Here is a 226,257-nt window from a genome sequence, read left to right as displayed (position 1 = left end):
CAGTCTTCATATGCATAAGACTGCAGTGTGGAAGAAAGACTCAAGGAATTTTTATCACCACATCGACATATGCAAATTTGGCCAATCCAGACCCAAAACTGTCAATTTTTCAGTGTTTTCATTCATTGATTCAATGATGTTTCTGCAAAAAAGTCTGCAACAGTATCACTCTTTAATGTCAACTTGATTATTTGTAGCATCTTAATCTGTTTGTATTTGTGTGTAAATGCATTCATGTACTTGAATTGCATTAAACAGTCTGTGTAAAAAATAAACTAAATGCCACTTTATAATCTTCTGAACCACTGAAGTTGCAAAGATTGTTTTGATAGCCTTTGATAAATAACAGCTCTATATCTTATTATTCTTAATTGGTTATATTTAATAATCAAATTAAAGACGAGAACATATTTGAGAAGATATCTTTTTAAACATTTTTGTATTGAAAATGGGCCAGTGGGGTTTGAGGAATTTTGTCCATGAAGAAGAGACTTTGTGGGCAAGCACACACCCAACGCCCTGGCTCCTACCCGAGACAGCATCAGAGTTGAGGTTACTCTGAGAAGTTAAGGTTCAGTTGAAGAACAGGAGACCAACTGAATACAATTTTCAGAGCAAACTAAATCTGGATACCAAAAACGGATCAAGAGATCAATACAACTGCTGTAAAGATTTTCTTTAAGACAGGTTAGTCCTGTGTGGGGATGTGCTAATACGACATGCACTGCAAAGTTTGCTGGCTGCTTTTTCTTTTACTCAGAAGACTTTCTGCAAATGTGTGCTCAAGCGTTTTAAAAAACTTTTAAGATAAAGAATCGGCAAAGAAAACTCATCTATTCAATTTGCTTAGTAAAAAATTATTTTTCCTTTCTTTTTCTCTATATTTTCTTATTTTTCTGTGTTTGCATACCACCTTGATATATAATTGATGTTTATCATTTGATTGCTTGACCTCCCATGTTAATTATTTGCAGTTAGCCTACTTTTTGTCAACCTGTTTCCTTCTGTTATATTTTGTTTGTCAATTGATTGTATTAATTTTGTGAAGCGACAAATGCATCAAAAGCTGGTTTGCCAACCGCCAATAAACAATGAAGAAGAAGAAGAACGTTACGGTGGCCCTGTCCCAAATGGCGCACTTCATGTCGACTTTCGAGCCATTTCTCAATATGCGTTCTTGTCTGTACTTGCGTTCTTGTGAACTTGTGAAACGTCATCAGTCGCGGCCCAAGTACTGTTCCAATTCAAAGTTCGCATCAAGCCCAAGTTCACATAAAATCCCCGGATGTGTTCTTGATCCGCCCATTTTATCAAGGATGCATCTATGGCCCTGTCCCAAATGGCGCACTTCATGTGGACTTTCGGTCTTGTGGCCTTAAATTGCGCGTGCTCGCTTAGTCCACAAGTCCGTAGGGTGTCCCATCTGTAATTTTTACGCTTTGAAGTGTGCTCATCAGCTTCGCGCACTTTACCTACCCAGAAGTCCTTGCGAAAGAGCAATCAGACCAATCAGACGACGGAAGGGAGGAGCTCACACTGACGGGCAACTTCTCTACCTATTTCCGGTGTGACGCTCGAGTCTGTCCCAAAATACGACTCCGTTGCACCCAGGTGGACTCGCATTAAGGGTCCCTAAAGTCTGGACTACGTGATGTCATCAAAGTGTGGACTCTGAGGAGGACCACAAGTCCGGAGTGTGCCATTTGGGACAGGACCAGAGAAGACTTGTGTGGACTTATGACAGCGAAGTTTCCCAGAATGCATTTCGCGTCAGGAGTTCGTTCTTCCTAGTCTGAACTTGCAAGTTCGAACTACGAAGGACACAAGTCCGAGTTTGGCGTACTTGGTATTGAGAAACGGCATCGGTCTTGTGGCCTTAAATTGCGTGTTCTCGCTTAGTCTACGAGTCCGTAGGGTGTCCCATCTGTCATTTTTACGCTTTGAAGTGTGCTCATCAGCGCCTCCTTTGCCCCCTTGATGCGGTCTTCAGCGAAGCCCGCACTGCAGCAGGCTTCGCGCACTTTGCCAACCCAGAAGTCCTTGCGAAAGGGCAATCAGACCAATCAGGCGATGGAAGGGAGGAGTTCACACTGACAGGCAACTTCTCTACCTATTTCCGGTGTGATGCTTGAGTCTGTCCCAAAATACAACTCCGGTGCACCCACGTGGACTCACATCAAGGGTCCCTAAAGTCTGGACTACGTGATGTCATCAAAGTGTGGACTCTGAGGAGGACCACAAGTCCGGAGTGTGCCATTTGGGACAGGGTCGGTGTCATGAGCAATTCGGTCCCCCCGGGCAATTCGGTCTCCCGTAGGACCCCGCGTGATTCCATTGGCTGAAAAAACTCCTCATGGGTAGTTTTCTTAGCGCCTTATTACAATTCCTACAAAATCGCGTTATGATTTATGTGGTTAGAACGTTGTTAAAATTACAATTGATGTCTTTTAAATTAAAATTTTCATATAGTAGTATATAAATAAGGCTATAGTTGGAAGATCTACACATTGCTTGTGTCATTTTATTATTTAGATTATTATACTGTACCCTTTCCACTTTTGTACTGTGTAAAGTTAATAAATTACTTATACAAAACATGATTACTACATAGTTGAATCACACATTAAAATCATAATTTATAAGCCATGATTACTACACTTTTACTATTAAAAAAAAGCATTTTGTAAGGTATGTTAATAATTTACAAAAAAATATTGTTTTTGTAAAGCAGATGATGACACAAAAGTACTGACGTGTCTGCAACATTAGTTTATTATATCATTTTTTTGTTAACTTTTATTTTTAAAAAATTGTATGCTTCTATCTTGTACAATGTAATTAGCTTGCTAGACCGCTAACGCAGACGAGATATCGCAATGACAAATTTTTGAACAGGCATTAGTGCTAGGTACCAATCGGGGTCCTAGGGGAGACCGAATTGCCATTGACAACTGTCGAAGAATTATTATAGTGTTTATTAAGTTCACAAAAACCGTTGACATAGTCAACGCCGATAGTCATCTGGAGTGAGTACAAACGAAGAGAGTAAAGGCTGCGCGATTCTTCCAGAGGGACAGATGCTGCGTCGTGGCCTATGTTGCATCTCTGGTTTGTTTACATCATCGGATGGATTCGCACACCGTTGTTCGTGGATGAATGCTACTGAAAATCGGATCGGCTGATCTGATAATTGTTTCTTCATTACTTTGTTCTTCAGTTTCACTGTTTCATTGGATTTCGTAAGTACTATAAACTTACACACATTCACATGAGCTCCAACATAGCGCGCCAACAAAAGACTTAAATCCCAGCTGGGTAATATTTCTTTTGTGGGGATTTTTGTTTTGTTTTGTTTACATTTGTTTGAGTGTTTCATATTGAGTGATTGCCTGTGATGTGCATGTGCACATTGAAGTGTGAGTTAACTTAAAGTTGATTCAAGTGATCTGAATCTATTTGAAACGAATCAAATGAAACGAAAACAAGAGTAAATCAGTTAATAAATGTTTTTGTTTATGGTACATCTCCTGTGATTCTTATGTAAAGAGAGAGAGACAAAGTTAAAGGGGGCCTGTCATACAACTTGAGATTTATTTTGAGGTGTTGTACTACTGCCTTTACTATTTTGTGCTTAAAGTAAGTATTTTCTGAGTAATAGAAGTGAACATTTACATGGAAAAACTATAATCTGAAGCCCGGGGTGAATTATACTAGTTTTTTGGGTTACTTTGGTATTAAACATTTATACCTTAAGTAAATTTAGATGTGCCTCTCACGTGTAAAGTTAAATTGTACGTTTCCCTAGACATTTGAATTTGAGCCAGTTACTCAGAGGCTGTTTACACTTGGCATTAACATGTGTTTTCGTCGATCGGATCACAAGTGGACGACGTTAATGCCAGGTGTAAACGGTGTTCAAAACGTTTTGAGCTCGTCCACTTTCAACCCCTTTCAACCACATCCAGAGGTGGTCGAAACCACTTTCGATCAGATCGCTTTGGAGTTGCGGAACGCACATGTGGTTGAATGCGTTCGAACAGCCACACGCGACCGCCTTCTCTCCGCCCATTTATCTAATCTGAGGTATTAAACAAAATTTTACGTCTTTTTTGACTTCTGGCGTGAACATTCGGTGAACAGCGCTATTTTTAGCCTTTCATTGATAAAACTAAGCGGCTGATCTCCGTAGTTTCGTTTTGAAAGCGTGTGAAAGTTGCGCGATCCTATTTCATCAATTGCGCTGAAAATTCAAAGAAAGCTCTTACATACTCGTGTACAAAACACTGTGCAGCATGTTTACTTGCTAAACAAGCAGTGCACTCTGACATAATATTAGTTTGCGTCCATATAAACTCATAATTACTCCCGCTCGGGTTTGAATGACAGCAGAGAGACTCGCCCACCGTCTCACAGACCACCCCCTCATAGTATTCAGCACAGAAGCGGTCGAAAGTGGACAAAAGAGACGGATTTAAATACCAGGTGTAAACTTAATGTTTCTCTCTCGTCCACTTGTGATCTGATCGATGAAAACACATGTTAATACGAAGTGTAAACAGCCCCTCAGTGAGAGGGCTACACTGGTAATGTGCTCTTTTGATATTTTCATTTAGATCTTTAGGATCAAAGCAGACTCTTAGAGCACATGTGTTCTTTTTCTTGACACATGTAATGGAGTTTACCCAGTCTGCGGGCTTTTCCACATGCTCGATGACACCCATTTGAGTCATTCTTTCAAGCTCTTTTTTTAAAGCAGTCCTGAGTGGTGTAGGCACTCTTCTTGGGGCATGCACTACAGGCACGGCATCATCCTTGAGCTGTATTTTGTAGGTGTAAGGTAATGTCCCATGTCCTCTGAAAATCTAAGGGAATTTATTGACAATGTCAGAACTTCCCTCACACTGATGATGTTCCTTTTGTTTGCCTTGTGTGACCATTTTCATGTTGTCAGTGTTTATCTTCAAGCCCTTTTCACACAGACATTCCGGAAAATACATGTAAAATGCATCCTGGATTTTTCTGGAATCGTTTGATTTTTTTGTTCATTCACACTGCCATGATTACCCGGCATCTGATGGTCCCGGAAAGACACGTGACCTGTTGAAAGTCCTGCCCTCTCTTCTACGCAGCGTCTTTTTTTGCATAGTTTGCATATTATTTATTATTTCTCTCTCCAAAAAACCACTCGCGTGCATTTTTGTTTATGATAAGACTATAAAGGAGCGCGTGAACGCACAGTTCTATGCTGGTGAATGATCTCAGGTTCAGAATGGATATTTGACGAGCTCCCTGATCTCTGCTTTGATACAGTTTTCAGACATTTCTCATCGTGATTGTTTATATGCATTTAAAACCCGCATTTTGAGAAGCGCGGGTATTTTCGTTTATTATAGCTCAAATGAGCACGTGACGCGATTAGGGGTGTAACGATACACCAATTGCACGGTTCGGATCGGTTTACGGTTTTGGAGCCGCGGTTCGGTCCGATTCGGTTCGGTTTGCTGTGGGTGTAGGGTTCCTGTCATTTTACTAGCAATGCTAAGGGAACAATAGATTAACTTAACTTAATAACAACAACAAAAATAACTTGACGTTTTCTTTTTTAACTTTGGCAAACAAACTTAAAAATCAAACTTTAACTTTAGTAATGCAGGACTGTAATTAGCTGTTTATCAGGTGATGAATATCATTCCTTAGCTAAAATGCTGAAAATGTTACTGTTGAAGTCAACTAATGCATGAAATAAATCTACTATGAATCTGTAAATCTGAGTATAATGTGATGATGAACTAATCAAGGTAATCATCACACGCGCACACACACACCAGAGGTCGCGTTAGACTTTCACTTTTAAAAATTCTGCCATCACTTATTATTCGTCATTTCATGCTTTAATGATAATAATTGTTTCTGTTTACATGTTCATTTTTAATCATGGACTTACAAAACGAGCATTCAAGTTAAAATGTGTTTCATTATTTGTGAAGAAGAGAACAGATGAACAGAGACCATGCATCACTTTACATGTTTAACATCATGAAACAGATGGATTAATGATTTTTTTCTCACAGTGACAGCGGAGGCGATTAAACACGCGAACTTGTGCTGAACCGGCAAAAATAAACAAATCAAACCAGGGGTTTTCAAAGCTGTCCTGGAGGACCACTGGTGCTGCACAGTTTGCATGTCTCCCTCATTAGACACACCTGGTTTAAATTTTCAGCTCATTAGTAGAGACTGCAAGACTTGAACTGGAGCCGTTTCTCAATACCAAGTACGCCAAGTTCGGACTTGTGTCCTTCCTAGTTCGGACTTGCAAGTTCAGACTCGGAAGAACGAACTTCTGACGCGAAATGCATTCCGGGAAACTTCGCTGTCATAAGTCCACACAAGTCTCCTCTGATGCATCCTCGATAAAATGGGCGGATCAAGAACACATCCGGGGATTTTATGTGAACTTGGGCTTGATGCGAACTATGAATTGGAACAGTACTTGGGCCGCGACTGATGACGTTTCACAAGTCCACAAGAACGCAAGTACAGACAAGAACGCATATTGAGAAACGGCTTGGGTGTGTAAGGTAACTGAATGAGGTGTGTCACAGAAGGGAAACATGCAAAATGTGCAGTACCAGTGGTCCTCCAGGACAGCTTTGAAAATCCCTGCTATGAGCAGTCCAGAGTTTTCTGTAATCTGGCGGTTGGTTGGGCTTCTCTCTGTGATGATGGGTGGAAGATTCGCGCCACATTCACACGCCTCTTCGCTTCTTCTTCTTTCAGTTTTATGGCGGTTGGCAACTACCTTTAATGGTGCATTACCGCCACCTGGTGGGGTGGGGTAATTATAGCATGAATCCTCATTGCACCTCAATTGCAGTTTCATATTTTTTATAACTTTGACGTAATATGTAAAACTCTTTACATTTACTTAAGATAATTGTAGAAATGAGTGAAGAGTCCATGATCAATCCAAACCAGCTGTATTTATTACATAAACATCTGTAGTGTATATTCAATTTACAGCTTACACAGCCACAGGCAACAAACCGAAACTAAACACTTCAACCCGGCAGGGGAATATAAAACAGCGCCAACAGGACTCATGCGCACTTCCACTAGTACAGTGTCTCTCAGTGTCCATAGAGTACGCAAGCGCAATCATTAACAAGAATGATCTACAATAATAATAAACATGGTTTGGTAGTTTGTTTTCTCCGTTGTTGTAGCATGTATAACAGATTATCTAGCTGTCTTAGATTATGAGTTGAAAACATGGTCAGTTGAAAACACGTAGTCAAACAGTCCAGCCAAAACTACTTAGTTGAAATCATGTCGTAAACCAGTCCAAGGCGGGCCGACTTATTTTCAACCATATATCAACGTTGAAAGACCGTAATTGTTTACTGGTAGATTATGAGTTGAAAACATGGTCAGTTGAAAACACGTAGTCAAACAGTCCAGCCAAACTACTTAGTTGAAATCATGCCGTAAACCAGTCCAAGGCGGACCGACTTATTTTCAACCATATTTCAACGTTGAAAGACCGTAATTGTTTACTGGGAAACACACACACACACAAACACCGTTACGACAGATTGTGTGTGATTTGTCTACGACACGAATTCCATTCCTGTACTCCACTGAAAACCCAAAATGTTCCCACACAAGAGACTTAAATGTGTCCGGGGGATCTGCAATCTCAGGCGGAGCAGCCATCCTGTGACCTGCGCTCACTCCCAAGTCACATGACATGCACTTGGAAAACAGTAACTTTGGAATATACTATTTAGAACAGCATTTAAAAAGCTCTTATTAGTCGTTACTAATACAAGTTAATCAAATATATGCAAATATTTTTTTTAATAAATAGATTAGTTAGTCAGAGATAAGTGACATTAACCTCAACAATGGGCAGCAGGAGGCGTGAGAGTACCGCGACACGGGAGGTTCGCGATTCGTATCGTGGGTGGTGTATCGCGATCGTACGGTTCGGTTCGCAATATCGTTACAACCCTAGGCACGATATTCTTTTATGCTGCTGAATGATCTCCATTTCAACGCAGTAAGTAACGAGCTAACTTACCTGATATCTGCTTCAGTCCAGTTTGCTGACATTTCTCGTCGTGAATGTTGTAAATCCCTCATTTTAAAGAGTTGAACCAACTTCATGTTGCCATGACACGCGCATCCTCACTACGGTACGTGCATCATTGTTTATGCGTCTCATTTATCATTTCCTGATAACTGCTTCAATCTAGTTTGCAACATTTCACGTGGTGAATGTTTATATGCATGTTATCTCTCGTTTTAAGGAGCTGAACCATAACTTTTGTTGGGATGACGCACGCGTCCTCACTACGACACGCCCATTACGGCATTGTTTCGGCTTCTTGTTCACACAGAGGGTTTTCCGTGTATCTGACTAGGTCCTCTTTCCGGCAACGATCCCAGAAGATTAACGGGACGAGTTTGTGTTTACACAGATGCTTGTCTGGCAATTTTACAGGTATTTTCTGGGACCAAAGGTTTGTGTGAATGGGGTTTGATAGATCCATTTTACTAGTCCTAGGTCCTCAGATGCTTTGTCTCCTAAGAGTCAGGGACAATGACGAACAACATGTTATGCCGTTTGCCTTTTGACATCACTTTAAGTCTGCATGCACCTTTTGTTTGTATTGGCTGATTATTATAAGCCTTCAGAGGTGTGACTTTTTCTGTGTATCTTTTAGGCTCTTCCGTCAATTTTTTTCAAATCTTTCTCACTAATCAAGTTAGCTTTGGCCCCTGTGTCAATTTTAAATGTTATAATTGTCCCATTGACTAACAATGAAGCAATCCATTTATCTTCTTTGACTGTACTTACAGTTTGACCTGTATTGATTTTTTCTGCAGACTTACAAGTGATGTCTTTATCCTGTGATACCATTTTAATGAAAAATGTGTCACTCATGTTATCACTGTCATCTGTGTCTTCCTGCACTGTGTGTGTACACCCTGTCTTTTCTTCTTAGAGAGACACATTCTTGCAAAATGGTTTTGTCCTTTGCATTTTGCACATGTTTTTCCATATGCAGGACATTGTCTTGGTCTGTGTTTTTCACCACATCTTTTGCAAGTGAACATTTCTTTTTCACTGTTTTTAACTCTGTTATCCTTGTCTTTAAATTTGCTCTGTGGTTTTCCTTTCGTTGTCACCACGTTTACTGCTACGTCATCTTCACGCGCTGCTCCATGTGCAGACTCTCTGAAATTTAGTACATGTTGTCGTGCTAGCTCACTGGCTTGACATATTTTTATAGCACCGTCCAACATGAGCTCTGTTTCTCTAAATAATTTTGATAAAATTATAAAAATGTATAAAAATAAAGCCCTGCATCGCATATTATCAGTACAGGTCGAAATATGATATTATGTTCAATCTCTTTCAATCCACTAAAATGTCTATACCATAACAAAAACAGTTGGGCAGTAGGCGAATTGCGATGCAGGCATGCAGCGAATTCCAAACTGCGTTTTTGCGCCCTGAACTGCGGCACCGAAAGGAGACGTTGGGTAAACGGCCTACTTTTACACAACATGTAAATAAACACGCGGTACCAAAGAGACAGCTCACACAATGGGTTGTAATGTATTCTTTTATTCTGGACAGCAAGTGCAGTGACTGTAACATTGTGCAACATTTTGACGGAGCTGAAAGCAGCCCTTCACCTGACGTTAGAAGCATAGTTCTTGTTATTATATGTAGACTTACGTTGATCATGCTTTTGAACAAAATAAGCACAAAACATATAGTACATCTATATCCATCATTCTTTTCATCTTTAAGTTTGTAAACAGAATTAAAGCGCTGCATTTGAAAACTGCGCATGTGCACAGTCATACGAGCTTTAAGACCCTGGGGAATCCCTGGCAGGAGTGACGTAATAGGGAACATGCTCATGAATTAAATGTATAAAGAAAAAAACTCGGATAACTAAATCACGATAACAAAATCATTCGTCTGGTGCAATATACGTTATTTACAGCAGTAATCTGAAAGTAGGAAGAAGCATCAGGAATAGAGTAGGCGTCACACCCTAACAAAGATTTTTTTAAGTAGCGTTTCTTTTTCATGACAGTCGAGGTGTGAAATGTTGTCTTTCGTAGCCATTTCCTGTATCCGCAAGGATCATAGACAGTAAAAGATAAGAAATCCGTAAATCGTAGCAAGCTAGCCAATGCTTGTCAGTAGCCTACTGGTACTCGGTTGGTACTCAAGATGGCGGCAGGCAACTGGAATGACGTAAAAGGTCACATGACTGATATTCATCAATAGTAAATGCCGCTCCATCTGAAAGGAACCGTCTTTACGGATGAGATGGCATAACAATCGCATGCAATTTATTGTGCAGCTACTCTTAATGCATGTACTTCTATTTGTTTGGAAATGCATATAAAGTCTTATACGCATTTTGTTTGATTGTTAATCATTAACGCTTAATTGTAGACATAAGTTGACAATTATTTGAGCCTGCTTTAGTGGTTTTAATCTCTTAAAAAGAGACTTCTTTTTAAACAAGGGTTTACGTATCCTAAATATATTAAAAAACTATTGTTGATTAATTTACTTGAAGGTGTAAAAATGTATTCATTTTTTTTGTTTTGACATATCTGTTTTTTCTAAACTACACAGAGATCAAGATTTACACAATCAGTGAAGACATAAACAAATAAATGCAGGAATAATTTATTAAAGAGGCCACTTTATCCAAATGTTGCAATAATACAATGTCTACAAGCAGGTATTGTGTGAACAATCATTAAAGAGGAAATCAATACTGAGAAACAAAGAGATCCACTCTCGATTCTTCATTAATTATCGGTAAGGAACATTGAAGTAAAACACTACCATTTTATTATGATTTGGTTAACATAACAATAACAAAACCAATGTAAAAGAAAGTCAGATATCACAAAATATACTTTTGTCTCATTTTAGATCTAAAGGAACTGGAAGAAACATCATCAGTGTCAGGAACATCATTCCATAATGGCAGAAATATCTTCTGGTTGTTTGCAGATGAAAAACACTTTCTGTCCAAAAAGAAAGCAAAGAACAAATGCCAGCAAATCTTTTGCTTGCCCTCACTGTGAAAAGGAATGTAAAAGTAAAGGACACCTTGTGGAGCACATAAAAATCCACTCTGGAGAGTCCCCAAACACATGTCTTCAGTGTGGAAGGAGTTTTGTTCAAAAAAGTAGTCTTAAGATCCACATGAAGATTCACACTGGACAGGACCAATTCACATGTACTCAGTGTAAAAAATGTTTTAATTATAAATCAAGTCTCAAGGTGCACATGAGAATTCACACTGGAGAGTCCCCAAACACATGTCTTACGTGTGGAAAGAGTTTTACTCAAAAAAACGCTCTTAATATACATACGAGGATTCACACTGGAGAGCGCCCATTCCCATGTCTTCAGTGTGGAAAGAGTTTCACCAGGAAAGATAGACTTGCAAATCACATGAAGATTCACACTGGAGAGCGCCCACACATGTGTCTCCAGTGTGGAAAGTGTTTCTCTAGGAAAGATAGACTTGCGTTTCACATGAAGATTCACACTGAAGAGCGCCCACACATGTGTCTTCAGTGTGGAAAGAGTTTCACTCAAAAAACTAATCTTGATGCCCACGTGAAAATTCACAGTGGAGAGCGGGCATATCCATGTCCTGAGTGTGAAAAGAGTTTCATTACAAAAGCATATCTAAAGAAGCACATAAGAGTTCACACTGGAGTTCGCCCGTACATGTGTCTCCAGTGTGGAAACACTTTCACTCAAAAACGTAGTCTTGATGTCCACATGAAAATTCACACTGGAGAGCGTCCGTTCCCATGTCTTCAGTGTGAAAAGAGTTTCATAAGGAAACGATGTCTTAATGTCCACATGAGAGTTCACACTGGAGTGTGCCCGTACATGTGTCTCCAGTGTGGAAAGAGTTTCACTCAAAAACCTAGTCTTGATGCCCACATGAAAACTCACACTAAGGAGCGTCCATTCACATGTCTTCAGTGTGAAAAGAGTTTCAGAGCGAAAGGAAGTCTTAATATCCACATGAGAGTTCATACTGGAGAGCGCCCATACATCTGTCTTCAGTGTAAAAAGAGTTTCAGAGCGAAAGGAACTCTTAATGTCCACATGAGAGTTCATACTGGAGATGGGCAATAATCATGTCCTAGGTCGGAAAAGAGTTTAATGACAAAAGTAAGTAATTTTTGCCCATCCACATGTCTTATTGTGGAAAAAGTATATTAATGTTAATTTTTTTTTAGCAGTAAGGGGCATGTCTACTTACCCATATCGTTGCCTGGGTTGCATATGTGTGGTGCGGGTCTATCAAAAGAAGGTCCAGATTCCTTAATACTCCTTAAAATAGCGGAGATGCGGTTTTGATGAAACAAACTAGAAAATGACAACAATATCAGAAGCATCTCTCTCTCATTCGGTCGCTCGTGCATGAAGGCAAGAATGTGCATCCAAATTTCAGAAGTTAGACGACTCGGCTGCATCGGGGAGGCATAAGATTTATAAAAACACACTTGAGAAGAAATGCGCAGCAACTCAAAAAGACTTGTTTCTAAAACCATATTGCCAATTTCGCGCTTTGTTTTCCCGAAGCTCGTGGAGGCGTGGAGCAGCATACGCTGTTATCAACTTATGTGCGATCTACCGGTATTGCCTTTGCGATCAACTGGTCTATCGCGATCGACGTATTGGACACCCCTGATTTAGACCCTTTTACAGCCCACATAATCAAATAGCCTGCAAGCCCATTTTGGCAACAGAAGTGGTGTTATTCCCCAGTGGTTCTAACGTGTTAGCAACTCAGAAAGTTTATCAAAACTGTTTCACAGCATCAAAATGTCTGGTTGGTTGCACTAATATAATATACGTATATATGTATCTGGCCACTTTATATTTGGCCATTTGCTAACGTCTTCTTTCCACTCCACTATAGTACATGGATGTGGTAGCTGTGTTGAAGGGTTAATAAAGTTTAAAATACCTGTCTGTGTTGCTTCACTGCTGATTCTTGCCATGCTTCCGTTGCATGATGTTTTATTAATGTAGTTCAGGAGGAACACGTCAAATAAACTATTAAAGTGCCTCCAGCTGTCTACTATCAGTAATCAAGAAATACTCTAGTGTCACCAGCTGTCTACCATTAGCAATCAACATATCTACACAATCAGCATGAAGGCAAGCCCATATTTAATCACAGTCAAACTCACCTAAGGACTCTCTACAGTCTTCAGAAGCTCTAGACCAGGGGTCTCCAACCTTTTTGTGAGCAAGGGCTACAATGGATGAAACAATCTGGAGGGCTACTTTTATAGTCTACTCAAAACTTTTAGTTTTTTACTTGTTAATATGTTTGAATATTGTTTAAAGTATTAACATAACCAATCCAAGCTATAAAAATACATACCAAATAAATATTGCAATTGAGACTATTAATAGAATGTGCTTTGCTTAGACCCTTGCTCTAGACATTACAGTCTCCAGCACGGCTGGAACATGCTATGGATTCCGCTGCTCCTCTTTGCTCTGCCGAACTTCTTGTCGCAGCTTTCCCCAGCATTGCTCTTCAAGGCAGCGTGAGCATGGCTCCACTAGCGGCTCAGACTCAGGATCCTTCTCATGCTAATCGTGTCCTCCGTCCGTGGCCTGAGTGAAAACTGTAGTGCCATGCTGCCTCCACTACCAGCACAAGTCATCTCCCTTCTTCCATTATTTGCCATTCCCAAGCTTGAGCATGCCTTCGCTAGTGGCACAGGCTTCTCCTTCTAATCCTGTCCTCCGGCTGTGGCCTGACTGAAAACTGTAGCGTGAAGCTGCCTCCGCTACTGACACAAGCCCAGACGCCCTATATTCTTCCTCAGCTCCCTACTTCTATTCTCTTGTCCCCCAAGCGAGAGCCTTTGTGTAAAGTGTGTACTACGTTTTCACCAGCAGGTGGCTCCATATCTAGGCTTTTCTAGTGCTTTGAAATAGTGAATCATTGTTGAAGCAATTGGATTCAAAGCATCGCTTTACAATCAGTATTCATTGCCCAGCCTCAAGCACGGTTTTAACCCGGCTTTGTTGAAAGCCTCCCGTCCCAAAATACTATTTGTGACGACTAATGATGTCTGTTTAGTTTGTGAACAAATCTTATCTCGAACTGGTTCTTTAAGGCAAAAAAGTTAAAACCATACCCCAAATCAGACTTAATTGTTTTAAACATTTGTGTCTCCAAACAGCAACGATCCAGAAGTTACTCACTTTCAGACCTGCTCAACAGCCACCCCGAATCAAAATAAGACGGTATTCCCGTGCATAATCTGTATTCATCATACAGCTTGAGCATGCATGTACCGAATAGTAAATGTTCGACATCAGTAAGCTTCCATGCTGATACCATTTTGCACAAACTTGAGGAGATGACTGACGGGCCAAATGTACGTTTATTTAACGTTAAAATAAAATGTGTCACAAATCGCATGATAACAGCCAGTAGCCTGTTATATTAAACAGGGTTTTCATTTAAACATGTAACAAGTGTTAAACTTCATATGTACACGCATTAAACGTGTCGCATAAAGATTATTATAGTTGCTTGAACACGGCTTTTGTTAAACGCTATTATAACACTGATCAAGTTGTAACCCTGATCAAAGAAACCAGTCGCGGTGCTTGGCTGGCAAAGTAGACATCACCTGTGCATTTAGGGCGTTTTCATGTTAGCACTTTTGGTGCGCACCCGGGTTCGATTGACATCAGAGTTTGGTACATTTGGATGATTTGAACGCTGTCTTCCGAACTCAGGTGTGCACCCGCGAAACGTACTCGAGTCCGCTTAAAAAGGGTGGTCTGGGGTCCGTTTCATGTGAACTCCAGATCGGTTCGCTGCTAATGTGAGCGCAATCGTACCAAATCGCGGAAGTGAACCACTGTTAATTACGTATTATATGGAATGTCCCACCAAAACAGACGTGTTTGTGTGCGTGCACTTACCTTGACAACAAAATGCATAGAATGCTTGCTTGACTCTTGTTCTTATTTTTTTAAATCTTTGGTTTTGTTTCAAAGAAATAATACAGAAACGCACTTTCGTCTGTCTGCCGCAAACATACTACAGTCGTTTCGATGACATCGGTTTGTCCGCCGACGTCAATTTTTTTCGAGGCATTAAGAAATCATCTCTCTGCTTGCAGTTAGTCAATCACGCTTGTCGTCTTCTCGTTTACAGCAACATGAGAACGCACTGACTGCAGCTTGATGATGCAAGTGTAACGCGGTTCGAAGGCAAAAATAATATGTGAAGACAGTCTATGGGGGGCATGGGGAGGGGGGAGCAATCGAACTCGGGTTCGGACCAGGCAATCGCACCAAATGTGAAACCGCCCTAAAAGTGATACCCAGTCACCTAGATTCAAGGCAATTTTTAATTGCCTGCAAAGATGCCCGAGATTTTTGACATGCTACTAGAAGCATTTGATGGGTTCTCTCTTTAACAGCTTCACAATTCCTACGTCGTTCACCTTTTAGATGATTTCTTAAACATCTTGCTTCCAGTCTGCATGCCAGCCACACGTCTTTGAAAGTTTTCTATGTAAGTTTAGCTCAGTCAGTTTCTTAGCATTTTTATTCTCTGTAACAGCAGTTTGAAGCTAAACCTGCAGCCACAACTTCATCCATCCGTGATTTACAGCAGAACTGGACAGGATAGCTTTTTAAAACAATATACAATTATCAACATTGCATATGTGTGTATATATTGAGGTCACACACTTGCGCGTCCATGCATGCTTTGGATCTGTCATTCAGCGCAAGGAAGATCGTTTTCAAGTCTCATCGATCTTAGTGACTTTTTAACACCAATCAAGTCGCAAACTTTATCTCTTGATAACATTGATAACATTGAGCAAGTCCTGCATTTTATTTTCAAAACACAAAATACACAGCAGAGTCGCCGGTGCTGGGTGTATGCTGCTGGTGTTTATATGAGTCGGCGGAGTAGATTTGACACTGGTGATTTTGCTGTGTACAGATCCAAATAATTTTGAGATTGACACAAATACCGACTCCGCTGCACACCCTCCTAGTCCTTCTACACTGACCATAAAACATAATACAATATACCATACAATACAAACCATACGAATGCATAAAGGTTCAGTTTTCCCACTGCTGCGGTGGTGATGCATGCTCTACTCCCGCGGGAGCTCTGGTTCCCAAAAAACATTTTCTCCACTTCTACACCTGTGATGTTTCTCTGTTCTCGCAGGTTTTCAGGAATTATTCAAATCAACCAGTCACACGTTTTTTTTTATTTTAAAAACATCTCAAATTAGTCCGGACACATTCTGGCACCCCAGCTGAACACTTTTCAGGCCACTCCTTGCACATGGGTACCACAACCACAGCCGCCCAAAAAAGGACTCCTAGGAACAGATTCAAGCTCTGGTTCGTTGGTCATCCGAAGCTTTCAAAAGCTATATTACGCACCAAACCCTTATCAGCGAAACAAACTCTAACCTGTTCGATTGCCAGCAGGGCTTCCCCATATGATCGCAAGGAGTATTGAACTTCTGTCAGATGGTGCAATCGGTAATAACTTAATATCTTCAAGTCTACATCAGCAGTGGCTTACCCGTCCGATAACTGCCAGTATTGAACTCCCATCGGACGCCGCAAAAGCCCTCCAAATCTAAGATAACCCAACATCCACCTCGTCGTCAGCGAGAGCTTACCCGTCCGATCGCAGAGAGTATTGAACTCCCCACAGACGCTGCAAAAGCTCTCCCAATCTAAAATAACCAAATGTACACCTAATTGCCAGCTTTCTACTTGCAAAGACAGCAAACATCAACCTCATAATTTATATTTTTTGGGGGGGTAAAGCTCTCGGCTGCTGTCCGAATAAGCTAATTTTGCATTTTTGGGTGGATATTCTGTTTTCGGGCCCATTTCTGAGCTTAGAGCCCTCTCCCCGGACGGCACGCCAAATACGTTTACAAATTTAATCTATCCAACTTATTTGTAAGTGTGAACTCATAAACAATATGCGCGCGCATACGTTGCCACGTAATCATTGTGTACAAACAGTAAAAGGGTCTATTAGTGCAACCAAATGCAACAACCAGACGTTTTGATGATGGGAAAACATTTTGATGAACTTTGAGTTGCTGGCACGTTGGAGCCACTGGGGAGCGGCACCGCTTCCGTTGCCGGAGTGCGTGTGCAGGCTATTTGATCGCGTGGGCTGTAAAAGGGTCTATATCTAGATTCACCCCTAGAGGGTGCACAGAATGTTCATATGCTCTGACTTTGATGCAAAAATACTTTCCTCTAATAATGTTATAAAAAAAATGTTTTATAGGGTTGTTGTTTTTTTAATTTACATGCTTTCAATGCAATTCAATTTAAATGTGAAATTACACTAAAAATGACAGCATTACATTAAGATCTTCTTATGTTGCATCAAAGGATTCATTTTATTCCCTGTTTTTGTGGTGTTGATCATTAGCTCCTCACAGATGTGACAGATGAGTGCATTAATGTAACCTTAAAATAAGTTGTTGGTGTAAACTTTTATTATTTTTTACACTCAGTTTTTCAAATGTGTAAAAAAGCAAACGCTTCTTGTCAATGCTGTATAAATAATACATTATAATTTTTCATTATTTAGACATGTTCAACTTCTGATGTCATACACAAGAGGGCGCATGGTCCAATATTTTTGATTTAACACGACTGCTGATAACATACGTCGCTGAGTGCGGTGGGCATGCCTGCAATCCAAGCTACTGGGAGTCTGAGTCTGGTGGATCGCTTGAGTTCAGGGGTTCTGGTCTGTAGTGGACTATGCCGATCGGGTGTTCACACTAAGTTCGGTACCGATATGGTGATCCTGGGGGAGCCAGAGACCGACAGGTTGTCTAAAGAGGGTTGAACCGGCCCAGGTCGGAAACGGAGCAGGTCAAAGCCCCCGTGCTGATCAGTAGTGGGTTTGTGCCTGTGAATAGACGCTGCAATTCAGCCTGAACAATACAACGAGACCCAGACTTTTGTGTTTATACCCAGGAGTTGAAATGAGGGCACAATTAAAAACATGTCATCTTTCGTAAGTGCCCGTAGTCACTGCAAGCCAATGAAAATGCTTCTTTAACAGTGCGCGCCATCAGGCAACAGAAATGTTAATGAGATGAGATCACTTTTCAAGAACAGTCGTGACCTTTCACAATACTGCTATTAACAAAATATTATCCACGTGACTACAGTATGCAGGTATTTATGGTGGTGTAAATTACACACTCTAAAATGTCTGGGTTGTTTTTGACCCATAATGGGTAAATACTGGACAACACATGCTGGGTAAAAATTTTCCTGTGCTGGGTTAAAAATGACCCAATGTTGAGTTGTTGTTATCCAACCATCAATGGGGTGTAATAACCCAGCAGTTGGGTTAAAATAACTCAGCAATGGGTCAATTTTTAACTCGATATTTGTTCAATATTTGCCCATTATGGGTCAGGGGTGTCCCAGCCATTTTTAGAGTGTAGGGACAAAAGTTTGTTTTCCACAGATTGGTGTCTGAATGCTTTTTGTATTGCCCATCACTTTCGTGACGCTGCAGCCATTTAAAGAAATGCTCAACTGATAAAATATTTATGTGATTTCATTGTGAATACTTTTCTATTGAAAATATTTGGTTTGTACTTTGTAAATAGTTGTTTAGGTTTCTCGTTCATTAAATGTTTTCTTTGAATCAGACTATGATGTTGTAACTCTGTTTGCATATCTTTAGTGTGTAAAAGTTTCATTCTAAAAAAGTAAAACTTACTGATCACATAAATATTCACACTGGATGGAGCCAATGGAGTGTGGAATGAGTTTCATACAAAAAAATAAGTTAAACTGCCTTAACTGTCATGGAAGCTTTGTGAAAACTTTGTTTTTTGAACTTTTTCACATTTCCTTAAATACAATTTACTTATTTCAATGAACTTACAATCAACTGCTTAACAGCATGAGTAAAATGAATTGTTAGTATAATGTAATTCATCATGTGATGTAATGTGATTAATTTATCCGTATTTCAATTCTCACCTCTACAATTTAGCAGTTAACTGCTGTTGGAGCATAAATACAGCGTGTAATGATGATTAATCACGATTAATCTATAGCAGAATAAAAGTTTTTGTTTACATCATATATGTGTGTGAACTGTGTATAATAATTATGTATTTATAAATATGCACACATGCATGATTAATTTTAGGATATATATATATATATTTATATATTAAGTATTTATATTTGCTGATATATAATATAAATTATACATAAATATACAAATGTATATAAACATGTAAACATTTCTTAAATTTTCATGGTTTGCTAGTTGCTTTACAAATATATTCTTTTTCATTTACAAATGACTTTATGAAAATGTAATCAGTAACAAAATCCAATCATCACAAAGTCATGTGGTTTAAATGTTTGGACTACTTCTACTAAGGGTCATGTAGCCTATATAATGTCAAAACCAACAAATAATGAAACAACATGATCTAAAATAATTGTTTAATAAAGGATTAGAAGTGTTTGATCCTGAGGTGGATCAGAGCAGCATTTCAGATGTCATAAATATAGGCAGCAAGATTGCTTTTTGATTATTGCCCTTCTGTAATCATGATTATTAAAGTCAATTACAAGAAAACATGTAACATGTTTTTGCACACGCATTTTCACAAGCCTTCCTGTAAAGAGCCAAAAGACGACCAATTCTCTAGGAGGAGCACTGTACTGTTGTGAAATAGGGGAGAGCTTTTCTGCGAGGCTTAAAGCTACTAAATCACGTGTTTGAGTTGTCTCAACTGAAAATAACTTGCACAGACAGATCTTTAAATATGCCAATGCCATTTATTTGTCTCACGATAATGTTTTTTTTCCTAAGACATTTTTACAAAAGATGCTTAAACATCTTAATTTAACTAAGATCTAACCCTGAGTTTAACCCTCATAAGACCTGATTTTCCTGTATGCGTTAGAGTTTCTTGGATAAAATGACCCCAGAAATTAAAAGAGTGATTAAAAAATATATACATTTTTAATGATACAAATATATGAAATACTTTTGTACCAGTTTACCACTTAATTCCTCAACTACACATCAATTTTTGTATGAAAATTTCACACTAAATTTATCATCGAAATTTGATTTAAACTGTTTTTAGATATTGATCTATGTTATGTGTTAAATTTGGTCATCTGGTGTTTAGAAAAAAAAAAACAATAAAAGAATTACAGTTTAGAAGATAAATCATTTCGACCAGCAGAGGCCCATAAAGATCTATTCATTTCACTGGATGTGGCCAACTACTCAAATCACTACTTTAGTGATACGTTTTGTGAAATTATTTGTATATAAACATTAGAAAGGACGTTAAAAATAAATATAATTTCAAATAGTAAATTTTTTTTACAATGTATGTTTTTACAAAATGCCACAGAAATTTGACTGTGTGCGCGTGTGCATGTGTGTTTGTATCTTTATGTGTGTGTGAATTTTACTGTGACTTTGTGTGTAATTTCGATTAATTTATTCGTGTTAGCTGACACGAATTTCCACTGTTTTTTGCGTCTCTGGAGACAAATGTCTTTTTCGTCCTTCCCAGCACAAATCTCTATTAATGGCTTTTCGTGTCTGTGCCACGACTTTCTTTATTGTGTCATTTTATTTCATTACTTTAATGCATGGGGTTTAGGTTAGATTCGGGGTTTGCATTAGGATGTAATTTTATGCATTGGTTTCTAAATGTTTTTCGTCCGCTTTTAAAACTATTCTCGCCTGGAGTTGGGGTAAGAGTTGATGTTTGGGTTAGGAAGTCGCCGAAAGTGATTCTAACCCAAACCCCAAGCAACAATGGTACATATGGATGGATATTTTTGAAAGGTCCACACAGTTAGGACGAAAAATCTGAATGGTCAGTTATTTCCTCTGATATTGTATTTACAGTTACATTTTAATCAATGATATTTAAATGTTTGTTTTCATTTCATTATCATTGTATACTTGAGGCTCAGTACTGACCCCACTGTGTAAAATATTTTCAATCCCAGCTACCAGTTACTGGAGTTGCTGATGCTATGTTTTAGATAACAAAATGATTAAGAAAATATAACGTATATTTCTATATTTAATACTGTGTATATAAATTATATATAGGGATGTCTTCATATTTATTTTATGTATAGCATCTTTTTTTCTTTTGGTGGGATGTGTATGTACCTCAACTCATGTGTCTTTGAAGCCTGTGGAGACAGTTGTCTAATGTAAATGTTATATAAAAGAGCAACAAAGAATGAAACAAAGGGCTGTGCTTCAACTAAGCATAGTTTGTTTTCTGAGGTTATTGTTACCAAATGTTACATTTTAATGCTTTGTAATTAAAATTGAGTAAATCATACTAAAAACCCAGCCACTCTTCAGCCTACAATGCCCACACTTTTTGTTTATTTATGTGAGTCTAAAGTATCTACAAGAAGATATACATGACTGTGTAAATAGGATGTATACAGCCTGCATATGCAACCTCCGGAGGATGCAGCCTTTGAAACGGCCCTATGGTAAGATTGAACAACATCAGAGGTGTCAAGTGCCCCAGCGGATTTTTGAGCCAAGTGGATTTTGCATGCAACCTTCCAAAATCATTGAACCATCTGTTACTTTGTTTCATAGGAGAAATGTTCTTCACTTTACTGACATTTTCACTGTTTTAATCAGGTGCTTCGTTTTGGACGCAATCAATTATTAATGAATTATACAAATCTAGACGCAACCGAACAGCACTGCTGCCATCATTGTGCACGGTCTCGGATAAGACTGGTGCTGCATTTTGTTATCTTATATAATTCAAACGCCATCACAAACGCTCGCAACAATTTAAAAACGCAGCAGTTATGTTCAGAACCCTAATAATTTTGTAGAAAGATGATGGTTCAAAGTCCATTTAATCTTTATATCTAAATTCACCCCTAGAGGGTGCACAAAATGTTCATATGATCTGACTTATATAAAAATGTATAGACCCTTTTACTGTTAGTACACAATGATGATGTGGCAACGTGCGCGTGCATTTCGGCAACAGAAGTATGGCAAGAATCAGCAATGAAGCAACACAGACAGAGAAAGTTATTTTAAAAAGTTTTAGACTTTATCAACATTTTCAACACAGCTACCAGATCCATTTACTAGTGGATCCATTTACCTTTCATGTTACTGCTATTAACAAATACTACAGTATGCAGGTATTTATGGCTGTGTAAATTACAGAGACAAAAGTTTATTGTTTACCACAGATTGGTGTCTGAATGCTTTTTGTATTGCCCATCGCATGCGTGAACGCTGCAGCCATTTAAAGTAATGCTCAACTGATGAACTATGAATAATTATGTCATTTCATTGTGAATCCTTTTCTATTGAAAAGAATTGGTTTGTAGTTTCTAAATTGTTTTGGTTTCTCGTTCTTTAAATGTTTTCTTTGAATCAGTCTATGTGAAGTAACTTAATTTGCATATCTTTAGTGTTATTCTAGAAAAGCAAAACTTACAGATCACATATTCACACTGGAGGACATGGAGTGTGAAAAGAGCTTCATATAAAAAATAGTTCAATTGTCTTAACTGCATGAAAGCTTTGGGAAAACATTGTTTTTGCTTTTTCACATTTCCTTACATACAGTTTACTGATTTTAATAAACTTACAATCAACTGTTTAACAGCATGAGTTAAATTAATTGTTATTCTGTTATTTAATTCATCATCTTAATTTATCCATATTTCAATTCTCACATTTACAAATATGCAGCTTGCTGTCCACCATACCAGAAGCAAAATATGTTTATGATCTTAAAACTATTGTGTTAAAATAACAGATTTCTGTGTTATTTTTAGGAACAACACCATTCAACACATCTTGTGTTGTCCCTTTTATTTATTTGAACACAAAATCAACACGAAAATACACATAACGTGTTAAAATAAATAGGATAACACAAAACAATGTGTTAAAAATGAACACATAATTTCTACCATCTCCCATCCAGGTGTAAGCATTGATCTGCTTTATGTCTACCAATAAGAAAAGAGGTAATTAAGGTGACTTTGGCTAATAAATACATTAAATAGTAAAATTATAGCATACTGGCTATTACAATTGTGTCATTACATTAAAGAGTTTAATTTTCTTGGTTTGGTCCAAATGTCAATCCAGTCCCAAAACTGTCAATTTGTCAGTGTTTTCATTCATTGATTCAATGATGTTTCTGCAAAATTACAAAAAAGTCTGCAACAGTATCCCTTTTTAATGTCAGCTTGATTATTTGTAGCATCTAAATCTGTTTGTAATTGTGTGTAAATGCATTCATGTACTATTAAACAGTCTGTGTAAATATAAACTAAATACCACTTTACAATCTTCAGAACAACTGAGTTGCAAAGATAGTTTTGATAGCCTTTGATCTATATCTTATTATTCTTAATTGGTTATATTTAATAATTAAATTAAAGACGAGAACATGTTCGAGATCCTCTAAGATATCTATTCACTTATTTTTGTCTTGAAATGGGCCAGTGGGGTTTGAGGATTTTTTTCCATGAAAAAGAGACTTTGTGGGCACGCACACACTCAACCCTCTGGCTCCTCCTACCCGAGACAGCATAACCAATCAGAGTTGAGGTTACTCTGAGAAGTTGAAGTTAAAAGGTTCAGTTGAAGAACGGGAGACCAACTGAATACAATTTTCAGAGCAAACTAAATCTGGATACCAAAAACGGATCAAGAGATCAATACAACTGCTATAAGGATTTTCTTTAAGACAGGTTAGTGCTGTGTGGGGATGTGCTAATACGGTATGACATGCACTGCAAAGTTTGCTGGCTGATTTATAACACAGACCTATAACAGGGTCGCATTTGAGTTTTCGGTATTTTTCTTTTACTCAGAAGACAAATGTGTGCTTAGACGCATTTAAAAAAATATATATATATGGCAAAGAAAAACTCATATTCACTTTGTTCAGTATATAATTATCTTTCCTTTCTTCTCTATTTTCTTATTTTTCTGTGTTTGTATGCTACACAAACCACCTTGATATGTACTGATGTTTATCATTTGATGGCTTGACTTCCCATGTTAATTATTTGCAGTTAGCCTACTTGTTGTCAACCTCTGTTTCCTTCTGACTCTCTGTTATATTTTGTTTGTCAATTAGGGGCGGTTCACATTTCGTGGACGCACCTGGAAAAAACGAACGCATCACACCGCATCGCTTTCATTATGCATAGGCTTATGGTAATTGTCAAAATAGTTTTTTCCACTTGTCATCCTGGCATAATGTTGCCTATCCTTTTTTTAACAGTTAAAATCAAATGAAATGAAAAATACACTGCTGTGGACGTTGTTTACTTCATTAATGTGTTTTACTGTGTTAATGGAATAAGGATGCGAGTAGTATTTGGTATTATGTTTTCAAAAACAGTTGGGCAGTAGGCGAATTGCGTTGCAGGCATGCAGCGAATTTCAAATTGCGTTTTTTGGCCCTGAACTGCAGCACCGAAAGATTGTTCAGTTACACAAAATAGAAAGTGGCTTTAAGAAAATACTTAAAACTTTTAAAAAACGTATGTGATAATGTGTCAGGTTTAAAATACTTATGAACCTTAACAAAAATATGACGCACTCAGACCAGGAATGGGGTAGTAATACTGCAGGGAGAACCCAGATTGAGATGTCTCATCAGGAAACATTCAACTGTCTCTCAACTTGAGTCTTCCTGCGGGACTGTTTTTATTTAGGTTTTAATCACTGGTCACTCCGTTCATTCCGAAGGTCGAACCTCACAGACTTCCACAATTGTAACAACATCACACATTTAATAGGATTAAATAGGATGGATTACATTTTACCAAAACAAGATAGTAACTTGATGATGCAGCTTGATGATGCAGTTACCAAAGGTCATATGATAACAAAAGAACATTGTATGCACTATTTTACCGTGGCAGTTTTTCTAAGTAGCTAGTCGGACTTAATATGATTCTGAGCCTTACACCTTTTTAAACGAGTGTTTATGTATCCTAACTATATTAAAACACTATTGTTATTTTTTTTGACAGGTCTGTTTTTCTAAACTACAGAGATCAAGATTTACACCATCAGTGAAAACATTAACGAATAAATGCAGGAATAATTTATTAAAGAGGCCATTTCATCCAAATGTTGCCATAATACAATGTCTACAAGCAGGTATTGTGTGAACAATCATTAAAGAGGAAATCAATACTGAGAAACAAAGAGATCCACTCTCGATTCTTCATTAATTATCGGTAAGAAACATTGAAGTAAAACACTTCCATTTTATTATGATTTGGTTAACATGACAATAACAAAAACAATGTAAAAGAAAGTCAGATATCACAAAATATACTTTTGTCTCATTTTAGATCTAAAGGAACTGGAAGAAACATCATCAGTGTCAGGAACATCATTCCATAATGGCAGAAATATCTTCTGGGTGTTTACAGATGAAAAACACTTTCTGTCCAAAAAGAAAGCAAAAAACAGAAGACAGCAAATCTTTTACTTGCCCTCACTGTGAAAAGGAATTTAAAAGAAAAGGAGACCTTGTGGAGCACATGAGAATTCACACTGGAGAGTCCCCAAACACATGTCTTCAGTGTGGAAAGTGTTTCACTCAAAAAAATGGTCTTAATGTCCACATGAGGATTCACACTGGAGAGCACCTATACCCATGTCTTCAGTGTGGAAAGAATTTCACTAGGAAAGATAATCATGATGCCCACATGAGAATTCACACTGGAGAGCGCCCATACAAATGCACTCAGTGTGAAAAGAGTTTTAGAACGAAAGCACATTTTATAATTCACAGGAGAGTTCACACTGGAGAGCGCCCATTCACATGTACTCAATGTAAAAAAAGTTTTAATGATAAATCAACTCTCAGGGTGCACATGAGAATTCACACTGGAGAGCACCCACACGTGTGTCTTCAGTGTGGAAAGGTTTTCACTAGGAAAGATAGACTTGCAGATCACATGAAGATTCACACTGGAGAGCGCCCACACATGTGTTTCCAGTGTGGAAAGTGTTTCATTAGGAAAGATAAACTTACAGATCACATGAACATTCACAGTGGAGAACGCCCAAACATGTGTCTTCTGTGTGGAAAATGTTTCACTCAAAAAGCTAATCTTTATACCCACATGAAAATTCACAGTGGAGAGCAAGCACACCCATGTACTGAGTGTGAAAAGAGTTTCATTACGAAAGCATATCTAAAGAAGCACATGAAAGTTCACACTGTAGAGTGTTCGTACACGTGTCTCCAGTGTGGAAAGAGTTTCACTCGAAAACCTAATCTTGATGCCCACATGAAAATTCACACTGGATTGTGCCCATACATGTGTCTCCAGTGTGGAAAGAGTTTCATTCAAAAACCTAGTCTTGATGCCCACATGAAAATTCACACTGGAGAGCGTCCATTCCCATGTCTTCAGTGTGAAAAGAGTTTCATAGCGAAAGGATGTCTTAAGAAGCACATGAGAGTTCACACTGGAGAGCGCCCGTACACCTGCCTTCAGTGTGGAAAGAGTTTCAGTCGAAAATATAGTCTTAATGTCCACATGAGAGTTCACACTGGAGACGGGCAATTATGGTGTCCTATGTCTGAAAAGGGTTTAAGACAAAAGTAAGTCTTTTGAGGCACATGAGAATTCACATTTGTGCCCATCAACATTTTTTTTTCATAATTTTAGTCCATAACTCTACAGGTGAAGGGGCCACTTTATCTTCAAATATATAAGGTCCCGCGGGCCAAAACTGGTCAGCAATAGAATCTTTTTTAATATTGTTTTTATAGTGGCTGGTTCTGAAACATGCGTGAGATAAAGACACGAGTGCACGTCTGCTCAGCACGCACAATATGCGAGTAAAGGCTGGGATGAGTACGTGCTTGACTCTCTCTAATGCTCTCGCAGCTGGACAACACATGCTCACTCGATCAAGATGACTTATGGTGTCTTCGCACCTGTGATAAGTTCTTTGAGACGCATTATAATGCTCAGTTAACTGAAATAAACCAGGCTTGTTGACGTATGCGGCATAATACGGTTAGATTAGCCGTGTTTGCACTACCGGGCAACAAGCGGGCGTGCCAGTGCCTGCCAGATGAATAGAATTAGAGGTGTCATGCCGAGTCATCCCCCTCAAAGTGTATTTTGCATGCATCTGACTTTGATGCAAAAATACTTTCCTCTAATAATGTTTTATAAAATAGGGTTGTTGTTGTTGTTTTTAAGTTGCATGCTTTCAACGCAATTCAATTGAAATGTGAAAATACACTAAAAATGACAGCATTACATTAAGATCTTCTTACGTTGCATCAAGTTGATTCATTTTATTCCTTGTTTTTGCACAGTACAGCTCATCACAGGTGTGACAGATGAGTGCATGAATGTAATGTTAACATGACTTCTTGGTGTAAAATTGAATTTTTTCACTCAGTTTTTCATATGTGTAAAATACCAAATAAATGAACTTCGAAATGCTTCTTACGTTTTTTTGTCTGTGTAGTCCTTGAGAATATGGCCTGTAAAGTTTTTTTTTTATGTATTTCATTAATGGACGTTAATAATTATGATTCCAGTATGAACTTTGATGCTCGACACCCCTGAATAACATAATTTTAACTTGCTATTTTTTGACTTTTAGTAAATTGATGCCACTGACGGACAGAACAGTCTGTAATTTTATTCTTCCAATTAAAGCAGGTGGAAAAACACGGCATGATGCAAATTTTTAGAGCTCTTTAAGATGCCCACCCATTATACTTTCTGCCTACGCCACTGTTTTAACAAACTGTTTTGGGTGTAAATTAGATTAACATCAAACAAGGCATTAATTAGCCCATTTATAAGAGCCTTTCATTTTAAAAGAACTGCTTCAAATCAAATGTCCTAATTTGTCACATTTTCGCTATATTTTGCCCTCACAATATAACAAAATCTGTACAAACTTTATGTCTATGCAAGATACATTGTCAATGTTGTAGGCCTATAAAGAATACACTGGGGGGTTTCCCGGACAGGGTTTATTCTAGTCCCAGACTTAAATGCACGTTTGAGCTGCTTTAATTTAAAAACACCTTCTACTATTTTATTTTAACATATATCAGTGACATTGTTTTGTCTTAAGATGCACACCTGTAGTGTTCTTTGTAAGGTATGTTTGTAAAAACGTCTTAAATGACCTAATATAAGGCCTAGTCCTGGATTTACCTAAACCAAGCCCCATTATGATTTTCCTAATTCTGATGTCATACACTAGAGGGCGCATGGTCCGATGTATGTAATTCAACACGACCGCTGATTGCGTGAGACCTCGCCGGGTGCAGTGGCGCGCGCCTGTAATCCAAGCTACTGGGAGTCTGAGTCTGGTGGATCTCTTGAGTTCAGGGGTTCTGGTCTGTAGTGGACTATGCCGATCGGGTGTCCGCACTAAGTTCGGTATCGATATGGTGTTCCTGGGGGAGCCCGAGACCGCCAGGTCGTCTAAGGAGGGGTGAACCGGCCCAGGTCGGAAACGGAGCAGGTCAAAGCCCCCGTGCTGATCAGTAGTGGGATCGCGCCTGTGAATAGACGCTTCAATTCAGCCTGAACAATACAGTGAGACCCTGACTTTTGTTTTCATCTAAAACTTTGTTCAGGTCTTGCTGAGGAGCGGCATCCACTTCCTGATCTATTCCTCTGTACACAAGCACTTTATTGATATTTTGTTTTTGTTATGTGACTGGCAATAAATAAAGGACAAACATAATAAGCGAATGTTATGATAATAATTTTGAGGTTCAGAATGCACAAACTCAACCTCCTGTCATAATGGCCCATATAGACTAATATAAAGTGCAGCATCAATACACTGTAACGATTTGATTATCGATAAATAAATTATAGTTTTGGTTTACCCTTTACTCATCCACATATAATATTAAGCTAAGATAGGCCTACACTAGAGGGCGCATGGTGATTCAACATGACTGCTGCTGATCGCGTTGTGAGCTCGCGGGGCGCAGTGGCGCGCGTCTGTAATCCAAGCTACTGGGAGTCTGAGTCTGGTGGATTGCTTGAGTTCAGGGGTTCTGGTCTGTAGTGGACTATGCCGATCGGGTGTCCGCACTAAGTTCGGTATCGATATGGTGTTCCTGGGGGAGCCCGAGACCACCAGGTCGTCTAAGGAGGGGTGAACCGGCCCAGGTCGGAAACGGAGCAGGTGAAAGCCCCCGTGCCGATCAGTAGTGGGTTTGTGCCTGTGAATAGACGCTGCAGTCCAGCCTGAACAATACAACGAGACCCAGACTTTTGTGTTTATACCCAGGACTTGAAATGAGGGCACAATTAAAAACATGTCATCTTTCGCAAGTGCCCGTAGTCACTGCAAGCCAATGAAAATGCTTCTTTATCAGTGCGCGCCATCAGGCAACAAAAATGTTAATGAGATGAGATCCCTTTTCAAGAACAGTCGTGACCTTTCACAATACAGCTATTAACAAAATATTATCGACGTGACTAACGTTACAGTATGCAGGTATTTATGGCTGTGTAAATTACAGGGACAAAAGTTTATTGTTTACCACAGATTGGTGTCTGAATGCTTTTTCTATTGCCCATCACTGCGTGACGCTGCAGCCATTTAAAGTAATGCTCAACTGATGAACTATGAATAATTTATGTGATTTCATTGTGAATACTTGTCTATTGATTTTTCTATTGATTTCATTGTGAAAAGATTTCTATTTGAAGCTTTGGGAAAACATCGTTTTTACTTTTTCACATTTCCTTACATACAGTTTACTGATTTTAATAAACTTACAGTCAACTGCAACAGTATGAGTTTAAATGTTATACTGTTATTTAATTCATCATCTTAATTTATCTATATTTCAATTCTCACCTCTAAATACACAGCTTGCTTTCCACCCTACTAGAAGAAAAATAGTCGATCTTAAAACTAAGTGTTAAAATAACTCTCCGTGTTATTTTTTTGGAACAACACACATAATGTGTTAAAAATCCTTTCTACCATCTCCCATCCATGTGTAAGCATTGATCTGCTTCAGGTCTACCAATAAGAAAAGTGGTAACTAAGGTGACTAAGGCTAATAAATACATTAAATAGTAAGAACAAATTATAGCAGTATAATGCATAAGACTGCAGTGTGGAAGAAAGACTCAAGGAATTGTTATTACCACATCGACATATGCAATTTTGGCCATGTTTAAAATAAAAACTCAATTCAGACCCAAAACTGTCAATTTTCAGTGTTTTCATTCATTGATTCAATTATGTTTCTGCAAAATTACAAAAAAGTCAGCAGCAGTATCACTCTTTAATGTCAGCTTGATTATTTGTAGCATCTTAATCTGTTTGTAATTGTGTGTAAATGCATTCATGTACTTGAACTGCATTAAACAGTCTGTGTAAATATAAACTAAATACCACTTTATCTTCAGAACAACTGAGTTGCAAAGATAGTTTTGATAGCCTTTGATCTATATCTTATTATTCTTAATTGGTTATATTTAAGAATTAAATTAAAGAACATGTTCGAGATCCTCTAAGATATCTTTTTAAATATTTTTGTATTGAAAATGGGCCAGTGGAGTGTGAGGAACCATGAAGAAGGGACTTTGTGGGCACGCACATACCCAACCCCCTGGCTCCTCCTACCCGAGACAGCATAACCAATCAGAGTTGAGGTTCAGTTGAAGAACAGGAGACCAACTGAATACAATTTTCGGAGTAAACTAATCTGGATACGAAAAATGGATCAAGAGATCAACACAACTGCTGTATGATAAATTAAAAGAGCGAAGCTGCAAGGAAATAAACTAACACTGAAACGTAGCTACACCAATGGAGCAGAAAAGATGATTCACACAAAAATGTAGCCAAAGTCTCCACTTTTCTCCACACAAACACCACACGGTCTGTGCTGCTCTCAGCAACCCCCTTTCCGTCAGACACAGCTCTCTCGCGGCCACGGACACATGTGCCGGTGAGTATGCTCCGCAAACAATACTGGTTCAACAGTTTGTATAATATAAGCGTGTAATCTCAGGTACAGTAGCCTTTAGGTAAGATTTAGTCCGCCAAAATGTCTGCCCTGCACCACTAAAGATTGTAATTCATTTCGCAATCTGCACACGAATTTGTGATCGCTTTAGTCTCATTTAAATCTCAAATGAAAACCGTAGCATGCTTCGGCTTTGCCCTGTATTTCACTAGCGAACGTCAAAGTACCAGATGTGTACATTAACTGATAAATGACAAGTGTATAGTTAATTAATATAGAAACTGTTTACATAATGTAATGCAGAAGCAATGACGCTTTACCATCCACTGTATAAAGTCAAATTTCACCCCTTGTTTATCTTATCTCAAGTTCTTAACACCTATGATTGCATTATTTTAAAACCATATTATGTTTCTTCTCATCGTATTATGTTCATTTGAATACAAAGTACTTTAATTTAAAATATATTGTTGATGTAATGTGGCATTAAATTAAAATAGAAATTCAGTACACAAAGTAAAATAAAAAAGTATACCATGTAGTACTGCGGTTAGTATAAAATCCAATCATATTATTCAACTATATATATATATATATATATCTCAACCTCATTGGGGGCTGAAACTTATGTAACCTCGAGAAAAAAGAGATTGAGATAGCGATGAGAAAGAGATAGAAAAATACAGTAAAGGTTGCATAAAGGGTGCATAGTTAGGGCCCCGATACATGGTTTTGCCTTGAGCACCTAAATCACTAAATCCGCCCCTGCACCCTTGGTAAATATTAGCAAAGAAAGCTGTCAAAAAAATCTGCAATGTTTCTCCTTTTGGGCTTTAATTAAAAAAAACATTGACGTGAATTAATTGAAGAGGGATTTACATTATGATTTTTTTCTCTCTTATACACACTGGACGCAATTATTGGCACCCCTAAACAATTTTTGAGTAAAATATCTCGTAAGTATATTCCCATTGATATGAACATTTTCTTAGCACACCTAAAGGCCCATTGAAATTTAAATAAAAAAATTTTTTTTCAAATGACACAACTGTGAGCGTTATTTTTTATTCATTTGCCCTCATAATCTTTCATCAAAAACGCTAATCTTCATGCCTTCCTAAAAAAATCTCTTCCGTATGGTGGGCGGGGCCCAGGAAAAGATCGCAGCTATTAGCAAGTAGCAACATGACCCAACTTCAAACAATCCAATTAGTTCTCAATGGACGAATTCAGGTCCAGCCCTACCTTTTGTCATTTGAGGGGCCATTTCACTCGTATACTTCACAATGGAAAAATTAAAACAATCACTACTTTTTCTGGCAACTTTAATCATTCAATGGGGAAAACCATTCTGAAGTGCAGCAAAAGATTGTTGAGCTACACAAAATAAAAAGTGGCTTTAAGAAAATAGTTAAAACCTAAAAAAAATGAAGGCGATGATAATGTATGCGTGATTGGTGCATTTCTCAAAACCATTGTTAGCCAACTACTGTCGTAAGTTTCGTCGATTACTGACAAAGTTCAACGATTTGGTGTTTCCTGAAATCATAGTTCAAACGAACATTTGCGAGCCTAACTTGTGTGGTTTGAACGACAGCAGCACGTGAAAGTTTAAAATGGTGTGCAACGTTTTGCTACGATTTGCGGGTTGAACGACATGTTTCCTGGAAACGTTGCGCAACGGGGTTTGAGATACGTTTTCTTTTGTTTGGTGGATGTGTCCGAACTGCAGTTTAATCAGCATCAACATAAACCATGCGGTACTAAAGAGACAGCTCGCACAATGGGTTTAAAGGGAAATTCCGCCTTGAAATGATCCTAGGGTTAATAACAAACGTGTACCGAGTTCGACCGTTCACTGGAGTTTGTTTTCATGCTAGTCTAACGTGACCAGTGTTATTGCTAAACGCAAATTAGCATGTTATGGTAGCCTTCGGGGCATCAGTGCACCAAAAACGAAATCGCCATGTCCACACCACCAACAATGCTCAAAACAACCCCACACTTACACTGTAGCACAATGAGGGTCTCTATATGTAAACCGAAGCATTGAGAACTTTGCAAGTGTACAGGCAGTTTATTAAAAAGAAACATTTACCGTTCACGTCTGGATCACATATCCATGCGGGCGCCATCTTGGGAAAACTAAACTCTCGCGTGAAACGTTGTTGCCCGGAACAGGTGTTGTGCTTTCACGCAAGAGTTCAGACTCCAAAAATAGATGGCTGCATATATGAAAAAACCACCTAACCCTAAAAAAATTCTAACAAAAGGGTTCTCAGCTGTTTTGTGTAGTATTAGGTGTCCCTAATAATATACTAAAAGCTTACCAAATTTTGACTTCTAGGAAGGTGTAATTGTCAAGATGCCGTTTAAGACAGGCAGGAAGCCCTTAAAATATCATAACTCCTCCATCATTTCACCTAGCCAAGTAATCTTGGTGTCTGACCCCATGATTTATTGTCATGGTCCTGTCAGACATCCGTGCTAGATTAGGTCTGAGTACATCTGACAGGACCGTGGCAGTATCATGTTCTGTGTGGGGACATGTGGGATCACATTCTGTGTGTGGCTGCCACATGTTCCCGGTGTCTTGTTGCTGTCGTGATCTTGCCAGACCTTAGTGTAGATCAGGTCTATGTTCTGTGGGCAAGGTCAGGGCAGCAGTGTGTGTACGTGGGAACACGTGTGTTCACATCATATCTGTGTGACACGTGTTCCCAGTGTTTTGTGGCTGTCATGGTCTTGCCTGACCTTGGTTATTATCCAGAAGGCAGGACCAGGGCAGCATTGTTTTATGTGGGAATACGTGTGTATTCACATCATATCTGTGTAACACGTATTCCCAGTGTCTTGTCACTTTTACCCTACTCCCTTATGTAATCATGTCTTAAGTGATTAATTATGTTCACCTGTTCCCCATTGATGTGGTGTCTTTATAATGCCCTTGTGTTCTCTGTGTGGTGTGCGTGCGTTGTTTGATGTTTGTGAAATCCAAGTTTTATGGTTCCCGGTTAGCTGTTCCAGTTATTTGTGTTTCATCACATTGTTTCTGTTTCTTTCTGTTTTTACCCCCTCGTGGGTGTTTTTAGTTTCAGTTTAATAAATAGTTATATTTTTCATACATCTTGCGTTTGGGTTCGTCATCTCTTATTATTTTCCACAATCCGGTTTACACGTACCGTGACATTTATGGGTCTATGAATCCATTGGAGAGGTGACGCCTCTGAACCTCAACGTCTCAACACCGGGGTACCTCAAGGCTCAGTGCTTAGACCACTGCTCTTTTCTATGACATTGGCATGACATTCCTGGGTTCTATCATTCGGAAACATGGCTTTTCCTACCTCTGCTATGCCACTCTGGATGAAGGATTATCATCTCCAGCTGAACTTCGCAAAGACAAAACTGCTTGTCATATCATCTGGCCCTAAGATTTATTACAATCACAGGGCATGTTGCCAGCACCGCCCACTCTTGTAGATTCATCCTCTACAACATTAGTAAAATTAGACCTTTTCTATCTGAGCATGCTACACAAGTTCTAGTCCCAGGCTCTTGTCATGTCCAGACTGGACTACTGCAATGTGCTACTGGCCGGACTCCCAGCCAGCACAACCAAACCCACTCTGAAGTGGTACTAAACTTAATAGAAAAGCTAACCAAGCCAAAGTAAAGTGAGCTGGCATGACCCGACCTGTGGGGTCTATACAATGGAACGGCTGCTGCCCCAAAAAGCCTCCTGCAGATGATCCACTGTAATTGCACAACTGTCTGCCAAACACAACATGCAGTTGGAGGGCATATAGACTACTTGTGGACCATGTGAAGATCAGAATCACTATAATCAACCTCTATGGGAGAAAGAGTGTGACGACTAATGGTAAATCTAGTAAAGGTCACAGTGCAGAAAATTATATAAAATAAACCAGAATAAGAGGAAACAACTGAAGAAATTAGAAAAGATATGTATAAATAAGAGAAGTATTAAAAAAGGCAAAAAAAAAGATTATAAAACTTTTTAAAAAAGTGGTTAACGGTACTGAGCCTTCACGTGGCAGCCGTCTTTTGACTATTTTACAGTACCACACAGTTCTAATGAATTTATTTTATATTGGAATCAAAAGAATGGTTATGAACTACAGAAAACACAGACACTAGGCAAAACAATATGGGAAAGGAGAAATATGCAATTACTTGTACTTGTTTTTCGCATAAATATGCCTGTAACCAATTTCTTTTGTATATAATTGTATTTTAGATCTAAAGGAACTGGAAGAAACATCATCAGTGTCAGGAACATCATTCCACAATGGCAGAAATATCTTCTGGTTGTTTGCAGATGAAAAACACTTTATGTCCAAAAAGAACAGAAGACAGCAAATCTTTTACTTGCCCTCACTGTGAAAAGGGATTTAAAAGAAAAGGACACCTTGTGGAGCACATAAAAATTCACTCTGGAGAGCACCCTTACACATGTCTTGAGTGTGGAAAGAGTTTCACTAGGAAAGGAAAACTTACAGACCACATGAGCATTCACACTGGAGTATACCCACACATTTGTCTTCAGTGTGGAAATAGTTTCACTAGGAAAGATAAACTTGCAAATCACATGAAGATTCACACTGGAGAGCGGCCACACATTTGTCTCCAGTGTGGAAAGTGTTTCATTAAGAAAGATAAACTCGCAGAACACATGAACATTCACACTGGAGAGCGCCCATACATGTGTCTTCTGTGTGGAAAGTGTTTCCCTCAAAAACCGAATCTTGATGCCCACATGAAAATTCACAGTGGAGAGCGGGCATACCCATGTCCTGAGTGTGAAAAGAGTTTCATTACAAAAGCATATCTAAAGAAGCACATGAGAGTTCACACTGGAGAGCGCCCGTACATGTGTCTCCAGTGTGGAAACAGTTTCACTCAAAAACGTAGTGTTGATGCCCACATGAAAATTCACACTGGAGAGCATCCATTCCTATGTCTTCAGTGTGAAAAGAGTTTCATAACGAAAGGAGGTCTTAAGAAACACATGAGAGTTCACACTGGAGAGCGCCCGTACATGTGTCTCCAGTGTGGAAAGTGTTTCACTCAAAGACCTTGTCTTGATGCCCACATGAAAATTCACACTGGAGAGCGCCCATTCCCATGTCTTCAGTGTGAAAAGAGTTTCATAGCGAAAGGATATCTTAATGTCCACATGAGAGTTCACACTCGAGATGCGCATTAATCATGTCCGAGGTCTGAAAAGTGTTTAATGACAAAAGTAAGTCTTATTGGGGTAGGGGTGTGTTTGTTTAGGTGATTTCAAATGTCAACATTGGCTTTCAGAGATCATGCACCCTGCTTTTAATAAGTGAGACGAATTCCACAATCCTTGTCCAGTCAATCTAGGTAGAGAAGAAATGTTTTAATATGACCATTGGGCCTATGTCGAAGCAGGTAAATTATGTTTAAAAAATAATCTTGTTTAATTCATGCAATAAGTTGCGAACCAAACAATAACTTTAATTTTTGTGAAATTAAATTTTGGATTTACCACACATAGCCGTAGTTCACAGACAAGCTGGGCAATGTTGATATTGCCTTACTTGTAAGTGAACTATGGCTAGTAAATACCACTCCCTCTGGCGATTTACTACCAATCAAGGAGTTGGCCTCACTGACGAGATGCGCACGATAATCCCATGCGATATATCGTCCAGCCCTAAAATAACAATTGTACAATTTTATTCTACTTAGTTAATAGTAAATTGTTGTAATATGCTTATGACTTGCATTTCTAAAGGGCTGCTTATAGTTGTGCGTAGGTCCTATGGCGTAGCCGCGACGGCGTAGGTTCTGCGTCGGTTTTCATTTATACTTTTCCGTCGTCGTCCGCGTCGACGTGCAAACACACGGGCAGGCTGCTGGTAGGCAGTACCACGCGTGTAACCACAGTAGCAGCACGACTGTCAAAGAAGAAGAAGCTTGGCAAGTTAACCTACAAACGAAGAAGAAACAGCAACTTGTTGTATATGATTTGAGAAGACCAGCAACATGATGGATGTAAATAAACAGCGACTTTTGTTCCAGTTTGAGTTAAATCACTCCTCAACTTGGCCATTCTTTGTTTTCACCGTCGCAAACGGAAATACCTATGACGCAGTTTTTTTACCTGACGGGAGGGGTTCTGGTGGACCAATCACAGCGCTTGCGGTCTGCGTAGAACTGACGCGCTGTTAAAAATTTTGTAGAACCTACGCACGACTATAAATCGGGCTTAATGCTCAGTCAACTGAAATAAACCAGGTTTGATGATGTATGCAGCCTGCATATGCGACCACTAGAGTATTTAGCCTTTGAAACTGCCATTGTAATATGGTTAGTAATATTGGTCAGCATAACCAATCAGAGTTGAGGTTACTCTGAGAAGTGGAAATTAAAAGGTTCAGTTGAAGAACCAGTTCAGTTGAGTGGTCAAGTCAAACTAAATCTGGATACCAAAAACGGATCAAGAGGTAAATACAACTATTGATATTTTTTAAGAGAGGTTAGGGTTGTGGGAATGTGCTAATACAGTATGCCGTGCACTGAAAATTTAGCTGTCCAATTTACATTGTGAGACATTAAAAAAAACTCACCACATGGGGTTACACAGGATCGAGCATGTGTGTTTTTGTTAGGCTATTTTCTTTTACTCCGATAAATCAAATAAAGATCTTCCACAAATGTCTGATGTTGTCCATCCATAAGTGTGGAAAGAGTTTAATAATGTTCATTTTTGTTCCCCAACTCTTTATCTGGATGTAGTATGCAGGGCATATTTAGAATTCTTTAGATTATGAAGAAAGATTATTTTAAACGGATTTTCCTTAATGGATACATTATGCAATCAATGTTTCATTTACTTTAAAAATGGTATAGGGACATAATCGACTTTGTCAAAAAGGGTAAGGTTACAGCCATAACGAGATGTTTTATGTAGCCTAACTGTACAATAAAATATTTTAACACTTTTTTTTACTTGTGTTTTACATGTGTTACTATGAAAACAAAGCTCTTGTTTAGGAACCTTTAGTGAAGATTCACACCTTAGGCATGATATTCACCTTTGACTTACACCGTGTGCAGAATTATTAGGCAAGTTGTATTCTTTGTAAGGGGTCCAAATATGGCCCCATCCATCCGTTTGGCCCAACGACGGAATCCAAACGAAGGGTAATAGCGCGTTCGGTCTTTTCCGGCGCTTTGCAGATGACGTTTTGGCGTTACATGATTTAGTTAAATTTATCTCTTATCTGACTCCATAGACAAAGATTTAGTTTATATTATATTACAAATTGGATTGATTATTACTTTTAAAACTTACAGAATTTAGATGGATGTTTGTTTATTTATTCTGATAAAGCTCTGGTATTACACTCGTTCATTCGGTTCTCATAGTCGCACATGATCCTAGTACGGGCCTCATAATTAATATACTGGTCAACGGTCATAAGCGAATCAGTGTTGGTCGCTGCCAGAGGTTGGACTATACGCTTAAGCGGCTGCTCTCTGCGTGCTCACCTTTAAACATACTTTATTTAGTCCCCTTAGAGGTGACACTTAATTATTACAATAATTATTTCTAATCAAAATGAATGAATAGAATAATATTGAAATAAACAGAGGTTGAGACTTACCCTATTTAGAGTAATCAGAGATGTTACTCCACGCTTCTAAGTACACTTAAACTAACGCCAATTTGCTAGTCGTATCTCACAAATCCTCAGCTGATGTATTATTCACTATCTAACTGGGATTTGGGCCGATCCTAGCCTGATTTCAGTCCTTACGGTAACTACGGATACAACGGTATTACTTGCAGTGTCAACATTTACCGAGCAACACAGAATAAAATCAAACATAACAATTTATTAACCAGGTAAGGAAAAACATAATTCAGAAGCCAATTTACATTCCAATTCAAATACAAAACAAACGAAAAACCATTGCATACCTGGTAAAGACGACACACAGTAATTGTGCGGGATATCTGGTTACAGATTCCTCAAAATAAAATAAAAAGAAACATGATGCTGTATCAAAGATACAGCATCATGGGGGTGCATTTCTAGATATCGAAAGTCCCGCCTAAATCTTCTACACATCTCCTTAAATAACCAGAGAACAAAGCATATAGGAATTTGGTACTGATTGGTTGTTGACAAATTAAGGGCTGTCCTTAATTTGCACACAGTGGGTGATTGGCTTATGCTTAGAATGGGAGTTGTCTATCAACATTGAATGAATTTTCACATATACTTTAACATTGAATTCTGTTGTTATATGAGTGAGACCATTGTAACCACTTGCAATGAGACATTTAAATAGAAAAGAGCTACCCTTGATTGTCAAACATCACATCTTTATACAAATGGTAGATGAGAGAATAAGAATACAAATGTATGACACCCTAAAGGTGTGTCTTGAAACCCAAAGGTGTCGGAAATCCACTGTGAATCGTAGAGAGTTGCCTTCCTGGGCACTTAGTTTGCCCCCGTGCAGTGTCCTTTGGGGAGGTGCTATATTTATTCAGGAAATTATCTTACATATTTCTGAGGATTAATTTTGTTATTGTACAACTACAGTGCTCTTGGTCAATTCAAAATATTAACAAACAATCAAACCTTAACATTTAAGTAGTAAAAGTGAAGTTTTGGCTTTCTTAAGAGAATATTTCTATGTACACCATTATTAGGCAACTATTAGTGTGCAGAATTATTAGGCAACTAAATGAAAAAAAAAGATTTTACCATCTCACTTGTTTTTTTTTCACCGGTTAAAGTGAGAATTATAAACAAACTCTACATTTACCAAATTACCATTCATTTCGATAACAGTCACAAGCCTTCCATTCATGGATTCAGTCAGTTTCTTGATCTGGTCAGAATAAACATTTTGTGCAGATGCAACCATAGCCTCCCAGACACTGTTCAGAGAGGTGTACTGTTTACCTTAACTGTAAATGTCCTGCTTAAGAAGGGATCAAAAGTTCTCAATAGGGTTTAAGTCAGGTGAGGAAGTGGGCCATGTCATTAGTTTTTCATCTTTAAGGCCTTTACTGGCCAGCCAGTATAACAAATAAACTAAACAATTAAATAGAAGAAAAAAAATGTAATTAGTAGGCAACTGCAGTTTGCCTTAGGTTAGATATCTTTAGGGTAGAGCCCATCAGAAATTTGCATCACACATTGCGTAAATGCTTTGAAAATAAAAAACCCTGCAAGTAATTTTTTTTCTTGCCGTGAACAGGCCCATTTTATTAATGAAAATTAAGGACTTTTGAATGCTTATGCTGATAAATGACAACAGTCCGTTAACAATCAATCTAAATGCTGGTATTTAGCAAACAACTTGTTTTGTAGACAGTAAATTTGCAATAACTGGGCCAGTCAGATGCATCCAAAGGTACACTTTGATACTAAAGTCACTCAAAGTAAAATGACAAGATGCATTCAAAATTAGGATATGTCAGGACGCTGGAAGTCACCTCTTTGCCCACCTGTCTTGCCAAGCAACTTTATGTCAGTAATAATGATGTCACGACTGACAGCCTTGCACATGTCGTACATTGCCAGCGTGGCAACCGTCACAGCTGTCAGAGCCTCCATCTCCACTCCTGTGCGGCCTAGGGTTTGGCACGTTGCCTTGACAACAGCAGTATGTCCTTCCTCCAGCAACTCTATAGTAACAGAGGTGTGGTCAAGAGGAAGCGTATGGCAAAGAGGAATAAGAGATGCAGTCTGCTTGGCACCCATGATGCCAGCTAGCTGGGCTACCGCCAGTGCATCACCCTTGGCAAGTTGGTTGGCACGCACCAAATTAAAAGCTTTTGGGCCTAGGATGACCTTGCCACAAGCCGTGGCTGTGCGACAAGTTACCGGCTTACTGCCCACGTTGACCATGGAGGCTTTACCTTGTGCATCAGTGTGGGTCAGGCAATCAGAGGTTCCATCAGAGCTGGAAGATTTTGGTTCTTTTGATTTAGGACCACATTTAAAGGTTTCACTGTGAAATTGCCGTACACTCTGAGGAACTGAGATCCTGCCTTTAGATTGATTAGGTACAGACAAAAGGTTGACATTTTTGGATTGTAGCTGTGTAGGGCAAGACCTCCACCAGAATGTATGAAAATTTATAACTGGGTGTTTATGAAAAGCACGAAGATTCACCTGACAATAAGAGTCGGTCATTAAGCTAAGGGTCTTCAAAGCTGCTCTCATCCTGCAATGAATATGAACAAACTTAAAAAAACTTGGTTGATTAACGTGATGAATCAAATCTAATGCTTCAGAGAAAGTCCTTGTATAGTACTCATGGACATTGCCACACAAATGCTGATTGTTATTTGTTGAAGACTGGGATGTTGCTGAGGCTGCTGAATCCACTCTAAATGCTTGCAGAGGCCAGGTGCAATCTTTACCTGTAGAAAAGAATGAAAACATTTTAATACTTTTATTTCCAAATCCAAATTTGAGTAAATAGAGCTAAATAAACAACATAGTAAAAACACATCTCTGGAAATGATTTTACACTTTCGATTTGAATTGATCAGTTCTATCAGCCTCCTTTGTGGCATCCTGTCTTTGTCATTTACACAGAACATTTCTAGCAAGACAAATAGGCTTGGGCACACATAGCTGGGATAAGCTAGGTTTAAGTAAACCAGGGGTCCTGGAGGGCCAGTGTCTCTGCAGTTTAGCTCCAACCATAATCAAACACACCTGACGCAACTTAATTAGCTGCTTCAGGTTTGTATGATTAGAGTTGGAGCTAAACTTTGGCTGTTTCTCAATTCCTAAAACAGACTTGCATTCTTGTGGAGATCTGTGTTTCCGGAAAAACGAACTCGGAAGAACGAACTCAGAAGGTCGCAAGAACACAGAAAAGCACTTGAGATGTGTGCCATCTTCGTGTTGGTCACCTGACCTACGCCATTGTTTTGCCGCAATGACTCCTGGGGCGTAAAGCGATTTCAGCGCGCAAGTCTGCAATCGATGCATCCTCGATATCAAGAACACATCCAGGTATTTTCATGCGTCCTCTGTACTTGCGATTTTGAGAATTGGAATTGAACTTTGACGGTTAATAATGACGTAGAGCGAGAACACAAGGCCGCAAGATCGCTGAAGAACGCATATTGAAAAACAGCCTTTGCAGAGACACCGGCTCTCCAGGACCAGGATTGGTGACCCCTGAAGTAAACCATAAAGGTCTCTTGAACTTTATCTTGTCTTTTCAATTATAAGAGGTGACTGTTCTATAAAAACATACTGTAATTTTCAGATCTCAAAACACCTTTTATGAAACCGATTCAATGGATTATGCTACGCTATGCTAAAAGTGGTACTGCCAGACCCAGAAATCAGCTGAACAGATTCCATAAAGGTAAATCTCAAATGTTTAACTCTAGGGGAGGTGGAAATTAGCATTTTCACACAAAAAAGTGAAGGGTCCCTTTAAGCACATTGAGCGGAATCAACATAATTCATTCTGGGTTTTACCTTAAACACTACTTGCACAATGAACTATCACGTAAATAGCTTTTAATCAAGTCAATCACACGTTATTAATTCACTGTTCAGGTCTTAAAAAAACGGAAAAAAGGTATGGGGGACATATACCCTTATGTTCTAAACTGGAGAGTGACCTTTCCACTGCTTTCAGATGGAGCAGCATATATTACACAGAGCTGTATTTCACCAAGAAGCTAGGCAAAATTTGTTTTAAATTGTTTTTAGATATTGATCTATGTTATGTGTTGAAGTTTTCATCTTGTGTTTAGTAAAAAACATAAAAGAATTAGAGTTTAGAAAATAAATCATAAGGCCCATAGAGACCCATTAATTTGACTGGATGTGGCCAACTACTCAAATCACTACTTTAGTGATACGTTTTGTGAAATTATTTGTATATAAACATTAGAAAGGACGTTAAAAATAAATATAATTTCAAATATTAAATTTTTTTTTTAAATGTATGTTTTTACAAAATGCCACAGAAATTTGTGTGTGTGTGTGTGCGCATGTGTGCATGTGTGTGCATGCATGTGTGTTTGTATCTTTATGTGTGTGTGAATTTCACTGTGACTTTGTGTGTAATTTTGATTAATTTATTCGAGTTAGCTGACAAGAATTTCCACTGTTTTTTGTGTCTCTGGAGACAAATGTCTTTTTCGTCCTTCCCAGCACAAATCTCTATTAATGGCTTTTCGTGTCTGTGCCACGACTTTCTTTATTGTGTCATTTTATTTCATTCCATTGTGGCATGGGGTTAAGGTTAGATTCTGGGTTTGCATTAGGATGTAATTTTATGCATTGGTTTCTAAATGTTTTTCGTCCGCTTTTAAAACTATTCTCGCCTGGAGTTGGGGTAAGAGTTGATGTTTGGGTAAGGAAGTCGCCGAAAGTGATTCTAACCCAAACCCCAAGCAACAATGGTACATATGGATGGATATTTTTGAAAGGTCCACACAGTTAGGACGAAAAATCTGAATGGTCAGTTATTTCCTCTGATATTGTATTTACAGTTACATTTTAATCAATGATATTTAAATGTTTGTTTTCATTTCATTATCATTGTATACTTGAGGCTCAGTATTGACCCCACTGTGTAAAATATTTTCAATCCCAGCTACCAGTTACTGGAGTTGCTGATGCTATGTTTTAGATAACAAAGTGATTAAGAAAATATAACGTATATTTCTATATTTAATACTGTGTATATAAATTATATATAGGGATGTCTTCATATTTATTTTATGTATAGCATCTTTTTTTCTTTTGGTGGGATGTGTATGTACCTCAACTCATGTGTCTTTGAAGCCTGTGGAGACAGTTGTCTAATGTAAATGTTCAACCCTAAAAGAGCAACAAAGAATGAAACAAATGGCTGTGCTTCAACTTAGCATAGTTTGTTTTCTGAGGTTATTGTTACCAAATGTTACATTTTAATGCTTTGTAATTAAAATTGAGTAAATCATACTAAAAACCCGGCCACTCTTCAGTCTACAATGCCCACACTTTTTGTTTATTGATGTGAGTCTAAAACAGTGGTTCTCAAACTTTTTCAGCGTGCGGCCCCCCTTGTGTACGGCACATTCCTTCGCGGCCCCTCCAAAGAAAATTTATGGCAAAAAACTGTTCTAAAACTCAATTTTAATTAAACAAAACATATTGAATTATACAAAGTAGTGCTGTTGGTTAGTATACTTATTTTTTTAGGTTTAATTGCATAGAATTCATGATAAATTAATGTATTTTATAAAATGTCATAAAACTGGGGCCCCCCTGGCACCATCTCGCGGCCCCCCTGGGGGCCCCGGCCCCCAGTTTGAGAACCACTGGTCTAAAGTATCTACAAGAAGATATACATGACTGTGTAAATAGGATGTAAACAGCCTGCATATGCAACCTCCGGAGGATGCAGCCTTTGAAACGGCCCTTGTTATATGGTAAGATTGAACAACATCAGAGGTGTCAAGTGCCCCAGCGGATTTTTGAGCCAAGTGGATTTTGCATGCAACCTTCCAAAATTATTGAACCATCTGTTACTTTGTTTCATAGGAGAAATGTTCTTCACTTTACTGACATTTTCACTGTTTTAATCAGGTGTTTCGTTTTGGACGCAATTAATTATTAATGAATTATACAAATCTAGACGCAACCGAACAGCACTGTTGCCATCATTGTGCACGGTCTCGGATAAGACTGGTGCTGCATTTTGTTATCTTATATAATTCAAACGCTCGCAGCAATTTAAAAACGCAGCAGTTATGTTCAGAACCCTAATAATTTTGTAGAAAGATGATTGTTCAAAGTCCATTTAATCTTTATATCTAAATTCACCCATAGAGGGTGCACAAAATGTTCATATGATCTGACTTATATAAAAATGTATAGACCCTTTTACTGTTAGTACACAATGATGATGTGGCAACGTGCGCGTGCATTTCGGCAACAGAAGTATGGCAAGAATCAGCAATGAAGCAACACAGACAGAGAAAGTTATTTTAAAAAGTTTTAGACTTAATCAACATTTTCAACACAGCTACCAGATCCATTTACCTTTCATGTTACTGCTATTAACAAATACTACAGTATGCAGGTATTTATGGCTGTGTAAATTACAGAGACAAAAGTTTATTGTTTACCACAGATTGGTGTCTGAATGCTTTTTGTATTGCCCATCGCATGCGTGAACGCTGCAGCCATTTAAAGTAATGCTCAACTGATGAACTATGAATAATTTATGTCATTTCATTGTGAATCCTTTTCTATTGAAAAGAATTGGTTTGTAGTTTCTAAATTGTTTTGGTTTCTCGTTCTTTAAATGTTTTCTTTGAATCAGTCTATGTGAAGTAACTTAATTTGCATATCTTTAGTGTTATTCTAGAAAAGCAAAACTTACAGATCACATATTCACACTGGAGGACATGGAGTGTGAAAAGAGCTTCATATAAAAAATAGTTCAATTGTCTTAACTGCATGAAAGCTTTGGGAAAACATTGTTTTTGCTTTTTCACATTTCCTTACATACAGTTTACTGATTTTAATAAACTTACAATCAACTGTTTAACAGCATGAGTTAAATTAATTGTTATTCTGTTATTTAATTCATCATCTTAATTTATCCATATTTCAATTCTCACCTTTACAAATATGCAGCTTGCTGTCCACCATACCAGAAGCAAAATATGTTTATGATCTTAAAACTATTGTGTTAAAATAACAGATTTCTGTGTTATTTTTAGGAACAACACCGTTCAACACATCTTGTGTTGTCCCTTTTATTTATTTGAACACAAAATCAACACGAAAATACACATAACGTGTTAAAATAAATAGGATAACACAAAACAATGTGTTAAAAATGAACACATAATTTCTACCATCTCCCATCCAGGTGTAAGCGTTGATCTGCTTTATGTCTACCAATAAGAAAAGTGGTAATTAAGGTGACTTTGGCTAATAAATACATTAAATAGTAAAATTATAGCATACTGGCTATTACAATTGTGTCATTACATTAAAGAGTTTAATTTTCTTGGTTTGGTCCAAATGTCAATCCAGTCCCAAAACTGTCAATTTGTCAGTGTTTTCATTCATTGATTCAATGATGTTTCTGCAAAATTACAAAAAAGTCTGCAACAGTATCCCTTTTTAATGTCAGCTTGATTATTTGTAGCATCTAAATCTGTTTGTAATTGTGTGTAAATGCATTCATGTACTATTAAACAGTCTGTGTAAATATAAACTAAATACCACTTTACAATCTTCAGAACAACTGAGTTGCAAAGATAGTTTTGATAGCCTTTGATCTATATCTTATTATTCTTAATTGGTTATATTTAATAATTAAATTAAAGACGAGAACATGTTCGAGATCCTCTAAGATATCTATTCACTTATTTTTGTCTTGAAATGGGCCAGTGGGGTTTGAGGATTTTTTTCCATGAAAAAGAGACTTTGTGGGCACGCACACACTCAACCCTCTGGCTCCTCCTACCCGAGACAGCATAACCAATCAGAGTTGAGGTTACTCTGAGAAGTTGAAGTTAAAAGGTTCAGTTGAAGAACGGGAGACCAACTGAATACAATTTTCAGAGCAAACTAAATCTGGATACCAAAAACGGATCAAGAGATCAATACAACTGCTATAAGGATTTTCTTTAAGACAGGTTAGTGCTGTGTGGGGATGTGCTAATACGGTATGACATGCACTGCAAAGTTTGCTGGCTGATTTATAACACAGACCTATAACAGGGTCGCATTTGAGTTTTCGGTATTTTTCTTTTACTCAGAAGACAAATGTGTGCTTAGACGCATTTAAAAAAATATATATGGGCCATTCTACCGAATTGGTGCAAATTGACACTTCAAAACTTCTTGAAAAAAGTGTGTTTTTTCCTGCAAGCTTTGTAGACATAAACATAGTAGAACATCTAAGGAACATTAATCTACTGATTGGACACTTTAGTTTCCTAGCATGTTTTTATACAGTTTCGAAATGTTTTCTCTCTCCCAAAATGTGTCACTACCGAAACACAACAACATTTGATATAAAAATTAGGTTTTTAATAGCCTATTCTGATTTTCTTTACATTAACCTTCTAAATATATTTTTTACATTTTTATAAAGACAGTGTCATGGGTAAATTGGTTAGAAATATTTTTTTAACAAAACTGTAAGAGTGGTTCATCAAATTAAATGCATTTTGAAAGCAATATTTCTCTGTAATTGCCATACATGCACTGATACAGTTTTCAAATTCAAGGATTCATTAGTTTAAATTTTTATCTAACTAAATAAAATTATGTCATCTTTTCTGAAAACAAAACCTATTTTATTTTTCCAGAACATTATTTGTTTCGGTCGTGACATCAAATGTTCGGTAGTGACGACCATATTGGATTGTCCATATTTTGTGTAAAAAAAAGTAATTAGTTAGTCAAAAATGGTTGGCATTATGCAGTCAAAACATACAGCACAAAGAATATCTAACGCAACACCACATAAAAGCACTTTGCACTGAAATTACGCTGAAGAGATGGCGGATAGTTCAGACCTTGAAGGGATGCAAGATGCTGTGTTGATTTTCACATCTCTTGAGAAAAAGATGACAATGTATGTCCATATAAAACTTCAAGCCCACAGTATAAACTACAGATGGACATGGGTGCACACACACCAAATTCAGTAATGTTGGTGTACACATGTGTGCCTGTTTTTCCATTACACATTCTAACTTCTCTAAACCTCCTTAACTGATTCTCTTGTTGCTGAGTTTGACTTTTTGGAGTTTGAAGTAAACTTAATTATTTATTTGATTTGAGGTAGGTTGAATACATTTTCATATAAAAGAACTAGTGATAGACCGATATATCGGCCGGTTTTTGCGAGTTTTATGTGTATTGGCATTGGCCGATTTGTGGCTGCTGTGTTCACAGAGTTTTTTCGGCATTATTTACACACAGAAATATAGTTTTTTAAGTTCAATAAATGTTACTTTTTTAAATTGAGACTTATAAAGATGACACGATGATGCCAAATGTTACAAGTAAACTAAGTGAGCAAAATAAGTATCGGCTCAAGTAAATAGGCTCTCTCAGTCTGTCCGCTTTACTTTCATCTTTCCGTCTATGCATGTTGGTGATTCCTCTCTCTCTCTGTAGCTATCTCTACAAATTAACCAAAGATATTTACATTTACATTATTAGTGTGAGCCTGCCCTGTCTACACTTAACAAAGACATGTCAATTTACAATGATACTGATAAGTGCTATCTGTTATGTCATTTATATAAAGCAATCAGTCAAAGTCCCGCTAAATTAGTGCAGAAAGTTTTCCTAGAGACCAGAGGTAGAATCATATAGCCTTCATTTATATCAATAATGAGTCAAGCTACTACTGTATGAATTAATTAAATTAATCTGGCCTAGTTCATTTTATCTTAGTTTGTAGTCCTAGTCAAATCACGTACAACATTACAGAAATATGACTAACAAATTATTTGTACTGAAAAATAATATATGTGCACTTAAAAGTTTCTATTTATTTATTAAAATAAAGAAATAAGTGTCATTTTGTCACTACCGAAACAATCACGTCACAACCGAAATATCAACAAATGTTTCGGTTGTGACTGTTTCGGTTGTGACTGTTTCGGTAGTGACGATTTAAGCTAAATTTGATCCTACTGCTAAGATGCTAATCAGTACGTAGTTAACTAGCACAGTTCTCAACATTGAAACATGAGTAAAACCTAAATGACCAGTAGAAAAAATAAAAAAACTTAATTAATCATTGAAAACGTGTGATCGGTAGTGACATTCTTAAATGTCACACACTGATTTCCAAACTTTTGATCACATTTACTTCAAAACCATGGGACTGATCTAATCACCATGTCACCACAAGGGAGAGAGACACAGACAAAGTTTCTGGTTCAAAATGGAGGGGAGTGGCTTAAAGCAGTATTATATTATTGACCAAACTATGCAATGTTTCGGTAGTGACGTGAAAATGCGGGACAGTGTTTTTTTACATGATTTTACATGATTTTTTACTGAAAATATTCAATAAATATATTTTTGGTTTTAATTAACAAAAGTATTCAAAATGATACTTCTTAAAACAATGATAAAAAAAATTACAAAAATTATTTCATATTTTTTTTCTTATGGTGAAATTCAGACCTTGGGGTTTGGGACAACCACCTCTCAATTGAAAGCACCATATAAATGATGATATTTTATATATAAAGCCTGCCGCTACCTCAAATATTACTTTGGGTTTTGATTGGTATTTGCTTATATTTTTTTATTATCAAACATTTTCCTACATTAATGCTTTTTAAATTAGTTTTTTGGTTCCGGGACAGCAATTTGCACGAATTCGGTAGAATGGCCCATATATATGGCAAAGAAAAACTCATATTCACTTTGTTCAGTATATAATTATCTTTCCTTTCTTCTCTATTTTCTTATTTTTCTGTGTTTGTATGCTACACAAACCACCTTGATATGTACTGATGTTTATCATTTGATGGCTTGACTTCCCATGTTAATTATTTGCAGTTAGCCTACTTGTTGTCAACCTCTGTTTCCTTCTGACTCTCTGTTATATTTTGTTTGTCAATTAGGGGCGGTTCACATTTCGTGGACGCACCTGGAAAAAACTAACGCATCACACCGCATCGCTTTCATTATGCATAGGCTTATGGTAATTGTCAAAATAGTTTTTTCCACTTGTCATCCTGGCATAATGTTGCCTATCCTTTTTTTAACAGTTAAAATCAAATGAAATGAAAAATACACTGCTGTGGACGTTGTTTACTTCATTAATGTGTTTTACTGTGTTAATGGAATAAGGATGCGAGTAGTATTTGGTATTATGTTTTCAAAAACAGTTGGGCAGTAGGCGAATTGCGTTGCAGGCATGCAGCGAATTTCAAATTGCGTTTTTTGGCCCTGAACTGCAGCACCGAAAGATTGTTCAGTTACACAAAATAGAAAGTGGCTTTAAGAAAATACTTAAAACTTTTAAAAAATTTATGTGATAATGTGTCAGGTTTAAAATACTTATGAACCTTAACAAAAATACGACGCCTCAGACCACGAATGGGGTAGTAATACTGCAGGGAGAACCCAGATTGAGATGTCTCATCAGGAAACATTCAACTGTCTCTCGAATTGATGCTCCTGCAGGACTGTATTTATTTAGGATTTAATCACTGGTTCACTCGGTTCATCCCGAAGGTCGAACCTTACAGACTTTCATAATTGTAACAACATCACACATTTAATAGGATTAAATAGGATTGATTACATTTTACCAAAACAAGATAGTAACTTGATGATGCAGCTTGATGATGCAGTTACCAAAGGTCATATGATAACAAAAGAACATTGTATGCACTATTTTACCGTGGCAGTTTTTCTAAGTAGCTAGTCGGACTTAATATGATTCTGAGCCTTACACCTTTTTAAACGAGTGTTTATGTATCCTAACTATATTAAAACACTATTGTTATTTTTTTTGACAGGTCTGTTTTTCTAAACTACAGAGATCAAGATTTATACCATCAGTGAAAACATTAACGAATAAATGCAGGAATAATTTATTAAAGAGGCCATTTCATCCAAATGTTGCAATAATACAATGTCTACAAGCAGGTATTGTGTGAACAATCATTAAAGAGGAGATCAATACTGAGAAACAAAGAGATTCATTATCGATTCTTCATTAATTATCGGTAAGAAACATAGAAGTAAAAACACTACAATTTTATTATGATTTGGTTAACATGACAATAACAAAAACAATGTAAAAGAAAGTCAGATATCACAAAATATACTTTTGTCTCATTTAAGATCTAAAGGAACTGGAAGAAACATCATCAGTGTCAGGAACATCATTCCATAATGGCAGAAATATCTTCTATTTGTGTGCAGATGAAAAACACTTTCTGTCCAAAAAGAAAGCAAAAAACAGAAGACAGCAAATCTTTTACTTGCCCTCACTGTGAAAAGGAATTTAAAAGAAAAGGAGACCTTGTGGAGCACATGAGAATTCACACTGGAGAGTCCCCAAACACATGTCTTCAGTGTGGAAAGTGTTTCACTCAAAAAAATGGTCTTAATGTCCACATGAGGATTCACACTGGAGAGCACCTATACCCATGTACTCAGTGTGGAAAGAATTTCACTAGGAAAGATAATCATGATGCCCACATGAGAATTCACACTGGAGAGCGCCCATACAAATGCACTCAGTGTGAAAAGAGTTTTAGAACGAAAGCACATTTTATAATTCACATGAGAGTTCACACTGGAGAGCGCCCATTCACATGTACTCAATGTAAAAAAAGTTTTAATGATAAATCAACTCTCAGGGTGCACATGAGAATTCACACTGGAGAGCACCCACACGTGTGTCTTCAGTGTGGAAAGAGTTTCACTAGGAAAGATAGACTTGCAGATCACATGAAGATTCACACTGGAGAGCGCCCACACATGTGTTTCCAGTGTGGAAAGTGTTTCATTAGGAAAGATAAACTTACAGATCACATGAACATGCACAGTGGAGAACGCCCAAACATGTGTCTTCTGTGTGGAAAATGTTTCACTCAAAAAGCTAATCTTTATACCCACATGAAAATTCACAGTGGAGAGCAAGCACACCCATGTACTGAGTGTGAAAAGAGTTTCATTACGAAAGCATATCTAAAGAAGCACATGAAAGTTCACACTGTAGAGTGTTCGTACACGTGTCTCCAGTGTGGAAAGAGTTTCACTCGAAAACCTAATCTTGATGCCCACATGAAAATTCACACTGGATTGTGCCCATACATGTGTCTCCAGTGTGGAAAGAGTTTCATTCAAAAACCTAGTCTTGATGCCCACATGAAAATTCACACTGGAGAGCGTCCATTCCCATGTCTTCAGTGTGAAAAGAGTTTCATAGCGAAAGGATGTCTTAAGAAGCACATGAGAGTTCACACTGGAGAGCGCCCGTACATCTGTCTTCAGTGTGGAAAGAGTTTCAGTCGAAAATATAGTCTTAATGTCCACATGAGAGTTCACACTGGAGACGGGCAATAATCGTGTCCTATGTCTGAAAAGGGTTTTAATGACAAAAGTATGTCTTATGAGGCACATGAGAATTCACATTTGTGCCCATCAACATTTTTTTTTCATAATTTTAGTCCATAACTCTACAGGTGAAGGGGCCACTTTATCTTCAAATATATAAGGTCCCGCGGGCCAAAACTGGTCAGCAATAGAATCTTTTTTAATATTGTTTTTATAGTGGCTGGTTCTGAAACATGCGTGAGACACGAGTGCACGTCTGCTCAGCACGCACAATATGCGAGTAAAGGCTGGGATGAGTACGTGCTTGACTCTCTCTAATGCTCTCGCAGCTGGACAACACATGCTCACTCGATCAAGATGGCTTATGGTGTCTTCGCACCTGTGATAAGTTCTTTGAGACGCATTATAATGCTCAGTTAACTGAAATAAACCAGGCTTGTTGACGTATGCGGCATAATACGGTTAGATTAGCCGTGTTTGCACTACCGGGCAACAAGCGGGCGTGCCAGTGCCTGCCAGATGAATAGCATTAGAGGTGTCATGCCGAGTCATCCCCCTCAAAGTGTATTTTGCATGCATCTGACTTTGATGCAAAAATACTTTCCTCTAATAATGTTTTATAAAATAGAGTTGTTGTTGTTGTTTTTTTAAGTTGCATGCTTTCAACGCAATTCAATTAAATGTGAAAATACGATCTTCTTACGTTGCATCAAGTTGATTCATTTTATTCCTTGTTTTTGCACAGTACAGCTCATCACAGGTGTGACAGATGAGTGCATGAATGTAATGTTAACATGACTTCTTGGTGTAAAATTGAATTTTTTCACTCAGTTTTTCATATGTGTAAAATACCAAATAAATGAACTTCGAAATGCTTCTTACGTTTTTTGTCTGTGTAGTCCTTGAGAATATGGCCTGTAAAGTTTTTTTTTATGTATTTCATTAATGGACGTTAATAATTATGATTCCAGTATGAACTTTGATGCTTGACACCCCTGAATAACATAATTTTAACTTGCTATTTTTTGACTTTTAGTAAATTGATGCCACTGACGGACAGAACAGTCTGTAATTTTATTCTTCCAATTAAAGCAGGTGGAAAAACACGGCATGATGCAAATTTTTAGAGCTCTTTTAGATGCCCACCCATTATACTTTCTGCCTACGCCACTGTTTTAACAAACTGTTTTGGGTGTAAATTAGATTAACATCAAACAAGGCATTAATTAGCCCATTTATAAGAGCCTTTCATTTTAAAAGAACTGCTTCAAATCAAATGTCCTAATTTGTCACATTTTCGCTATATTTTGCCCTCACAATATAACAAAATCTGTACAAACTTTATTTCTATGCAAAATACATTGTCAATGTTGTAGGCCTATAAAGAATACACTGGGGGGTTTCCCGGACAGGGTTTATCCTAGTCCCAGACTTAAATGCACGTTTGAGCTGCTTTAATTTAAAAACACCTTCTACTGTTTTATTTTAACATATATCAGTGACATTGTTTTGTCTTAAGATGCACACCTGTAGTGTTCTTTGTAAGGTATGTTTGTAAAAACGTCTTAAATGACCTAATATAAGGCCTAGTCCTGGATTAACCTAAACCAAGCCCCATTATGATTTTTCCTAATTCTGATGTCATACACTAGAGGGCGCATGGTCCGATGTATGTAATTCAACACGACCGCTGATTACGTGAGACCTCGCCGGGTGCAGTGGCGCGCGCCTGTAATCCAAGCTACTGGGAGTCTGAGTCTGGTGGATCTCTTGAGTTCAGGGGTTCTGGTCTGTAGTGGACTATGCCGATCGGGTGTCCGCACTAAGTTCGGTATCGATATGGTGTTCCTGGGGGAGCCCGAGACCGCCAGGTCGTCTAAGGAGGGGTGAACCGGCCCAGGTCGGAAACGGAGCAGGTCAAAGCCCCCGTGCTGATCAGTAGTGGGATCGCGCCTGTGAATAGACGCTGCAGTTCAGCCTGAACAATACAGTGAGACCCTGACTTTTGTTTTCATCTAAAACTTTGTTCAGGTCTTGCTGAGGAGCGGCATCCACTTCCTGATCTATTCCTCTGTACACAAGCACTTTATTGATGTTTTGTTTTTGTTATGTGACTGGCAATAAATAAAGGACAAACATAAAAAGCGAATGTTATGTGATAATAATTGAGGTTCAGAATGCACAAACTCAACCTCCTGTCATAATGGCCCATATAGACTAATATAAAGTGCAGCATCAATACACTGTAACGATTTGATTATAGATAAATAAATTATAGTTTTTGGTTTTACCCTTTACTCATCCACATATAATATTAAGCTAAGATATTATAGGCCTACACTAGAGGGCGCATGGTGATTCAACATGACTGCTGCTGATCGCGTTGAGAGCTCGCCGGGCGCAGTGGCGCGCGTCTGTAATCCAAGCTACTGGGAGTCTGAGTCTGGTGGATCGCTTGAGTTCAGGGGTTCTGGTCTGTAGTGGACTATGCCGATCGGGTGTCCGCACTAAGTTCGGTATCGATATGGTGTTCCTGGGGGAGCCCGAGACCGCCAGGTCGTCTAAGGAGGGGTGAACCGGCCCAGGTCGGAAACGGAGCAGGTCAAAGCCCCCGTGCTGATCAGTAGTGGGATCGCGCCTGTGAATAGACGCTGCAGTTCAGCCTGAACAATACAACGAGACCCAGACTTTTGTGTTTATACCCAGGACTTGAAATGAGGGCAAACGTTACAGTATGCAGGTATTTATGGCTGTGTAAATTACAGGGACAAAAGTTTATTGTTTGCCACAGATTGGTGTCTGAATGCTTTTTCTATTGCCCATCACTGCGTGACGCTGCAGCCATTTAAAGTAATGCTCAACTGATGAACTATGAATAATTTATGTGATTTCATTGTGAATACTTGTCTATTGATTTTTCTATTGATTTCATTGTGAAAAGATTTCTATTTGAAGCTTTGGGAAAACATCGTTTTTACTTTTTCACATTTCCTTACATTCAGTTTACTGATTTTAATAAACTTACAATCAACTGCAACAGTATGGGTTTAAATTTTATACTGTTATTTAATTCATCATCTTAATTTATCTATATTTCAATTCTCACCTCTAAATACACAGCTTGCTTTCCACCCTACTAGAAGAAAAATAGTCGATCTTAAAACTATGTGTTAAAATAACAGATTAAAAATCCTTACTACGTATCTCCCATCCAAGTGTAAGCATTGATCTGCTTCAGGTCTACCAATAAGAAAAGTGGTAATTAAGGTGACTTTGGCTAATAAATACATTAAATAGTAAGAACAAATTATAGCAGTATAATGCATAAGACTGCAGTGTGGAAGAAAGACTCAAGGAATTTTTATTACCACATCGACATATGCAGTTTTGGCCATGTTTAAAATAAAAACTCAATTCAGACCCAAAACTGTCCATTTTCAGTGCTTTCATTGATTCAATGATGTTTCTGCAAAATTACAACAAAGTCCGCAGCAGTATCACTCTTTAATGTCAGCTTGATTATTTGTAGCATCTTATTCTGTTTGTAATTGTGTGTAAATGCATTCATGTACTTGAACTGCATTAAACAGTCTGTGTAAATATAAACTAAATACCTACTACATAAATCTTGCAAAGTTGCAAATATAGTTTTGATAGCCTTTGATCTATATCTTATTATTCTTAATTGGTTATATTTAAGAATTAAATTAAAGAACATGTTCGAGATCCTCTAAGATATCTATTTAAATATTTTTGTATTGAAAATGGGCCAGTGGAGTGTGAGGAACTTTGTCCATGAAGAAGGGACTTTGTGGGCACGCACATACCCAACCCCCTGGCTCCTCCTACCCGAGACAGCATAACCAATCAGAGTTGAGGTTACTCTGAGAAGTTAAGGTTCAGTTGAAGAACAGGAGACCAACTGAATACAATTTTCAGAGCAAACTAAATCTGAATACCAAAAACGGATCAAGAGATCAATACAACTGCTGTATGATAAATTAAAAGAGCGAAGCTGCAAGGAAATAAACTAACACTGAAACGTAGCTACACCAATGGAGCAGAAAAGATGATTCACACAAAAATGTAGCCAAAGTCTCCGCTTTTCTCCACACAAACACCACACGGTCTGTGCTGCTCTCAGCAACCTCTTTTCCGTCAGACACAGCTCTCTCGCGGCCACGGACACATGTGCCGGTGAGTATGCTCCGCAAATAATACAGGTTCAATAGTTTGTATAATATTAGCGTGCAATCTCAGGTACAGTAGCCTTTAGGTAAGATTTAGTCCGCCAAAATGTCTGCCCTGCACCACTAAAGATTGTAATTCATTCCCCAATCTGCACACGAATTCGTGATCGCTTTAGTCTCATTTAAATCTCATATGAAAACAGTAGCATGCTTTGGCTTTACCCTGTATTTCACTAGCGAACGTCAAAGTACAAGATGTGTACATTAACTGATAGATGACAAGTGTATAGTTAATTAATATAGAAACTGTTTACATAATGTAATGCAGAAGCAATGACGCTTTACCATCCAGTGTATAAAGTCAAATTTCACCCCTTGTTTATCTTATCTCGAGTTCTTAACACCTATGATTGCATTATTTTAAAACCATTATGTTTCTTCTCATCGTATTATGTTCATTTGAATACAAAGTATTTTAATTTAAAATATATTGTTGATGTAATGTGGCATTAAATTAAAATAGAAATTCAGTACACAAAGTAAAATAAAAAAGTATACCATGTAGTACTGCGGTTAGTATAAAATCCAATCATATTATTCAACTATATATATATATATATATATATCTCAACCTCATTGGGGGCTGAAACTTATGTAACCTCGAGAAAAAAGAGATTGAGATAGCGATGAGAAAGAGATAGAAAAATACAGTAAAGGTTGCATAAAGGGTGCATAGTTAGGGCCCCGATACATGGTTTTGCCTTGAGCACCTAAATCACTAAATCCGCCCCTGCACCCTTGGTAAATATTAGCAAAGAAAGTTGTCAAAAAAATCTGCAATGTTTCTCCTTTTGGGCTTTAATTAAAAAAAACATTGACGTGAATTAATTGAAGAGGGATTTACATTATGATTTTTTTCTCTCTTATACACACTGGACACAATTATTGGCACCCCTAAACAATTTTTGAGTAAAATATCTCGTAAGTATATTCCCATTGATATGAACATTTTCTTAGCACACCTAAAGGCCCATTGAAATTTAAATAAAAAATTTTTTTTTCAAATGACACAACTGTGAGCGTTATTTTTTATTCATTTGCCCTCATAATCTTTCATCAAAAACGCTAATCTTCATGCCTTCCTAAAAAAATATCTTCCGTATGGTGGGCGGGGCCCAGGAAAAGATCGCAGCTATTAGCAAGTAGCAACATGACCCAACTTCAAACAATCCAATTAGTTCTCAATGGACGAATTCAGGTCCAGCCCTACCTTTTGTCATTTGAGAGGCCATTTCACTCGTATACTTCACAATGGAAAAATTAAAACAATCACTACTTTTTCTGGCAACTTTAATCATTCAATGGGGAAAACCATTCTGAAGTGCAGCAAAAGATTGTTGAGCTACACAAAATAAAAAGTGGCTTTAAGAAAATAGTTAAAACCTAAAAAAAATGAAGGCGATGATAATGTATGCGTGATTGGTGCATTTCTCAAAACCATTGTTAGCCAACTACTGTCGTAAGTTTCGTCGATTACTGACAAAGTTCAACGATTTGGTGTTTCCTGAAATCATAGTTCAAACGAACATTTGCGAGCCTAACTTGTGTGGTTTGAACGACAGCAGCACGTGAAAGTTTAAAATGGTGTGCAACGTTTTGCTACGATTTGCGGGTTGAACGACATGTTTCCTGGAAACGTTGCGCAACGGGGTTTGAGATACGTTTTCTTTTGTTTGGTGGATGTGTCCGAACTGCAGTTTAATCAGCATCAACATAAACCATGCGGTACTAAAGAGACAGCTCGCACAATGGGTTTAAAGGGAAATTCCGCCTTGAAATGATCCTAGGGTTAATAACAAACGTGTACCGAGTTCGACCGTTCACTGGAGTTTGTTTTCATGCTAGTCTAACGTGACCAGTGTTATTGCTAAACGCAAATTAGCATGTTATGGTAGCCTTCGGGGCATCAGTGCATTAAAAACGAAATCGCTATGTCTATACTACTAATAATGCTCAAAATAACCCCACACTTACACTGTAGCACAATGAGGGTCTCTATATGTAAACCGAAGCATTGAGAACTTTGCAAGTTTACAGGCAGTTTATTAAAAAGAAACATTTACCGTTCACGTCTGGATCACATATCCATGCGGGCGCCATCTTGGGAAAACTGAACTCTCGCGTGAAAGCACAACACCTGTTCAGGGCAACAACGTTTCGCGCGAGAGTTCAGTTTTCCCGGGATGGCGCCCGCATGGATGTGTGATCCGGACGTGAACGGTGAATGTTTCTTTTTGGTAGACTGCCTGTACACTTGCGGGGTTCTCAATGCTTCGGTTTACATATAGAGACCCTCATTGTACACTTACAGTGTAAGTGTGGGGTTGTTTTGAGCATTATTGGTGGTGTAGACGTGGCGATTTCGTTTTTGGTGCACTGGTGCCCCGAAGGCTACCGTGGCGTGCTGATTTGCGTTTGGCGGTGGCACTGGTCACGTTAGACTAGCATGAAAACAAACTCCAGTGAACGGTCGAGCTCGGTGCACGTTTGTTGTTGACCCTGGGATCATTTCAAGGCGGAATTTCCCTTTAAGTTGTAATGTATTCTTTCATTCTTGACAGCAAGTGCAGTGCTGAGTACCTACAGTACTCGGTAAGTACTCAAGATGGTGGCAGGCAACTGGAATTACGTAAAAGGTCACATTGCTGATATTCGTGAATATTTAATGCCGCTCCATCTGAAAGGAACCGTCTTTACGGATGAGATAGCATAACAATCGCATGCAATTTATTGTGCTTCTATTTGTTTGGAAATGCATATAAAGTCTGATACGCATTTTGTTCGATTGTTAATCATTAACGCTTAATTGTAGAAATAAGTTGACAATTATTTGAGCCTGCTTTAGTGGTTTTAATCTCTTAAAAATTAAGACTCCAAAAATAGATGGCTGCATATATGAAAAAACCACCTAACCCTAAAAAAATTCTAACAAAAGGGTTCTCAGCTGTTTTGTGTAGTATTAGGTGTCCCTAATAATATACTAAAAGCTTACCAAATTTTGACTTCTAGGAAGGTGTAATTGTCAAGATGCCGTTTAAGACAGGCAGGAAGCCCTTAAAATATCATAACTCCTCCATCATTTCACCTAGCCAAGTAATCTTGGTGTCTGACCCCATGATTTATGGGTCTATGAATCCATTGGAGAGGTGACGCCTCTGAACCTCAACGTCTCAACACCGGGGTACCTCAAGGCTCAGTGCTTAGACCACTGCTCTTTTCTATGACATTGGCATGACATTCCTGGGTTCTATCATTCGGAAACATGGCTTTTCCTACCTCTGCTATGCCACTCTGGATGAAGGATTATCATCTCCAGCTGAACTTCGCAAAGACAAAACTGCTTGTCATATCATCTGGCCTTAAGATTTATCACAATCACAGAGCATGTTGCCAGCACCGCCCACTCTTGTAGATTCATCCTCTACAACATTAGTAAAATTAGACCTTTTCTACCTGAGCATGCTACACAAGTTCTAGTCCCAGGCTCTTGTCCTGTCCAGACTGGACTACTGCAATGTGCTACTGGCCGGACTCCCAGCCAGCACAACCAAACCCACTCTGAAGTGGTACTAAACTTAATAGAAAAGCTAACCAAGCCAAAGTAAAGTGAGCTGGCATGACCCGACCTGTGGGGTCTATACAATGGAACGGCTGCTGCCCCAAAAAGCCTCCTGCAGACGATCCACTGTAATTGCACAACTGTCTGCCAAACACAACAGTGCGGTTGGAGGGCATATGGACTACTTGTGGACCATGTGAAGATCAGAATCACTATAATCAACCTCTATGGGAGAAAGAGTGTGACGACTAATGGTAAATCTAGTAAAGGTCACAGTGCAGAAAATTATACAAAATAAACCAGAATAAGAGGAAACAACTGAAGAAATTAGAAAAGATATGTATAAATAAGAGAAGTATTAAAAAAGGCAAAAAAAGTGGTTAACAGTACTTAGCCTTCACATGGCAGCCCTTTTTTTTTACTAATTTTACAGTACCACACCGTTCTAATGAATTAATTTTTTATTGGAATCAAAAGAATGGTTATGAAATCCAGAAACCACTAACACTAGGCAAAACAATATGGGAAAGGAGCAATATGCATTTACTTGTACTTGTTTTTTTTTTTGCATAAATATGCCTATAACCAATTTCTTTTATATATAATTGTACTTGTAATCACTCATCTATTATTCAAATATGCTTATTAGAATATTACATGGTCAAAACATATATCCGGCACCAATATTCATGGTTTAGGGGGAATACAAGGGAGAAATGGTTCTTTTAAGGACCTGATGGACGCCGTTTTGAAAATGGGGCCTTTCTTGGAGTCAAACTTTTAGTATGTTTTTAAGTACATCTGATACTACTGTAAACCACCAAGAAACCTTTTGTTAGAATTTTTTTAGGGTCAAACCATATTTGCAGCTGACTGAAAGTCTTACTCCTTTTTAAACAAGTGTTTATGTATCCTAACTACTGTATATTAAAACACTATTGTTGATTAATTTACTTGAAGGTGTTGCTGTAAAAATGTATTTATTGATACTACACAGAGATCAAGATTTACACCATCAGTGAAGACATTAACAAATAAATGCAGGAATAATTTACTTAAAAGGCCATTTCATCCAAATGTTGCAATAGTACAACGTCTACAAGTAGGTAATGTGTGAACAATTATTAAAGAGGAAATCAATACTGAGAAACAAAGAGATCCATTATCGATAATTATCGGTAAGAAACATTTAAGTAAAACACTTCCATTTTATTATGATTTGGTTCACATGACAATAACAAAACCAATGTAAAAGAAAGTCAGATATCACAAAATATACTTTTGTCTCATTTTAGATCTAAAGGAACTGGAAGAAACATCATCAGTGTCAGGAACATCATTCCATAATGGCAGAAATATCTTCTGGTGGTTTGCAGATGAAAAATACTTCATGTCCAAAAAGAAAGCAAAGAACAAACGCCAACAAATCTTTTACTTGCCCTCACTGTGAAAAGGGATTTAAAAGAAAAGGACACCTTGTGGAGCACATAAAAATTCACTCTGGAGAGCACCCTTACCCATGTCTTGAGTGTTGAAAGAGTTTCACTAGGAAAGGAAAACTTACAGACCACATGAGCATTCACACTGGAGTGTACCCACACATGTGTCTTCAGTGTGGAAAGAGTTTCACTCAAAAACCTAATCTTGATGCCCACATGAAAATTCACAGTGGAGAGCGGGCATACCCATGTCCTGAGTGTGAAAAGAGTTTCATTACAAAAGCATATCTAAAGAGGCACATGAGAGTTCACACTGGAGAGCGCCCGTACATGTGTCTCCAGTGTGGAAACAGTTTCACTCAAAAACGTAGTGTTGATGCCCACATGAAAATTCACACTGGAGAGCATCCATTCCTATGTCTTCAGTGTGAAAAGAGTTTCATAACGAAAGGAGGTCTTAAGAAACACATGAGAGTTCACACTGGAGAGCGCCCGTACATGTGTCTCCAGTGTGGAAAGTGTTTCACTCAAAGAGCTTGTCTTGATGCCCACATGAAAATTCACACTGGAGAGCGTCCATTCCCATGTCTTCAGTGTGAAAAGAGTTTCATAGCGAAAGGATATCTTAATGTCCACATGAGAGTTCACACTCGAGATGTGCATTAATCATGTCCGAGGTCTGAAAAGAGTTTAATGACAAAAGTAAGTCTTATTGGGGTAGGGGTGTGTTTGTTTAGGTGATTTCAAATGTCAACATTGGCTTTCGGAGATCATGCACCCTGCTTTTGATGAGTGAGACGAATTCCACAATCCTTGTCCAGTCAATCTAGGTAGAGAAGAAATGTTTTAATATGACCATTGGGCCTATGTCGAAGCAGGTAAATTATGTTGAAAAAATAATCTTGTTTAATCCATGCAATAAGTTAGGTAATTTTTGTGAAATTAAATTTTGGATTTACCACACATAGCCGTAGTTCACAGACAAGCTGGGCAATGTTGATATTGCCTTACTTGTTAGTGAACTATGGCTAGTAAATACCGCTCCCTCTGGCGATTTACTACCAATCAAGGAATTGGCCTCACTGACGAGATGCGCACGATAATCCCATGCGATATATCGCCCAGCTCTAAAATAACAATTGTAAAATTTTATTCTACTTAGTTAATAGTAAATTGTTGTAATATGCTTATGACTTGCATTTTTAAAGGGCTCCTATAGTTGTGCGTAGGTCCTACGGCGTAGCCGCGACGGCGTAGGTTCTGCATCGGTTTTCATTTATACTTTAACGTCGTCGTCCGCGTCGACGTGTAAACGCGCGCGCAGGTTGCTAGTAGGCAGTATCCACGCCTGTAACCACAGTAGCAGCGCGACTGTCAAAGAAGAAGAAGCTTGGCAAGTTAACCTACAAACGAAAAAGAAACAGCAACTTGTTGTATATGATTTGAGAAGACCAGCAACATGATGGATGTAAATAAACAGCGACTTTTGTTGCAGTTTGAGTTAAATCACTCTTCAACTTGGCCATTCTTTGTTTGCACCGTCGCAAATGGAAATACCTATGACGCAGTTTTTTTACCTGACGGGAGGGGTTCTGGTGGACCAATCACAGCGCTTGTGGTCCGCGTAGAACTGACGCGCTGTTAAAAATTTTGCGAGGTGCGCGTCAGGCTACGCACAGGCTACGGGTAGAACCTACGCACAACTATAAATCGGGCTTTATACTTTTGCGTCGTCGTCCGTGTCGACGTGCAAACACGCGCGCAGGCGGCTGGTAGGCAGTATCCACGCGTGTAACCACAGTAGCAGCGCAACTGTGAAAGAAGAAGAAGCTTGGGAAGTTAACCTACAAACGAAGAAGAAACAGCAACTTGTTGTATATGATTTGAGAAGACCAGCAATGATGGATGTAAATAAACAGCGACTTTTGTTGCAGTTTGAGTTAAATCACTTCTCAACTTGGCCATTCTTTGTTTTCACCGTCGCAAACAGAAATACCTATGACGCAGTTTTTTTTACCTGACGGGAGGGGTTCTGGTGGACCAATCACAGCGCTTGTGGTCCGCGTAGAACTGACGCGCTGGTAGGCAGTATCCACGCGTGTAACCACAGTAGCAGCGCGACTGTCAAAGAAGAAGCAGCTTGGGAAGTTAACCCACAAACCCACAAAACCTCCAATAAATCAAATAAAGATCTTCCACAAATGTCTGATGTTGTCCATCCATAAGTGTGGAAGAGTTTAATAATGTTCATTTTTGTTCCCCAACTCTTTATCTGGATGTAGTATGCAGGGCATATTTGGAATTCTTTAGATTATGAAGAAAGATTATTTTAAACTGATTTTCCTTAATGGATACATTATGCAATCAATGTTTTATGTACTTTAAAAATGGTATAGGGATAATCGACTTTGTCAAAAAGGGTAAGGTTAAAGCCATAACGAGATGTTTTATGTATCCTAACTGTACAATAAAATATTTTAATACTTTTTTTTACTTGTGTTTTACATGTGTTACTATGAAAACAAGGCTCTTGTTTAGGAACCTTTAGTGAAGATTCACACCTTAGGCATGATATTCACCTTTGACTTACACCGTGTGCAGAATTATTAGGCAAGTTGTATTTTTGAGGATTAATTTTGTTAATTCAAATTTGGGAGTACTTCGACTCGGCGCAGTAACACCCTCCCTCTCCCATTATGAGAGTGAGAAGGGGAGCGGACTTTTCAAGAGAGTCTAAGTACTCCCAAAAGGGCTATTACGCCATAAAATATAGTTCCTCTTTTAAATCCGCTTAGAAAAGTGCTACGCTTTATTTTGTTCCACCAAACTTGCTCGTATAACTACTCGTCTTAAATAGGAAAAACGTTGATGTGTTTGGTCACTTCTAACTTTATCTCTAAATGGTACCATTGAATGAATGGGGCCAAGCCAAATGCCATCGAAGCGTCACAGCACGCTCCAGCGCCTACGTGCACGCACACAGACGATAGAGGGATGTATCAACAACTCCCAGTTAAGGTAACAACATATTTCAATATTGAAAATTAGTAGACTATTCCTTTAAGGCCTTTACTGGCCAGCCAGTATAACAAATAAACTAAACAATTAAATAGAAAAAAATGTAATTAGTAGGCAACTGCAGTTTGCCTTAGGTTAGATATCTTTAGGGTAGAGCCCATCAGAAATTTGCATCACACATTGCGTAAATGCTTTGAAAATAAAAAACCCTGCAAGTAATTTTTTTTCTTGCCGTGAACAGGCCCATTTTATTGATGAAAATTAAGGACATTTTGAATGCTTATGCTGATAAATGACAACAGTCCATTAACAATCAATCAAAATGCTGGTATTTAGCAAACAACTTGTTTTGTGGACATTAAATTTGCAATAACTGGGCCAGTCAGATGCATCCAAAGGTACACTTTGATACTAAAGTCACTCAAAGTAAAATGACAAGATGCATTCAAAATTAGGATATGTCAGGACGCTGGAAGTCACCTCTTTGCCCACCTGTCTTGCTAAGCAACTTTATGTCAGTAATAATGATGTCACGACTGACAGCCTTGCACATGTCGTACAGTGCCAGCGTGGCAACCGTCACAGCTGTCAGAGCCTCCATCTCCACTCCTGTGCGGCCTAGGGTTTGGCACGTTGCCTTGACAACAGCAGTATGTCCTTCCTCCAGCAACTCTATAGTAACAGAGGTGTGGTCAAGAGGAAGCGTATGGTAAAGAGGAATAAGAGATGCAGTCTGCTTGGCACCCATGTTGCCAGCTAGCTGGGCTACCGCCAGTGCATCACCCTTGGCAATTTGGTTGGCACGCACCAAATTAAAGGCTTTTGGCCCTGGATGACCTTGCCACAAGCCGTGGCTGTGCGACAAGTTACCGGCTTACAGCCCACGTTGACCATGGAGGCTTTACCTTGTGCATCAGTGTGGGTCAGGCAATCAGAGGTTCCATCAGAGCTGGAAGATTTTGGTTCTTTTGATTTAGGACCACATTTAAAGGTTTCACTGTGAAATTGCCGTACACTCTGAGGAACTGAGATCCTGCCTTTAGATTGATTAGGTACAGACAAAAGGTTGACATTTTTGGATTGTAGCTGTGTAGGGCAAGACCTCCACCAGAAAACATGTGTATGAAAATTTACAACTGGGTGTTTTTGAAAAGCACGAAGATTCACCTGACAATAAGAGTCGGTCATTAAGCTAAGGGTCTTCAAAGCAGCTCTCATCTTGTAACTAATATGAACAAACTTATAAAAACTTGGTTGATTAACGTGATGAATCAAATCTAGTGCTTCAGAGAAAGTCCTTGTGTAGTACTCATGGACATTGCCACACAAATGCAGATTGTTATTTGTTGAAGACTGGGATGTTGCTGAGGCCGCTGAATCCACTGTAAATGCTTGCAGAAGCCAGGTGCAATCTTTACCTGTAGAAAAGAATGAACACATTTTAATACTTTTATTTCCAAATCCAAATTTGAGTAAATAGAGCTTAATAAACAACATATTAAAAACACATCTCTGGAAATGATTTTACACTTTCAATTTGAATTGATCAGTTCTATCAGCCTCCTATGTGGCATCCTGTCTTTGTCATTTACACAGAACATTTCTAGCAAGACAAATAGGCTTGGGCACACATAGCTGGGATAAGCTAGGTTTAAGTAAACCAGGGGTCCTGGAGGGCCAGTGTCTCTGCAGTTTAGCTCCAACCATAATCAAACACACCTGACGCAACTTAATTAGCTGCTTCAGGTTTGTATGATTAGAGTTGGAGCTAAACTTTGGCTGTTTCTCAATTCCTAAAACAGACTTGCATTCTTGTGGAGATCTGTGTTTCCGGAAAAACGAACTCGGAAGAACGAACTCAGAAGGTCGCAAGAACACAGAAAAGCACTTGAGATGTGTGCCATCTTCGTGTTGGTCACCTGACCTACGCCATTGTTTTGCCGCAATGACTCCTGGGGCGTAAAGCGAGTTCAGCGCGCAAGTCTGCACTCGATGCTTCTTCGATATCAAGAACACATCCGGGTATTTTCATGCGTCCTCTGTACTTGCGTTCTTGAGAATTGGAATTGAACTTCGACGGTTAATGATGACGTAGAGCGAGAACACGAGGCAGCAAGATTGCTGAAGAACGCATATTGAAAAACAGCCTTTGCAGAGACACCGGCTCTCCAGGACCAGGATTGATGACCCCTGAAGTAAACCATAAAAGTATCTTGAACTTTATCTTGTCTTTTCAATTATAGGTGACTGTTCTATAAAAACATACTGTAATTTTCAGATCTCAAAACACCTTTTATGAAACTGATTCAATGGATTATGCTACGCTATGCTAAAAGTGGTACTGCCAGACCCAGAAATCAGCTGAACAGATTCCAAAAAGGTAAAAATCAAATGTTTAACTCTAGGGGAGGTGGAAATTAGCATTTTCACACAAAAAAGTGAAGGGTCCCTTTAAGCACATTGACCGGAATCAACATAATTCATTCTGGGTTTTACCTTAAACACTACTTGCACAATGAACTATCACGTAAATAGCTTTTAATCAAGTCAATCACACGTTATTAATTCACTGTTCAGGTCTTAAAAAAACAGAAAAAAGTTATGGGGGACATATACCCTTATGTTCTAAACTGGAGAGTGACCTTTCCACTGCTTTCAGATAGAGCAGCATATATTACACAGAGCTGTATTTCACCAAGAAGCTAGGCAAAATTTGATTTAAACTGTTTTTAGATATTGATCTATGTTATGTGTTAAATTTGGTCATCTGGGGCCTCATGTATAAAACTGTGTGTGGGATTCTTACTAAAAGTCTACGTACGCACAAAAGCCAAAAATGGCATACACCAAAAATTATGAAGACTTATAAAACAAAGCAATGTTCCCCTTAAAAATCACAGATCACCTGCAAGTGTGTGTACATGAATCATCCTAATATCCCACCCTGCAAGCCCATTCTCCCATCAAGTTAATTTTTTTATAAATCACAACCTTTGCGTGGAAACTGGCGTACGCACGTTTCCAGCCCTGTTTTGTGCGTACGCATGCTTTATACATGAGGCCCCTGGTGTTTAGAAAAAAAAACATAAAAGAATTACAGTTTAGAAGATAAATCATTTCGACCAGCAGAGGCCCATAGAGATCTATTAATTTCACTGGATGTGGCCAACTACTCAAATCACTACTTTAGTGATACGTTTTGTGAAATTATTTGTATATAAACATTAGAAAGGACGTTAAAAATAAATATAATTTCAAATAGTAAATTTTTTTTTTAAATGTATGTTTTTACAAAATGCCACAGAAATTTGTGTGTGTGTGTGTGCGCATGTGTGCATGTGTGTGCATGCATGTGTGTTTGTATCTTTATGTGTGTGTGAATTTTACTGTGACTTTGTGTGTAATTTTGATTAATTTATTTGTGTTAGCTGACACGAATTTCCACTGTTTTTTGCGTCTCTGGAGACAAATGTCTTTTTCGTCCTTCCCAGCACAAATCTCTATTAATGGCTTTTCGTGTCTGTGCCACGACTTTCTTTATTGTGTCATTTTATTTCATTACATTGTGGCATGGGGTTAAGGTTAGATTCGGGGTTTGCATTAGGATGTAATTTTATGCATTGGTTTCTAAATGTTTTTCGTCCGCTTTTAAAACTATTCTCGCCTGGAGTTGGGGTAAGAGTTGATGTTTGGGTTAGGAAGTCGCCGAAAGTGATTCTAACCCAAACCCCAAGCAACAATGGTACATATGGATGGATATTTTTGAAAGGTCCACACAGTTAGGACGAAAAATCTGAATGGTCAGTTATTTCCTCTGATATTGTATTTACAGTTACATTTTAATCAATGATATTTAAATGTTTGTTTTCATTTCATTATCATTGTATACTTGAGGCTCAGTATTGACCCCACTGTGTAAAATATTTTCAATCCCAGCTACCAGTTACTGGAGTTGCTGATGCTATGTTTTAGATAACAAAGTGATTAAGAAAATATAACGTATATTTCTATATTTAATACTGTGTATATAAATTATATATAGGGATGTCTTCTTATTTATTTTATGTATAGCATCTTTTTTTTCTTTTGGTGGGATGTGTATGTACCTCAACTCATGTGTCTTTGAAGCCTGTGGAGACAGTTGTCTAATGTAAATGTTATATAAAAGAGCAACAAAGAATGAAACAAAGGGCTGTGCTTCAACTTAGCATAGTTTGTTTTCTGAGGTTATTGTTACCAAATGTTACATTTAAGTGCTTTGTAATTAAAATTGAGTAAATCATACTAAAAACCTGGCCACTCTTCAGCCTACAATGCCCACACTTTTTGTTTATTGATGTGAGTCTAAAGTATCTACAAGAAGATATACATGACTGTGTAAATAGGATGTATACAGCCTGCATATGCAACCTCCGGAGGATGCAGCCTTTGAAACGGCCCTTGATCAGAGGTGGAAAGTAACGAATTACATTTACTCACGTTACTGTAATTGAGTAGTTTTTTTGTGTATTTTTACTTTTTTGAGTAGTTTTTAAAATCTGTACTTTTACTTTTACTTAAGTATGTTTTATTTAAAGTATTGTACTTCGCTACATTTTAAATCATATCCGTTACTGAGTAAAAAAATATTTTAAAAAGCAAAGTGATAAAGACGCGAAACGGATGTAAATGGGCGGGGCCCGGGGAACGCGCAAAAAGAACCATGGAGACGGACGAGACAGGCGCGCGCTAATGCAGACCCGCCTCAGTTCAAATCTTATGAAAGAAACCCCTGTCATATTTAAGCGACCACTTTCCACTGACGCGAAGCAAGTGTTTCATTTCTATGAAAGGTAGGATTCATGCTCTTAAGTACGAAATTGCACGACGCGTTTTTAATATCATGCGCATTATCTTCCGAGGTCTAGCAGTTTCGCGTCAAGTCAAACACAACTTCAAAACCTCCTCAAGAATGCGCAGGACATTACATTGCAGAGAGAAAGAGAGAGAGAGAGCGCGCGCGCGCGAGAGAGAGAGAGAGAGAAGAATAAAGGTCATCAGGTACCCAGGTCAGGGATAAGAAGATAATAAACGTGTCAAATGTATATAGACATGGCACTCATCTCATTATATGCTCATTTAAACTATATATAGTTTAGTAAAATAATGTATGTTACCAGCAATACATCAATTACAACCTTACTATAGTGGTTGTATTTACAAGCTGCTGACCCCCTTCAAAAGTGCATAACTCACATGTAAAAATCATTAAACAATTCCATAAATGTTTCTTACTTTAAAAAAGCTTTTTATTTTATTAACTTTTTGTTATTGCACTTTAATTGTAAAGATGTTCCTACAATTAAAAACAACTAGTTTTGAGATGTATATTCCCTTGTCGTTTTTGAACTATACTAGAATCCTCCACCTCTCCCCGCTGTAAAAAAAGTAACTTTTACTCTGAGTAAAGTTAAAATGACTTACTTTTTACTTTTACTTGAGTAGATTTTTAGACAAGTAACTTTACTTTTACTTAAGTAAAATATTATTAAAGTAACTTTACTTTTACTTGAGTACAATATTTTAGTACTTTTTCCACCTCTGCCCTTGATATGGTAAGATTGAACAACTTCAGAGGTGTCAAGTACCCCAGCGGATTTTTGAGCCAAGTGGATTTTGCATGCAACCTTCCAAAATCATTGAACCATCTGTTACTTTGTTTCATAGGAGAAATGTTCTTCACTTTACTGACATTTTCACTGTTTTAATCAGGTGCTTCGTTTTGGACGCAATTAATTATTAATGAATTATACAAATCTAGACCCAACCGAACAGCACTGCTGCCATCATTGTACACGGTCTCAGATAAGACTGGTGCTGCATTTTGTTATCTTATATAATTCAAACGCCATCACAAACGCTCGCAACAATTTAAAAACGCAGCAGTTATGTTCAGTACCCTAATACTTGTGTAGAAAGATGATTGTTCAAAGTCCATTTAATCTTTATATCTAAAGCACAAAATGTTCATATGATCTGACTTATATAAAAATGTATAGACCCTTTTACTGTTAGTACACAATGATGACGTGGCAACGTGCGCGCGCATTTCGGCAACAGAAGTATGGCAAGAATCAGCAATGAAGCAACACAGACAGAGAAAGTTATTTTAAAAAGTTTTAGACTTTATCAACATTTTCAACACAGCTACCAGATCCATTTACTAGTGGATCCATTTACCTTTCATGTTACTGCTATTAACAAATACTACAGTATGCAGGTATTTATGGCTGTGTAAATTACAGAGACAAAAGTTTATTGTTTACCACAGATTGGTGTCTGAATGCTTTTTGTATTGCCCCTCGCATGCGTGAACGCTGCAGCCATTTAAAGAAATGCTCAACTGATGAACTATGAATAATTTATGGCATTTCATTGTGAATCCTTTTCTATTGAAAAGAATTGGTTTGTAGTTTCTAAATTGTTTTGGTTTCTCGTTCTTTAAATGTTTTCTTTTAATCAGTCTATGTGAAGTAACTTAATTTGCATATCTTTAGTGTTATTCTAGAAAAGCAAAACTTACAGATCACATATTCACACTGGAGCACATGGAGTGTGAAAAGAGCTTCATATAAAAAATAGTTCAATTGTCTTAACTGCACGAAAGCTTTGGGAAAACATTGTTTTTGCTTTTTCACATTTCCTTACATACAGTTTACTGATTTTAATAAACTTACAATCAACTGTTTAACAGCATGAGTTAAATTAATTGTTGTTCTGTTATTTAATTCATCATCTTAATTTATCCATATTTCAATTCTCACCTTTACAAATATACAGCTTGCTGTCCACCATACCAGAAGCAAAATATGTTTATGATCTTAAAACAATTGTGTTAAAATAACAGATCTCTGTGTTATTTTTAGGAACAACACCATTCAACACATCTTGTGTTGTCCCTTTTATTTATTTGAACACAAAATCAACACGAAAATACACATAACGTGTTAAAATAAATAGGATAACACAAAACAATGTGTTTAAAACGAACACATAATTTCTACCATCTCCCATCCAAGTGTAAGCATTGATCTGCTTTATGTCTACCAATAAGAAAAGTGGTAATTAAGGTGACTTTGGCTAATAAATACATTAAATAGTAAAATTATAGCATACTGGCTATTACAATTGTGTCATTACATAGAGTTTAATTTTCTTGGTTTGGTCCAAATGTCAATCCAGACCCAAAACTGTCAATTTTTCAGTGTTTTCATTCATTGATTCAATGATGTTTCTGCAAAATTACAAAAAAGTCTGCAACAGTATCACTTTTAATGTCAGCTTGATTATTTGTAGCATCTAGCATCTAAATCTGTTTGTAATTGTGTGTAAATGCATTCATGTACTTGAACTGCATTAAACAGTCTGTGTAAATATAAACTAAATACCACTTTACAATCTTCAGAACAACTGAGTTGCAAAGATAGTTTTGATAGCCTTTGATAAATAACAGCTCTATATCTTATTATTCTTAATTGGTTATATTTAAGAATTAAATTAAAGACGAGAACATGTTCGAGATCCTCTAAGATATCTATTCACTTATTTTTGTCTTGAAATGGGCCAGTGGGGTTTGAGGATTTTTTTCCATGAAAAAGAGACTTTGTGGGCACGCACACACTCAACCCTCTGGCTCCTCCTACCCGAGACAGCATAACCAATCAGAGTTGAGGTTACTCTGAGAAGGTGAAGTTAAAAGGTTCAGTTGAAGAACGGGAGACCAACTGAATACAATTTTCAGAGCAAACTAAATCTGGATACCAAAAACGGATCAAGAGATCAATACAACTGCTGAAAGGATTTTCTTTAAGACAGGTTAGTGCTGTGTGGGGATGTGCTAATACAGTATGACATGCACTGCAAAGTTTGCTGGCTGATTTATAACACAGACCTATAACAGGGTCGCATTTGAGTTTTCTGTATTTTTCTTTTACTCAGAAGACAAATGTGTGCTTAGACGCATTTAAAAATATATATATAAATATATAATATATGCAAAGAATCGGCAAAGAAAAACTCATATTCACTTTGTTCAGTAAATAATTATCTTTCCTTTCTTCTGTATTTTCTTATTTTTCTGTGTTTGTATGCTACACAAACCACCTTGATATGTACTGATGTTTATCATTTGATTGCTTGACTTCCCATGTTAATTATTTGCAGTTAGCCTACTTGTTGTCAACCTCTGTTTCCTTTTGACTCTCTGTTATATTTTGTTTGTCAATGAGGGGCGGTTCACATTTCATGGACGCACCTGGAAAAAACTAACGCATCACACCGCATCGCTTTCATTATGCATAGGCTTATGGTAATTGTCAAAATAGTTTTTTCCACTTGTCATCCTGGCATAATGTTGCCTATCCTTTTTTTAACAGTTAAAATCAAATGAAATGAAAAATACACTGCTGTGGACGTTGTTTACTTCATTAATGTGTTTTACTGTGTTAAAGGAATAAGGATGCGAGTAGTATTTGGTATTATGTTTTCAAAAACAGTTGGGCAGTAGGCGAATTGCGTTGCAGGCATGCAGCGAATTTCAAATTGCGTTTTTTGGCCCTGAACTGCAGCACCGAAAGATTGTTCAGTTACACAAAATAGAAAGTGGCTTTAAGAAAATACTTAAAACTTTTAAAAAACGTATGTGATAATGTGTCAGGTTTAAAATACTTATGAACCTTAACAAAAATATGACGCACTCAGACCACGAATGGGGTAGTAATACTGCAGGGAGAACCCAGATTGAGATGTCTCATCAGGAAACATTCAACTGTCTCTCGACTTGAGCCTTCCTGCGGGACTGTTTTTATTTACAACCCCAAAACAGAAAAAGTTGGGACATAGTAGAAATTGTGAGTAAAAAGGGAATGGAATAATTTACAAATCTCATAAACTTATATTTTATTCACAGTAGAATATAGATAACATATCAAATGTTGAAAGTAAGATATTTTGAAATGTCATGCCAAATATTGGCTCATTTTGGATGTCATGAGAGCTACACATTCCAAAAAAAGTTGGGACAGGTAGCAATAAGAGGCCGGAAAATTTAGATGTACATATAAAGGAACGGCTGGAGGAGGACCAGTGTTTAGGAATAGGAATGTTGTCCCATTCTTGTATAAAACAGGCTTCTAGCTGCTCAACTGTTTTAGGTCTTCTTTGTTGCATCTTCCTCTTTATGATGCACCAAATCTTTTCTTTGGGTGAAAGATCTGGACTGCAGGCTGGCCATTTCAGCACTCAGATCCTTCTTCTACGCAGTCTTGATGTTGTAATTGATGCAGTATGTGGTCTGGCATTGTCATGTTGGAAAATGCAAGGTCTTCCCTGAAAGAGACGACGTCTGAATGGGATCATATGTATCTAGAACTTGGATAAACTTTTCAGCATTGATGGTGCCTTTCCAGATGTGTAAGCTGCTCATGCCACATGCACTCATGCAACCCCAAACCATCAGAGATGCAGGCTTCTGAAAAGAGCGCTAATAACAACTTGGTTTGTCATTGTCCTCTTTAGTCTGGATGAAATGGCATCCCAGTTTTTCAAAAAGAACTTTAAATTTTGATTCGTTGGACCACAGAACAGTTTTCCACTTTGCCAAAGTCCATTTTAAATGAGCCTTGCCCAGAGAAAACGCCTGTGCTTCTGGATCATATTTAGATATGGCTTCTTTTTTGACCTACAGAGTTTTAGCTGGCAACAGCGAATGACACGGTGGATTGTGTTCACTGACAATGTTTTCTGGAAGTATTCCAGAGCCCATGTTATGATTTCCATTACAGTAGCATTCCTGTATGTGATGCAGTGCCGTCTAAGGGCCCGAAGATCACGGGCATCCGGTATGGTTTTCCGGTCTTGACCCTTATGCACAGAGATTGTTCCAGATGCTCTGAATCTTTGAATGGTATTATGCACTGTAGATGATGATAACTTCAAACTCTTTGCAATTTTTCTCTGAGAAACTTAGAAAACTTTTTTTCTCTGCAGCATTGGGGGAATTGGTGATTCTCTGCCCATCTTGACCTCTGAGAGACACTGCCACTCTGAGAGGCTCTTTTTATATCCAATCATGTTGCCAATTGACCTAATAAGTTGCAAATTGGTCTTTCAACTGTTCCTTATATGTACATTTACATTTTCTGGCCTCTTATTGCTACCTGTCCCAACTTTTTTTGGAATGTGTAGCTCTCATGAAATCCAAAATGAGCCAATATTTGGCATGACATTTCAAAATATCTTACTTTCAACATTTGATATGTTATCTATATTCTACTGTGAATAAAATATAAGTTTATGAGATTAGTAAATTATTCCATTCCTTTTTTACTCACAATTTCTACAGTGTCCCAACTTTTTCTGTTTTGGGGTTGTAGGTTTTAATCACTGGTTCACTCCGTTCATTCCGAAGGTCGAACCTCACAGACTTCCACAATTGTAACAACATCACACATTTAATAGGATTAAATAGGATTGATTACATTTTACCAAAACAAGATAGTAACTTGATGATGCAGCTTGATGATGCAGTTACCAAAGGTCATATGATAACAAAAGAACGTTGTATGCACTATTTTACCGTGGCAGTTTTTCTAAGTAGCTAGTCGGACTTAATATGATTCTGAGCCTTACACCTTTTTAAACGAGTGTTTATGTATCCTAACTATATTAAAACACTATTGTTATTTTTTTTGCCAGGTCTGTTTTTCTAAACTACAGAGATCAAGATTTACACCATCAGTGAAAACATTAACGAATAAATGCAGGAATAATTTATTAAAGAGGCCATTTCATCCAAATGTTGCCATAATACAATGTCTACAAGCAGGTATTGTGTGAACAATCATTAAAGAGGAAATCAATACTGTAGAAACAAAGAGATCCATTATCGATTCTTCATTAACTATCGGTAAGAAACATAGAAGTAAAAACACTACAATTTTATTATGATTTGGTTAACATGACAATAACAAAAACAATGTAAAAGAAAGTCAGATATCACAAAATATACTTTTGTCTCATTTTAGATCTAAAGGAACTGGAAGAAACATCATCAGTGTCAGGAACATCATTCCATAATGGCAGAAATATCTTCTATTTATGTGCAGATGAAAAATACTTCATGTCCAAAAAGAAAGCAAAGAACAGAAGACAGCAAATCTTTTACTTGCCCTCACTGTGAAAAGAAATTTAAAAGAAAAGGAGACCTTGTGGAGCACATGAGAATTCACTCTGGAGAGTCCCCAAACACATGTCTTCAGTGTGGAAAGTGTTTCACTCAAAAAAATGGTCTTAATGTCCACATGAGGATTCACACTGGAGAGCACCTATACCCATGTACTCAGTGTGGAAAGAATTTCACTAGGAAAGATAATCATGATGCCCACATGAGAATTCACACTGGAGAGCGCCCATACAAATGCCCTCAGTGTGAAAAGAGTTTTAGAACGAAAGCACATTTTATAATTCACAGGAGAGTTCACACTGGAGAGCGCCCATTCACATGTACTCAATGTAAAAAAAGTTTTAATGATAAATCAACTCTCAGGGTGCACATGAGAATTCACACTGGAGAGCACCCATACCCATGCCTTCAGTGTGGAAAGAGTTTCAGTACAAAAGCTAAACTTACAGACCACATGAGCATTCACACTGGAGTGTACCCACACGTGTGTCTTCAGTGTGGAAAGATTTTCACTAGGAAAGATAGACTTGCAGATCACATGAAGATTCACACTGGAGAGCGCCCACACATGTGTTTCCAGTGTGGAAAGTGTTTCACTAGGAAAGATAAACTTACAGATCACATGAACATTCACAGTGGAGAACGCCCAAACATGTGTCTTCTGTGTGGAAAATGTTTCACTCAAAAAGCTAATCTTTATACCCACATGAAAATTCACAGTGGAGAGCAAGCACACCCATGTACTGAGTGTGAAAAGAGTTTCATTACGAAAGCATATCTAAAGAGGCACATGAGAGTTCACACTGTAGAGTGTTCGTACACGTGTCTCCAGTGTGGAAAGAGTTTCACTCGAAAACCTAATCTTGATGCCCACATGAAAATTCACACTGGATTGTGCCCATACATGTGTCTCCAGTGTGGAAAGAGTTTCATTCAAAAACCTAGTCTTGATGCCCACATGAAAATTCACACTGGAGAGCGTCCATTCCCATGTCTTCAGTGTGAAAAGAGTTTCATAGCGAAAGGATGTCTTAAGAAGCACATGAGAGTTCACACTGGAGAGCGCCCGTACATCTGTCTTCAGTGTGGAAAGAGTTTCAGTCGAAAATATAGTCTTAATGTCCACATGAGAGTTCACACTGGAGACGGGCAATAATCGTGTCCTATGTCTGAAAAGGGTTTACTGACAAAAGTATGTCTTATGAGGCACATGAGAATTCACATTTGTGCCCATCAACATTTTTTTTTTCATAATTTTAGTCCATAACTCTACAGGTGAAGGGGCCACTTTATCTTCAAATATATAAGGTCCCGCGGGCCAAAACTGGTCAGCAATAGAATCTTTTTTAATATTGTTTTTATAGTGGCTGGTTCTGAAACATGCGTGAGATAAAGACACGAGTGCACGTCTGCTCAGCACGCACAATATGCGAGTAAAGGCTGGGATGAGTACGTGCTTGACTCTCTCTAATGCTCTCGCAGCTGGACAACACATGCTCACTCGATCAAGATGACTTATGGTGTCTTATGGCACCTGTGATAAGTTCTTTGAGACGCATTATAATGCTCAGTTAACTGAAATAAACCAGGCTTGTTGACGTATGTGGCATAATACGGTTAGATTAGCCGTGTTTGCACTACCGGGCAACAAGCGGGCGTGCCAGTGCCTGCCAGATGAATAGAATTAGAGGTGTCATGCCGAGTCATCCCCCAAAGTGTATTTTGCATGCATCTGACTTTGATGCAAAAATACTTTCCTCTAATAATGTTTTATAAAATAGGGTTGTTGTTGTTTTTTTAAGTTGCATGCTTTCAACGCAATTCAATTGAAATTTGAAAATACACTAAAAACGACAGCATTACATTAAGATCTTCTTACGTTGCATCAAGTTGATTCATTTTATTCCTTGTTTTTGCACAGTACAGCTCATCACAGGTGTGACAGATGAGTGCATGAATGTAATGTTAACATGACTTCTTGGTGTAAAATTGAATTTTTTCACTCAGTTTTTCATATGTGTAAAATACCAAATAAATGAACTTCGAAATGCTTCTTACGTTTTTTGTCTGTGTAGTCCTTGAGAATATGGCCTGTAAAGTTTTTTTTTATGTATTTCATTAATGGACGTTAATAATTATGATTCCAGTATGAACTTTGATGCTCGACACCCCTGAATAACATAATTTTAACTTGCTATTTTTTGACTTTTAGTAAATTGATGCCACTGACGGACAGAACAGTCTGTAATTTTATTCTTCCAATTAAAGCAGGTGGAAAAACACGGCATGATGCAAATTTTTAGAGCTCTTTAAGATGCCCACCCATTATACTTTCTGCCTACGCCACTGTTTTAACAAACTGTTTTGGGTGTAAATTAGATTAACATCAAACAAGGCATTAATTAGCCCATTTATAAGAGCCTTTCATTTTAAAAGAACTGCTTCAAATCAAATGTCCTAATTTGTCACATTTTCGCTATATTTTGCCCTCACAATATAACAAAATCTGTACAAACTTTATGTCTATGCAAGATACATTGTCAATGTTGTAGGCCTATAAAGAATACACTGGGGGGTTTCCCGGACAGGGTTTATTCTAGTCCCAGACTTAAATGCACGTTTGAGCTGCTTTAATTTAAAAACACCTTCTACTATTTTATTTTAACATATATCAGTGACATTGTTTTGTCTTAAGATGCACACCTGTAGTGTTCTTTGTAAGGTATGTTTGTAAAAACGTCTTAAATGACCTAATATAAGGCCTAGTCCTGGATTTACCTAAACCAAGCCCCATTATGATTTTCCTAATTCTGATGTCATACACTAGAGGGCGCATGGTCCGATGTATGTAATTCAACACGACCGCTGATTGCGTGAGACCTCGCCGGGTGCAGTGGCGCGCGCCTGTAATCCAAGCTACTGGGAGTCTGAGTCTGGTGGATCTCTTGAGTTCAGGGGTTCTGGTCTGTAGTGTACTATGCCGATCGGGTGTCCGCACTAAGTTCGGTATCGATATGGTGTTCCTGGGGGAGCCCGAGACCGCCAGGTCGTCTAAGGAGGGGTGGACCGGCCCAGGTCGGAAACGGAGCAGGTCAAAGCCCCCGTGCTGATCAGTAGTGGGATCGCGCCTGTGAATAGACGCTGCAGTTCAGCCTGAACAATACAGCGAGACCCAGACTTTTGTTTTCATCTAAAACTTTGTTCAGGTCTTGCTGAGGAGCGGCATCCACTTCCTGATCTATTCCTCTGTACACAAGCACTTTATTGATATGTTTTGTTTTTGTTATGTGACTGGCAGTGTTGGGGGTAACGAGTTACAAAGTAACGGATTACAGTAACTATATTACTTTTTTGGGTAACGAAGTAAAGTAACGCATTACATTAATAATATTGGTAACTACACTACTTTACTAGACTATAGGAACGCGCTTTCCTGCGTTACCCAAGCAGTGTTTGCCTGGGTGTAAATTTCTGTCTGTTTAAGTGGTGCGTGCATGCGTGTCCCTGTACGTGTGCCGTTGCCATAGAGATTGATTTGACGTAGCTGCTGGTGCAAAGGGGAGCGGGAAATGAAGACGGAGGGTTTCAGCCACTGGGGCGATATTCACATTACTTTCAGCGTATTGCTCGAAAGGACAAAAATATTCGTGTGAAATGCACACTATGCCCACACGACAAGTGTCTTTCAACTGCTGACAACGCGATGAGCAACCTGTCTGAGCATTTGTAAGCCCAGCATGGCAATACAACACTTGTGGCGAAAGATCCTGCTTACCGGTCAGGGATCGAGAGGTCCGAACCCGAAGACGGAATTAGATAAGTTAATGAACCTCAATCGAGTCAGAGCCAGAGCATAATTCTTTTAAAGAAAATTATTTGAACGTAACCCGATTCCGAACAGCAATGTCGCGTGCGCCCAATTTATAGAAAAAAGCCAGGAGTCAGGGCCGCTGTTTTCTTCATAATCTTACTTCCAAATCTAATCCTATAAACTTTTCGGTGTTTGATGTATCGCTGTTACCGCCCTGCCAGACTGTCTTAAATAGAGAAATAAGTTAATTCCTTGATTTGCGTTGTTGATTCATTTATAAATAATTCCCCCAAGGGTTTAGTTTATGCGCAAAAAGCATTAAAATGAATGAATGTTGTTTTACTTTTATTTGTATGACCATAATTTAAGGTAATTTAAGGTAATTCAAAATGCAAGCTCCTCACGCGTTTCATGCCATCATCACCCGCGTGGGTTTACACAGGGCAGCGAGAAAGAGACATTAAACTTTAAACATTTAACATTCTACTTGAGTTTTTTTGGACATCCCTTTGGAATCACTGCAATCATATCATCAATTTATAAGGTAATAATAAATATAAGCGCAGCGCTTATGAGTGTTCAAACACTGCTGACCGCTCAGCTGTCAATCTGCCGACCCTCACAACGTTTCACATTAAATGATAATATATTTGAACAGTCATGGCCCTACGCTTATTTCTGTCAATGGTCTGCATGAAGATCTTTAAAGGTTTCTACTTACATCACGATTTGCGGTGCGGCCGGTCGCAGTCTTTATGTAAAACGGGTATAAAATAAATTGATGCTGATGTCGGATAACGGGTCAACTGTTATTTTAATCGCGCGGATGCGGGTTATCAAACAGGACTGTGCATGACTCGTATAAGGAAAATGGAATGACAACATGAAAATTATAAAATAGCCTACATGTTTATATTCTGAATTAAACCACCATGGGCGCTAAACTTGCGGTGTTAAAGGGACAGTTCACCCAAAAATAAAAAAATCTTTCATCATTAACCCTCATTTTGTTACAAACCTGTACAAATTTCCTTGTTCTGATCAACACGAAGCAACATATTTTGAGAAATGTTAATAACCAAACCAAGCATGAGCCCCATTCACTTCTATAGTAGGAAAAAATAATACTATGGAAGTGAATGGTGCTCATGAATGGTTTGGTTACAAACATTCCTCAAAATATTTTCATTCATGTTCACCAGAACAAAGACATTTATACAGGTTTGTAACAACATGAGAGTTACAAACCTGATTTACAAATAAATTATACAGAATTTTAATTTTTGGGCGAACTATAAATCCGATGGGGTCAAAAATTAGGGTCCACCTAACTTTTGTGCTGGTGCACCTAAGAAAAAAATGTTAGGCGCACCAGTGCAACCAGTGCAAAAAGTTAGTCTAGAGCCCTGGCCGGTCATTTAAAGTAGTCACTCATCATCAGCCGACCCCACCTAAACCATGTCCATGTATCTATGTGGTAAATTAAGAAAAAGGAAAGTAAAGTAATAAGTAGTGAAGTTACTTTTCAAATGCAGTAACTAGTAAAGTAATCTCATTACAATTTAAAGAAGTAACTAGTAACTAGTAACTAATTACATTTTTTGAGTAACTACCCCAACACTGGTGACTGGCAATAAATAAAGGACAAACATAAAAAGCGAATGTTATGTGATAATAATTATGAGGTTCAGAATGCACAAACTCAACCTCCTGTCATAATGGCCCATAGCCTAATATAAAGTGCAGCATCAATACACTGTAACGATTTGATTATCGATAAATAAATTATAGTTTTGGTTTTCCCCTTTACTCATCCACATATAATATTAAGCTAAGATATTATAGGCCTACACTAGAGGGCGCATGGTGATTCAACATGACTGCTGCTGATCGCGTTGAGAGCTCGCCGGGCGCAGTGGCGCGCGTCTGTAATCCAAGCTACTGGGAGTCTGAGTCTGGTGGATTGCTTGAGTTCAGGGGTTCTGGTCTGTAGTGGACTATGCCGATCGGGTGTCCGCACTAAGTTCGGTATCGATATGGTGTTCCTGGGGGAGCCAGAGCCCGACAGGTTGTCTAAAGAGGGGTGAACCGGCCCAGGTCGGAAACGGAGCAGGTCAAAGCCCCCGTGCCGATCAGTAGTGGGTTTGTGCCTGTGAATAGACGCTGCAGTCCAGCCTGAACAATACAACGAGACCCAGACTTTTGTGTTTATACCCAGGACTTGAAATGAGGGCACAATTAAAACCATCATGTCGTCTTTCGCGAGTGCCCGTATCACTGCAAGCCAATGAAAATGCTTCTTTATCAGTGCCCGCCATCAGGCAACAAAAATGTTAATGAGATGAGATCCCTTTTCAAGAACAGTCGTGACCTTTCACAACACAGCTATTAACAAAATATTATCGACGTGACTAACGTTACAGTATGCAGGTATTTATGGCTGTGTAAATTACAGGGACAAAAGTTTATTGTTTACCACAGATTGGTGTCTGAATGCTTTTTCTATTGCCCATCACTGCGTGACGCTGCAGCCATTTAAAGTAATGCTCAACTGATGAACTATGAATAATTTATGTGATTTCATTGTGAATACTTGTCTATTGATTTTTCTATTGATTTCATTGTGAAAACATTTCTATTTGAAGCTTTGGGAAAACATCGTTTTTACTTTTTCACATTTCCTTACATACAGTTTACTGATTTTAATAAACTTACAATCAACTGCAACAGTATGGGTTTAAATTTATACTGTTATTTAATTCATCATCTTAATTTATCTATATTTCAATTCTCACCTCTAAATACACAGCTTGCTTTCCACCCTACTAGAAGAAAAATAGTCGATCTTAAAAATATGTGTTAAAATAACAGATTAAAAATCCTTACTACAATCTCCCATCCAAGTGTAAGCATTGATCTGCTTCAGGTCTACCAATAAGAAAAGTGGTAATTAAGGTGACTTTGGCTAATAAATACATTAAATAGTAAGAACAAATTATAGAAGTATAATGCATAAGACTGCAGTGTGGAAGAAAGACTCAAGGAATTTTTATTACCACATCGACATATGCAGTTTTGGCCATGTTTAAAATAAAAACTCAATTCAGACCCAAAACTGTCCATTTTCAGTGCTTTCATTCATTGATTCAATGATGTTTCTGCAAAATTACAACAAAGTCCGCAGCAGTATCACTCTTTAATGTCAGCTTGATTATTTGTAGCATCTTATTCTGTTTGTAATTGTGTGTAAATGCATTCATGTACTTGAACTGCATTAAACAGTCTGTGTAAATATAAACTAAATACCACTTTACATAAATCTTGCAAAGTTGCAAATATAGTTTTGATAGCCTTTGATCTATATCTTATTATTCTTAATTGGTTATATTTAAGAATTAAATTAAAGAACATGTTCGAGATCCTCTAAGATATCTATTTAAATATTTTTGTATTGAAAATGGGCCAGTGGAGTGTGAGGAACTTTGTCCATGAAGAAGGGACTTTGTGGGCACGCACATACCCAACCCCCTGGCTCCTCCTACCCGAGACAGCATAACCAATCAGAGTTGAGGTTACTCTGAGAAGTTAAGGTTCAGTTGAAGAACAGGAGACCAACTGAATACAATTTTCGGAGCAAACTAATCTGGATACGAAAAACGGATCAAGAGATCAACACAACTGCTGTATGATAAATTAAAAGAGCGAAGCTGCAAGAAAATAAACTAACACTGAAACGTAGCAACACCAATGGAGCAGAAAAGATGATTCACACAAAAATGTAGCCAAAGTCTCCGCTTTTCTCCACACAAACACCAACATGGTCTGTGCTGCTCTCAGCAACCTCTTTTCCGTCAGACACAGCTCTCTCGCGGCCACGGACACATGTGCCGGTGAGTATGCTCCGCAAATAATACAGGTTCAACAGTTTGTATAATATTAGCGTGTAATCTCAGGTACAGTAGCCTTTAGGTAAGATTTAGTCCGCCAAAATGTCTGCCCTGCACCACTAAAGATTGTAATTCATTCCCCAATCTGCACACGAATCCGTGATCGCTTTAGTCTCATTTAAATCTCATATGAAAACGGTAGAATGCTTTGGCTTTACCCTGTATTTCACTAGCGAACGTCAAAGTACAAGATGTGTACATTAACTGATAGATGACAAGTGTATAGTTAATTAATATAGAAACTGTTTACATAATGTAATGCAGAAGCAATGACGCTTTACCACCCAGTGTATAAAGTCAAATTTCACCCCTTGTTTATCTTATCTCGAGTTCTTAACACCTATGATTGCAGTATTTTAAAACCATTATGTTTCTTCTCATTGTATTATGTTCATTTGAATACAAAGTATTTTAATTTAAAATATATTGTGGATGTAATGTGGCATTAAATTAAAATAGAAATTCAGTACACAAAGTAAAATAAAAAAGTATACCATGTAGTACTGCGGTTAGTATAAAATCCAATCATATTATTCAACTATATATATATATATATCAACCTCATTGGGGGCTGAAACTTATGTAACCTCGAGAAAAAAGAGATTGAGACAGCGATAAGAAAGAGATAGAAAAATACAGTAAAGGGTGCATAGTTAGGGCCCCGACACATGGTTTTGCCTTGAGCACCTAAATCACTAAATCCGCCCCTGCACCCTTGGTAAATATTAGCAAAGAAAGTTGTGAAAAAAATCTGCAATGTTTCTCCTTTTGAGCTTTAATTAAAAAAAAACATTGACGTGAATTAATTGAAGATTTACATTATGATTTTTTTCTCTCTTATACACACTGGACACAATTATTGGCACCCCTAAACAATTTTTGAGTAAAATATCTCGTAAGTATATTCCCATTGATATGAACATTTTCTTAGTACACCTAAAGGCCCATTGAAATTTAAATGAAAAACTTTTTTTTCAAATGACATAACTGTGAGCGTTATTTTTTATTCATTTGCCCTCATAATCTTTAATCAAAATCGCTATTCATTGCTTGCTAAAAAATCTCTTTACTTTCGTATGGTGGGCGGGGCACAGGAAAAGATCCAGCTATTAGCAAGTAGCAACATGACCCAACTTCAAACAATCCAATTAGTTCTCAATGGATGAATTCAGGTCCAGCCCTACCTTTTGTCATTTGAGAGGCCATTCACTTGTATACTTCACAATGGAAAAATTAAAACAATCACTACTTTTTCTGGCAACTTTAATCATTCATTACAATGGGGAAAACCATTCTGATGTGCAGCAAAAGATTGTTGAGCAACACAAAATATAAAGTGGCTTTAAGAAAATAGTTAAAACCTAAAATAAAATGAATGCGATGAAAATTTCTCAAAAGCATTGTTAGCCAACTACTGTCGTAAGTTTCGTCGATTACTGACAAAGTTCAACGATTTGGTGTTTCCTGAAATCATAGTTCAAACGAACATTTGCGGGCTGCATCACAAACTTGTGTGGTTTGAACGACAGCGGCACGTGCAAGTTTAAAATGGTGTGCAACGTTTTGCTACGATTTGCGGGTTGAACGACATGTTTCCTGGAAATGTTGCGCAACAGGGTTTGAGATACGTTTTCTTTTGTTTGGTGGATGTGTCAGAACTGCAGTTTAATCAGCATCAACATAAACCATGCTGTACTAAAGAGACAGCTCGCACAATGGGTTTAAGTTGTAATGTATTGTTTTATTCTGGACAGCAAGTGCAGTGCTGGGTACCTACAGTACTCGGTAAGTACTCAAGATGGTGGCAGGCAACTGGAATTACGTAAAAGGTCACATTGCTGATATTCGTGAATATTTAATGCCGCTCCATCTGAAAGGAACCGTCTTTACGGATGAGATAACATAACAATCGCATGCAATTTATTGTGCTTCTATTTGTTTGGAAATGCATATAAAGTCTGATACGCATTTTGTTCGATTGTTAATCATTAGCGCTTAATTGTAGAAATAAGTTGACAATTATTTGAGCCTGCTTTAGTGGTTTTAATCTCTTAAAAATTAAGACTCCAAAAATAGATGGCTGCATATATGAAAAAAACACCTAACCCTAAAAAAATTGTAACAAAAGGGTTCTCAGCTGTTTTGTGTAGGTGTCCCTAATAATATACTAAAAGCTTACCAAAGTTTGACTTCTAGGAAGGTGTAATTTTCAAGATGCCGTTTAAGACAGGCAGGAAGCCCTTAAAATATCATAACTCCTCCATCATTTCACCTAGCCAAGTAATCTTGGTGTCTGACCCCATGATTTATGGGTCTATGAATCCATTGGAGAGGTGACGCCTCTGAACCTCAACGTCTCAACACCGGGGTACCTCAAGGCTCAGTGCTTAGACCACTGCTCTTTTCTATGACATTGGCATGACATTCCTGGGTTCTATCATTCGGAAACATGGCTTTTCCTACCTCTGCTATGCCACTCTGGATGAAGGATTATCATCTCCAGCTAAACTTCGCAAAGACAAAACTGCTTGTCATAACATCTGGCCCTAAGATTTCAATCAAAGAGCATGTTGCCAGCACCGCCCGCTCTTGTAGATTCATCCTCTACAACATTAGTAAAATTAGACCTTTTCTATCTGGGTATGCTACACAAGTTCTAGTCCCAGGCTTTTGTCCTGTCCAGACTAGACTACTGCAATGTGCAACTGGCCGGACTCCCAGCCAGCACAACCAAACCCACTCTGAAGTGGTACTAAACTTAATAGAAAAGCCAACCAAGCCAAAGTAAAGTGAGCTGGCATGACCCAACCTGTGGGGTCTATGCAATGGAAAGACTGCTGCCCCAGAAAGCCTCCTGCAGACGATCCACTGTAATTGCACAACTGTCTGCCAAACACAACATGCAGTTGGAGGGCATATGGACTACTTGTGGACCATGTGAAGATGAGAATCACTATAATCAACCTCTATGGGAGAAAGAGTGTGACGAATAATGGTAAATCTAGTAAAGGTCACAGTGCAGAAAATTATATAAAATAAACCAGAATAAGAGGAAACAACTGAAGAAATTAGAAAAGATATGTATAAATAAGAGAAGTATTAAAAAAGGCAAAAAAAGTGGTTAACGGTACTTAGCCTTCACATGGCAGCCCTTTTTTGACTATTTTTACAGTACCACACCGTTCTAATGAATTTATTTTTTATTGGAATCAAAAGAATGGACTACAGAAAACCACCAACACTAGGCAAAACAATATGGGAAAGGAGAAATATGCAATTACTTGTACTTGTTTTTCGCATAAATATGCCTGTAACCAATTTCTTTTGTATATATTTGTACTTGTAATATCTCATCTATTGTTCAAATATGCTTATTAGAATATTACATGGTCAAAACATGTATCCGGCACCAGTATTCCTGGTTACGGGGGAATACAAGGGAGAAATGGTTCTTTTAAGGACCTGATGGACGCCATTTTGAAAATGCGGCCTTTCTTGGAGTCAAACTTTGGTAAACTTTTAGTATGTTTTTAAGTACATCTGATACTACTGTAAACCCCCAAGAAACCTTTTGTTAGAATTTTTTAGGGTCACACCATATTTGCAGCTGGCTAAAAGTCTTACTCCTTTTTAAACAAGTGTTTATGTATCCTAACTACTGTATATAAAAACAATATTGTTGATTAAAGTAATTTACTTGAAGTAAAGTAATTTAATTGAAGTAAAGTAATTTACTTGAAGGTGTTGCTGTAAAAATGTATTCATTTATACTACACAGAGATCAAGATTTACACCATCAGTGAAGACATTAACAAATAAATGCTGGAATAATTTACTTAAAAGGCCATTTCATCCAAATGTTGCAATAGTACAACGTCTACAAGCAGGTAACGTGTTAACAATCATTAAAGAGGAAATCAATACTGAGAAACAAAGAGATCCATTATCGATAATTATCGGTAAGAAACATTGAAGTAAAACACTTCCATTTTATTATGATTTGGTTAACATGATAATAACAAAACCAATGTAATTTGAGTTGGACCATAAACACTGTCGCTACAGTGAAGAAGGCCCAACGGCGGCTCTACTTTATCAGACTGCTAAGGAAGGCAGGACTTAGCCACAAGCCACTCATCCAGGCCTATAGAGGACTTGTGGAGAGCATCCTAACAAATGGAATCACTGTCTGGTTTGGAAGCACTACACAGGCAGAAAGGAGAGCGCTCCAAAGAGTTGTAAAGACCGCAGAGAAGGTCATTGGAGCGGACCTTCCATCCATGGATATTTTATATACACAACGCTGCAGGAAGAGAGCTACGAACATTCTCAGAGACATACACCACCCTGCACATTCAATGGTTAAGCCTAAGCATTCAATTTACAATTTGAGATATGGCAGGCCGGACAGTATTATTTCGCACAGGGTGCGGTTTTATAATAGTTTTTTTCCTGCAACAGTAAGACTGATGGCGAAGGACATTGCAGAAGGAACAAACATGTCTGCTTTTATATAGAGATGTTGAGGTAGCTGTATAGTAAGTTTAAATAATTATATATCGTACCATTTTGGGACAGTATATACAGTTTTTTTTTTTTTAATAAACTAAACTAAATGTGGATGTATTTCTGGTGCAATATTTTAGTAAGTGATAATTTTTATTGTGTGAGTGGATAGATACAGGTTTGTGCTGTTTTTCGTGAATGTATTTTTTAAAGAGTCTATTTATTGTGTAGTCCATTTATTGTGTGCAGTTTATTTATTGTATGCATTTTATCTATTGTGTGGAGTGTGTATGTTGTTCTCTTATGTCGATTTTTGTATTGTTTTTCTTCAATGTTGACTCAGCAAGCTCTGCTACAATAATTCCTATGTACTTGTATGGCTGTACTAGTACAAATGGCAAATAAACTTTGTAAGATGTAAGAAAGTCAGATATCACAAAATACACTTTTGTCTCATTTTAGATCTAAAGGAACTGGAAGAAACATCGTCAGTGTCAGGAACATCATTCCATAATGGCAGAAATATCTTCTGGTGGTTTGCAGATGAAAAATACTTTATTTCCAAAAAGAAAGCAAAGAACAGAAGACAGCAAATCTTTTACTTGCCCTCACTGTGAAAAGGGATTTAAAAGAAAAGGACACCTTGTGGAGCACATAAAAATTCACTCTGGAGAGCACCCTTACCCATGTCTTCAGTGTGGAAAGAGTTTCACTAGGAAAGGAAAACTTACAGACCACATGAGCATTCACACTGGAGTGTACCAACACATTTGTCTTCAGTGTGGAAATAGTTTCACTAGGAAAGATAAACTTGCAAATCACATGAAGATTCACACTGGAGAGCGGCCACACATTTGTCTCCAGTGTGGAAAGAGTTTCATTAGAAAAGATAAACTCGCAGAACACATGAACATTCACAGTGGAGAGCGCCCATACATGTGTCTTCTGTGTGGAAAGTGTTTCACTCAAAAACCGAATCTTGATGCCCACATGAAAATTCACAGTGGAAAGCAGGCATACCCATGTCCTGAGTGTGAAAAGAGTTTCATTACAAAAGCATATCTAAAGAGGCACATGAGAGTTCACACTGGAGTGTGCCCATACATGTGTCTCCAGTGTGGAAAGTGTTTCACTCAAAAACGTAGTCTTGATGCCCACATGAAAATTCACACTGGAGAGCATCCATTCCTATGTCTTCAGTGTGAAAAGAGTTTCATAACGAAAGGAGGTCTTAAGAAACACATGAGAGTTCACACTGGAGAGCGCCCGTACATGTGTCTCCAGTGTGGAAAGTGTTTCACTCAAAGACCTTGTCTTGATGCCCACATGAAAATTCACACTGGAGAGCGTCCATTCCCATGTCTTCAGTGTGAAAAGAGTTTCATAGCGAAAGGATATCTTAATGTCCACATGAGAGTTCACACTCGAGATGCGCATTAATCATGTCCGAGGTCTGAAAAGTGTTTAATGACAAAAGTAAGTCTTATTGGGGTAGGGGTGTGTTTGTTTAGGTGATTTCAAATGTCAACATTGGCTTTCAGAGATCATGCACCCTGCTTTTAATAAGTGAGACGAATTCCACAATCCTTGTCCAGTCAATCTAAAAAAGGTAGAGAAGAAATGTTTTAATATGACCATTGGGCCTATGTCGAAGCAGGTAAATTATGTTTAAAAAATAATCTTGTTTAATTCATGCAATAAGTTGCGAACCAAACAATAACTTTAATTTTTGTGAAATTAAATTTTGGATTTACCACACATAGCCGTAGTTCACAGACAAGCTGGGCAATGTTGATATTGCCTTACTTGTAAGTGAACTATGGCTAGTAAATACCACTCCCTCTGGCGATTTACTACCAATCAAGGAATTGGCCTCACTGACGAGATGCGCACGATAATCCCATGCGATATATCGTCCAGCCCTAAAATAACAATTGTACAATTTTATTCTACTTAGTTAATAGTAAATTGTTGTAATATGCTTATGACTTGCATTTCTAAAGGGCTCCTTATAGTTGTGCGTAGGTCCTATGGCGTAGCCGCGACGGCGTAGGTTCTGCGTCGGTTTTCATTTATACTTTTCCGTCGTCGTCCGCGTCGACGTGCAAACACACGGGCAGGCTGCTGGTAGGCAGTACCACGCGTGTAACCACAGTAGCAGCACGACTGTCAAAGAAGAAGAAGCTTGGCAAGTTAACCTACAAACGAAGAAGAAACAGCAACTTGTTGTATATGATTTGAGAAGACCAGCAACATGATGGATGTAAATAAACAGCGACTTTTGTTCCAGTTTGAGTTAAATCACTCCTCAACTTGGCCATTCTTTGTTTTCACCGTCGCAACGGAAATACCTATGATGCAGTTTTTTTAACCAACGGGAGGGGTTCTGGTGGACCAATCACAGCGCTTGCGGTCTGCGTAGAACTGACACGCTGTTAAAAATTTTGTAGAACCTACGCACGACTATAAATCGGGCTTAATGCTCAGTCAACTGAAATAAACCAGGTTTGATGATGTATGCAGCCTGCATATGCGACCACTAGAGTATTTAGCCTTTGAAACTGCCATTGTAATATGGTTAGTAATATTGGTCAGCATAACCAATCAGAGTTGAGGTTACTCTGAGAAGTGGAAATTAAAAGGTTCAGTTGAAGAACCAGTTCAGTTGAGTGGTCAAGTCAAACTAAATCTGGATACCAAAAACATACAACTATTGATATTTTTTAAGAGAGGTTAGTGTTGTGGGAATGTGCTAATACAGTATGCCGTGCACTGAAAATTTAGCTGTCCAATTTACATTGTGAGACATTAAAAAAAACTCACCACACGGGGTTACACAGGATCGAGCATGTGTTTTTGTTAGGCTATTTTCTTTTACTCCGATAAATCAAATAAAGATCTTCCACAAATGTCTGATGTTGTCCATCCATAAGTGTGGAAGAGTTTAATAATGTTAATTTTTGTTCCCCAAATCTTTATCTGGACGTAGTATGCAGGGCATATTTAGAATTCTTTAGATTATGAAGAAAGATTATTTTAAACGGATTTTCCTTAATGGATACATTATGCAATCAATGTTTCATTTACTTTAAAAATGGTATAGGGACATAATCGACTTTGTCAAAAAGGGTAAGGTTACAGTCATAACGAGATGTTTTATGTATCCTAACTGTACAATAAAATATTTTAACACTTTTTTTACTTGTGTTTTACATGTGTTACTATGAAAACAAAGCTCTTGTTTAGGAACCTTTAGTGAAGATTCACACCTTAGGCATGATATTCACCTTTGACTTACACCGTGTGCAGAATTATTAGGCAAGTTGTATTCTTTGTAAGGGGTCCAAATATGGCCCCATCCATCCGTTTGGCCCAACGACGGAATCCAAACGAAGGGTAATAGCGCGTTCGGTCTTTTCCGGCGCTTTGCAGATGACGTTTTGGCGTTACATGATTTAGTTAAATTTATCTCTTATCTGACTCCAAAGACAAAGATTTAGTTTATATTATATTACAAATTGGATTGATTATTACTTTTAAAACTTACAGAATTTAGATGGATGTTTGTTTATTTATTCTGATAAAGCTCTGGTATTACACTCGTTCATTCGGTTCTCATAGTCGCACATGATCCTAGTACGGGCCTCATAATTAATATACTGGTCAACGGTCATAAGCGAATCAGTGTTGGTCGCTGCCAGAGGTTGGACTATACGCTTAAGCGGCCGCTCTTTGCGTGCTCAACTTTAAACATACTTTATTTAGTCCCCTTAGAGGTGACACTTAATTATTACAATAATTATTTCTAATCAAAATGAATGAATAGAATAATATTGAAATAAACAGAGGTTGAGACTTACCCTATTTAGAGTAATCAGAGATGTTACTCTAAATGGAAAGACAGCCTCCACGCTTCTAAGTACACTTAAACTAACGCCAATTTGCTAGTCGTATCTCACAAATCCTCAGCTGATGTATTATTCACTATCTAACTGGGATTTGGGCCGATCCTAGCCTGATTTCAGTCCTTACGGTAACTACGGATACAACGGTATTACTTGCAGTGTCAACATTTACCGAGCAACACAGAATAAAATCAAACATAACAATTTATTAACCAGGTAAGGAAAAACATAATTCAGAAGCCAATTTACATTCCAATTCAAATACAAAACAAACGAAAAACCATTGCATACCTGGTAAAGACAACACACAGTAATTGTGCGGGATATCTGGTCCCGCCTAAATCTTCTACACATCTCCTTAAATAACCAGAGAACAAAGCATATAGGAATTTGGTACTGATTGGTTGTTGTAAAACTAAGGGCTGTCCTTAATTTGCACACAGTGGGTGATTGGCTTATGCTTAGAATGGGAGTTGTCTGTCAACATTGAATGAAGTTTCACATATACTTTAACATTGAATTCTGTTGTTATATGAGTAAGACCATTGTAACCACTTGCAATGAGACATTTAAATAGAAAAGAACTACCCTTGATTGTCAAACATCACATCTTCATACAAATGGTAGATGAGAGAATAAGAATACAAATGTATGACACCCTAAAGGTGTGTCTTGAAACCCAAATGTCTCGGAAGTCCACTGTGAATCGTAGAGAGTTGCTTTCCTGGGCACTCACTTTGCCCCCATGCAGTGTCCTTTGGGGAGGTGCTATATTTATTCAGGAAATTATCTTACATATTTCTGAGGATTAATTTTGTTATTGTACAACTACAGTGCTCTTGGTCAATTCAAAATATTAACAAACAATCAAACCTTAACATTTAAGTAGTAAAAGTGAAGTTTTGGCTTTCTTAAGAGAATATTTCTATGTACACCATTATTAGGCAACTATTAGTGTGCAGAATTATTAGGCAACTAAATGAAAAAAAAAGATTTTACCATCTCACTTGTTTTTTTTTCACCGGTTAAAGTGAGAATAATAAACAAACTCTACATTTACCAAATTACCATTCATTTCGATAACAGTCACAAGCCTTCCATTCATGGATTCAGTCAGTTTCTTGATCTGGTCAGAATAAACATTTTGTGCAGATGCAACCATAGCCTCCCAGACACTGTTCAGAGAGGTGTACTGTTTACCTTAACTGTAAATGTCCTGCTTAAGAAGGGATCAAAAGTTCTCAATAGGGTTTAAGTCAGGTGAGGAAGTGGGCCATGTCATTAGTTTTTCATCTTTAAGGCCTTTACTGGCCAGCCAGTATAACAAATAAACTAAACAATTAAATAGAAGAAAAAAAATGTAATTAGTAGGCAACTGCAGTTTGCCTTAGGTTAGATATCTTTAGGGTAGAGCCCATCAGAAATTTGCATCACACATTGCGTAAATGCTTTGAAAATAAAAAACCCTGCAAGTAATTTTTTTTCTTGCCGTGAACAGGCCCATTTTATTAATGAAAATTAAGGACTTTTGAATGCTTATGCTGATAAATGACAACAGTCCGTTAACAATCAATCTAAATGCTGGTATTTAGCAAACAACTTGTTTTGTAGACAGTAAATTTGCAATAACTGGGCCAGTCAGATGCATCCAAAGGTACACTTTGATCCTAAAGTCACTTAAAGTAAAATGACAAGATGTATTCAAAATTAGGATATGTCAGGACGCTGGAAGTCACCTCTTTGCCCACCTGTCTTGCTAAGCAACTTTATGTCAGTAATAATGATGTCACGACTGACAGCCTTGCACATGTCGTACAGTGCCAGCGTGGCAACCGTCACAGCTGTCAGAGCCTCCATCTCCACTCCTGTGCGGCCTAGGGTTTGGCACGTTGCCTTGACAACAGCAGTATGTCCTCCCTCCAGCAACTCTATAGTAACAGAGGTGTGGTCAAGAGGAAGCGTATGGCAAAGAGGAATAAGAGATGCAGTCTGCTTGGCACCCGTGATGCCAGCTAGCTGGGCTACCGCCAGTGCATCACCCTTGGCAATTTGGTTGGCACGCACCAAATTAAAGGCTTTTGGACCTAGGATGACCTTGCCACAAGCCGTGGCTGTGCGACAAGTTACCGGCTTACTGCCCACGTTGACCATGGAGGCTTTACCTTGTGCATCAGTGTGGGTCAGGCAATCAGAGGTTCCATCAGAGCTGGAAGATTTTGGTACTTTTGAAACAGGACCACATTTAAAGGTTTCACTGTGAATTTGCCGTACACTCTGAGGAACTGAGATCCTGCCTTTAGATTGATTAGGTACAGACAAAAGGTTGACATTTTTGGATTGTAGCTGTGTAGGGCAAGACCTCCACCAGAAAACATGTGTATGAAAATTGACAACTGTGTGTTTTTGAAAAGCACGAAGATTCACCTGCCAATAAGAGTCGGTCATTAAGCTAAGGGTCTTCAAAGCAGCTCTCATCTTGTAACTAATATTAACAAACTTATAAAAAACTTGGTTGATTATCGTGATGAATGAAATCTAGCGCTCCAGAGAAAGTGTGAAGTACTCATGGACATTGCCAAACAAATGCTGATTGTTATTTGTTGAAGACTGGGATGTTGCTGAGGCTGCTGAATCCACTCTAAATGCTTGCAGAGGCCAGGTGCAATCTTTACCTGTAGAAAAGAATGAAAACATTTTAATACTTTTATTTCCAAATTTGAGTAAATAGAGCTAAATAAACAACATAGTAAAAACACATCTCTGGAAATGATTTTACACTTTCGATTTGAATTGATCAGTTCTATCAGCCTCCTATGTGGCATCCTGTCTTTGTCATTTACACAGAACATTTCTAGCAAGACAAATAGGCTTGGGCACACATAGCTGGGATAAGCTAGGTTTAAGTAAACCAGGGGTCACCAATCCTGGTCCTGGAGGGCCAGTGTCTCTGCAGTTTAGCTCCAACCCTAATCAAACACACCTGACGCAACTTAATTAGCTGCTTCAGGTGTGTATGATTAGAGTTGGAGCTAAACTTTGGCTGTTTCTCAATTCCTAAAACAGACTTGCGTTCTTGTGGAGATCGGTGTTGCCGGAAAAACGAACTCGGAAGAACGAACTCAGAAGGTCGTGAGAACACAGAAAAGCACTTGTGAGAATTGAGATGTGTGCGATCTTCCTGTTGGTCACCTGACCTCTGCCATTGTTTTGCCGCAATGACTCCTGGGGCGTAAAGCGAGTTCAGCGCGCAAGTCTGCACTCGATGCATCCTCGATATCAAAAACACATCCGGGTATTTTCATTCGTCCTCTGTACTTGCGTTCTTGAGAATTGGAATTGAACTTCGACGGTTAATGAGAACACGAGGCCGCAAGATTGCTGAAGAACGCATATTGAAAAACAGCCTTTGCAGAGACACCGGCTCTCCAGGACCAGGATTGGTGACCCCTGAAGTAAACCATAAAAGTATCTTGAACTTTATCTTGTCTTTTCAATTATAGGAGGTGACTGTTCTATAAAAACATACTGTAATTTTCAGATCTCAAAACACCTTTTATGAAACCGATTCAATGGATTATGCTACGCTATGCTAAAAGTGGTACTGCCAGACCCAGAAATCAGCTGAACAGATTCCATAAAGGTAAATCTAAAATTTTTTACTCTAGGGGAGGTGGAAATGAGCATATTTTCACACAAAAAAGTGAAGGGTCCCTTTAAGCACATTGACCGGAATCAACAATTCATTCTGGGTTTTACCTTAAACACTACTTGCACAATGAACTTTCACGTAAATAGCTTTTAATCAAGTCAATCACACGTTATTAATTCACTGTTCAGGTCTTAAAAAAACATAACGGAAAAAAGGCATGTGACACATACCCTTATGATCTAAACTGGAGAGTGACCTTTCCACTGAAAAGCACTTTGGATGAAGCTAAAGCTCATATTGACGACCCGCTCCCCGCTAGAGCTGGCAAAAAAAAAATCGGCTGCGATTCTCATGCGTGTCTCATCAGCAAAGCCGCTTCGTTGACCAGCAGCAAATCGCCACAACCTGCTCCCAGACGGAGCAGCACACACTACACAGAGCCGTATTTCACCAAGAAGCTAGCAAAATTGCGTTCATAATCGAAGACGATCCTCCACGATTATGAACGCGATTTTGCCTTGCTTTCGGTGAAATACGGCTCCGTGCAGCAAACGCAGCCCCATCTGAAAGCAGGTGATGGCGATTTACTACTAATCACCGAACCGGCTTTACTGATGAGACACGCATGAGAATCGCAGACAATTTTTTTGCCAACTCTACTCCCCGCCCACTTTTCCCAGCAATGTTGACTAGCCCAGCTCAAGGTCTAGTGCAGGGCTAGTCAACTGGTGGCCCGCGGGCCAAGTGCAGCCCTCCAATTATCTTTATCCGGCCCGCCGGTCATCTCTGGCCATTTCTCAATCGGAAGGCTGCAGCCTCCAGAGGTCGCATATGCAGACCTTCATCAAGTTTAAGTTAACTAAGCATAACATTAACAAATCATAAGCATATTACAACAATTTACGATTAACTACGAATAATAGTCAACTTTAAAGTTATTATTATTGTATAGTTAAAATTCTGAAATAAGACTTAATGACGTATGCAGCCTTGAAATGCAACCTTTGGAGGCTGCAGCCTTCGGATTGAGAAACCGCCATAGTCTGATTTAAATTCAGCGTGGGTACTTTTACCTTTCCACTGTACATGACAAATCTGACGGCCGGAATCAGAAACACAGAAAGGGAATCAGAAAGGGCTGTGTGTGCGTAATTATCTGATCCAATTCAAGCTTTAGATGCATTAAAGAAAATAAACGTATGCGACTACACCACATCCACATGTGACGCGATGACCGGAAGTATTTCAGTGTGTTGCAATCAAAACTGTGTGCAAGGTAAAAATTATTAATTATTTTTTGTTTCACTTTATTTAGTGAATTATTTGAAAAAGATGCATCTTTTTTGAAAATGCATGTTTTATATATATATATATATAAAAATATACTATACTATACTATAACAAAAGTAACAAAAACAGCACACACACACACGTGTGAAAAAGTAGTTGAAAAGACCCCTGGTCTAGTGTGACCGCACCTTTAGTCGTATTTAGAGACTCTGGGCTAGCATGAAACACCTCAGTGAATCCTGTGATCAAAGACATCTGTTGCAGGCGTTCAGTGTTGTACAGTCACTCAGAGTTTATAGTTTACAGTTTCTTTCCAGTATTGAAGGCTACATTTTAATCTGTTTGTTAAAAAACTGCTCTTCCCTGTGTACATAACTGCAGCTTTTTATGCTAAGCTTGTAGGCTAAGCATAACTTACCACAAATTTGCGGAGGACCGTCTTCTGTGTAAAATAATCTCTCGACCCTGCATAATTATGTAATATGTCCGTGTATCAGTTAACCCCATGGTCATCCCGATGTAACTTAAATCGGATAGCAAAATACATAATCATACCGTATCACATCCCTAATAACTTGTCTTAAAGAATATCCATATAAATTGGCAGTTGTCTTGATCATCCGTTTTCGATATCCAGTTTTATTTTGCCCTGAGAATTTCACTAGCCGGTCTGCTGCCGTTCTTTCACTGAAACTTTTACGTTTTCGAATTCGAAACACTGCTCGTTGAAGCCGTGAAACATTTACGAATCTTTTGTTTCGAATCAGTGGTTCGGAGCGTCTTTCAAACTGTCACGTGATTTTAGCAACGAGGCTTTATTACGTCATAACTGTTCCGAAACATTTCAAAAATCGGATGATTTATTATGCAAGTTTATTAAACATTCTTCCTTCAGACTGATAATGCTACAATTTTGCCTACTTTTGGTTTATAGACAGATTTAATGAAAAATATATGCATAATTAAAAGGGGAATTAATAATCCTCTATCCTAAATAATAAAACAGAATACACTTTTATTTAATAGCTTAATTAAGTTAAATAATTAATTTATCTTTAAAACATGTTTTTAGAACAACCTTTGCAAGGATTTTGTAAAAACATGTTTGGGCTGATATCTTGTTGCTTTTACAATGTTTTCACCAGCAGGTGGCGCCATATGTATACGTGTTTCGAGCGCTTCGAAAAAGTGAATCATTTTTCTAAGCACTGGTTCAGTTGATTCGAAGCTTCGGAAAGGATCATTTTCTTCTGGTGTTTTATGGCGGTTTGGCAAACCAACGAAATTGTGAATTACCGCCACCTATTGATGTGGAGTGTGGAGTTAACAAATTTGGAAGAAATAAAAAAATTCTAGACTAGATTCAATCTATTGTTCCTGTCCAGGTATTTAAATAACAATTCATGTACCCTTGATTCGTTTCCTAGCAATACTTTAAAAGAAATGTCAACTCGTCCAAACCATCTTAATTCTTGTATTAATTGGAATCTCTCCCTTTCATATGCAAAACACTCATTAATAATATGCATCACTGTTGCTAATTCTTCTCCACAATTATCTCACACTCCCGGTTTATGCTTACCTATTTAAAAAAGACTAGTTTAATGCTTTATGTCCAATTCTTAGTCTTGAAATAGTGTTTTCTTCCTATGTCCATATATTTCTCTCTCATGTCCAACATACTTCAAAGAGATGTCTTCCTTTAGACCAGGAGTGGGGAACCCTGGGTCCTGGAGGGCTACTCTCCTGCAGTGTAGTTCCAACCGTAATTACCAGGGTTCCCCACCCCTGCTTTAGACCCACTATTTCAAAATATTTGCCATTTCTTACTTAAAATGATATCACTTTCTTTCAGCTTTACTTAAAGCTAATTTAACTTCTATTTGTGGATGATTTAATGTTTCTAGCAAGTCTACTTCTTCGTTTTCCATCCAAACCTAAATGTGCAGGTACCCAAAGGAAATAACCTCTATCGGGTGGGTGCGTGAAGTCCTTTATCTTCATGGACAAAATTCCTCACAGCCCACTGGCCACCCCGCTTGTAAATGCATTTTTTATCACAAAAATAATTTCATATATAAGGGTCTAGCATGCTGTATAAGTACTTGTCTTTAATTTACTTTCAAATTTTACCAATCCATTAGAATAATGAGATACTATATAAAGCTGTTACTAATCAAATAGTATCAACACAGTCTTTATAACTTAGTGGTACAGAAGATGCATTTGAAGTAACTTTAAAAGTAAATTTTAAGATGTGAGCTTTTGGATTATTACAAAAATAAACTCTTTGTTTGATAAAAGTTAAAGACAATATTGCCAACAAGTTAATCTTCACAGATGAATACAAATTTGATGAATTTTGAAGTGCAAATGTTTACTAGAAATATAAAAAGCAGAATATTGACTTCAAAATTGTGTTAATCTGTGGGAAAAAACAGTTGTGACTTTTCACAGTGCTGCTATTAACAAAACATCATGTGACAACAGTGTGCAGATATTAATGGCTGTGTAAATTACATGGACAAAAGCTTACTTTTTAGTGCAGATTGGTGTCTGAATGCTTTTTGTATTGCCCATTACTGCATGAATGCTCCGGCCATTTACAGTACAATGCTTGACTTATCTGCTATCGGCCGTCAGTAGCCATGAATAATTTCTGTGATTTTCATTGGGAATACTTTTTATTGAAAAGTTTTGGTTTTACTTTGTTAATTTTTTTTTGGGGGGGGGGGTTCTCTTCTTTAAATGTGTTATTTTATTGGACTATTGATGTTGTAAGTCTATTTGCATATCTTTTTTCATTTGGAATGAATCTTTTATCTACGGGTGAGTCAAAGGAACCAGAGTCAGGCCATACTGGGGTTGCCTTTTACATTCCTCACTAATCGTAGTTAAAAAGAGGGCAACAGATAACATATCAGTGTATACTGTAGAATTATTGTACTGTAAAAAATCCTTGTAGCACTTACATTTTAAGTTTAAAGGGGCATATCATGAAAATCTGTCTTGTATAGCAACTTCTAACAAGTCAAAAACGTTTCAATGAATTAATAATCCTAGATGTTTAAACTAAATCATTAAAGTGCAACAAGGTATTTTTACAACTTGGGTATCTTATGGGCATTATAATGGTTGGAAGGAAAACAGAATCAAACTGTTGTCATAGCTTCTGATTTATCTGTTTATCAGCATCTAGTTTACAGTCCAGAAAAGGAAAGAAAAGATGTACATTTCTTGTCAAAAAGCTCAATAAAGCATGGAACAATTGACATACAGATATAAATACAAAGGTACTACTGTGTAAAGCAGAAATTAAAACTATTATAAAAAGTCACTCAAAATAGCCTACAAAAACAGCCTGTGAGACAGGAATCCAAAGGAACAGATGGTAATTACACGACTAAGAATTGGACATACTGGCTTAAATCAATCATTGCACAGACTAGGGAAGCACCCTGCTGAATCCTGTGATTACTATAATGCACAAGAGACTGGAAAACACATTTTGATACACTGCAAGAAATATGAGAAGGCTAGAAAGGAGGTGGAAAATCAAATCGGACAATAAAATACGACAATAGAACATTTAATGTGAAAAACATATTATAAAAGTATTTATTATGTTATTAATTATCTAAATGACTGGGAAATGGTCGACTTTATGACAGTTAGCGCTTGGGATCGTAGTTTATCATCCGCTGCTCACATTTCAGTCCAATAGGTGGCGGTAATGCACCTTTCTAGCTGGTTTGCCAACCACCAATAAATCCATAGAAGAAAACGACGAGAGCCTGATTGATTGAAGTTGTCAAGGCAAAGTAAATTTGGGAACCAAAAACGAATAAAGATGTCAAGACAACTGCTTTTTGGATATTCTTAAATGAAGGTTAGTGCTGTATGGGGTGTAATGCGGTATGAATATTTTGCTGTCATAGTTTTATTGGAAATAAGACCAAAACTCACTCACATGGCATGGGGATAGTCAAAAACAACGTATCGTTACACAGGGTCGGTATTTTTCTTTTAAGTTACCTAGAAGACGGTCTTCCTCAAATTTTTGGTAAGTTTTGAGACGTTTTAAAAGAGTTACTGGACAACGTGTTGTAGATTTGGCAAAGTAAATATCTTAATACTGTTGTTTATACTTTTTCTCCCCGCTTATAGCGTATTTATATCCTGCAGACTTATAAATATGTTTACGTGTATTTCGTGAAAATAATCCTTGCCTTATACTACCACCAGGATTATATTAATATTATATAATAATATTGTTTTGTATTATAATATATTAAATCATATTAATGAAAAGCAACAAAGTCTGAGCACGTAATTGTTCTTAGTACAACAAATTATGTAATAAAAGTGCAAAATATTGACTGCATTTTCATACATTCATATATTCACTGCATTTTCATATATTCACATAAATTTTGCATTTTCATATGACAACTCTTTAGCTAACTTAGCCGTTAGTTTAATCACCGTAGTCACTAATCACTGTACTTAGTTGACTTTGTATGTAACAACAATCCAGGTAAGATGATAACTCCTTGAAGAACAATAGGGTCCTCCTACCAAGGTGTGATTTATAGGGATAGTTCACCCAAAAATTAAAATAATGTCATTAATGACGCACCCTCGTGTCGTTCCAAACTTATAAGACCTCTGTTCATTTTCGGAACAAAGTTTAAGATGTTTTATATTTAGTCCGAGAGCTTGTTGACCCTTCATTGAAAATCTACGTACGGTATACTGTCCATGTCCAGAAAGGTAATTAAAAACATCATCAAAGTTGTCCATGTGACATCATCAGTGGGTCAGTTAGAATGTGCTGAAGCATCGAAAATACATTTTGGTCCAAAAATAACAAAAATTACGACTTTGTTCAACATTGTCTTCTCTTCTGCATCTGTTGTGAAGCGTATGCCGAGACTAAAGTCACGTGACTGCAATGACGCGGATGACGTGTTATCCTCAGACATGTTTGCAAAGTTTTTTTTTCAAACTTACAGTGTGTGTCTCCCTCAGACTGTAAACGAAGCCTGGGTACACAAAAAACAGCTGGGGCGCACCAGATAACACTGCAGTCACGTGACTTTAGTCTCGTGTATGCGCTTCACAACAGACAATGCTGAATAATGTTGTAAATGTTTACTCATTTATTTGTTCATTTTTTTTATAAGTCACTTTATAGGTGGACAAAAAAGAAACTAATTTAGGTTTGTAACAACATGAGAGTGAGAAAAGACGACAGAATTTTCATTTTGGGGGGAACTATCCCTTTAAATATGCATAACATACAGCCTGTAGCCCGCATGCCCATTATCACGCTTTAAACAGCATAGGTTTTTTTTTATGAAAAATGAAGATTTTAAAAGGCTTTAATTGATACATGCATTCTGCAAGCTATTGTTTAATTCCCCTAAAATGGTTTTGCACACAGTTGACTAAAAAGTGGTAGGGAAATGTCACACCCATGCCACACACACATTATGCCTGCTCTTCATATATGAGGTATTATCAATGAATGAAACAGGCCATTGTTGAGAAAGACAGCGGTGGACTGTCATAGAAATTAAGTTATTGTGTGTGATTTTTGACAACCTAGACAGCGAATAAAATAAAAGGAGGCTAGGAAATGTTTAACAATTACGTTCTTTGCATCAAAGTCGTTGCAAGTAGTAATTTGAGAGTGGACTTACTAGCACATCTATCCATTTAAACAATTATTGCAGATCAAATAGAGGGCAAACAGACAAAGACTCTTTTTTTAACTAGTGTTTTATGTATCATAATGTATAATTTATGTGTAATATTTTAGCACTTTTTGATTAATTAACTTGGTGTTATTGTGAAAATTTATTCATTTATGTATTCTTATATTTTGAAGGTCTGTTTTTCTGAACTACAAAGAGATCAAGGTTTACACCTTCAGTGAAGACATTCACAAATAAATTCAGGAAAAATTCTTCCAAATTCATCCAAATGTAGAATTAACACCAATATCTACAATCATTAATCATTAAAGAGGAGAGCAATACTGAGAAACAAAGAGATTTACTCTTGATTCTTTATTAATAACCGGTAAGGAACATTGTAATAAAATAACTGAAGGAACTGGAAGAAACATCAGAATAAGGAACATCATTTCACTGGCAGAAAAACTTGATTTTTTCTGGTTGTTTGCAGAGTTTTTTCAGATTTCTTTTCAAAAGAAAGCAAAGAGCAGAAGCCAGAAAATCATTGTGAAAAAGGATTTGAAAGACGACGACACATTGTGGTGCACATGGAAACTCACACTGTAGAGCGCCCATATCCATGTCCTCAGTGTGAAAAGAGTTTTACTCAAAAAATTAACCTTAAAATCCACATGGGAATTCACACTGGAGAGTGTCCATACCCATGTCCCGAGTGTGAAAAGAGTTTCATGTCAAAAGCATGTCTTATGAGGCACATGAGAATTCACACAGGAGAGTGCCCATACACGTGTCCTCAGTGTAAAAAGAGTTTCAACCAGAACGCAAATCTTATGAGGCACATGAGAATTCACACTGGGGAGCGCCCACACATGTGTCCTCAGTGTGAAAAGAGTTTCATGACGAAATCAGGTCTTCTGAGGCATTTGAGTGTTCACACTGGAGAGCGCCCATCCAAATGTCTTAGTGTGGAAAGAGCTTAATAAGTATGTTAATTTGAATTCCTTTCCTGAACTCTGAAATGGCTTCAGTATGGACTGCATGCCCCCTATGGGCGGTTTACATTTTGAGTCTAAAACCAAATAGAAAATGAAACATTGTCGCTTTCCCCCTCCTTTCCGACGTGGCATTCTGAAAAGTTGGAAGGATTTTCAACTGCATGTGGCCCTACCGCGCCTGGAAAAAAGAGCATGTCCCCCTTTTTTATTTGGCTCATTTGCATTTTTAAGGACACATCCAAAATGGCACATTTTTGCTCACTCCTACAAAGTGGCAATTTTAACATGTTATAATAAATAATCTATACGATATTTTGAGCTAGAACTTCACATACGTACTGGGGACACCAAAGATTTATTTTACATCTGAAAAGTCTTGTGAAATGTCCCCTTTAAACAGCCCGTATAAATGCACAAATTACTTGCCAGCATATTCCGTGTCTGTACGCTGCCAACTATGTCATTAGGTCACATCAGCAACATGCTGTAAACTTCACACTTTTGGGGGATGCATGAACCGACTAGAAACAGGCCTGGCTCTGGCCCTTTGATGTTGACATCAAGAGACCAGACCCCTGCTGTCCAAACTTAATAGCTATTTTGCTATCCAAGTATCTGATATGATCCAGTTATGGCACTGCCATACAACAGTGGCACGTTTTTGCAGACCAGGCTTAATCTTAGTTCCAGACAGTAATGCATGGTTGATCTGTCTTATGTATCTTAAAATATATCAGTGCCACTTTGCCTTAAGAAGCAAACCAGTAATGTTTTTGTCTAAAGGGGGTCGCATGCCGGACGAGAAGCACAGCATTGCGTCTAGGACGACTCTGATGTATCATACACCAGAAGTGCACATTAAATAGTGTGAGCTTAGTCAGATAGCGTCTACTTCAAAATGCAAAATATACATTGGCTGCTAATGTTAATCGCTTACGATTTGGGAAAAATATGATGTTATTTAAAGGAATAGTCTATCCATTTTTCATATTAAACTATGTTATTACCTTAACTAAGAAGAGTTGATACATACCTCTATCATCTTAGTGCGTGCACGTAAGCGCTGGGGCGCATTTAGCTTAGCCCCATTCATTCAATGGTATCAAACAGAGATAAAGTTAGAAGTGACCAAACACACCAATGTTTTTCCTATTTAAGACGAGTAGTTATACGAGCAAGTATTGTGGCACAAAATAAAACGTAGCGCTTTTCTAAGCGGATTTTAAAGGGTAACTATATTGTATGGCGGAATAGCACTTTTGGAGCACTTCAACTTTTTTTGACAAAAATGTTAAAAAATGGATTTATCTAGTTTTGCAACGAAACTCTTCAATTCTAGCTTTTTCAACAGATCTCTTTATTATCAGATGTTTTTTTATCACATCTCTCTGATCTATGTTTGTTCCTGAAGTCTCTCTGCCACTTCCAAATAATAATGAATAAAATAACTCCTAGGTGTCATACCCAGCGGGGTAAGTTGTTTTATAATTCATGTTTTTTTTTAGGGAATTGAGCTTTGTTCTAATTCTCCCATGTGAAGTCTGGTTTGAGAAGATATAACAAAAACATACTTTTGTCTCATTGTAAAGCAATCTGCAAACAATAAAATAATACAGATGAATTCACATGATTCATCACGGCTGTTGATTGTTGGGGTGCTCGCTGAAGGTGCAGTGGTGTGCGCTTGTAATCCAAGCTACTGGTATCGATATAGTGAGCCACAAACAAGTCTTTGCCCAAGTTAAAATTTACAAATATATATTTGGTGTGTACTCGGCATTACTGCAGTATAAATATTTCTGGCTGTGTACAAAAGCTTATTGTTTAGTACACATTGATGTCTGAATGCTTTTTGTATTGCCCATCACTTTGTGAACACTGCGGTCATTTACAGTAATGCTCGACTGATCTATGATCAGCCAGTAGTCTATGAATAATTTATGTGATTTCATTGTGAATGCTTTTTTATTGAAAATATTTGGTTTGTACTTTGTAAATAGTTGTTTGGGTTTCTTGTTCATAAAATGTTTTCTTTTTATTAAAATATGCAATGTTGTAACTCTATTTGCATATCTTTAGTGTGGAAAAGGCTTCACTATTGAAAAGTAAAACTTACAGATAACATAAATACACCTTGTGCAGAATTATTAGGCAAGTTGTATTTTTGAGGATTACTCTACAGTGCTCTTGGTCAATTCAAAATGTTAACAAACCCTCAAACCTGAACATTTAAGTAGTAAAAGTGAAATTTTGGCTTTCTTAAGACAAAATTTCTATGTACATCATTATTAGGCAACTATTAGTGTGCAGAATTATTAGGCAACTAAATGAAAAACAAAGATTTTACCATCTCATTTGGTTTTTTCACCTGTTAAAGTGAGAATAATAAACTCTGCATTTACAAATAAATAAACATTTACTAAAAAATAAAAAAATATTTGCAGACGCAACCACAGCCTCCCAGACACTGTTCAGAGAGGTGTACGGTTTACCTTCACTGTAAATGTCCTGCTTAAGAAGGGATCAAAAGGTCTCAATAGGGTTTAAGTCAGGTGAAGAAGGGGGCTATGTCATTAGTTTTTCATCTCTAAGGCCTTTACTTGCCAGCCATGCAGTGGAGTACTATGATGCATGTGATGGAGCGTTGTCCTGCAAAATAATCAGTCTTCCTGAAAGATGCAAACTTTATCCTGTACCACTGCTTAAAGAAAGTGTCTTCTATACTACAGGCAGGCAGGCACAGACAGGTATTATTAAAAATGAGCTAGTTGGACCTTTTTGGTTTTAAAATGGAAATAAAAAACAACTCTCAGACTTACTGACAATTTTTAGAAGACACTTTCTTCAAGCAGGACAGGAAAAAAATCTGCATCTTTCAACAAGACTTTTTTTATGCAAGACAATGCTTCATTGCATCAAAGTACTCAACTGCATGACTGGCCAATAAAGGCCTTAAAGATGAAAAACTAATGACATGGCCCCTTCTTCACCTGACTTGAACCCCATTGAGACCTTTTGATCCCTTCTTAAGCAGGACATTTACAGTGAAGGTAAACAGTACACCTCTCTGAACAGTGTCTGGGAGGCTGTGGTTGCGTCTGCACAAAATGTTGGTTCAGATCAGATCAAGAAACTGACTGAATCCGTGAATGTAAGGCTTGTGACTGTTATTGAAAAGAAGGGTGGCTATATTGGTCACTGAGTTTATATATATTTTTATTTTTTTTATTAAATGTTTTTTGTAAATGTAGAGTTTGTTTGTTGTTCTCACTTTGACAGGTGAAAAAAACAAGTGAGATGGTAAATTCTTTGTTACATGGTGCATTATCCTGCTGGAAGTAACCATCAGAGGATGGGTACATGGTGGTCATAAAGGAATGAACATGGTCAGAAACAATGCTCAGGTAGGCCGTGGCATTTAAAAGATGTCCAATTGGGACTTAAGTGTGCCACACCACCACCACCAGCCTGTACAGTGGTAACAAGGCATGATGGATCACTTATTTCTTTCTGTTTACGCCAAATTCTGACTCTACCATCTGAATGTTTCAACAGAAATCGAGACTTACAGGCCATGCAACATTTTTCCAGTCATCAACTGTCCAATTTTGGTGAGCTCGTGCAAATTGTAGCCTCTTTTTCCTATTTGTAGTGGAGATGAGTGTTACCCGGGGGGTCTTCTGCTGTTGTAGCCCATCTGCCTCAAGGTTGTGCATGTTGTGGCTTCACAAATGCTTTGCTCCATACCTCGGTCATAACGAGTGGTTAGTTCAGTCAAAGTTGCCCTTCTACCAGTTTGAATCAGTCGGCCCATTCTCCTCTGACCTCTAGCATCAACAAGACATTTTTGCCCACAGGACTGCCGCATACTGGATGTTTTTTAGTTTTCACACCATTCTTTGTAAAAACCCTAGAAATGGTTGTGCGTAAAAATCCCAGTAACTGAGCAGATTGTAAAATACTCAGACCGGCCCATCTGGCACCAACAGCCATGCTCAAAATTGCTTAAATCACATTTCTTTCCCATTCTGACATTCAGTTTGGAGTTCAGGAGATTGTGTTGACCAGGACCACACCCCTAAATGCATTGAAGCAACTGCTATCATATTGGTTGATTAGATAATTGAATTAATGAGAAATTGAACAGGTGTTCCTAATATTCCTTTAGGTGAGTGTATATGTGGCAGTACTACACTGGCATGTACAAAAAACATGATGGGCTAAATACGAGCTTCGTATCGTGTGTCCTCGAAAAAGAAGTCACCGGTCGCCACTGATTCACACAAATACCAATTACTAATAAATTTAACAGGTGTTCCTAATATTCCTTTTGGTGAGTGTATATGTGGCAGTACTACACTGGCATGTACAATTGTGTCATCACATTAAAGAGTTTTATAACTTGCTATATGGTTCTGTACTCACACAGTCTTTATATGCATAATTATTTGGCTAAAGTGTGAAATAAAGTCTCAATGACTTAATATCACCACATCGACAAATGCAATTTTGGTCATGTTTACAATAAAAAATCTTAATCCAGAACCCAAATTTGATGTCCATGTTCAGTGTTTTCATTCATTGATTCAATTATGTTTCTGCAAAATTGCAAAAATGTTCTGCAGCAGCATCACTTTTTAATGTCATCTTGATCTTCTAAATCAATCTGTTATTATATTTTCAGAAAATGCACATTTTTTAATGAATCCCAATCTATATAACATGAGTAATGATAAACATTAACATAAATAGAACCTAACACCAGAAGAACATGTTTAATTAACATTCGTTTGACATTAACATGTTATTTTAAACGGACACATTTGTAATTGTGTGTAAATGCATTCATGTCCCCCTGAACTGCATTAAACAGTCTGTGTAAATAAAAAATATGCCACTTCAGATTCATCTCGTTTAGAGAGATCCATACGTATGAAAATATTTTTGTCTATTATACAATATTTTATATAAAAATATGCATTTATGAGCGGGATGTGTGGTGTATTTTGTCCATGAATAAAAGAAAATCATTACTGATCATCAGTGGACTCCACCCAACCACGCTATTTTCATCCCAGGTAGCGAGCGTAACCAATTAGAGTTGATGTTACTCTGAAGTTAAACGTTTCAGTCTTCGTCGCTCTTCAGTCGAAAAACGAGACGGGAAACCGAGTAAGTGAACTTGAACAAGGCAAACTAAAATTGGAAACCAAAAACGGATCAAGGGGTCAAAACAACAGCTAAATGAATATTCTTTAAGACAGGTAAGTGTTGTAGGGATGTGATACAGTAACGTTACGAATGTCATGCTGTCCGATTTAACTTGCATTGAGAGAAGAACATCAAAACTCACTCACACGCGAGGTCAAATTTGTGTTAAGTTTTGTCTTTTACTCAGAAGATGGTCTTCATCAAATTTGTGGTAAGTTTTGACGCATTTTGAAAGCGTTAGGCCTAACTTACTGGACAGTGTGTTGTAGAGAGGCAAAGATTATAATATAGCGTGTTGATATCCGGTTTAATATTTCAGACGGGATATGGGCTGCGTCCACTGATTTATATAAATTACTGGATTGTATGGAGTACATTTTGTGCCATAATTAAACAAACAAATCCAGCGTTTTGCAAACAAACGACTAGCAAACAAACAGAAAGCGACTTGCAAATACAAAAGGCAATTTGAGAGAAAATGCATGTTAATCTTGGATTAAATTTGTTCTATCTGAACTAGATGAACATTTATCTCCCGACCCCATGATTAATGTTATTTATTTGATGTTTCTGTGAACAAAAGTGCACTAACATTAAAAATCATTTAATCAAAATTTGAAATGGTTAGCTAATGACTTGAGTTACTGGGATCTGTTGGGAGTGTATGGGAAACCAATAGAAAATCTGTGGTTGTGTCATAGTGATGTAAAATGTTCATATCATTTCATCTATAGTTTGTACTTTGTTTACATTTTACGCATGCTATGTGATTATAACAATGCATTTACACTTCGTATTAGGTAGTCTGTCATCAATGACAGCTCATTGGACGGAAAATGCCCTTCATTGAAACATAATGGGCTAAATACAAGCTTCGTATCGTGTGTCCTCGAAAAAGAAGTCATCGGTCGCCACTGATTCACACAAATACCAATAACTAATAAACAAAATGCTTTTATCTTTAACCCGCAGAAAAAAAATTAACTTGCGGAGACGTTTAAACAGTAGCCCAAATCTTAATTTGAAAAGGACTTGGCAACGCTGCACACAGCATCTCTCGTTGAGTTCACGCTCTATCTCTGGATAAATGTACATAGTCAAAGTTAAGTTGGAGAAAGTTGTTCTTAAGAAGTGTTTAGATATAGGCAAGAAGGCATGACGCAATTTTATTGCTTTATGTAGCCTAATGTTTTGAAGATGCACATGAATGTGCAGCGCGTGACCCTATTACCTTAATGCGTGTTGCCATTGCCTTGCTATTGCATGTTGCTGTGACGAGAACCATGTGATATGTAAACATGAGGTAAATATAAGACGTAAACTTAAGCACATGTGCACAATGTATTTTTGCATCTGACTGAGAAAATACAATGATTCACATGTTTACATGCATAATTTTCTCTTGATGATATGATCACAGATTGGACTAAACCACACCTTTCAATACCATCGAAAATTTCATCCAATCGACCACAATTAAGGTGTTTACATGAGGGATTTTCAATCCGATTGAACCATCAATCCGGATTATTTGGTTGCGTGTAAACATAGCTATTGAAATTAAAGGGACTGTAAGTACGATTTTAAGTGTTTTATTAATCAAAATCAATATCTTTATTTATTAATATGTCCTCGTTGGTGTCAAATATACTCTGTCAGTGATCTGACTTATCTTTGTTAGCTTAGAATTTCTCCTCTTTACTTACATTGAACGGGTAAGTCCAAGAAGGCATGCATATCGTTCCGCCGTATTGATAAACTATAATAGCAGAGAGGGACAAAAAGCACTTGCCTACCAACGCATTTCCACAACGCGTTTTCATTCATAACACGTGAACCAGCTGCAACAGACAAGGAGATTGGCGATTACATAACGTCTACCGTAGTTCCAACATGCATTTGGAAAGGGGAGGCGCTAGAGAGCACTGTTCGTTTGAATGCAAAATACAATTCCACCACTAGATGGGGGTAAATCCTACTTATTGCCCCTTTAAGTAATTGTGTGTGTTAATTGACAACCTAGTCAGCGAATAAAAAGGAGGTTAAGGGGTGTGGCCAATAGGGATGCACCGATCCGATATCCGATAATTCTAATCTCTTTGTGTTTTAATAGTTATGAACGTAACTTTCCATTGCGGAGCTACAATTCCCATGTGAGGATGCTTCTACGCTGCACCCAGGAAGTACAGTATTGCGCATCAATTCTGCACCCGAAATGTGCATAAAAGGTCCGGTTAAGTGCATAATTCCCAAAATAACCATCTGCACACTAAAGCTGTTTTACTGTGACTTTTTGCGCAATTAAGGAAAATATATTTAGCATACTTATTTGATCAAACGTGCCTATTTTATTTTCTTCTAAACACTGCCATGGTTAATAATTACTAATGTTCTTGTAACTTGTAAATCATTTTAAATTATTGGTTTTTACTTTAAAATTATAAGTATATATAATTATATTATGCTAGATTTAGCAGAAAGAACTATACACATTTATATAGTGTGCGTGCGTGTGTGTGTGTAATTTAAATTGCTCAAGAAAAATACAGTAGTATCGGATCGGCAGGTATCGGAATCGGCCGATACTCAGAATTCGGGTATCGGATCGGAGATGGAAAAAGTGGTATCGGTGCATCCCTAGTGGCCAAATGTGGATATGCTACTGTTAGGCAATGTTTAAAAAGTATGTTCTTGGCAAGTAATAGTTATTTGTGAGTGAAATAGCACATCTATCCATGAAAACAGTTAGTGCAATTAAAATAGACTGCAAACAGACAAAGACTCCTTTTAAAGTAGTGTTTTATGTATCCTAACTCTATAATTAAATATTTTAACACCTTTTTGATTAATTGATTTGATGGTACTGTGAAAATGTATTAATTTACATATTTTTTAATTTGACAGATCTGTTTTTCTGAACTACACGAGATCAAGATTTACACCTTCGGTGAAGACATTCACAAATAAATTTAGGAAAAATTCCTGCTATCCTACAGGTGAAGGGGCACCTCATCCAAATGTAGGAATAAAACAATGTCTGCAAGCGGTAATATGTAAGCAATCATTAAAGAGAAGAGACTTATTGTGGAAGAAAGAGATTCAATTTGATTCTTTATTAATAAGCGGTAAGGAACATTGAAGTAAAATCACTTTAACATTTTATTATAATTTGGTTACAAGTTTACCGTTTTAATATGAGAATAACAAAAACAATGTAAAATAAAGTCTGATATCACAAAAATATACTTTTACTTCATTGTAGAGCTGAAGGAACTGGAAGAAACATCATCAATGTCAGAAACATCTTCGCGTAATGGAAATTGACACTGGAGAGCTTCCATACCCATGTACTCAGTGTGGAAAGAGTTTTACTAAAAAATCTAGTCTAAGTATCCACGTGAGAATTCATTCTGGAGTGCGCCCATTCACATGTACTCAGTGTGGAAAGAGTTTTACCAAAAAAAATACTCTTACTATCCACATGAGAATTCACACAGGAGAGCGCCCATTCACATGTACTGAGTGTGAAAAATGTTTTAGTAATAAATCAGCTCTTAATATGCACACAAGAGTTCACACAGGAGAGCGCCCATATCCATGTTCTCAGTGTGACAAGAGTTTTAGAAAGAAAGAAAAACTTACAAATCACATGAGAATTCACACTGGAGAGCGCCCATACCCATGTCTTCAGTGTGGAAGGAGTTTCAGAATGAAAGAAAAACTTACAGAACACATGAGGATTCACAATGGAGACTCCCAGTACACGTGTCTTCCGTGTGGAAAGAGGTTCACTCGAAAATATAATCTTGATTCCCACATGAAAATTCACACTGGAGAGCTGCAATTCTCATGTCCTAAATGTGAAAAGAGTTTCATGACGAAAGCAAATCTTATGATGCACATGATGATTCACACTGGAGAGCGCCCACACAATTGTCTTCAGTGTGAAAAGAGCTTCATGACGAAAGGATGTCTTGCGAATCACATGATAATTCACACTGGAGAGCGGCCATACATTTGTCTTCAGTGTGAAAAGAGTTTCAAGAGGAAAGGATGTCTTACGAAGCACATGATAATTCACGCTGGAGAGCGGCCATACATTTGTCTTCAGTGTGAAAAGAGTTTCAAGAGGAAAGGATGTCTTACGAAGCATATGAAAGTTCACTGTGTAAAGTGCCCATCCATGTCTTAGTGTGGAAAGAGTTTAATTTATTTTAGTATGAAGAGAAAATGCAGCATACAACCTATGGACTGCATGCCCCTTATCCTGCTGTAAAGAGCTTTCCTTTGTTTTGAAAATTTAGATTTTTTTTGTATTTCTTTTCCTTAGTAGATGCATACCTTGTGCAAGGTTTTGCACTATTTCTTTACCTTTTGCAAGCTATTTAAAAAACATTGTATCAGTCGACTTGGGCAGAAAAGCGGTTGGAACATGTCCCAACCATCCAACCTGCATATTACGCCTGCTGTGCAAGTACGAGGTATTATCAATAAATAAGACACACCATTGTTGACCTTGGTGGGATAGCACTTTACCGAAACAATTTAGGGCAATTCAAATACACATAAACTCTCCCATAAACTGTAATAAATTCTACATGGATGAATCTAAATACTCATGTTTCGTATCATTTGAAATATCTTGATTGATTGATACAATGGTCTCATCTCTATGACAGTAGAGCGGATCATAACAAAGGTTTGAGAGTTTAAGAATATTCTGGTCACTGTGTGCTTCATGGGGTCTTTCATCTTTGTAATACTTATCAAGAACCTTATCAGTGTAAATACCTCAACGTTTGGGGGAAGTGTACTTTGGTCTAAGTATTTATGGAGAACTGGCAGAAGGTTCAGAGGGATTTTGTAGCTAGATGAATTGGTGTTGTTGGTGAATGTTGGTGTTCCTTCTCTGGGAAATAAATTGTTAATTCTTAATCGCTTTCTGAGTTGCTGTAAGATTATTTCTTAAACAAGATTCGATATTTCTGCAAATCTTTGACCAAAGTCAGTACACACTACAGGGCTCCAGACTAACTTTTTCACTAGGAACATAGTGGCCCCCAACTTAAAATTTTAGGGGTGCAACCAGAAAATTTAGGGGCACACACCGTAAATCAACATGCTATGTGCTGTTTCAAATTCAGTGTCACATTACAAAAAACTGTCAAATTTACTGGTCGCACATGTGTGACTGGATGTAAAATTCAGTGGCACACTCTCAAATTTTGACATTTGGTGTCAGTCTGGAGCCCTGCACTAGAGGTCATGAAGAATAGATCATTGGGATACATTAGCATTGGAGTTCTAGACGTCTCTGACTGACCACACACTAAAAGAGAACCAGGATGAAAAAGCTCTAAAACAACCACAGTCATCCTAACATGTTCTGCAAAACAACAACATGCTTGGTAGATCGTTTGTGTTAAGGGGTTCTGGTCTGATGGTTGGCCATATTGTGGAGGAACTTCCGACACACCGACTACCTTCATTCTCTTTCCTGTAAAAGTCAAATATCTAATATACTTTTCAAAAATACTTTTATTACTTAAAATATATGATGGAATAGAAATCCAGCATAAAACACATTTTGGGTGAATGAGGCATTCTCGACAAACTGCATGAGATCAAGTGCATGCTCAGTTTTCCTTAGTCACCAAGCAATTTAAATTAAAGCAGTCATATTATGAGATTTTTTTAAAGATGTAAAATAAGTCTTTGGTGTCCCCAGAGTGCGTATTTGAGGTTTTAGCTTAAAACACCCCACAGATAATTTATAGCATGTTAAAATTGCCACAAAATGCAAATGAGCTGACGAAATACAAACACTGATCGACAATTGAAACTCAATTGTGCTGCCAATAATTTTTCTCCTCCTTTCTCTCTAAACTAAATAGCAGTGCCATACTGGGTTGTTCTTTTTTACATTTTCTAGGTTTATAGAAGCACTTGGGGCCCAATCATAGCACTTAAAGGTGCGCTAAGCGGATTCACGCGTTTTAGCCCATAAAACATTTTTTGTTTCATACAGTAAACATCTCCTCACTATTTGCTAGCTGCCGGTCCTCTGAACACACTGTAAAAAATGTGGTCTCTGTAGACAGCCCAGGCTTCTCAAACTGCATCAAAAACAAAGTGGTCAACCTACCACCACGAAACAACACAAAGTGTTCCAGTCAATAAACGACAAGAAGGATTTGGGAGTGGAGGTTGGGCGGGTTCATGACTCGTTCAGAAAGCATGGAAGGGAGGGGGAGGGGAGGAGTTAGCTACGCTCCGTTTTGTTTAAAAACGCTTTGAACTTCAACAAGAAGTGACATCACACAGATTTGCTTAGAGCACCTTTAAACATTTAAAGTTAGATTTTTTACGCTATGACCCTTAAAAACATTTTAATGGAATATTGTAGTGTTTTTCATAAATGACATATTTGTGCACTTTATTATTTTTTGAGTCATGTGCCAATCAAAAACGCATAACTCCTCGAAACAACCACTCTTCGCTTCCTGACGTGTGTGTGCAGAATGTGAAAGATAAATGTATTTTCTGCTTTAATTTAAACCCACAAGTCATTTAAAGATTCTTCAAATACAACCATTCAGGCACATACTTGCACAAAAATTCAATGTATGATTTTTCACTGTAAAATACTATTGTTGTCATGGAGACGCAACAAAAAAAACTTAAGGATTTTTTTCTGCAACACCCTTAAGTTTAAGGGAAACATAAGGGAAAATTACACTTAAGGTGCTTTATGCCAGTGGTTCTTAAACTGGGGGCGAGATGGTGCCAGGGGGGCCCCAGTTTTATGACATTTTACAAAATACATAAATTTATGTGTAATTAAACCTTAAAAAAATAAGGCTACTAACCAACAGCACTACTTTGTATCATTTAATATGTTTTGTTTAATTAAGATGTTACCTTTTAGAACAAATTTGTCACTAATTTTCTTTGGGGGGGACGCGAAGGAACATATTGTACACAAGGGGGGGCCGCACACTGAAAAAGTTTGAGAACCACTGCTTTATGCAACCAGGCCCAGTTACGCAATTATGCATTACACATAATACAGAGAGTAAGTCATCTTGATAGATAAGCCCGTGATGCAAAGGAAATGTGATGTAGTGGCAAATAGGCCAACATTTTTAACTAAAATAGCAAAATGTGCATAAAAAAATTCTTTTTGAGAATTGATGGACAAAATATAATACATATTTGAATTAGCTACAAATTTTAAAGTATTTTTTAAAGTCTTTCTCTCGCCTTATAAATAAACACATGTTTTTTTTTTTTACTTTGTGCTTTTACTTCCAAATACAGTGTTTATATCTAAATGCTCTCAAAAATTCATCTTGGGCCATGGCGCGACCCCTACAGATTAAACTTCACATTTTGCTCAAGTCTTTTCTGTCAAGGGTCTCTTGATTATTTCTGTTCTTACGTCACAGAGAGGGGCGGGGTGCCGCGAGGACTATCTCCAACGGTTTGTATGTTGTTTTTCAAGAGTTGTCGGGTGTCTCTGTCACTCATACGGCTAGCCCCAACCCGCAATCCGACTCCACTACCGAAACCAACATCTCCGACCATCCGGACAAGCACGCTTCTAGTCCGCACTTTCCATTCTCTTCCCAACGTATCGACGTTATTCAGCATGCCCGAGCGGAGGCCCTTCGTGCGGTTGCCCACTGACGTCTACCCCGTCAACTACGGGCTGCGCCTCAAGCCCGACCTCGTCGACTTCACCTTCGAGGGCAAACTGGAGGCAGCAGTTGAGGTAATATTTCACCGTACGCCATATAGACCCCCTGCCCCCACGTAACTTACATGCTCACGTCAAGTTTTTCAGTTTGGATTTTGTAACCGCGAATACTGCTGTTGATGCTAATCTTGACCAGTTACATGTTTGTGAACCAAACAGCGGGTTTGCACGGGACGTCCTCAACCCTTACGGTTTCCAACAGATTTTAATTTGAGTATTTGGGGTTTACATAAATAAAACGGGTTCACTGTTTTTTGTAAAGACAAACAAGCGTTAAGCGTGTTGTCCCGCAAGCTAAAGCGCTAACTAGCGCAACATTGCTAATCTCGATTAGCATGCAGAGCTGCTGTCATAAACCAGGTTTATGGTTCATGTCTTGTCCAAACACACACACATGTCGCAATTTTTGCTTCGTTCAAGGTCGTAGTGTTTAATATAAATGCATAACTGAGACATGAATCAGTCATGTCTGCAAGCTCCTGAGTCACTGTGAGTCTGTCTGACACTTACGCGATACTTTATAGATTACTATTATCAGTGTTAGTGCACGAGGACGGCTCGTGTATTTTACTGTGGTTTGCAATAAATCAATGCACTACCGGGTAAAATATAAAAAATATAGGTCTGCGCTTTTTCATCATAATCACCACGCATATTTCTATTGAGCATTGTTTATACCTAACCCTATATGACTTGACTATGAAAGAGTCAAAATCATCTCAAATGTCGCTATCCTACACGTAATACTATATAGATGTTTTTGTTTAAGGCTATACGATCACCTCCCAGATATGTACATATAAATATATTTTACACACTACTGCTCTTATCTGCACACTCACTACAGATACTTCTAAGTAAATTTTTGTTTTCTGGTAAGTAAACAGACAAGAAAAGCAGTAGTGGTTAACAAAGGCAGAGGTCCAGCTTCTAGCAAGGGCATTTACGCAATATTGTTTGTATAGCCTTTTTATAGACCAGCAACTTTGCATGTTCAGTCTTTTGGTACCCCACTCTAATGTGAAAGTTGCCTTGCCGCTGTTTTGTATTAAAAAATAAGATTAACTACATCCCCCACAATGCCATACACTTTATGAACATCATTACGGGTCAGGTATGGGTCATGTTTGTAAATGGCATTAAAACTGTGGCTGCTTATCATCACATAGTACTTTCAAAGCATAGCCATGGTACAGACACAAGACACATGTTGTCCAGTATAAAGCTGACTATTAATAAAGTTTGATAATAGATTAATTGAAGATGAATTAAACCTGAGCATTTTTCAAGTGTGGGTTTCTAAGATCTACATTGAATTTAGCTTTGAAAAGCAGGTTATGGAGAATAAGAGACTCTGAAAGCTATTGATCGTCTTAGGAAAGTTTCACTGCTGCCTTATGCACTTACAGCACTCTTAAACAGTATATGCAAGAGGCCGTGCAAAGTTGCAAACTGTTCGTTTTATTCATAATCTGATTATATATGCACGTGTCAGATTTTCATAACGGTAGCTGTGGGAGATTGTCCTTCATCCTCTGCAAACCCTTAATAATTTTACATGTATAATATGGGCACATGGAAATCAGAGCCCTTACACACAAAAATCGCAGAAAATACACGGATAATGGACAAATCTTGAGATCCTTCGATTTTAGTTCATATTCATTGCCAGTGATTTTCTGGATTCTGTGTGTGCGTACATATCCTATAATGATCTCGTAAAGACATGACATCCGGATGTGATCGATGTGTAATGTAATTTGTGCACTTGGTGGAATATTTTCCGTAGCATTCCAAGTTTGCTGACTATCTGTGATTTCTCTCTCCAGAAACCACGCTTGTGCATTTTTGATTTAATAAAGGTACATTCTAATTTGTTAATACACTAGCCAATCACACAAACCCCATTCACACAGCTTGTTGATTCCAGAAAAGTAGAGTCCAAGAATGCAAAAAGGTCTGCACATCCAAAACACCCAGAATTGGGTTCAGGTGCTGGGCAAAGAATAATAAATCACAGACAAAATGACAAAGAAGCCCGCACACTGATTAAAGTGCTCAAATATAATTTACTAGTGCAACGTTTCGACCTTCAGGTCTTCATCAGGTACAATGCCTGCATGCATGATGAAGACCTGAAGGACGAAATGTTGCACTATTAAATTATATTTGGAGCATTTAAATCAGTGTGTGGGCTTCTTTGTTGTGTTAACTCTGATTCCAGATACGTCCCATACAATTGCTATCATGCCTTCTGTGAGAACGCAAACACTGTTTCTTGGATCATTCCGTAAAGGAGACCTAGTAACATTGCCGTAACATGTAAGGAATGCATCCTGTGTGAACAAAAGGCAAAACGTTGCCGTAAGGGACTTGTCGTAGTGATGATGCGCAACAAGAAGGGCTTTTAAATGCAGATCAGTGTTCGTGGCAAGATATATCTCCAAACTGGATTGAAGCAAACATCAGATCAGGGATCTCATAACTATCTGTGCTGAAACGAGGTCAATGAGATCGATCGGCAGCTTAATAAAACCGTACCTCATGCGCTTGTTTATGATCGAATCAGAAACAAAAATGCACATGTGGTTTTTCGAGAGAGAAATCACACATTTTAAGGAAACTAATGGTACATTCACATGGGGCATAAGCGTTAACGCTTGACGGAAGGCTTGTCTGGAGCGTGGCTAATCGCAGTGGCCACAACACATGCTCCGGTCTTGCATAAATGTAATTGGTTGCTCACACTAGGTTATTTGCTTAAGGCGGTCAGATTGGTTGACACATGCGTTGAGAAATGTTCAACTTTTGCCGCGAGCAATGGCAGTGACACGACGTTGACGGATCCACAATTCAGTTCGGCAATGCATGACGTCACCCATTAAAAGTAAACAAGAAGCGTTAGCGCTTACTCCCTGTGTGAATGCGTCGTAAGGAGCTCCTTCTTTTCAGTTGCCATACTTTTTTGTTTTGAACGTTGATCTGCATGTAAAACTGCTGGTCAAGGAGTTGCTCGGTAACCGTCATTGTGACGATGGCTGCATCATCACTACCACACACCCCTTTTAAACATTGTCCCTGCCTTTTGTTCGGATGGCACTCTGGCAGAAGGCACAGAATGCAATCTGGTGATTTTATGGCAAGTTTCTGTGATCAACATGCTGTTTAAAAAGGGTTTAAGTACTAAAAGAGAGTAGTAGTGCAGTATGAAATTTAGCATTGCTATGTGCAAAGATTAACGGACTGTGTACACTGTACAATAATGTTATGTGTTGTTGCTGACACATAACTAACAGACCATCAACAAAGCTTGATGATACCAACACATAATCACTCACAAAGTCTTCTGTCTGAACTCCACCCACATCACTGTAAACCTGAAAGTGTATGTGTGTAGTATTTACACTTCACTGCACCAGAATCTTCCTGCAATACTGTTACTCTGATGTAATGTATAGGGGTGAAGTGGGATTGTTTTTTTTATGGGTGTTATCTGATACAATATCAGACAAAGGCAGCTTTGCAAATCATGCAAAAGTAAGTATAGTTTTAACAGGCTATCTGGTAACTAGAAAAGACTGAAACTGTAGATCATAAAACAACTGTGCCTTTATCAGCGTTTCTCAAAGTGTGGGGCGAGCCCCACTGGTGGAGAATAGGAACGTTACAAGTGGAGCGTGAGAAACGGGAGGAAATTTGGTCATTTTTGTGCCCATCTCTATTAATTCATTTATTTATTGACCGTATACTCAAAACGACACATTTAAATATAACCCTGACTTTATAAGAGGAACCATAGCCTACAAAAATGAATCAACGTCGGAATGGTAATTAAAGATCAACAAAAACTTTAATGTGGAGAGGCGGTAAAGGCGATAGTGAGTATAAAAGTTCACAATGGATAAGTTTGTGACACAGAATAAAAAACTGGAGATTCGGCACCAACAGAGAAAATCAAGACAGACAGTGGACCTAATCAACCAAAAAGCCAACCAAAAAGAAAGTATGATGACTTTTGTCAAAGACAAAATGCAAACACAGTTGCATTATTATTATTTACTTTTGAACAAAGTCTTATTTCATGCAAAGTGACAATACATTTGCACATTTATTTTCTCTATTTAATGCTGTTATGTTATGATGTGGTTAAATTAAAAGGCGGGGTGCATGATTTTTTCGGGCAGAGTATCAAAACACATTTGTAGCCAATCAGCAGTAAGGGGCATGTGTACTACCCGTCATCGTTGCCTGGGTTGCGTATGTGTGGGGCGGGTCTATCAAAAGAAGGTCCAGATTCTATGGGGGTTGGGGCGTGTTTGTTTAGGTGATTTTAAATATCAACATTGGCTTTCAGCGATCATGCACGCCGCCTTTAAAGCCTAGTTGATTACCATTTTGTTGGGCCGATTGGGGACAGGTGGGGAATGGCAGAAAAAGTTTGAGAAACACTGGCCTATATAAATGATGAAAATTTTACTGTATGTCATTGTTCTTGGCAGGTTACACAAGGGACAAACCAGATTGTGATGAACTGTGCTGATATAGACGTAATTACTGCTTCATTTGTGCCTGAAGGGGGAGAAGGTGAGGGCGAAAACCAGTCACTTTTCTAACCTGCATTTGGTGATTTATTTACCCTACTTCTGCATGATTGCTGGTTTAAACTGCATTATACTTAGTTTCGATACTTAGGATTAACTGTGCTCATTTTCTCCATATCCATTTAGAAATTAATGCTACCGGATTTAACTATCAGAATGAGGATGAGAAGGTGACCCTATGTTTCCCCAGCACTCTGCTTAAAGGTAAAAAACTCATTGACCTGAGAAAAATCCAGCAGTTGTCAAGCTAACAGTTGCTATGTAATGATATACTATAGTTTGTTTGTTGTCATGATGAAGGCTTTATTAACTTCCTGTTAAAGGGATAGTTTACCCAGAAATTACCCTCATGCTGTATTAAACACAATAGTAGATTTTTTGATAAATGATGGTAAACACACAATTGATATTACCTATTAAATTCCATAGTAGGAAAACATAAACTATGGAAGTCAATAACTACCACCAACTGTGTGCTTACCATCATTTATCAAAATATCTTCTTTTGTGTTGAACAGAATAAATAAACTCATGCAGGTTTAGTCAACATGAGCGTGAGTTAATAATGAAAGATTTCACAATCCTTTTATTGCATGAATGGGCTTCCCTCACTCTTCCCTGTTATTATTCACGGTCCGCTTGTTTTTCAGGGTCAGGATGCTTGAAAATAGACTTTGTCGGAGAGTTGAACGACAAAATGAAAGGCTTTTATAGAAGTAAATATACGACTCCCTCTGGAGAAAGCCGCTATGCTGCTGTTACGCAGTTCGAGGCAAACCCAAATCAGCGCGAACCATTCATTCATTCATTTCATCTAACGCTTTCACTGTGAATGTTTGTTTTGTCTTGTTTGCCATTTCCCCTTCTCGCCTTTTCTAATCTTTTGTTCTCTCGCCTGAGCTCGTGACCGTGTCTTTTGACAAAGATAAATTCACTTGAAGCTTTTATCCGAATCAGCTTACAAATGAGGGACCATACAAGCAATTAATCATTTAGGATTTGACACTATTAGCGGAAATGTAGCAGAAAACAAGTTTTAGATAAATGCAGAAAATTGTGTTAATAGGAAGTGACTTTATTAACAGTTAGGGATTGACTGAACAGGTGTGTCTTCAGCTGTATCCTGAGGATCTTGACCAGATTAGATAAAGGTTGGAAGAGAAACAGAGAGAGAAGGTTTACTTAAAGGAATAGTCTACTCATTTTCAATATTAAAATATGTTATTACCTTAACTAAGAATTGTTGATACATCCCTCTATCATCTGTGTGCGTGCACGTAAGCGCTGGAGCGCGCTGCGACGCTTCGATAGCATTTAGCTTAGCCCCATTCATTCAATGGTATCATTTAGAGATAAAGTTAGAAGTGACCAAACACATCAACGTTTTTCCTATTTAAGACGAGTAGTTATACAAGCAAGTTTGGTGGTACAAAATAAAACGTAGCGCTTTTCTAAGCGGATTTAAAATAGGAACTATATTTTATGGCGTAATAGCACTTTTGGGAGTACTTCGACTCGCCTGAAAAGTCCGCTCCCCTTCTCACTCTCATAATGGGAGAGGGAGGGTGTTACTGCGCCGAGTCGAAGTACTGCACGCACACAGATGATAGAGGGATGTATCAACAATTCTTAGTTAAGGTAATAACATATTTTAATATTGAAAATGAGTAGACTATTCCTTTAAGGGGGTCATACAATGGCCGAGAAGCGCCGCATCACGCAATGTTTCTTAAAATCGAACACATTATTTGCTATAAATGTACACACACTGGCGGCGACTGGACGCCGCTGTAATCCCTGCCGCACCACCCACATAGTTTACATTAAATAACATCATATTTGTCCAAAATTGTTCACAATTAAAATAATCTGCATCCAGTGTCCAACGTTATTTAGATTACACTTAGTATGTGTTTTCAATTAAGGTTCCTACAGTCTAAATATCACATTTCAAAACTGTGATCTCCTGACACAGTGTATGCAAAATCCTTTATAAAAATGTTTTGCTTTTGTTTTTTAAAGGTCCCATTCTTCCTGTGTTTTTAAAGCTTTGATTGTGTTTACAGTGTGCAATATAACATGTGTTCATGTTTCACGTGTAAAAAAACGTGGTATTTTTCACACAATTTACCTATAATCTCTATAGCGCTGTTTTAACTGTCCTAAAAACGGGCTGATTTCATCTTTGTTCTATGAAGTCCCTCCTTCAGAAATACGTATCAAATTCTGATTGTGTAGTTTGTTTAGTGTGTTGTGATTCGACAGCGGCTTAGCCTGAGCCGTTTGAGCTTAGCTGGCGACTGACGTATTCTTGTGGGCTGAGATTAGTCAAAAACTCTTCTATTGACGTCATTCAACCGGGAAGTAGAGGGCTGTAGTCCAAACCGGCCATTCGCTGTAGGCTTTGAAAGAGAAATTATGTTAAAGAAAATATATCGCCTGGCAGTGAACTTTGAGCTTTATTATTTAGCATGTATTATTTATGTTCTGACAGCAACATTACACACTAACTAAAGTTTGAAAAATGGGATCAGGAAGAAGGGGACCTTTAACTAGGGAGGTCATTTAAATTAGACTTCCAAATTTTCAAATAGTTATATCTTGGGCCAACATTATCCTATATGAACAAACCTAATCAATGGAAAGCTTATTTATGAAAAGGGCTACTTTTTTGTTAATATGTTTTATCATTGTTTGAAATGTTAACATACATAAAAGAAGCCAAGCCAATATAAAGCATAAGTAATAAATAAATATTAAAATTGAGGCTAATAGAATGTGCTTTGTCGGGCATGTCACAGACTCCGTGTGGGCACCGTGTTGGAGATCACTGATGTAGGTCAATAAATCAGCCTTTAAGAATAGAGAAAATAGAAGGGAAATGATGATCAAGATCGGGGTGCGATTGTGTTTCCGTGTTACTATACAGCTTTTGTATGTTTTTAATGCTGTGAATTTTTCCATGCATATGGTTTAATCGCTTGACTGCAGTTCATTCTTTCTCACACACTCCATCTGTGTCCATCTGGCTGCAGGCAACGGACGCCCGTCGAGCTTTCCCTTGCTGGGATGAACCAGCTATCAAAGCCACTTTTGACATCACCCTCATCGTCCCTAAGGACAGAGTAGCTTTGTCAAATATGGTATGTTTCATAATTTTTTTATTCTTTCCTCTGGTACCAAACGTCTGATAATGACTTGATTCACATCACTGTAGACACTGATGCGTTGTGCCTCCTCTAGCTAATGTACACTTTCTGTCTGAGATTTGAATATGGACTGTGATGTTCTTATTTGCATCACCCTCTTCCCAATGAAATGGATTATATATATTTAACAATGAGGGAAAAGCCCAAATGTAGAATTTAAAATTGCCTACTTTTTTTTAGAGAACTGGGGACTTAGGCTATGTCCACACGAAGCCGGTGCATTCTCTATCCCATCATTTTTTTCCCTTGCTCTAAAAAAATAATCCGTAAACACGAAACCACTGAAACCGACTGAAAGCGGTGTAGTATATATGCCGGACCAGTATGGGGCGCTGTAATTCTGCCACAGATATACACTATACACGGAGAAGAAGACTTTGAGCATGCGCATAACCAACGTATGGTGTTGTCCATTATCGCTTGTTGCTCACCACAATTGCATAGAAGCAATAGATTTTGCTGTAATAAAGCTAGTAGGCTTTAGTAGCTTCTGTAGCACGAACACAATCACGTAGTCCGCCGTTATTGTTGTTGCTGTTACGTGTGACGCTTCCGACACGTGATGTGATGACGTTTTCGCTTCACAAAATATACGGATTAGCTGTACAGACGAAACCGCAAGGATGTCGGTTTCAGATTTATCCACTTTAGGACCCGGTTTCAAAAAATAGCGGATTCAGTCTCCCAAAACGCCGGATCCGTGTGGATGAAACGCCAATACGATAACAAATTTATACGTATGCAGTGATACGCGTCTCCGTGTGGACAGCCCCTTAATCTTAAAAATTCCATAGCTATTATTTCAAAATGATAAACCTACATTAAAGGATTAGTCCATTTTCTTTAAAGGAATAGTCTACTCATTTTCAATATTAAAATATGTTATTACCTTAACAAAAAATTGTTGATACATCCCTCTATCATCTGTGTGCGTGCACGTAAGCGCTGGAGCGCGCTGCTACGCTTCGATAGCATTTAGCTTAGTCCCATTCATTCAATGGTACCATTTAGAGATAAAGTTAGAAGTGACCAAACACATCAACGTTTTTCCTATTTAAGACGAGTAGTTATACGAGCAAGTTTGGTGGTACAAAATAAAACGTAGCGCTTTTCTAAGCGGATTTAAAAGAGGAACTATATTTTATGGGGTAATAGCACTTTTGGGAGTACTTCGACTCGGCGCAGTAACACCCTCCCTCTCCCATTATGAGAGTGAGAAGGGGAGCGGACTTTTCAGGCAAACAAAGAAAGACATCAACATTTTGGATGACATGGTGGTGAGTAAATTATCTGGATTATTTTTTAAGAAAATTGACTAATCCTTTAACATAACAAACCTACAGTGTATGCTGTTCATGTCTATGTGTAACAGTATTACTTTTAAAGAATCATAATGTATGAAATAAGCGCTGTATATTTTTAAGAAAGTGCCTGGTCATTTCTGCTTGGTCACAGATAGTTCACTTGTTTCTGGAGGTGTTCCTAAAAAAGTGCAGCACCACGAAATGGGCTGTTTATTTTGACTGAAAGAGAGGGTGAAAAATGTACTAACTTGAAAATATAACAACAGTATGATCCCTTTAAATCTGATATTTTGGTGTAGTCCGAGAACGTGGGCTAAATGGCCCCTATGTGTTAATACCATACAGTACACACTAACAGCAAGCTTCTGAAGGGGACTGTAGATTATGCAGATGTGGATGATGTAGGAGGTGCAGAACCACTAAAACACTCAATGATGATAATCATGTAACTCTAAGCTTTTTCTAATCTTAGTAATAGATATATTTAATTTCATTTGACAAGTATATTCAATGCTTTTTTTTTATGCAGAATGTTGTCGATCGAAAGCCATATCCAGAGGAGCCAAATCTGGTGGAGGTGAAGTTTGCCACTACACCCATCATGTCCACCTACCTGGTGGCGTTTGTAATCGGCGAGTACGACTTTGTGGAAAGCCAGTCTTCGGATGGCGTGACGGTCCGCGTCTATACGCCTGTCGGGAAGGCTGAGCAGGGGAAATTTGCACTGGAGGTATAGGAGCTACCCTCTCTGAGACAGTTAAGCAGCAAAGATCAGTTTTTGCAGATCTGTTTAGTTGTTTATAATCTAAACAACAAATTGACCTGACATTTATATTTAACATAAATTCCAATTTAAATCAGATTTTTGGAAATGGTTTAGTGTCAGATTTTAAACCATTGTTGTGGATGTAATGTAATGGGAACGTTATACACACAGTGCTGTAATGTCTTTTGACACGTTTATAATGTAATAAAGGGTGAGTGCTGACATTAATGTTAAGCAGTTTTGGACACAGCAAATGCATTGTGTAAATACCAAACACCTCTGTTACAGTATTTACACATTACTGTTACACCTCGTGAATTGATGAAATGTCATGATGGACATGAGCAAAGGTAAAACTTTCCACTTTTCACTGCTCTCGATCCACAATGACTGCTACTGTTTTATGTCTCTTTAGTTTTTACTATAGCAACAAATGTGGATACTCGATATTGCTTTTACTCTCTGAACAAACATACTTTATCTGATTGCAAAGATAATGCTGACAGTCAGGCCGAAAACCACATCACATTTATGTGCAATACTTGCTGTTTGTGTTTTTTTACCAGTGAGCGTTCAGTGTTGAATGTGGTTGTATTTACACTTTGGTATTGAAGGTGTTAACCTATGGGGAAACTAAAAGAAAAACTGTTCTCTTCTTTTTAGGTTGCTACAAAGACCCTTCCGTTCTACAAAGATTATTTCAGCGTTCCTTATCCGTTACCTAAAATTGATCTAATTGCTATTGCTGATTTTGCTGCTGGTATGTATTAAAACTTATTGTAAGTCATTCTTACTTAGTAAAAGCTGGTTTTGTTTTTCTTTACTTTTTTTTTTACTTTGACACTCTTGCTTTTCTATAGGTGCCATGGAAAACTGGGGCCTTGTAACTTACAGGTGACTTTTTAAGACCTTATAAATGTTTCACTTTTTCAAAGCAGCCATTCAGGATAGGTTCATAAATAAGTCGCATGTTTACCCCTCCGCATATCTCAACAATATGTTATTGTTTTCATTGTTGGTTTTATTGTTATTTCCTGCTTTAAAACTGGTGTCTGTTCCCTTGCAGGGAGACCGCTCTGCTGATAGACCCAAAAAACTCATGTGCGTCATCTCGGCAGTGGGTCGCTCTGGTGGTCGGCCACGAGCTGGCACATCAGTGGTTCGGGAACCTTGTTACCATGGTGAGTGTGTTACTGCTGCTTTCTTGCTAGGTTAGGAAGATTGAGCATCGAGTGTCAGTTTTTAACAATGATGACGTCAATGTTCCCACCTGGAAAAAAAACTGGAAACAGTCCTTGACATTTATGTTTCCAGGCTTGGAAAAGTCATGAAATGGGTGAAATCGTAAACGGTGGAAATTTCTTTAGTTTTTTTTTTCAAGTTTTGCTCTGCTGTAAAATATTTAATTGTTTGTATGTTGTTCTTTGGGAGGAGCACTTAAGTAGAGTCAAAATTGCCTGCAAGCCACATAAGTTTGTCCATTGAAAGCCTTATTGGAAACATAAGTTCACTAACACGCATAATCATTTAATAAAAAAGTTCATTTCAAAAATGGGTAACTTACGTACAATTTGAAAAGTGAATAGGTCTGAAAAGTACAGGTTAATTTGTGTGTACAGTATATTGCATGTTTTTAGTTGTCAAAATACATCTTCATATGATTTTGTGTATGTTTTGTGTATGTTATTGATCATAAAGCTGTATCAAACATATTTGACCTTGTCTGTGAAATCCAGGCTAAAGTCTCATTATGAGATTAGTAGCATCAAAGTTTGATTTCATTCATTGATTTCAATATTTGATATGACCTTACTCGGTCAATATTAAAGAGCATCTATTGTCCGATTCACGTTTTTACATTTCCTTTTGTGTGTAATTGTGTATTAGTACATGTTGATGCAATGCAAAAGGTACATACCCCAAAGTAAACGATGACGCGAGTTATCGTCTCCAACGTAAATCTCTTTTCTTGGACTACAACAAACACACGGATTGTAGGCAACAGTTTACTTCCTGTATTGGTGATGTAGACAAGACGGACATTATCATAATTCCTCCCGCTTCAGACTCACAGCCTGTAAAGGGGATTGCACACCGGCCGCGCCGTTCTAAAAAAGTCAAACACATTGTTTTCTGAGTATACGCACACCGGCGCTGCCAGGTGGTGCCTGTCCGCGGCGCTCAATTGCTCAGATCCCTGTCGCGCCACAAAGCGCCACTCGCATAGTTTAACATTAAATAACATCATATTTGTCCCAAATCATAAACGATTAACATTGGCTGCTAACGTACATTTTGCATTTTGAAGTAGACGCTATCTGACAAAGCTTGCCTATTTAATGTGCACTTCCGGTTTAAGATACCTCCGAGTTGTCCTAGACGCAGCGCGATGCTGAGCTGCGCGGCTGGTGTGTGACCCCCTTAAAGTCGCCATGAAACGGAAGTATCAATTGCCTAATTTTTCCCGTGGTGACGTGAATCCGAGTAAAACCGGCCTCTGAAATGAAATAAGGCAGGACTGGATTTGAATTTGTCCATCGAGATCTGATTGGATCATTTGAAGTTGGGTCGTGTTGCTAATTGCTAATCACAGCGATATTCTCCCGGACCCCGCCCACCTGCCATATATTATGACCGGAAGTAAAGAGAGATCGTTTTTAGGAGGGGAGGAGATTTGCATTTTTGATTAAAGATTATGAGGGCACATGAATTTTTAAAAATTAATGAAGCTCACAAATAAATCATTTGTAAAAAAAAAAAAACACAATATTACAAAACAAATTACAGTTTTTTTTTATTTTACTTTCATTGCAACTTTAAGTTAACTACTGTTAGCATTGCATTGTGAGCGTACAGGTTAGCTGGCCAATCAGGGACAGTTTTGTACAAAATCTGTGCGTTTCAGGAGGACAGGGAAATCGGGAGCTACAAAAATTTACAATATGTGGAAAATAATGTGTTTTTTAACAATAAACCACGCAAACACATTGTATACCAAATACACAAATAACGTAGTTTTTTAACAATGAAATGGGTGCTCTTTAAAGATATCAATGTTGTATTTTCACAGAATGTTCTTTACATTATGTAGGATGATATTATGTATAATCTTTATGTACTGAGAGGATGTATCTCGTTGCAGGAATGGTGGACTCATTTATGGCTTAATGAAGGCTTTGCATCTTGGATCGAGTACCTCTGTGTTGACCACTGTTTCCCCGAATATGACATCTGGACCCAGTTTGTATCTGCAGACTACACCAGGGCTCTGGACCTGGATGCATTAGATAACAGCCACCCTATTGAGGTCCGCATTAGATGAGTTTATCTTTTTCAATGCCCCGCAGCTCTCCATTGCTTTTGTGTTTGTGTGAACAGCAGAAAGTTTTGATTTGCACTTTGTTTGTCAGTCAATTTGTCTACTCAGCCATATTACTTACAGCAGTTACATTTCAAACCCAGATTTAGCCTGATGAAATATTGATCTCTTAGTCATGTTTCAGAGTGTGTGTGTGTGTGTGTTTAATGGCAGGTTGATGTTGGACACCCTTCAGAAGTGGACGAAATATTCGATGCCATATCATACAGCAAAGGGGCCTCTGTCATTCGAATGCTGCATAACTATATCGGTGATGAGGTGAGAGGTCGCATTTTTAGATGTGCGTGATTGAAATATAAAGACTAAATATGTCAGACAGGTGGTTAAGGTGGGTGCTGCATGCCATGCTGCATATCTGTCTGTAATGCACTAAAGAACAAATCTCAATTTGAATATGTATTGATTTTTGTAAAATTGTGCAACTACAACTCTATCGCATAAAGCTTTGGTTTTGAATGACTTCTGTTGATCTTTTTTCAGGATTTTAGAAAGGGAATGAATGCTTACCTTTTGAAGTTTCAGCACAAAAATGCATCTACCGGTGAGTTAAGTCTTGACAGATTTAAACAAATTCTGGAAAGCTTGCAAAATTTCGTCCAACAATGAAAATTGTTCCTCGTGTTGTCCTAAACCTGTGTGAGTTTCTTTTTTCTGTTGAACACAAAAGAAGAATAAATGATGGTAACTGCACAGTTGGCAGTTACATAGTAGGGAAAACAAATACTATGAAAGTGAATAGGTACCGTCAACCATCAAAATATATTCTTTCATGCTCAAGAAGAAAGAAAATGTTTCAGAAGAAAACATTTCATACAGGTTTAGAACAATATAAGGGAGAGTAAAAATGACAGATTTTCCATTTTTGGGTGAACTATCCCCTTAAAATTACCTTTGCATCAGATCAGAGTTATAGTATCAGATGTGCCAGATCCTATGCTGGTTCTGGAATGGTTATCTGGTGTTTTTTAGTACTGTTTAAAAGAATAGTTTACCTAAAAGCAACAAAAAATTATCCTCATTGACTTGCTTACACTCCTAATAAAGTGTGTGATGTGGCCCTTGTGTTCAAATTTTATTGTTAATTGTTGTGCAGTCAGGAATAAAGAGTGTGACTCCTGGCATTCATTGATTTATTAATTCTTTCTTTCCATATCCCAGAGGACCTGTGGGAATGTTTGGAGCAAGCGAGTGGGAAACCTATTGCAGCAGTGATGAATTCCTGGACCAAACAAATGGGCTTCCCTATTATAGTTGTGGATCAAGAGCAGGTAACTCTCATGAAAAGACCCATTCTTTTTAACATGAAAATAGCTTTAATCAATCATGGATCTTGGAAAATTGCAGATGCTTGCTGAGATAGAGAGGACAAGTTTTCATGATGAATCTGGTTTTGACAAATGTTTTCTTGGCAATAAAAGATTTAATCAGTACTGAAAATAATTTTTCTTTTTTTTCTAGAACGGTAGTGAGCGTGTTCTAAAAATCTCCCAGAAGAAGTTCTGTGCTAGTGGACCACACAATGGTAATTGGGAAATTAAAAGAAAACTGTTTAACTATGCACTGAAACTACTTCACAGACGTCTATTAAACATTGATATTCTTCTTCTCTGTGTCAGGTGAGGACTGCCCCAACTGGATGGTTCCTATCAGTATCTGTACCAGTGAAGACCCGAGCTGCACCAAGATGAAGGTTCTATTGGACCAGCCTGAAACCACCATTAACATCCCTGATGTTGCACCTGAAAACTGGATCAAGGTCAGACTGCTCTGTGTGTTATGAAGTATATTATGGTTTTGTCCAGTTTATACATGTGCATAAATATTTGTGATTCTGGACCACAAAACCGTCGTAAATCACATATGTATATTAGGGGTGGGCGATATGACCAAAATCTTCTATCATGATAGGATTAATTTTATATCATGATAACGATATGTATCACGGCAGAGTTTATAATTAAGGTTTAAATCTTTAATACCATAGAAATTTTCATAATTCTCACAAAAAACATATACAAGCATAGAAAGAAGATAAAAACAAACAAAACTCAAGCTCACTGAAGATAAACAGTCAATGACATAAGAATGATAATAAATTTGAGAGGTGATAAAAAGAGAACTAATGAAGGTACGATGAAACGTTGTTGTTGTTTTTTTTTTTTATGAAAGCAGAGGGTCTGTTATTTCATTTGATATATTGTATGTTTATAAAGTTTAAAGAAGAACATTTTCTGGAAGGCATTAAACTTTTGTGAAAATCATGAAAAATGCTGGCGCTGGCTGGCAACTTTTTTTTAAAACGCTGGCGGGGAAAGAGTTAAATGCGATTTTTTTCAATATTTAGATTTATATTTAGACATATTCCAGATTGTCAGGTAGTTGTATCACAGCCAAATATTGTCCTATCCTAACAAACCATACATCAATAGACAGTATACTTATTTATTTTTCAGATGATGTATAAATCTCAATTTTTTAAAATTGCGCTCAATTCATGGCATTCGCGCAAACTAGGCACGCAAATGAGGCAGAAACGCGCCTTTCGCGCCAAACGCCTCATCCGCGCAGCGAGACCTCCAGACGCACGTCAACGAGTCTTCACATTAACTAAACATTGAAATCACTCGCGCTTCACGCGGCACCTCTACTGCGGTTGGTGTAAACGCAGCATAAGGTCAGGCGACAATTGTTTAAAAATCCAGAAAAAAATTGTATAAACCAATAGTTAAAGTGACATCCTAACCCAAACTCCAAATCTAAACCCAAACGAAAATGGTTTAAAAATAGGAAAACAATTGAGTAACCAATATGTAAAACTGACACGGAAAAGAAAGTCTGTGGTACGGACACAGAAAAATGCGGAGATCCGTGACAAGGACACGGATAAATAAGCTAAATATTCCGTGACTATACAATGGAATTTGGTGAGATCATGTTGTGTGTATGCATGGAAAAATGTAAAGGAGGCAAGTCATAAAAACAGGATTGTCTTGTTTTGTTGCATCTATACATATCTATAGAATTAGTAAATCAGTACATCCTTGTGTACAGTATTACAAAGAAGTGAATCATAAGAGAGTTAGTTTTAAGTACTCACCAACAAAAGCAATATGTTTCATTCTTAAGGCTGTGTGTCCACCAAAGCGTTTAAATGCAGCAGAAAACACCAAGTGAGAGTTTTTCTAGCTGAGGTGCATTGTTTGCTTGATTTGACACAATATTAGCTTCCGTTTTGTTTATCAGTCATTGTATGTTGCGCCGGTTGATCTGTGTATTGTTTGTTCCCCCGCTCCTGAATTGTGATTCGCTGACATTGACAAGCTTTTTCCAAATGGTAAAATTGCGTTTGATTGCCCGGCATTTACTGCAGAATAAACACTCAGCACCTGGACAGCTACCGGCATTTTTAAAAGAGTGGTGCTCTCATAGCAGACAATTTACAGAGAAATAAACAAGAAAAACTCTTTGGTGGACACACACCCTTACACACCACTTTGTGTGAGTAGATTACATACAAAGTCAATGCAAATAGACGCAAACTCACGGGGGGCGATGCGGATTGGACAGCGCAATTGCCACGAACACGCGCTTTTTGCTTTAAATGCATCTTCCGCGCAAGTTGGAAATATTCGACTCAAGCAGAAAATTTGAATGACATGTTAAATCCTGCGAGTAATCTAGATTGAGGAACACGATGCTTCATATTTGGTGTGTATGCAGCGTAAAGGGGGTCCGCACCGGACGAGAAGCACAGCGTTGCGTCAGCCATGAATCTAAAAACAGAACACATTATTTTATATGAATGTACACACACCGGCGGCGGCTGTTATTTAATATGCACTTCCGATGTACGATACCTCAGAGTTGTCCTAGATGTGATGCGATATCTGTGCTTCACATCTGGTGTGTGACCCCCCCTTTATGCTCAGAGAGCAGGTGGAATATTGTGAGAAATAAAATCTTAAGAAGTAAAAAGACAAAAATGGTCAAATTTGACAACATGAGTTCACACATGGTTATATATTTGTGCAGATTAATCCAGGAACAGTGGGATTTTACAGGATCCAGTACAGCTCAGCTATGCTAGAGAGTTTGTTACCTGGCATCAGAGACCTCACACTCCTGCCTGTGGACCGCCTGGGTCTGCAAAATGACCTCTTCTCTCTGGTAAGTTGGCTAATCACTTATTTTTCTTTAAAACACTAATATAGTCCTATAGCTAAGTATATATCTCCAATTCATACAGATTACCAAAAATGCAAGGCTAATATCCAAAACTGATATTATGGACACAATGCACTATTTCAAATTAGGTCATATGTCCCTTCTAATTTTAACGATCCATTTTTTTTCTGAGGTATATTGTTCTGTGGAAATTTGTAAAACGATATATTTTCTGTGTTTTGATGGCTAAATGACAAGCATCATGATACAAAACAATAGGTTTAAAGCGCACGCTGGACGCCCATTCCTCACGGCCTCGATTCGGAATCTACATGGCGGCGGACTGAATAAGGCGTATATTAGCACCTTCTGTTTTAGTAACGTTTCGCTGTCTCACACTGTCACCCCCTCAGGCCCGTGCAGGTATGATCAGTACTGTGCAGGTGTTGAAAGTGATGGAAGCATTTGTGAATGAGCCAAACTACACAGTGTGGAGTGACCTGAGCTGTAATCTGGGTGTTCTGTCCTCTCTGCTCTCACACACCGACTTCCACGAGGACATTCAGGAGTTCATCCGAGATCTCTTCACCCCTATCGGACTGAAACTGGGGTGGGATAGTAAGCCTGGTGAAGGTGAGAGCCAGTCGGATTGGTTTTATTTGTTACTGTGCCTTTAAGACATCACGGGTTGAATGCTCTTTTGTATGTGAAGTGAATAACAATGCCCCTGCCTAATCGCCGAATGCCGGATGGGTGTTGATGTGTAAACGTTGGGTCTTATGCAGGTCCACAAAGAATCTGTGCCTACAGAAACCCTCAGGCGTAGTTATGTTTTTGCAGCCCCTTGCATATTTATTTTGTCAATATTTTAATCAGTACTCACAGTTTAAACGTTCAAGGTGGCATAATATGGATATACCATGTAAATATAAAATAAAATTGCAGTGTTCAAATTAAATGTTTAGTACTTTAATGACTAAACATGTTTTTTTGCCTCTCTCTCTTTCAGGGCATCTGGATGCCCTGCTGCGGGGTCTGGTACTGGGCAAGCTGGGTAAAGCGGGACATAAGCCCACTCTGGAGGAGGCCCGGCGGAGATTCAAAGAGCATGCGGAGGGTAAACACATCCTGTCTGCAGACCTCAGAAGTCCAGTGAGTTCTTTATCACCTCCTTCATTACAACTCATAACACAGACGTCTTGTAAATGCAATGAAGAGCAGACATTGAAGATCATTTATTCACTATCTACATGCGAACATCTGTTTTTTCTCAACCTAGGTGTATTTAACAGTTCTCAAGCACGGAGACAGCACAACACTTGACACTATGCTAAAGGTGACGATTGCCTCATTTCTTATTCGCACCGCATTTTAATTTGCGCACGACTATAAATAGAACTAAGACAGCATGTGTGTGCATTTCTTTGTTCAGCTTCATAAGCAGGCGGACATGCAGGAGGAGAAAAATCGCATTGAGAGAGTGCTGGGAGCCATCCCTGCCCCTGACCTCATCCAGAGAGTGCTTAACTTCGCCCTGTCGGTATGCATAAACACATACACCCTTACTGGAGTAAATAGGTCAGCTTTTTGAGAATATTACAGGATTAGAATCACATTTTCCATGAGTGTGAAATATATAAACAAATGAAACGAAACATGAAGCATTGGAAAAGTATTAGCGGGACAAGAATGACAATTTTAATAGGTGAATCTGATCAAGGGTGGTCTAACTTACTTCACTTTTGTTCAAACCACATATATCCATCCGTATATACCCAATCACAGTTGCATTGACCTTTATATGCACCAACATTTCTGACACAACTGTTGCATTATGCAGCTGATTCACATAACCTATTGCACAATATAAAGTACTTTCTGTTCCTTAGATGGTTGTTTTGTTTCACGCTCTGTCTTTTTTTACTAAAGGACCTTTATTGTTTCTGCCCTCCAGGCCAGTGGATCAATAAATTCTCATCTTTCTCATTTAATTCGAGTTTTAAAAGAAATCACGTCATTCAGAAGCACTCATATGTGAGTCTTACGGGAAAAAACACTAGAAGTGTGAACAGTGACAGTGTGTGGCTGTGTATTTTTAGGAGGACGTTCGGCCCCAGGACACCGTCTCTGTAATTGGGGGAGTCGCTGGAAGCAGCAAACAGGGCCGCAAAGCTGCGTGGAAATTTGTTAGGGACAACTGGGAAGAACTTCATAACCGTTACCAGGGCGGCTTCCTCATATCAAGACTCATCAAGGTGAAACAATTGCAATACACTAACAGAAACACAAAATACATACGTGTGTATAAATGCATTTAATGTATATAATTATAAGAAGTACACACATTATTTATCTGATACAGTCGGTAGTTGACGGTTGTTTCATGTTTTTTCCCTGCAGCTGACAGTGGAGGGTTTTGCAATAGATAAAATGGCTGCTGAAGTTAAAGTAAGTGTCATCATTTTCTATTTATCTAAAATGTTAAAGGGTACCTTGACATGAAGACTTGCTTTAAGGGAAAAAACACCACAGTTTTTCAATATTTTACTATGTTCTTACCTCAACTTAGATGATTAATACATACCTGTCTTTTTTCAATGCGTGCACTTAATCTTTGTAGGGCATGCTTATGGTATGTACAGACACAGATAACGCGACGCAGCCGCCATGCAACTGACATGCAACAGATACGCCACACAGCCAGTGTGAATCGGCCCTTAGTTAACCGAAATGTTGTGGTGCTTTGTTTTCAGAGCTTCTTTGAAAGTCATCACGCACCGGCAGCCGAACGCACGGTACAGCAGTGCTGCGAGAACATTCTCCTGAACGCTGCCTGGCTCAAGAAGGATGCGGACGACATCCACCACTACCTGCTGCAGCGGAAAGCGCCTCCCGTCTGACCTCCGAACTCTTGATCCCACCCTGACCTGGTCACTCGCTCCTAAATGAGCATCATCTTCAGCAAAAATGGAAATAATTATAAAACTGCAACTTTCATCTTATGAATTACCCAATAAAGAGTCTAGGATGCAAGACTGTTACACACTCACTCACGAGTGTGGTGTAGTTCCCCATTCCGCCAGTGGGAGGCACAAGCGCACTCGAGCAGAGCTATGACTGAAACGAGATTCTCCATGTGTTGTTTTATGAGCTGGTAATGCATGTACATTCTTCCGTCAATATGGCACCACTCTCATACATTGGTATTATTACACAATCATCTATCTCTCCTTCATTTCACCAATACAAATACGCATGATGTTGATGTAGGCACAATTTTAAGTTTTTTTATTTTGTACAAAATCAGTCTGTTTTATTAGTAATGGCTATATACACATTTTACCCAGAATCCTCGGCTTTGTGACTGGGCAGAATGGGGTTGGGATACACTGGTGACTAAGTGGACTCTATGGTAACGGCTCTGAATCCCATCGTTAGTAACGGTTAGGACAGAAGACACAAGCATGGTACTGTGTGTATATTGTATACTGAAAGCACTAATTCTGAGAACTTCAATAGTCTCAAATGTGATTATATATACATGAATATTCTCTCTGATCGTTGCCCTTGTCTCCCGTATGTGAATACCACCCGTTTAACATACCTCCAAATGTTCATCCCTTCAATAACTGCAAAGAAAAATGAATAGAATGGAAAGATAAACTACACAAAAAGTTTAATGTGTCATTAGCATATATCATGATAATACAATGCTGTTAGTGAAACATTTTATAAGATCTATTTAATAATTATTTTACTGTTGTGGCAATCACACTTGAATAGCAAATAGGCCCAGTTCAGAATTCAGGACTCATAATTAAACCCAGAGGCCTTAAATTGGTTATTCTGTGATTGTTAAAGGGCATGGTCACTGATTTTTGACAAAAGCGTAAATGATGAGATTCAATAGGCTCATATTAGCCTTATTGAAAAGTAGACGCAGAGAATGAATAATCTAATATGGCTTGTTAATGTGAGATCATGGTTAACAAATTCTGTATCTGAATCCTTCCTTGAATTGTGCTTTGTTTAAAGATACAATTGATGTTCATTAAAGAAGATGAGAAAAAAAGATGAGCACAAATGTGTTGTAAGAATGGAATTTTGCATGGGGTGTGATTATTCTTAAAGGGATAGTTCACCCAAAAAAAACGAAAATTCTGTCATCATTTACTGTCATGTTGTTACAAACCTTTATAAATTTCTTTGTTCTGATGAAAATGAAGTTTGAGAGGGAGTAAATAATAACAGAATTTTCGTTTTTGTGTGAACTATCCCTTTAATGTAAGCAATATTTTGTGCTATAGTCAAATGACTTTGGATCCTATACTTGTAAATTGTTATACAAATGTAAATGCTATTTCAAGCATGCGCAATAGATCAGATAGATTGAAAGATGATTGTTTTATCAGAAGAATAAATATTTAATATTAGGACACTGAAGAGATAAAAGATGAGAAGTAATAAAAGTTAGCCTTTACTTGGATGTCTAGCCTATTTTAAATACCAGACCTTAAAAGGTCAAGAAAAGTGAGTCAAAAAACACTATTGCAAAAACATGAAGAAAACATAGAAAGTAGGAAATAAAGAAATCACATATTTCAAGAGATACTATGTGCAATGGAGCTTGCCCAAGGTCCAGAATGGGTCATCTGCATATTCCAGTATTACCAAATACTGAACATTTTATTCAACTGCTATTATAATAATAGTTTCTTTAATGATTTGTTTAAAAAATACGCATTGCATGTAAAAAAGCAATTCATAAAACCCACATTACGTTAAAGGGATATTTCACCCAAAAATGAAAATTCTGTTATCATTTTCTCATCCTCATGTTGTTCTGGACCTATATGGATTTCGTTTTTCTGATGAACGCGGGGGAGGATATTTTGATGGATGATGATGGGCGCACAGTTGATTGTGAGTATTGACTTCCATAGTAGTAAAAACAACTACGATGGAATTCAATGGGTACCGTCAACTGTGTGCTTCCCACCAAAATACTTCCATAATAAAAAATTAGTTATCGCTAAAATCAGTATTGTATCAGGTTAGTATTAAAAAATAAATTCTTCTTTTTTTTAAGCAAAATCTGATATCCGCCGTGTTATGCTGTCATCTTTTCTCCCTTTTTTCCAAACTGTGACAAGGACGCCAGTTTTCCTTCTCTGCAAAGTGCAATAAATCCGCTTAACCAATCACAGTGCACCATTCCATGCATTGTAAACAACAATGGAGGCTCTTTGAATACACGCAGAATCTTAGTTTTCTTCATCTACTTTGTACTTTGTGATCATCAAACAAACAAACACAAAATAGTAATTTTGATGGCATTAATAAACCTGTGGTGGTTTTCTGTGATGAGGAAGAAACGTAGACCATCAAAATCGAATAATTTACGCGAGAGACCCCGGCTGTTGCTTATTCTCACCCCACAGCATCAAGCTCTTGTCATCCTAACACACGTTGACCCCAGGGGATCTTATAAAAATCTTGCTATTATTTTACTCAAAGTCAACGAAAATCAAGCAGGACCAAAACATTTACAGCTGATAGCTGTCAAAAAAGTTCAGTGACGACGTCCCAAGGATTACAGCAGCAATGACTGTGTTCTTAGTATGATAAAGTAAGTGTTTTGATGTATGCCATTAATATTTTTTTATCAGTGTATACCACTAGTCAACTAAATGAATATAACATTGCAAAGATGAATGCATATTTGTTTTTGATTCAATCGATTTATTGCATTTTGTGGGGAAAAAATCAGTTTTTATGATAAAATGATGTTATTATAACCTAAAGATGCTATGTGAACAGAAAATAGTAGTTTTCATCTTGTGACTTTCTTGGTATAGAAAACACATTCTCTTTATTTGTTTTCCTACTTTGAAAGTCAATGGTTACAATCAACTGTGTGCTTAACATTCATCAAAATATTTTCTTTTGTGTTTATCAGATAAAAGAAATTATACAGGTGTAGAACAACATGAGGATGAGAAAATCATGACATCATTTTCATTTTTGGGTGAACTATCCCTTTAATGGCGTCAGATACTGTAGTACCTCTCCTCGCCTAAGGGGGCGCTGATAATTGATTCACACTCCGTGTTCAGACACACGAAGCAGAATCAATGTGGAAAGAACATGGCGACGTCCATATGTAGGACACTGAAATCCCTTCATCTAACAACATGTCATAATATAAAGGTATGAAATGATTACATTTTTAAATGAATAGAAAATTAGTTTGAAACCAATACAGTCTATATGCAATATGGCTGGTTTTGTGGCATTAATGAACATGTAACTTATCAGCCTGAATTTAAGGTGTTCGTGTTAATGTGAGACGAAAGAATATTTTATTGTTTATTAAGATTGAGAATGGCTCTAACGTTAACTAACCACTCATGTGATGTTGATGCATTGTAAAATCCCTCTCATGTGTTCCAGTACGTTGCGCCGCTGCTGGACGCGCGGTTGACGCAGCCGGTGCTGGTTCCGATCCGAACGAAGAAGCGCTATTTCATTCCTCCAGCTACAAATGTCAAACAGAAAACACACGCCGAGCAGGAGGCTCAGGCCCGGGCAGCGGGTGTGGTGGTCCGGCAGGAGTACATGGAGAGAGCAATCAATATCGCATGCACAGGTGCACATATTAATCTATATTGCATGCTATATAGCCTATATATATATATATATATATATATATATATATATATATATATATATATATATATATATATATATATATATATATATATATATATATAATTAGTAGCAAGGGACGTAGTGATTCATTAAAGTAATATCCATGTATGTGATCTTTCTTCCCAGCGGGCATCTTTGATCCTTATATCCCACCCGAGGGTGATGCTCGACTTTCCACATTGTCTAAAGAAGGTCTGAAACAACGTACAGAGCAACTTCGTCAAAGCGCAGCATCGCAGCTGGCGTAAGGATCATCTCTGTGTTTATCGTCTCCTTAAACTATTTTAACAAGGTTATGTTCATCTAACCTACTTGTGGTTTTCCACCTGTCCAGGATTCGTAAAATAAAGGAACACGATCCTGAATTCTCCTCAAAAGTGTTTGCAGAACGAGCTCAGGAGATTTTTATAGAGGCACATGGAAATCTCACACAGTATGTTTTTTTACACTTCATGATTTAATTTGTACATAAACTGTTTATAGGTTACATTATTATTATCTTCTTCATCTGCTTTCCAGGTTTAACAAAGAAAAGCTTCATTCTTTGGTGACCGAGCGATGTTACCCTGTAAGTTTTTCTCTGACATTTCACAATTGAAAATAGTTATTTTATAGTTATAGTTAACATAATTTTTATGTTAGTGTAACGTTCCTCTAATTTTAGAATAACTTTCTCTTAACGTTAGAATGTTAAACTAACCTAAAAATAACGTTCCCCTACAACATTAGAAAACTGTCCTGGCTAACCAAAATCAAACCTTGGAATAAAATATTCTGGAAACCAAAAACTAACGTTAGGGGAACATTTTGAGAACAGAAACTTAACACTATGGGAAAGTTTCGAGAACAAAACTAACGGTTTAGGTGAACGTTTCGAGAACAAAAAACAAACGTTAGGGGAACTTTCAAGAACAAAAAACTAACGTTAGGGGAACGTTTCGAGAACAAAAAAACTAACGTTTCAAGAACAAAAATACTAACGTTAGGGGAACGTTTCAAGAACAAAACACTAACGTTAGGGGAACGTTTCATGGACAAAAACTAACGTTGGGGGAACGTTTCGAGAACAAAAAAACTAACGTTAGGGAATCTTTCGAGAACAAAAACTAACGTTAGGGGAACGTTTCAAGAACAAAAATACTAACATTTGGGAAATGTTTAGAAAACAAAAAACTAACATTAGGGGAACATTTCGAGAACAAAAAACTAACGTTAGGGGAACGTTTCGAGAACCAAAAACTAACGTTAGGGGAACGTTTCGAGAACCAAAAACTAACGTTAGGGAATGTTTCGAGAACCAAAAACTAACGTTAGGGGAACGTTTTGAGGACAAAAAAACTAACGGTAGGGGAACGTTTCGAGGACAACGTCAATAAACCTGTGCTACACGAGACAGCGTCGAAATTGTGACCTTACAGGAGATGATAAGTTATGACAAGGAGCCACCCTTGCGAGCTGACAGCGACCCGCTTTTGAGATGGAAGATTGGCAGTACGAAATACGCAGCTGGCAACGAAGTACCTGAGTTTCCCTGGGACATCAGTGCGGTCGGAGTGCGTCTTCTCAACAGATGGACATATAGTGAATGAAAAGCGCTCTGATCTTGACCACTAAAATTTTGATCGAATTATTTTCCTGACCAATAATTTGTAATGTCCCTAGTCTTTTTGCGCATTTCATTATGCCTTCCTAGTGCCGACTAAGTGTCGGTTACGTTTAATAAAAAAAAACACAGCATGTTATCAACTTCAAGTAAGTCTATTTAAAGTTTCATTTTTGAACAGTTGTTTGAAATGGATCGAATCATTATTTAAAATAATTTTTGAATTGCCTAAATCATAAAAGCAGCCGGTTGAACCTGCAGTAATGTTTTTCATTTATGGCAGCAGTCCACTCTTCATATTTTTTTAGAGAATGTTGCACTACTGTTGCTGTTTTTTATTCTGCACGAAACTTAATGACAATGAATAAGAAATATTGCTGACTTGTGCGTTTCAGGCGCTCTCTTTGCATTTGTCTGTTATTTGGCGTTAAATGGAAACGTCTTTTTTAGACATGGAAAATCGATTTTACAACCGATTCAATGAACACTTATATATTAAAAATCGAAAATGATTTTTTCACAAAAGTGACAGCCCTAGGGGAACATTTCGAGGACAAAAAACTGACGTTAGGGGAACGTTTTGAGAACAAAAAACTGACGTTAGGGGAACGTTTCGAGGACAAAAAACTAACGTTAGGGGAACATTTCGTGGACAAAAAAGTTAACGTTAGGGGAACGCTTCGAGAACAAAAAACTAACGTTAGGGGAATGTTTCAAAGATTAAAAATTAACGTTTGGGGAACGTTCAATGTTTGCTGGGGAGTTATTTGTGACCCTGTCTGTGAAAACTCAGCTGATTTCATTTATTTGTGGTTTACTTAAATTTAGCCTTGATGTTTTTAATATTAACTGAGTAAAGTCTTGTCACAGATTGAAATCAATGATTTAAAATCAAATTTTGAAGCTCCTCATCTCATAAATAGATTCTGAGAGTTTAACCTGGATTTCACAGACATGGTCACATTTGGTTCATTATCAGAAACAGCCATCAACTTCCTTGTGTTTTGTTTTTCGACCTGAACATAATATGTTTAATTTGCAGGAGATGGTACGTGGAAACCGCTATAAAACTCTGCGGTGGCGTTTCATCGAGTCATTGGAGCCTCCGCGTGTGGTTCATGCTCGATGTCCTGACATGGTCAGTAAGGGCAACCTGTATGGTCAGGTGACTGTCCGCATGCACTCTAGACAGGTGAGCTAAGATGCATATCAACTGTATAAGAGTGTTATTATATGTGTCTAATGTTTTTTGTTATTTTTTAATCCACTATATTTTTTCTTTCTTGGTGCCTCTCAGACATTAGCAATCTATGATCGTTTTGGTCGATTGATGCTTGGGGATGAGGAGGAACCAAGAGACGTCTTGGAGTATTTGGTGCTAGAAAGGCATCTGGTCAACCCCTATGGACGATGGAGACTTCACGGCAAGATTGTTCCAGCATGGGCTCCACCGAAAGATCCGGTTATTAAGGTCAGTGAGATGCTTTTCTATAATAGGCAAATAATTCATCATTTCGATTGCTAATCAAATTCCTAAAATCCTGGCTTTATGATTTAACAGACTATCATGATTCCTGGACCTAAACTTAAGCCTGAGGAGGATTTTGAGGATCTGAATTTCCAGGTACCAAAGCCTAAGGCTGTCCAGTGGTACAAGTAATTCTGAATGGTGGTGCCTTACTCCACAGCTTCACTGTGTACATACTGATTTCTAATGTCCATAATCTTCCATAATAAATGTTGTATTTAAAAACGTTTCAGGCTGTTGTTTGTGTCATCTTCTAATATATTCCCTTTTATTAAATATAGCTCTAGCTCTCTAAATGTAAATTACAATAGAAAAAGTTTGATCATTTATCCTAAGTTTGAAGCATAACTACACATAAAACATCTGCTCGGTGCAACTAAAAAGTTTATTTGAGTGATCAATTTACAGTTTTCAAGCATATAAAAATAAAATGTTGCATATTTACATTGACAGAGGTTTATGGAAACTTCTGGTTACTGTTGAAAATTGACTGGTAGTTTTTACAAAAGTCTAACTCAATACAAAAGCACAGTTTTTATGTTCCTGGTTTGAGAAGTTGCAAACTGACAAGCATGTATCAACCACTGATCTGTGCATTTTGTCATTTTTATTACCTATGCAATTTTTAAGAGATAGCTACATGTAAATAACCATGTTAACAAAATAGATTAAATCTGTAAACGCTCAATATCCTTAATATAGTTAAAATAGGGAGTTAAAACTGTATTCTTCAAAACAAACTAGTTCAGAAATGTCCTTGGATTTTGTTACACTTCCACTGTATTTCGAGATCAAGTGTACTTTGAGACAATAGAAACGCAATGTAAAATGTCATTTTAAAGTAGGGCTGTCAAAAGATTAATTGCATACAAAATAAAAGTTTGTTTTTGCATAATATATGTGTGTGCACTGTGTGTAATTACGTTGTATATATAAATACACACATATGCATGTATGTATTTAAAAACAGTTACAGTTATATATATCATATATATACATTTTAAAATATACATAAATAACATGTTTTTTAATAATAATAATTACACACAGTACACACAAATATATTATGCAAACACAAACTTTTATTTTGTATAAGATTAATCTCGATTAAAAAATTTGAAAAGAAATTACGTTTTTTGAGGAAAACATTCCAGGATTTTTCTTCATATAGTGGACTTTATTAGACCTCAACAGTTTGCAGTTTTAATTCAGTTTAAATTGCATTACTTAGTACATAAGGTCACACAGCTAGTGCAATTATCTTTTATGAAAGTGGAGTATTCCTTTAATTTAACTTAAAAATATTAGTTGACACAATTTTTACACAACATTTTTGAGTGTACTAATATTTTTACGTTGAATGAACTCCAACTTTTAAAGAACAACTATTGTCCGATTCACAATTTTACATTTCCTTTGGTGTGTAAGTGTGTGGTTCAAGTTAATAATATGCAAAAAGTACAAACCTTAAAGTAAACAATGACGCGAGTTAAGATCTCCAACGTAAATCACTCTTCTTGGACTACAACAAACACACAGATTGTAGGCAACAGTTTACTTCCTGGGATTGGTGATGTAGACAAGACCGACATTATCATAATTCCTCCCGCTTCGGACTCACAGCCTGTAAGTTAGCAACCACTCCTGTTGGCAACCAAATCTTTCAAACATGGTAAGGAGCATCACATTTCCGGCTGATGTTAGAGGTATTCAGGCCAATCACAACGTACAGATTAGCTGGCCAATCAGGGACACAGAGCTTTTCAAATCTGCGTGTTTCAGGAAGAGAGTGGAATCTGAAACTACAAAAATGTACGGTATGTGGAAAATAAAGTTTTTTATGAAATAGGTGCTCTTTAAGACAACAAGGTAACTTATTTTTTTAAGTTGAACCAACCAATCTTTTTTACAGTGAGGTAAAAGTTACTTAATTGTATTTAGCCTGTAATATTCCAGGGTAACTAATAAGCTTTAATTGGTACCAATATAATGTGACTCTTTAGGTACAAAGGTGTACTTTATAAGAGGGTACCAGCCCAGTGACAGCTAGGGTACATATTTTGACCTTTTTTTTTGACAGTGTATGCAGCTTTCCACCAATGTTCCACCACCCCAGGCATGTCAGCATTTGGTTTTGCAGGTTACACATACATGGTGGTTTTTCCTATGCATAAATAATTAAGACTGCCTTATAAACACGAAGACACAAAACAATACCATATTAAACGAGGGTTTTGTGTTAATGAAAGGCCAAAGGGAATGTGTAGTGGGGCAGACTGCATTGGTATCTTTATATATGTCCTACTAAGTTTGAAAGTTGCCATACGTGCCCTTTTTAAATTAAAACGTCAAATTGTGCTAATCTCTGTGGAGGGACGTTCATCATTATGTGAATTGTGTGACATTGGTCCATTCAATGTAAATAAAGCAGAATGATGCTGCCCTCACAAGTCTGGAGGGAAGATGAAGGCCTCCGCAGCAGTTTCTGCATCACCATCATCTTCCTCTGGTATTGTCTCCTCCCAAGTAAAGACGTCTAAATGATCATTCACTGTTATTGATTCTTGTCTGCCCCTTTCCATTTCCCAAGGGCATAATGCATCACGGCGAGCTAGAGGAGTGGTAACCCTGACCTCTTCTGTGGTTTCTGTGCCTTTATCTGCAGGCTGTGTGATGGTTATGTCTCTTTTCTCTGTGGGAGTTTGAAACGTGCTGCCTTCTGTTTCTGCTGGTGTTTCTGGAACACTGTCTTGCCTTTTTGATGTAACAACATGGGTGTTGGCTTGTGTCACAGCTTGTTTGGGTGATTGTTTTGCCTCCCATGAACAGACATCTGAATGCGCACTTTCTGGCTTCTGCAAAATCTTCACTGGATCCCCTGTTTCCCAAGGGCAAACATCTCTCTGGACACTTTTTGTTTTTTGCTGTGATTTCAGTACCACTTCACTTTCCCAAGGACAAACGTCTTCATGAACACTTTCTTGCTTCTGCAAGGTCTTGCTTGTCTCTTCTGTTTCCCAAGGACAAACATCTGCTCGGAGACTTTCTTGCTTCTGCAAGGTCTTGCTTGCCTCCTCTGTTTCCCAAGGACAAACATCTGCTCTGAGACTTTCTTGCTTCTGCAAGATCTTGCTTGGCTCCTCTGTTTCCCAAGGACAAACATCTGCTCGGAGACTTTCTTGCTTCTGCAAGATCTTGCTTGCCTCCTCTGTTTCCCACAGACAAACATCTGCTCTGAGACTTTCTTGCTTCTGCAAGATCTTGCTTGGCTCCCCTGTTTCCCATGGACAAACATCTGCTCGGACAATTTCTTGGTTCTGCAAGGTCTTGCTTGACTCCCCTGTTTCCCATGGACAGACATCAATACGACCAGGTTCTTGTTTCTGCTGTAATTTTACTGGCACTTCAGTTTCCCATGGACAGACATCTGCATGAACACTGTCTTGTGTTTGAAAGGTCTTTGCTGTCTTTCCTGCTTCCACTGGACAAGCATCTACACAAACACTTTCCTGCTTCCGCAGTGTTTTCACTGTGTCACCAGTTTCCCAAAGACAAACATCTGCATGTACACTTTCTTTTTTAAATTGGACTTCCCCCTTGTTCTTGCTACTTGACATCTTTTCTGACTTGTCAAAATTTTCCACTTCCAATTGAAATACAGTTGATTTTGTTGTCTCAGTCTCTTGTGAAGAGGTTCCTTTAATGTTGGTATTTTCTTCTGAATCCAAAAGACTTGTTTCAGTTATGGGTGGAGGTGGTTCAGGAAAGTTACATTCTTGCTTTTGTGTTTCAAGTGTTTTCAAGGAACATGCATTACTTTGAACTGTTTCTTGAAGTGCTGGACTTTCTTCTGCAGGAACATTAATGACCCTTTCACCAGGTTTTATTGAATCACTAAAGGTTTTCATGTATTCCTGTCTGACTTCCGGGTCATTTGTGTTGAGTACATAGGAACGGCATACTTCAGACTTAATGCTTGCCTGCTTCTGAACAGCGGAATCAAGTGTATTGTCCTTAGTGTCCCTTGATGGGTTCAAATCTGCTTCCCAAGGACAAACATCAGCACGTATGTTCTTGATTTGCAATTCTTCTGCTTCTACAACTTCCCAAGGACAGACTTCAGAAATGCTGGTTTGATGAAAAGGTTTTGGAACATCCCATGGGCACACCTCTGTGTTTGGTACAACCAAAAGAGATTGAAGTTGGAACCCAGAAGGTTTGTAGTTATCATTGCTTAGTGTTGGAGATAACACTTGCTTATCACCGTATTGTCTGTGTAAAGCACCTTCATTAACATTCTGCTGCCTGACCTCCATGATCACCTCCTCTGACTCCCATGGACAAATGTGAACAGGTGGTATTTGTTTAGGGCTCCTCTCAGGGGAATCTGTCGATGGCTGCCGAATTGCTGCTTGTTTCACAAGACAAGGTTTTGTGCCAATGGTTGTCATAGCCCGTCTATGCGGCTGTGGGGTACGCTTGTCTGAAGCTCCACTTCCAGGGCACAATCTCATGGATGTGGAGAGGGATTTTTGTAACATTCCCTCCTTAACATTACTTTCTTGAAGACATTTCTCTCTGCTCGGACTTCTTCCAATCTCCCCTATGCCTTTTGATGCAAGGAGGTTTTGGGTTGCTGTGCGGAAAGAAAGCACTCGAAAATCCTTTGGCTTGCCGCAAACTGTATTTGGAGACCCTGGAGCACTACAAGAAATCGGAGGTTTGTGTTTTGTTGGATCAACTTCCAACTGTATTCCATTACCATTTTCAGTTGCAGGTGAACTAGGAGATGGCAGGAATTCCCATGGACAGACATATAACAGTGTTGGTGACGATGCACCACCAGGTGATTTGGGTTCTTCTTGGTTTGCAAGAGAATATGTGACATGTTTTTGATTCTTGTGGGCAGGGACCTCCTCTGGAACATCCCATGGGCACACCTCTGCTTTGTCAAATGACTCTGAAAGCAAGGCACTGGAGGTCTGTTTCTTTATGTTGACGTCTACATTTTGCTGGTGCTTTTCTGCTGGGGCTGGTTTGGCACAAAGTGACACATTTTCAATGCTTCTACATGGAGTCAGAGAATGATGATCATTGTGTTCTTTAACACTGAGTGACTTTTGAAACCTAGAGGGCTCTGGAAGTAATAGGTTAGTGTCTGCAGTCAGATTGTGTGCACTGGCAGACTTGCAGACCAGCAATGTTGTGTTGATTGATCCCGTGTCAGAATGCTGCGATGCCCTTCTGTTAGTTGTGCTTTTTATAGAGGAGTTCAAATGTGAGTTGTGAGATCTCTCTGGGGCACAGTCATATATGCTATGGGACTTCCGCAGTTTTGGCGAGGGGAGCAAAAACGATTCATTTCTATTAATGCTTGTGGATTGATGGCTTTTGTAATAAGATCCTGTTCGATTTGCAGGTCCAATTGCAGAATTAACATCCTTATCTTCACGGCTGCATTGTCTGCTTAAGCTTTCTGGGATCTCAGTGATTCTCTTAATGAGTGAGCGACCAATACTGATACGAGAGCTGCGCTTTTTTGGCAGATGGGGGTTGTTGTTTGTCATCGTCTTGGTCTTGTGGACCTCCAGCTGAGCATACAGTTTCTTCAGCTCATCCTGGTGCATAAGAAAAAGTGTTTCAAATGACTAAAGTTGGAGGGAGCAATACAGTATGGTTTGTACACTCTCAAAAATCTTGGGATCTTTTAGCCTATGGGTAAAATATGGACAAACCCAACCGTTTAAATCAGTGGTTCTCAACTCCGTTCCTAGAGGCCCACTGCTCTGCACATTTTGTATGGCTCTCTTATCTGACAGACTTAGTTCAGTTCATAGGGATCTCTACTAATGAGCTGATGGTTTGAATCAGGTATGTTAAATAAGGGAGACATACAAAATGTGCAGAGCAGTGGGTCTCGAGGAATAACGTTGAGAACCACTGGTTTAAATGAACCTACGCGGGTTGTTTCAACCCATAGTTGGGTCAAATATGTATTTTGTTTTTATATATAATTTAAACCAACAGTTGGATTTGTCCATAAAATGACCCCTAAGTGAACACTGACCCTAATGTTTGTGATTTTCCTCATGTGGGTGTGAAGGTGTGGGTGGTGTTAGGGTTGCAGCAGGGTTAGGGAGTTTACCCGAATGTCATCAGGGTCTAGACTGTGGTCGCTACAGCAGTTGGATGTGAAACTGCTGTTAAGGTTAGAGGATGAGCGCCGCAGGTCCACCTCGTCCTCATAAACCTCTGCAGCTATTTCCTCCCGGCCTGACCGTGATATATGAAGAAACTGCAACACAAACACCCCAATGCTGATCTTTTCACAAAGAAGAGATGCGGACGCAACTTCTGTGGGGTATTTTGAGCTAAACACACCTGAGTCTTATATTACATCTTAATATAGGTGCCCTCAACAATGCAATTGACAGTACCTTGGGTATGAAGAGCAGGCCGAGTGTTACTGTAATGGTGACATGTGTGTGAGTGAAGAACAACAATAGCATCCAGTCAGGATGAAGTGATGGTCTGGCAAATCTTAAGATCAACAGCAGACAAAAAAACAGTTAATAGAACAGCACCTTATGGACCAGTTTTAAATCACAACAACTCCAATCGGTTACCTGAGAAGATGAAAGACGGAAGAGAGCAGTAGCTCGTTGTGGATGGCGATACTTGTGTAACGTGGTTCATGAAATGCTGATGGCACTGTCTTTACTGCACTGCACAGAAAACTGCCCCAGCACAGAAACAACAGCTCCGCTGATAAAAAAAAGGTTGTTGTGTAGGTTCAAAGTTATTTCACCACATATGGAATCCCAGCAAGCAATTTTGCGTTTAAAAGACGTTTCCAAACACAGCCTAGACGTCTAGGCTAAAATAAGGTCAAATTTGGGCTGTCACGCACAAGCTACACTTATTATAATTCGTTATACCATGTTATTAGTATTGTAGGTAGTTGTTAAAGCTGAATCAATTGCAATGTTTTTCAGTGTTCAAATCATCAGCTAAATGATTAAAGGAACATTAAATTATCCAGGACCATTCATCCTTTCATTTGTCTGATCTACTAATGTGCCCCAATTTCAAATAATCTCTCTGCCAGACACCCAAGAAAGCCCACGGACATCACTCACCCACAGCCATCATGTAGTCCCACCGGTCCAGATCACACACATTGAAACCCTGTCCTTCTGAGGTGGTGGATATGATCAGTAATGGAACGTTCCGATCTCGATTCTGAAGGACACCAACTGTCCATGCGCACAGAAACCAGCTGACAGTAAGCACTATGACTCCCAGCATCCTCAGTATACCTGTGGTCGTGATGTATGGCACTCGCTGGGCTGTACGTGAGAGGAACACTCTCAAAACCCTGGAAACACATCAACACATTTAGTGAACGTGTCAATCTTTTATTTTCTAAATGTTGCTGCTTCGTAAAATCATCGTTTTTGCCAACTTATCCAAGGTTAATGTAGATAAATGATATAATGTATATTTAAAGGGACGGTGCACCCAAAAATAAGACGTCTGTTATTTTCTTTTCATTAACCATAAAGTTATGTAACTTTATATATATTCCATAAGTCTTATGAAGTCTTTGATAGCTTTTTGTCATAAAACAGGCTGAGAATTATTCAATTTACTGATAATCTCTTTCTTCACCAAATCTCTAAAATCTTATTTACATCAAACATGCTGAATGTAAAATAACATTTAGATGCGTCAAAAGAAAAGAATTAGGTGCGGTTCACATTTTGTGTCTAAAACCATACGGAAAACACGACCGCGGTGCTTTCGTCTTTGTTTCCAAAGCGCTTTTCGATGCGTCAATCTGAAAAGTATTTTTAACTGGCTGCGGTGCCGACGTGGCTAAAAAAGGAGAGCGTTGTGTCCACGTCATGACAGCAATTCTTTCTATTTGAGCGCGCTTACTGCGCGTCTACATTTAAAATCATTCAGAAAATAAAGACTGATACCAGATATGATGGAAGAGTACCACAGGGACATCTTGAACACATGATTTTGGACCCAAGCCCCCATCCACAAAGTTTAAAGGGGACTTTTTTAATTTGTCAAATAAATCTTTGCTGTCCCGAGAGTACGTATGTGAAGTTTTAGCTCAAAATACCATATAGATAATTTATTATAACATGTTAAAATTGACACTTTGTAGGTGTGAGCAAAAGGTGCCATTTTGAGTCCTTTAAAATGCAAATGAGCTGATCTCTGCACTAAAGGACAGTGCTGTGGTTGGATAGTACCAATTAAGGGGCAGTATTATCCCCTTCTGACATCACAAAGGGAGCCAAATTTCATTGACGTATTTTTTCACATGCTTATGGAAAATGGTTTATCAAAACTACGTTACTGGGTTGATCTTTTTCACATTTTCTAGGTTGATAAATGCACTGAGGACACAATTATAGCACTTAAACATGGACAAAGTCAGATTTTCATGAAATATCCCCTTTAATGAGTTACTGTACTTTAGAGTGTATGGTTTTTTAGGAAATAGAGATGCGTAACCAATTCAAAATTCCCATTTTGTGTTCAATATAGAAAAACGTATTTTAACAACACAGAGGTGGACTAGAAAGCTGATTTTTTTGTGCTTTTTCATTAAATAGATTTAAGAGTCTGCTGTTTGGTTAAGGCTGTTCTGAGAATAGGTGTGCAGGTGAGACATTGAGGGGTGAGTATCAAGAGATCACAGAACTGAAGTATTACAGACCGGTACATCTTGAGAGTAACAGTCCCATAAACAATAGCAAAGCCAAGCAGACGGACCCAGCGGAGTAGTATACAGCGAAACGTGCTGGGGTTGAAGTATAGAATAAAAACCTGTAACAAGACGAAGGACCATCATGGGACTCATTTTAATTATGCTATTATTTATTTTAAGTTTTGAAAAAAGGATTTCAGACACACACTCACAGGGAAGTAAAGCAACAGTGAACCACAAAGGATCATCTCGAGCAGCAAAAGACCGGACGATCGGATCCGCTAGAGACAGATGGAGACAAAAAGAGGAGAGATGTGAAAGTGGCAGAAATCTAAAACATATCATTATTAGCAAGAATAATGTAACCATGCCTAAAGTCTCAAAATTAAATTATGAGATTTTGAGCATCAAAGTTTGATTTTACTCTTATCTTTCTTTGACATGACCTTACCAAGTCAATTTTAAAGTTATCAAAGTTTTATTTTCACATAATGTTCTTTAAATTATGTAGGTTATAGAAACAGTATATCACAAAAAATAAATTTAGCTGGGTTTTCACATTTGATAGCCCAATAAATCTAAGTTGTTTTACGATGATACAAACCACCAAAAAAAGGATTGAGTGTCTAATAAATATGCATGTGCATATGAAGAATGACACATTGAAAACTTACCTTGGTTCTTCTGCATTGATATGCTAACAGCATAATGATGAGCACTAGGATCATGAAGAGTCCCTGCACAGCCAGGACAACCGCTCTCAGGAGCCAGTCTTCCTGTACCCAACACGGCTCACCATCCTCACACTGAGCACATCCGGGCCAACAGGGCAGGCACACAGGGATTTCTGGATAACACGCTTGGGTACCATTCACATGGCTGTCCTCTGTAAAACCATAAAGTAAGGTGGTTTATAACAGTAAAAGTATAGAAAAAATTATATACATGCTCTCTGCTGTGACTCTTCACCAGTCATCTGGTCTTTTTAAACATATGGATTTGTTATACAGTGAGGAAAATAACAATTTGCTATTTTGCAAGTTGTTCCACTTAGAAATCAAGGAGGGGTCTGAAATTGTCATTAGAGGTCATTGTAACACCTGTCTACCAGCTAGAATTCTGCCCCTCAAAGACCTGTTAGTCTGCCTTTAAAATGTCCACCTCCACTCCATTTATTATTCTAAATTAGATGCACCTGTTTGAGGTCGTTAGCTGCATAAAGACACATGTCCACCCCATACAATCAGTTAGAATCCAACTACTAACATGGTCAAGACCAAAGAGCTGTCCAAAGACACTAGAGACAAAATTGTACAACTCCACAAGTCTGGAAAGGGCTACGGGGAAATTGCCAAGCAACTTTGTGAAAAAAGGTCCACTGTTGGAGCAATTATTAGAAAATGGAAGTAGCTAAACATGACTGTCAATCTCCTTAGACTGGGGCTCCATGCAAGATCTCAGCTCATGGTGTCTCAATGATCCTAAAAAGGTGAGAAATCAGCCCAGAACTACACGGGAGGAGCTGGTCAATGACCTGAAAAGAGCTGGGACCACCGTTTCCAAGGTTACTGTTGGTAATACACTAAGACATCATGGTTTGAAATCATGCATGGCACTGAAGGTTCCCCTGCTTAAACCAGCACATGTCCAGGCCCGTCTTAAGTTTGCCAATGACCATTTGGATGATCCAGAGGAGTCATGGGAGAAAGTAATGTGGTCAGATGAGACCAAAATAGAACTTTTTGGTCATAATTCCACTAAACGTGTTTAGAGGAAGAAGAATGATGAATACCATCCCAAGAACGCCATCCCTACTGTGAAGCATGGGGGTGGTAGCATCATGCTTTGGGGGTGTTTTTTTGCACATGGGACAGGGCGACTGCACTGTATTAAGGAGAGGATAACCGAGGCCATGTATATCGAGATTTTGGGGAAGAACCTCCTTCCCTCAGTTAGAGCATTGAAGATGGGTCGAGGCTGGGTCTTCCAACATGACAATTACCCGAAGCACACAGGCAGGATAACCAAGGAGTGGCTCTGTAAGAAGCATATCAAGGTTCTGGCATGGCCTAGCCAGTTTCCAGACCTAAACCCAATCGAGAATCTTTGGAGGAAGCTCAAACTCCTTGTTCCTCTGTGACAGGCCCGAAACCTGACTGATCTAGAAAAGATCTGTGTGGAGGAGTGGGACAAAATCCCTCCTGCAGTGTGTGCAAACCTGGTGAAAAACTACAGGAAACATTTGACCTCTGTAATTGCAAACAAAGGCTACTGTACCAAATATTAACATTGACTTTCTTCAAATACTTATTTGCAGCTGTATCATACAAATAAATAGTTAAAAAAAATCATATATTGTGATTTCTGGATTTTTTTTTAGATTATGTCTCTCACAGTGGACATGCACCTACGATGACAATTTCAGACCCCTCCATGATTTCTAAGTGGAGAACTTGCAAAATAGCAGGGTGTTCAAATACTTATTTTCCTCACTGTATGTTAAGGGGACATTTCACAAGACTTTTTAAGATGTCAAATAAATATTTGGTGTCCCCAGAGTACATATGTGAAGTTTAGCTCAAAATATCATTGTAACATGTTAAAATTTACACTATGTAGGTGTCAGCAAAAATGTGTCATTTTTGGGTGTGTCCTTTTAAATGCAAATGAGCTGATCTCTGCACTACATGGCAGTGTCGTGGTTGGATAGTGCAGATTAAGGGGCTGTACTATCCCCTTTCTGACATCACATGGGGAGCCAGATTTCAATTACCTATTTTTTCACATGCTTTTGGGTTGTTCTTTTATACATTTTCTTGATAGAAGCACTGGGGACCAAATTATATCACTTAAACATGGCAAAAGCAAATGGATGTTTGTTTTGAAACCTCTTACCTTTGTTTTGTATGTAGTAGCCCTTTTTACATCTGCAGCAGTACTGACCCATACGAAAACCCTGTTGTGGGATTGGCTCACACTGGAGAGAGAAAGAGAGAGAGAGAGAGAGAAAGAGAGAGAGAGAGAGAGAGAGAGAGAGAGAGAGAGAGAGAGAGAGAGAAAAACAAAACAAATGTTTTGTTGCTGTGGGTTGTTTTAGATTGTGTGTGCGTGCGCATACGTGCGTGTGTGTATGTGTTTGATTGTTTTCTCTCTGCTTTCTTCCATTAAGTTCATGTGCCGTCTCACATCAGTGATTTATCTGTGAGTCGGCTGACCCACACATCAGACTCACTAAGAATTAATCCTAGTTAAATCCTAAATGGAAGGGTAATACCTTTATTCGCAAAGCTTGATCTTTTCATTCTGGGAAATTCAGCCCTGTTCACATACATACACACACAAAAACTACATGGCAAGTTATAGTAAATTCATTATATATATATATATATATATATATATACCAGGTTGTGCCAATACATCCAGCATCATTTATGACCTTTAAACCATCCCAGCTAATATATAATACATGTTAAGTGAATGTGTGAAGGTGCATGGTTATGAAATAAAACTGTTCTAAAAATGTTTTTCCATTCATTTTACAGTTGGATCAATTAAATTCTCATTAAATTCGTTCAGTGGGCCAACCTGCCAGGAGTTACAGTATGATTTGCTAATGTTGGTGGGGGTCTGCCCAATGGGTGGGTGTATGTGAGCATCACAGGATTATGATCCTAATCCTTCAGATCATCCTGTGCTCACATCTTTAAATAGAAAAACTGTATAAAAGTGGGAGGATGATGATGAAAATCAATGGGAAGAGGAGATGAACTATGTGATATAAAACATTATTCATGTCATAAATAACATTCTGGTTAGCATATGATGCATACATAAAAAACTTCTGTGTGATGAGATATTGTATCATCAGCCTCTGATGGTTACAAAACATTGTTTAATGCTATAAATAAGTGTCAATATGGGAAGAGGTAGAGATAAGCATCAGTTTGTAATAAATGTCAATACCGAAACCTAAAGAATGGACTTGTGTTGTCATTACAGGACAATTGGGGGAAGGATCATCTGTTTTCTTTTGACCTCAATAGCAGTTATATCACAGTGATGAATCAAACAACCTTTTACACAAAGGGAGACACGTACAAAACAAATCACCACCCATTACTTCACTAAATGTCCTCTTTACATTTAGTGACAGAGCATTTTGAGTGGACCTAAATGTGTTTTGGCACTGCTTGTCCAAGGATTGTGTAATCCAGCCATTAAGTCTTTAAACAAGTCGAATGTGGTAACATCACAAGTGACAATGAATATCTAAATTTGAGATTTTAAGGTATTCCTATAGTTCAGTTAGTTCATTGCTTTAGAAGCGCAAAAGGCTATGGGTTTAATTCTGAGGAAAAATATATACTAATAATAACTTTATTTTGTATAGCGCTTTTAAAAGTAATTTCTCAAAGCGCTTTATATAAGCAAAATTGAGATACATTAAATAGGCATGATAATACACATTCCAAAAATGCATTATAAACAATGGAGTAAAATAAGAATAAATTAGAACTAAAAAGAATAAAAAATAAATAAATAAAAAACAGTTTCATACTGACGTACTGATTAAAAAAAATAAAGCTTGAATATGAAATAAAGGTACAAATGCTGTCACTGGGCTGTTACCCTTTAAAAGGTCCTAATATGTGTCATTTATGTGCAGATATTTACCTTCAGTTACTAATATGAAGAGTTTCGTTGCAAAAAGAGATAACCACCGTTTTTTTAATTGTTCAGAAATCTTGATTTTTGGTTCTGCATTCCAATTAATTTCAATGCAACTGCAGTTGGTTTGTTTCGATTTAAACCTTCATAACTTAAAAAATACAGCTAAGTAGCACCATAAAACAAAATAACAACATGATAACATAATAAACATGTTTTGACAAAAATGTTAAAAAATGGATTTATCTTGTTTTGCAACGAAACTCTTCATATGCACTTTTTAGCTACGTTTTGAAAGGTTATGCTGCCTCATTGACACAAAGCGTGCACTTTAAATCTCTAAATATTCATATAACTACCAGCTTTCAATTTCAACTTAAAATCAAATCATATCTGAATAATATGTCTAGCCAAGTAAATGATGTACAGTACAGAATTCCTTATTAATCTGAATGAGGTCAGTGTATACTCACCTCTGTGCTGGTACGATTACACTTGTGTGTGTTTGCAAACCAGAAGTCTCCACTGGCACACTGATCCACATTGAATCCCTGGATGTTCACGTCGACACGGATCACACCCCTACCACCAGAACGGTCGGAGAGGTGACATTGCAATAACAAAAAATAAACAGGAATGATGACAGACTTGAAATTAAGTGGATGGACACTAAATGGTTTATTACAGAAATGTTGTGTAAGACAGGATGGGGCAGTTTCCCGGACAAGGTTCCCATACGGCAAAAAATAAATTTCTCTTAAATATACACTGTAAACCAGGATAAGTCGAGTTTACTTAAAAAAATTAAGGTAACTCATTGCCTTAAAAATTTAAGTAATAATTACTTAGAAACTTTAAGTGAAGTTTACTTAAACATATAAGTTGTTCTTACAACAATTTCAAGTTGAATAGACTTAATGTTTTAATTTCTTCCAATATTCCTGCACTCTTAACTCGGATTAGTTGACATTATAGAAATTTGTGGGGAAACCTGTTGCATATAACTTTAGTGTTTATCACTTTATATTACTTTTGATGTTATAAATGGTATTATAACACAAAATTAATGACTGAATTTAAGTCAGTCATTGAATAAACGTGATTCTCCACAGAAACACACACAAAATTGTTTTTTTGACATATATTGTCTGGGGAGAGAAATACAATAAAATGTTCTGAACAGGGTTCATGTATGGAAACACTGATCACCTGAACGGTGACTTCACAAAATTATCATTTACAACAAAACAGCATCAATAATATAAGAGCTTGAACCTATATGATATTTTATCAACAAATATTTGAATAGTGAAAGTTCTTTTTAGATCAGTTTTTATTCGGTGAAAAAGCAGAAAATAATCAAAATATTCAGGCGCGAAGGATTATGGGTATTCCTCACAACATGAACTAATAATTTTAAGTTCATTTTACTTGAATGTTTTAGTTTAATGGATTTTGTAAGCTTAAAAGTTAAATCAACTTAACTTTTTAAGCTTTGGCTTCAAAACAGAAAATATTAAGTGATGTTTTCTTGATTGTTTAAGTAAAGACAATATCTGGGTTAACAGTGTATGCTACATTTTGTATAATGTGAAGCCTAATTAAATACATTTTTGAATTTGAAATTATATTATTTTTAACCTTCATCAGTGGCAGACACTACTTGAGTATTTTAAGTAAATTTTCCAAGCATCTGTGCTTTATCAGAGCATTTGTCTTTGAAAAAAAATTACTTTACTAAAAAATGTTCACTACATTCTAAAGCTTAGAATCATACCGTGTATTCCTTTTATATTGCATATTAAAATGGATTTAATACCTAATTACATAAAAATACTTTTCTTGAGTAAAAGTACGAAAGTACTTTTTACTTAAATAAAGGTAAAAAAATATGTGAAAATTATGATATATGCTTCGGATTTTTTTTTTCAATGCGAAATTAATATATTTCCTTGGTTAGAAATATATGGATGGATAAATATATATTTTACAGTGGACATATCATGAGAATCTGATTTTTTTCCATGTTTAATGCTATTATTGGATTTCAGTGCATCTATCAACCTAGAAAATGTAAAGAAAACAGTAACTTAGTTTTGGTAAACCATTCTCTGCAAGCATGTGAAAAAATAGTTCATTGAAATCTGGCTCCCCTTGTTATGTCAGAAGGGGATAATACCACCCCTTAATTGGCAATATCCAAAACACCGGCACAGCAATTTAGTGCAGAGATCGGCTCATTTGCATTTTAAAGGACACACCCAAAAAATATAAATTTTTGCTCACACCTACAAAGTGTCAATTTTAACATGCTGTAATAAATGGTATTTTGAACTTAAACTTTATATACATACTTTGGGGACACCAAATGTTTATTTTACATCTTAAAAAAGTCTTGTGAAATGTCCCCTTTAAATGCTTTAAAATATATTTATTTTAAAAATATATTTCAAAATATACCAAAAAATATCTGGTGAAAAATATATTTTTGTAAACATATTCCAAAATATGTTTCAGCAAAAGTATTTTTTGGCCTTATTGTATATTTTGAAATAAATGTATAAATATATATACACTAGTCAACAATTAAAGTGGATCAAAACCTTTTCTAAAAGTTGTCTTAAAACCAATACCAATACCCGTTCTTGTCTTAGGACAACTTTGATAAACGTTTTTGATCCACTTCAAATGTTGACTAGTATATTTTGCCCTATAGGTTTTAATTAATCTAGGACTAGGCCTTAGTTACATTAGGACATTTACGTAGTTTTTACAAACAATTTTTACAAAAAACATTACTGGTGTGCATCTTGAGACAAAAAATAGCACTGATATATTTTAAGATATGTCAGTACAAGATGTTTTGAAATTAGGGCAGCTTAAACATGAATTTTAGACTGGGACTAAGATTAGTCCCTATACGTACAAAAATCTAGATACTAATTTCACTATTAGCTACCCTACTATACGGGTAGTGTTCCTGTAACTCAATTGGTAGAGCAGCATTGCACTAACAGCGTGAAAAGGTCAAGAGTTTGATTCCCAGGGAACACCCACATACTGAGACACATACTGTCTTTGGATAAAAGCATCTGCCAAATGCACACTGTCAGAAATAAAGGTACAAAAGTTGTCACTGGGAAGTTATCTTTGGAAAAGGTCCCAATATGTACCATACTTTGAGGTACTAATATGCACCCTTTAGGTACAAAAGTGTACTTTTTAAAAGGGTACCACCCCAGTGACAGCTTTTGTACCTTTCTTGAGTAAATTATTTATGTTAAACTAGAATCAAGTTCACTAACCTGAACTCTGGGCTGAGATCTGGTTTCAACCCATAAAACGGCATTGAGAGGCTGATAAGCCATCCTGGCGAAAGTCGTCCATCTACACACTCGAGAAACGGAGATCCGCCCCACTGAACCCCACTGCTATTAATCACATAACTGTCACCCCGTGTCCATTTGGGTGTCTCTAGGGTGCTCAGATCATTTAGAAGTACTCGTTTAGACAAAGCATTGAGGGGTGGAGAGCTGTACTTAAATGAATTAAACCAGGTTTGCTCGGGGTCAGGAGGAAGGAGGCTGCTCCAGGCAGAAGTGAGGTCTTGCAAGAGGATGTCCTGTGTCAGACCCTTAGATGCACGGAGCACCAATTGGGGCTCCTGGATAGTCGGGTCGGCATCAAACGTCAAAAAAGCTCGTCTGACCAGGTCCGGCCTGTCTCCTTCCAGCATGGCCCGGACAAGTGCGTGATACCACTCGATATCCTCTCGTACGCTGGTTTCTCTCAGCTCGCTGGCTTGGAATATCAAGTTGAGGAAATTGGCAGCGTTGGTGAGTGATGCAACAGCTTGGTGCAAGAAAGGATGGAGGTCTTTTGGAGGAGACCCTTGTTGAATGGGAAGTTGGTAAGACTGGGAGCAAGTAGACCCAACCGAGTACGACCACTCACCAGTGTAGAGATAATTCTCTGCTAAGTTTTCTTCCATGTTTACTTTTACTGTTGGGCCGAGGTCCTGACTGGAGGACGGGATGTTGGTGGACAACATTTCTGCAGTGATGCTAGTATTTGGGACGGTAGGAAAAGGTGTTGAAGTGAGATCCAGCCTGAAAGGGCTTTCGGGTTCAGACACAGTGCTGAGCTGAGCAGAAAGTAAGCAGGGTAGTGGAAACAGTAGGAGCAGCACTCCACCATGGTGGCCCATGCTTGCAAGGTGCGTTCTCAGATGATAAAGGTCAGTCTCCTGCTTTTAATATGCTTTTGGAGAGCAAGGTGTCATTTCGGCTGTTTGTGTCGTTCTGAAGCTTCTCTCCTGTTTCTGTATCGCAGGTATGCAGCAGGATACGCTGCAGCAGGTGACAGTGGAAAACTGCGACTGTCGTCTCACTTTATGAGTGCATACGAACGTAGTCTCACGGACGGTAGTTCTTCTCAAATCTGAAGCTAAAGGAAGAAGGCACACGTCCTGCGCTCAGTCCATCATATGGTCCAAAATCGACATTAAAATTCTCTAAAGATGCTGATCGCCAGCTTACCTTTTGACTTACTCCGCAGTCCTCCTGTAAAGCTCTCTCTCTCTCTGTTTCTCTCTCGCTTTCACAATCTCCTGCAGTGGTGGATGCTAAGAGTGGCACATCTGTTAATGTTGGATTGTTATGATGAGTGTATGGGTATGAGGATGGGTTGATGGATGAGAGGATGGGAGGGTAATCCTCTCTGTCAGAATCTCACCGCTTTGTGGATTAACCCAACACTCCCCGGCTGAGTCACTTATGAGTGGTCTTTTTATGGACTGTGCATGTGCAGATGACTTTGTGCATAATGGAGTTTGCAAGCCTGCATCTGTCGGGCAAATGATATGCACTGAAATATAAAATAAACAAATGTATTTTGTACATCAGTCAGGGAAATTAAAAAAATTCACATGTGTACTAACGAAATAAATAAATGTGTGTCAAATCTCTCTCTCTCTCTTTCTCTCTCTCGCGCGCGTGTGTGTGTGCGTGTGTGTGTGTGTGTGAGAGAGAGAGAGAGAGAGAGAGAGAGAGAGAGAGAGAGAGAGATGATTCAGACAAATCCAGTCATATTGGGTAATGCAGGCGAATCCGTGTTTTTGGTGCCATGGCAACAGGAGTCTGAGATTCAACACTCATTCCTGTGGGACCCCACCCCCATTCAGGACTGCAGAGACTCTAGCTTATGTGTATCTATATACATACACACAAAACTCAACATACCTAAACTATTCATGTGTGATTTGGGGTTTTTCTGTTTATTTTGTACATTCAAGCATTTCATTGTCAGAGCATATTTCTCAAACACATTTTCTTTTAAATGTATGTGCAAAGCCATAACTATAATGACGTCCATAAACTCTTAGTGTTATGAGATGGTAGGTTTTAAATGGCTCTGTGGGCTTGTCAATGTTTGTAAAAGTTGGCATGCAGCGACATCGTTCGGTCCATCAGTGGAATTGCATCAAGAATACAATACAAAAATAGCGCATATAAAAAAGTCTTGACCATAGAACAATGGCTGAATGTAAACAATAACTAGGTTTATTTGCAAATAATGTTATTAGCGTATATTCAAATATACAAACAGGTATTTAAAGTAAGCTAGTATGCCACGTAATATATTGTTTAAAAATTCACAGTATTGAGAAATCTGGTTTTATTTGCCCTGTAAATGACATATTATAGTTTGACATGTGTCCCTAATTATTAAACATTTGTTAAATAATCACGAGCCGAACAAATGCGTCCGATTTGCAAATGAGAATTTCATTTTTGCATGGCAAAATGCGAATCCGCAATTTAACAGCTGACCGTATTTTTGACAACAACGCGATAAATGACATTTGTGTGACCAGCAGGACGCGCAAAAAAATAAAAACATTACAGCACGGTGCACGTCACTAAAGGGGGCAACACATAGCCTGCAGCCAAGTGGACAGCAATGGCACTGATAAGACCAAACGCGAAACGCATCGCATTTGCGGAAGTGAGCGCGCGGGTGGGGCCTCGGTGTGTGCCGTAGAGACGGTAATGTGACTACAGACGCCTATAGGATACCGTGAAATGAAGCGTTATGTATGACCCTACAAAGACCCGTTGATTTTTTTTTTAGGGCCGGACATTAAATGGCGCCGATATTTGGAAATAACAGGGGTCACCGTGCGCAATGTTGAAGGAGCGGCTGAAATAAGAGTTTACATTTTCTAATTGTCTAGCTGTGAGTGGGCTAACTAACACCAAGAGGATTAAACCCCGTTACCATCACACAACCGATATCTCATGACTGGAGCAATGTGAAACGCCGATATCGCTCATTCCTTCAGTCTATTGAGGAGGAATAATAATGAACGACGCGCAAGATATGTCTCCCGATTTTGTCTTGATGCGCCTGGTCTCCGCGGCCGAGGATGACCGCTTGGATGAGGAGAATGGGAATCTGTCGTCGGGCAGCGCACTGACAGTGCAGGAGGTCTTGGCTCATGGGGGTATTAAGGGTAACTTTGAATGCACGCCGAGTCAAATGGCCCGACACGGACATATGAACAAAGCTCCGCAAGCCAGCGGACCGGAGGCACCTGACACTGGAGTGATGGCGACCAGACCTGCGCTGTCTGTACCGCCTCCGCCGCTTCATTCAGCCGAGGCCCACGGGTACGATCTCACACACAGAGGGGGAATGGGGCCTCAGCTGCTGGTCTTCAGAAACATATCGAGAGACTCTGAAGGGTTTTCTGAAAATAATTCAGACGATCAGCGCGCCGTCAGGGCTTTTGAGGACCTCGCATCCGAATCTAGCGGCAGCATCAATAACAACATGCTTGGCGCCGTGGACGCGCAGCATCCTTCAGCGTGGACCCTGCATCCACAGCTCAAAGCTACAAACACGGAGGGAGCCGAGCTGTGTCACCGGCATCGTTTGATCACGGACAAAAATGACTGGCCGCCGGTGGTGGATAAAAGCAACCCCGTGTCGATGACAGAGCCTGGCTGGAGCTGCACAGCGGCGCAGCGACAGCTCCAGCTTCCCGACGGTCCTGTATTAGAGCTGGCGAGGAAATTCGGAGAGCTGGGGGTCACTCCGGTAACCGAATTTTTGCTCAAAGACGGTGAGCTCCCGCACTGTTCGTGTCAAAGCGTCCTCGGTTCGGCGGTAGCTGGAATCAGGCAGGGCGAGGACCCAACCGAGACCAGTGATGCTTTGTTGGTGCTGGAGGGCCTCGGGTCAGAAGAGGTGAAAGGCCTGGGCATCAACGCCTGTCAAAAGACAGAATCACAGAATGTTGGGGGACAGGGTGAAGTGGTGAACGCGATGCCGGGTGCGTTTGCGCTCAAGTGTTTCCCAGCGGTGCAGGCCATGGGGGTATCCGGGGGACTTTGCGCGCCCGCGTGTAGTGAATCACGGTTATGTTGTTTGTTGCGAGATTCGGTAAACACCACGGCTCAGGCTAATACCACTGACAAACGGACTCCCGAGCTCCTTTCACCACTGTCCGTTACAACCCAGGCTGAACCGAACCAGCACACTCCGTGTTCCAGCCAGGCATCCACTCCAAAGGCCCGGCCGGACAGGAGCGCGTCCCGTGCGCATCTCTCCTGTGCGGTGGGCAGTGGAGAGAAGACGCTAAAGGTACCAGGGAAATCCAGGAAGGGGTCACTTAAAATCCGCCTGAGTAAACTTTTCAGAACTAAAAGTTGCAGTGGCTCTAACAATATTTTGGACAAGAGACCTTCGGTTACGTTCTCCATATCCTCAGCAGGCAGTTTAGTTGACATGTCAGGTGCAAGCGGTACTGAACAAGACGCAGGGAGGTGAGTAACAATAGCCGACAATAATATACAACAGTAATATTACAGTATTATGTGTATGTGTCTACAAATACCTGTAATAAACTTTATAGCAATTAAAGTCGAAATCTTTGACACAGAACATAAACAGGACTTATTTCTCAAACTAAATAATTACAATAATAATTGTCTTTCCACAGCCAACCTCGACTCACAAGGGCACAAAGTGCTTTTTCTGCAGCCTCTTTTACTCCTCTATTCACAGGTAAAGTGAGATTTTATAGCAAAGGGAGGATTAAGGAAAGATAACGGGGCGGAAGCTTATGGAATCCTTGCAATATATTAAATTATGGCACAAACAAATCGCTAATAAGCTTAACACAGTGCATGATGAAATATAATAACCCAGACACAAGATTTGGATGAGATTACTCTCGTTTTAGTCCAATCTTAGGAATTAAGAGACATTATTGTAAGAAATGTTGTTAATGCCATCCTTATGATCATTTCTCTTCTTTTAGGAGAGACTGTGTCTTTGGTTGATGTGGACATCTCACAGCGAGGGAGAAACTCTCCTCATCCTCCCACTCCTCCACCTCCTCCTCGACGGAGCCTCAGTCTGCTAGGTGAGCCCCACTACAGATGTTCACAAGCCTCCTTTGATCTCCCACATTTCTTTTATTTTTTCCCTTTTTGCCTTTGACTTCACCATCTGTTTAACACTTTCTATCAAAACCTCCCTATCCTCCGTGGTATACTCCCTATATCCTTGATACTGTCACTTTTATCTTCTAGATTCTTTTCCGTACACTGTAAAAAGTGAAAAGTTGGATCAACTAAAAAATTACTTCAATTGCTAACACCTACAAATTTGAAAAAGTTATTTCAACTTAAATTTTTAATTTAAAGTGTTTTTTTCACTTAAAAATATAAGTTGAAACAACTAATTTTTGGGGGTTGTTACCAACTGAAGTAACTGTTGATCCAACTTTTACTTTTTACAGTCTATGACCCTGTTTAAACCTGGTATTATTCTTTGATCACCATTGGTTTTGTGATTGGATCACTTCAACCACACTTGGATGTAGTCAGAAACGCACATGACCGCATTACATCTGTATCATGAATGCAAATCTGTCAAAAGTTACTTCAGTATTAATTTTTTGTCATTTCTTGGTTTGCGTTCTAGCATCAAGTTAATTAAAGTATCACTTAAAGGCAGGATAGGCAGGAATTATCTAAAAAACTTTTTTACAAATTTGTTTAAACTGTCTTTATATACCAACACACAAGCAAAATGCAAGTACTCTGAAAAAGAGAGTACAAAAATCGAGTGTCTGTAGACTGTTTTAAACAGCTCATTTTTCCATTCACTCCAACCCCTCCCTTCTGGGTTTCTTCTAAAGCCACGCCCCCAAAACACATGAACGCGTGACGTCGACCGCTCTGCTGGGAGAAGGATTTACCTCAGACGAGCGGAGAGGAAGGAGCGCGTTGCATGTAGTAACATCATGTCACAATCACATGTAATAATACACCTAACTTTATCACTATGAATATAACCAAATAGGATGCCTTCTAGTACTCACTATTAAGCCAGTGTTTTGCATGGAAGAGTTTCCGTGATGTAAGCATTGTTGACTCTGATGAGGACTACAGTCCGGAGACAATACCGCTACCGCATCGTCGACTCGAGGAAAAGCCACGCGATATTTACTCTCGTTTGATTTCTTCGTTTATTCCTTTGTTTGCCTTCGCTGACTGGATATGCAGGTACTGTGAGTTCTGAATGCTCTTTCTCTGCCATACTTTTGCTCTTCCTAGAGTGCCTCGTGCACGTTCAAATCAATCGGGTGTGCGCATGTGTGGGCAGATCCCATAGCAACAGGGGTGGTGCCATGGTCGCGAGAGAGAGTGATAGACGCGCAAGCCAATCATTTGTTTCGTCCCGAACGGAAATAATGAGCTGTATTTAAAACAGTCGTGAGAGGTGTACAGACACTCGAGTTTTATACTCTCTTTTTCAGAGTACTTACATTTTACTTATGTGTTGGTATATAAATTTGTAAAAAAGTTTTTTAGATAATTCCTGCCTATCCTGCCTTTAAAGTGAGTTTTTGTGTAAAGTTTTGTTGTGGTTGGGCAAGTTCTGTTTTATTTTAAGTGAAGGGTGTAAGTTCATCTGTTCTAAAGATGTGGGTATTACATCTGAATGTTGTGTGATGAAGCTGTCTTTGTTGGTGAAAGAAGATGATTCATTATGTTTGATTATTCAGGCATGGGTTGATTCATGTGGCTGCCATTTTGATATTGAAAAAGAGTTTGGATGGGAAAACTATTTAAAAAGTAAATAATGTCTGTGTCCAAAATTTAAGGCAGCTGACTTGATGCCTCGCTGCCTCGTGAGGCAATGACTTTGGTGCCATAAAGGCAGCTCCGGGAATCCCATTCGGACAGCCTTTATAGGCAGCGTAATGGAAATCTGTTTGAAATATAGACAGAGAGCGCCTTTTGATTACTAATTGCAATAAAAAAACACAATACTAGTTTCATGTTAGAAATGCAATCAAAAGGTAAAAGATATTTACACTAAATTTGTGCTCCAGCTGCTTTCTTGGCCGCCCTTTTTATTTTTTCGAACTCGACCATGCTTGATCAATCACATTCCCCGCACACGCCTACACATAGAATTGCCATGAGAGTATCTCAGGAGACAGGAAGTAAACCAAACATTGAATTTGGACGTGCCTTCATGCCTTCAAAAGCTCCCTTCAAGAGCAGCATTTTAGACATTTCGGACGTAGCCAATGTCAGACAGAGAGTGACCCTTTTGCAGGGTAAGGCTATGAAGTCTGAGGTGAAGTATTTAAAGGATAACACCACTGTTTTTCAATATTTTACTATGTTCTTACCTCAACTTAGACAAATGAATACTTTTTTCAATGCGTGCACTTAATCTTTGTACAGCGTGTCGTGAATGTGTTAGCATTTAGCCTAGCCCCATTCATTCCTTAGGATCCAAACAAGGATGAATTTAGAAACCACCAAACACTTCCATGTTTTCCCTATTTAAAGAGTGTTACATGAGTAGTTACACGAGTAAGTATGGTGGGACAAAATAAAACGTGGCGATTTTTTAATCGGGCAAAAAATGAGAACTATATTGTATGGCGGAAGAGCACTTAGTTTGCAGCACTTTGACCTCGGGCACAGTAATATTGACGGAAGTTCGAGCGAGACGGGGAGTAGTAAAATATTGAAAAATGGTGGTGTTTTCCTTTAACTTTGGTTCTTTGAGATTTTTGTTTAGGAAATGAATTTTTTTTATTGAATAACTGCTGTCTGGCTCAATAGACTTCATACAAAATATCTTTATTTATTATTGTTGATGTTTACACTTAACAATCACTAACCAGTAGGCCTACTCATGAAATATTGACACTTATTTCAACAAATCAAGAGCAATATTAGTGTGTTAAAGTTAGTTCGTATGTATATCATATTGTATTTATATCGAGATGAACGTGCATGAACACCACCACAAAGTCATAAACAGGAGTGGGAAATCTTGCTGTACTTTTCTGTAATTTTTTCAAAGAAGGTGCACCATCTTGCACAGTCAAAAGTGACTTGAACGTACCTGACGTCGTAATCACGATTTACCAGCTTGAAAATATGAACAACCCAGCAGGACTAGATGTGCACCATATGTGCACAATTTGTATGTGAACAAGAGATGTCCGGTGAATTCATTTGCACAAGTTTTCTTAGTGCAAGCTAGATTCAAGATAACTGTGGGTGATTTTGGATAGATAAACTTTTATAATATGAGACAATGAACTATGATGTTAACAAAGATTTGCTAATCTCGCGCCGCCCACTTTAAGATGAAAAAATCTTTATCATATTTAAAAATGCAACATGTCGTTTGTTTGGGGTTTTTTTTTTGCAGTGCTGGTAAGATTTAAAGTTGGTTCATGTCTTTACTTAAAAATATTCTCTCCTCATTTCTTCACAGTTTGGAAGAAATGATTTTTTTAGCAGCATGTGTGTGTGTGATTGAAGTCATGTTTATCATTCATCTTTGTTGTCTCTATCTTAGAGTTTATCCATATCTTAACTTTATGTTTCACATTAAATAAAATCATTATTTGCAATTATACAACAGATAGTGTGAAGTAAATTCTGATTGGATGAGCCACATTCAAAGCCAATGTGACTATAAATGACACAAATGCACATCTGTGACTACACATGTTATATTGATTCAGATAGTTGCTACATTGTTTGCCAACCATAAACAGCCTACAGCAGATAATAAATTATATTACTTGGCAGACATCTTGTTTATGCCGATAATTATTCAAACTAAGTGGAAACTATTAATAAACACTGGGGTTCTTTATTCATAGTGCTGTTGCCTGTGTTTTATAGACGGTTTCAACATAAACAAGCGGCTTTCGTGGTCAACACGCAACTTCTGGTAAACCCTGCTAAGAACAAATAACAACAAAGTACTTTAAACGTAGTTTATTTATATAACAAGCAAAATAAACAACACGTAGATTCCCTCGGAAACTAAAACATTTGTTATTTTCGACGAGGTATTTGTTCAAAAGTTCAGTTTAGCTAGTCAGACCAATAAATAAACTAAAACCCGAAGTAAAGTTCGGACCAGATGTGTATTTGCGTCACCGCATGTTCGTCCAATGAAACCGTCTATACAAGCAATAGTTTATTTCATATTATACCACGGGGCTGTTGAATGCTCTATTCTGATTGGTTGAGAAATGTTCCACGGGTATGCATTATTTTTTGAGAAACGTACACCTGACCTGCAATATGTCTTAAAATAACCACCAGAGCAATGTCTGTGGTGGTAACTGTGGTATAATATTGACTCCGGTCCTTTGAATTATTTAAAATTAATTCACACGGCATTACCACATTGGGTGTGCATTATTTTTAAATAATTCAACGGCCCGCTGTCAATTATTTCTTACTTATACTAGTAATATTTATTTGTTATAAGCTGTATATATTTATATAATATTCAACCATTAGATAAAAGCCAGATTATAATTTCAATTGTAGCAACACTGTGTAAAGGCATTAAGAGTTTATTCTAAAACCAATTCTTATTTTAATGAAGTAAAGCCTTGAGTTTACAGCTGTTTGGTCTGAACATACAGTACACATGGAGCTTTGTTGACACTTTTAATGTAGTCAGCTTCAAGCCACTACAATGCACTGTTGGGTGCGTTTAGCATGGACCCTTGTTACTATTGTGACCCACTCCTTTGCTTTATCTATCCCATCTCCTTATTCTCCTTGCTCTGATACCTCCCTCCTGCTCTCTTCCAGACGACATAGGTGGGCCGCAACCCGGGCCTTTCCTAGTGAGCGTAATGGGGGCATCCCTGCAGTCTCTCCCTCTGCCTCTTCCTCCTCCTCCCCCTCTCCACACTACCATCCAGCATAGTCTCAGCCTCAATGGTAAGACTTGGGTGCGGTGGAGGGGGCTGTGTGTTGGTGTTTTAGGGAGCCTTTCTGGTTCTGAGAGCAGACTTCAATCCACCTGTCCGTCTTTGTGGACTCGCTGCCCTCAGAAGCATTTTTACTCCTAGAAACACTGTGTGAAATTGAATAGTGTGAATGTGATATATTTGTGGAAGGCAAAGACAATACGTGCCGCCTAACACATGTGTTGCTTTGTTAAATGGAGGCTTCATCCGACCGCACAGTTTTGTTTCAGTTCCCTTTGCTGTTTGGTGGTGAAAAAGGCGGTGTGACTGATGCATGTTTTTTTTTTAAGACAGGAAGTGTAGGCATGATGGTATCACACCGCAGCACACAATCTGTGTTCTACTTGTTTTTCTAGATGTTTTAGGCGACAACAGTATATGTCGTGTATGAGATATAGAGGATTATCATGGTTAGATTGTTTTATTTTGCATATATGAGGCTATATTTGTAATTTACAGTTACCCCAATAAGTATTTGGACACTTTAAGGGATCGTTCACCCAAAAATGAAATTTTGCTGACGTTTACTTTAGTGTGGTTTAACCCAGTATGACTTTGCTTCTTCCATGGAACACACTTCTCTTTTTTTCCGTACAATAAGTGAACACTGTCAGTTTGTCTGACATCTCCTTTTGTGTTTCATCTAATAGAAGAAAGTCATACATGTGGGTAAGTGATGCCAGAATATTTATTTTTAGGTGAACTATCCCTTTTATTCAAACTTTAAAAATATAAATGTAATTGCATTTAATAAGGTATCGAACCAAGTGACATTTATATTGAGGAACAATAGCACAAGCAAAATGAACATGCAAGCTGTTTTATTTTCTGGTTATTAGTCAAAAGTCATTTTTAAACCAAACAGGTTATTAATTAACAAATATGGTTCGTTTGTGTCTCAGATGCTTTCTTCCGGGCACTTCCTCATTCGGCCCCATCACCAATGGAGACACCCGCCCCTGCCAGAGTGGCCCCACCACCGATTATGTGTCCGCTGAGAGGGGCCGATTCCAGTAGCTTCACTGCCAGCCTGAGAGAGCTGGAGCGGGTAAGAGGCCAACACCTATGTAAAAAGTAAAAACTAAAATTTTTTTTTATTTGTATAATTATAGTGTCACTGGGCATTTAAATGCAGTGGCGGCCGGTGACTTCTTTTTTTGAGGGCGCACGATGCAAAGTTGGTCACAACATGTATGTAGCCCATCATGTGTGTGGTTCGTAATTTCAAAATATGTGTTCTGCACGTCAAGTGAACTTATGTGCATCACGTGTCTTGTCAAAATAAGTGCCTGCTGCAGACGCGTCCAAAGGGTCCATGACAAAAGAGACGCTCACGTTTGCCAGATACTCGCATAATCTCATGTGTAATCAGAGTTTACTGTTAAGTGAGTGTCTTGCGTGTATTTTGTGAACGTGAGCGTCTCTTTTATCATAAACGGTCTTGACACATGTGCAGCAGGCACCCACCCTGACAAAACACGTGATGCACATGGTTCACATGACACATATTTTGAAAACACGAGCAACACACATGACAATCCGAACACTTATTTTGAATTTGCACCCCTCACGAGCCGCCACTGTTTAAATGACATCTGCACCTTTTTGTTGTTAATCACATATGTTTTCTCTATAAGTAGCTGTTCAATAATGTTAAAGCGATACTCCAGCCAAATATAAAAATTTACTCACCCTCAAGCAATCCAACATACACATGTCCGTAATCTTTCAGACGAACACATTTGAGTTTTTTTAGTAAATATCCTTGCTTTCCAAGCTTATAATATGAGAAAACAGGGAACACCTTCTGACTTTAAACCCCAAGAAAGTGCATCCATCCTTCACAGAAGTAATCCACACAGCTCTACAGGGTTAATAAAGGTCTTTTGCAGGTAATCAATGTGATTTTGTAAGAAAATTACCCATATTTTAAACTTTATAAACTATAACAACTTGCTTCCGGCAACGATGGCATCCTGGACGCAATTCACGAGAGTCACTGCGCAACGTACCCATGGCAACGAACGGTCACTACGCTGAGTCCAAGATGGTGCAGTTACCGGAAGCTAGTTATTATTGAAATATGGATATCGTATTGATTACCCGCCAAAGACCTTTGTTGGCTCTTTGGAGCCGTGTGGATTGCCTCTGTGAGGGATGTAGGCACTTTTTTGGGGTTTAAAGCATAGACTGTAAAAAAAAGATGGACGATGCTTTGTCGCTTTCTTCCATTGTAATGAATTGAAGCCAAAAATGTCCGACCATGAGTGCTGCCATGTTACGTAAAATGTAAGTTTAGAGCCAGGGCTTGCGCAGAAGGAATTGTCCGTGGAGCCAGAGGCGGAGCCGTGATATCAAACTTCCGCCCAAACGCTCGCGCACCCAATTTAACCACGCCAATCATAAGAACACGCCCTCAAATTACAAGCTAAAATGAAACTTATAACAAAAATGAACAATTGAACATATATCAGTGTGAAAACAACTACCTTAAAGGACCAAAATCATATTTCAGAATATTTTATTGGAAGTGTAAAATTTTTTTTATTTAGAGCCGAGTGCTGTTTGTTTGTATGGAGAGGGCGGGGTTTATGACTTGTACTGCAGCCAGCCACCAGGGGGCGATCAAAGAGCCAGCGGCTTTACTTTTCAATATGTATGAGGCACACCCAGTTTGAAGTCAGAAGTTGTTCCTTGATGCCTGTTTTCTACCGTTAAAAGGCTTTGAGGAGCAAGGATGTTTACTAAAATAACTCCAAATGTGTTCGTCTGAAAGATGATAGACATATGTATGTCGGATTGCTTGAGGGTGAGTAAATCATGGTGTGATTTTGATATTTGATTTGAGTATCCCTTTAAGAGGTCACTGTGTGTTTGTGTGTGTACAGTGTGGCTGGTATTGGGGGCCAATGAACTGGGAGGATGCTGAAATGAAGCTGAGAGGAAAGCCAGATGGCTCATTTTTGGTGAGGGACAGTTCGGACCCACGGTACATCCTCAGCCTCAGCTTTCGCTCGCAGGGAGTCACGCACCACACACGTATGGAGCACTATAGAGGTAAACACACACGTGCATTACAAGTACAACAACGCACAATTATTTTGTAACAGTTTGTTTAGACAGACAGAAGTAAATCTGATCTTAGAATTTAAGCAGGGTTTATACGATATGCACAATGATTTAGATCAAATATCAAACATTTTGCTCCCTCTTTGGTTGTATGTGATAATCACACACTCATCTAGTGAATATTAAATGGGGGTGGCACAGTGTGCACTATTGCAAGAAGGTCGCCGGTTTAAGCCTTGGTTGGGTCGGGGGCCATGTGTATTGATTAATTTGTGTTAAGATTAAAGGGATAGTTCACCCAAAAATTGAAGTTCAGCACAGTCGCAGTTTCATAATAGAACAGAGGTGAAGTTTTTAGGTTCTTGTCCACTCTTTTGTTTGTTTATTTATTCTTCATGCCATTCCAGCATCTATGGCTATATTCATGGTGAGAACTGGTTAATCCATACACAAGTTAATCCATACATACATTGGAGGAGGGGCTATTTGTCAGTATCCGGAGCAAACCCACGCTGTACACAGGGAGAACATGCAATCTCCACACAGAAAGGCCATAAACTGGGGACCTTCTTGCTGTGAGGCAACAGTGCTACCCACCAAGCCACTGTGCCGCCCCTGTCCACTCTTTTTACATCAACATCTACTCTCAGTTGTTGCATGGTGTCTTGTTCATGCTTATGCTTACATCACTACTTTAGCAAACCTGTTTGTGTGTAAAAAAAATCATATGAACGCTACATAAACAGACATACTTGGGGAGCCAAATGGGGATTCACACTTACATTTTATACAGGCAAAATTTTAAAGGTCCCGTTTTTTCTGTATTTTTTAAGCTTTGATTGTGTTTTACAATGCGCAATATAACATGTGTTCATGTTTCATGTGTAAAAAAACAGTATTTTTCATACAATTTACTTATGTGTAACTGTCCTCAAAACGGGCTGATGTCTTTCTTGTTCTATGAAGTCCCTCCTTCAGAAATACGTATCAAGTTCTGATTGTGTCGTTTGTTTAGTGTGTTGTTATTCGATAGCAGCTTAGCTTGCTGTTAGCTTAGCTTGTCGTTAGCTTAGCTGCCGACTGACGTATTCCTGTGGGCGGAGTTCAGTCAAAAACTGTTCTACTGACATCATTAAAGCAGGAAGTAGAGGGCTGTAGTCCAATCTGGCCGTTCGCTGTAGGTTTTAAAAGGCGAATTCTGTTATATTTCTGAAAATATATCGCCTGGCAGTGAACTTTGAGCTTTATCATTTTAAAGGTATTATTTATGCTATAATAGCAACATTACACACTAACTAGAGTTTTAAAAAATGGGACCAGAAAGAACGTGACCTTTAATATATTTTTCTATGTTCACAGGAACCTTCAGTTTATGGTGCCACCCTAAATTCGAGGACCGCTGCCATTCTGTGGTCGAATTTATCGAGCGAGCCATCATGCACTCTAAAAATGGGAAATTCCTCTACTTCTTGCGTTCACGTGTACCTGGTGAGACCCTGCAAATATGTCCTGCTCATCATTGCCAGTCACAATTATTAAATTTACACTTGTGGATAAAATATGTGCAGGGTTTTGTTTGTTATGCCCAGGAACAGGTTAAAAGTTAGATGTGAGAGATCAAAGTAATGAAAGCTGTGGTATGTGTTTCAGGACTGCCTCCAACCCCTGTGCAGCTGCTCTATCCAGTCTCACGCTTCAGCAATGTGAAATCACTCCAGCATTTGTGCCGTTTCTGCATCCGACAACTCGTCCGCATAGACCACATTCAGGAGTTGCCCCTTCCCAAGTATGATTCACTCTTTCTTTACTTTTAAAATTAATTCATTTTTGTTTTATGATGACATCATATTTGTTTGTACCTGACATAGTTTCAGTTTTCTATTTTATGGTTTTGAGTTTATCACAGATTACTATCTATATGGTATTTTGTTTTATTAAGCTTCGAGCGGGCACACCACCGGTGACTTTGTCGATGTGTGTCACCCGTCTCTTTCATTGTGGTTGTTGAGCTGCATGCACACTGCCAGCATCTAGCAATGGCGGAGCAACGCCATCTTATCATTGCAATTGCAAAACGAGGGACAGTGACCATTGGCGACAGGAAGTGGGCGTGTCCAGCTGTGCAACAAAAGTACCCAGATGACATACTACTTACAGATAGATTTTGAAGTGTGCATTCGACTCATATTTTTCAAATTCCTGGACACGGCCATGTTCTGCCGCAAAGGTCACTCGTGTCACTGGAAGTCACCAAGCTTTCATTGGAATGAGTGAGATTGCGTTGCTCTGCCATTGCTCATCGCTGGAAATGTGCACACCGCTTAAAAGTATAGAATACTATAGCTATACAGTTGATTTAGGATATAAAATATAAAATATTCATCTGCTCACAACAAATCTATCAACCCTAACTTTTCTTATCTCTCATAGACCGCTCATTGTCTACCTGAGGAAGTTTTATTACTATGACCCAGAAGAAGAGATGTACCTGTCAATCAAAGGCATGCGCCAGGCAGCAGGTGTGGAACAGGAAGCCGAATCTGAAACATAGCCAGATCGGTGCCGGTTTTCACTGTAAGTACCTACAGAAGTGCGGCATCTGATTGTAAACATGCATTATAACACTTTTCTGTAGTCCACAAACATGTTGAGATGCTTCACATATGATTCATTTCACAGGATTTCTGTGTGGATAATAGATGGAACAGCGCATGGACACTTCCTGGTGCACAGCTCTGCTCCAACTCCCTGCCAGTCTTCCAGCAGCAGCCAATCAACATCAGCGGACTGGCCCCTCCTCTTTGACCGAACATGGACAGAGGGAGTTCAGAGGAGTGCTGGAATACTGTCTATGTTGAGCAGACAAATAAATCCAGAGACTGAAATGATAGACAAAAGACTTGAAAACACTGGACAGCATACAGTGGACTTAAAAAATAAGTTAAACAAAAATCGATCATGGACATTTGATTTGGGGTACTAGAAAAAGCCTTCATCTGTGAGTTATATTACACTGGAGTTTTTAAAATGGCCGGTTTGTGAATCCGTCTCTGTTTTGTTATTTTTTTTTCTTTTCCCATCAGGCTCTTGTCGCTGGGTGGAGTGTGTGACCCCTTTATTTGCCCTTTCTGTAAATCCTTCAGTCTGATCTGGCCACATGAACTGTATTTTGAGTAAAAGACAAAGTAAACATGAAAATAAGTGGTGGTATACTTCATGACTTTATCATATTATTGACGATTAAGAATTACAATTTGGACATGCTACTTTACACAGTACAACCCAAAATAGGAGGTACCATATTACTGATAAAAGAGTATTATTGTCTTTTAAAAATGTACCATAGTTATTCCATGGGTTTCTTTGGTGTATTTAAACCGGGGTGTTTGCTTTATTCTGGTTAAGAAATGTTCCACAAGTATGCATTATTTTTGATAAGCGCACACCTGACCTGTCAAATGTTTTAAAATAACCCCCAGAGCAATGTTTTAGTAATGTCTGGTAACCGTGGTATAAGCGGAATAGTTGACTCCCGACCTTTGAATTATGTAAGTAATAATTGACGACGGGCCGTTGAGTTATGAGAAAATGATGCACACCCAAGGTGCAATGCGGCACGACGCAAAGCAGAGTGCCGTTACACCGCGGGTGTGCATTATTTTCAAATAATTCAATGGCCTGTAGTCAATTATTCCTCTTATACCACGGTTACCACAAACATTGCTCTGGTGCCTTTTTCTTGAGACTTTTGACAGGTTAGGTGTGCAGTTGTCGGAAATTAGTGCACACCCACGGAACATTTCTCAGCCAATCAGAATACAGCATTCAACAGACCCGTGGAATAATTGAAAATAATGCACACCTGCCTTGTAACCTGCATTACCACATTGGGTGTGCATTGTTTGCCTGTTGTCAATTATCCCTTACTTATGGACCTGTCACATTACCTTGAAAAATATGTCATACTCAACTTTTAACTGCAACAATAATTTAATATGCAATATTGCTCAACTCAATATGTAACTTGGTCAATGGTTTGTTTAAGATGTAGCTCATATTTTTATAATTTATTTAGATTATATATTTTTTGGAATCATTTAAGAAACAACTTTTTTTAGTTCACCTTTATTTATTTTAAGAATCATCATTAATATTTATTTATGTGAATATAAAAATGTGCATGTTGACAGGTGGTTGTATGCGTTAATGAGATGCACCATCACCTTCTGGTTGCATAACATTCTAAGAAAACAACACCATATTCTAAAAAAAAAAGAAAATTAATTTATACACATTTACAAAACTAATACGTAAACGCAGAATGATCGATCGATCAGTCGAGATAGCTGTCAATTACTTTTGATTGATATGTGTTATCCATTTCTTACTGGGTGAACTAAACGTCAGTGAAATTCAAGGATCTTCATAATTGGTTGATTTCATAACGCTGATTGTCTCTCAACGCCCGCCTTTTCTTCTGAATACTCGACAACCTATTGGTCAAAGATGTATCCTTCAACTGTCACTGAAAAACGTCCTTATCCCAATGGTTGTAACAAACGTCCATCAAACAAATGCATTTCTGTGATTGGTCAAGATTGTTATCTCTCGCTGATTGACATCTAAGCAGATTGGACAGTGGTTCGGTTGGGGCGGTATCTCGTGTGGGCTCTTCAAGGCTTCACGGAGAGCGAATGTCGTCATGAGCGGTGGGTAGGAATTATAACGTTGGTGTTTATATTACTGTTACTTTCTTAAACATTTCCATCTGTGATTTAATGACACAGTATTTTATATGCTAGTTCGCACATATATGTTTTAAAAAGCAATCGTTGTATTGCGTAATTTATCAAAGGTACACTTCCGTAATCAGGCTTCTTTTCCGCAGCGAAGAGTTTATCTGCTAGTTAGCACTTTAGCATGCTAAGCCAGCAGTTTCCTCTTCTATCAGCGCACTGAGAGTCCCTCTGCCCGTTTGTTTCTCACCCATATGCCCCTGAAAATCAGTTAACGTGTAGATGGGTGATTAAAATGTATTTTAAAACGAGATTGAACTGATGTTTTAAATCATTAATGTAGCATAGCTTACTTGCAAGCGTCTGAGGTTTAGCCTGTTAGCGTTAGCAGCTGTAGTTTGATTTTGTGCAGACGTAAAATGTTGCAAACACGAAATTTACACATGAATTCTTGTTTAGCAAAATACTGCTTTTTAGCCTTTCCGATATGTCATGATTTACAGCTTAATAATCTTATTAGGTGGTTATAAGGGCAAGTTTTTCATAAAGTTAAGTTGCAAAACTGTTGAATTTATTGGTGAAACGTCCACTGTAGTGTGTTTAATTTCCATTGTAACTATAGACTTAACGTTACCAGGAAAATCGCTGACATGGAAACATTAGTGCATTGCCATAAGTAGGTCAGCATCATAACATCTAACGTAGCGTTTATTTGGGTTGTGATCCGAGTTATTTGTACACGCTCAATGGGGGCAGTGCTGGATGGTTACTGTATAGGTAAATATAGTATAGTACATGCTTATGGTGCAAATTGCTACAGTGTGCTATTGGTGGATTTAGTTTTATATCCTGCCCGCTAATGTCCCAGTGAATCCGTCCTCTCCAGAGTTTAGATTGTCAAAGGTAACGCCTCCTCAGCCTCACTGAAATAACTGCAAGTGCATGATGCTTTCTTTATAAACTGTACATACATACACAAATGTCTTGTGTGCGTCCAGTTCTCACTCATGAATGCAAATAATTTCTGGTGTGTTATTCTTAAAAATAAATATTAAGCAGTTCTGTTGTTTTATTTACATGTATTGATTTGCTTTCCTTTTACAGATCAAAAGGACAGTATGGCCACCACTGTCGCAGTCAGCCCCAGTGAATATCTTCAGCCTTCCACCACCACTTCTCAAGTAAGATCTCTTTGAACTTTAGATTATTTTAAACCATATTTGAATAATTAAAAAAAATCCAATATCAAAAATTTGGATGCTTATGTGCCCGATTACCAATATGCAGAACCGATTTTTTTTTACTGTTATACTACTGTTTTTGACACCATTACTACAACACTACTGAACTGAACAAACCCTTATAGAGGGTATGCATTGAAGTTACTTTTCCATGTGACCACGCGGGAACTCGCCGTGTTGAGTGGCAAACGTTTAACAAAATGGCTGGTTTTCATAGCGGGTGCTGCGAAAAGCCAGTAAAACTGACTATTATCAGCTTAAATTGAATTTAGTTGGACTTGATAGCAGAGGTGGACAATACTTAGTTACATTAGTTACATTTTCCAAGCAGCTGTGCTTTGTTAGGTTGTTTATATTGGGAAAAACATTACTTCACTACATTCTAAAGCATATAATCATACTGTGTATTCTTTAATATTGCATATTAAAATGTGTTTAATACCTAATTACATAAAATTGTGTGCTTTTACTTGAGTACAAGTGCGTTAATGTACTTAAATATTAAATGTAAACAAAAACGCATTATTTATGAAATGTATAAAAGTAAAATTATGATTATATGCTTTGGAATGTATGTTTTCCAAAGAAAAACATGGATAAAATACAAATACTTGAAAAAATAAGTATTAAGTAGAAAATAAAACCTCTGCTTGATAGTGACTCGAAAAATTTACTTCTCCTTTCTGTCTTTTTTGTAAGTCTGTAAAACGATAGCTCCGAATTCTTGTTAATCTGTTAATACAGTCTATCGCACAACAGCTTTTTCCCATTTCGACACGTTTTCACCATGTTTTCGCCGATGTCACGCTGTACTCAAAAGCTGCCGCTCTGTCTTTTGCCACTCAGTGGGCGTAACCGCAGTCTCTCTCGCCGACAGTGACGTCATGTGCATATCCTCTAAGAGTGAAAAATAATATTAATTTAATGAATAATATCATTGGAATAACACATTGTCAGGAAAGTAACAAACAAAACAGCTTACATGTCATTGAATTTTACAAGATGGCGGTGTTAATCGGTCAATCTGATCTTGCAAAACCGATATCGGGAAAAAGCTTAAATATCGGGGAAAATGTCGAAAAACAGATCTCTACTTCAAAGTTTAATTTGTGGCTTTGTCTGGGAATGAAATTCCGTTTTGAGTCGCATCCAATTGAGATTAGGAGCATCAAAGTTTTGATTTCAGTCTTGGGTCTTATTCACTAATAATTGGGTATGTTTTCGTATTTATACACACATTTGAACTTCTCGCAAAAACTTTACGCCTAATTCACAACACATGCATACACACATGAATTTCTTATACTTGTTCTTACACTAGTGAATTTGGAGTGTTCTACATGAGCAGCCACGTGCAACAAAGTTGGCAATTTGCATAAAACACGCCCAAACCAGCTCCATATTTTAGAGCCGTTTATCACTGATGCAGAGCTAGAAAAAAATCCATGATCATATTTATTATCTGTTTATTATAAGTTCTGTTTTGCTTAGCATTTTTGATTTGGGAGGTTTTAGTGTCATTGGAGGAAGCCAGATGTGCTGTATTTCCACCAAAGTAACATGTATTGGTAAAAAAGGAAGTATATGAGATGCTATAATGAAGACGCATCTTTATCTAAAATAAAGCAGACAGGAGAAGTCATTGACGTTTGTACTTCTCATAACATTACGTTTACATTAAGCTTTAATAGAGATATATTTAAAAATGAGGAAGCGAAGTGTGAAGATATGTCATCTTAATGAGGCTGTTTACACTTGGCATTAACATGTGTTTTCTTCGATCTGATCACAAGTTGACGACGTTAATGCCAGGTGTAAACGGTGTTCAAAAAGTTTTGAGCTCGTCCACTTTTGACCACTTTCAACCACATCCAGAGGTGGTCGAAACCACTTTCGATCGGATCGCTTTGGAGTTGCGGAACGCACATGTGGTTGAATGCGTTCGAACAGCCACACGCGACCGGCTTCTCTCCGCCCATTTTTCTAATCTGAGGTATTAATCACTAGTTCTACGTCTTTTTTGACTTCTGGCGTGAACATTCGGTGAACAGCGCTATTTTTAGCCTTTCATTGATAAAACTAAGCGGCTGATCTCCGTAGTTTCGTTTTGAAAGCGTGTGAAAGTTGCGCGATCCTATTTCATCAATTGCGCTGAAAATTCAAAGAAAGCTCTTGCATACTCATGTACAAAACACTGTGCAGCATGTTTACTTGCTAAACAAGCAGTGCACTCCGACATAATATTAGTTTGCGTCCATATAAACTCATAATTACTCCCGCTCGGGTTTGAATGACAGCAGAGAGACTCGCCCACCGTCTCACAGACCACCCCCTCATAGTATTCAGCACAGAAGCGGTCGAAAGTGGACAAAAGAGACGGATTTAAATACCAGGTGTAAACGTAATGTGTCTCTCTCGTCCACTTGTGATCCAATCGATGAAAACCCATCTTAATACCAAGTGTAAACAGCCCCTATGTGTAGAATTTTTTTGGGGTGTTTGCCCGCTTTTTGTCACATGCATTCTTGTCATTATGTTTCAGCTTAATTACTGCTTAATCATTAAAAGTGTGCTTCTCTAATTGTGTATTGATGTTTTCTCATGTAGGATTCTCAGCCCTCCCCACTTGCCCTTCTGGCAGCTACTTGCAGTAAGATAGGGCCACCTGCTGCTCAGGCCCCAGCCAGCACGCCACCAACTCAGCCAACCACACGCCGTCTCCACCCCATCAAGCCCGCCCCCATTGCTCCAGCTCCACCTAAAAACCTTGGGTTTCTCTCTGCGAAAGGGAACGTTATCCAACTCCCTGCAGGCCTTGGTTCTTCAGGTGCCAGCCCTATTGTCTTCACTATTCAGAGTCCTTCGCGCCCAGCGGGCACATCTACTGCCAACATCCAATATCAAGTGATTCCTCAGTTCCAGGGCTCACAGACCATTCAGATGATGCCTCAGGGAGGACAGATCCAGATCATCCCTGGAACCAACCAGGCCATCATCACCTCACCTATGACCGTTCAGGCTACTACACCTGCCCCACCATCTTTGGCTCAAGTCAGCCAGCAGAAGACAGTGGCTATCAAGCCATCTTCACAAAAGCGTCGGCAGAATAATGCCAACTTATATAATGCCAATGTTGTACGACTTCCGAGCGGACTCACGCTGCCTCTCAATGTTACTACAAGTGATGTGGGAGGAGCTCAGGTTGTTACAGAGACTGCAGTTACTCCAGTAAAGGGCAAGAGGGGAAGGAAGAGACAGTTGGCTGTAGCCCCCTCCACCCCTGCCCCTCAACCAGCCTCACCGCCACCTGTAGCTGAGCAGGTAGAAGCGTTGCTGATAGAGACCACAGCTGACAATATTATTCAGGTATGAGGACATTTTTGTAATTCTGTTCTTTGTTAAAACCTTGTGACGTAAAATTCCCTGCACAGCAAATTGCTGGATTGTTCGTTGTCTTAAATGCCTTCGGATAGATTGTTTTAGTAAAAGCTCTACAATTTCTGCTCTCTGAGATAAGTGCAAGATGTATACATTAAAACGGTTGCTGGTAATGACACTATTCTGTGCTGGCATGTGTGGCTTATGAGTTGTGTTTTTTAAATCTAGTATGGGTGAATTTCACAAAACTTTCCAAGAACATGTCTTTGTATTTCACTCCAAAAAAAGATTGTGTATATCAAGTCTATTTGCAAAAAAAACTAACAAGTACATAAAATAAGTTCTTGGAAAAATAAGCAGGATTCTCTGCTCTCAAACGTTGGGGGCGTGTCCATTGTCCATGCTGAACCACACCATGGATGGTGGCTGTTGTGTTAGGGGCAGGGCCATGCTTGCCCAAATAATCCTGAACACAGAAATTTGAAAAAGTTAAGTTTGTTTATATTGCTACTGCTGAAACAGGACAGTGAAGGTGAATACAACAACTCCTATCGTTCCACACTTTTTCACAGCATCATCTAGCTCAGTGTTTCTCAAACTTTTTCAGCCCAAGGACCACTTTATCTTCAAAATTTTTTCTGAGGACCACCTAACAGAATCCCACTCTACACCCCCAAAAAACAACAAAATAGGAAGGATAATAAACTAAATTTAAGTTTAATATGCAACTGTTTCAAGTCAAAAACAAATTTTTTAAACACAAATGCAATGCTATGTTCAGAAATTACTATATGAATTTTATTTCACTTGAATGTGAAATGAGTTACAGCTTAATATGAACAACAAACTGCACATATGAAAAAAATTGCAATTAAACATCGTATAACAGCCTAGGTCCGACTTAATGTCATTCCAAAGAGCCATTAGTTTAAAACTGAGGTGTTGGTATATGAAGTCTATGGTTGTAACTATGGTAACAATAAAATGCTGAAAAAAATTTCCCCTTAATGCAGGGAACTACACTAACCTTTTCCACTGGTGGCACTTGCGCTACCAACTTTTTCAGTTACTGGCGCAAAATATGATTTGGTCGCACATATTTTTTTCAAGTTATATTAAGGCGCTCTGGATAATAATGAACAATAATGAAACTGTATTGCATCCAGATATGCTTTTTATTTTACTTGCCATCTTTTGCACAGGCCTTCTTGTTTTCTTAAACGTTGCAGTGTTTCCCACAGATCTGAAATTTACTTGGTGGTGGTAGCCGGTGAAAAGGGCAATTATTACCCACTGACAAATAATGGTCTACTATACATGTGACGAAGAACTAATAATGTGTGACACAACACAATACTTTGATTCATTGAAAATTAATATTAATTTCACATTATATTTCATCAATCTAACCACCCCAAACTTTCTTTGCCATTAACAAAGCTGACACTGTTTGTCAAAGCACCACGAAAACACTTACTGTTTTTGCACTGATATATAAAGCAATTAGACCCCTTTTATCAAACTCAGTATAATACAATACTATGTGCAGTATATTAATAGACAGTGCAGGTTTATAGATTATAAATGTGACTGATGTTTTAATGGTAATAATTTCTATTAGATAGGCACTTTTACTGCTTCTGCTCTATCTTTCTATTTCTCTCTTGCCGATTTAAAAAGCTTAATCCACTCATTATTTCAAATTTAAAAGTCTACTTGCTGTCCCGTTGACAAACTTTACATTGCTTTGCTCGTTCAGTGCAATTGGCTTGACATTAGCATTGCTTTTTGCTACAATCTCTGTCTAAACTTAATATGGATATGGTTTTAGAAAAGATATGGTTTATTAATAATAAGATTATTAAAAAAATGTGAGAAAGAAAAATGCTGCGCGTGGTCGTAACAAGAACCATCGCCATAGAAACCGGAGGCACGCTAAAACTGCAATCGAGCTTTAGTGCGGTAGCGCTCATGGCCGTTTTCCGATCGACTCGGGTTATAAACACAACATTAATCAGACTTGAGACCCAAAGTAATTAAACTAGGACCTAACCGGACCAAACAGACCATTTAAAATATAAACCCGGAACCATACGGGTCCCGCGTCCTCAGTGAAGAAAGACCTCTGCTCAAGTTCAGAAACATGGAAGACACTGCGCTTGCGTCGCACCTAATTATTCATTGAAAACAGCTGAGCACGCGAACGCACACTGATAGGGAGAGACACGACGTGCTTTCACGCAAAATTAAGCCAACGTGTTGATGGCTCAGAGCACGTTATAAAACGTATTATTAAAATCCACATTACTGTTTAAATAAATGCTTATAGTAAATCATAGCATATTGTCTAAAACATTAGGTTGCACATTTGCGACCCATTAAAAATTAGGGTCGCAACGGCAGTTCAAAAGGTCGCATATGCGACCATTTTGGTCGCAGTGTAGCTCCCTGCCTTAATGTCCAAAATCACTGAAATTACAGGGATTTTACACATGAAACAAAAACTAGTACAAAACTAATAGATTTGTGGATTTTAGCTGCTTTCAGTTGACGCTTGATCTTTTCTTTTGACTCCTCTTTGGTTTAGCCACCATTCCATTTTTAGCTTATTAAAACAGAATGGCAAGAACTGATATCACAGTTTTGCAAGTGCATTAAAAATCTATTTAAATAAGTGACGATTGTATAAACACTTGCCTAGTTTAGGTCATCTTTTGGCGGACCACTGGGGGGGTTGTCCGCGGACCACACTTTGAGAATTACTGATCTAGCTACACTATTGTTTCTGTGACCTCTAGTGGTTAAAATAACTATGGATGCTCCGATCGATCAGCCGCAGATCGGTATTGGCTGATAAAGGCATTAAATGACTCAATTGGTACTCTATTAATTTGCCGATCTCATGAACTGATCATTCTGTTTATCTTGGTCATCATAGGGCTTCTGAATGAGGCTGCAATTAGCAAATCGATCTTCAATTAATTGTCGATAAGAATTAAATTGATAAAACTTAACGATTGTCGAATAAGCAAGATCATGCATGTGTGTGCGGGCGCCTGCGCAAAACACATACAGCCGGAGAAACAAAATGAAGCGAGCGTGGAGAAGTTAAACTAACCATTATCACAACGATGCTCGATGCCAAACACACACCTGGGCTTTAAATGTCGTGCGAGGCTGACTGCCAATGCAACGAAATGGCATCCACAGTGGATCTGATAGGGTCCGATGCAGAAATTGGGCTTTCAATGTAACATTATCAGGGCTCCAGACGCCACCAAATGGTGGCATTTTGCCCCCAAAATTTGAGAGTGTGCCACTGAATTTTACATCCAGTCGCACATGTGCGACCAGTTAATTTGACCTTTTTTTGTGATTAGACACTGAATTTAAAAAACAGCACATTGTACTTTCTTCATCTATCATTAAATTATTTATTAGTAATACAGTGGAAATTAGTAGAAATGTGAATATTTGGTTAGCATGTTGATTTACAGTGTGTGCCCCTAAAATTTCTGGTTGCGCCCCTAAAACTTTCAGTTGGGGCCACCGTGCTCCTAGTAAAAAAAGTTAGTCTGGAGCCCTGATTATAAATTTTGGGAAATACTCAAAATACTGTTGATAAGACTTTCATTAAGAGATTTCATTTCCTTTATCCAGCATTTTCTTTAGGTAAATTTGAACCAGGCATGCTTCCTGGTTATTTTGTACGGGCATCTCCATTTTGTTTTTTTGCGTCTGTTCCTAATAATTGCTTCTATTCCCAGGCAGGGCACAATCTCCTGATAGTACAGAGTCCAGGTGGAAATCAGCCTGCTGTTGTGCAGCAGGTGCAGTTGGTTCAGCCGAAGCCTGAGCCGCAGGTTGTTCAGATTCCCTCGCAGGCTCTTAAAGTGGTACAAGCTGCCTCTGCCACACTTCCCCCTGTACCCCAAAAACATACACCCAGTGTGCAGGTGTCCCCCCCAGAACCCACACAGGTACTTCAGAAAACCTTATTTGATTATGCTCTCAGAGTATAAATCAATAAATATTCATTGCTGTTATACGTATACCTGAGTTTGATTTTTCGTGCACTGCATCTCTCCTAGGTGCTGATTAAAACAGCCTCAGGTGAATGGCAAGCTGTACAGATACAAGAGACCACGGTTACCACGCCAACCACGTCCCCCAGCCACTCCACACCTGCAATGGTCACCAAGAAGGCTCAAACAGGAACGCGAAAAGAGAGGACGCTCCCTAAGATTGCTCCGGCTGGCGGGGGTCTGATAACATTGAATGCAGCCCAACTAGCTTCTGCTGCTCAGGCTGTTCAGACCATCAACATTAATGGTGTCCAGGTGCAGGGGGTTCCTGTTACTATCACCAATGCTGGGGGTGAGTTAGTAATTTAGACTTTTTTTTACATCTATCTTAAATAAAGGCTGTGGCTATTCGATCCCAGGGAACACGCATACTGATAACATGTATACCTTGTAATGCATAGTAAGTCGCTTTGGAAAAAAGTGTCTGCAAAAGTGTCTGCAGTGTTGCATATCACGTTTTGGTATCATTACGGCTCACTTGGTACTAAAAAGTATCGGGTACTTAGTATTGTACACAGTGGAAAACACCCCAAAAGTGAACTGTACTGAACCGTGCCCTGCCATTATATCAAATGGAAAAGTGCCATTATTAGTGATTTGCGATTGTGTTCCAACTCATTGAGATGGATTGTATTCAGGGCATGTAATTATCATTTCGTATTAGCTTTAGATCTTCATTGCAGAAGAGTACAAATATCCTCCTTGCCAAGCTGATGCAAACCTTACATTTATTTGGAATGGTGCATTTTGAATAACACTGAAATCTTGCCGCAGTGATTGTGATGTGTATTTTGATTTTCTGTTTTTGTGTCTTGCAGGTCAGCAGCATCTGACAGTGCAGACAGTTCCAGGTGGTGGTCTGCAGCTGGGCGGTATGCAGACACAAACTCAAACAATGCAAATGGAGCAAACACAGACACTCGCACTAGAACTGCAGACTCAGCCAGGAGAGAAAAAACGGCGCATGGCCTGCACCTGCCCAAACTGCAAAGATGCAGAAAAGAGGTGGGAAAGTCATTAAAAATTTCATCAAATGTGTTAATAGACTATTAACAATGAGAATGAAAGATGGAGTGTTACATTATCATACTTCACATCATGAGTCTCCAACCCTGTTCCTGGAGGGCACCTGTCCTGCAGATGATTCCAACCCCAATAAAACACACATGAATCATGTTGTTCAGGGCTACCTAAGAATTATGTAAATGGACTGCATTTATATAACACTTTCAAGAGACCCATCGCCATCCAAAGCACTTTACAAGTTGCCTCACATTCACCCATTCATACACCAACAGCGGTTTTAGTCATGCAAGGCGCCATCCAGCTTGTCAAGAGTGGCTGGGGTTAGGTGTCTTGCTCAAGGACACCTCGATACTTAGTTAGGTGGAGCCGGGGATTGAACCACTAACCTTCCGGTTTGTAGACTAACTACATTAAAATATTTAGATTAAAATATGCAGGACAGGTGCCCTTCAGGAACAGGGTTGGAGACCCATGCCATACATCAATCTGGTGAAACTAGATTGTATGGGTGAATTTGCACGAAATCAGACTTAAAAGGTATCCAGCATCAAAAAAGCCATTGAAGCATTTTTTTTTAAAGATTAAGGTCTGAACTGAGAACTGACTATAACCATTATTTTTAGAGGATTTTACAAATATTTCCTATTGAACTATTTACAATTTTTTTTAGATTTTATAAAAAATGATCATTACCGCGACATGATATTACATTAAATATATGCATTTACAAACTCATCTTTCGGTAATGAGAACTAAAAAGTTGTCTAGGTACTATGACAAACAAAAAAATCAACTTTTATCTGGAGAGAAAAAATAAGAACTGCTTACCTGGTAGCCATCTTGAGTGTCACAGTCAATTATGTCCCTTCCAACAATTTTTTTTTTTTTTTTTGAAAATGTTAGTTTCTTGAGGGCTTAAACAATGATTGAAAATTGTTGAGAAAATTGGTCTTGGACACATTTATATTCCTTATTATTGTCTCTACGTTTACCAATAATCATCAAATACCACATGTTTCTTTACTGTAAATGTTTATAGTATAACATGCACTGAAGCTTTTTATTTTTTAGATTCTTTAATTATAAATATTTCCATGTCAAAGAACCAAAATCCAGTCATGGACATGTTGCGGTAATGAAAATTTTCCCCTTAAATGTGGAAAAAAACAACAAAAATGGTTTGTATGTCATTTGAATCATGTGAAAAATAGTAAGTGAAGAGATGTTTGTACCTGTATTAGGGGTGTCCTCGACTAAGGATTTACATATTCGAATCAGAATTGTCGAATCTTTCTATAATCGACCAATAGTCGAATCATCTATGTTTGTGTGCACGGGTTGGGAGGTGGCCAGACCAGGTACATGGGTAACTTTTATTTTCTTTCACAAGCAGCACACATAAACAACTGTCTGTTAAAGTGACCAAAACTGTCTTTCAAGTGATGAACGAAGACAAAACTGACGATGCATTTATATATTTATTTTTTTAAGGTAAAATATATAAAGGCAACATTTGTTTATTTATTCCTCATAACATTTTAAAGCCACGATCTACAGAACATCACACAAAAATACATTTTGATAACTAAACCTAAAAAAAAATAACAAAGGTGATCCTGCCTTGGAAACCCCGGCTACAATTAAGTGTTTTTATTTAATTTGGAGATATAGCGCGTCAAAGCAGTCATGACCAAAAAAAAACCCGACAAATGAGAAATTACAAATAATTTGTGATTGTGACTGTAAATGATAAAAACTAATCTTTATTTACAATTCATTAAACGTTAATTTATAACATGAAAAACACTGAAATTAATGATTTTATATACACTACGCGTTATTATTTAGCACAGAAATACCTGCTTGCTTGCTCTGAATTTGATCACCTCTGTATTCACTTTAGATACAGAAAGACCGGATGATATTATTTATTTCAGGAATCTCTTTGCTATCATTTAAAAGTGAACACCGACCATATATTAAATCACAAGAAAGACATTCGTGTCAGGCAGAAATGGGTTCGGTGCAGATAGCTTCCGTTTCATCACCGACATTTTAAAAACCGGCTTACCTGTTTTGTAGTTTAACTTTTGAAAAGCTAACCAAAATGTATGATAAATACATTTTAAAAACTTATACCCGTCGAAAACATCCGTTTTTTAATGTTTAGTTTGATGAACTCCTAAATATGAGACGCAGAGCACATAGCCTGTTCGGCTAAATTACATGCGCAAGCATGGCCAGCACGCAATAGCGCAACATCGTTACAACGAAAAGATATCCAAAATTTACAGACTTAAATTAAATTAGAATTTACGTTTATAATAGATACATTTTTTAAATAAAATAAGGTCAGAAGTAACAAAGTGCAGAATAAATATGCAAAATGCCTCAAGTGCACAGAAACAAAACACAAGCCAAAAAGTTAAATCAGATAACCCAGAGTGATTTATAAATAAAATAAAATAAATTATTAAAAGAATAGAAAAGTATAGCCATAATATAATTGCCAGCTTTGTCTTTTAAATGTAGAAACAAAGAGGCAATGGTTTATTAACGAAGAAACCTCCGTGTAGCCCGGTCACAGGGGATGTTGGATTAATATATCAACGCATTTTAAAAATATTTATTGAAAGCTGTTACTTCACATACTATTTGCAGCAGTATAATAATATGCTGTATATTAATATATTGTGAGAAAGCTGTTATATGTGAAATCAGATAATGTGTGCACCCATATACGGCCAAAATTTTATGATCCTCATTTCATAACACATCTGCGACGATTCGACTGTGAGATTGGTAGTCGAATCAGGCTTCTCCTATCGATGCATCGAATCTTCGACTATTCGGGGTCACCCCTAAACTGTATGCTTCTTATTTTGATCCTCTTACTTTGCATTTACTTTTTTAATCAAAATTTTTCATGACACCTCATAAGTCTAATTTCGCGAGAATCACCCGTATCACAAATAAAATGTTATAAATAATATGTAATAAGATTTATGGTGTTTATATGCTACAGGCCAGGAGAGGTGGGCAAGAGAAAACACATCTGTCACATAGCAGGTTGTGAAAAGACCTTCAGAAAGACTTCGCTGCTGCGGGCACACGTACGGCTGCATACAGGCGAAAGACCCTTCGTATGCAGCTGGGTTTTCTGCGGAAAACGTTTCACACGCAGTGATGAGCTGCAGCGACACGCCAGAACTCACACAGGTACGTCAAATATTTATACTAAGTACAAATACATTTGTTGTTATTAAAATCTACACGCTGCACCTTTAATGCATTCATATTTAAATTCATTAACTATTCCTGTTTAGATTTTAAACTTGGTTGCTTTGAGTGTTTGTAGTATATTTCAAGTAGAAGTATAATTTTACAGGTTGATTTTGTTCTGATTGTGTGTTTCTTTTTAGGAGACAAACGTTTTGAGTGCAATAAGTGTCAGAAACGTTTCATGCGGAGTGACCATCTCACGAAGCATTACAAAACACACATCAACACAAAGAACATGTGAATACAGGGTTTCAAAAACTTTGAGGGAGAAAAAGAAAATCCCTTATACCGGGGCTTGAAGGATTAAAGGAAACAAAGAAGTCAACCCCTCCTTCATGTGTACGACATGGCTCTGGAAAATCGCCTGTTCATACCAGACTACACTCCTGCTGTCCCCTTTTATTATTCATCCTCATTGTCAGAGGAAGGCTGGCAGGCCACACAGGATTGGTGTCTTGGATGATTTCTCTGTAATAAGCAGTGGAGAAGGATGACTGTTCAATATGAATTTTAGCACCAACAGGCACTCCAGCCAAAATAGAAGATCCTCCATAATTTACTATTTTTCACATGTATGCGTTTCATTTTATGTCAAACCCCCTTACATGTGTAGCAGCTATTGGACAGTGTTTTCTGGCTTTTATTGTGTAAATGTGTTTGTTTTCATACATACAAACATACATTTGTACATACACTGGCACAGTTGAATATAAAAAATAATGCTTTGGACAAACTCTTTAACCCAGTTAAATGAATTTCAGTTGTTGAATGACTTTTAAAAAAAGTCTAATTTTAAAGTTTAAGTGGAAGCTTGAAACTTTTGTTACTTGGTACTTTGGTTGATTGTTTTTTTAATATTAGAGGTGGTTTGGAAACTTTTTTGGCTTTTACATTTCCAGGGTTGGACAATCATGTCTTGTGTACAGAGGAGTTAAGGTAAATATATTGGGATTTACAGCAGGTGATAGGATGGTGGTTTATTAACCATACAAAATAAGGAATAAGTTATCTAAACTTATTAAACTAATATTAGTGCATATGTGTCTTTGTTGAAAGATCGCTGATGTATTCATGCAAAATTGTAGATAAACAAGAATTTGTGTTTATTTTCTGTTGTGGACTCAAAGCAGGCGGACATTTCTTTGGTGATGGAAATGAAAACCAGTTAAAATGTTTTTATTTAATCTAAGGTACAGGTACACCAGCTATAGGCTAGTTCAATTTAGTCATTCCATTTTAAGGATTTGTCCAAGCTCTCTACAAGAGGCCTTAACATGAAAAAATATCTGTGCTTATGTATGTTTGTATAGTGTCTGAATTCATACTGTTGTATTCGGGTGTAAAATGTAGGATAATTGTTACACAAATGTGTATTGGCTGGTGTTGCCGAACATAAGATGTGGACTGTGTACAGTGTAAATGAGAAGGAAAAAACATCATTGTATATTTTCATTCCTATTATACGCAAGACTAATAGATGACCCTTTTTATTGACTAAAAGATGCCTTAGTCTGCAGCACGCCATATTTAAAGAGATTTGTCCTTTTCCAGAGAACTGCATTTGTAGACCTGCTTTATTTTTGTGTCTAATTTATAAAGTGTTAAGAAATGCCAATTTATGTGCACTGACCAAATTCAGGGTTTTTGCTGAGTGGATAATTTAATTATTTGGTTCATGTACCTACATTTGATTTGACAGAATCGACAAGTTCTTTATCTATCCTTTATATATACCCCACATTTAAAGAGCCCTGGCTTTGAAAATTGGTAGATAAACCTGTGTTTGTATTACTTGTATTGAGGAGCTTAGAGCAGAAAACTTGCTATCTTTTTCTACAGTCAGACCACCTGTTCCACTCACCTAATAAAGCTTAACACAAAACACTCAAGTGTTGGCTTGTTTTTGACAAAAAAAAAAAGGATAATTCTCTCATTTTTTTCTCAGATTTTTAAAATTTCAACAAAGTTTTCATGCACTTTCGTATAGAAATGAGAAGTCTGGACATTCAGTTATTATACGTTATACAGAAATAAAAGTCAAAAGATTCTATGAGAAATTGCTAAAATGGTAGGATATTGCCGGGGACTTTTATTCTAAAATTGAGTTTTGCGGCCGTTGGAACGGTGTTGCCAAGTTATGATTTTGCGGCGCGACATGGGTTAAAGTGGATGCTTTTGTTTTACAGCTGTCAATCCTGAGGTAAAACGATTTTATTTATAAAGGCAGATTATGTTTATTATTACCAAGTAACAGTGATTATTATGAAGAATTGGGTAATAATAAATAATTGTGCAATGCATAAAATAGTGTAAAATATGCAGAGGTACATTTTTCAAGCATCTGTACTTTTTCGTGGAGTTTTTCTTTTACTTAAAATAACTACATTTTGAAGCATAATATCGTACTTTAAATTCCATTAGATTTCACATTCAATATCATTTAATGCATAATTAGTTAAAAAATGTAAAGTATTTTAAGTAAAAGTACAAGTTTATATAACAGTAAAAGTAAACGCGTACACAAGATAGAACTAGATGTTATGTATTTAAATGTAAAAAAGCAACTTGATTTTATTAAATGTCAAGTAAAAAAAGTACAGTGCATCGGGATGTAACGTTAGTGAAATAAAAGTTTGCAAGAGAAAAAACTGATAAGTGCAAATATTTATGCTTTCTACCTATAAAAATATGTGCTTTAGGTATGGGGTGGTATTTTTAGTATTTGGGATAGTTTTTGTGCTACCTGTAGGTTTGATTGGCCAGTGGGGTGGTTTTGACGCAGATCTGGCAACCCTGCGTTGGAAGTTCTTCAAAGATTTTCGCTTCACAGTTCGCGCTGACGTGCGTGATGCCTGGAGAATAAAAACATTTAAACTTACAGCAGGTACTGAATGTTTATATGACTATGCTACTAACGTATAAGCAGCACTGGTACTAATCTTTTAGTTAATATAAGAAGTGTCAGACTTCACAGTGTACAAACCCGCTAAAATGTTTTTCAAGATAGATTTCATTAAAGACTAACTTAATTAGGATAAGTTACATTCTGACTGACTGAGCCCATTAAGATATGACACTGCAGCATGGTTGTGTCTTAGTAGCTACCTACTAGTGTGATATCTATGTAGGCAACGTACAGGGCATCCTTTCATTATGTGAAGCATTGCCGGTGCTCTCTTTCATATCTGTCTTTAAATCTTGACAATCCTGTTTGTCCTAGGACTGCATTCCAGTCCTCATATGATCTCAGAAGGCCATGGAGGGCAGTCCAGGTGGATTTGGACCTGCTGAGCTCATATCGGAGCTATGTCACACAAGTGTGGACACACCATTACCTGTGTGGCAGAATGGGACCATCAGTCCCTGTCTGAACCAGCTGATATTTGGATCACTCTCGCATGCTATTATTGCCATCTGCTGTGTCTGTTACATTAGTGTGCCCAGGTAGGTGTAGTTATATATGGTCCACTTTGTAAGCATCATTATAACTGACCCTATTTGCTTTTTTAAAGGTGGGGTGCATGATCTCTGAAAGACAATATTTGAAATCAACTAAACAAACACACCCCTACCCCAATAGAATCTGGACCTTCTTTTGATAGACCCGCCCCCCACTTACTGCTGATTGGCTACAAGTGTGTTTTGGTACTCGGACCCACTCCCTTTTCCAAAGTGTTTTTCAAAAATCATGCACCCTGTTTTAAAACACTTTCCTGGTTTTGTTTTGCACACTAAGTATTCAGTAGCCTGGTCCAACCAGACTCTCGTACATTCATTTCATTTGTACAGAGAGTCTGGCCATGCTCCATTGCAAAGCGTTACTTCCGTTAAGGTCCTCTGTCGAAGTTTAAAACTATTGGATCTGCCCAGACGTAGTACTGAAGCGAAATGAAAATTAAGCGGAAGCACGTAGGAGGGTGGAGCCAGGCTAAGTATTCAGCGTGCATTATTCACAAGATTAAAAGAGGTTTATCTTTAAAGAAACTTACTTTTCAGACCTATTTTTGTTCGGTCTGTCTCATCCAACCACTTAACTCGATTCTGATCCCTTACAAAAACAAAACCATGGTTACTGTAGTTAAATTATGTAAAAAAAACCATGGTAAATAGTAACCATAGTTTAACCATGACAGTCAACACATCAAAAAGATAATTACTACACTTTTACTGTAATAAAACCATAGTAAATTTTCATAAAGAAACCCTAACCTTCACAAACCAGTCAATAAAATCAATCCGTTCTACTACTTCTTTCTCGATTGTCAAATGATTATTTTTTAAATAATTTTTGTATTATTTCCCACAGGCTTAGTTATATTGCTTCCTCCCTTCCCATTGGCTGGGGCTTCCGGGCCGCATCCGCCCTGCTGTTGGCTCTACTCTTTGTTGGAGACCTGGTCCTCGTTTTTGAGCTTCAGGCCCCAGATATATACCTGGACGTCTTAGCTGATGGATGTTGCTTGTTGGCCTGGTTAGTCCATTTTGGTGCAGTTTTGGCTTTACAACGATCCATCTACAGAAGAACTCGAGGTCCAGCTGCGCTTCCTGTGCTGGCGATTTTCTCACTTCCTAATCTCGCATTCACCCTCACTACTTACGTCCAAGAAAACATTCATGTTGGTTTTTCTAAGCCTCTGCAGGTCATCCGTCTTGCTTTGACGATAACCAGGGCTGTTTTGGTTCTGGTCTATCTTCTTGGCTATACCTTTCCATGTTACAGAACTCAAAGGGACCTTCTTTCCTGTAATTCGGAGGATGTGGCTCCTTTAGTTGTGTCGGAGCTCGATGATGGAGTAACCGTAGCAGAGGACGGCTGCAGCTTGCTTTCCAGGTTCCTCTACCTGTGGCTTAATCCACTGTTAAGGCGAGGCAAACGTGGAGAACTGGAGAGGCCATCTGACGTCTTCCAGCTGCCCCATCGATTGCGTACTAAAGCGGTCACATTGCGGTTCCACCAATGCTGGCAGAAATGTCTAAATTCGAAAGGTTTGGAGAGATCTGATAGACCTCTAAGAGGAAACCTACAGGAAAACTCCTGGAGTGAGGTCCAGCCTGAAGAGATACCTGAGGGAGCGAGAAAACAGGATGTCAGGCTTTTTCAAGTGTTGCACAAGGCTTTTGGTCTACGTTATTACCTACTGGGTGTGTTGAAGTTAGTGGCTAGTATGCTAGCTTTTGCAGGTCCGTTACTTCTAAGTGGATTAGTGGGTTTCATGGAGAAAGAGGGGGCACCATTAAGCCAGGGCGCTTGGTGCGCCGTTGGACTTTTTGCCAGTACGTTTGTTGCTGCAATCCTGAGAAACATCTTTGTGTATGAAGTTTCAAAGGTCGCACTGGAGGCTCGGGCTGCTGTGATATCTGTCATATACAGTAAAGCTCTTAAGGTCAGTGGATCTGCTCTGGCGCGCTTCAGCATGGGTGAGGTGGTCAACTTCATGAGCACTGACACAGATCGTCTGGTGAATTTCTTCAACAGCTTCCACGAGGTTTGGAGTCTTCCCTTCCAGTTTGTCCTCGCACTTTACCTGCTTTACCTACAGGTTGGCGTGGCTTTTTTAGGAGGGGTGGGTGTGGCCCTGCTGCTTGTGCCTTTGAATAAAGTCTTGGCATCACGAATACTGGAAAACAACAAGCAGATGTTGGTACACAAGGATGGAAGAGTAAAGGTATTTCAATGCATTTCTACTAAATGTCTTCGTATTCTTTTATCAAAATGTAATGACTCTGGATGTGAAAATAATACTAACCAACTATCACATCTATCCTAATTTATTATCCTAAGCTAATGACAGAGATCCTCTTTGGGATTCGGGTCTTAAAATACTACAGCTGGGAAGAGCACTTCACTCAGAAGATTGCCGAAGCTCGCAAACAAGAGCTACATCATCTGAAAGTTCTCAAGTATCTGGATGCTGTGTGTGTATACACATGGGCTGCTTTACCTGTGGTCATCTCTATACTCACCTTCATCACATACGTCCTGCTGGGAAACAGTTTGACAGCTGCAAAGGTGTGTAGCCCCTTTAAAGAATATTTAATGCTCCTGATCTAATAATAAGATATGAGACATTAGCCTGGATTTCACAGGCAGGGTCATATGGGTCAATTATTGAATAAATAAATGAATAAATAAGCTTTCCATTGATGTATGGTTTGAGATACAACTATTTGAAAATCTGGAATCGGGGGGTGCAAAAAATCTAAATATTGAGAAAAATCGGCTTTAAAGTTGTCCAGATGAAGTCCTTATAAACACGTTACTAATGATATATTTGGGTCAGTCACAAAAACGGTTTGGCAAGATGAGAAACCCAAATATCTTAAAAAAAAAGTAGTTTTAAAAGCCCGCATCAGGTTTATTTCAATGTACATAGTGTATTAATGTTCTTTTTATGCAATACAAAATTACATTTGCACAATATTTTATCCACCTTGATGGCATGTAAGCGTAATCATAAAAAATAATAATAATAATTTTAAAATATAATTTTATTAGTTATTTCTAAATGTAAATTTTAATGAGTTTTAATTTTAATTGGTCATGACATATGCTGAAAACAGCTTTGTTTTCTAAATAATCTTTGACAAATGATGTAAAATTGTATGTAAAAAAATCATATTACACTAAACTAAATGATTATATTTTATTCCACATTTTTATGAATATATTTATACTTTTATTTAAAAAAAATACTAGTTACACCAATTGACACAGACCTGTTACACCACATAGACATTTTTGCAATAATCGCAAATAATCTAAAATAAGTCTAAATTAAAATATATTTTAGACTTTTTCCTTAAAATTTCCTTAAAATGTTCCTTCAAATTAATTTTGAAATTTTAACCCTTTTACATTTAATTGAACCATACGGACACAAAAAAATTAACGTCACGTCATTGACCCATTTACGTTAGGAAATGTACAATATATCTTCATGGAACATGATCTTTACTTAATATACTAATGATGTTTCACATGTTGTTTCATACTCTTCTTGATGTACAGGTGTTTAGTACTCTAGCTCTAGTGGGGATGCTCATCCTGCCACTTAATGCTTTTCCATGGGTGCTGAATGGAACGCTGGAAGCCAAAGTTTCTTTGGATCGTATTCAGCGATTCCTTACACTACAAGATCAAGACCTCGCCGTCTATTACAGTCAAGGTACCCGGCTGGTTTCTAACTTCTCATGATAGTTTTAATGTACCTTTAAAGGAGCTGTGTTGAACTTATTACCGCAGTCTAAACTCGAAATATTGGAGTTGTTTATTCCTGCCCCCTCTCGGGTTGCCAGACACCTACAGGAGCGCAACTAACGATGGAAAACATACATTTATCTGCTCATTTTTATATTTGAAATGTTTTTGTTGTCTGCAAATTACCAATCCACTTGTGTGGATTTTTATAACTCGATATGCGGCTCATTTCGGAGATAGCGTCCACCGAAGGTCGCGTTTGTGGGCCAATGCCGTCTCATTTAAGCAACTGGATAACTGGCAACCGAGCTGTCAAAATACACTGTTGTGTAAATTGGCACTAGGCAGGATCACACAGACCAAAACAAAAGCAGACAATTCAGACCGAAAGGGGCATTTCAAAAAGAGAACAACTGGCTACAGCAATGTTTTTCAGAGAAACAGATACATGAACTAGTGGTCTTCACAGGTTCATTAGATCCGAAAACCTGAGGTCTGACCCGAGATCCGTGCAGGTTTAAAAGTTTCACCTGTGCCTCAGACACAGCTTGGGTATAATATTAGCGGCATCGGGTCATGTTTTTGCCAAACGGACCCAAGAAGACCCAAACTATCTTGCAGGGGTGCATCGAGTCCTTTTCCAATGCCTCCTGTTTGCCAAGAGGGCTTCCAACATTGTGTGGCTGGTGGTATGTTAATTTTCATTGAGCCAGACCTGTCAGTCAATTTTGAATGGACATTTTAGCGGTTACCTTGGTGTCGTCGTTAGATAACAAATAGAAATAAATGGAGCAACGCGCCAAATTTGTTGCGAGGCACACACGTTAGTGCCGTTTACATTCAGGTCCAGTCTTTCTTTAAAAAAAAACATTTATGCATGTTGAGTTCAGGAAAAAGTCATTCAGTTTATTTCGAATTGGATTTTTTGTATTTTTTTGGACACGAGAAGACCTCTAAAGTGAATTTAGCATGTTTCCTGAATATATATATATATATAGGATTGGAGAGATCCTGTATTTTTTATTTAGTACAGTCAGAAACCTACATACAGCTTCTTTAACATGTGTACAAAGAATATGAGGTGGTTCAGTGCTTTTTGAATTAATTTCTTTCACTCACATAACAAAAAATTAAGCTCTTGTGTTGCACCTCTTATTTTTTACATAAAAATTTTACTTCATTTCTGCAGTGTCTCCTGAAGACCCTTCCTCTGTGGTTCAGATGAATCAGGCAAGTTTCTCCTGGAAGCAGTCAGAAGAAGCACATTCTGTTGGCATATCTGATGACAGGACAGAGGAGGGGTTGTCACGGAGAAGCTTTTACCTGCATGCTCTCAACATCAGCATCAAAAGGGTTTGTGCTGCAGGACCATCAGCTGAATTGTTTATCTTCAGTATAGAAATCCAATGCGGTTGACTTAAATCTAGTTGATCTATATTATTGGTCTGTTAATGGTTCTCTGTTTTTGTTTCAGGGCTCGCTGGTGGTCGTGGTTGGAAAGGTTGGCTGTGGGAAAAGTTCACTGCTGGCTGCCATAACAGGAGAACTTGAAAGGTACAAATTTATAATATCCAACAGTGGCGTGACGTGAGATCTCTTCCAGATCAAGTTTTAGCTAGAAGTCAATGGGGTTTTTTGTGTCCGCGTGGTTTATGGTTAAAAAAACACATTATTTCCTCATACCGTACATTTTTGTAGCTTCAGATTTTACTCTCTTCCTGAAACGCACAGTTTTGAGAAGCTCTGTGTCACTGATTGGCCAGTTAATCTGTACGTTGTGATTGGCCTAAATACCTCTGACGTCAGCCGGAAATGTGACGCTCCTTACCATGTTTGATTTGCTTACAGTGCAATGCTAACAGGAGTTAACTTACAGGCTGTTAGTCAAAGCGGGAGGAATTATGATAATGTCGGTCTTGTCTACATCACCAATCCCTGGAAGTAAACTCCTGGCTACAATCCGTGTGTTTGTTGTAGTCCAAGAAAAGAGATTTTCATGTACTAATACACACTTACACACCAAGGGAAATGTAAAAACGTGAATCAGACAATAGGTGCTCTTTAAATAAGATCTTGGGCCCTATTTTAACGATCTAAGCGCATGGTCTAAAGCGCAAAGTCTAAATGGGCGTGTCCGAATCCAATTTTGCTAATTTAACGACAGGAGAAATGGTTTGTGCGCCGAGCACATGGTCGAAAAGGGTTGGTCCTATTTATTTAATGATTAATGGGAGTATTTTGGGCATAACGTGCAATAAACCAATGAGAGTCTCAGCTCTCATCCCCTTTAAAAACCTGTTGCGCTGGCGCTATGTCTAATCCTTATTTAGATGACGAACTTTGTAAACTGAAAAACTAAGCGGAGGAAGAAGATCCCCAGTTTAAGATTAATGTTAAATAATTGTGTTGTTTTTCACTTGTATTGAAATTGTTATTTTTTTATTAAAACCTTTAAATCCGTTTTCTTTTAGTCATGGAAGTAAAAAAGCAGGCTTTTAATTGCTTTAAATGTATGGCTATCCAATATTTAAAAAAAATATAATTTACAAGTATGTAAGAAAAGGTTTGTACACTAAAAATACTTTATTTGTTAAAACAAGAGATAAAGAATTTACAAACGGCTCTCTACACGTTTCAGCACTTGGACAGCGTCAGTTTTTTTAAGTATTACTTAAAAATGTTTCTCATCTCAACATATCCACAGGTACAGAGTCATCATATACAATAAATACGTGAGGTAGCATTTAAAAACATTTTAAAATAGATGCATTTGTTTACTTACCAGGCTGCAGGTGAAGCAGCTTTTTACGCCTTCTAACGTCTCATAATCAGACCTCATTTATGACCAAGAGACTCAATAATAATCTTTTACATTCAATCCTTCAATCTTTCATATTTAAAAACGTTTTTGTGCTGCTGTGCATTCATGTGTGTGATAAGCAAACCCGCGTTGTCGTCCCGTTTATAGGCGCATATTACTAACCCGCTCTTTAAATAACAAAAAAACATATTGCACCATTGACTTTAGACTTTAGACCAGGTTTTTGTTGGTCAATGGCGTAGTCTATTTTAGTTGCCTCAAAATAGCAGCGCGCCAACAATGCGCCTGAACACACCTCGTTTTCAGACCAGAAAGCTCATGGGCGCAAAAGGGGGCGCAAATGCATTTGCTATTTAAACAACGCAGCGCTAAACGTGAAAATTATAATTGCGCAGGGTGGAAACTAACAAAAGACACTTGCGTCGCGCATTGCGCCGAGTGTAAGATAGAGCCCCTTGGGTTAATGTAAGCCCAAGATATTTTTATGTTTTATTATATGACATAAAACACACCAATAATTCCATCACTCTGGACTTTTTAAAGCTTTAAAGTGTCTTTAAAAGTGCGGTTGTTAACAAGTTGCTGCATGGAACTACAGACTTAAATCATTACACATAAAGATCTTAAAAACAATGCAACATGGGCACAATTCCCAACAAAGATTCATCCTCAAAGTAGTTTCTTATCAGGGAGCATGTTGTAAAATAAAATTTGAAAGAGTCAGAAGCTTAGTCGTGATGACGCTGAAGTCAAGAGACCATGTTGTAGTCCGCTTGTTTACTAAGGTTAGCTTTATAATGCATATAGGGGTGGTTTCCCGGACAGAGATTAGCTTAAGCCAGGACTATGCCTTAGTTTAATTATAAAATATAACTAGTTTTAACAAACATGCCTTTCTAAAAACATGACTTGTGTGCATTTTGAGGCAAAACAAAGGGCACTGATGTATTTTAAGATATGTAATTGCAAATAGTTTTCAGTTTGGACAGCTCTTACATTTATTTTAGTCTAGGACTAGTCTAATCCCTGTCCGGGAAACCGCCCCTTAGACTTTTATTACATTTATGTGTTTAAGTTGTATCGGTGAAGATTATCTTGTTGGACAAAACATGTAAACAGAGCTTATTTTTTGTGATAATCCAAAAGTCTATGGAAAAAATGAATGGGCTTTTTGTCAAGGGAACCAGTGTCCCGGATAACATCTGTGTTGGCCTACACAAATACATCATCTCTGCGGCACTCTATTAATCATGAGCTTTTGTCTCCCGTAGGTGTGGAGGGGATGTTTCTGTTCACGGAAGAGAGCAGGGATTTGGATTGGTTGTCCAGGAGCCGTGGATCCAGCATGCAACAGTGCGAGACAATATTCTTTTCGGCAAAGATTTTGATAGCATGTTTTATCAGGCTGTTATTGAGGCCTGCGCCCTTGCTGATGATCTAAATGTGAGTATATTTTAGCTTATTATTATTTTGAATTTTTGTACAGTGGGGCAAAAAGCTCTGTGGGGCAGTTTCCCGGACATGGCTCATCCTAGTCGCAGACTAAAATGCATGTTTGTGTTTCCTTATTTAAAAACATCTTGTACTGACATATCTTAACATACACTCACCTAAAGGATAAATAGGAACACCTGTTCAATTTCTCATTAATGCAAATATCTAATCAACCAATCACTTGGCAGTTGCTTCAATGCATTTAAGGGTGTGGTCCTGGTCAAGACAATCTCCTGGAACTCCAAACTGAATGTCAGAATGGGAAAGAAAGGTGATTTAAGCAATTTTGAGCGTGGTTATTGGTGCCAAACGGGCCAGTCTGAGTATTTCACAATCTGCTCAGTTACTGGGATTTTTTTACCCACAACCATTTCTAGGGTTTACAAAGAATGATGTGAAAAGGGAAAAACATCCAGAATGCGGCAGTCCTGTGACCGAAAATGGCTTGTTGAGATGGTAAAGTCAGAATTTGGCGTAAACAGAATGAGAACATGGATCCATCATGCCTTGTTATCACTGTGCAGGCTGGTGGTGGTGGTGTAATGGTGTGGAGGATGTTTTCTTGTCACACTTTAGGCCCCTTAGTGCCAATTGGGGATCGTTTAAATGCCACGGCCTACCTGAGCATTGTTTCTGACCATGTCCATCCCTTTATGACCACCATGTACCCATCCTCTGATGGCTACTTCCAGCAGGATAATGCACCATGTCACAAAGCTCGAATCATTTCAAATTGGTTTCTTGAACATGACAATGAGTTCACTGTACTAAAATGGCCCCCACAGTCACCATATCTCAACCCAATAGAGCATCTTTGGTATGTGGTGGAACGGGAGCTTCTTGCCCTGTATGTGCATCCCACAAATCTTGTTCAACTGCAAGATGCTATCCTATCAATATGGGCCAACATTTCTAAAGAATGCTTTCAGCACCTTTGTTGAATCAATGCCATGTAGAATTAAGCCAGTTCTGAAGGCGAAAGGGGGTCAAACACGGTATTAGTATGGTGTTCCTAATAATCCTTTAGGTGAGTGTACACCTAATATAACTAGGTCTAGTCCTGGATTAATCTAAAACCTGTCTGGGAAACTGCCCAAAGCATACTAAAAACTTTTTGTGATAAGTTTTGAAAGATCCCAAAACTTGAGTCTAGGTTTTGTGGCTTCACACTTTTGGACCCCATTTAATAATATGTGGTGTGATGTTGTGAATTGCATTTATTGCAGTGTTATGAATCAGACTGAACTGTTGTAATTTGTTCAGGTTTTGCCTAATGGAGATCAGACGGAGGTGGGTGAGAATGGCGTCACTCTGAGCGGAGGACAGAAGAGCCGTCTTGCTTTGGCCCGGGCTGTTTATATGGTGCTGCTTAAATGTTTATACAGGTTTGGGCAGATATTTAATGCCTGCTATAATACATCCTTTGTCATATTTCAGGACAAAGAAATGTATCTGCTAGATGACCCATTAGCAGCCGTAGATGCCGACGTCGCCCACCATCTCATGGAGAAATGCATTTTGGGAATTCTCAGGAACAAGACCAGAATTCTTTGCACCCATCGGATAGAGTTTGTGGATAAGGCGGATGTGGTTGTGGTGATGGACAATGGGATGACAGTAAGAACAGGTACTCTCCAAGTGTTCCTGTTTAATTTGTATGTATTTACATATTAATTTGCAGTTATTAATGTATGAACTCACTATTTTTTTAGGGACACCAAGTGAAGTTCTCTCTTTTGTTAAAGCCGTCCCTAAAGACAGCAAAAACAACAGCAATGCTATGGAGAAAGATATTCATTTATACTTTTCATTCATTTGTGTATGACCGCATGAGCTGTGATTATAAATACAGACCTATCTCAGATAGTTTAGGCGAAGATGAACCAGCAACCAATCAGCTGGAACAAGAGGCGGAGCTAAATATGTTTGGGGAGGAGCAGAAACAAATGGGCAAGCTTTCATGGGCCGTGTATCGTTCCTATTGGAGAGCAGTTGGTGGATGCATGGCAGTATTAGTCCTGCTTTCCCTCTTTCTAATGCAAGGTACTTACAGCAATATCAGTATCAGCTAAATGTGGGATTAAAACATTAAAAAAGTAATGTTACCCTGTTCCAGCCTCCAAAAACGTCTCTGACTGGTGGCTGTCTCATTGGATTTCACATATAAAAGGAAATGTCACTGACTTGGTGTCTCTGTCAGCTGGTCCACATTTAACACTGACTATAATCTCACCTGAAAGTCTTTCGTGAGTTAAACATTTCCTTTAAAAATGTATTAAACGTTTCTATTAATATTGACATTAATTACGATTATCATGTCAGGTTTTACATACTTGATCGAGATTCAGAGACTTCTGGGAATGTGAGCTCTGACCTAAAGTTTTACATGAGCGTGTATGGATCTCTGGCAGCAGCTAACACACTCTTTACAGCTGCTCGAGCTTTTCTTTTCGCCTACGGAGGGATCTGTGCCGCTACCATTGTTCATAAGAGACTGCTGTCCAGTGTACTTAAGGTATTTGGGTGACAAATCTTAACAGCACATCTTTAAGTAAATTATATTATAAAATTTGTATGCTTCTCACATTCTAGGCCCCCATGACGTTTTTCGACACTACACCGTTGGGTCGCATCCTAAATCGATTCTCCTCCGATATTTACAGTGTGGATGACTCGCTCCCCTTTGTCTTGAACATCCTCCTGGCGAATGTGTTTGGGCTGGTTGGGATGCTGGTTGTGATGAGCTACGGTTTGCCCTGGGTGCTGCTCCCCTTGGTTCCACTGGGGGCGCTGTACTACCAAACTCAGTGTTACTATCGTCACTCGTCCCGTGAGCTCAAACGACTGTGCAGTCTCACTCTCTCACCGGTTTATTCACACTTCTCAGAGACTCTCAGTGGCCTGGCCACAGTGCGAGCCAGTGGACATACTGCAAGGTCTTAAAGCTCCCTGTATTTGTCCTTACATCCTGAGATCTTATTTAGTTAAATTTTAGGATGCACATGTCCTACCTAACCTCAAAAAAATTAAAGAAATGACAGTAGAGGTTAATAAAATAGAGCGAGCACATTTTGAATCAAGTTTATATTTAAAGTAAGGCATAACAAAAAATATTTGTATGTAAATTTTAACTATATTTTACTACTTTTATAATTATAACTTCTTTATAGTATTACATATTATTAAAGTTTTTTTTTAAATAGCTAAATGATGATAATGTCATATATCTGTTGACAGCCCGACTTTTTGTGTGTTCATGAGCAGATTTGAGGAAGAGAACGAGAGACGTTTAGAGCAGAATCAACGCTGTCTCTTTAACAGTAACGCTGCTATGCAGTGGCTGGACATTCGCCTTCAGATGATTGGTGTCACCGTGGTAACCGGCATCAGCGTGATTGCGGTTATCCAGCATCAGATGAAATCCATCGATCCAGGTTAACTATTTTGTATTAGGGCATTTAACAAGTTGCTCTTTTCTAGAGCTACTTACAAAAAGTGCTTTGGGCTTCATTTAAAGTATCATTACATCTTAAATAACGTCACTGACAGTGTATTTTATTGGGCTCTTTATTGAAAATGTATAAAATTCACCCTAAATGCATTGGTTAATCAGATGTCATTCATCAGCTCAGCATTAAAGGGATAGTTCACCCAAAAATGAAAACTTTGTCATCATTTACTTACCCTCAAGTTGTTACAAACCTGTATAAATTCTTTGTTCTTCTGAACACAAATTAAGATATTCTGAAAGCATTTTGTAACCAAACAGATCTGGAGCACCATTGACTTCAGTAGTAGGAAAAAATAATGCTATGGAAGTCAATGGTGCCCCAGACCTGCTTGTTTGTGTTCAGCTGAACAAAGAAATGTGTAAGCCTGGAACAAATTGAAATAAAAAAATCATTTTTGGGGGTACTGTCGCTTTAAGACATTTACAAATGATTAACTGGCAGTGGTGGCCGATGATTTCTTTTTCGAGGGTGCTCGATGCGAAGTTTGTCACAACATGTATGTAGCCCGTCATGCGTGTGGTTCGTCATTTCAAAATTTGTGCTATGTGCGTCGAGAGATCCTGTGTGCATCATGCGTTTTGCCAAAATAAGTGCCTGCTGGAGACGCGTCTAAAGGGTTTATGATAAAAGAGATGCTCGCGTTTGCCAGATACTCGCGTAATCAGAGTTTACTGTTAAGGGAGTGTCTTGCGTGTATTTTGTGAACGTGAGCGTCTCTTTTATCATAAACGGTTTTGATGCGTGTGCAGCAGGCACTTATTTTGACAAAACACATGATGCACATGGGTCACATGACACAACAAACACATATTTTGAAAACGCAAGCAACACACATGTCACTCTAGACACTTATTTTGAATTTGCACCCCTCGGATGAGCAGTCACGAGCCGCCACTGTTAACTGGTTGATTAAGATATGGGCGAGAGGTGCTTAATCTTCTCTATTCCGTCAGGTCTGGTGGGTCTGTCTTTGTCCTACGCGCTGTCCATCACCAACCTGCTGTCAGGTCTGATTTTTAGCTTTGCGCAGACAGAGATGCAGTTGGTGAGTGTGGAGCGTACCGAAGAATATTCAACAAACATCCCACAAGAGCCTCATCAAACTAACACTGAGGTCAGAAAAGTCCTATGAGGGCACAAAAGCTAATTTTGTACTCGTTTTGATTTAATTAAAGGGCATATGTTATACACATTTACAAGGACATAAATGTGTGTTGGAAATGTGTGAACACAACAACCCTACAATAAAAAAGACCACCCCCTTTTTTAAATCCCCATTAAACCAAGGCAGTCTCATTAGACATGCTGTTTTGATTCTCTTGTTAATGTGATGTCACACTGATAATGCCCCGCCCATGGCCACTGACTGATTGGTTAATTTTACCCAAAAGCTTTTCTAAATATGTGTATCATGTTGTAGTGCTAATACGGCTAAATATATTATTGTCTCTGACTGTATTCACAAGAATCAGATCGATTAAAGGTACAGACATGAAAACAGCACTTTTTTGCTCCATAGGGTTATTTTGGACATGTTATAATAAATGATCTATGGGTTATTTTGAGCTAAAAATTCAAAGACACATTCTAGGTACACCTGAAATTTATATTAAAATTTGTAAAAAATGGTCATAATATGTGCCCTTTAAAAAAGGAAGTCCTAAACTCTGTTATTATCTAAACCCCAATGACCTAAATTATTTACATGAATTACCCAATAATATTTTTCAGATAATCCATTAAAGACCCAATTAAAATTCTAGATTTTGTAAAAAAAAACGAGTTATCTTAATATATATTTATATTATTTATATTTATGCATTTGGCAGAAGCTTTTATCCAAAGCAACTTACAGTGCATTACAAGCTATACATTTATATCAGTACTTGTGTTTTCCTTGGGTTCCAACCCATGACCTTTCGTGCTGCAAACGCAATGCTGTACCACTGAGCTATACATGAAAACTCACCACAATCTTACCACAATTCCTATTCTATCAAACACTCTTGGAAACCTAGTCTTAAACATTTCAGACTCTCTTATAGTCCAATGCCGAACCTTATCCTGAAACTCATCTACAGGTTCCAGACTTGTGGCCTGAGCGGGGCCGAATTCAGTTTGTGGGTGCTGTATTGGCGTACCGGCCGGGCCTGCCCAACGCTCTTGATGGAGTCAATCTGGAAATATTACCTGGTGAGAAGGTTGGCATCGTGGGGCGTACAGGCTCGGGGAAGTCCTCACTGTTTCTCGCCCTGTTTCGCATGGTGGATTTGAATCAGGGTCGGATTCTGGTGGATGAAGTGGACATCGGCTCAGTCAGGCTTAGTCACCTGAGGTAAGAGTTAGAGCTTCTGTTAGTTGTACCCCATTCTATTTTGTTAGCCAGATGAGTTCACAAACTCTATATTATTATTTGAATAATTTTTAATTGTTTGTGTCATAAAACATACTTCTAATAAATCCTACTTTGTGGCTCCCTCTATAGGTCAAAGCTGGCCATCATTCCTCAGGATCCCTTCTTATTCTCCAGCTCAGTGCGAGAGAATCTTGATCCGCATGGGCATCATCCAGACTACCGGTTGCTGGATGCTCTCGAGCAATGCCATCTGGGAGATGTTGTACAAAGAATTGGTGAGGTTTTTAATCTTTGACTGACATGTGAAATCCATCTGCACTGAAAGGATTTAGCTTTACATGTAGGATTTGTCTGTTTATGACAGGTGGCCTAGATTCTGAGGTTGGAGAGAGAGGAAAGTCTCTCTCTGTGGGACAAAGGCAGCTGCTGTGTCTTGCTCGGGCTCTGCTCACTGAGGCTAATGTATGGGTCGCATGCTTGTTCAAATACAAAATAAACTTAGTTTCAAAAAGATTATTAATATATTAATATATATATATATTTTTTTTTTTTTTACGCATATTTATTTATTTATTTGGGTGATTCTCACGAAAACTTGGTTTTAAGAATGTCAAGCATGAAAATGTAAAATTTGCTTAAATTAACTTTTTTCCCACCAGACATTGAAAAACAAAGTCTGGAGTAAATGGGAACATTAATTTAAAAACTTTTACTTATCATTTAACACTTTTTGTAACATAATTTAAAAAATTAGTCCTAAAAAATCTCATTACCGCAACAGTCAGAAAACATCAACACTGACATATTTTCAAAATGACATGACAAACCTGAAAGAACATAATTTGGAGATTCTGCACATGCATTTAAAATCAAAGTATTATGCTTCTATTAATTAAATTAACATTTAATAAGCATCTGTTGCGGTAATGATAATCAAAATGTCGTGTAAGCATTCTGACAAGACAATATTTCAAATTAACTGTAAAAAAAATGATCTTACCTGGTAGCCATCTTGAAGTAACTGGTCCATGTGCTTGGTCACTCAAAATCAAACTTTATTAAAATTCTGTATGTGTGCTTAAACTGTTCTCAAAAAGTGTTGCGGAGGATGAGAACACCAGGCATGGACACATCATTTTCCTAATTTTTCTTCATTATTATTATACATGAATATTCAGTAAATATTTTTTCTAAAGTAGTCTAGCAAAACATCCATTTATTTTTTTTCTTAATATTTTTGTGTTAATTTGATTAAATCACAACATAACGCATGTTCAAACACAGCCGGACACATTGCGGTAATGAGAATTTCAGCAGAAAATGAGATAAAATTTACAATTATAAATTCTTATGTTGAAATCACACATTGTGCAAGGTAGAACACAGTATTGTGTTAATTCTGATGCTTTTTAGTGTTACTATATTACACATTTTAAAGCTAAAATCATTAGTGCCGTGGTGTTTCAATGGTTTCGTGAGAATCACCCATTTACGCAGGATGACTTTACGTAGAAAGCAGAAAATCACAAAAATTACTTTTTCACAATTTTCTAGTGTTAATATATATATTAAAAATTTAAACACTAGAAAATTGTGAAAACCCAGCTAAAGTAATTTTGTAATATTTTCTGCTTTCTACATAAAATCATCCTGTGTAATGTAACGAACATTCAGTGAAAATATAACTTTATATCTTTAATATTGACTGAGTAAGGCCATGTCAAAAATTGAAATCAAAGATAAAAATCGAACTTTGGTGCTCGAAATCGCATAATTATATGAAGAGAATTTAGCCTGGATTTCACAGACAGGGTCACAATTGACATGCAGTGCAAATTTTTTTTTTTCAATTTTAAATAATTTGCATATAGTGTAATTTTCCAGTATATATAATTATATAATTCACAATAATTATGTTCAAAACACAACAGAAAACCACACAAACACAATATCTTAAACATTAACCTGACCTCTTTTACTCTGGCCTCAGGCAGCTGAACATTCTTATTGTTGGGACCTGTTGTGAAAAACAAACAAAAAAACCTGTTTAATCCCTTTTTTTGTTCAATAGATTTTGTGCATTGATGAGGCCACAGCCAGTGTTGACCAGAAGACTGATCTACTGCTACAGAAAACCATACGAGAAAAATTCAAGGATAAAACCGTTCTCACCATCGCACACAGGTTTTAATTTACTGCTTTTTAATATTTGGGAAACAATAGTTCAAAGCCCATATCTTTTCTATCTTTGTGGTTATAACAAAGCATTAAATATTGATTTATTACTATTGCCTTTCATAACATTGCCAATAAAATATTGGTTGCTACAATAATCAGGGTTGCCACAGCGACCTTTGCAACATTCTTCAATAAATAGTCATACTGTACAAACCCAACCCAACTTTCTCATCCCAAAGGCTAAATACAATCATGGACTCCGACAGAGTACTAGTGATGCATGCTGGGAAGGTGGTGGAGTTTGACAGCCCAGATGCTCTGTGCCAAAAACAGGATTCTGTTTTCAAGAAACTCTTACAGGGAGGAGAAGACTGAGCATTCGATACAGGACTGAATACTGCATTGTCAGACTGTAGACGAACGCAGAAGGATTTTAATAATCTACCTTTAGTACTACCTTTATATCTATAAACTTGATGCATGGACATTAAATACTTGCATATACCTGCAATCATGTTACGTAATGTCAAACTCAGGGATTTTGTTATAAACAATTGTATTAGAATGTGACCAGTTCTTTACAATGTAAAATAATCTTTTACTCATTGTCTGGTTAACAGATTTGTGCATAAACATAAACAACATTCACACTAAAGATCTGATTTTGGTTTTTTGAAAAGAGCCAATCAAAAGGATTTAAAGTAGGGCGTAAACATTGCATTGTTTTAATATGTTTAATACTATAGTTTCAATGCATTGTCTCGTTTATGAATGTTCACAAAGCAAAATGAGTTTCATTGAAGGTGTGAACAAGCCATAAGTCCATCGCCGCCCAAACAACACTTTCCAGCAGGGTGAGAGGGACTACGCCTAACAGGTGACAGTTTTCAAACTCTGCACATATGAGTCATACGGGAGTACCTGTGTGCATAGTTGCCCTTTTTTAACTAGTTCTTTTGATTTTTTCCAATCGATCTGGATTAAGGGAGTGGTTTGATATTGTTTTGTAACCCTACCTCCAGTCAAGGACAAGCAATGATGCTGAAGCATTGTAAAGTGCGTGAGCTCATAGATGGAGGTTAAACCAGTTTGTCAACTTTCGAGGTGTTTTACTCGCCGCAATGAGAACTCAACAAGCAGTAAGAAGAGAACAGAGGTAAATACGGTCTTCTGCTTCAACGTGTCAGAACTTCTCAGCATGACACATTATCACTGCTGATATTTAACAAGGATTTTAAAGCTTAATACAGTGTCATGGAATACAAGGTAAGACTTTTTTGCTACTTAAGTTGACTTAAAATGTTTTGTGTGTCTAATGTTTGCATAAACAAAGCCTTTATAGGACTTAAGATAAAGTTTGAATGCTTAGCAGGTGTATGTGCTCTGCTGTTGTCCTATGGATAACTATCCAGAGCATCCCTTTTCTGGGAAAAGATGTCTCTGTAATTTTGGAATTGTTTATTTTTTATGTACATTGCACTGCTAACTTTACTACAACAGGACCTTATCATTATTACTATAACTAGTGCTATGCAATGCGGGCAGTGTTTTTAAGCATTCAGCTGCCATTCCTATATGAACCTGTATTTATGTGGGTACTGTAAATATAAACAAAAAAGTATTAGTAGTAATTGTTAGGTTGTGAAAATTGTAGGTTATGAAATACCGACTCTATAAATACAGAAAAGGTGATCATCTTAGCATCCACTACCATGTTTACAAGTTTAAATTGAAGGTGTGGTTAATAAGGTGAGGTCTGTTCATAGTTTCCTTTGTTCTTGTTTAACCTGTTCCTAACTCTTTGTTTAACTATCCCAAAATTCCTTGAATACTTCACAGTTTCGTCTCTACGTTAATCTCCGTGTGAGACGATATAGATGCGAGAGACAATTTTATAAGCAAAATGGGTGTGTCATTTTAAATTTTATAAGGACTCAGTGAGTTTGAAGTCTGAAGGCCCTGCCCTAAATTTTTATTGAGACTGCAATGAGCAAAGTGTCAGGGCCTAATCAACAACCATTAAAGCTCAAGAATGTATGTTTCTGCAATAAAAAAGCAAAATGATGCCCTGGGCACTAGATAACTAAACAGATAGTCCCACCGCAAAATCAAAACATTGACTTAGGCAATGTTGCTGCATTCATCCGTCAGAGCAATGTTTTGAAAGCTGAGCAGTGTTTACACTTTCAACCTACCAATGGCTTTCACTTGTTTTTGCATATTAGAAATCTGAGGAAAGCTTTAATAATACACTATTTTATTTCCCACTGGGGTCGAAAGGTGTGCTAAATGCAGTGTTGTGTGATTTAAGCAAAAAATGTGTTTTAAAACACTGAAAAAAGACCAAATGTAAGACCATGTCAACACTTTCTTTAGGGCCCCAAAACTCGCTCAGACACCAGAGGGTTAAACTCGTCAGCACTGAAGCATTTGAGTCTTATAGTTGTATTCAGAGATGACGTAGACTTAAACCTCCTTTGTTTTACGTCAACAGGTTTGAGTTTTGGAACCATTTCTTCACTGTAAATATATAAATACTAGAGCAATGGTATGTTAACTTTTTTCATTTCAATTTTTTATTTTCTGTAATTAAAAGGAATATATCTTCAAGTTGTGCAGTTGACTTAGGAATATGGATACATCAGTTTGTTTTGTGTAAAAGTGCCATGACAGTTTCTTGGATTTTGCAGGCTGGTCATAGAAGAGCCCTCTCTGACAGCTTGCTGCTTGAAGATGATTTATCTGGAGAGAAGTCGGAGTTCACAGACAATCACTTTTTTGAAGGTACAGAATGCTCTTATAAAGTGTGACATTTGATTCACAATTAAACAGTTTTAAAGTATTGATTATAAGGTATGATAAACATTACATTGTTATTTCAGAAGATGACGGTGCCAGCATTCACGTCACGCAACCCAAGAAAAGTGAAGCTATTTTAAGAATGATTGACAATAAGTCGAACAGTCCTTCTATCAAATCCAGCAGAAGCATGGATAATCTAGATGTCAGAGCTCCAAATGAGGTTTGTGCACATCACATTTCCATTGTCCTGTGACTTTTAATTATACCACACATTAATTTGTATCAAATGTGTCAACAGGTGTGGAAGGATTCTTATGATAAGCTCTACAATACTAAAGTTAAGAGATTCATGAAAGGAAATAAAACAAGCAGACAAGGCATGCCTAATGTGACAACCCAAGGAGAAACACTTGACACTGACACCAGTGAACCCCACTTAATGCATTTCCGAACTGCTAACTCTAAGAGAAAGGTAAATGTTGCAACTTTCCTTAACAAGGCAGATCGCATGAAGCACGCAGACGTCAATTATGATGGAAGTACAAAGGGATCAAAACCAGCAATGTCGTCCTCTCAGTTAAGTGCAAGACTTGATGGTTCTGATTTTGACATCAATGGACCAAATGTTGATCTCAAAGGTCCGAAAACAGATCTTTCACTTCCAGACATGGACATGCCATCTGGAAAAATGAAAATGCCCACATTCAAGATGCCTGATTTTGGTCTCTCAGGACCCAAAATGAAGACACCAGACTATGAACTGAGGTCTCCTGAAATGGATATTTCAGCTCCACGGATAAATGCAGACTTTGATTCCCCAGACTTCAACATTAAAGGTCACAAGCCAGATATCACAGCCCCAGATATGAATCTTGAAATACCTAAAGGTAAAATTAAAGGACCAACTTTAAAGAAGCCCAATCTTGATATTGATTCTCCTGACCTCGATGTAAAGGCTCCTTCAGGGAAACTGAAATTTCCAAAATTTGGCTTCTCCAAGTCAAAAGGATACGATGTTAATGTCAATTCTCCAGACCTGAACCTCAAAAGCCCGAAAATTAAAGGAGGACTTCAGACCCCAGACATGGATTTGTCTCGTCCTCAATCTGATTGGGAAAGCCCAAACCTAGATATCAAATCACCCAATATGGACATTGATGGCCCCTCCGGTAAATTGAATATGCCAAATTTAAAAGTGCCACATTTTGGAGTGTCAGGCTTGAAAGGACCACAAATGAATGCTGACATTGATAAGCCAGAGCTTAATCTGAACCCATCAACTCCCAAACTAAATGCTGGGATACATAGTCCAGATATTGACATTCATGGACCAAATGTTGATCTCAATGGTCCAAAAACAAAACTTCCAGACATAGACATGCCTTCTTGGAAAACGAAAACGCCCCCTTTCAAGATGCCTGAGTTTGGTCTTTCAAAACCCAAAATAAAGACACCAGACTATGAACTGAAGACTCCTGAAATGGATCTGTCAGCTCCCAAGATGAATGCAGACTTTGATTCCCCAGACTTCAACATCAAAGGTCATAAAGCAAATATTACAGCTCCAGACATGAATGTAGATATCCCAACAGGTAAAATTAAAGGACCAACTTTGAAGAAACCCAATCTTGACATAAATGCACCTGATCTCGATGTAAATGCCCCTTCAGGCAAACTGAAGCTGCCAAAATTTGGCATCTCAGGGAGCAAGCCACATGGGCCCGATCTTAATATCAATTCTCCAGACCTGAATCTCAAAAGTCCCAAAATTAAGGGAGGACTTGACACACCCGACATGGATTTGTCTCTCCCTCACGCTGATTGGAAAAGCCCAAACCTAGATGTCAAATCACCTGATATTGACATTAATGCCCCTTCTGGTAAATTCGGTATGCCAAAATTAAAAGTACCAAGTTTTGGCCTGTCGGGTTTAAAAGGGCCACATGCTGACCTTGATCAGCCAGACATTAATCTTAACACATCAACACCAAAACTAAAGGCAGGAATAAATGGTCCTGATTTTGACATTCATGGACCAAATGTTGACCTTAAAGGTCCGAAAACAGATCTTTCACTCCCAGACATGGACATGCCATCTGGAAAAATGAAAATGCCCACATTCAATATGCCTGATCTTGGTCTCTCAGGACCCAAAATAAAGACACCAGACTATGAACTGAAGACTCCTGAAATGGATCTCTCAGCTCCAAAGATAAAGGCAGACTTTGATTCCCCAGACTTCAACATCAAAGGTCAAAAGCCAGATATCACACTCCCAGATATGAATCTTCCTAAAGGTAAAATAAAAGGACCAACACTGAAGAAACCCAATCTTGACATGAATGCACCTGACCTTGACGTTAATGCTCCTTCAGGTAAACTAAAGATGCCAAAATTTGGCTTCTCGGGTAGCAAGGTAAAGGGACCCAATCTTAATGTCAATTCTCCAGACCTGGATCTCAAAAGCCCCAAAATCAAAGGAGGACTTGACACACCCGACATGGATTTGTCTATCCCTCAAGCTGATTGGAAAAGCCCAAACCTAGATATTAAATCACCTGATATTGATGTTAATGCCCCCTCTGGTAAATTCAACATGCCAAAATTAAAGATGCCAAGCTTTGGCATGTCAGGTCCGAATGGGCCACATATGAATGTGGATGCTGAGATTAATAAGCCAGATCTTAACTTGAATGCATCAACTCCCAAACTAAATGCAGGGATACATGGTCCTGATATTGATGGACCAAATGTTAATCTTAGTGGTCCAAAAGCTGACCTTAAACTTCCACACATGGGCAAACCTTCTGGTAAAATGAAAATGCCTACTCTAAAAATGCCTCATTTTGGTCTGTCAAAACCTAAAATAAAGACACCAGACTATGACTTGAAAACCCCTGAAATGGATCTGTCAGCTCCCAAGATGAATGCAGACTTTGATTCCCCAGACTTCAACATCAAAGGTCATAAGCCAGATATGAATCTTGAAATTCCTAAAGGTAAAATCAAAGGACCAACTCTAAAGAAGCCCAATCTTGATGTGAATGCACCTGATCTCGACATAAATGCCCCTTCGGGTAAACTGAAGCTGCCAAAATTTGCCATATCAGGAAGAAAGCCAAAAGGACCCAATCTTAATGTCAATTCTCCAGACCTGAATCTTAAAAGCCCTAAAATTAAGGGAGGACTTGACACCCCTGACATGGATTTGTCTCTCCCTCAAGCTGATTGGAAAAGCCCGAACCTAGATGTCAAATCGCCTGATATTGACATAAATGCTCCCTCTGGTAAATTCAGTATGCCAAAGTTAAAGATGCCGAAGTTTGGCTCAACAGGCTTGAAAGGACCACAAATGAATGTTGATGCTGACATTGATCGACCAGACATTAATCTGAACACATCAGCTCCCAAAATAAATGCAGGGATAAATGGTCCTGATTTTGACATCCATGGACCAAATGTTGATCTCAAGGGTCCGAAAACAGATCTTTCACTTCCAGACATGGACATGCCATCTGGAAAAATGAAAATGCCAAAACTAAAGATGCCTGAGTTTGGTGTCTCTGGACCCAAAATAAAGACACCAGACTATGAACTAAAGACTCCTGAAATGGATCTGTCAGCTCCAAAGATAAATGCAGACTTTGATTCCCCAGACTTCAACATCAAAGGTCATAAGCCAGATATCACAGTCCCAGATATGAATCTTCCTAAAGGTAAAATAAAAGGACCAACTTTAAAGAAGCCCAATCTTGATGTGAATGCACCTGACCTTGACATAAATGCCCCTTCAGGTAAATTGAAGTTGCCAAAATTTGCCATAACAGGAAGAAAGCCAAAAGGACCCAATCTTAATGTAAATTCTCCAGACCTGAATCTCAAAAGTCCTAAAGTTAAGGGAGGACTTGACACACCCGACATGGATTTATCTCTCCCTCAAGCTGATTGGAAAAGCCCAAACCTAGATGTCAAATCACCTGATATTGACATAAATGCTCCCTCTGGTAAATTCAGTATGCCAACGTTAAAGATGCCAAAGTTTGGCACAACAGGCTTGAAAGGACCACAAATGAATATTGATGCTGACATTGACAGGCCAGACGTTAATCTGAACGCATCCACTCCTAAACTAAATGCAGGGATAAATGGTCCTGATTTTGACATTCATGGCCCAAATGTTGATCTCAAAGGTCCGAAAACAGATCTTTCACTTCCAGACATGGACATGCCATCTGGAAAAATGAAAATGCCAAAACTAAAGATGCCTGAGTTTGGTGTCTCTGGACCCAAAATAAAGACACCAGACTATGAACTAAAGACTCCTGACATGGATCTGTCAGCTCCAAAGATAAATGCAGACTTTGATTCCCCAGATTTCAACATCACAGGTCATAAGCCAGATATCACTGTCCCAGATATGAATCTTCCTAAAGGTAAAATTAAAGGACCAACTTTAAAGAAGCCAAATCTTGATGTGAATGCACCTGACTTTGACATAAATGCCCCTTCAGGTAAATTTAAGTTGCCAAAATTTGCCATAACAGGAAGAAAGCCAAAAGGACCCAATCTTAATGTAAATTCTCCAGACCTGAATCTCAAAAGTCCTAAAGTTAAGGGAGGACTTGACACACCCGACATGGATTTATCTCTCCCTCAAGCTGATTGGAAAAGCCCAAACCTAGATGTCAAATCACCTGATATTGACATTAATGCTCCCTCTGGTAAATTCAGTATGCCAACGTTAAAGATGCCAAAGTTTGGCACAACAGGCTTGAAAGGACCACAAATGAATATTGACGCTGACATTGACAGGCCAGACGTTAATCTGAACGCATCCACTCCTAAACTAAATGCAGGGATAAATGGTCCTGATTTTGACATCCATGGCCCAAATGTTGATCTCAAAGGTCCGAAAACAGATCTTTCACTTCCAGACATGGACATGCCATCTGGAAAAATGAAAATGCCAAAACTAAAGATGCCTGAGTTTGGTGTCTCTGGACCCAAAATAAAGACACCAGACTATGAACTAAAGACTCCTGAAATGGATCTGTCAGCTCCCAAGATGAATGCAGACTTTAATTCCCCAGACTTCAACATTCAAGGTCACAAGCCAGATATCACACTCCCAGATATGAATCTTCCTAAAGGTAAAATACAAGGACCAACTTTAAACAAGCCCAATCTTAATATGAATGCACCTGACCTTGACATAAATGCCCCTTCAGGTAAACTGAAGCTGCCAAAATTCGCCATATCAGGTAAAAAGCCCAAAAGTCCCAATCTTAAAGTCAATTCTCCAGACCTGAATCTCAAAAGCCCCAAAATTAAGGGAGGACTTGACACACCTGACATGGATTTGTCTCTTCCTCAAGCTGATTGGAAAAGCCCGAACCTAGGTGTCAATTCACCAGATATTGACATTAATGCCCCTTCAGGTAAATTGAAGATGCCAAAATTTGGTTTCTCGGGTAGTAAGCCTGATGTTACATTTAAATCTCCAAAGATGAATCGCAAAAGTCCCAAAATCAAGGGACAACTTGATACCCCTGACATGGATTTGTCTCTCCCTCAGTCTAATTTGAAAGGCCCTAACTTGGATATGAAATCACCTGATATTGATGTACATGGTCCGTCCGGTAAATTCAGTATGCCCAAGTTAAAGATGCCAAAGTTTGGCACATCAGGCTTAAAAGGCCCACAAATGAATGTTGACGCTGACATTGATCGGCCAGACATTAATCTGAACGCATCAACTCCCAAACTAAATGCAGGGATAAATGGTCCTGATTTTGACATTCATGGACCAAATGTGGATCTCAAAGGTCCGAAAACAGATCTTTCACTTCCAGACATGGACATGCCATCTGGAAAAATGAATATGCCAAAACTAAAGATGCCTGAGTTTGGTGTCTCTGGACCCAAAATGAAGACACCAGACTATGAACTAAAGACTCCTGACATGGATCTGTCAGCTCCAAAGATAAATGCAGACTTTGAATCCCCAGACTTCAACATTAAAGGTCACAAGCCAGATATCACAGCCCCAGATATGAATCTTGAAATTCCTAAAGGCAAAATTAAAGGACCTACTTTAAACAAGCCCAATCTTGAAGTGAATGCACCTGATTTTGACATAAATGCCCCTTCAGGTAAATTGAAGCTGCCAAAATTTGCCATATCAGGAAGCAAGCCAAAAGGACCCAATTTAAATATCAATTCTCCAGACCTGAATCTCAAAAGCCCCAAAATGAAGGGAGGACTTGACACCCCTGACATGGATTTGTCTCTCCCTCAAGCTGATTGGAAAAGCCCGAACCTAGATATCAATTCACCTGATATTGACATTAATGCTCCCTCTGGTAAATTCAATATGCCAAATTTAAAGATGCCAAAGTTTGGCATGTCAGGTTTAAAGGGGCCACAAATGAATGTTGATGCTGACATTGACCAGCCAGACATTAATCTGAACACATCAACTCCCAAATTAAATGCTGGTATAAATGGTCCTGATTTTGACATTCATGGACCAAATGTTGATCTTAAAGGTCCGAAAACAGATCTTTCATATCCAGACATGGAAATGCCTTCTGGAAAAATGAAAATGCCTACTTTCAAGATGCCTGATATTGGCTTCTCAGGACCCAAAATAAACAGACCAGACTATGAACTGAAGACTCCTGAAATGTCAGCTCCAAAGATAAATGCCGACTTTGATTCCCCAGACTTCAACATCAGAGGTCATAAGCCGGATATCACAGTCCCAGATATGAATCTTGATATACCTTCAGGAAAAATTAAAGGACCAACTTTAAAGAAACCTAATCTTGATGTGAATGCACCTGACCTTGACATAAATGCCCCCTCAGGAAAACTCAAGCTTCCAAAGTTGGGATTTTCAGCTAGCAAGCCAAAAGGGCCAGAGATGGATATTTCTCTTCCTGAATCTGACTGGAAAAGTCCAAACCTAGATTATGACGTTCATGGAGCAAATGTTGATCTCAAAGGTCCGAAAACAGATCTTTCATATCCAGACATGGACGTGCCATCTGGAAAAATGAAAATGCCTACTTTCAAGATGCCTGATATTGGCTTCTCAGGACCCAAAATAAACAGACCAGACTATGAACTGAAGACTCCTGAAATGTCAGCTCCAAAGATTAATGCCGACTTTGATTCCCCAGACTTCAACATCAGAGGTCATAAGCCAGATTTCACAGTACCAGATATGAATCTGGATATCCCTACAGGAAAAATTAAAGGACCAACTTTAAAGAAACCTAATCTTGATGTGAATGCACCTGACCTCGACATAAATGCCCCCTCAGGAAAACTCAAGCTTCCAAAATTGGGATTTTCAGCTAGCAAGCCAAAAGGGCCAGAGATGGATATTTCTCTTCCTGAATCTGACTGGAAAAGTCCAAACCTAGATTATGACGTTCATGGAGCAAATGTTAATCTCAAAGGTCCGAAAACAGATCTTTCATATCCAGACATGGACATGCCATCTGGAAAAATGAAAACGCCTACTTTCAGAATGCCTGATATTGGGTTCTCAGGACCCAAAATAAACAGACCAGAATATGATTCACCAGACTTCAACATCAGAGGTCATAAAACACCTAATCTTGATATGAATGCACCAGACTATGACTTTGATGCTCCTTCTGGCAAATTCAAAGTTCCAAAATTGAGTCTCTTAGGCAGCAAAGAAGAAGGACCAAGGACTGATTTTCAAGATATGAGTTCTAATAATGATTTTGGTGCATATACACAAAGGGACAGTAACAGTTTTACGGTGCCAAGGGGTAAAACTATAACTGTAAAAACATATAATTATTATGATCCCCCAGAAGACATCAGAATACCAGCTCATCACAAATATGGTGCTTCAGATCTGAACATGCAGGACTCCTATCTTACATCTTCAGGAAATGCCCAGTGGCCTACAACGCAAAAATATATACCTCACTCCTCTAATCCCAAAAAGGCTTTATCACCCCAAGAGACCAGAATGTCTGGAATAGGTCCAACATCATCACATCCTCACTACAATGATATGCCTAGGCCACCCAAGTCAAGGGTTCGTAAAACAAAATCAAGTGGCTATGAATTTGAAGGAAACTTGAACCACACGTCAGCTCCAAGAGTTCACGTTTCAAGAAGTAGAGAGAATTTAGCTCTGACCCATTCAAACATGGGAACGTACACCACACAAAGATCACCCCATATGGGAAATAATGGGGGTTATTATGAAAGATCTCGCATGGTTCCTAGGCGTAATTACACTACTGATGATATATGCTACACTTATAAAGGGATGCCAAGGGTAGATGGATGGGGAAACAGGCAAAATGAATATAGGCAAACATCAAGTGGCCATAGACAAACAATGAATGGTATGCGATTACATAATATGGATCTGGATGTTCCAGAAAGCACTTCAAAAGGGACCTGGTATAACATTCGTAAGCTAATGTAAAAGCATGATGAAAAGAAATGGAGGTGGGTGGGTGACAAGAATTTGCTTGCTATTGTTTACAGAGTTTATATTTTTGGTGGGTTGATTTATGTAGCGTTTGCACAAACTTTATCCTAAACCTTTTCCTACAACACACTTCTCTTTAAAAGAGTTGTTTTTTAAAATGTTAACATAAAACATTTGATTTATTATACTTGACCTCTAAATAAATAAGTACATTCCAAATACAAGGTATTTTTAAAAACTTTTATTTTATATGTACAATGTCACATGCCTGATTAAAAATCTTGTATGCCTGATTGTAAATCTAGTATTCACATATATATTTTGTAAACTATGTATAAAGGTACTATGTATAAATACAATGTTTTGGGGTTATGCGTGTGTATAAAGTCTGGAAGTTTATTTCATATTGATAAATGTCTTCTATTTGTGCCATGTTATGTCTATGTACTCATGTGCGCAAACAGCACTATTGCACTTTTCTTAACATGTTTGTTGATAATAATATTGTGATAAGATTTAATGTAAGAACTCAATTAGTCACATATATTTTGAGACAAAATTTTAGTTTTTAAGGTGAATAAATCTATATTGTTTCAATAAACGTTCAATGTTAAATAATCTTGTTATAAAGGATGTATAAAGTGTTATGTGGGAAATATTTCTGTACCAACACTGGAGCTCCAGGATAGCTACAGGAACTGTTTGATTACTAAAAAGCAATGAAAAACAGCTGGTGTTGATAAGTTGATGTTCTAAAATATTTGAGGTGATATGAAAATAAAATTAAAAAATGAACAAAATGATCTATGTATCTATATTACATTAATAAACCACACCCCAACTGGTATTAACAACGGTTATTTTAACGCTTTAACTAAAGCCAATGTAGGATCATGCTGTCTCATAATGGTGCATATATGGCTGATTCTGCAATTGTGGGTACATCTTATGTCTGTGAAGTATATTTTTAATGTGTTTTCATTAATAAAGCCCCATTTAATTTGTTCAAAAATGATGTACACAAAACCCTATTATTCAGCTGTCTGATTTTGTAAAGTTGCTTACTCTACTTTGCATTTAAGGATGAAAATATCTCAAATATAAAATACATTTCATAGTTTTGCCTTAAGTTAGATAGGAAGACATTTAGATGTGCACTTTAAAAATAAATTACACGTTACCTGCTAGAAAAACCCTCCTCAAAAAGCAATGTTTTGTCCCATTCTCACATTTGCACAGTATGATGTCAACACATGGATGAAACAAGAAGGTATGTTCTCTCTTCCCTAAAATAGCAAATGTGTGTCAAGAGTGGATTAATTGACTGTCACAGTGCTACAAAAGTATTATTGGGGCAAATTTTAACAAAACAATTTAACTAAACTCATGTTTTGTTCATAAAAATATATTTATAAACATACCATATGCTCAGTGGGCTCCCACATTGAGTATAAGCCCAAACGTCAACTAAGTTACCTGCCAAACGTGTTACCCAATAAAAGTAGTGAACAGTGGCAAACATAGATGGTATTTTATGCACATATTCCTACAAATCACCTTTTTATATACAACTTTCTACAATATAGATTGTTTTCAACGCATACTGAAAACCCTAATAAGTTGACTGAACTGAGTTGAACTGAGGGAACAAGTCTACTCAATTAACTGGGTCTCTAAAAACTTAACTTTGTGGTCATATAGACTGTTAAGTTCACCAAACTTGGAGTTTGTAGTGTACTTCAACAATTAAGTTCACTGTGTTGAAATTAAGTTAAATTGTCATTTAACTGAGAAGGTGGTCTCTGCAGAACAAAAAGAGGCGTTTTCTAATTTTGGGGCATCTTCAAACTAAAAATAAGGCGCACGGGCTTATTGGTATTCATTACAGGATTATAAATAATAATGTTATGATAACTGCACTTGAATTAAGAAATTTTAAGTCATGATTACTTGCTTGTTTAAGTAAACAACATTAGGGCTTACATAAACAGAAACTTAATGATTCAGTGATGCAACAGAGATATAAGTTTACCTGTGATCTATTGTTTCTTGGTCATTTCTTTACTTTCTCATGTCTAATCAACTGTGTTACCGATAAGTTTATAATTTTTAATAATACTTAGTTGCCTGTACAACATGTTTAGTGTTAAGAGATTATCCACTCTGTCTTTTGTCCCTCAAGGTATTTTTCTTTCAAAACAGCATATACAAATTTGACTTATTTGAGAAAATTTGATGACCCTATTTTGTGAAAATAGAGATCTTTACCTCTAACATGCTTTTTTAAGTTTGAATGATTAACCTTTTCTATTTTGGTAAGTGATTACAGAATCTGTCAATCAGCATTCCATTTAAATTATACATATTTGAATATTTCAAGCTATAAACCAATATTTGTTTTGTCAGCAACATAGTTTTTAAACAAAATGGATGAGTTAATGACTGAAACTCATCTGTAAACTGGTCAACTGATCTACTGTAAAAAGGTTGCCACCTATTGGTTTTACAGTGTAACTTGCAAAAAATTGAACTGTATTATATATGCACTATCCCAGCACTCTCTACGGACAATCATTCAAAGATATGCATTAAATAAAAAAATCTTGCACATTAAGTTTAGCACAGGAATGCCCCTGATAGTACAGGAGCCTACATTCCAGCCAACATTGATATGTGGGCCCATGTGGGTTCTATCTAGGCAGCATGGGCAATATATGAGGGTCCCATGTGGGTTTCACTATGTGGGTCACATATGGGTGATTCTCACGAAAACTTGGTTTTAAAAATGTCAAGCATGAAAATGTAAAAATTGCTTAAATTTACTTTTTTCCCACCAGACATTGAAAAACAAAGTCTGGAGTAAATGGGAACATTAATTTAAAAACTTTTACTTATCATTTAACACTTTTTGTAACATAATTTAAAAAATTTGTCCTAAAAAATCTCATTACCGCAACAGTCAGAAAACATCAACACGGATATATTTTCAAAATGACATGACAAACCTGAAAGAACATAATTTGGAGATTCTGCACATGCATTTAAAATCAAAGTATTATGCTTCTATTAATTAAATTAACATTTAATAAGCATCTGTTGCGGTAATGATAATCAAAATGTCGTGTAAGCATTCTGACAAGACAATATTTCAAATTAACTGTAAAAAAATGATCTTACCTGGTAGCCATCTTGAAGTAACTGGTCCATGTGCTTGGTCACTCAAAATCAAACTTTATTAAAATTCTGTATGTGTGCTTAAACTGTTCTCAAAAAGTGTTGCGGAGGATGAGAACATCAGGCATGGACACATAATTTTCCTAATTTGTCTTCATTATTATTATACATGAATATTAAGTAAATATTTTTTCTGTCATCTAAAGTAGTCTAGCAAAACATCCATTTTTTTTTCTTAATATTTTTGTGTTAATTTGATTAAATTACAACATAACGCATGTTCAAACACAGCCGGACACATTTCGGTAATGAGAATTTCAGCAGAAAATGAGATAAAATTTCCAATTATAAATTCTTATGTTGAAATCACACATTGTGCAAGGTAGAACAATTGTGTTAATTCTGATGCTTTTTAATGTTACTATATTACACATTTTAAAGCTAAAATCATTAGTGCCGTGGTGTTTCAATGGTTTCGTGAGAATCACCCAGGTATGCCCATGTTGGATGATAATATGGGACCCTCTTAGGACCTATGTGGGCAAAATAATTTCATGCTTGAAATACATCTTAATACATTTTAACTCTTGAAATAATTACTTTTGGTTGATAGTCACTTTTGTACAAAGAGCCAATAATATCACAGATAGGATCTGATTAGTATAACACTTTAAAAAAATAAAATAAAAAGGCATTCTTTTCTATTGTAGCATTTAATTTTGTTAATGATAAAATGTTATTTATAATGTTCACCTGGCTATGAATTTATCAAATATTATGTGGGTCTCATATGACAGTTCCCAACTCCAGTTAATCCATACCCATAATTTAAATATTAAATAAAGTTTAGGCTATCTCAT

At 38.1% G+C, this 226,257-nt stretch overlaps 14 protein-coding genes, 2 long non-coding RNA genes and 2 pseudogenes across 29 annotated transcripts; 14 read left to right on the top strand and 4 right to left on the bottom strand.

Moving 5' to 3' along the window:
* Positions 1-3,098: 3,098 nt before the first annotated feature.
* On the top strand, positions 3,099-18,799 carry LOC129427030 (uncharacterized). Of its 4 annotated transcripts, XM_073875944.1 has the most exons (5): positions 3,099-3,239; positions 10,673-10,780; positions 10,815-10,861; positions 10,979-12,244; positions 17,715-18,799. In XM_073875944.1, the coding sequence occupies exon 4, from the start codon at positions 11,030-11,032 to the stop codon at positions 12,206-12,208; it is 1,179 nt and encodes a 392-aa protein (XP_073732045.1). In that variant the 5' UTR covers positions 3,099-3,239; positions 10,673-10,780; positions 10,815-10,861; positions 10,979-11,029; the 3' UTR covers positions 12,209-12,244; positions 17,715-18,799. The 4 variants fall into 4 exon arrangements, with proteins under 4 accessions (XP_073732045.1, XP_055039126.2, XP_055039128.2 ...); XM_055183151.2 differs by having other exon boundaries at positions 10,673-10,861; XM_055183152.2 differs by lacking the exon at positions 10,673-10,780 and having other exon boundaries at positions 3,103-3,239; positions 10,782-10,861.
* Positions 3,119-53,167, top strand: LOC141369465 (uncharacterized). 2 transcript variants are annotated; one of them, XM_073875945.1, is made up of 3 exons: positions 3,119-3,239; positions 50,883-50,962; positions 51,081-53,167. In XM_073875945.1, exon 3 carries the CDS (start codon positions 51,132-51,134, stop codon positions 52,308-52,310), a length of 1,179 nt encoding a protein of 392 aa, XP_073732046.1. In that variant the 5' UTR covers positions 3,119-3,239; positions 50,883-50,962; positions 51,081-51,131; the 3' UTR covers positions 52,311-53,167. The 2 variants fall into 2 exon arrangements, with proteins under 2 accessions (XP_073732046.1, XP_073732047.1); XM_073875946.1 differs by lacking the exons at positions 3,119-3,239; positions 50,883-50,962 and adding an exon at positions 46,644-46,885.
* On the top strand, positions 24,315-38,195 carry LOC129427029 (uncharacterized). Its single transcript, XM_073876428.1, has 4 exons — positions 24,315-25,417; positions 25,535-26,799; positions 34,754-34,819; positions 35,452-38,195. Exons 2-4 carry the CDS (start codon positions 25,586-25,588, stop codon positions 36,410-36,412), a joined length of 2,241 nt encoding a protein of 746 aa, XP_073732529.1. The 5' UTR covers positions 24,315-25,417; positions 25,535-25,585; the 3' UTR covers positions 36,413-38,195.
* On the bottom strand, positions 39,400-41,770 carry LOC141369462 (uncharacterized). Its single transcript, XR_012373179.1, has 2 exons — positions 41,379-41,770; positions 39,400-41,254 (listed from the first exon to the last, which is right to left on the bottom strand). It is a non-coding gene; the product is annotated as an uncharacterized lncRNA (long non-coding RNA).
* Positions 53,168-56,218: 3,051 nt separating the features above from the next.
* LOC141369464 (uncharacterized) lies at positions 56,219-62,365 on the top strand (annotated as a pseudogene).
* Positions 62,366-64,786: 2,421 nt separating this feature from the next.
* On the bottom strand, positions 64,787-97,671 carry LOC141349091 (molybdenum cofactor biosynthesis protein 1-like; annotated as a pseudogene).
* On the top strand, positions 75,644-77,289 carry LOC141369463 (uncharacterized). Its single transcript, XM_073875940.1, has one exon. It carries the CDS (start codon positions 75,682-75,684, stop codon positions 76,942-76,944), a length of 1,263 nt encoding a protein of 420 aa, XP_073732041.1. The 5' UTR covers positions 75,644-75,681; the 3' UTR covers positions 76,945-77,289.
* Positions 83,190-90,750, top strand: LOC129427033 (uncharacterized). The gene is made up of 2 exons (XM_073875941.1): positions 83,190-83,489; positions 88,515-90,750. The coding sequence occupies exon 2, from the start codon at positions 88,566-88,568 to the stop codon at positions 89,490-89,492; it is 927 nt and encodes a 308-aa protein (XP_073732042.1). The 5' UTR covers positions 83,190-83,489; positions 88,515-88,565; the 3' UTR covers positions 89,493-90,750.
* LOC129427035 (cyclic pyranopterin monophosphate synthase) lies at positions 92,275-101,853 on the bottom strand. 2 transcript variants are annotated; one of them, XM_055183164.2, is made up of 2 exons: positions 101,536-101,853; positions 92,275-94,629 (listed from the first exon to the last, which is right to left on the bottom strand). In XM_055183164.2, exon 2 carries the CDS (start codon positions 94,430-94,432, stop codon positions 93,665-93,667), a length of 768 nt encoding a protein of 255 aa, XP_055039139.2. In that variant the 5' UTR covers positions 94,433-94,629; positions 101,536-101,853; the 3' UTR covers positions 92,275-93,664. The 2 variants fall into 2 exon arrangements, with proteins under 2 accessions (XP_055039139.2, XP_055039136.2); XM_055183161.2 differs by lacking the exon at positions 101,536-101,853 and adding an exon at positions 94,734-94,887.
* Positions 100,611-105,652, top strand: LOC129427036 (uncharacterized). The gene is made up of 2 exons (XR_008638516.2): positions 100,611-100,785; positions 102,790-105,652. It is a non-coding gene; the product is annotated as an uncharacterized lncRNA (long non-coding RNA).
* A 3,003-nt stretch (positions 105,653-108,655) lies between these two features.
* On the top strand, positions 108,656-113,743 carry LOC129427034 (uncharacterized). 4 transcript variants are annotated; one of them, XM_055183158.2, is made up of 3 exons: positions 108,656-108,857; positions 111,709-111,823; positions 112,067-113,743. In XM_055183158.2, exon 3 carries the CDS (start codon positions 112,118-112,120, stop codon positions 112,994-112,996), a length of 879 nt encoding a protein of 292 aa, XP_055039133.2. In that variant the 5' UTR covers positions 108,656-108,857; positions 111,709-111,823; positions 112,067-112,117; the 3' UTR covers positions 112,997-113,743. The 4 variants fall into 4 exon arrangements, with proteins under 4 accessions (XP_055039133.2, XP_055039132.2, XP_073732044.1 ...); XM_055183157.2 differs by having other exon boundaries at positions 108,658-108,857; positions 111,709-111,929; XM_073875943.1 differs by having other exon boundaries at positions 108,682-108,765.
* Positions 113,744-116,255: 2,512 nt separating this feature from the next.
* On the top strand, positions 116,256-137,666 carry npepps (aminopeptidase puromycin sensitive). The gene is made up of 23 exons (XM_055183934.2): positions 116,256-116,578; positions 121,063-121,147; positions 121,291-121,368; positions 121,815-121,936; positions 124,200-124,307; positions 126,207-126,407; positions 127,107-127,203; positions 127,304-127,337; positions 127,510-127,624; positions 129,586-129,750; positions 129,976-130,080; positions 130,303-130,363; positions 130,981-131,090; positions 131,281-131,344; positions 131,439-131,578; positions 133,855-133,989; positions 134,400-134,619; positions 134,996-135,138; positions 135,266-135,322; positions 135,419-135,526; positions 136,086-136,241; positions 136,387-136,434; positions 136,740-137,666. The coding sequence occupies exons 1-23, from the start codon at positions 116,294-116,296 to the stop codon at positions 136,884-136,886; spliced, it is 2,784 nt and encodes a 927-aa protein (XP_055039909.1). The 5' UTR covers positions 116,256-116,293; the 3' UTR covers positions 136,887-137,666.
* Positions 137,667-140,044: 2,378 nt separating this feature from the next.
* Positions 140,045-144,057, top strand: mrpl45 (mitochondrial ribosomal protein L45). Its single transcript, XM_055184576.2, has 8 exons — positions 140,045-140,196; positions 140,440-140,635; positions 140,824-140,941; positions 141,032-141,130; positions 141,217-141,265; positions 143,343-143,492; positions 143,598-143,771; positions 143,862-144,057. Exons 1-8 carry the CDS (start codon positions 140,134-140,136, stop codon positions 143,958-143,960), a joined length of 948 nt encoding a protein of 315 aa, XP_055040551.2. The 5' UTR covers positions 140,045-140,133; the 3' UTR covers positions 143,961-144,057.
* Positions 144,058-144,950: 893 nt separating this feature from the next.
* gpr179 (G protein-coupled receptor 179) lies at positions 144,951-162,169 on the bottom strand. 2 transcript variants are annotated; one of them, XM_055184577.2, is made up of 12 exons: positions 161,766-162,169; positions 160,533-161,673; positions 157,701-157,809; positions 155,455-155,536; positions 153,234-153,445; positions 152,772-152,840; positions 152,569-152,678; positions 150,968-151,206; positions 150,455-150,593; positions 150,266-150,368; positions 149,974-150,123; positions 144,951-149,446 (listed from the first exon to the last, which is right to left on the bottom strand). In XM_055184577.2, exons 2-12 carry the CDS (start codon positions 161,432-161,434, stop codon positions 146,273-146,275), a joined length of 5,289 nt encoding a protein of 1,762 aa, XP_055040552.2. In that variant the 5' UTR covers positions 161,435-161,673; positions 161,766-162,169; the 3' UTR covers positions 144,951-146,272. The 2 variants fall into 2 exon arrangements, with proteins under 2 accessions (XP_055040552.2, XP_073732040.1); XM_073875939.1 differs by having other exon boundaries at positions 160,533-162,169.
* Positions 162,170-162,255: 86 nt separating this feature from the next.
* On the top strand, positions 162,256-176,838 carry socs7 (suppressor of cytokine signaling 7). 2 transcript variants are annotated; one of them, XM_055184565.2, is made up of 10 exons: positions 162,256-165,056; positions 165,233-165,297; positions 165,554-165,658; positions 170,397-170,528; positions 171,460-171,605; positions 173,446-173,614; positions 174,986-175,114; positions 175,277-175,412; positions 176,057-176,200; positions 176,306-176,838. In XM_055184565.2, the coding sequence occupies exons 1-9, from the start codon at positions 163,591-163,593 to the stop codon at positions 176,175-176,177; spliced, it is 2,469 nt and encodes an 822-aa protein (XP_055040540.2). In that variant the 5' UTR covers positions 162,256-163,590; the 3' UTR covers positions 176,178-176,200; positions 176,306-176,838. The 2 variants fall into 2 exon arrangements, with proteins under 2 accessions (XP_055040540.2, XP_055040541.2); XM_055184566.2 differs by lacking the exon at positions 170,397-170,528.
* A 1,350-nt stretch (positions 176,839-178,188) lies between these two features.
* sp2 (sp2 transcription factor) lies at positions 178,189-193,258 on the top strand. Of its 3 annotated transcripts, none has more exons than XM_055184242.2 (8): positions 178,189-178,335; positions 179,467-179,543; positions 182,211-182,969; positions 186,749-186,961; positions 187,073-187,358; positions 187,885-188,071; positions 191,118-191,311; positions 191,515-193,258. In XM_055184242.2, exons 1-8 carry the CDS (start codon positions 178,329-178,331, stop codon positions 191,613-191,615), a joined length of 1,824 nt encoding a protein of 607 aa, XP_055040217.1. In that variant the 5' UTR covers positions 178,189-178,328; the 3' UTR covers positions 191,616-193,258. The 3 variants fall into 3 exon arrangements, with proteins under 3 accessions (XP_055040217.1, XP_055040219.1, XP_055040218.1); XM_055184244.2 differs by having other exon boundaries at positions 178,330-178,353; XM_055184243.2 differs by lacking the exon at positions 178,189-178,335 and adding an exon at positions 178,376-179,265.
* An 842-nt stretch (positions 193,259-194,100) lies between these two features.
* On the top strand, positions 194,101-211,588 carry abcc10 (ATP-binding cassette, sub-family C (CFTR/MRP), member 10). Its single transcript, XM_073875937.1, has 22 exons — positions 194,101-194,258; positions 194,595-194,818; positions 195,681-197,040; positions 197,157-197,384; positions 198,384-198,540; positions 199,762-199,925; positions 200,047-200,126; positions 202,665-202,836; positions 204,151-204,249; positions 204,325-204,514; positions 204,600-204,680; positions 204,754-204,930; positions 205,004-205,133; positions 205,210-205,402; positions 205,480-205,823; positions 206,152-206,321; positions 207,353-207,513; positions 208,481-208,734; positions 208,885-209,030; positions 209,120-209,217; positions 210,827-210,939; positions 211,173-211,588. Exons 2-22 carry the CDS (start codon positions 194,631-194,633, stop codon positions 211,306-211,308), a joined length of 4,641 nt encoding a protein of 1,546 aa, XP_073732038.1. The 5' UTR covers positions 194,101-194,258; positions 194,595-194,630; the 3' UTR covers positions 211,309-211,588.
* A 458-nt stretch (positions 211,589-212,046) lies between these two features.
* Positions 212,047-223,026, top strand: LOC129428137 (uncharacterized). Of its 2 annotated transcripts, none has more exons than XM_055185047.2 (5): positions 212,047-212,199; positions 213,428-213,481; positions 213,624-213,717; positions 213,819-213,955; positions 214,034-223,026. In XM_055185047.2, the coding sequence occupies exons 2-5, from the start codon at positions 213,479-213,481 to the stop codon at positions 222,215-222,217; spliced, it is 8,418 nt and encodes a 2,805-aa protein (XP_055041022.2). In that variant the 5' UTR covers positions 212,047-212,199; positions 213,428-213,478; the 3' UTR covers positions 222,218-223,026. The 2 variants fall into 2 exon arrangements, with proteins under 2 accessions (XP_055041022.2, XP_055041021.2); XM_055185046.2 differs by having other exon boundaries at positions 213,816-213,955.
* The last annotated feature ends 3,231 nt before the right edge of the window (positions 223,027-226,257 follow it).

This window comes from Misgurnus anguillicaudatus, chromosome 14 (genome assembly GCF_027580225.2).
Source record: "Misgurnus anguillicaudatus chromosome 14, ASM2758022v2, whole genome shotgun sequence".
NCBI classification, from domain to species: domain Eukaryota; kingdom Metazoa; phylum Chordata; class Actinopteri; order Cypriniformes; family Cobitidae; genus Misgurnus; species Misgurnus anguillicaudatus.
The sequence above is the reverse complement of the archived record's forward strand: the minus strand, read 5'-3'. Positions and strand labels throughout refer to the sequence as shown.

Bases quoted from the DNA above. Each gene is read 5' to 3' on its own strand.
- LOC141369463 (XM_073875940.1), top strand. From the start codon at position 75,682: ATGGCAGAAATATCTTCTATTTATGTGCAGATGAAAAATACTTCATGT.
- LOC129427029 (XM_073876428.1), top strand. From the start codon at position 25,586: ATGGCAGAAATATCTTCTGGGTGTTTACAGATGAAAAACACTTTCTGT. The intron at 26,800-34,753 runs GTAAGTCTTTTG...TGTCATGTCCAG, and splicing joins GAAAAGGGTTTAAGACAAAA to ACTGGACTACTGCAATGTGC. The intron at 34,820-35,451 runs GTACTAAACTTA...TTAGATCTAAAG, and splicing joins ACCAAACCCACTCTGAAGTG to GAACTGGAAGAAACATCATC.
- gpr179 (XM_073875939.1), bottom strand. From the start codon at position 161,434: ATGGGCCACCATGGTGGAGTGCTGCTCCTACTGTTTCCACTACCCTGC. The intron at 155,537-157,700 runs GTGAGTATACAC...TTCTCTCTCCAG, and splicing joins GTAATCGTACCAGCACAGAG to TGTGAGCCAATCCCACAACA. The intron at 150,594-150,967 runs GTGAGTGATGTC...TTTTTTTATCAG, and splicing joins GGACTACATGATGGCTGTGG to CGGAGCTGTTGTTTCTGTGC.
- LOC141369465 (XM_073875945.1), top strand. From the start codon at position 51,132: ATGGCAGAAATATCTTCTATTTGTGTGCAGATGAAAAACACTTTCTGT.
- socs7 (XM_055184565.2), top strand. From the start codon at position 163,591: ATGAACGACGCGCAAGATATGTCTCCCGATTTTGTCTTGATGCGCCTG. The intron at 165,298-165,553 runs GTAAAGTGAGAT...CTCTTCTTTTAG, and splicing joins TTTTACTCCTCTATTCACAG to GAGAGACTGTGTCTTTGGTT. The intron at 175,413-176,056 runs GTATGATTCACT...TATCTCTCATAG, and splicing joins CAGGAGTTGCCCCTTCCCAA to ACCGCTCATTGTCTACCTGA.
- LOC129427033 (XM_073875941.1), top strand. From the start codon at position 88,566: ATGGCAGAAATATCTTCTGGTGGTTTGCAGATGAAAAATACTTTATTT.
- mrpl45 (XM_055184576.2), top strand. From the start codon at position 140,134: ATGGCGACGTCCATATGTAGGACACTGAAATCCCTTCATCTAACAACA. The intron at 140,942-141,031 runs GTAAGGATCATC...CCACCTGTCCAG, and splicing joins AGCGCAGCATCGCAGCTGGC to GATTCGTAAAATAAAGGAAC. The intron at 143,772-143,861 runs GTCAGTGAGATG...ATGATTTAACAG, and splicing joins CGAAAGATCCGGTTATTAAG to ACTATCATGATTCCTGGACC.
- LOC129427034 (XM_055183158.2), top strand. From the start codon at position 112,118: ATGGAAATTGACACTGGAGAGCTTCCATACCCATGTACTCAGTGTGGA.
- LOC129427030 (XM_073875944.1), top strand. From the start codon at position 11,030: ATGGCAGAAATATCTTCTGGTTGTTTGCAGATGAAAAACACTTTCTGT.
- LOC129427035 (XM_055183164.2), bottom strand. From the start codon at position 94,432: ATGAGAGCTGCTTTGAAGACCCTTAGCTTAATGACCGACTCTTATTGG.
- npepps (XM_055183934.2), top strand. From the start codon at position 116,294: ATGTTGTTTTTCAAGAGTTGTCGGGTGTCTCTGTCACTCATACGGCTA. The intron at 127,625-129,585 runs GTGAGTGTGTTA...ATCTCGTTGCAG, and splicing joins TCGGGAACCTTGTTACCATG to GAATGGTGGACTCATTTATG. The intron at 135,139-135,265 runs GTGAGTTCTTTA...TTCTCAACCTAG, and splicing joins CTGCAGACCTCAGAAGTCCA to GTGTATTTAACAGTTCTCAA.
- abcc10 (XM_073875937.1), top strand. From the start codon at position 194,631: ATGGAGGGCAGTCCAGGTGGATTTGGACCTGCTGAGCTCATATCGGAG. The intron at 204,515-204,599 runs GTACTCTCCAAG...CTATTTTTTTAG, and splicing joins TGGGATGACAGTAAGAACAG to GGACACCAAGTGAAGTTCTC. The intron at 209,218-210,826 runs GTATGGGTCGCA...TTTGTTCAATAG, and splicing joins CTCTGCTCACTGAGGCTAAT to ATTTTGTGCATTGATGAGGC.
- sp2 (XM_055184242.2), top strand. The intron at 186,962-187,072 runs GTACTTCAGAAA...CATCTCTCCTAG, and splicing joins CCCCCCCAGAACCCACACAG to GTGCTGATTAAAACAGCCTC. The intron at 188,072-191,117 runs GTGGGAAAGTCA...TATATGCTACAG, and splicing joins TGCAAAGATGCAGAAAAGAG to GCCAGGAGAGGTGGGCAAGA.
- LOC129428137 (XM_055185046.2), top strand. The intron at 213,718-213,815 runs GTACAGAATGCT...TTGTTATTTCAG, and splicing joins AGACAATCACTTTTTTGAAG to AAGATGACGGTGCCAGCATT. The intron at 213,956-214,033 runs GTTTGTGCACAT...ATGTGTCAACAG, and splicing joins ATGTCAGAGCTCCAAATGAG to GTGTGGAAGGATTCTTATGA.